The sequence below is a fragment of the Pithys albifrons genome, chromosome 7, assembly GCF_047495875.1.
Source record: "Pithys albifrons albifrons isolate INPA30051 chromosome 7, PitAlb_v1, whole genome shotgun sequence".
Classification (NCBI taxonomy): Eukaryota; Metazoa; Chordata; class Aves; order Passeriformes; family Thamnophilidae; genus Pithys; species Pithys albifrons.
The window spans coordinates 48,870,273-49,138,458 of record NC_092464.1 but is presented as its reverse complement, the minus strand read 5'-3'; the positions used below and the strand labels follow the sequence as shown (position 1 = coordinate 49,138,458).

The 268,186-nt window shown below is 39.1% G+C and overlaps 1 protein-coding gene across 18 annotated transcripts; it reads left to right on the top strand.

Annotated features, from left to right (window-relative positions):
* Positions 1-32,803: 32,803 nt before the first annotated feature.
* Positions 32,804-171,118, top strand: ARPP21 (cAMP regulated phosphoprotein 21). 18 transcript variants are annotated; one of them, XM_071561449.1, is made up of 21 exons: positions 32,804-33,402; positions 68,060-68,228; positions 69,938-70,106; positions 70,932-70,973; positions 71,862-71,951; positions 76,046-76,190; positions 77,394-77,472; positions 78,768-78,827; positions 79,757-79,897; positions 95,845-95,953; positions 97,724-97,825; positions 104,194-104,231; positions 106,288-106,347; positions 108,895-109,127; positions 117,034-117,264; positions 121,508-121,680; positions 123,143-123,247; positions 125,542-125,802; positions 132,302-132,428; positions 168,962-169,113; positions 170,292-171,118. In XM_071561449.1, the coding sequence occupies exons 3-21, from the start codon at positions 69,939-69,941 to the stop codon at positions 170,547-170,549; spliced, it is 2,574 nt and encodes an 857-aa protein (XP_071417550.1). In that variant the 5' UTR covers positions 32,804-33,402; positions 68,060-68,228; position 69,938; the 3' UTR covers positions 170,550-171,118. The 18 variants fall into 18 exon arrangements, with proteins under 18 accessions (XP_071417550.1, XP_071417561.1, XP_071417549.1 ...); XM_071561460.1 differs by having other exon boundaries at positions 69,901-70,106; positions 106,291-106,347; XM_071561448.1 differs by having other exon boundaries at positions 69,901-70,106.
* Positions 171,119-268,186: the final 97,068 nt, after the last annotated feature.

The window sequence follows — 268,186 nt, the reverse complement described above, 5'->3', positions numbered from 1 at the left end:
TCTCTTCTCTCTCTTCTCTCTCTTCTCTCTCTTCTCTCTCTTCTCTCTCTTCTCTCTCTTCTTTCTACTTTTCTTTCTTTTTAAATATTGTACTTTTTTAGCTTTGCTTATAGTAAGACTGATTTTTAAATACATTTACTTGCAACTAAATTTTAAGCTCCTGGGTTTGGATAAGATTGGACTTGTATCCTAGTTCATTAATTGTATACTGACCTGGTTCCCAGAATACTTAGTTTAATTTGGGAGCTGTCGAGAAAAACAAAAAGGGAGTTTATGTCTCAGGATAAGTTGCTCTTTGGTAAACATGCAGATAGCATCCAAATTGTTAGAACTGAAGTGCATATTGCCTATCTGGAGGTAAACTAATTTTAAAATAAAATAATAATGTCACATCATAATTAATAAAGAAATCATAGCAGGCTTGTGGAAGGGATTATGTCAAAAACTGGAAGTTTGAAGACCAGGCCGAGGTTGTGGTCCTTGGATTGAACTAGTGCAGGCTTGCCTGAGCTATCACAGGGCAGAAGGAGGCAAGAAGAAAGGCCAATGTGTACTTGAAGACAGATTGTATATTTTCCAGTTATCTATAACTGGTGGTTTTGAGGCTATGATGTGACTGAGGGAGTCTTTGTTAAGCCTGTGATCCATACTTTTCTGACATGTCATCATGAGAAGATTAGCCTCAGAAATCCTGAGTCCTGCACCCCGGTAGTTTCTGGAGATGGGCTGTGAGCAAGATGAGGCGTGAAAAATGCTTAGGACATATCTGCTGCAGGCTGAAGGATCCACACAGAGAAAGCCCATGAGGGGTGTGGGCTGTACAGGACAGATGTCCAAAGGGTCTAGTCTCAGAGCTGAGCCCCATGATTGTTGACTGCAGACATGGTGGGACAGTATAGGGGAAAGGCAGAAGTGTATGGGACCAGTGCTCTGGTCTCCTTCCTGAGCCTAGATCAGGGTGAGACTGTAGCACACTCCATCCTTGCAAAACATGGACTAATTTCTAATATTTCTAAAACTTTATTTAAACGTACTCTATGCTTTCCAACAGCATCTGTACTAACTCAAAGATAGAAAAGTTGAGCTTGAAGTGTTCAGTATTACAGCAAGTTCCTTAGTTCCTGAAGAGCAGAATGGCTTTCCTCTGGACTTTGTTTTTTATCCTCTCTTTGCTTGCCTCATCCCCACAGTGCCCACTCTGTCCTCTCTGGTCCTTCCAGCACAGAAGAAAGAGATGTGTGTGGGGCTGGTTGAGAGTATTGTATGCACTTCTCAGCTGCTTGCCCATTACCTGAAAGAACTGGCAACAAATAACTTTGTGTTTTCCTCAAAAACAGCAGTGGCTTGGGCTCTGCCTCCCTGCCCTTGTGTATGAAACCTGTAGCACCCTAAAAGTCTGCGAGCTCAGTCCCAGTGGCCTGGAGGAATTTGTCAGTTCTATAGAGAGAGAAGCGAAGAAAGAGAATGGCATTTGGCAGCATCCAGGCAGTGCAATCACAAACTGATCTCACAAGTATGCTGAAGGGAAATTTTGCCTTCAGTTTTAAAAAGAAAATAGTTTAAATTTGCTAATATCATATATAACAATATTTATACTATCTAAATGCTAAACAGAGGGAAATATTGCTAGTCCATGGGCTTTTACATGAATAAAATAAAGTTAATTTTTTATTTGGAAACATCAGCTGATAATAAGATATTACTGATGGAATAATGGAGGGATAGAGATATATGAATAGGCAATAAAAAAATTAAATGTTATTGTTTTCCTTTCTGCCTCATATTTGATTTTATGCTTACTGAATGTTCTATTTATTGGGGAGCTTGTGTTGGAGGTTATATCTAAATATAAAATATATATTAAAAAGAAAAAGAAGCATGAATTCCATGGAACAAAAAATTTATTGTGTACGGTGGACAGGTTGGCTGATATGCAAAGACTATGTGTGAGTAACATCTCTCTGCTGAAAGGTAGAAATATACATATATCATTATACTTGCAGGTGTTCAGCAGAATGGCAATTTTCAACTTCACAGACTTTCCTAAAGCCCAGCTGCATGAGCCAATTGGACTGATGAAATTGAAAATGAGCTCAGATTGGTCTGGAGGTATTAGGGCTACAAAGAGCATCCACAGAATTGTGAACTTGGCCTCTCTGAGTTATCTGAATCCAACCTCAGAAACTCTAGTTGGAAACATCATTTGATGGAATTTTCAGTGTGCTGGAGAGAGTCAAGTGGACCTGTGGTCCCAGAGATGGCTTTGTGGCTTAAATGTTGTGAACTTTCAGCTCAAGCCTGAACTCCTCTGAAGCTATTTAGTATTTGAGGGTATTTAGGTGGATTATATGTCAGCTGGAAAGCCCGTGAGTCCCTAAGTGCTCATGTAAGCTTGTAACTCTACTTCTGTTCATCTTAACCTTTTTCTTCTTTGGATTATGAGTGATGGGAATCAGTGTTCAATTTAATAATTTTTGCTTTGAGTGGAGGGAGAAGAGAAGGAATTTAAAATTTAATTTCTCCTAACTTTTTTAAAGAAGAAAGAGCTAATGGTCAAATATCTGGAAAATCCTTCATGTTTCACCTTGTTTCATGTTTCATCTCCAGTGTCCTCTGTGTAAATTCAAAGACATCTTCCACCTCAGATTACAAAAATAATAAGAGTTCCTGCTTTTGCTCCTTCTCAGTGTCCCAGCATTATGGAGATTAAAGTGAGGAAATATTTTCAGTAAAAACTATGGTGGCTGAAATACCTGTATAGGTGACAGAAATAAAAGCCACCTACTGTTGGGAAGGCACCTGTTTCCTTTTACTGGTTGTGACTTTCTCATCTCTTCAGTGTTCAGCCATTAAGGTATAATGAACTTCTTAATGTGCATTTGTTTATGAAGACACATGACAGAGGGATCATTTAATTTGGTCTTCGGTGTATTTTTTCAAAAGTGAAAGCCTATCACTCTTCCTACTGAGATCTTTTCTTTGTGGAGGTAGCAAAGGCTGCTGTTCTGCAGAGAAAAAGAGCTTTTACAGATTTTAGGATCCCTTGATGCACTGGTAGGTTTTTAAATTGTGTCTGCCATCAATTGAATCAAAGCAGAACCCTAGTCACAGACTCATTGCACCATCTGTGCATTTGATAAAAGACACGTTCATTTAAGATATGCTGAAAGGGAGATGGATGAAGAAATTAAAGACTCCTATAGTCATGGACACTAGACTGCGGTACAATGCAATGGTGTCTTTATACATAATTTCTACGCTAAGTCTTGTCACTGGCAGTTTTATTTTTATAACAAATATTAAGAATTAACAATTAAATATTTAGTAATCTTTTTCACATGTAGCCAAATGTCTATCTTCCTGCAGAGGCTGATGTTATGCTACTTGTTTGTGGGTTTTCCCCCTCTGTAAGCTTGAGAGAAGTTCCTGTTTTCATAATAGAATATTTCTGCCATTGTTTTAAATCAAATTGGTCTTAGCTAACATGCAATCATTATCCTTTATTAAGATACCCATTACAAAATGACCATTACTTTCTGTGTCAATTTAGAGAGGCTGAAATTACTGCTAGTCTGCTTTTTAGTAGTCTCATAGTGAAAAATAAACCCCTAGAAATGGAGAGTAATGGAAAGAAAATGACCATTTCATACTAGCCAGGTGGGCACAGCAGAAGGCATCTGAGTATTAATTGTACAGGAAATACGAAGTCTCTCCATTGTTATGTTATCAAAATCATTTGGGACAAGGCAACAGGCAATTGTGAGATGCTAAGTTTACTGAAGGATGCATTGCAAATTATATTTTCATTTATAAACTAATTAAAAAATTTACTTGTAGACATGCGGAAATATCAGTTATGTTCTGAAACATTAAGAGGTTGAGCGCTTTTCTTCATGCATGGCAATGGAGTTAAATTTGGCTTGAAGAGAAAATGCCAGTTCAAATTTATCAAGAGGACATACATATAATCTATACATATAAATACATATTTGCAGAGTGTATACAAATGGATATGCTGTACTTTATATGTATTCATGCCTCTGTTCTAAAATGTTTCTTTGAATTAAGATTGTTTTATCAGACTAGTAAGTAATTTAAAGCTTTGTATTACATTTGGACAAGTATGTTTTTCTTACTAATTTATTTTCATTAAGTACTTGCGTGTATAAATGCACTTACAGCAAACTTACATAGCTCTCAGGAAGCAAAAATTGCTTTGTGTTGAAGAAATTTTATGGTGCCATTAAGTCTGACCCGAGATAACTGGTTAGGAAGGTGTTATGCTATCACTGCAGCATTCAATGTAAAGTGCTATTCCAGCACTGTTATGGCTTCTGAAGTTGAATAGCACTTCCTGATAGGTCTTTGCAGTTATTTTACAGTTGTTATTCATTAATGTGTAATGGTCAGATCTTGTATGCTTTATTATCATTACTTCAAGCAGGAACAAAAATAAGGGATTTAAGATCACTGTAAATACCCATTGCTGGCATATCACAGTGCTAATACCCTGTGAGCCTAATTTTCAAAAATATTTGATGTTCAGGCAAAATTCTGAAATGAATGCTTCAGCCAGAAAGCAAAGCAACAGGGGAAAATCTTGTTCTGGTAACTCTTTTGGGGAGAAAACCAGTTAGTTTGACTGGACCTAGAAAGCCCCACTGGTACAGTGACCAGCAGCATCCCCTTCCAGCCTGGGGAGGAAGGAGGAGCGCACAGTCATGTGGCACAAAGGCTACTGATGCTTTTTTCCATCTGCTAAGATTAGAAGCACCTGCTTACAACGCTGAAGGCTGAAGAGCAAGGCTGGATTCTTAAGTATTAAATATCGTATTAAGATGCAATTGCTTTCTAATTCAGGAAATTCAGAATGTGGATTATGAGGCTTTGGACCTAACTGGCTTTTTGAAACAAGTATCTTTAGATAGTGCTTGAGATGGATTTGTATATAAATATATATAGATGCAGATCATGAATATGGCAGGATGGAAGCAAAGCTTGCAGAAAGACTTTTGCAGCCCTGCACTGGATTGTTGTCTGTACACAAAGTCATGGAATATGAAGGATTAAAGTGTTTATGCTTGCATCACCTTCATCTGATGACAAACAGAAAAAAATATAGAAGAAATTAAACTTTTAATATCTGTACCACCTTTTCTAGTATAACCCTCAGAGCACCAGGATAAAATGGTCACAGAATTTTGTCAGAAACAATATTTCTTGTACCATGAGGAAGACAACCATGAAAGCTGATGCATAGCGACTGTCATCTACTCAGATACTGCTGTAGGTAGAGCAGGTAGCACAGCCAGATACTACCTTTCAAAAACCAGCATCACCTAAATAAAACCCTCTCTCAGTTATTTATAGATCCACATAATTCTCTGCCATTCTCTGGATAGAAACATTTCAAAGTGTATGTTTTGGGCTAAATTTCATTGAAATTTCATTCAATGCCATCCAGCTGCTTCTAAGAACAAACTTAGGCTAAAGTAATGTCTGGTTTTTTTCCCTTACTAAATTCAAGCAAACATAAGAATCATTCTGACAGACTTTCCTGCAAAGCCCTATTTCCCCAAAGACCTCAATAAGATCTTTGAAAATATCCGTGATTTTGGAGATGTGCATTTTTGTTCTTCCCATAAGCATCCACTAAAATTACAAGTTTTGTAACTACTGCTCAGACATGTGCAGTAGAGATTTCTTTTAATTCTGGTAGCTAATTTTCCTCATGTTTTCACAACACTTTGTAAACTAAATTCTCTAAATAATTTATCTGTCCAAAGCTGCAGCTGGACAGCGAGTTTAGGCAGCCACTCTTGGCAGTGCTGGGCATCTGTTAAGGAAATATCAATGAACTATTTATTTTTTCCCCCTTGAACTCATTTTTTGGGGGGTTGTAATATGCTGTACAGAGATTTTGTCTCTCAATGTTGATATCTGAAACTATCTGACATGCACAGATCATATGTGCCATATTTCTTATGAAGGCCTTTACAAGTCATGGTTTTCTCAAGAATGGGATATGTGTGTTTCATCAGCTCTTTAGCATGGGGTGCTGCCTATAACATATTTAATTCTCTGCACAGATTTGCAGTTGGTCCTAATTTGTTGAAATGGTTCATCAGTCAAGTCACTGACAAGCAAACAGCTGTGTTTACTTCTGTTGGTACTTTGTTTGACCAATTTACTTGGATCCTTCTAACAAAAAAAAGACATTTTTATTCTGGTTTTTGCTCAGAAAAAAAAAGTTAGTTTGATATATGCAGGCCTTTAGCCTAACAAGACCTCTACCCTCCAGGCATATTATGAAGAAGGCAAGTCTCAGTCACTATCCTACTAAAGATGGTGTTAGGGGAGCTGGGTAGGACTCTGGATCACTCGCAGTGACAGAATGGGGTACAGTCTGGATGCTGAGAAATCAGTGTGCAGGCAAAAAATGAAAATGAGATCTAGGGAAACTCTGTAAGTGTCATTGGTCTGTGTACCTTAAGGGGTATTAGGATAAGCCACTACACTTAAGATTTGATGAAGATTAGGATACTAAGGAAGAGCAATGGATCTGTGATAAGTATCAGGTTTGGAGTTGGTGATTAGCTATGCAGGGAGAATGGTCATGGGACAAGGAATCTAACTGTATGAGAAGGACATAATGGTCACAGTCAGGAGCTTTCAACATAGTGTGACACTTGAATGCATGCAAGTGTACTATTTCCAGACGTTCAAGGACCCTGGATGCAAGCTTTGCTTTTTGAAACTTCTGTGAAGTTCCAAACCCCCACCCCCCATCCCTGCAAAGTATGTGTTTAATTCCCTTTTAGTGTTGTTGCACCTTAACAAGACTAACCTATTAGACCTCCACCAAGAAATTATAGAATTAATTGTGCCTGTGTTACTTTAATTAGCCTCTCCCTGCTCTGCACATAAATAATTTACTCTTTACAAAATATAATTTAACTGCATGATGAAATTTTTTCCCTCTGAACTCATACGTCTTCCATTGCAAAGAACAGTTCTGATATAGCAACAAAGACAAACTGTGCAGTTGAGAATACTGTTTCTCTACAGATCCAGTGCTTCACCTGTTACAAAATTTGGAGTTGTACAGAGGAACTGCAAATGGAGGAAGAAAATTATCATAGTGAAATGCTTTACTTGAAGGCTTTTTTCCTTGCTCTTGCTGTGTTGTTCTGATGCAATATTAAAACAAGAGAAAGGCAGAGAAGCTTTTAGAAGTCCTGTTTGAACAGCTCCACAAACTCTTGCCAGGAAGCAGAAAATGTCCCCTTAAGGGAGATTGGCTCACTGACCATGTGAAAGTTACAGTACCATGCAACTCTTTCCTTCTGTATTGAATCCAGTGAGTCTTTTCTACATTACACAGAATAGGAGTCATTAATGTTCATGTGGTCACCTCCTCTGTCCCAGCTGAAGGTATAGTAAGTTCCATGAAAGCTGCAGTAACTGGGAAGTGAGAGGCAGGAAGGCTGTCATTCAACTGCAGCAACACCTCACTGAAACAAATCTTTCAGCTGGGAGTGAAAGGTTTTCACAGAAATGTTAGGGTCTGATCTCTGTGAGCATTTGAGGACTATGCATCAAATGAAATCTGTGAGAGGCATCAAATGAAATCTGTGAGAGATGTGCTTTGGACATATGCAATGCCATTGAATGCTAGGTACATTTAAACTCTCTAAGTAGAATGCCTCTTTAGGCTACTTTTTTTTTTTTTTAAATCTGAGCCTCAATTCCTGTAATTTAAAATGCAGTTAGTACCACTTTTTAATCCCACAGATGTTTGAAAAGAAAAACTAGTATTTTGAAAACTGCTTGAATGCTTTAGTGGTATGTGCCAAAAAGTCTATAAGTAAATTGTTATGTTCAGAGCAAGGAATAAAGTGCAGAGCTGAACCATTAGCACTGATGAGAAATGAAATACTGAACAGCTCCTCAAAACATGAGTACCATCCATCCGTGGTGTTGTATGGTTCAAGGAATCTGCAAAGCAGTAGTGTGTGACAATATGCTTAAAAACTTTCTGCTAAGGTATTCTTATACAGGGAATAAATTGAAGTTGCACAGGCCAAGAAAGCCAAGAGTTAGGAGTAGCCTTGAGAGGGAAGTGATCAATAAAGCGGAGTCGAGTGTGCTATATAGAATACTCTGAAGTTTATCACATGGCTGCCATCATGCAGAATTATCTGTAATTGCAGAAAAGTTTTCCGTAAGAACAAGATTGTTTTCTTGTAAGAATGACCATGATTTGTCTTGTTTATTGGTTTTTGCTAATTGTGACTCTTCGTGGAGAGTTTTTATTATGGGCTACTTCTCAGTATCACTCATTTTTTCTAAATGAAATTTACTGTTCTATTTGGAAAAGAAAAAGAAGTAGCACAAATTTAGGCTAAACATGAAAGCTAGAACCTGTTCCATCTCTGGTGTAGGCTGTTTTGTAATAAACTGTTTTAATTACAAGTAGTCTTTCTGTCCATGGTAAAAGTGCATAATCATGCTGCACGGCAAGATGTGACTGATACCTCTGTCCCTTTCTCTCCCTGAGTTTTTGTTTCTCTGAACTGCACTTTTGGCAAAAACATGCATTTAGTCACTGGGATGCTGAGCAGCTGGTACTAATGATTAGAAATAGTTAAGTAGTTTACCCAAGGAGTGCATTTGATCATATGATTTTGGAGTTCAGTTTGTGGTGTAACACAAAGGAACATGCAGTATGTAGGGGGAAATTAAAAATCATGACATGAAATAAGAGCATGAAATGGAGAAGATGTGCAAACTGGTGGTTCTCCGTTACCTCCTCTGTCCAGCCAGAATTAAGGAGATAGTGTTGGAGGCTGTGTTACTGACTGGAGAGCAGCAGAAAAGATTAATAAATTTATGAAGTGCTTAAGCTTGGTGCTGGTTTTGGCTGGAGTAGGGTTAATTTTCTTCACAGTGGTTTGCATGGGGCTGTGTTTTGGATTTGTGCTGAACACAGGGTTGATAATACAGTGATGTTTTTGTTAGTGGTGAACAGGGCTTTCACAGAGCCAAGGCCTTTTCTGCTTTCCATACTACCACTCTGGCAAGGAAGTGGGGGGTGCGTGGGAGATTGGGAGGAGACAGAGCTGGAACAGGTGACACAAACTGACCAAAGGGATATTTGAGATCATATGACACTATGCTCAGTATATAAAGTGGGGGGAAGAAGGAAGAAAGGGAGAATGTTTGGAGTGATGGTGTTTGTCTCCTCAAGTAACTGCTGGGTGTGCTGGGTGCTCCTGGTCTCCTGGAGAGGCTGAACACCTTCATGCTCATGGGAATCAGTGAATGAATTCCTTGTTTTCCTCTGCTTGTATGCACAAGTTTTACTCTATCTATTAAACTTTATCTCATTAGCTTTCACCTTTCCATTTCTCTCACTGATCCCACTGGTGGGGGAGTGAGAGAGTGGCTATGTGGGGCTTGGTGCCTGGTAGGGGTTAAACCATGACAGCTTGTCTCCCAGTCTAAGCTCAAAATCTTGTTTAGCTCCTTCGAACTACAAAGGACCTTCTACTTCTATTAAGCAACAGAAAGCCTATAGGTACTCAGAATGTTGGGTTCTTTTAAACAATTGTGTCCAAATCACTCAAATTATTAAATAATATAAAGCTTCTGGTTTTTCAAGGAAGCAGTAATCCAAACATAATATAAATCAGCAATCAAAGTTATTCTGAATGTTTGTCTGGAGCTTCTGAATCCTCTCTTCCTTTTACACATCTCTAATTTCTTTTGTGGGAATGTGCCAGAACTTAATGAAAAGGTTAGGAGCATAACAATTGTTTGAGATCTAGCAAGACAAGCAAAGCAGGGGTTGACATGTCAGAAGTGATAATGGCTTGTCCCTTTTAGTGAAAAAGCCTTGAGTAATACTGTCCTACTGTTCTTCAGGTCAGATATAAGTTTGTTTTAATTTCCAGTCAGGACCGCTTGAGTATTTTTTGCCCCTGGGTCTAGTAATAACCAGGAAAAATAAACAGGTGAACAAGAAACAGCAGTATATGGGTATCACTGGTAAGCCAAAGCTGCCTCTAGGTGGTCGTTCCCCTCCCCCCCCAGTAACTGTCTTTTCTCATGATACAGAAAGCCATCTTTGTTCATATGAAGAATGTTTGAGAAGCCAAGTCAAAGAAAAGCAGAGCCAGGGTTTTACAATGAGATTTTTTGACAACTGAAAACACCTTAGAGAAAAGAGTTTCACAAGCAGTATATATTGAAAAATACTTTTTAAAATTAAATGGTTTTATTTTCTGTTAGCAGCTATTCTGAGAAACTATTTCTTCACATAAGACCTGATAGTGCAGAAGGTTCATGTATCTGGCATGCGATGTGATAGTCTGGTATTGCACAGTACATTATTCATCAATATAGTTGCATTTTAATTATACTTGTAAAGTTCATTGTAAATACAGGATCATAACACCAGCTGGAAAAATCCATAGGTACTATGGAGTCCAACCCCCTTCTACTCAAAGGACTACCTAAAACTAAACCATATGACTAAGAGCATCATACAGGTGCTCCTTGAACTCTGCAGTACACATTTGCCTTGGGACTAAGGGAAAATGCATGCAAAAGATTTAAAGTGATGAGTTTACAAGATACACTGAACCTTCTTGATTTGTTTCTAGGGAATTTTTATATCTTAATGATATTAAGGTTATAATCTTTACTAAATATAGTAAAGACATTAAAATCAGTAAAAACAAGCAATAAACCCCTCAACAGTTACTTTTCCATTTGAGTTAAATCTCTGAGAAATTTAAACAAGTCCTAGTTTTGGTTAACCTGAATTGTATAACATAATAACAGGACCCACCATTTCTCATCAGGAGGTTGTATACGTTCACAGCCAAGCCTAATTGAACAGTGGGAATCATGTAATGCAAAGGATGTAATAGGATTTGGATTTTCTGTTAAAGATCTTTTAAAAATTGCCTTTAGTAATGAGTCCTTACCACAGCCTCAGGATAGTCTAGGGTATCTCATTTCTCTGATTTCACAGCTGTAAAGGTTGCTATCAACAGCTGCCCACAAAATTTGGCTCATTCCCACTCCTTTTGAATCAACCAGCTCTTCTCAGTCAGCCCCAGATTAGGTTTCTGTATAGCCCAATTTAGGGACTCCACTGGAAAATCTAGCCTATATGGAACACAGCTTTCACTTCCCTAGTAGTGTGAGACAGAGTGAGCAATTATGAGCTGTCCCTGAGTTTCTGCGGGCCTTCTTTGGAACTTGTAGATTGTATTTAGGCAGTCAATGGTGTTGTGCAATGCATGGAGCCAGTTCAGAGCCACAATTTACGAGAAAACGCTTTTCACCCTTTATTTAGTCACAATTCAGATAATCTGTAACTTTTTTGGACACTCTGACACTTGGCAGTGAAATTCATGGGTAGCAAGCTTTTTTCTCCCTTCTTCTGCTGGAGCAGCATTCGAGGAGGCTGTTCTGCTGCAGAGCATCTTTAAGGCTTCCTGTCCAATGGTATCAATACTCCTTTCCCTTGAGGCTTACTCTTCTTGGCAAGACTGGTTAGCCACATAAAGTAACCTTTAGATCACCACTCAAGACAAGCTGTTTGCTGTTTCTGTCTTTTTCATTGGGGTTTTGAAACCAGAATATATAATTCATGTAGCAATTTCTCTCTGTCATTATGCTACAATATAGCATGTAGTAGTAATCAGTGATTAAGAAAAACAAAACAACAAAACCCACACTGGAAATTGAGAGGCCATGGCGGGAAGTGAAAATATGTGGATATTCTTAGTAGGTAAGTTAGAAAGGAAATGCTGCAGTTGTGTGCTACTACTACCATTCAGTGTTCTCTCTACTTTATTCTTCCTGTGTGTGATGCTTTGAGGGGCACCTCTATCAATTAGGAGTTTAATTGGAACTGGAAGGATCATGAAATGGAGTTGCAAGTTTCAGTTAGTCACAAATGTGAAGACACATGCTTAAAAGTAAAAACAAGTAAGTAAAAAAAAAATCTATCACAGTTTAAGATGCTTTTCAGTTGCTCATGGAGGCGAAGCAGTTTTAGAGTATTAATTAACATTTTAGGGCATGCTATATCTAAATAGCAGGAGAATATGTGTATGTGTGTGTGGGAGGTGTCATTTTACCACAGAAAGATAGAAATAAATAAAAAGTGGTCATTTTCTGAAAAGCAATATTTTACTTATGTGGTACAATAAAAAGGTGAAAAACATGCTTTTACTATCAAATGAGGAATTTGGGTATTTTGGCAAATGGCATTAGAAAAGCCTAGCACTAAAACTGTTGAGGAAAAATATGAGGTGTACATGCATCTTGCTCTCTCCTTCTGTTGTTAAGTGCCTCTCTGGGTCTCTGGCAATCAAGCTGTCCCTCCTCCACTTCATATGCATGGAAGATGCCAAGAAAAGTTGCCTGGCCCTTTCCCCCTCACTCCACAGACACAAACACAGGGGGGCTTCTTCAGCACAGGGAGTTTGGGATTCTCAGGCAAGCCTCATCCCTCATGCATGTCTTTATGGCTTTGTTCATTGCTGGGGTCTTTAGTGTCTTTTTCCATCATATCCCAACTGCATAGCCCTGGATGACAACCCCAGCCCCTCCGAGCTGTGATTCTCTCCAATGCCTCCTCCAGCATGTGGCATCTACATAACAGTGGGGTTCATGCAACTTCTCCCCTCTTCCTGGTGTCTTGCTTCATAGGTCTCTCCTAGATGCCCCATCTATTTTCTAAAAAGGTTGTGGATAGACAAGGCATGCAAAAATACCAGAGAATCTTTAAAATACTTGATTACCATTCAGGGTCCTCTTATCATCTTGCCCCATTTATTTCTGTGCATCTTTGTGTGTGTGCTTTTGAATCCTGAACTTGCATTTCAGTATGCCAAGATAGTGACTTCCAAAATAAAAAAAATATTTTGTAGGTTTTCCTAATGGAAGGGGTTGTTATTTTAGCATCTGGCCATTGTAATGATCCCACTTAGGCAAATAAAAGGAATTTGGCATGAGCTAAAAAAAAAGCTGTGCCTAAGAAAACATCAGTAACAGTGAGCAATTGAAAGCAGTGGGTTGTAAAGACCAGGAAGGAAATTTGTCTTGCTGGAAAAAGATAAAAAAAGATACTAGCTTTCCAAGGAGACTTAGCTAAATAATAAAACTAAATGGTGGAATAAATAAGTACCATATAAAATGCCTGAAGAGAAATCCTAATATCAGCAGCAATTACAGATTTTAATATATTATTTTTAAGATAATGGAGATGGTTAGGACAGGTTTCTGATTTTATATTCTGGTTTAAATTAAGCCTTTATTTGATATATTTTTAAACCAGGCAGTTACAGAGACTGAAGAACGCAACAGCAGTTTTCTATTGAAGTCCATTCTTTGTGAATCTTTGTGACCAACTGTGTATTGATGTCTACAGTTTTGTTGTTAAAGAAATCATCAATCAGTCATTATGATACAATGCTGGTTGTACTTCAGCCTTCTATACCCACTACTGCAGGCCAAAATATTGATAGATTTATTTTCTAAAGTCATGTGTCACAGAAGTTAACTGACAGTTCAATAACTCTGCAGCCTCCTTGAATATAGTTTCTTTATATTATCTTGCTATCATGAAGCAAAATGGAAGGGGGAAAAACCCAGCTGAGCTGCAGTTTCAGAGAGCTTTTCTGTGTTTTTCAGGAAATATCCCCGTAAAGTGTATTATAAAGTTAAATTGAATATCTCACCAGCTTATCAGTTCTTGGCTTTGCCATTGTTTGTGGCAAATTTGGGTATGGTCTAAAGTAAAATTTTCAACTTCTAACAATTCAGAAAAAAAATTATAATTGGTAGTTAGAATTTAACTGAAAATCTATGCATGCAGCTGACTGTTCTAGCTGCATTGGACAGTTGTGTACATCTCTGCATTTGATACATGAAAAAAATCTAAATTTCAAGTCAGATTGCATGTTTTTAGTTCAGAAATCTGAACACATTTTAATTCTGGAAAGTAAAAGAGATGTGTTTGACCAAAGACTGTTTAAAGCCAAAACAGTTCATTTAAAAGATAAGAAAAACTGTTATCGTTATTTTTAACATTTCTGATGTGTTGAACTTTTTTAAGACTGAGGAAAGCAAAAGCTCTTGTAAAGGTCTCGCAAATGGTTATTTTTTTTCTTTAAAAGATAAATAATAAAAGAGGAGCCTATCAAAAAGCAGGCCCAGAAATACTTCCCGTCAGCATGACTCATGCTCCTAAATCTCATTCTGTGTCTGATACATCAACATTTGCTACCCTACATAAGCCTGGAGCTTACTTTCCATTGAATGAGGAAATAAGACTTTTAAAGCAGGAGATAGAAGACCAGACTTTTGCTCCATGTATGACAAGACCTCCAGTTGACAGTATTAGCGGGGATTTACTCAGAGTTTTGGAAGACTGCTGCCTGCCTGGTAGCACCATGAAGTACAGCGTGTTTCATGTCACAGAGGTGACATTGCACAGCCACGTGTTGGAAGCACCAGCCCTGAACAGCCATCCTGGTTCTGTGCTCAGGGATCCACAGCACCAGGGCTTTTTTCTGGATGGGAGAGAGAACATTTTTCCTGTGTTAGGCACTGTGCCGTTGGTGTCAGAGGTTTGGGTAACACTGGAATTATATTATTAAGCAAGAAAAGGAGGGGGAACCTTTAACTCATGCTTGTGCCTGTGTTTGCAGGTGTGTATTTACATTTGTATGCATATATAAGCCTTTCAATGTGCTCCTGTAAAAAAGGTTGAAAATCAGAAAGTAAACCAAGATGAATTCCTTTATCTACAACATAATGAGGTTGTTTGAAATACTCTGTCTGGAGCTCTGAACATCCTTTTAGGAGGCTGCAACCTTCAGACATGTCTGTAAGCACTCCACTGAGTTGCTACTTGTATTACTAGCTGCCTTTGGTAAAGAATATGTTTCAGTAAGTCATAAAATGGATAAAAATTGAGTATAGGTCCATGCCAAGTTTTTTTCCTAAACTCTTTCATGTGTTCCTCCAGCTTTAAATGAAGGTTATCTAATACATGCATCAGGATTATACACGCAAGTTTTTAAAATGTCATTTAGCAATAATTAGTTTTCGTGAACCAATTGAAAGCTAGCAGAGTTTTCTCAATAACCCTGGAGACAATCAGCTGCTTCACTAGAGCTTAATGTTTGCTGAGTTCATTTTCCTTTCATCTTTTGCTTTACAGAATGAAACAAAATATTGAACAATAAAGAAAACTCTAATGTGAAAAGGTACAAAGTGAAGAACCCTTAGCATACAACTGGATTATAGGAAAGGGTGTTAGTTTTATGTTAAGAATGTCACTGATTTCTAATTATCCAAAACAAACTGTTTTAAGAAAGGCCATTTTGACTATTTCATTTAAAATTGTGTTTTGTAGCAAGGTTAAACTCAAATCTTACTGCACTATCAGTTTTTCCATATTCAATATTACTGTATATACATGGATATATAGAAAATCAAAACATTTGTTCCAAATATTTGGGTTGAAATTACGATATATGTCCCATAGTAAAAATAGTAGGAGGTCTGTGAAAGGAATTAAATTACTATTCTTGAAAAAGGAAATTGCATCTTGATCATCTGTTAGTCTTTATCACAGAAGTGAAAGGAAAACGAAGTCAGAGGGCTTTGCTGGATTCAGGCTATGATCCTCCACAGCTGAGCTACTGGTCACTGGGAGACTGTGAAGATCCCAGGGGAACATTCCAGCCTTTTTGTGTGATTTGTGCACAATTTCTCTCCTTTTTTTTTCTTGAAATAGCTGAGAGCCTTGTTTTGAAGTGGGGTGTTGAAATCTTGGCATTATTTCAAAAAATGTTTCTTGTTTACTAGCCAGCCCTTCCATGATTTTTGCATTCAGGGTAGTAAGATAGTAAAAGGGACATCAACATGCAGTTTTATTATGGTTATGCAAGCAATGTGCACTTGTGGCAAAAAATATTAATTAAGAATGTGATGAATTAGGAGTCATTAGGAAGATTTGTGAACAGTAAAGACAAGTGTTGACAAGTTGTTATGTGACTCATAAATACATTTTCACCTGGAGTAACCTGTATAGAACAGGTCGTCTCCCCTTGGAGAGGATTCTCTGGGTTTAGGGGGTATTTCAGAAAAAGAATGGCAACAATGAATAAAGGCAGAGGAAAGTATGAAGTAAAAAGTGATTACCTTAGAAATAGGAAGACAGAGGTGACATGAAAGTACAAAAAAGCACTGAATACCAGGAAACAGGTAGATGAGGAGCCTCTATTGCAACACTAGAATTTATTATAAATGAGGATGTTTAACATTAGAAAATAAATACTTTTTTCCATGACAGCAAAGTTCTATAGGGTATTGTTAGCAAAATTCATACACTTGCATTTGGCCATTTGTATGGATAAGGAAAAATATCTCAAGTTTAGTGCTAGGAAAGAGCTTAGAAAGAGTTATTATTTCCTTTAGTTCATTTCGGGATCAGAGGTAGGATTGTGGTAGGATCAGATCCACTGACTTCCACGCATGCATGCACATTTCAGAAATGTCCCCTTCTCTACAGGAAACATAACTACAGTAAAATCCAAAAAAATTCCATTACCCTACCCCTCTCCCAAAGTAGCCCAGTAAACCTCAGGAGACACCTTATTTTTGTAGACCTTTGAGAGAGAGAAGAAATTTTTCAGGGAACCCCTAGCCGGGTTTTTGTCTTGGAAGGAAGCAGTTAACTCACTCCAGGATACAGCTATCCTTTCTTCCAACCCAGCACAGAGGAGTCTCCTGGTTTCTTCTATTTCACAGGACTTTTGGACAGAAGAATTGAAAAAAAAAAAAAAGGAGATAAAAGTCTATGGTAGGCCCTGTGCAAAGATGGGGGAGAAAAACTTTCTTATGGCAACTGGTATCAAACAAGAACAACAAACAGCTTCAGGAAGGCCTGAGGAGATGCATGAGGAAAATAATCTGTATGTCTTCTGAATGAAGTTGTATAGTATTATGTCCCATTAATATTGTGACTTTCTTAGAACATTAGAAAGGGGAATGTCCTTACTTTCTCTGCACAATTACATGGAAAATGCTAGGATTTTCCACAAGCTGCAACAACAAGGTTTTTTTTAATCTTTGATACATTTAGTGCATGCACTGTTTATATGGTATGCACATTGTTCTTTTTTGTTCTTAAATTGGTTTGTTTTCTCAGCAAAGCTTGGATTGACAACAGTGACTTTTCATTCATCTGAAAGCCCTTTCTAATTTCATGACAGATTTTGTTTGCCTTTGATTGAATTATATTTTAATACATACTTTCACTTGGACTTCTGTAATTGTTCCAGATGCCATTTCTTGTTTCACCAGCTCGCTGAGGCTATTTTTTATTGGAAATTAATTCTATCAACACCTATCCTACAGTTAAAAAGCAAACCAAAAGAGAATCTAATTTACCTGAATGGATAAACCTAGAAGAACACCTACTGTGGAGAACAAAATAATAGTTTAGTAGTACTTCAGAAACACAAATAAATGAATTTATCTGTTCCTGGGCTCCTATGAACATTAGTGGGAGAACTGGAACTCAAAGCTTCTGATTCCATAAAAAATTGGGGTTTGTTTGCAAAACAGATAGTTTTTCTATTGGAAAAATATCCCCTTCTATTCTGTTTGGTGCTGATCTGAAAAAAAAAAAAAAGAGTTGTTGTGGGTCCAAACAAACATTTTTATCTCACAGTCCACCTCCATGGACATAAAGTTTTAGTGTTGAAGTCGAGCAATTGTTTTGGCCTGTGATCCATTGCTTTTCTTTCTTTTATTTCACCTCCTGGCAGAGGGCAGCTGTAACATCTGTTAGAGTTAAGATACACTGCAATGACTTTTCTGATACAAGAGCCCTGTAACATATTGGCTATGCAGAAGCAAGGAGATAGGCTTTTCTGTCTACATGATCTATAACACTGTGCTGCTAATTCAAGAAGAGTGAACTATTCTTGGAGGTTACTAAATGACTCAGAAGAAAGAAGCAGTTGTATGAGAGAATCAAAACTGAACATTCAGATTATCTGTCCATTAAAAAACCTGAAAGAAATCAACCTAATTTCAGTTCAGCTGGAGGGAGTAGGTTTCTTTAACAGCAGCTCATGTTAATTTAAAGCATGTTCCTGAGTATAGAACCTTTGCTCTCATGCGCCACAGATGCTTTAAAAACCAAACAACCCCTTCCCGCATCTTCTGATGAAAAATTTGAATTTTAGTGCAAGAGATTTGAGCCACTGTTTGATGTTGACTGCATTGCACATAGAGTTTTAAATCCCATTAAAAATGCTTATTTTATTAAATGGGGAGTTTAATAGTATGCTTGTACAGTTGACAATCAAAACAACATCAGTAGTGTTTTCACAGAGTAGGAAAAATGATAAAAATGATGATGACTGAGTATGTACTAAGTGTCAGCTCTTTCAGGATCATGGGCTTGAGATAAAAGTTTTAATACAATATTTCTCAAACCTTATTGATTGTACCTACTTAAAATTCACAGGTTCCTGTCATAATGCTTCAGGAACATTGCAAGTGTCACTACAAACTCAACACCTGGAAAGTTGTGCTAAACCCCCCCAAAAAGCAACTACAGAATTTACTCTTAAAAACTGAGACAACCAAATAGCCTCAATATTTCATCAGTTTTATGTGGCAGTTTATTCAGTGCACTGCTTGAGGGTAAGACAGTACATAACAGGAAACAAGCAATTTCAAAATTTAGCCACTTTTGCATAACTCTCCTGTAAAGGTGGGTGGTAAAAATTAGGCTCAGGTGAAATCAGTGGCATAATTTGCACTGGTTGAGTGGACAGGTGGAGATTTTCCTGCTGTGTTGGATTTCTCAGGTGATATGCTAGAGCTCCTCACTGTTTCAGTGCTGAAATCTAGGTGATAGAGAAAGCAAATCTTGTGGGGCTGTGAGGAAGGGACAGATCTGTGACAGTTATTAGAGCCTATCTCAGTGTGTGTATCTCGTGTTTATGATACTTACACATGGAGAAAATTCTGTTCCTGAAGGGAAAGCAAATTCAGTTCCACTGCATTTTTTCCTACTTGGCTTTCCAACTCTAATGAATGAAAATTCATCTGGAGAAACACTAATTGGGTTTGACACCACAAACACGCAAGTAATGGGAGCAGGTTTCTCAGCCAGGCAATCTGATGATCTAACAAACTGATTCAATGAGAATAGCTAGTTTAAGGTCTTGTGACATTATTCATTAGTTTTCTAACACTAATCTTTACAGTGCAGTTCACAATTTGATGTTGCATCTCCTTCTCTAGCTATAGGCTCTGTTCTTTTATTCCTGAGATAATGTTTCTTGCTAATTCATTGACAATCGTCAGAAAAAAAGTATCACTCCCCGGCACTTCCCCCTTCTCACAGTATCTCTAAGGATGTTTGTTTCACATCGATGTCAGTGGCAAGGTGACCAGATGAGTTGATCAAGAAGGTGTCAGTAAGTATTTATAAATGGGGTATCTGGGAAATCTGTCAATGCTGAAATTAGTTTTATGCAAGAGAACTGGTCGAATATTATTGTATTTTCAGGAATGGTCAAAGTGCAGGACTGTAACAGTTGATTACCCAGAGGAAGTACAAAATCCTGTGATGAGTGAGTTCTTTGTTCATGCCAGTGCAGGAATTTGAAAAAGGCAAAAGGATAAGGAAGTTTGTAGTTCTGTGCTGTATACATAAGCATGGCAAGAAAAGAATAATAGAACTAATGTGTGTGTCTGTAAATAACACTGGACATGTTTAGATATCATTAGGATTGCAGCAAAGCATCTTCTGTATCTTGTCAGGCTTTAAAATCATCTACAATTCTCCTTGTGATTACTCTTACTGCTTTTTGTGGTAATTCTTATCAGTGTGGAAAATCCTTCTCATTGAAATTAAGTATGCTGCTTTCATGTCAATCTAAAATAAAACTAATTTGCTATCATAGAATAACTGCATTGAACTGAAAGGGTAAATATTAGCTTCACTTGCAGGGATGCAGGGGCTGCAGAGAGAAAATGTGCCATGCCACTCCTTACCTCATCAAAAAATTGTAATTTGGAGGGATTAAGTATTTTATATGCATAAATAAAAATCAGCAAGCGCAGTGCATCTAACTATTTGTCTTGGCAGTTTCACACATTTCTTCTTTTATAATGAATCAGTACATGAATGTAAATATCAATTGCAATTTTTCAAAAAGTAGAAAGTTTCAACCACTATTTTTTGTCACTTACTGGACAAATAAACACTTTGAGTATCACAGGAAAAGCTGTTCATAATTGGAGCATTTCTCAGTTTAGAAATACTTGTCCCTTACTGTTTTATTTAGAGTATACCTATAAATAGATATCAGCTGCCTAAAATGAGTTTACTGTGCTAAATCATACTGTTTAATTTTGCTGCACATCTAATCCTGGCAAGGCTAAAAAATAGTTAATAGGCAGTCTGTAAGATCTTATAAGATGACATTTGGAAATCCTGCAGTCATATTAGTCATTAGCCATGGCAATATTCTGCCATAAGGCAATGAATCAGACGATTGATTAGAGAATCTCATCATGATATCCCCTCCAGCATGAATATGGAGAGAGGGAAAGTGAGAAAGGAGAGTGCTTGGGACACAGAACAGGAACATGGAGGAATAGAAGGGCAAAAAAAGTCTGAAATTGTTCATTTTTTTGGAGGTTAGAGGTAAAAGCTAATAGAGAAGAGGCAAACAGCATAAATCATGGGTCTTGAGGACTCGCTTTCATAGTCCTGTATCACTGGAAAATTTACTTTTTCTTATACTCTTGGCATGGCACCTTGCTCTAGATATGAGGCAGCTGTTGGCTACCTTCCTTACAGGTGTTCAATAAAAGTCATGGAGAAGCCTGGCATTGAAATACTCTCTGCTTTGAATTCTGCCCATTTTCTCAAAGGCATGTGTAGATATTTATGGCTTTACCAGCTATCATTAAGTTTGCTGAGGAGCATCAGCAGAACAAACAAGAGTGCACAGAAGCTTACAAAAGGCCTACAGGGGACACTGGACAAATGCTCACCCTTAAAAAAATTGCTGGGCACTGCATCTAAAAGGAAAGAGTTCTCCTATTTAGAGGTTTGTGATGCTTTTACCAGTGGCTGTGCTATGACTCCCCTGCTGCTGTTTTGGAAATTAGCATGACACTTTTGGCTGGGATGATGGGTGTGCAAGCTGGGTACCTGCCCCAACCTTGCAGTCTACCAGCTTCTGGTAGGAGGAAGGCAGTACACAGAAAATATAGTTTACTGTAAAAGTATTGTCCAAACTGTAAGAATGACAGACACAGCTAAGTACAGCTAAGAATTTACTACAGCACCTATTTTCTTTTTTTTCCCCCAAATTCACATCCCTGCTGTTCTCCACAGCAGAGTATGATGACTTAAGGTCCTTATTTGCAGTATTTCCAAATGTCTGTGTCTGTCTTGATTTGTGCTGAATCAAATTTATCTAGATCCTCAAGTGATGTGCAGTTTTATTAAAAAATGGCGAGCTTTGTAATTCTACTCCTGCAGATTTAATACCATTTGTCCAATATACTTGAATGATAAACAGTCAGAGGTACTTGTGCCTTTAATGCAGGGGGGTTGATAATAACATGTTCTCCATTAAGGCACTGTCTTTTATTGTGTTCACTGGCTTTCTTGGTTTGCAAGGCTCATCTCTTTTCTGAAGCATCTCAGAAAAGAGGTTCCCAGTTTAGTTTATGTTTATGAAAATGGTATTACGGTTATAATAGCAGGAAAAGCTGGTTTGTTGGGTCTTTTTTTGCTTATTTTCTAAGTGTTCTGATTTGTATGAAAATACTCTGCCTGTGATAAACATTTACTATAACTAGTTTATAAATCAAAATGAATAATTTATTGTTTGTGCTTTTAAAAACTGTGTTAATCAATATGAAACATTTCAGAAGAATACATACAGATGATATTATTGGCAAACAAGATTGCTGCCAAGATCAATGTAAAATTCCCATCATCTTCAATGAAACTATTTTCACTAGGAGGTTACATTTTTGCAGACTGCCATGACAGAAATTCATAATGATGGATAGCACTTTCCACGGAATTACAATAGTGATAAGAAAGATCAGGAGGTGTGAAGAATAAACAAAGGCACCAGGAGATGGATTAAATTTCTCAAAATTATCAGTTCACTGAAAGGTAGAATCAGGATCAGACCCGTGATATTTGAAGTCTAAACCTGGCTTCTGCTTAATGATGTTCCTTCTCATGCAGCTCTCTTGGGTGATGTGTGGGTCACCTTTCATGGGCTGTGGAGATCTCATATAGCATGTAACAACAAAATCAATTGTAAGAACAAGCCTCAGCAGACTACCCTCCACCACCACTAATTACTTTTCCTAGTGGCATCTCTCCTTTCTTTATGCCCTGTCTCCAGGTTTCTGAAACACCTCCCTTCTCTGTCACCTACCTCTGTGAGCCATGAAGCTCTCCTGACATGGGCAGAAAAGGCAAGATGGGAAGAAGGCTCCATGCCTCACCTGCTCATATAGGTGGTGGATCACAGGGCCATGTAATAGAGTTACAGATTTGAAAGGAACTTCTGTTTGCCATGCCTGTCGCACTTTCAAATTGTTTAATAAATCTTTTCTTCTTCATAAGAAATCTTGAAGGCCTATGTCTAACTTTGGGGAAATAGGCTGACATAAATACATTGAATTATCTTAGCTAGAATTTCATGGCAAAAATATTACAATAAACAAAAATATTGTTGAAAGCTACACAGCACAGAGATAATGCCATATGTCATTAAAACATATTTATCTTAATTGTCATATTAATCAGTTGATCCTGTGGGCTGTAAACTTATCATTAGTTTGGTCTGCAATAAGAATGGGCAACAAAATTGCAACTGCAAACCCTTGTGCCACTTAATAGGTAAAATTAGGTGTCCCATTAGTCACAGATGTGACTAATTTTACCTATTCTGACATTATTATGAACATTATCCAGTTGTTTTATATTCTTTGTCTAAAGATTAGCTCAACTTTTTTATTATGTTTGTCTCTTACTCTGTGATGTCTCATTTCTTTTGTGTAAGTGCTATTACTAACTGTTAGTACATGAAGAAGTGCAAGGACTACACTGTTTTCTGTAGAGTACAATTATTTCTGGATAACATTGGAAAACTATGGAGGTGTCTAACATAGGAACTGTTTTACATGGAAACAGTCACCAAGGTTAGCAGCTACTGTGATTCGTTGTTCACTGCATTTTAAGGAAGATTATCTGCAGCATAAACCATCAGCAAATAAAATAGAAGTTAGTCATGGTCCAATTTTTCAAGAGCATATAGGACATCTCCTGTGCCACTCAAAGGACTTTTTGAGTGCATTCTGAAATTTCTTTATGGTCAGGTAAAGGTTGACTGAGGACCATAATGTGGCCCCTTGTAAAAGCCTGACACTCTCTGCCCAAAATTTCAGGAGGCTTTGAATATAAAGTTACATATCCTATAGATATCTTAGTCCAGTGCTCTTGACCTCAGAGTCAGCAACAGAAGATGAAGTGCAATGGTCACAGTAAGCAGATAAATCTTGAGAAAAACAGATTTGAGGAAGACTCTATCTGTTTACAGAGAGCAGCTGTACAATATCTCAGGACAAATGGTGAATCCCTGAATTACATGTTGATTAATGCTGGAATAGCCCAGAAGTTGCCTTTTCCCCCCAATTGCTAAGCGAAGGAACTTTATTAAAATCAGAAAAGTAATGTTATTTTGAGACCTACTCTCTTTCTGCATCTGTGTCTCTTTCTTCCTTGTCTGCTCCTTGTTAAATTTCTACCAAGAGCCTGGCTGCCCTCTAAAGCTCAGCTTCTTGCTATGGATTTAAAGAAATAATAGGAGCAGTTCATCTTTTTTGCTTCATAATAATACTCCTAGTAACTTTTTGTAACATACACAGCATGCATGGCAACGTGAAAGAGAATGGAAGGACTAATTTTCAATTAATCCGAGTTTGGTTTTTGGTTTTAAACTACAGAACATTCACTGATGTTAGGGAGTTCCATAATATAAATAAATGAAATTGCTGATGACAGCCTTGGAATGAGACCTTAAGTGAAGACAGTGGGATGATCATATAGTTTACCTTGTGAATCTTGGAACAGGCACCAAGAAAATTTCAAGTTATTTGCTGTGTAGGACCATACAGACCAAAGTTTAGTCACCATCCCTCAGAATTTTCACAAGGCTGAAGCCACATTGTATCATTGTGTTGTACTGAACTTTAGGGAATTGCTTAATGTAATATGCCCTGGGGTTTTCCATGACACTGGAAACTGATTAGACATTTAAAGCATATGGTATTTAAAAAGAAAACAAATCAAATTTGAAAGAGAACAGGCTTTCTCACAATAAAGCAAATTTTCTGTTTCAGCAGCAGAGAAGCAGTAGGAATTAATATAAAGGCAATGCATAGGTAAATGGCTCTGGCAAATGAGTCTTCATCTTTCTAGTTGTCCCATGCTTGATTTAAATGAATATGTCATTCATAGCTGGATATCCATCGATTCAGTCACGACAGGATCAATTGTCCCATTTGGGCCTTTGTTCTTTGTATGTATTTGCATTAATACGACTCCTGCTTTACTAACTGGGGAGAGGCATAAAAAAGAAACTTCTTTGGAATAGCAGGAAATAAATTTTTTATATGCACAGGCTCCCCATAATCTTAAGGTCAAGTTTACCAGCCAGCAAATGGGCTAAGAGCAGCCATACTTTTTAATTAACCCATTATTTCTCCCTGTGACTGTCAGTAAATTTACCTTTGCCTGCAGGAATCCAATTTATGTTGGCGGTATAGGCATTGAGACATGTACAGCTTGTGCAGATCGCAGCCTGTATCAGTGCTTAGTGAGCTCTGAATTTCATTGATAGGCTGCTCAGTGCCCCCACAATGTCTTTCAAAGTCTTCTAGGCTCTGGTTTATTGTATTACCTTAGTCAACCTGAAGTGCAGTAATTTATATTTGTCACAACTGCCCTTCATCTGGTGTGGTGCTGGTGCAACCTTGGGCTTTTTTATCTTGTCTTCTTTTATCAGTGAAGGAGTCCAGCATTTTGAATAATTAAAACCACATAAAGAGTTGATCTTGGTGATACAACATACCACACTAAACGTCTTATGTAAAGCCCAGGTATTTTTACTTCTACCATCTTATTTGCTTGAACTAGATTAAAAAATTCTTGTAATAAAAAATTAAAGATGATAAGAATAGCCATTATTATCCTGTTTACTGTATGCAGCTAATATAGAGATATTTAGCTTTCTCCTGAGGAATGGTTTGATTTGTATTTGTTTTCAATTAAATTTGCATATGACACTTTAAAGAGAAAGATACTTTACTTATCTCTCTATTTGTTTTCACTGAGGAGGGAATAAAAGTTCCATACTTCTCCCCCTTTGCTGTATCACTGCAGGAGAGCCTTCTATTGTGCATCATAAAGAGATTGGGAAGCTGGGTAATTAATCATGGGCTTTTATGTAATAGAAAGTTTAAAATTCATTAGCTTTATATCAGAGTGAGTGTTATGAGGGAGAACATGTTGTGAATGAGAGGGAGAGCCTTATAATTACGGAAGTGTGTAAATAATAATGAAAGTCATTAGTGCCATTCAGTTTCTAAGAATGTCATAATGTAATTGGAGCATTAAAGTGAAATTTGCAATGACAAACATTAACGATACAAAAGAGAGAAAATGTGGTTATCTTTAGTTTGACAGATAATGTCAGCTTTCTTGCAAGGCCCAGATGGTGCACAGGAAAATGTTATGAACAGTTTTATTTTAATATTTTTATGATGTGATATTTGGGAATACAATATCACAAACACACAAGGAGGTTTACATTTGTGAACCAATAGTGCCTTTCAGAGTCCAGAGTCCAGTGCTGAGTGACTGAAGCAATATATAGGGAAAGTCTTGTCATTGATGCAAGATGGTTGTTTCAAGAAAGGTGAGATGCAGTGTAGCACTGTATTATGTGGCAGTGAAGTTTTCTGTCTGTCTCTCTCTGGATATGCACTTTAAATATTTCTTTCCTTTAAAAAAGGAAAAAAAAAAAGAAAAGAAGAAGAGAGGGGGAGGGAGAAAAGGAAGAAAATGATTTAACAATTATGCAGGAAATTATATGATGCTAAAATTGTACCATGTTCTGCTCTTTCAATGAAGGGACTTTCTACAGTTATTGCACATTGCAAAGGCTATAATTTTAGGGTGTGAAAAAATGTAGATTCCAAACAAAGGAAAATTTAAATATGTCTAGTGGATAAGGCAAGGCGAAACAAAAAGAAGGCAGCTGGAGAAGATTTGAGGGAACAGTATTATTTTAAGGGCAGTGACATAGAAATAACTATGCTTAAGACTCCAAGACCTCTGAAAGGTCTAAGACCTCAAAATGCTGGAAGCTTAGGTATCTGTCTTTGTATTCTGTCCATGAAGTGCAGCATTGTGAGACTTCCTGTTGCCCCCATCACTTTGAGTTGGATGAACTAATTTTTACATAAGCAGTCATTCATTCTTTACTGTCTCTTTTCTGCATCTCAGTAGCCAACATAAAAGTTGATTCCGAAACATTAAATATGTAACACTGCAAATTCTTAAATTAATGTTAATTAAACTCATATTTGGTTGAGAGTTTTAAGAAAAAGAACACTGGTCCCAAATGAGTGCAAGTAGAGAGGTGAGGGTGATTACCTCAGCAGGATTTTAATCCAAAGCTCCTTGATAAACCTCTAAGACTCCCAGTTGTATGACAAAGGCCATATTTTATAATCATGGACAGAAGTTGAGAGGGGTTTCAAATGACTTAGCAGGAATTATTCTCTGCTTACTGTAGTGCTGCTGCTACTGTTGGGATCTTTGAGTAGGATGGTTCAAAGTAGAGTCATACTGACTACGTTAAATTGTGGTTATATCTGTGCCCTTTCTGGTCTTTTATACTGAGGGTGAACAAAACTAATGTGATGAAGCATAAGCTGGAGAGAGGCTGCCTCCAGTGATGTGTAAAGGGTGGTTTTGGAAAGTGTGATTTAGCACATGTTGAAATTGTTTGTTTGGTTTGCTTTGTTTAGTTTTGCTTGGGGGTTTCTTTCACATTGCTCCTTTTCTTTGGCACATCCGCACATTGTTCTGCACATAAAGCACAACATCATCCTAAAGGTGGCAACTACTTAATTTCACGTGAGGGAACTGATCTGCCAGCAAATTAGGTTACTGTCTTAGCTCTCTGTGTTGTGGAGGATGTCCTCACCTCCTCCTGAACAAGGTTTATGGCCAATGTTTGTTGTTTCCTGCTTCTGTAAGTGGATGATACAATAAAGGTGGCCCATGTGAGCTCCAGAGCGTACTGCAGTGAGGTAGGGTGGGCAGCAGGAAAGCAACACACCCAAAAAGCAACAGATACTGTGGCCAGGACCCTTTTTAGAGATTTTAACGTGAGAAGTTAAATAGTATTCCTAAAAATTTTAAAGGAAAACTGAAAAATGGTATCTGGTTGAAGAGTGTCAATATTGTAGAGTAGTATCAAGTTACTTGTGAAAAATACCTGCAGGGTAGGTCTAGGCCTCATGTAAATTGGAACCTTCACTTAAACTTTTACATTCAAAACATGCATTTCAGAGAAGACCAGACCTTTTAGAAGCAAAAGTTAAAAGGGCAACACCTTTAGCAGAATTCCAAATGGAAAAGTTGGTAGGGAGTAGTCAGAGTTACAGGGACTGATTGTCACAGCAAATACTCCTTTTTTCACCTCCAAATCATTTGCCACCTTCATTCTAGGTTTTCTTATGGTATCCAACCTACAGCTGGGGTATTGGGCTTCTCTAAAATATACTTGCTTTTGAGTGTTAAACCAGGTCTGCAAGTGCATAAGCATATTTTGCTGCTACTCTTAATATTGATCTGTCAGGATTTCTAGAAGGTAAGTGGGGATTCCTCTCGAGATCACTTTCTTTTTTTTTCCTCCATTCTGTCATTTTCTCGATCCACTTGCTCATCCGTGAAGTTCCGTAGTCCTCTGGCTTTCCTTCTCTCAGGACACCTTAAGGGCAGATAAAGGTCTAGAGATGTTTTAGGAGTGAGAGAGTCACCATGTACCTTTATTGAATCCCTGTATTACCCACATCTTATTGTGGTAGCTGAAGATTGTCACAAAATCTTGTCTTCTGGCCAGGTGTGTTGGGGGCAAAGTCATGCTTTTATGCTTTGCTTTAGACAAAGAGCTGCAATAAAGGCTTTTTTTCATAAGATCTGGATGGGAAACTGTTTTGTGCTAGTAAAGTTGTTTGTGATTCTTATTGCTCCTATGCCAAGGACTGTAACTACTCTGCTGCAGATGCTGTGTTTGTCATATGTCTCCTTAGAGCCACTCATACTTGTGAGCCCAGCAGTTCCTGGGCTCTTAGGTGACCCTGAGCCATTGGATTATTAAAGCTCATAAATCCTATTGAAAGACTTCGGAATTTCCTCAGCCCAATTTCTTCCCTACAGTACTCTAATATGTGCAGGTAGTGCACATTCCCCACATAATGAATCACACATCTCAAGATAACCAAGTCACTTCATTCCCTGCCTGGGGTTCTCCCTCCTCCTCTTTGTCTCACCATTTTCTCTCTGGCCCACCCTAACTGTACAGCTCACAACATTCTTGCTGACTCTCTTCTTGCTGCTCTTTCTCTGAGTCAGAAGGATACGAGGCTGAGTCCTCTGTGTGGCCTCTGGATTACTTTGGGACATTCTTTTTGGAGCTGCTAGCCACCCTTTAGTCCATGAAACAGTCCACTGCTCCTCCAACACTGTGACCAGAAAGTCTCCCAGTCCTCCTGCCTGTAAACAAAAATAAAAGGAAAGCCTACAATAGGGGAAAGCATTTGCATCAAATTCTAGCTGTCAAAGCCAGAGCTAAAAATTCCTACCCCTCTTCTTCTGAAAGTCACAGCTGAGCAGGAGCTAGAGTTTCTGTCTTAGGGGGGATCAGCCATCGTCTTTTTGTGGGGTGAGGAACTCCACACTGGAATATCCTTTTCAAGATACACAGATATGGCACATCAAACACTTTGGGATTTCTAAAAGAAACTAAGAGGGGATTTGAAATGTCAAACACAAAGAAATGATGCTTTGCTTTCAGTGGAAAAAAAGCTTCCTCAGCCCCTCTAGCAACAGATTATATTTTAAAAGGTTGTTCATTGATCTTCCTCCAAAGAGAGAGTCTGAGATTTAGGTACCTGATCTTAATCCTAATGAAATCCATTGCAAAATTCTTACTGACTTCATTGGGAAGAGCATAAAGCTACATTTTTTATCAAATCTGATCTACTAGTACATGCTTTATGCAAATTCCTTGGTTAATTTTTCTTTCCTTGAGATGTTGTAGCTGGAAAAATATATCAGCTCTTCCTGAGAAGTATTTAGAACTGGAGCAATTTGGCTATATTTACTTATTTTGAAGTGCCATTTTAAATAGAAGCACAGTATTTTTAAGTCCGTCTCCAAATCATGGATGATTAATTTGTTTGTAACATATAGGACATAAAGATAGAAAACAGTTTAAAAATAAATTAAAACCCCCTAAAACTGATCTCTTTCACAGAGGATTATGATAAAATACATCCACAGTTAGCTTATCATACTGTTGTGCCTCAAACTGAACCATTCCATAAATTCAAAACACAATAGACTTTATATACTAGGGATTTTTTCACTGAAAAATTATGAGAAGCACAAGAAATGTGCAACCAGTCATGCAAGCTTTTATTAATGCGTTTAGTAACACTACATGCCTTCTATCACAGGAATCTTCTGTGATTGCCAAACTGCAAGAAGCTCAGGATGTTTTTCTGACATCTCTCATACTTCCGATCTGATACTGGTTTTTAAGTGCCCACTAAGGTTTTCTTGATTTCTAAGTGAATTTGAGGTATCAGTTAGAAAGTGTCCTCACAGTGAACAGGTAATATAATCTGTTTTCATGCTTTGAAAGTACCGTGAGCTGAAGTGTTTGGTGTTGTCTGCAGGAATTTTGTGTATGTACAGTGCATATATGCTTCACCACTATACTGTGGTCCTCTTGAGCAAGGACACTTGGCAATACCAGAGTCCTGATGCTGCTAGTTAATTAAATGCTTTACTCAAGAAAGTATTTGTAGAAGTAGGTCTTGTGTTTTTTCTTTTTTTCCTAATTACCCTCAAAATTTGGCTACTTAACAGAAAAAGGTGTCAGAGGTCTGAAGAGTTTATCAAATTCTGTCTCTGCTTAAATACAAGGCTTCTGCTGACTTTTATGAGGTTTAAATGGACATGTACATGTTTACAAATCTGGACAGGCAGCATGAAGCCATTGCTATGCTTTGCCACCTCTTCACAATTATGATTGTGCAGTGACTGTATTTTATCTTTCTACACAGAAAAGTCCTGAAGAAGGGGATGTAGGCTGCATATTCTGTCAGGTTACTATCTGAACAAGAAGGTCTGAGGTGACTTCTCAACAAAGGGAGGCAATTTCATTTAATTGCACAGGCTGTATTTGATGCTGCTCACCATTCTGAGTTGAAATACTGTTTATGTGATACTGGAGTGATACTGGTTTTTTTGCCCCTATTATTGCCTTTGGTGTTGCTCTAGCCGGCACCTTTTAGCGTTTAGTAACTTGCTCCAAGCACACCCTACCACATAAGAGAAGGTAAAGTGAACTGCCAGGCTACAGCTTGGATTAATTTTTTTCTACTTACAGATCTGACGCATAGGTTCGGCACTTCTCACTCTGAAGACGCTCCAGGATCTCAACGGTGGGAGACAAGCTGTGGACACGTGGCTGTTTTACATGTTCATTGTGTCTAGTGACTGGAGAAAGGTTCTGAAACATTCACTACCTTCACCCCCTCTCCTCCTGGAGGTGAGTTGCAAGTCATTTAGTGAAGGCAGAGTGAGTCCTGCTTTTGTGTCCTGTTGCAGTGTAGATACCCTGCTTGGGAGGGAAGGAATGATGAGCAGCAGCCAGGTGAGGGTCCTATGCATTTCAGTGCATGTGCAGAATAGTTTTGATAGCCATTTTGGAAAGTTAACTTTGGTCCACTGTGGAGACGGCTGGAACATCAAATGGCAAAACCCAAAGAAGTGATCCTTGTTGTAGCACACTAATGCTATTTATAGTCTTTGTGCTGGTATTTTTGCTTTCATATGGGACTTGTAGAGCAGTGTGGGAATATGTTAAAGAAGGAACTTCAAAGTAATGGAGCCACACATGACCATCCTAGGAGGAAGGCACATCAGGAGGTGCATTAGCAGAACAGGTTTTGGTGTGCCTGGCTGAATACCTCTGATCACTTGAGGCATGCACCTAAATGCACACCCTGTTGTCGTTCATCACTCCCTGTATTCTTCCAGTTTGATTCCATTCAGCATTGCCCAGTAAAAGCAGGTGTTTGCTTCTGAGGAGAAAGAGGGATTCCAGGGGTGCCAGGGTAATACCTACTAAAGCAAACATTTCCCCCCATCTTCCCCCGGCCTTCTGTGTATTTGTCCATATTTACTGGTACAGAGTTCTACTACATTAGTTAATCATGGCAAACTGTCTTTCATAACTAGGACTTGCTGAAAGCACATAATGAAAAGAGTGCATTTTTAACTGTGTATTTAAAATAGGAATTGTCTGTCTGTGGGAGTTGGATTATTTGTATTGCTGTAGACAGAAATGATCACTATATTTCCTAGGACCTTGCTGCTTTGTACTTATTGACTGTTTATTTTTCATCCATAGGATTACTAATTGCAGCTAGTACCAGACACTTCTGTCTCCTTTCAGGTTATTGTAGTAGAGGGCATTGTACCAGATGCATGGTTATTCACAGACACGCATTTCCAGCAACTGAATTGCTGGATCTGCTCTAAATGATCTATGGCAATTACATTTGGCATTGTACAGCTATAATTTTACTGCATATTAATAGCCACCTAGCAAAGAGGTAAATGCCCTTTTCTCGACTGGGTGCGGAATGAATGCCTGGATGTATTCAATTGGGTAAAACGAGGCTCGGGTTTTCAAAGGGTAGCAGGGGCTTTATGTATTGAAAACGCGTGTGCTGGTGAATTGCCTGTTTCCCTCTGCCTTGATAGTGTGCAGCCAGGCTCCAGGAGAAATATCATCAAGCTAGATCCTAGATAGAGTCATGCTGGGCAGGGGAGGGGGAAGGGGATCATGTGTCCCATTTTCAGTGGCTTATCTGCTACCACCCAAAATCTGCTGCAGTCTTTTTTTTCTTTTTTTCTCCCCCCCCCCCCTTTCAGCAGCTCGGCTGCTCAGCGCGGAGGTTGTCAGGTTTCACCAGCAAAAATAAGACTTAAACCACCCTCCCCAGAACTTCACTAAAGCTGTCCTCTGGAGTCAAGGGCCCATTTCCTTCCCTTTCTTTTTTTCTTGGGGACGGGGTGTGTGAGTGTGTGTTGGGGGCGCCAGGGAGCGGGTGGGAGAAAATAACAAGGAATCGGAGGGGATTAACGAGCCTCCTCCTTATTAGCCCCGCTCGGGTGCTTTGTCTCTGCTCCCGGCTGGGGATGGGCTGACGGGGAGGGCTTAGGGTGGGGGGAGAAGAGTGACTGGAGGAGCCGGTGTGCGGGAAGCCGCACGCACACGGTGGGAGGGGGGCGGACAGACAGACAGAGACATAGACATACAGACAGAGCCATCCCACACCCGGGCACACTCCGAACGCGGCCGGGCAGCTCTGGGTGGGCTGCAGGCGGGGAGCGCGATGGCGGCGGGTCCGGGGCAGCGCCAGCCGCTGTGGCCGCGCTGAGCGCAGCGAGCGCGGAGCGGAGCCGGAGCGCGGCGCTGCCTGCGGTCCGGGGCGCACCACGCTGCGTGGGCGGGGAGAGAGAGAAAGGGAGAGGGAGAGACTCGCAGACGGACAGTACAGCCGGGGAGCGCGGCACATAAAGGACGGAGGACAGGCGGAGGGAGAGAGCAGCGAGCCAGACGGGGATCCAGGCGGGCACCGGGAAAGGACGGGCAGAGGCAGGAGGCGGCGGCGGCGGAGCGGGGCGAGGCAGGAGGCGGCCGGCGGGTCGGGCGGCGCCGCCGCGGCCACCGCGCCGGGCAGCATCGCATCTCCTCCCGCGGCGGAGGCGGAGGAAGAGACCATGTCTTTCAGGAAGACACGCACTGTACTGTAACAGCGGCGTTCCCGCAGCAAAATAAACAAACCGGCCAACCAAAAATACCAAACAAACAAAAATAACTTGAGCCGCCAAGACGCTGGGGGCAGATCCCGTTTGCAGGCAAGGTAAAAAAAAAAAACAAAACCAAAAAAAACCCCAAAAACAAAACCCAGAGAAGCCAAAGCAGAATCTGTCGACATTTGTGTGGCGTGATGTTCTTTGTTGTTGCGATTTTTTTTGTCTAGTTATTTTTTCTTGCAGCATGTGTTTTCTGTCATTTCGTTGCAATCATTCGCCCCATCCCCCCCGCCCCCCCCGATCTTTTAATTTTTGAGGTCAGGGTGGCTGAAGCATGTGGAGCGGAGGGAGAGAGAAACAGGAGCTGTGTATGGAGCCGGGGCTTGCCTTTATTGCGTGCGATGTGCAATTATAATAGCGGCTGCAGGATTCCAGCTCTAAGATGCGGCATTTATCAGATGGGGAGGGAAAAGAAAAGGAAAAAGGGGTGTCGCTCATAGTCCAGCGGGGCAGGATGCTGTCGGTGCTGGAACCGGAGCGTCGCACGGGACTGCGGAGCGGCAGCGTAGCGGTGGTGGCAGCCAGGTAGGGTGGGAAGGGCTCTTCGCGGGTCTCGGGGCCGCCTAACCCGCCGAGGGCGGCGGCTTCCCAAAGTTTCGGCCGCCGGCCCGTCGTCGGTAGAGGCGCTGCTGGCGGGGTCGGGGTCGGGCGCGGAGGTGAGAGGGTCAGTGTCCGGGTACGGGGCTGGGGCTGGGGGGACTAGCGCCGGGGAGGGGACGTGAGGGTGGAGATCTCCGTCCTCTCACCCGTCATTTTATCTAAACTGGATCAAACTCTAAGAAAATCTCAACTTTTACTCGCTGATTTGCGAGCAGCATCGAGAGATCTGCTTTCAAAGCCGTGTTCGCTGGAGGGCAAGCCTGGGTTGTTTGGACTGGCATTGTTCTTAAGGGTGGCGATTTGAGGGCAACATAATTACTTGGTGCTTCCTTAGCATCTCTTTTTGCATGCAGTGGAAGAGGATCCCTAGCCGGGAGTTACAGACATATTGTTAGGTGTCCTGTTTTCACAAAAAACAGTTCATGCTACCCCGCTTGGTGTATTCTGCCTACTTATCTGTGCGTCTCAAACGATATCGCTTGTAAATTTAACCCAGACATGCTCATTCAGGGCAGCCATTGCGCAGCCTTGTTTAATTGCTGTTATTTATTTTGCCTTCATTTACCGTGTCAGCCAGCGGGAGGAACACGCTCAGATTTCGGATGCATTTTTACGTGCTAGGTGTGTCTATGCGCTTCCAGGTGCGTGCGGTTTCGCTTAAAACTCATCCCGCCGCCCTGTGTCATCGCTGTAAAGGTGCCGGGAGGGGAAACAAAAGCATTAGAGAGAGACACAAGTGTCTGTGCATCATCTGTTTGACTTCTCTGCTATTGCAATGCTGAGCCAGATGCATGCCCGGTGCGCCTTCTAAATAGCATATGTACGTTTTAGGCAAGTACAAAGCAATTGAAGCTGAGGGTGATGGGGAGGGGAAAAAAAACCCCGAACAATCCGTACTGTAAACTGACCTGCAACTTTTCAGTCATATAATTTAACTGCACGCTGATTTTTGTTTTAGCAGTCTTCGTCACGGATCGAGGCAAGTTTGTGTGCTTATTGGGCTTGCAAATTGCTAAGCTCTCACTGACTTTGCCTCTCAGTTCCCAGCTGAGCATGGTTACCTTGAAAGCTGTGGTATCAGCACTGTCAGAGCATGCTCCGGTGGGGAGATCGGGTGTGTTCTATTTTTAATACTATTTAATGAAGATGCTTCTCACTCTGCAATATACGAAGCATAATGGAAGAGCAGAGCGATGATTGGTTATGGATACTGGAAAAGGCAAAATGCAAAGGTAAAAACGGAAATCTCTCAAATATTTCTATTACATTAATGAAAGAAAATGCAGCTGTGCAGAAAGGTGATTGATAAGCTGATTTTAAGTTGAACGGTTTTGCAGTGTCTAGGAGGGGTTTTAAAAAATTGTGCTTTTAAAAAGTTGCATGAAGCAAACTGTAGGTAGGAGATTATTTTGTGCTGTTGATAAATCTGATGAGTATGCTTAAATTGAAGAGGAATATTCTATTTTGATTCTTTTTCCTCTTAATATTAAAGAGTCTTACAATGGAGTAGCACTAAGGAACATCTTAAATTTTCTTTTTTCCTGTGACAACCGGTTTTAATGATTAACTATTTATAGTCTTATTGATAGCCTCCTGAAGCTGGAGTTTAGAGTTTTTATTCCTTTCAGTTAAAAGTTAATTCACTTGTTATTAAAAATCATTGTTGCATGCAATGCTTACAGAATGCAAGTGGCTGTAAATCTCTTACTGTTTATGTGTAAAGGAAAATACCTATAGATAACTACAGTGTATGCCACTTGGTGAGATGCACAGAGATACTTTTGAAAACTGCTCTGTTCAGTTCAGTGTATCTGTAGTCAGAAATATGTTTATTAGCTATTTGCAGGAATCCATGCCCTTAGAATCATGTAGAGAAACTCGCTTTGATTTAAAGATGTTTTCTATGAAACAACTGTGTTTTCTCTTTGTTGCCTGCAGTTTTTTTACAGGATGGTGGTCTAAGAAACAGCTGAGTACCCCTCCTGCAAAATCCTTTTTCAAGCAATTATTTATTTCTGCTGTATGCTAGTCCTTTTGACTGCCCCAGGGCTAAGTGTGCAAGTGAGGATTGCACCGCATCGTACCCATGAAGGAAAAATTACATAAGGGTGATAGAGGAAACGCAAAGAGGTTTTAAACACAAGTGTAATTATAGCTCTCAGAGAACAACAGTGCAACAGTCACTTTGAAACTTCATCCTGCTGGAGTAACATTGTGGGCCAAATCGTGTTTTCCTGATGGTGTTGCTTTCCTGTGGGCTTTACTGAGGTTGTTTGCATGATTACAGTCAACTGGACTTGGCCTGATAAATCACTGTTATTAAACAGAATTTCTGGGAGGACATAAATGAAACCGAAGAAGTTCTAAAATCTGCTGTGCTCTTGGCTTCCTCCCAGGTTATGATTTTGAACAACTAACTTTAAACTTGGAATGAATGGGGGGGGGGGGGAAAGTGCACTGATTCTAGGATGGCTTACTTACAGTCTTTCTTGCCTCCTGTAGGCGTCGGTCTCGCTAAAGTCAATGGGAACCTTAAAAATGGTTCAATAGTTTTTATCAGTGCTACAGACAGACACAGGGACAATTATTCAGCAGCTATAAATTGATACAGTTCCACTGATTGTAAGAACAGTGTAGATTTACACCATCTGATGATAACACCTCTCTGCTTATAACAGAGGTCTGTAATTTGCATTGAATGGTATTATCAGTTTTGATAGCATTAATTTAGGAGTAGGAAAATTATTTTGGCAGATTAGCAAATCCTTGTTAAAAGGGACTACTCACAAATGAGCGACTTGGTCCTGTGAGTTCTCCCAGCTTAATTTCTTTGCTTAGTTTTAAAGACAGTCTGTAAGGTACATGATTATTTAAAGGAAATGCTATTTGTTAAGTAATCTCATTTCTAAAATATCATTAAAGATTGGCCATTTGAGAAGTAATGTAACTACCGTGCAATAAACTTGCAAAATCCAGTTGTCCCCTGCTCATTCATTTATTAGATTTGAAGTTCTGTATTAATGCACTCAGCAGGTAGTAAGTCAAGAAAATGGGTCCCTTTTTCTTCTAGAAGATTGAAGCATTCATCAAACAAGTAATACGTGGCAAAGACTTTGTACATTCCAATGGAGAGCACTTGATTCTGAAGACTTAAAGTACTGTGTATAAATATATTCCTATCTGTATGGTAATATGCTTTTCTAGGACACATTTTATTTTGATGACAAACTGCAATCCAGGTAAGTTATATTTTCCCCAATTAAGGCTGAGTAAATTGAATTGCAGGTAAATTATGCAAACCATCTGAGGTCACCTATCTACTTTTTGACGCTCATCAAGTGAGACCTATTCCAGTCTCCAGCGTTACAAGTCACTCCTGGATGACAAGTGTCCCTGATTAATTGCTGGTGTTTGTTTCGTTTTCTAATTTTTCCACTTCTTACATGAAGTGCTGACTTTCAGAAACACATAGATGTAAATAAACTTACATATTTGTTTATAACTGTTAAAATATTTCTACTTAGTAATTCAATGGTATGCCCTTATATCAAGGATGTAACTTCTTAAAAAAAGTGCAAAGAATGACTCATGTCTGGTTTGGGTTTTGGCTTGTTTGTTTTTGGGTTTTTTTATAAATAAATTAAACATGTCCATAAATTCAGGTAGGCATAATGATTACTCTTTGTGGACCGGTGTTTTTTTCTTTGTTCTTTCTTAAGAAGGAGACTTAAACCCAAATTGGAGTAGCAGCCACTATGGTTTGCATGAGTATGCTGGTGTGCACATACATAATTTATTAGTGAAATAAAAAAGACCTTACAGTATAGAACTGCAATACTTTCTGTTTTAATAAAAACTAGTTTTTTAGTAAATGGCATCTACAATGGGTTCTTGCCAACCAAGTACTTGTTTGTCACTGAAGGTCCAAACTGCTTAGTTAGAAGACTTTACTGCTGCTCAGATGTTTGAGGTAACTCCAGTTTTAGAATCCATGTTCTCTCTTATGGTGGTTTTACAGTAGGTAAAGTGGATGGTTTGCTGCTTCTGACCGTACGTAAGAGTGCTCCCTGTATGCTTCTGTGGTTTTGCTTAGCTTATCTTCATTTGTAAGAATACATAACTAATCTGTATTAATACTTAAAGTGTGGCATATGCAAACCAAAGTTATGAATTGCATTAATTCTAGGCAAAGGGTACTGCAGCTTTGTGTCACACTTAGGGAAAATGCCCCAAGTACACACTTCCATAGTGTCCTGCCACAGCTGCCTTTTTCCACCTGTTATTAGTGCTGCTGATATTTGCTACTTCTTCCTTTTTCACTGTTGTAGTTTTCAGGCTTTCAGGTAATCCACCTTAAGTACACTTCTTTACAGTTCCTTGGAAAAAGATGCTGTGGAAAAGGTCTGCTTTCATTCAAATGTCTAATTTTTTAGTCTTATGGTGGAATCTTTTAAACATGTTATATCATTCTAGAGTGCTAAGTAGGTAATAAGCTGTTACATGAAAATGTTACATCATTTTTTTTTACCTTTTTACCCCCGCTATTACATCTAAATTCCCTGTTACCAAGAGGAAAAAGCAGATTAAATACAGAGAGAAATGCAGAAACAAGGAGTTAACAAAATTGCATTTTACAGGAGTGAGTTCATGATGGCTTTTTAGATGAAATAATTGTTGCTGTGGTAAACATGGTCAAAAGTAATACTAAACAGGTTGTTCGGTTAATGCTGAAGAAGATACGAAGTGTGAGAGAGTGATAATGTCATATATCATGACTAAGCTGAAATGCAGAAGGCATAGTTAGGCAGTGACAGCTGGGAATTTGAAATTTATGATTTGGATATGCAATGACTTTCTCAAGCAGGGGGTTTAGAGTATTTTCTAGTTAGTGGCGATGTATGGAGGCAGTAACCATGTAAGGCAGTTTTTAGGGCAGGCATTCACAAACCATATGCTGAAGTATGTAAGGTGAGAAGTACGTTTTTATATGTGAAAGAAAATGTTAACAGGGAAATTGGGACACTTATATGCCTCTTTCTCCAAATCAGATGTCTGATCTTGATCTTTTAAGGCCAAGAGTCACAGTTAACAAAGAGTAGTACCATGAGAAAGCAAAGTCCCATAAAAGTGTTTTTGTAATTTAATGCTTTCTACTATATTCATAATTTAGCCTCAGGCAATACCATGATTTATTTATGAGCTGTTTATACAGCACCTGTGTAAAAATTCTAGAAGCTTAGTAACATCTTCCAGCTGACAGAACTGCCTCTTTCCTAAATTGAATGCCTTCAAGTCAAAGGAAAGCTTAAATGGTCAGCTGGATAGTCTTAAAAAATTAGCAATTAAAAAAACCCCTTCAACAAATACCCCCACACCCTTTCCCCCCACAGTTAAATACTCAGATTTTTTTTATTTCTCAAAGTTTTTGTCTTCTGTTTGCAATCTAAGCTAAAATGTGAAAATCAGATACATAAAAACACCTACTTTCAAGATTCTGTTTATCCCAGTTTTACAGCCATGCAGTAATGATTTTTACTGGATTCATAAAATCATCATAGCCAGTTTTATGTTCTAGGATTTGAATTCTGTCATCGAAAGCATCCCTAAACAGCTAATAGTTTCATCAGTAATGAGTCCTATTGCAGTATTTGTTTTTTATTGCCTTCTGAGTTGAAGTTTTCCTGTGCCTTTGATACAGAAAGCATTTTGTAAATTTTCATTATTAAATATGAGAGTCAGATTGCACTACTTTTCTTTACAGGGAGTCCATGTGTCTTGGTTTTGGTGACCTAAAGGGCTTCTCAAGGCAAAATCCTTTTTCGCTGTGAAGGCAGTTGTCACAATTCATTCCTGAGTAAAGAGGAATGGCGAGGCTTCTCAGTAGAATGAAGCTAATGAAGATAAACTGCAGTGATTAGAAGCATTTTATAAATACAATGAGATTGTTATTAATTAGCATGGAGTGTTTATATATTGAATTCACTGGAAAGTTTTGCTGGCAAACAAACTTCAGTGGTGTTGATGCTCTCATGTGAAGTAGATGCAGCATTATGTGCTTCTGAAGAGAACACCTACTTTGTGTTTTATGGGTGTTTTGTGCCATTGAACTTTATTTGGAATGCTCTGACCTCCTTTGTACAAAAGTAAATCATAAATTGTGGTGGTTCAAACTATACATTGAGGTTTTTCCATTTTCAAGCAACTATTCCATTTCTAAGTACATTGCCATTGGCGTAACATTTAGAACAGTTTAAATGAGGTTGCTTAATGCATTATAAATTATTTGTCATGGAGTCAGAAATGTTTATGGTGTCATAAAAGCTTTAAGAGAAACACATCAAATAAATTGGTCCACTCTAAAGTCTCACTACAGATTTTAATGTAAGCCCGGGAAATGTGTGATAGCTTTATAATTTGTGTACTTTATAAGCCTTGAAATCTGAGGTGAGGACTTCTGACTTTCATGCTTTCAGTTTTTGTTCCTTTAGGAAAAATTCAGAGCTTTCTCCTACCAACCCAACCCAACCCAACCAACCAGAAAAAAAAAAAAAGGAAAAAAGGAACAAAAAAGTTTTGAACTTAGGTGTAAAAGAAAAGTGTGACTTAGGTCATCTTATAATTGTGAGGAAATGCTAAGGAAACTGTGTTTAAATCAGGTGTGATTTTTGAGGAAGCTTTACCTCAGAAAGTGAGCATAAGTTGGGAAACACAGTGTATTTACCAGATTTATTTGTCTCAATATACTTTTCCATGGTGATGTAGCAGTCTCTTCTGCATCTGAGCAGCAAAATGGAGTGAACTCTAATGACAAGAGCTAAGGCAAGCAGCATAAGAATTCTGTTAGATACGGAAGACAATGAATTATTACTGAGGCATAGTGCAACTTTTATTTAATCTGTGTACTGGTGAAAATTATTGCATTTGAAAGAAGTCCTTGAATGGCCTGCTTCTTAAGGTAACCCTCTCAAAACGGGAGGTTGAGATAAGGGAGTGGTGGGGTAAGGAATTAGTGGAGGATTAGTAGCAGTAGTACTGCTTGTGATGTGAAATCAGGTTATGGCGCATTAGAAGTAGGAGGACAGCAAAGGGAAGTAGGACTTTCAGGAGATATTCTCAGAAAATGAAGTAATTGGAATTTTGGGTAACTCAGAAAAATACATAGATGTGTAGCCTCTTTTAAGTATCATTTGTTTTCTGAAAAAAAAAAAGAAAAATAGAATTCCTTATGCATGTGATGTGGTCCCTGTCTTTGCATGGTGGGTCAGAGCAAAGTGACTGCTCCTCTGCAATGGAACTTAATCTCACCAAATCTGAGGTTATAGGGGTTATAAATGATCTACGTCTTCTGAGTTTGCTGTTGCAGAATTGCTCCTCTCTGCCACCTATCTGGCAGAAGGGAAAGGAAGATAAATTGTTGCCAAAGTCTGAGGGTGGCTCCTCGGCAGAATGCACTGGGATGGGACTTGTTAGCCTGGCTTAATGTCAGTGCAAGAATCTGGCAGGTGAGTCTTGGGAAAGCGCACAAGATCCTGGACTCTCTAGTATGTAGCCACTTCTTCTGTGAGAATAAATTGGTTTCTGTCCTTGATAGCTCTTCTCTTGGCATGTCAGTGCCTCATAAATTAGTCAGGTATTTACTGAAATAGCATAATGTGCCCTGTGACTACATATAAATCCACACCTTTCCATAAAGGGCTTTCTCTTAGTGGAGAAGGATTGGTAGAGAAGAGCAGATTGAGCCACAAACATTGACGCAGCACTTGAGCTGCCTGTGGTTGTGCTGCCGGTAGCCCCAGAGCTGTGGCTGTGGGGCTGTGGTTCTGCAGCTCGCTGTCCACTCGCTCTTCAGCTGTGGTGGTTTCCGCAATGCGGGAGGAAGATGCGGCAAGCACCTACCTCTTTCAAAGCCCACATAGTTCTTTGATGTGTTTGTTACTCCTCAGGGTTTTTTTGGTTTTTTTCAGGAAGTAGAACAGCATATAATTCGTGCTCACGAAGGCTAATTACAATTTTTCCTCTACAGATCATTTCTTAGCGATCTGTGTGTTCAAAGTATTGCTGCTATTTCCTGCATTTATAGTTATGTTCAATGTCCAGGCAGCGAGTGTTAAAATGTAGATTCTTTTGGCACCTATCCTGTTTGTGTTTGTTTGATAACATACACTTGTGTCTTGTCTTTATTAATGTTGTCAGGCACTTACTTCAAAGCCATCTGTAATAAAATGGCATCAATACAAGAGCACGTCAAAAAAAGTGGCTATAAAACATCGGCACTTATTAGCAAAACAATTTGTTAATTAAACAGCCCAATTTCAATATGTGGAAAAATGAAATCAGTTCTAATTATTTCAGTACTTCAAGAGCAACTCCAGTAACACCTTTGACTTGCCTATGCAATGACAGACTGAGCAATTCAGTTGTGTATCATGAGTGAATTCTATGGCATGAGAATGTTTGCTAAGTTTACATTGACTGAGATCCTAAGAAAAGAGGAGCATAGGTGACCCACATACTTCTGATACATAGTTAAATGTTCTCCTGAAATCTCTTACTTGTTACATTCAGTAGTTGGAATGAGGCTGGCATATGATGGTGTAACATACCAGTGCTCCTCAGAACATCGGCTGCGTGTACAAGCAATTTCAATGTCTTTTTACTGCCAGACAGATTATTTTAATAAAAGGAAATCAGGGGCTCTGTTCCTGACCTCAGATGGTTTATTTTGGGGCCAGTAACTTGAGGTGCTGTTGTTATTAAGCATTATGAAAATGGAAAATGGAGATAATTTCAAGTAGCTTTGCAACTTCTGCAGAGAAAAAATATGGAAAGGAGCTAATGTTACATTTCTTTGGCAACAGCAGAATGTGTGAAGAAAAGCATACTGAAGTTAGGAGATTTACTGCATCCTTAAGTGTAATGAAAACAAGGATCTTCCTAAAAACCAGTCCATAGCCCTGACTTAAAGTTTGCTGAAAGGGCAGGAAGATAAATATTGGAGGAACTCGCTGCAGTCCCAGCATGAACTTTTTTCTTGTTTTGTTTCTTGATACATGTATTTCAAGCAGTCCCTGGCATGGCTGTCTCTCCCTGTTTTCTGGCTGTTGCTACACTTGCATCAGTTGTCTCTGTTCTGGTTCTTATGTCATCTGACTGTTCTTCATACTGAGTCTTTGCTTTTTTAAGTTGTGCCACTTATACATATTTCATTTTGTTAAACTGACCCTTCTGACTTTCTTTGGTTTTTCATCATTTGCTCACATTTTCCAGCCAGTTTTTTTTCCTGCCTTTGTCTATGTCAGTTGCTTGGCCCTATTTGGAAGGATTGAAACCTTTGATTTATTCATAATTTAGTACTGCAATTTTAAAAATAACCTACTTCTGTAGAATTTTGGTTAGTCAGTTTGTAATAAACACCTTATTTGAAGCATACTATCATTATTCAAAATATACCAGTTCCCAGATCTCTCGGAATTTTTGTTGTCTGTTTTAAGGAGGGAGTGCCAAAACAGTTCTGGTTGCATCTGTGAAGCAAAAGTTTTTTTGGTGAAATCAGAAAGACCTTGTGCTTCTCAACTTTTTCATGTATGCAGCTCATATTGGTGAATTTGTGTCTCTTTGGGACCTCCATCCAAATTCAGTAGCTCTATAGAACTGTATGTGTATTTGATGCTCCTGGAAAATGTGTCCTATACTCTCCAGCCATTTATGTAGATATTTTTTTTCCCCCTGGGATTAGTAATATTTTCAATAAATTTGATATTTGGCAGTTGCTCAGAAAATAAAGTGTAGTGAAAATGACACAAACTAAGTGCCTTTGACAGAGTGTTTGTTGTCAGAGACTTTTTATGTGTTAGTTCTCTGATCTTTGAGACTGACTGCTGTCTGGCGTGAGCAGTGTAGCACCTAATGCCTTACACTGGATGCAGTTTACTGTGTTGCTTGGTTGTACAATTAAAAGAGGGGAAAATGACTGGAGTTCTTATATGGAGAATTGTGTTTGTGTCTGTGCAGTTGTTGAGTAAGCTTGGAAACTGCACCAAAAGCTGAAGGTTACATATTTTTCTGGTAACTTTGATTATAATGCTTGCATGGCCATAGAGCCTGATCAGAAATGGAGGAGACTGATTGTAAAGATAATCACCAACTAAGACATCTACCTGTCCACATTTGAGGACCTATTCTAAATACATTATCCATTTTTATGAAATGCACATATAGAAGCTCCTTCTAAAGACACAGGTAAAGGAACTGTTGGCTAAAATTTGCCACTGATACATTTGAAGCCAATGGTTTGCTGCCATCATCTGAAAGGTGATTTTTTTGGGGGAAATGTTGTATTTTTTACTATATTTTTCTGTGGTTTTGGTTGGTTGGTTGTTTTTTTGTTCTGTTTTGGTTTTCCTTTGTTGCTGAGATATAGTGCCTGTATTCAGCTGCCAATTATGGATTTAATTCAGTTATTTGTTTCTCAGTAATCTGATTCCCATTAGTGCCTAGTTCACTAATTGCTCACTGTACTCTTTATTATGAAAGTAACATTCTGAGTACTCTGAAATCTAATAAAATGGTGGCACTAGTCTGAACAGATCATGTATAGTAGTTATGAACTGATTTTTGTTTCTTTTGATGGCTTAATTGCCAGACTGGTGGACAGTGAGCTCAGTTATCAATCAAGCAGCACAGATTGAAGAAATACTATTTAAAGACAAATTTCTGTGTTGTGTGGAGTCATTCTGTGTTTGAGAAGGATGTCATATTAACAAGCTGTTTATTGCACAAATAATGGTGCCAATGCTTTTCTCAATGTCCTTAGTGATAATTGAATTCTTGAGTTGTTTGCTAAGGAGATGATTTGTGATTTTTAAAAGTATAAATGTCTGTAGTACTCAGACTTGGATTACAGTGAGAAGGAATAGTCTTTTCATACAGCTTAGTTTTAAGTTGACTGAAGGGAAGCTCTTGTTTTTATTGACTTAATTCTCTAATCTTAATCCTTGCAAATAAAGCCATGAAAATGTTAGTCCATATAACCCTATTGCTGCAACTGAGAGAAATATGCAGCAGGATTCTGTTTCTGTAAGAGGAAGCTGCTATGGCTGGAAGATCCTTCCAAAACGTCAGCCACATATTTTGTGCTCTCTTGAGTTTAAGATCCAACATTTGTATTTCTGAGCAAAACTAAGTTGGAATTTTCCCCACGTGACAGTGTTGTTGGTCTGCTGCTCATCTGTCCAGTGTGGTGGATAGCAGAACAACTGGATTGCATTTGGAAGACAGAGAGGCATAACACTTGTTTCCATCTTACTGCTGCAATTCAGGCATTGAAACAGGTGAACTCCTGTTATGTGGTAGGGGAAGCTGCTTTAAAAGCAGCATTCCTTGGGTTACAAAGTTACATTCTTCAGCTCACTAAGAATGACTGTGGATTCAAAATTCAGTCCTGACCATCCCCACTCTTGTGTCAGCTTGTGTCAGCTAAATGAAATGGAGCTTTACTTTTGAAAACCTATTTTTTTGCTGGCATTCAGGTAAAAAGCAAAACGTGGGAAAAAACAGCAAGTAAACTCACGAGCTTAAGATGAGGATTACTCTGGGCTACTACTGATGGTTGGCTGTGAAGTCTGTGCCTGCACAAAGAGTCTGCCAGTGGTCATGGGCCATTGGAGACCTGTTATCAGCCCTGCACATGCTGTGGGTGATGGGTGTGATAGTTACAAAATGCCTGTTTACTTCAAGAAGCAAAAGAAGATCCTTTTATAAGTTGGCTAAGTAGTCTGCCACGAGAGTTTCTGTTCACTGAGTTACTAGTGGAAAAACAGTGCTGTGCCTTTTAAAGTATTTTCTGGTATAGTCAGTGAAATACTATGACATGTTTTTTTGTGGTGGGTTTTATCTTTGGTTTAGTTTTGTTTTGTTTTTTAATTTTTATTTTTTCAGGAAGGGAGAGATTGTCAGTACTTCCAAATGCCTGTCTGAGGTTGTTCGGATAATTTGGGGTTATTCTTTTTCAGTGAAGGTTTTTAAGAATATTTATGTCTTTAAGAAGTGCCTTTCTGGCAGTGGGAAAAGCTACAGATTTAAGTTCTACAGACAGTATAAGTTGATGAGTTGTATCCCATACTAGTAACCTCACAAAAAAACCCCTAGCTTTCCTAAAAAATACATTTTCCAATAGGAAAGGCAGATAAATGGATGTGTTGTGAGTGAAAAGCTTGAAGCTGTTTCAAGAAGAGAATGGTCTACAAGAGGGTAACTCAGAGAAAAATATGAGAACAATAAATATTCCTATTGATCAAGTTTGTTTGGTTTTTTTTCTTTTTCCTTTTGGATTGTTTGGTTTTTTTGTTTTCTTCTGAACATTATCCAGCACTAAATTTCCCTTCCTCACATTCCGCTTTAAGAAGTTTGAATGTCCCTCTGGAAGGAGAGTAGGCAGACAGCCATGTCTCATCACTGTGAAACTTTGTAACAAAAATAAATTTGGGGAGTGAATAAAGGAAGAAAACAGTACAAAAGAAATTGTTTTCAAACACAAGATGCACTTTTATGATCATTTTCACTACTGAATGAAAAGTAAGCTGTCCAGCCTCTAATTGCGGTGACTCGAAGTACATCTTGTACAGTATGTTGGCAGCTTTAATTTGTGGTAGGCAGTGAGGATAAAACCCACAGTATTAATGAATATTCCCAGCAAGGCTTTGTAAAGCGCTGGGAGTGAATTCTAAGTTGGGTAATGAAAGCAGACTTGAAGGGAAATTGAACTGATTGCCCTTACTGATTGCCTTGTTCAGCTTGCACTGATACTCCATAGCGCACTGTAATGGTGTGCAGCTGATGTAGTCAAGACTCAAGACACCCCAGAGAAATACTCCTCTTTGCAAGTGAAATATGAAGAGGTGGTTTGAGAAGTGTAGTCACTGCTAATCAGGCCAGTAAAAGAAATGTGAAGAATAGCAGTCCACTTTCAATACTGCATTTGTTGTAGGTTACTAAAATGGCATCACTTTACTATTTAGATGCTGATGTTCTCACCTGTTTCCCAGCATCTTTGTTATCAATTTTATGATGCAGACTCACATGCTGCTCATTTCTTATTTCATTTCTTTTAGGAGGTAATGAGTCTGAGCCATTATTGTAAGTGATATATCAGTCTAATTGAATTTATAACAAAGTGGAGCCTGTAAGACAGAGTTTTGCATAAATAAAAGTATTTCTCTTGCTCTTTCACTTTCCTACCTACCATCCTGTAGTAGTAGTTTCTAAATCAATTTTATTTGGAGGCTACAGTTAATTGTAATGTGCTTCAGGAGCTCAGTCGTATAAAAGCAAAGGAGGTTTTTCCCGATTGTTACTGCTATTGTTAAAAATGCTGAGGTTCTAGGTTGCTTGTTACGTGCCCTACATGTATAGACAAAATAATGTTTTTAAATATCCTTCATTTCATTAGTGGCTCATTTTCATATACAGGCATTCATTATTTACCACAGAAGTGTCTGTTAAAAAGGGGCACTGGAGAATGGAAGATGCTGGATAATAATGGACATGTACCAAGAAAGGGGATGTTGATTACCCATCTAGCTCTTGTTTTGACCAACTTCACTGCTCATTTAACTTCTGTATTTCTCAGTGTCCTCATCTCAAAGCAAATTCTTTTTATACTGATATTCCCCTGAATGTGTTTTTTGGGGTTTTTTTGTCTCCTTAGAGTTGATGGCATTTTAAAGTCTGGCACAGTAGGTGAATACAGTTTGCCTCTGTTGGGCTTATATTGGCAGGTACAACAAAGGTGTGATAACTTTCATAAGTTATCAGTCACAGTTATTATTTGGGTGCAGTTGGCAGCAAATGTGAAGATACTTGCTGCAGTTACTCTCTGCTGTCATTGCTGGGTATTACTGCCTATATTCACTGATTCTTTTCCAGACAAATCATTGAAGAATTTGAACAGGTATAAGATAAATAGAATTTTAAAAAAATAAAGTTGCAACCATGTTAAAATGTAAGGCTTTTAGTACCTGAGGCAAAGCTCAAAAGAATTGATAGGTTTCTTTCAGCTGCCTTATTTTATATTCTAAGCCTGGAAACAGCACATATTCAGGGTTAGCTCTTGCCAGAAGAGATTTAAAAAAAAAAAGGCACCAAAAACCCCCACCATTGTTTGAACCTGATGATACATGCAAGTAAGAAGAACACATCCAAAAATAGTAGAAGTGTTGCACGCAGCTTCCACTTATGCAGTCAGCTTTTTATTTTGCAAGTCAAAGTTTAGTAGACAAAACATTTTGAGGGGGAGGCTTTTGATAAGGTTACAATGTAGACATGACCTGTTTTGTCATAAGCATGTGAATTCCCCTCTTGTGCCTTTATTTTGACTTCGTATTGAAAGTTTATAAAAGGTCATCCACTTTTAATAAGTAACAGTAATTTTTAATCACCTATGCTAAGTTCCATTCAGTCTTTAAAACCCACTAGTTTTCCTGATACAGACGTGAATCTAAAATAATCACTATTGAATTCTTTATTTATCTGGTTTATTGTTGGAATGTTAATATTTTTCTCAACAGCCTTTTCAGTGTGTCAAGAAAATGTATGATACTGTAATGACTGTGTAGATATATAAGAATTTAATCACCTTATTCATTTGTGTTTGGACTTTGTAACTTTTATATCAGGACTGTTAGACACTTGACAGGGTTTTTCTGGAGGCTACATACAGAAGTGAGTTAAACCCAGGTGATGTCTGGTTTGCTGGGATCTGTATGTGTGAGAGGTCCTGGCTTTCACCTTTAAAGTTTCCACTGACTTCCACTGTGGCATCCATGTTTCACTCTTGGATGTGGCCTGGACATCACTGAAGGTTGTGACTGTGGGGCAGATGTGCCAGTTTTTCATGTGGCTGACTTGTACATGTAACTGCTGCTTATATCAGTGGCTTTTAGATAAAAAATTACTTTTGCTTCCTTCTTAGTAAAGCACTTGTTAGTTCTCCTGTAACTGCTTCATGCTGTAAATTTCAGGCTTCTTTACAATCTTTCTCAGTGCTGCTGTAGGGTCATTTTGAGGAGTAGCTGTACAGCAGGTACCCTCCTTTGTGCCAGAGTTTGTATCCCCGTGTCCCTGCCTATCTAAGGAGGTACCAGCCATGCCTGAATGGCTGAGACATGTGTGTTAACTGTTTTTCCAGTTTTGTTCTCAACAGAAAGAAAGGGTTTAATTTAAAACAGCAGTTGTCCTTTTTCTTTTCCAGCTGCCCTGGAGCATTGTGCTTCTCTAATCTCCAAGTTTTCTCGTACTACTGGAAAGTTTACAGTTTTCTTCTTGCTGCAGCTAACGCCAGCCAGTCTTTTTGTTTGCAGTAACACCTTGTTTCTCTGCCCTTGAGTTCCTTTTGAATTTTCTGATACTTCTGATATCGTGAGATTACCCATTTCCCACGTCTCTGTGAACCAGGGAACATCCCAATGCCTGTTTGGTCTTTCCTGTCTGTGCAAGGGCAGCTTTCTTGTTAAACAGATTTCTTTGTTCTCTTCTTTAGTACTTTCTTATGTTCTTGAAAATGTGTAATGTTTTCAATTTTGAAAAACAAGGCTAAGTTAGATTTGGTAATAAACCTGTGGTAGCAGTAAAACAATAATATATTTAGCATTAATTTGCTCTTTGAAAGGGAAGAATAGCTAATAAAACCTTTTATATCAACTAGAAGAGCCAAAAGACAATATCTTCCTGCTATGGTGAAGTATAGATTGAGCTACAGACTGTTGTGTTGGTTTTCTGATTGCTTGATGAGAACATACATCTATTGTCAGAGCAACTGCGCTCAGTAAATTTACACTTAGTCAGAAGCATAAATAATCTTCTGTGTGTCACTATTTAGTCAGCATGTGTATCACTTTAGGACCTTCATGCTGCAAAAAAAAATTAGGTCTAATCCATTAAAACAGTTGCAAATGTTTTAGTGTTAAATTGCCAGTGTTTTTCAGGGGTTACAGGATGTTACATCCTATTTGGCCCCAGTAGGATGACACTGAGCTGACAGTAATTTCCACAGAACCACGTGAAAATCGATGCAACTGCAGTCATTTACTTGTTTTGCCTTGTTTTGCTCATACTCAGGTTGTTTGTGTATATATACAAACAAATATGTATATACAATACTTAGCTGTACTTCCGTGCTATTAAATTCTTGCATTCAGTGTGGTCAAGAGCAGTAAAATAGAGTGAAGAGAGTAGGAAAGCATAATAAACATGATTAATTTAAATGTAACCAGGTAATATAATGGCATTTCTGTTTCCTAAAAATTACAGGTAGATACCAGTTGCACACATGTTATATCGGTGTATATGAAAAAAACCAAACCACGCAAGCCTGCAAAAAATCAATATTAAAAGACCACTTTTCATTTGAAATCTAAAGGCCCCATCAGGTTCTTTTGTGTTTTTTTTTCCAAGGATACTCAAGGCTCCAAATTATCACATAAACATTGGTGATTCCATGAAACTGGTACAGTAAGAAGTGCCCACAAATATTTTGTGAGAGAAAGAGATCTGCAAGGTTTATGGTACATCCTTGAGATCAGGCTTGCCCAAGAGACAGTGCTCAGTTCCTAGAGAATCTCCTAAAGGGCCACGGAAACAAAAATGCAGTGGTTGCAGGGCTTTTTTTACCATCCCCAGTTCACATCTGGAATCAATAATCTATAATATAGGGGTAAACCCAAAAACAATGAAAGAAAACTCCAACCTGAGATACTCTCCTGGGAGGTAATTTTGAGTTTGGAACATACTCAGAGAAGTGCTTGGCAGAGGAACTAAAGAGCATTGAAATAAATTTTATGTTGTGTCTCTTGAAACAGAAATAAATTTAATGTACTTAAATTATCCCTTCAGACCTCAGGGTCTATATTACTATGTAATTCTTTATTCTTTTTTTTTTTTCTTTTTTTTTCCCCTTTGCCTCCCTGTTGTGTATTGCCAGAGATTCTAACTAGGTATATGAAATTTATTCTTGTACAGTACTGGTTCACATACTTGGCCTGATAGAAATATTTAGCATATTAAGTCAACCAGCCTTTTTCAACGGCAGAAGTGCATGTAAAGGGCAATTATGCAGACATTTTTACTTTGAGGAAATTTTAAAAAGTTGTTAAAATGCTTTGTCATATTTTGGTTAGTTTTGTCAGGTCACTCATGCAAACTCTTCAATGTTTGTACTTAAATGATTTCAGTAGAAGATGGCAAAGTATTTTCAGAATAGAAGGTAAGCAGACCTCAAGGCCCCAAATATGATGTGTGTAATACCTGGGTGGAATTACAGCCAGCAGCCACACAAGGCTGTGGAGTGGGAGGGTTGGAACAGTAGCTTTGCCAATCACAACTTCAGCTGGAATACTGTTAATTCTGGTGTGGCAAGGAGTCAGTGCAATGTGATATGTGAATCATTACAAGATATTAAATGTTCGCATACTGAGAAAATTACTTCCACTGAAATTGAAATAGTTTTCTCCTATTGCATTTGAACCCTTGGCAATGCAAGAAAAGTGGCCATGCAGAAGTTAAACCTTGAGATATCTTTCTTACAGTACAGACAATAATAGTAAGGCATCTGATAATGAAAGGAAAGAATATCCTCTAAGAGGAGGTTTTCTAGCACTATGTGCACTACCAGTGCTATGCAGCACATTTTACAATGCTCTGTGAATGATGCTTGGACAGCCAAGGGTATTGACATACTCCAGAGATTAGACTCCTAGTTGTTATGATGCTAGAGGTGGTACCCACCTAAAATATTGGAACTGCCCTCTCTTAATATCCCTGCTCTTGGACTTTTTGCTTCAGATTTTATATTGAAAACCCTTTTGAGGAGGAAAGAATTGTTACATATTATTTTAAAAGACAGGTTCTACATCCCTTATGAACTATCCATAAGAGTTATATTTTGCAGTTGTGATCAGACCTTACACAAAGGTCAAATTCTTCCCTTTTTAGTCCCACACACTGAAAAAAGCTCCTTGAGATTGAACAGGCATAGGTAGAAGGCAGAAGAGAAACAGAGGCAGAGATGCCCATTTTGCAGCTGAGCAGAGCATGGGAGACATGCATTTGTATCATCAGTGGGTTCTTTTCCAAGAAGGTAAGTGACATTCTTCCTTACAGTTTCCTGATCAATGTATGTTTTCAGAGTGGTACCTTTATTTATGATATTGATGAACCTAAATGTAGTTAATTCATTTGTGGACAGTTACAGGAGTAAGAACACCTTTGAAAACCTTGCTTTACTTTATGTTTTCTTGCTTGATTTGGTTTTTAAATACTGCCCAGCATTCTTGCCAATACTCTTAGTTCTATATATCGTACGATGGCAAGAATGTTTTTAGGCAGCTGTGTAAATAGCAAACTAACGTGTCTCTTTATGCACATGCAATGGACTGAAATGTCAAGATCATTTCTTAGGCTGTCCTAAGTATGAAGATGTCTGTATGCCAGAGATTTCAGAACAGTAGTATTCTTGTCATGTTTTGATTGTAGACAGAATGTGAGAGATGAAAGTTTTTTTGAGTAGATGACAAGATAGCCAAATATTGCACCAGTCCTGATACTATGTACATTTTTCATTGTGGCATTCTGGTCTCACCAACTTCAAGCAGTGGATCACAATTGCACAGATAGAATATTTATTTGCAAGTGTTGGGCTTTTCCTTCACTGTTATTTTTAAAGCCATCGTTGAAAATAACCATCATTGCCTTTCTCCTGCTATGGCTGTTCTTTCTTTGATTTTATTAAAGTGGTGATAAACTGCTTGCAGTGAATGAAGCTTGATTCTGTAAATGATTTTGGGTAGGTAGGTAAATATTTTGGGACATGTTGGTTTTCTAGAAGTAGGCGTTTTATTGGTCAAAGCAAGTATGTTTGAGAGAGATTATATTTTTGGTAGACTAGTATGACTAGGGCATATTTCACTCGGTTGGCACTCCAAGAAGTCCTGCCTCATTGTTCCATTCTGAGCTGTCAAGCCACCAGTATGGATGCTGGAGGCTGCTTAGTTTCTCTCAATATTTTTCTACGCTGTCAGTGCCTTGGTATTTTGATTTTGTGAGGTCTAAATGTTTCCCAGAAAGAAAGTTTCCAGGAAAAAAGAAAGACCCTTTGTTGAACCTAGCAATTGAAATTTGGGCAGTTTTATCTGATAATATCTTTTAGAACACCATTAATCTTTCAAGTTCTATCCTTTGTATGACAGAAAAATGTAACATTAGGCATAAAGTAACATGTGAGCAATTACACTTGGCAGCCTTAGCACCTGTTTTTGGCCACAGTCATATACAAACGTAAAGAGCCTCAGATTTTTTTATTCAGTGAGACTAGAGACAGGCTAAAACTTGTCTGCCTTTGAGATGGTAATGGTTCAGATAAAGACTGGAAAAAGCCAGATGAAGGAAAAAAAAATGAAAGAGCAGCAAACTCCCTCTCTAGTCCTTGCTCTTCAAATACACTTCTAAAAGAAAACCAGGGGTTTCTTAGCCTTTTGTGGCTTTGCAATTTGAAATTCCAGAGGCAATAGTGTGTTTGGATAATTCTATAGGAGAAAGCAGACAAAATAAGACTTGTCCAGTGGCTAGATTTTTTTTCTAATTATTTAATAATTGCTCTGAGTCTAAATAGTTGAGAAACTCCAGGTTGGGGAACGAACTGCAAAACTTACATATGCGAATGCAAAGCTCTTTGAACAAGAAATAGGTTAGGTAGGGTTGGGAGGGTTTACTTGGATTTTTTTTGTTTGGTGTGGTTTGGGGTTTTGGTGGGGGTTGGGGGTGTTTTTGGTGTTGTGGTGTTTGTTTGTTTGTTTGCTTGCTTTTTGAGAATGATTCCCAAAGCTCGAAGTTACAATGATTAGTATTCAGAGTTGTTGTGGCAGTACTTAAAGGGTTAGTCGAGTCCTTCTGATTTAAGAGTTGTGCAGTTTCACAGGCTTTGTCTGTGTCAAGAAAATGAAATGGGTGTGGGAAAGTGATAAACATGCAAACTGAATAAATAACACACAGCAGCAAATGTCCTAAGAGTTACAGGATAATGTCTTTTTGTGTGTCTTATGAAGGCTGGTTAGGCCATAGACCTCTTATCTCTCTCCTGGGGAAAGAGGGAACTTTGCTTCCCTTTGTACTGAATTTGTCTGCCTTCAGAATCCATTGTCACTTGGTATTATTTTTGGTATGATATTATTGTATAGTGAAGAATTTCCTTTTGACTGGAGAAGATTTTGACTGAAATGGAAAATGTGAGGTCTTTAGGTTGTCCAAGAGACATAGGTCTTTTCTTGGCTGGCTGCATTCAGAACTGGGGACATGATAAAGGGGATCTAGTGTGTTAGTGCCCATTGCACTTGCCATAGCAAAGTAATACATAGCAGGGATAGCAGATTTGCCTTCATGGTGTTTTCAAAGCTTTTTAGTGTTAACTACTGGGTTTTTTTTTCCTAGTACTTGGTGCTCTCAACTCTTCTTAAATACCAAATTCACCATGGACTCAAATAATTACAATGCATAGAAATTATAATATTCCTGCTTTTTCTTCCCCTCTTTCCTTGTATCTTTTCCTTTCTTTTCGCCACTCATTTTTGAAGCAAACAAGGAAATTAAGTACCAAAACTCCATTAGTGCAACATTGCAGTTGAGAATGAAACTGTCAGGACTGCTGCTTATGGTTCCCGCAACAATCATAACCAGGTTAAATTGCATAAAACATAGAATACAGCAATACAGAATATTCCTTATGACACATTATGCATGCTGTGGGAGCCATCACTTTGAAAATCTTGACTTCTGTGTTTTTAAAATCTCTTTTGAAATGTAACATTAATGTATTTTTTTTTCCTTTTGCATGCAGATTTTTTTCTGTGCCCACTGGTGATAAAAATCAGGTCATGAATGCCATCCTGGTATCCCTGCGAAAACTGCATAGCAACCTTCTCCTTCATTTAATGAAAACTGATACAAGAAGAAATAAATAACTGTATGCAGTGAAATGAAAAGGCCAAAACAGTGAGCTCCATTACAGCCACGTTGCATCTCAGTACATTCCAAATGATCTCTGATAAATGTTTTTAGACAAACAGATTGAAATACTACTTTCTTGGCTTACAGACACACGTAAAAGGATACTTAAATTACATTTCTATTCTGCTGCCTTGTAAGCATTGTGCCATTTTGCATCCTAGCAAGCCTTTGATTTCTGTGCTGCCATACAATTAACAGTTCCTGTGCCAAGGCTACACCATGTAGGTATCAGGAATGTTATTGAAACCCTGAACTGAGCAAGGATTGTTGGAGCTGACCTCACCAAGCTGCTATGGCAGCATAATAAGTCTTGCTGTGTTCACTAGTCTAGTGGTGGGACTCCTGAGCTGTAAGGCATCTCCCTTTAGTCTGCTTTCAGTCTCATCCTTCTTTTTCCCTATTTCATTTGGTTCTGATGTTTGAATGTTTAGCTATGAGACAGATGAAGACTTTCATATGTAAGTTACAGGACCAGGAAGATGGATCTGAGACAGGTGATGCTAGGGTCTGATTATTTCTGCTCAGTTGAAGGAGATAGTTTCATTTTCAGTGTCAGCATTACTGTAATTCCTCAGATTTTCAACCATCCTCCTCCTCTTAGGACTCCCATTTAAATTCAGAGGAGTTTGTGTAGAGCAGCAGGATAGTTTATAATCAACAGCAGGACACTGCATTTACAATGATTTTGTTTAATTTACTATAATTGGAGTTCAAGTGCAGAAATTCTTGTTAGTTGTATCTTATTATGATAAGAAACTGAAATTTTCATAAGGGTCTGTAATATTTTGATGTCCACCTGTCCTTGGAGATTAGTGAATGTTTAAGAGTCCTTATTCTGTATTTATTATTATTATTTATTCTTTGATCTATATTCTGATTAACAGAATGTTTTAATAGGACTTTCACAGTTTTAGTAAAGATTTGGTTTTGTCCCTAACCAGACCTACTGCATTCTTTTATTATTTTGGCTTGTCTCCTGTATTATGGTAGCTCAAAAGCAGCTCCTGTCAAAATGTAGAGGATGCTGGATAAACACATATTAAAAAATATTTCCCCTTCATCAGACAGGATGCAATCTATTTCATTTGGTACTTCTAGTTAAAATGGCAGATTAGACTTGAAAAGCAACTACAGCTTTGTATGGCTTCACAGGTGTTACCTTTGCAGCTGTTGATAATCTTCAACTGGAGCTGGGCAGTGTGCTGTGAGATAGTAGATGTGGCAACCACAGCTTCAAGACTCCTTGATTTTAAGTCAAGATGATGTTTACTGTTAGTAAATCCAGCTATTTTTATGGTCATATACTAGCATGGAGGTCCTAAATTTTACATTTGTTTTCCATGACCTGGCTGTCTAACTCAACAGGTCTTTTAGGAGAACCAAGACTTGGAGAGTAGAAAGAAGAGGGAAATATTGCTGTTCCTTGGGGGTTTATCCGTTTAATTCTCTGATGCAAGAATTATCTCTTACATGTAGCAATGAGAGATCATGGGCTTGAGGAGGATCTTGAGGCTCCACACACAGGATTTTCTGAGCATCAGGGGTTTTCTGGCACAATTTTCAACTCAAGTCAAATCTGGCTTTACTGGTGTTGCCGAGCCTTTAATATATTGGACTGCATGGTGTAGTTGTAGGAATTGCTGGTGGATCTGTGATTGGTCCTTCCTAAATGATGGAAATTTTCTAAAGGTAAGTTACTTTGGTATTTAGAGGCCAACCTGTACAGTGCCTACAAGTCCTCAGCTATGGATCTAATTCCAGCACTGAACTTACTGCTCGATAGTTTACTTTCTGAGGTATGCAATAGTTTCATTAACTTTCTTTTCTGTTGGGCTTCTAGGGCTAGAAAATGAAACTTGTTAGATTATTGTGTATATATATAGTACATGCATTTAAAAAACTTCAGCCCAGTTAGCCCTGTTCAGCACAAAGAAACCCAGTGGACATTGTGGAAGTGGATTTTGAGAGAGAACATTTCTAAGAGATACAACTATTTTAATTGAATTTTTTTGAAAATAGATAAAATAAGGCAGCTGAAGTTAATATCAAATATATTTTGTTATCAAATTAGCTTTTCCAGTCCTCACTTAAGTTTGTTTTAAGATGTTGCTGTAGCTTTTATACTGTCAGGGGATTACTCATTTAGTCGCAAAGAGATATTTCTTACAGTAACAAAAGTTTTAATATTTGAGGCTGGGATTTTTTCATTTCCATAGTGGAGTGAAATTTTCACTGTCATACAGATTTGTTTGGAAGTCATGCATAACTGGCAGTTCAGTGATTCTCTTTCAGAGTTGCTGGTATGTAATTATTTACACTTGCTTCTGCTGGTATCTGCTAAAACTTGGAATATTGCTATGTCTATATAATATGTCTATAATAAGCCCCTGGATGTTTTAAACATGTTTTAAAACAGAGTATATTTACTAGCAATTGGAGGGAGGGAGAGACAGTGTTTGTTTTTGTGGTTTGTTTTTTTTTTTTTTAATTAATATGTATAAACCAAATTTCATAATTAGGTTATTTTGAGATATTGTAGCACTTACAATATTGTTTGTGTAATAGTTACTTTGTTCTTCTGTGTCAAACTGCAGTGTTCTTTCCCTCTTCTCAGTATTTCGAATTGTACAGCAGATACAGGTTTTTAATCAGTACTTGATCAAAAAATTTGTTTTGCTGTAGAGCATGTTACAAATTAAGGAAAACATACAATAAGCCACTTCTGTTGTCTTTCGTGGAAAGTTCTCAGGCACTTAATTTGTCACATCAGAAGAAAAAGGCATAAGTTCTTGCCATGGCACTTTGACATGTTACAATAAGGCATGCAAAGGACAAGGTCTTTTTTTATTAGGAAGGATGATTTGAAAGAAGGATGGCACTTCCTCAAGACTGGGCTTACAGAGACAGAAGTGGTTATTGACTTGCCCTTTCTCACAGTTATGTCATGTTTCATCAGCCTCTGAAAATCTTAAAGGTATCAAATCCTGAGGCTGAAATAGTGTAGTATTACATATGAAGAAGTAATTAACCAAACAGACTTTGTGTGTTACACAGTGTGATGGTTTCAGGTCTTGAAGGCAAAGGTCAGCCTAGACACAAAAATACGGTTAAATAGGTGAAATATTCTTAATTCACAGATGGACTTCTAAAAATGTTTAGAGGGAGGAAAAAAAGAGTCACTGGATTATGTATTTGAATGCCACTAAGATATACATAAGCAGCCAATATGAAATATTAGTTAAAGAATTTAGGACAACTAAGTTCCAAAGTACGTGTTAAATTCTGCAATCAAAGAGTCACGTTCTTGAATTTTTATGAAAGCCTTTTATTTTAAAAAAATCCCCTTTTAAATGAAGGTCCCATTTAAAAATCTCGTTTAAGGGCCAGATTGGATGCAAGCCTGGAAATATATCTTTAAAGAATCTGTAGCATAGAGCTGTCTCTAATATATATCAATTTATCATAGCGTATCATATCATTAAAGTCCTACCACCTCCATTTTCTTCTTCAAAATTCATACAATATATTCTCCTCTGCTATTCTGGTGTTGTGCTTGATAATCATATTTTTGTTTACTCTCTGATACTGAGCACAGAAATACAAAAAATATGATGATGTGGCCATTCTGCAGTGGAAATCAAATGTATTGCAGGCTGTGCAGCTTCGGTCCCACACCTCTCTCCTGTAATTTAAATCTCAGTATTTTTAGATCATTGATGTAGTTAGTGGTTTCTAGTGCCAAGTAAGACAGATTGTTTCACAGCAGGTAAACACAATTTTTTCATATTATAGAAGTTTTCTTAAAATCATATTTGAACTTCTGGAGACTTCAATCTGTATAACAAGATTTAAAGTGCTGAAAACCTCACTGTTTTTCTGATTGTTTTTTGAATGTCCTTTTGGATTAACTATAGATATATATATATTTCTAGTTTAAATTTAATAGCACATTTCCTTGGGGACATTGGCTTGAATATTTGATTTCTTCTGTGTATTCAGTACTCTTTTATTAGCTGGTGTTTCATGAGGCTTTCTGGCTGGGTGTATGCAGGGTGGCCAATTAGATTTTTAACAAAACTGCTTAGCTCTCTCTCATAAATATGTCATACTTTCTTCCCTGAAAAACACAGTCAGACATTGAAACACTTTTTCTGCCTTTCCTTTTGTTCACAGTATCACAGGAAGCCTGGAATTGCCCACTGGAAAAGGCAAACATTATGTAGAAACCACAGGGTTTCTGGCAAGATCTTTTCAAGGCAAAGCTGCAAATCTGTGAACTGGCATTGCCTGTTCTGTAAACTTGAGCTTCTGCCTTTTTTCTTTTGACTATTGTAGCTACATCTGAAGAGGATTTCATCCTCTCACCGGCCATTAGGGTGACAGTATAAATACCTGATTGGTATTTTATAGTGGAATGTTTTTGTTTGTTTTTCTCAGGAATTGATTGCAATGTGTAACATATTGTGCTGATGCTTCTAAGGAGGAAATGGGTTGTTTATCAATAAATACTTTAGGATGGATTTTTAACATAGAAGGAGAATGTATTTTTACAGATGGCAAGGGAATTGAGCAAAGGTCAGCCTTGAAGTGTTTGTTATTTTTACAAGTGAGCATAAGTTGAGGGTATTTGGCACTTCAGTGCTTGGAACACTCTGAAGAAATGTATAATGGTTTCATTGGCTTTTATGACATGCATTTAATCATTAGGCATTTCGATTTCTAACTCATAACATGATTTTCCTAATTTTCTTTTGAAACCATGGCAATATAGAGTATTGAATAAAATCCATAGCATCCTTAAGGCTTCTTTTTGTAATATGTGGTATTGATTACTTAACTGCATTGCCTGAGACGAGACAAAATTTTAATCAACAAAATGAGATTAATGTGTTTTCATAAAGTACAAATATGCATTTATTCAAATGTAAAGATACATAGATTAGAGGCTTAGAATATATAAAAAAAAATTCCAGAGAGAGTAATCAGGCATTGGAATGGGCTGCCCAGAGAGGGGGTGGATTCCCCATGCCTGGAGGTTTTTAAACTGAGATTGGCCGTGGCACTGAGTGCCATGATCTGGTAAAGGGACTGGAGTTGGACTAAGGGTTGGACTTGATGATTTCAGAGGTCTTTTCCAACCCAATCCATTCTATGAGTCTATGAAATTTATATAGATATTTATATCTATTATATGTATTTATTGTTTCTCTGTAGTGTTAGTACAGAAATATAATGAAAGATATAGCCTTAATTTTCTTCAGGAGGTTTTTAAGTGAGAAAAAGAGTATGTGGATCTGGTGTGAAAATATAGTCATTCTTAGGAGAGACAAAGTTAAAAATGGGTCATCTTCAGACTTGATTGAAAACTGTGAAAATCTTGTCTATACTTCTTGTAAGATTTTAGACAGAAGAGCATTGTACATCAAAATAAGTGTACTTGATGACACTTGGTCTATGTAAGCTGTTCTCACTGGATGTTGCTCTTCTAATTCTACAATCAAAGAAATTTTAGGAATGTTCCGTTGTTGATAAATTAATGAAATGATACATTAAAAAAGCATAAAATCATCTTTTACTGGGAACTCTTAAAGGGTCTATCTAGCCTTTATTGGCTTCGATAGGGAAGACTTGGTTGGAATGTGAGCTTAGAAAACTTACTCTGCATTAAAACAGGCTTGATATCTTTGAATATGGAGAGTATAATTGCATGGTTTCTGAGCAGCAGAGTGTGTGGGGAGAATGTCTCATACTGTATGATGGGGATTGTTTGGTTTTATTTTTTAACCTTTACAGCTTTGGGGTTTTTTTATTGGAATGAAGAATTTTACTTTTAGTGCAGACTGGTTTTGTTTGAGAAAATGGTATTAGGACAAACAGGAAGAGCTACTATGTTTAATTCCAAGAATCAAAAGAGGTTTCTTGGGGGTAATAATGTGGCTTTTTTCTTTCAGTTCTTATATGAAAGCTTTTTGCTGTTTTGTAGTCAGTGTTTGTCTGCTAAGGCAATTCCAGTTGTTAAGCTCAGGTCTGTTTCATCAGCGTAATGCTGCTTTGCTCTTAGCAATTATTTTCTTTCAGGATTTGCCAATTAAGCTAGTGCTAGTGAAAATGCACCTAATTTGTCAAGAAATGGCAGGATGAAATATAGAGGCTATTATAGAAATTGGGAAAGAAAAAAAATCTGGACAAGCATATGTGAAACTCTGATGGTTCCTGCTGCATTTTCATTCTGGTTATGCCTCTGTCCACTGGTGATGTTGGAAAAAGTGTAAAGCAATTGGTCATAATTTATGGGCCATCCATTTCCTGAGTGTTATGTATTTTAAAATACTGTGCTAGTAGTGCACAAATTTTTTTTTGTTTCTTTTGTTTAGGGATATTGTGGAGCTTTTGCTCTCCTTGAACTCAGCTGGTTTGCGTTTGGTTGTTAGTGAGTGATGAAAGATGGCTTAGCTGGACACTCATTTGTTACCTGCTGCTTAGACTGAGCTCTTTAATGGCATTTATGCTCCAAATGCAGGTGTGAGATGCTTGGGTTTTCTAGTCAAGTCCTTAAGCTTTGAGAGGAACCGAGTGAAGAAATAAGTCGACCTTGTAGTTCTTGTGATGTGTAAAGCTAAATGGACTCAATCTGTAGTTAAGTGAGAGAATACAAATAGCAAAGAGAAGACATCAAAGGAAGAAAGAGTAGGGATAACTTGAATTAGAGAAACAAAAAATGTTTCAAGAACTTCTGCATTAAACACAATTACATATGTATATTCTATTCAAGTTAAATGTAATGTAAGCTATATTTTCGCCCAGATTTGATTATGCATAGCAGTGTATCATGATGTAACACATCTTTAGTGATCTCTCTTAGCCTGTACTGGGTATCTTTAGCCCCATGAGTTCAGTCTGTGATGGCTCCCAGACCCTGCAGCTGCTGAGACCCCTCTGTGAGGAACCCAGGCTCATTTATACTGTGCTGCTGATCAGTGTTTCCTATTGAATGATGGCATTCCTTCTGGGATGTCCTTTTGTTATTCACTGTCTTAAAAAATGGCTTTAGTGTTTGTGGAGATGGAGCTCCTCTAGTGCCTTCACTGCTGCCTGTTGGTGGGTGGAGGAACATCTGTGTGCAGAGTGCAGTCCTGGTGAGATGTGAGGAAACACTGAAGCAGACTGCCAGTGGATAAAAAAATAGATTAGATAGAGATAATAATGGTAATAGTGTAGACCTGTTTAACTGGCAATTAAAAGGAATGGGCTTCTTTAAACCTGACAACAAATAATGGGGTGATGTACAGTTATTTCCCACAGGAAGACAAAACTGTTGAGAAATCAACAGAGCTAATTAATCTAAAGAACAACTATTGGCACAATAAGAAAAATGGACAAAGTATTTGATGTGTACAATGAGATAATGGAGAAGAGATGTCCTGGCAAGGCAGTGAGATTATTGAGCATCCTTACTGTAAGATTACTAAAGCATTCTCTCTAGACCCCCTTGAATCGTAAAATAAAGCTGTTGGTCTCTAAAGAGGACTTTGTGATATAATTATCTTTGATAGCTGAGAAATAGATCTGATTATCTGGGAAGATGAGTTTCAGTCCCTCTTTCCATTTGAATAGTATATTTTCTGATGTTGTCTATTGTTTTCCTTACAGGATTTAAGGAAAATGACCTTTATTTTTATTTCAAAGAGACTTGTGTGCATGGAAAGGATGGCTGGGAACCTCTCTGTCCCTGTATATTTGAGTCAGAAGTGCTGTGCTGTTTTCCACTACCTAACAGTGAGACCAATTAGTTTAATGACTTTGATTTGAAGGAAATTTGTCAGGTTTGGTTTGGGAATGAGATATAATTTGGTGTATTTGAAATGCATGAGCCAGTGTCGAAGGCTGGGCTAAAGCAAGATCATTCCAGTGGTACTGATTTGTACATGTGATTAGCTTGTTAAAAGTTTGGGTGTTACTCAGTTCCTACTAAACTTGGGTGATTGACATTTATTAGCCAGATCACTCAAAGCCTCATATCTTTTCATGCTGATCCTGAAAGACTTCAAATGATCATTGTGACAGATAAAAGAGCTTGCTTTTTTTTTTCCCCAAGCCTTTTCTTAAGTATTAAAACAAAGCAGACTCTCCCTGTAGGCCATCTGTATTTTCCTGGGTAAAGCTTCTAGGTTTGCAGAAATATTAGAAGCTGAAGGGAACATCATTTTTACTTGGCTGAAGATGATGACATTGACATGAGGTCATCTGATAGGGGATTAAAATGGAAAAATATTGGTGGCATTCTGTTAGGAACAAGAGGATCCACTTGAAAAAGTTATATCAGGTGTAAACTGGAAAAGTTGATTTTCTGCTGGTTTTTTCTTTGGTTGTTAAACTGTTCTCATTCTTGCTATAATTTGTACATACTGGGTTTCATGTGCAGGCTGGGAGGAGAGCCAGTGCTATTCCAAGATAGCTGGGATGCTGCCCTGTATCACCTAGTTGCCTCTTTTAAAAAGCATCTGGTTTTTGCACGGGATCTCGAATTTAGTCCGATATACTTTAATTTGGCCTGTTTTCATAAAATTTGACCACCGTTGCCACTGGTGGTTTATTGCTGGTCTGTTTAAGGTGGGTCAGTGGCCATTGTGCTGTTGCTTCTCTGCAGATGCTCATGTTTCTGTAACTCTTGAAAAAAAAATAGTGTCTGCTGACAGTCTCTCCTAAAGCGCCATCAGTAAATGAGTTTAAATAACCTTTTCTGTGCAAAGGTCTGTGGCAATTAGGAGCAGAAAATGTAGGCAATTACTTTATCTGGTTTTATAGTGATGAGGAAGAGGAGACAAAGTGAAGACAAGAGGAGGTGGGAAACAAAAAAGACAAGACATTCAACATTTCCATTAAAAATATTTTTTTCCATTTTGCCCTTGTGATATTCCATGTATTTCACAGCCTTAATTTTTATTCAGTTTGCAAGGCTTTTCATATTAAAGCATTTTGATACAAGAGCTGCTATGGATTACTGTCTGGCTATGTTAAGACACTGCAGCAAATTTGGCTTCCAAGTGCATTTGTGTATTTCTTTGGGAAATGTGGGAAAAGAGTAAGAAGGAACACACAGTACCACCTGTCTCATGATTTAAAGATTTTCTTTGAAGCCACTATATAGAGAGTTGAAACTTCTGTTTTCAGTGTGAAACCTGAGATCCTCTTAGATCTGCTTGATGGTAGAAACTAGAACATTTAAATAAATGTCGAATAATAGGAAATTTATGCTTTAAGCCATGAGAATTTCACAGCATTGAGGGCTGTGTCTCCTGATAAGCTTAAGATGATATCACAGTCTGTTTCCAGTGGTTTCCAGGAGTCTGATGAGTGAGTTAGCAACAATGAGTCAAATCTATCCTGTATGAATGAGGTATATATTACATAGTGAAAATCATGACTGACAACTCTGCTTCCAGCTCATGGGGTTGTACCTGCAAACCATTCATTAGAGTGGAGTTTCACTGTGGGACGAGGAGGATCCTGGCATATAGATATGGCCAGCATCAGCCAATTTTCAGTAACAGGATCCATTCAGGTTGAAATGGGTTTTACCTCTATGCTTAGCAGATCCGTTTGAAGAAAAATCCTTGATTTCACTCTGTCAGGGTTCAGTCTTGCCTGCTGCTGCCTGCTATCAGTTAAGATAATGCTGTTTGGCCTTAAAGTCTGCTCATCTCCCTTCTGAGAGAGGACATGTTGATACTGGGAGCATAATGCTCTTGAAATACCTGCTTCAGTATGTGATACTTATGAGACCATCGAAACACTTAATACAGAAAGGGCTTGCTCACCTGTAGTGGGCTCTAGGGGTTTTGTCAGATGTCTCCCTTTCTTTTCAGGGGATGGTCAGCTCTCAGTTGCTCGTTGCATTGAGCTGTCTAATGTCTTTGTGTGTTTTTCTGTTCTTTGCTTTTTTGACAGCTCTTCTTCTGGGTATAGTTTTTAAACTCTTGCATTAAATTGTGTATTCCTTCCCACAGGCTTTTCTTGGCATCTGCGTGGTATGTGTTGTATGAATGTATGTGACCATACACGCCTTCTTGCATCCCTTTCTCTTTGAGCTCTGACTGCAATTGCTCAAGCTCAGTAGTACCTTCAGCTTCTAAACTGAAAATCCCGTTAAAAAGAAATCAATTTAAGAAAAAAACCAACATTTCCATCCCACAGTATATGCTAAGCAGCTGGTGTTTGTAAATTCTGTACAAACAGATTATATTTCTCTTAAAGTGGACTTACAAATGGCTTGGTGGGCCCCGGTCTTTACTGTTGCCTTGCTGTGTGCAATACTCAAGTTTATTTAAGGAATTAGGGGCTGAAATTTTGCCACAAGCTCCTGTAGACCTCTTCTAAGATCCCAGCACCCCTATGAAATTTTGCTCACTTGCAAACCAAGAAGGTGGCATTTGCCTAGCAACAAGCTTTGTGGTTTCTACCTGGGGATCAAAAACAGAAGTACATTTGTTCAGCCTTTTGCGTCACTTCAGTACTGAAGGTTTTGACAGTCAAATCATCACTGACATTTCTGTTGATGTGCAAGGAAAAGAATAATGCAGTATGTTTTTCCTTAGCAGTACTGTCACTGCAGCACTGACAGTAGTAAAAAGTGCGTTCGTCACTGAATAACCAGATATCCTGAAAACATAAAAGAAGCAGAGACATATTTTCGGTAAAAATATCTCACTTTTAATGGCTATTTTCTGACTGATTCCTTTTTACTATTTATACTCTCTCTGAAATATTTTTTGGAAACCTGAGTCGCTTTGAAAACCCACCCAAACAACCACAAGTGTGTTACGTATTGTAGTATGTAAATGATTAGTCATCACTTGTAAATTGCCTAATGGAGGAGGAGGAAATCTATATTGAGGGAAGGTGGAGAGCTCAATTTGACTGCTATATGTCTCGCTTCTTGCCTTCTTTTTATTTCCCAGAAGATAATAATGAGGGATTTCTTTTAAAAAATTCATCCTAAGAGACATTGTCATTGCAGTTTTGAGAACAGAAGCTGCACATTGTAAGATTATTTTTCACTTGCTTATGCTTTCTTGGGGAAATTTATGGATAGCTTTTGTTGTTTTAATTTAAGATTCTGTAGTCTTTCTGTACATTGCCAATGAAAAATGGTGCTGGTTTCAGAGACCTTAACTGTAACAATATGAGAAACGCATTTTATGAAGAAATATCTATTTGTTAAAGCATGATAAGATGATGCTGAGCATGTGTGGTCCAAGACTTAGTCTTGTCAGATCTCTTCATTTGCTGTGCATGATACCTTTGGTTTGGTTGGTTGTTTATTTTGCTTTGCTCCTTTTGTTTGTCTTATGAATAGTTAATTCACAACACATCATAACACTGAAGAATCCTGAAGTAAGATTTTTTGTGTCATGATTCTGGTACAGATGTCTGTGTCTCTATTGTTCTGGAGAGTTTTGATTGGAATGGTCTATTCCATGGCTGGTATTTTCCAGGTGAAACTCTAATGCATTATAATTCCTTGGGATTTTTGGTTTGTGATTGGCTTTGATTGATTTCCACCCCCACTCCCCCCCCTCCCCCCCTTTGGAAGTGTGAAGGAAATAGTTAATAGAAGATGGTTATGAGGAAAGGATTTTCAGTAAATGGTTTATTCAGCCTTTGCTGTCCGTGAAATGCTTTTGCATGTGCCTGAGTGCTTAGTCATAGTTTTCCATGTTGTGCCTCAATTCCCCTTGTGATCCTACACTTGTAATGAGCTAAAATTGATGAAAAAGTCCTGCAAGAAATATTTAAAAGCTCTGTAGAAATCAAGTGGTTTGAGAAAAAGAAATATTGTTAGGTATACAAATTTGCAGGTGGCAGTGGTAGTTTGGAGAACTGCCTGCAGGTTTCCCCTGTGTGCCAGAGCAGGGCTTGACTTTTGTGAAAGGCTGAATTCAATTTCTCTTGCATCAAATTCAGCTCTTTTCACATGGTGAACTCCAGTGCACTGACACGTGCTGTACAGCCAATGCAACGATGCACTGTGGAAAACACACCACAGAAACAAAGAGTCCTAATAACATGAGATGACTTTCAGGTTTTTTGATCTTATTGTTTTCTGGTTTTCTCCCCATACCTCTCTCCCCAGCTGAATGATTCGTGCTTCCTTTTTGCTGTTTTTGTGTGCCTGCACTGATTGCTTCAAGTGTGACTCACATGCAAGCCTGGAGAAGAGGTGCCTGTTGTATCAAACAGTTCAGTGCATGGCCATGGCTTGTAAATCACTCCGACTCATCCTAAAATGCTCATTTTCTGTTAAATCAGCTATTCAGCTGGCAAACACAATCCTGATGAACAGCATAAATGTCATTGCTGAGGCAACTCTTTCTTTAGGTTTATCTTCCAAACCATAACCTGGAGGTCTGCTTTTTACTCCTCACACAGTGCCTCAAAAGAAAGTTTTTCTGGTGGCTGTTGTTCGAAGAATAGGACTTTTTTTCTTCTTCTCCCCCTATTCCTCCTCCCATTCTTGATAATTTCATCTTTTATTCAGCTTATTAAATGAACATCTTGATTCACTATCCTGGTAAAGCAGGTCACTTTCTAAAAGCACCCACCTGGCTTCTTTTTCAATTGTGTTTGACTATTGAAATTTTAATTGGAGCAGAAGCCATAGCGAAAAAGCAGGCAAATCCTTTTTCTTCATACCCTCATTCATTTCTGTTGAAGCAAACAGATGAGCTTATATATAAATATGTATATATTTTTTTAATGAAAAGTGCTGGAATTCACTAAAAAAGGTTAAAATTGAAATGAGTAATCTTCAATGCATAATGCAATTGTTAATTTTAGCTCCTTGCGTAGGAGCTGTTATGACTTGAACAGCCGGCTCTAGCCTTCATTAGAGAAGAAGCAGGCAGTTTTTGAGACAGGTGGAGCTGGATCAAGCTGTGAAAGTGATTTGCTTGAAGCTGGTCATTAGTGTTAGAAACCTGGTCCTATCTATTGCATCCTTACCTTGTGCCATGATCGTTACCGATGTTGTTGCTTACTTTTCATCTTTTCCAGGTTGACTATGGTGCCTCAAGCTCTCTGAAGGACCAGAATGGGAATTGGCACTCCGAACTGTTAATGGGGACATGGGACTCACATCGTTGTTGATCATTTGTGTGGACTTAACCAGTGAAGAGCAACAGAAGACACCAGACGGACAGTGGGAATTATAGCAGTTTTTCAGGTAAATGCCTTCTTTGGTGCAGCTGATGTGGGTGTAATTGTTTCTCTGAACACTCTCTAAGCATGTAGATGAGCTACCAGTTGATATGCTCATGAAGAGCTTGTGCATGCCTGTTCATTTCTTGATGAAAATCCCTAAAAAATTAAGGGTTATTTAACAGACCAATTAAAGGTCTTGCCACTCATGGTGTTTCAGATTTTCATTAAAGGGGTTCAAGTTTCAGTTGTCACTGCAGAATAGCCAGTATCATCAGCCCTCTTGAGGAGAGTGATGGGAGGAAGGAGAATAACTTGAAGCTTGACTTGCCTTACTGTGAGCTAATTTGTGAGTTTCATATTCCGGTCAGTTTGTTTATGAAGCATGTAGCTTCATTTTTTGTGCAATCCACAGTCCTTCTCAAATGGGAAGATTATAGAGGAAATTTTATTTGTTTATAGTGGGAAAACAAAAACGAAACGTGGAAGAAGTAAGTGTTTATACCTCATTATGTCTTAGTTTTTTTCATTTAAAACATAGCTTAAAAAAAATAAAAGTAAGTGATATCAGATCTGTTGAATGTTTAATTTCAAACTGTGAAAAGAAACATGGCAAAGTGTGGTTTTCCTTCTTGGGAAATGGCAAGGTGTTGCAAAAGACCCCTTTTGAAATAACTCCCTTTTCAACTACAGTTATTTTTCCTGAAGATGCTTCTTAAGCCAAATGGATGGAGAAGGAATAGTTAAATTCTTCATGAGTCTCATTTGGCAATTGATAAGTGGGAGAGGCTTCAAGAGGGAGGTGGGGGGAAGGAGAGAGAGAAAAAGACAGAGAAAATAATAATAGGCTTTAACTTTGAAAAGCCTTTGAAGCTTCTGTACAACAACCCATTGTGAGCTGAGAGTAAATGCAGTTCAGTTAAGGTATCTTCATTAGAAGTACCTGCCTAGAGCTTCCTATAAATTTTCATAGTACTGGAGATAGTACATGGGGTTTGGGAAGAGGATAAGTTTTTAATAATGGACCTTTTGGTTTGATTCCTGAAAATGTTGACCCTGAGAACTTTATAGCCAAATATAGATTTCATATTTGTCTTGAATTATTAGCTCCTAAAAAATTAACATATATATATATTAATAGTGGTGCTGAGCACCATGGCTTCTGCTATACACGAAACCCATGGCTGAGTGCTAAAAGCTGTGTTGTTGCTCTCGATTGGTTTTTATTTATCTTTATTTGGCTATTATCTTTTATTTAAAAAGAAACAAAAAACAAACAAAAAAAATTAGGGGAGAGAGCACTGATATGCCATGGACCTAGAAGTCCAAATGGGTTCTTCCTGCCTGGTGCTGCTGAGCTCTGTAGCGGAGAGTCCCTCACTGTCCCTGCCTGCACCTTGGCAGTCCTGGGGCTGGGCTGGGCTGGGTAGTCACAGCACCTCACCTTAAATCTGCTCTCTGCAAAGACTGTTTAAATTGGAGCTCTGCTTGCTTAACCTGGCACAATTCTGCTGTTATCCAAAACTGTTGATTGAGAATGTATCTTCAGCTGGGATGTTCATAGTTTTCCACTCCTGAGCTGCGCATTTTTGGTTTTTTTAACCAAGGTGATGAAATTGGGAATTAAAAATACCCACAACTATTCACCCCCTATGTTTTTTTATGTGTGTTTGTGTCGTGATAACTTGACCTTTCAGGTCACCAAATCTTGTTATTTTAATTTCTGTCTGGAAGAATGTCTGAACAAGGTAAATTGAACCAGGAGACAGCAGAGGAAGCTGCAAAAGAGCAGGAGACTGCCATCTCTGAAGCCAACCCAGACAACTGTATTCTTAGTAAATCTGAAAGTTCAGAAGTGGAGGAGAAGGAGGAGAAGCTCAGTGATTCCAAGGCAGAGCTGCAGGTAAGATAGGAGTAGCGAATGGGCATGTTAAATATCAATGTGTTACCATTGCTTTTCCATTTCTGTGATTTCTTTCATTGCCTACATTTCTTCTATTTTTTCTCTTATGATTTTGAGACTGTTTCTATTTTTTCCTTTTCATTTTTTATTTTCTGTTATTTTATTTTGCTGTAAAATAAATGCTGTTATTTGTTATACTTTCAAGCTCTTTAGGCTGCTGTCCATGTTATAATTTTTTCCGAGAAGTTAATTTCTAGATGTCTGTGTTAAAGCTTGGTGAAATATTTGACTGTTTTCCCTCACTGGGAATTTAGAAAACTTGACCTCATGAATTTACAGGTAATACTAATGAATAATTACTTAATATGTGGTTTGGTTTGTAGGTGTTACTGCCAACAAAAAGTTGTTATGCAAAGCCTAAGAAGGTAATTTGATAAGAAGACTTTATCTGATGAGGGGTTTTTAATCCTTTTTGGTCAATAAAATATAAAAATAATGGGGGAGACTACAATTTTAAGAGGAATTTGGAGAGGGGGAACATTTACTTAAGTAAACCTTTTCTTACCTTTTTATTATATGCAAAATTACAGAACATTGTGCAGTGTTCATTTTGTTGTTCTCAAAATGAATAAACATCAGCAGAGATGATTCTTAGTTATTCTCCCTGCTTTCCAAACAGGGTTTGGGGAAGTTGCTTTTGCAGTCAGCAATTCATTTAAAATGTCATTTAAGAGTGATTTAGTCTATATGTTGGTAATGCTCTTGTCATGCCCATTTTCCACTGAAGTGCTAACTGCTTCTCTTTTTTTTTTTTGCTATTCCCAGAAACGAGGTGCAAATCAGAACCAGCAGAAAAAGAGATCCAAGGTGAGGGTCCATTTTTGTTTGGAATTGCATGCCGCAATAGAATGAAGAATTTCAATTAAATGTCTGTCTGTAATTGAAATGGTAGTCTTTCATCACTTGTGTGGTGGTTGAGTTTTCTTGTTTGTGTTGGGGTTTTTCTGCCCCTTACCTGTATTCCTGTTGCACAAAGACAGAGACAACAGCCTCCAGGTATGTGTCAGATTTCCCTTCATCTATCACACTTTTATGCTGCTGGGCTTGCTGTGTGCTTTAGTTAGACAGCATTTGTTCTTCTGTGAAGCACTGGAGAAGGAAAAGGTACACTCCTTTTGCTTTAGTAATTAATGTTTCTCTTAGAACTTTATTTTAGTCTTGACATGAAGCAGAAACTGACTAGCTCCCTCAGAGGGGAGAACGCGGGGCCAGGAGTAGGAAGGAGATTCTAGGAATAAATAAAACCCTAAAAAACTTTTTTTAATTTTTCAAGGGCAGATCCATAATGCTTGCACTTTTTATTGTCCATGTTCCTGGGATATAGTACTATGAGAAGAAGGGAAGGGACCCCCAAAAGAAAAAAACCTCCCCAAATGAAATGCCAAAGAAACCTGTGAGTTTATGTTAAATTACATTCAGTCCTGGATAATCTGTTCTTTGCTGTTACAATTTTTGGTGGAAGTGAGTGAACTGTAGCAGAAATGATTAAAAGAAAAAAGAAACCTACCACCTTCTCTGTGTTGCAAATGGGTCACTGCTTAGAAACCTTCTATCCGTGTTGAAGGCAGATGCATTTTTGATGACTGGGTGGGTAATAGTTATTTGGGATATTTAGGAACAGCTGACATGGGCAGATTATGTGACTTGGGGTCAGTAGTAGTGTTTTGTGTTTTGTTTTCTCTCTCTCTTATTCAGTCAGGAGCTAAAGGAAAACTTGTCCGGAGTCTTGCTGTGTGTGAAGAGACGTCTCCTCGCCCGGGAGCAGAAAATCTTCATGATAATCAGGTACACTTGCAATCATTGCTGTTAGATGCATGGTTGACCTCCATCTTCAGTTGCATGATTGTGTTACTTAATTGGGTGTTTAACTGTGTCTTTTTTGGGGGAAAAATTATGTCCGGCAATGAACATGTTCTTATGGAGTTATCTGGTTTAGCGTGAACTTTATTTTGAAATACTAGTTTGATACTGTATCACAGGGTGTTGTTTGCTTTTTTTTCCAGACCCCCTGAAAATTTCAGCAAATGGAAAAGAATTCAAAAGTATTCAGATTTTAAAATTAAAAAAAAAAAGTAACAATCAAAAATAATATTAGTATGTTCTTTTCTCTAAAGCTATCTCTTTCGAGGCTGCTCCAAATACAGTTATGAATATGCTCTGGTTTCTGGGTCCTCTAAGACTCCAGTTCATATCAGTGTGCCCCTTCACATAAAATTCAAATTTCCTTCGCTCTCTAAAATGCCTTAGTAGAGCAAAGGATGCCTCCTACTGAGTGGCATTCATTTTCTAAACTCTTGGTGTAAACTATCCTATAGCAAAAAGTGTGTATTTGAGTTTATCTGTACTGGTAGTGTTGTATTCCCAGCAGCTGGTAGAGTTCTGTCCTCTGCATCCCTCACCTTGGACAATAACACTGGTGGCAGTCTTTGTAGGCTAATTTCAAAAAGTACTGCAAAAAGCAAAAGTTAAGCCTCAGTTGCTCCTGTTTGCTTGTCTAGTGAGAGCAAGGCTTAAAAAACCCAACTAACCTACACCCAAAATATGACGAACAAAGCCTATAATTTATGAGATGTTTATGTACAACTGAGATCAGCCATCGAGAGAGCTTGAGCAAGTGGCTTCTTGTGAGCTTAGCACAAAAAATAAAAAATTACATTTAAGTGTACTTTCTCACTGTTTCCTCTATTGACTTGAAATGAAACAAATCTGTCTCTCCTCTTAGCTCATAAGTTAGGAGAGGTTTTTCTATTTTTTTAATTTTTTTGAAAGACCAAAAACCAAGTTGTTTAGCAGTGGGACATCTACATGTTCTATTGCTCTACAATGATGCTTATGCAGTAGATGAGCAGGTTGTTTTATCAGTTCTGTTGTAGGCAGATGCTTTCTGCTTGACTTGCGTTACTCAAAATGCGTGGCTTTTGTTCAGATTTTGTTTGTATTTTCTATTGTTTAATGGAGAATGAAAAGGAGAACGATATAAAGGGATTGTGTTAAGCATCACTGGTGTTTTATAATGTACTGCACAGGACCTGTATTAAACATCAGAGAGACTGGCAGGTGTTGAGGCAAAATCCCTCTCCGTACAGCAGGCAGAGGAGGGATTCCTGTTACACTCAGCCTCTGGTCTCACCTGAGTGACCAGCTGTGGCAAAGATTTCTTTGTCTTAAAATATTTATGGGAGATGAAATGTCTCCTTTGACCCCAGCATCTGTTTCCTAAAGACACAATTGGCTTGGTGTAATTAATTTGATAGGAATTGCCCTTTTGCTCTCACTGACCTTTTACTAATGAGTGTGTCTCGGCTTTGCCATGGAAAGATGGACCTGCAGGCTCCTCCTTGGGCTGGCTAAAGGATATAGTAAGTTTCGTGCCAACCAAATTTCTTTGCTTTTCTCTTAGAGGAGAAATAGCTTTTTTTGGTTTGAAATTGCTTTTTTTCATAATTTAAAAATTATTATTTTATCTTAATGCTTTACAAACAACAGGGAATTAATTACCAGAGAATGTACGGTACATTGCCAGAACTCCAGAGTATGGATTGTACTGCAGACTTGATGTTTGTATTTATATTTGAACACTTGCCTTCATTTTCCTGTATAAGGAAAAAATTTGTTTACCTGTATTACTTGATCTTGAATGCTTACCTGATGGTTCACTATGTCCTTACTTAAAAGAAATGTTGCCTTTCATGTTATACTATTGACCAAGAAGTGTATTATTGCAATTTGAACACTTATTTTGTTGTTCTCTATACTTGTATCAATGTATTTATTATAATTGTATTTTATTATTGAGAAAAATCAATAAAAAATCCAAGAAAATATACAGTAGCTTGCTTTCACGACTCTACAGCCCTTTTGTGTGTTACTTCCAATGCAAATACATCAGTATAACATTACATGTAAAACAGTATTTACCGTATGTTCATATGTGTGCTTATCTGTAAAGTCTGTCATTTTCATAAGTGCATTTTTAAGAACCACTCTGAAGGTTGGGAATCGTGTCCTGGGAACAGCGTGGCCAGTTACATTTTTCTCCTGTTGAAAAGCCAGTAGCACAGTCACTCTGCTTTGGGCAGAGCAGGAAACCAAGAGTTATCCTGTGGGGTCATTTGGCAGTGGTTGATCCAAAGTTTGTTGTTTGAATGAGAAATGGAACTGCCTTTTGAAATGAAAGAAAGCAGGCCTAGTGTTAGTCTTCTGAGCACAACTGAGCAGGTTAGGAAACATTTTTCTGTGTAGCCGTACCTCAGATGACCAGGAATTCCCACGCTTTCGCTCTGCAGTCTCAATTTTTGGCTGATACTGTCAGCCCAAACTGGCTGTAGGGAGTTGAAGTAGGGATTCAACTGAAGTAGGGATTAAGGATGGTAGGTCAGGTTAAATTTCGGGTCCAGGGCTTTGTTTCTCTTTACAATGCTTTTCATCTCACGTCTTTTGTGCTACATTCAAACTTCACAAAGAGCCAATAACGATTAAGCTGAGAAGTTACCAATTTCTGTCATACTGTGCCACGTTTATGCTGATATCCTGTTCTGTCAGGATCTTGTCTTACATGTGTTGTGGTGGCTGATTTGTAATTCTTTAAAGAATTCAAACCCCTAAAGTTTGTAATAATTACTGGAAACATTTTTTGAATTCATAATGGTCTGTTTGCTTAAAAAAACACTCCTTACTTAAACATTTTCTATTGATCTTTTGGTATGCTAGCATGCTTTGAAAAGTTGTGAAGGAAGGGAATTTGCTAGCATTCAAGAAACTCAAATTTTCTTCAGTTTTGATGAATTAGGTTTTCATAAACATAATGCCAAAAATCTTTGGGCATGCAGGACTCTGTTCTAGTCAAGAAAACCGCTTTACTAGGAATTTTTTTGACAGCTTACTTCAAATGTGCTTTTTTACACTACTTAAGCATTTAGTATTATGTTGCACAATTTTTTTCTTTAAAAGAATAAAACACAGAAGTGTGCTTCCTTCAATTTTGTCCAACCAGATTTCTCAAAGTATTTAAATTATCCCGTGGTAACTTCAAAGGAAAACAATTTGGGTTTTGTTAAAACAAAACCCCAGTATAAAGTATTATTTTAAGTACTTTTAAAAAAACTCAGGAAATGCAAACCAGCTTGAATTCTCAGTTTTAGTTAACTTTTTAAAGCTGAAACTTTTCAAAGGGTCTCTGAAACACTGACTTTTTGAGGATGAAACTTGTGATGCCTTAGAGAATTTCATTTACTGTGACTTACTTGGAAAATCACAATGCACATTTCACCCGTTTTACTAAAAGCACATCTCCATATCTCTACATGTAAACTACATGATAATTTATTAAGCCCTCTTGTATACAACTAAGTATATATATTTTTGGCACTCTTTTACTGTCAGAGCCAGAAAGCTCAGTCTCGCTGAAACTGCACTTACATGTGCAAACAGTTTTATAAGACTGCAGGTTTTGTAGTGAGGGGGAGAAAAATCATAGTTTTCAGATATCTATCCTTTGATCATCACTTAACATGTAACATGTATAGTATTAAATTACAGAACTAATTAAGAAAGCCCATATAAAATGTATTTTATTGTTGTAATAACTCTTGAGTGAGAGTTACTGAAGTTTAGAATCATACAGTGCCCTTAATATAGGGAGATTAACATTTTATAGTATTCAAATATTAGAGAAAAAATACCTACTTACAAGTAGAGTTTGGCCTCTAAGATGTCATTATTCTCCTGACTTAAAACCCCCCATTTTTCCAATAGGAAAGAAATGTATCTGGCTTCAACTTTTCTAGCTACACATAGTTTAATGACAGTATCTGCAGATTGGAAGCCATGGGAAGCTTACTCAATCTGGCCCATAATTTATCTATCTTTTTTCCCAACAGGAGTCAATCCAACTACAGCTTTCAAGTTTACCTAGCTTGCAAGAAGAAGATAAATCTAGTAAAGATGACTCCGAGAAAGAAAAAGAGAAGGATAAAAATAAAGATAAAAACAGTGAAAAAAGCAAGATCAGAATGTTATCAAAAGGTGAACTGAAAAATATTTAAATTGTTATGATTACTGCTGTAGAAAGGATTGTTTTTACAAGCATGTATGTCTTGTGTATAAATACACAGTAGAAGTGTTTTCATACACTGATGAAATTCAGAACATGAAATGTGTGTGCGTGAGAGTATTTCTCACACACACATCACGCTTTGAAAGTGAAGAAACCTTCCAAACTGAGGTTTGGTATTAGATGTTGTTAGTTTTTTTTAATGTCAAATCAAACCTTTGAATACTTAATCATGTTGGTATAAACACATAAATATGTGATTATATAAGAAGTTAAGACACTAATATGCTTTTTTCCAGATAAATTAAAATATATTGGCAGTAACTTGTGCAGCATAGGGAGTAGAGAGTAAACCCCTTCACTACTGCTCCTCTCATGGAAAATTTATCTTAAATGCTGTTAGAAAATCCATCCCTGACATTCAACCTGAGTCATAATCTGCTGTTATCACTTAGTAAGACTTGTTCAGGAAAGACCTTGTATCTAAATTTGGTATTGTTTTTTAAATCTTTTGACTAATCATGGTATATAGTAGCAGTGCAATCTCAAAAATAATCATTGCCTACCTGGGTGTGGATCTGCAGCTGGTGTGAATAGTCATTTGGCTTCAATGGAACTCTCTCAGCTCACACCAACTTGAGGATCTGTGCGTACTTAATGCTGAAAAATTAATTCTGACTACTGTCACGCATCCCTATTACCTGCCCACTCCCAGGCATCACTGAATTTTGGTCTGTTAATGCAGATAGAGTTCTTGCTGGCATGATTCCTCCTTTGCTGAGTGTACAGCACTTATTAAGTGATACAAAGAGATGTTGATGAATAAAACTTTTTTCCCCTCATTTTTAAAATGTTTTAAAATAGTTTAAAGGACAAACTTGGCAGGGTCTTGAGTAGTATTGAAGGTTTCCTGTGTTTTTCAAATGACCAGAAGTTTCTGTAGATGTTTAGTTTTGGTGCTGTGTTCTCAGTGGAGCAGCACAGAGGAATGGCCAATGTCCACCTGATGCTTTAGAACGCAGATCTTTCTTGGCTGAACTCCAAATGAACGCTTACTTTCAGAGCATAAACTTTCAGATTATTCCTGGGAAACGGATTTTGATTTATAGCATAGCTTAAATTGTAACTGTTGAAACAAAATAAATGAGTGGAGGGTGTTTGTTTTTATTTTTCAGATTGCAGTCAAGAGTATACAGACTCAACGGGCATAGATTTGCATGAGTTTCTCATTAACACATTAAAGAATAACCCCAGGTAGGTATTTCCTGTATTAGAGCTGGCATTCCTGAAATTAGAGCTGGCAGTCTTCACCTTCCCCTAACAATACACTGTGTTTTATTTGTTCTGAAGGTGGTTATGAGGGAAAATGTAAAGGAAGTAGGCTGTTAACTGAGAAAAATGCTATTAAAAGTCATCAACATCTACTCCCCCATCCAGTCACCCATTACTTAATTTCTCTTTCAGTAACATCTGGTCTATGTCCTTACCTTCTTGTATACAGCTTTATGTGGTGATTACAATAATACATTATAACTATTGCAGTTGGAGATTTGTATATGAATATAAAGTGGCTTTCCTTTAATTGTGCAGCACACAATTAAAATCCTGTGCACAATGCCAAATTCTGCTCTCAGTATTCCCATAGATTTCCATTTGTAGCTACAAGCTCATCTCCTCATTAAATTTCCCTCTAAACATCCAAACAAAGATCTGTAACATTTTTAAAAATTGTGATTTTTATCCTTCATTTCAATTGGATCTGTTAAAATAGGTACCATGTAATTCTGCAGTTAAGAACTGGGAATAATTTGGTCCCCAGCAGCTTGGCATAACCTCTTGTGTAGATGATGGAATGTCCTTCAGTTGCTTTATATGTGCAAAATGAGAAACTTCAAAAGAACTAAGGAGTGATGGAACTCTGTCAAGGTTAGAAATGTGTTGAAATATGATGGGGAAGTTTTTGAATGGTTTGGCAGGAGAGGATGGGAAAAAGGAACATCTGAGACCTTCCAGTTGAAAACAGAACTTTTTGACTGAGAAATATTGTGACATTGCCTCCTGGGAGCCGTAGTTCAGAGGTGTTGTACTCTCTAACTAGATTAGATATGTCCAGTCTTCTTGCAGCAGATCAATGCCCTGTGGAAGATATGTCTCAGGCAAAACATTGAAAATTTCTGTGGGTAGCAGCTCTACTTGTGAGAGAGCTAGGTTAGCTGGAAATCTCATTTTCCATCAAAAAAGGGTTCAAAAAAGACCAAAGCTACCCATAGCAGTCAGAGTCTTTCTGTGCAGTGCATTGATCGCAGCTTGTGGCTGGAAGCGCTTTCAGACCAGAGCTGAGCTCAGGAGGAGCAGAACCTGTCATGTATGTCAGCGAAGGTGCTGCAGTCTTTCCCAGATGAACCAGGGTAAAGCACGTTTCATTTTTAATCAAGATGACTGGCAACACTTGCAAAATAGCCTTACAAACACTGGTATGTTCTTTTTTTTTTCCTCTAAAATGTCTGTTGATAGTTGATGATACAAATCCTTGCATTTCTTTTTGACAGGGACAGAATGATACTCTTGAAAATGGAACAGGAAATTATTGATTTTATTAGTGACAACAAGTAAGTCGAGTTCCACGCTTGCTTATTAAGTCACATGCTTTTGTTGCAATGAGAGTTGTGTGAGGGATGTGCTCATATGAACCACAGTGCTCCAGAGGGCTGTTACTGGCACGCTGCAAGAGCAGGCTTTTGTTTACTGACACGTGATGGCGCTGCTTAAAATACAGTAGGTGTAAATGAAAACCTTTTGCTTTTCATTGTGTTGCAATTGCACTGTCTCGGCACATTTAGATCCAAAAATATAATTAAAGCTTTTAGTGTTGAGAATAATCAACTCTGTTATCTCCCAGCTTTTCCTTTGTGCTATGTTATTCTGATGGATTGGAAAATAAAGCTGAACTTAGGTGGAGAGATTTTTGCTGCCATTAGCTCTTTATAATAAAATGTTTCTGCAGCTTTAAAAAGAGAGTCGGAATAGCAGCAGAGGAAGAAATTATGCTGACAGGAAATAAGCATTTTGTCAGTAATAGAGAAAAAAGGAGTATTTGCTAAACTAGGTCTTTCCAGAATAGCCCTGCATCTGACCTTTGGGAGAAAGGCAGAAAGCTGTTGCCAGCGTCTCCGCAAATCTGTAGGATTGGTTGAGCAGGGAGTGTGAGTGTGTGTGTTGTGTGTGGTGGGGGGTGGGCGGGGTGGGGTCAGCAGATGAGTTCCTCCCAACACATAGAATGCTCACTGGGTACCATGAAGCATGAGCTTTGTTTGTCTCAATGCAGCACATGGAAATGTGCTTATAGAAATTTTAAAATGAATTCCTGCTTCTTTTCCCCAGTCTTTCTGTAGCAAACATTTATATGTAAATGCACAGTGGGGAAATTTTCAGTTAGATTTCTGTCCACTGAATCATCAAATGTATTGATATTTTCATTTATTTATAGCTCAGAGGGAAATGTAATTACCAGTGCTATTTGTTCTCTTTTATTTTCTAGTAATCACTATAAAAAGTTCCCTCAGATGTCATCGTATCAAAGGATGCTAGTGCACAGAGTGGCAGCTTACTTTGGAATGGATCACAATGTGGATCAGACTGGAAAATCTGTAATTATTAACAAGACCAGCAATACAAGAATGTAAGTAGCAACACTCTTGTGTTTTCCCTTGTTCCCTTTCACAGTACAAGAGCTGGTTTGTACCATGACTGCGTGGTGTAATTGTTATATATATATATAATATATGTGTGTGTATATATATTATTTACTTTTGTAGCAAGAGTGAGTGCTGTTTATTGTTTTCTAGGGTAGAAGGGGTGGACAGGGCTCATTGTGAGGTTATTTAAGGATATAAGGATACATAAGGAGAAATCAGCCCAATTGGTCGCTTGCAAGACACTTAACACAGTGTCTTGGAATGTTACTTTTCCTGTTTCCTTAGTGCTGCCCCTTTGCTATGGAAGTAAGCTGGTTTATTTACATGTCACCTGATACCACAGGGCTATATTCCTAAATAACCCAAACATATTTGGAACATTGCCTTTTCCCTTGCTCTGACTTTCCCTGCTTCAAGAGTCATTTTCTGCCCAGGCCAATTATTATTTGGTTCCCCTCTACCACCTGCCACCATTCATTCCCTTTCTTCTTCTCCCCTCCTGGTTCCACTTTATTTTCTCTTCAGATCTCACTGTTTGACCACACTGGTTTTGTGAAATACAAATTCCTTCTGATGGTTCAAATGTATTGCAAAATTTCTGGCAGGTTATGTGCTCCTCCATGAACCTGTATAAAGCTCACAACAACTTGATATGAAGGTCCTGGCTAATTCAGCAAAGGTGTGGTAATGTGCCCTTGCCTAATCAGCATCACTTTTTCTGCCAAGTGCCACATGTGTATTAAATGTAGCCTTCCTCTCCCTCTCTACCTATAAACTACAAAATGAAGAGAAAGTAATTACAAGTAATGAAGTTTTAATGTCTGGTGATGGAACCGGAACGCCCCATTTGAAAATTGTGTACTTCCTGTATTCAATTAGTAGAAGAAATGGAAACATTTATTTCATTTATATATCCAGTAGTTAGGTGATTTATTTATATCCAGTTGCACAGAGGATTGTTATAATGTTATTAACTTCTCCTGTAGAAGGGTAGAAGGATTATCTAATTTTGCAAGATCAAAACCTGAGCCAAACACATTGGTATTTGCTATTTCACTGAGCCCTAAAATCTTCCATATGTATGAAGTAAATTTAAGTTAATGGACAGTTTATTTTAGATCCTTTTCATGGGCTATTCCTCAGATACTGGAGATCTGTAAAACAACATTAGTGTTTTTAAAGGTTTGAATAAAATGAGCACTAACAGTTTGATTTTCAGAAGTCAAGAGAATTACAGTAGCTCAATAAAACACTCAGGCTGAGAAGGCTTAGCCTCAGGGTCTGGTAATACCTGCCCCTGCACAAGGGCTATGAATAAGAAAAAGCTGGGTATGCAGCAAACTGATGTTCAGTTCTGAAATAAGGAAAAATGTAGTCTCCTCTTAAACAAAACACAGTCAATCATATTTTAATGCTTTTTAGGCATTCCTCTGTCTTTACAGTTCTCGCTTTTCCCTTCACATCTGTGACACTGCTGTAGTGCACCAGTTGCTACAGATCTTTCCTCATGGCATTGCCTTCTCCTGGTTGACTTGACATAAGAATTCTATCACATTAACACCTGTAAATGCCTTGCTGTGTCGTGTGGCTGAGATGGGTAGCACGGGAAGTGCTGTTGGAGATGCCTGCACGGTGCTTCTGCAGAGGACACTGAAGCTGCCTTCAACAGTCAGAGCTTTAGCTGAGAGCTCTGCTGAGGCTGTGGCTTCATGCATGGTGGGAGTGAGCAAGCAAGCCTGCTTGCCAGGCATGAACTGGCAGCCTTGTGGGCAAGCCCAGTGGACAGGACATTGCAGGGGTGTAATGGATCGAGTGGCCCTTTCAGCTGGGGTCTTGCAAACTGGAGGTGAGGCCAGACATACTGGTTCTGACACTGTTCCTGTCTAGATCTTCCAGAAATAAACACAGGGTTTTGCCCCTCTGTTGTCTGTGAGTACAACTCTTTTGTAAGCACCACACAAGCTTCATATTTCTTCCGTCTTCAGTGATTTGGTGGTAGGTAACTGGATTATGTGAAGCTCATATTGCCTTGTGGTGCTTTCAGTGTGTTATTTACATTATTTTGATATTGCCATAAAATAAAGCTTTGTAGAAGTGACTCTTTCTTTTCATAACTGGTGGAGATGGCCTGCTTTTTTCTTTTTAAATGTCCTGGCTCTGACAGAAAATAGCTTGTTATTATCTAATGTGAATAAGGGCTGATGAGATTTTATTATCCACAGCAAATACTGTGTAAGTTCCACATCTGAAAGCGTCTGATGTGATTTCATGTGTTCTGCTTTTCACTACTCTCAGAGGAGACAGTTTTGTGTGGTTCAGAATCAACACCAAATACTGAGAATGTGTTGACTCTATTAATTACTACTTGGACAGTATCCAGAATCCTGAAGAATCTGAAGAGCGTCTGAAACGCTGTTCAACGTGGTTATGCTGTGCTGTAAGCCTGAGCCTTGATAGCTTTATGTGAATTTATGGAGAGGCCCCACAGACAGATGTTCTGAAGATTTGCATATTGGCAATAAATTATCTCTTTATAGCATGTTGTTTCTAAAGTACTTTAGCTACACACTGTGGAGAGAGAAGAATGTTCTTGCATACTCGAGAATTCATACATTCTGCACTGTCTGTGACTTCTGTGTACATGTGCCTGTATGGGGAGAACATACGACTCTGCAGAGGTGCTGTGTGGGCTTGAACAAGCACCTGGTGGCATACTTTGTCTAAGTGAGGGTTTGTGTCACATCTCTGCTCAGGTTTGCAGGTGATGAGATCTTCCCTGACGCCAGGTGGTGAGGTGCATTTGTTCCGTTCAGCAGAGACCTCCTGTCCTCACTGCCTGCAGGTGCTTGGAGTTATAAGTGTCACAAGAGTTGATGGTTTTGAGATGAAAGGGCTGGTTGGAAAAGTCTGGTAACAATGCTCCCTTAGAGGTGCTGGTACAGACTAGTGTCTGCCAAATGGGGACTAGGGTATGATTGGAGCATTTCAGTCCTTCCATCAAATGGCTGTCTTAGGGCAATGTGTATCCACTTTTATGTACCTGTGCCTGTAAAGTGCCTACTTTATGAAGGTTTGGGATTTGAGAAAGTGCTTATTGAAGAGGTTGCAGCTGGAAGGAGGGCTGTGACTTCTCTTAATTCGTGCTGCTTTAGAGAGAGGGAAAATGATGGTAAAAATTCATTAGGACTTAATTCTTTTGGAGTGCAATACTATAGCTTTCATGAGCTCTCAATGAGGTCTCTCTTAAAAATAGTCAGACAATAATGGCAGTTTTGCATTCTGAGGAGTATTTATAATGAAGAGCTTAATCTAAGGTGCCTTTTTTCTTGTTAATTTTATTGGAATGTGAACAAGTCATACTATCTTGAAGCTTTTTTTTATGAAATTACATTTTAAAAGACAGTGATGACCTCAACTACTCAATTGGTTTTTGACCTTGATAAAGTTAGGTCTCTATACTCCAGCTCTTATTACAGAATAGTGGATTTTAAAAAAACAAATTATCTTTTCATATAATTTTTGAAATTTAAAGTAGGTAAAAAAGGGAGAACAACTTCAAAAAACCCCACATAATTTTCATGGTTTCATATCTTACAAAGTCCTGCCTAACTAAATCATCCCATTTTTGAAATCTTATTCTTAGCAGTATAAATGAGAAAAAAAAATCAGAAAATGAAGGAGGACTTTGTTTTTGTTGTTGCTTTGTTTTTATAGTCAAAGAACTCAAATGTTATTTAAAATGAGAAGACTGCTTTGTTCAGATGAAACTGCTCTTGTGTCCTGTTCTAATGTATATTTGTCTGTCATCTGTGTCTGCCTGTCATCTATCTAAAGTTATACAGACATGTACGGGGAATTTAAGACAGTGAAATATGATATAAAGAGAAGTTTGGAATTGAGGCTATATGTCAGACAGGGCATACCTATCTGGAGCCAAAAAATGTGTATGCGCCACCTTCTATTCTGTATATTCCTCATAATTCTATCAAACAACTGGAAGTACTAAAGAGTTTTTTGCAGAATCGTTCATATTATTAGATGTATCAGTTCAATCAGATTCATTCATTTGATTATTTATAGATAGGTGGAGAAATGTAGGGAAAGTGTGTTTGATGTACTTGGTAAATGAAACGGGTTTTCATCTGGTTGAGATCATCAACCATGTGACAAGCATGTCTGTACCACAGCCCACACATGCATTCATGTACTTTTTTATGTAAGTGTGAGTGGCAGGGCTCATCAGAATGAGAAGGTGGGATGCTTATGATATATATATATATGCAGTGTTTAGACATATTCATATGTTCTGAGGGTGTAACATACCTATTATAAACTTTATACCAATTCTTACGTCCTCAGCTCTGACTGGGTTTTTTATTAAGAGCATTGTGAGTTATGATCCTTGTGATACTTGGTGTTCTTCCTACTCTCTTAACATAATGTTGGCCCGGTTGGAATTTTGTTGCCTTTGAGGTGCATAAAAAAACTTGAGGCAATGCTAAGCTGTTAATGTGTATTAGAAGGGTTCCTTATAATCTAGAGATGATATGTATCAGCAGAAGGAGACATAATGTACAAGTTGTACTTTGAATAACCTACAATGCCTTCTTGTTTGACATGTAATCTACAGTATTGTGCCCCCTTTGTGTAAGGGGTATGTGAATTGCAAGCAAAGAAGACAAGTTCTCTCTAGGTTGCTATTGTGTATACAGTGACTGATCTTGCTATAGATAGTATCTGTGCTAGTAGAGGTGCCCTGTGACAATTTCACCAACTTAAGAATCTGAGCTTTGGTACAGGATCCGACAAATGTGTCAGTAAAATGGCATTCACTGAACATGGCAATTTCAATGTGAAATAGTTTGTAGAATTTTTTTTACCCTAGGCCTGAAGTGCCAAGAAGACTTCCTGGAGATGACAAATGTTACAGGCTTTGGCACATGCAGAAAAGTATGTCTTTCCCCTTGACTGAATAAGGTGTTCAGTCTAAATGACTTTAATGTCTTTGAGCAGTTGTTTGCTGATGGGAAAGCTGGGATGTTTTAGCTATATGGGAGGAGTGACAAATGTATACCTGAACATGAATGTCTGTTTTGCAAAATCTCAATCAAAGCAATTAAATATTCGCCAGAGCATTTGAGGTACAGTTTTGTTCCCTGCTCTGTTGTAAACCAGAATAGTCATCTGGCAAATGGTTTGCTGCATGTTTTTATTCCATCTACGTTTAAGCACCTCTGCTATTCTTAATTATCATATGTGTACACAGAGCAATGATCTCATGAGAGCAGAATTGCTTTTATGGGCCACATGATGCACAAAAACATATGTGAACACCCTTATTTCTGGTTTTATTATTTTCATTGCTGTCTTGCATCATTTTCTTCAAGGGACCACAGAGTCAGTTCCATTCTTCCATCTCCTATTGCAGTTACGTCTTTCCCATCTATGCTACAGAATAGTTGCTCCTTGGCTACTAAGAAGTAAACAGAAATTGGAGACATTTGGACTTCCCCTCTGGTTTGCAATTGCTGTTGCTGAACTGGTATTACAGCACTGTCTGTTACAAATGTGTATAAAAATAAAGGGCTGCGTAGTAGATGCATGCAACTAAAATGAAGAAACTGTGTAACAGAAATAACACTGTAATTGACCAAGACCTTTTGTTTTGGTTTAAGATGAACTCAAACATTATACAACAAATAATTTAGAAAGAACATTAGTAAACAAATAATGTATAATAAAAGATATGGGCTTTTGTAGCTGCATTGTAACATATGTAGCATTTAAGTGAGAAATTGTATTGGTTTCTGTGGAGTTTATTTCTTGACTTTTAGAAGAAAACCTCTTTCTTTTAGTTTGGGACTAAATTAGGAACATGATTAGGAAAAAATCTCTTTTCAGTTCAATAGCAATCATGTGTAGGTTTTAAGAAGCCAGTGTCCCAATAGTCCTTGGTGTGATACGTGCCTTTTAGCCTTTACCTTCTTTCTGGCCTTTCCCATTGCACTTTCTGGCTCCCATCTGCAGACCAGAGCTGGGGAAGGCTTTCAGATCCAAGAAGTAGGAGGGAACTTCGCAATAAATGCTTCAGAAAAGCATTAAGAGGAATTAGACATTCTCTGCAGAAGTTCAGGAAATGTCTCTCTCTGGCACTGGCCTGAGCCTACTTGTTCATTCCAATGCTTTGGCTTATTGTTGCAGGAGGGATTGCCTTTCTTTTATCCAGTCACATGGTGATTGGAGAAGTAATTAGTGGGATACATGTGCTAATAAATGGTACAGATTTTATTAATATCTCATTATTTTTATGCTATAAACATTTCTTTCAGATATAAAATTGCTGCTGTTTCACAAATGCATTATTTGAGGTTGTGCACATTCATTATTTCACAGCTTGTTGCTTATCTTGAATAGACTGAGCTTTTTTTTGCTTTTTTAATGTCTATTTTCTTCATTTTAAAGATTATTGAATTAGGACAGCCTTTTTTTCTCACAAGTATCCTGTCATTTTTGTTACATGCCTGTTTTACATGAAAGATACATGAAAAATACTTGATACACTTGAAGTTGAGCTGAATTTGATCCTTAAATACTGGCTTCATTCTTATGTCAGTGTAAGCTAAGTATTGAACCCATAGAAATTACTTATTCTGTAAATGAGATGTTAGGGTTAATGAACCAGTTCTAATCGCTCCAATATTAAATTTTCATCTAATGTAATTTATTAAAACTGAATTGTTTATAATTGAGGTGGACATGTGCTTTTTACAGCTGTTCTATACTGTAATGAAATATTAGTTAAGCATTAATCAGAAGTCATCTATGGTATTTATTTTTCTATTTTTTTCTTTTAATCTTTACAATCACACTGCTTAGTAGTATAAGTTTTGTTAAACCTAGAAGGTTATTGTCACCTCCTGCTGTGTGTGAGGTTGTCCAGGAAGAGAGTGCTATGGAATAGCAAGTAGGTAATTTGGTTGAGGGAAACTCTTTTTTGCATGAGTAATTAATCTTTGTGCTCATTCAGGCTGTAGTAGGAGAGTGCTCATTAATCAAGATGCTGTTTGGTCATTTATACTTTCAAATCACTGGAGAGAGATCTGAAAATCTGAGATGGCTCCTGTGTGTTCCTCAGAGGTATCTGTACATCAGTAGTAGGTGAAGAAACGTATTTAAATCTGAGAATTTCAGAAACAAGGTGTTGATACTTGAGCAAGTAAATTTTAGAGGTAGTACAAATTGATTTTATGATTGCATGTCCCTCTTCTGTTGCCTTCCTCATTTTTAATGTAGGGAATAGGACACATAGAAATGTAAAAAGTATTATGAGTTTTGAGAAATCTTTGCCTTTGTCAGTTGTTTCTTGCTGTTTCCAGGGTAGCCTTGTAAGGCTGTTTCTGACAGTTTTATTAAAAACAGGTGCTCTTCCTTGAGCCAGTGATTGTTCAGAGAATGACTTCTGATCCATTAGTCTTCCTGCTGGATAGGGTGAAAATGCTCATGGCACAGAGCAGAAGTCAGCACAAAAATTTGTTATGGCATTAATGTGTGTATATGGGGCATTTCTAGTGGACTAATAGTTTCTTCATTACCCCATTGGCTTTTGGTGAACCATCTTGCCTTCATCGGTTGAGTTCAAATCTTGAATTTTCTTCCTTTTTCCCTCTCTCTTCCTCGTTAATTTTTCAGCTTCTGAAATAGAAAAGTGTAATTTTAAATAGATCACAGCAGTTATGCAACACTGTAATTTTCAGCCACTTGCAGAATATGCCACATCCTTAAAATCAGATATTAATGAATTCCATAATAAACTATGCTACCACTTTTGAGCCTCTATTAGCTGGAAATAAATTGGCACTGTGCAAGATGTTCAGTCTTGATAGATACCCTGAATATCAAGAATTACACCCAGCTGAGGAGAGTGAGCAGGAGAAGCAGGTTGCTCAGTAAAGAAATTATCTTAGTTTGATCACAGGAGGACAGCAGAGCACTTTGAAGCTCCTAAAATTGTCCTTCTCTGAGAGAGGACATTGTGCTTCTGCCCTGTCTAGTAGAAGAGGTGGTTATTTGCATGTGGCCTTGGCCTGCAGCCTTCTCCCCTGTGTTCAAAGCCCGTCTTCTGGGCCCAAAAGACTGGGCAAAATATTGAAGTTTTTACTCAGATGCTCTGGGAGTCAAGAGGTACTAGGTTTTTGCATCCATATCTTAAAACAGAATGATTTTCTGGAATTGAGTTTTAGGAAAGCTTATGAAGGTCCTGAGTTGTGCAATGATGCCTTAACACAGATCAAGTTCTTTAGGTACTGTATACTTTGAAATCCTTCTGGAACTGGCCCTCTGCTTGGCCCACACACACACCAACATGGCATGGAAAAGATTCAGTGTACATCCTGCAGCCTTCAGCTCTGCTGTGGTTTTCATAATTAGAAACACGACTGGTTCCGGTCCCACTGAACTCACGCTGTTGGGTTCTAGGACTGAGCACCTCAAAGGATGGGCAAGGCTGACAGAGTAAAACCTCACAGTCGCTGTAGGAAAAATGCTTCCATGAAGCGTTCCTGGCTGTTTCTTTCAGTCCTGCCAGACTTATCTGCAACCCAAATTACAGGGGGAGAATATCCATGGTAATAACTTGTGACTTGCCTTTTCCCTGTTTAATGATAGATGCAGAACATATTTGGAGTCCAGCTGCTGTTCTGGAAAAAAATAGTCTTAAACTGGGCAAAATTAGCATTTGGAATTTGAGGAGTTTTTCCCCCTGTGCCACAGAGAAAGAGGAGCACCTTGAAGAACTGTCTTGTACAGGATTGATTTCTTTTTTTTTAAAGGCTTTTAATGTGCTTTTACCATCATAACAGAAGTTGTTAGTGACTCATATGATAAAAGCAGCAGTCTGTTAATGAGGCATTTACCTTCAAATGCTTGCAATGCCACCACGAGTGGTTTTAAGTATTGAGTTGTGATAATATAACTGCAATGTACTTTAACAATTATCTGTATTTAAATTCCCACTCTGGCTTTTTGAAACCACATTTTAGCATCCATCATCCCCTAAATGCATGAAACCTGTTTGAAGGGTCTAATTTCAGGCCCTCATTCTTGAAAAACATTGTTTTGAGAGAATTTAATCAAATAATTTAACCTGTAGGGCTGGAATTCTGCCTTTTTCATTAAGTTGGGGCCTTTTGACCATGATATTTGCTTCCAAGCTCTGTAAATTCTCAAACTCTCAGAATACATTCCTATGACCCTGTTATCAAAGCAGACATTTGTGCTGCAGATAATAGAGTTTTGGCCCTCAAGGTAAAGCAAAGAGACAGAAACGCTTACGTAGTTTTACTGGGCTCGTAATGCAGAGCCCTAGGAGAGCCTTCAGCCTCAAATCAAAAAAACCACACAGCAGGCAGATACAGTATATATTCACAAACTTGCACAGCAAGGAAGGCCACCATACTGTGTCACAGCATGCCTTCAAAATAGAGGCCAACATGATGCTGGACTGAACAGTCGGTTTAATTAAAGACAAGTGCAAATAACAAGAAAACACTATTAAAACATCGGAACAACTGCATAAGAGTGCCCTAAATCTTCACAACTGCTCTGAATCCTGTCAGCAGCAATGCTTTTCTCTGGCTCTCTTGATGGCATCTTTGTGTAAGATCATTTTTGTCTGTTACTCATTTTGTTCACCAGATGATGATCCTGCAAGTACCCCTGGGTGGGTTTTTTCTTGTACTTAGCCCCATTACCCCACCTGTTTTTGGCTTTGTACTGCCATTCAGTCAGGAGAGGAGTATTAACATTCTGTTCCCTGTTATATGCATTAAATGAACATTGGTTTGCAAATGCAAAGTCCAGGTTTTTTGGCTCCTGCACACCACAGTGATCTCCCCTTTTGAACTTGCATTCCTGTGCTACATTCTTTCAGAACAGCTGCTTGGCTGTTACCTGTGAGGCTTTTGCAGTGCTTGCTAGATTTTTTTAACTACATCAGGTGCTATACTGGCAAACCCATCTTTTGCACACACGGTGAGGTGGTTACTTCTTTTCAAAGGCATCTTGCAACAGTCTGTATGCTGGTGCTATCAGAAACACATGCCTCATAGTAAAGATTTATGTGCTGTATGTAAGTCAGCCCTGACAATACCAGGCTTGTTTATGTGCTCTGCTAGTGCAGTGACTGAGTCTTCAGAACTGTAACATTCAAAGCTCATGCTTGTCTCTTTCCATTTGTCCTTTTGGTGTGGTATCTGTGTTTCCTGATTCTTAGCCAGTTATTTTTAATAAGCTAATTAACTTATTTTAAATGAGTGCAGCTTTTTTCCCCACAGTATTTCATTTCTTATGTCCTATCCAAGTAGAGGTCTATGAAACTGCATTAGCTGGCTGACAGACTCAAGGAAATGCCCTGTTCCTTCCTTAGTAGTGTATTCTAATAGCTGCTACCATTCTGCAATGTTTTTAAAATCTGTAATTTGATTAAATAGTGAATACCTGGTAAGGTAGTTAAGGTTTGGGGTTTTTTCATTACCATTTACAAGAGCTGTCTCAGAATCAAAAGCATTAAATGAGCATGTAATGGGGAATTCTCCTTAAACAGTCCATGTAAAAAATATGCCTGAGGGGGTGAACTCTGTTTTCTGTCATCCATGGATAAATTGAGAGGAACTCTACTGGAGTCAATGGAAGTAGATCACATTAAAATCACCGTAATGATAGTAGAAAAAGTCATATAATGCTATCAAAAGCTTTTTTTTTTCTCTTTCTGACACACAGAAATATTTTGCTGCTTATTCCAACTTTCCCATCTCCAAAATATAAGCTTCAGCGTAAGGAATGAGTCCAAAAAAGTGCTTTTAGGGTTTTGCTTAAGTGAGGGCTGCAGATAGCTTTTAAGGAACTATGAAATCAGAAAAGTAAACAGTAATGGCCAACTTGCAAAAGAAAGAATAGACAGAAAGACCATCTAAAAGGTAACGATGGAGGTTTGTTCTGCTATGGATTTGTTACTATATATCTGACTCAGTGTTTCAAAAAGTGACAGCCTGACTAAGGTTGGAAGGAATCTGGAGGTCCTCTTGTCCAACCTAGCCCTGCTCAAGCAGCACCACCTGGACCCAATTGCCTAAGACCATATCCAGGACCCTCCCAAGGATGGAGACTCTGCCAGCTCTCCGCGCAACCTGTGCCAGTGCTTGGTCACCCTCACAATGAAATTCCAAACACAGAAATAAGAAATTTCACCAATGTCTTCAAGTAACATTTATAGTGATCTCCCAACACAAAAGTGAGGCTGAAAGAGTTGAAGTGATCATTGACTGCCTGAGAAGGAGCACAGCCACGAGAAATGGGCAAACAGTATTGCCCTGAAATTTTAACGGGGTACTGTCCCCATGTCTGGAGCTGATATTGTACAGAAGTCTGTAGAAATGCCCTTGACTCAGGAAAAAACACTGAATAGAAGGGCTATTGATGCCAGTTTCATATTATGTGTGGCCAATGGGTAAACTGGTCACTCACCAAAAAGTGATCTCTTTTCATAGTGAAATAAAACATATTAGGAAAAGATTTCCAAAGATTTTTGGTGATGGGAGCAGACTTTGCAGAAGTTTGCAGATGCTTAGAGAATTTTGGGAAGCTTTTTATGGTGAAATGTTTGGGTGCTGAAGGACACCTGCTGAAGTTGGCTCCCTGAAGGTATCCTGCTGGCACCTACCTGATTATGATGCTACCTTGTTAATCAGGATGGAGAGGAGAGGCTGTCTATGCTTTCCAGCAGATTTGGAGGTCAGAAGAGTTCTGCACAGCTGCCTAAGGGTGCACACCAAAGAGCACGAACTCTCAGATGCAATTTCTCTTAAACATTTGTAGTGCCTGATCAAAAGCTTTACAAGGAAGGAAGGAATGTGCTGTGTGTTGTGTTCTGAGCCACATTGCCAGAAAGATGAGCCACGTTACAACTTTTTAGGAAATACGAAGTGAGTTCATCTGCGACTGTGGTTTTGCGAAATTGCATTTTCAGGGCACACATGTTTTGCTTCCACCCATACTGTCAAGCAATAAAAATTTGAATGATCAAAAGGTTTTATTAAATAAAACCAAAACAAAGAAAAAAACTCCCCAGACTTTGCACCTTTTTAGACTGTGTGCTTCCCCGGCCCTTAGTGTTGGTTTCTGAGCCTTTAAGGTACAATTTGGTCATAGTTTTTGGTTTTCTCAGTAGTATCCTCAAATTGCAAAAATCCTATTGATTTAAAAGGTGTTTCCTTCTCAAACTTTTTTCTGGAGTATTAGGGCTTGAGATTCTCAAGTGATGCACATGAGACATAAATGAAATACTGAATGGGCTAAATGAAATCCTTTCATACAGGTAGGCAGCATGCCCTGTATGCATATATTTATGTGCCTTTTTCCTTACAAGTGGCTGTTACCAGGTAGATGGTTGTACTGTGTGGCTAGGGTCAATCCACCAGTATAGGATAGGTACTGTAGGCTGTTTTAATTTATTTTTTGTTTGGTTTTTTTTTGTTTATTTGGTTGGTTTTTTTAGTTTTGGAAGATCCCTATGTAGTGAAGAGTACTTAGTGATATGGCCTCCAGAAGCTCTGTCTCTCTTCAGGAAGGCTGCGCAAATCTCATTTTTAAAATCAAATTAAGGTTTGGTTAGGATTTGAGGATGTAATCTAGGTATCTGGTGTGGCAATAGTGAATAAGTTCCTGATTTTTTTCTTTTTTTTTTTTTTATAATGGGTTTGTAACAATAATTGTAAGCCATGCTTTGACTTAATTTATGCTAGTGCTGAAAATTATCTTGATAAATTCACTCCCCTACATGCATGAGCATGGTTTTGTATCGTGTGCTGACTACTACTGGCAGTATCAGCTAAAAAAGCTCAGAAAAGGGATTAATGTAGGACTCGCATGAGATGAATTCACTGTATCTTCAGGATAATTGTAATTAAGTACTGTGTTAGTATATTGCCACTACACTGCGTTGTACTTAAAATTGCTTATTATTTTCTTAATTTTTAATCAGATTCACCTGCACCTTCATAAACTAATGCAACAGGTCTCCCTAGAATAACTACAATGTCTCTGCTTCCTTATAGCAAATGCATGATACAGTTACAGGGAACTTTAAAGCTGGTAATGTGGAGCTTGCACTGACTTCTGTTTCCATCAGTGGAGCAGATCCAAACCTTTGCAGAGTCAACCTCTTCTCTACCCAAGTGATTCAGAACATTTGGTTCCACTAATGAGTTTCAGACATTTTTTGCCATCTGTATCCTATGTATTTTTGCAATAGATGTTAAAAAAGAAAATGCAGTAGATGGTATTGAGGAGAAAAACATGAACACGTGTAAATATCACTGGACCTTGATATCTTCTTTAAAATAGTCCGTTTGTTTCAACTAATGATATTTAATGTTTGAGGGAGGCCTTCAGGTTGGTGTTGCTGAGGAAATTTGTTGCTGTGGTATCTTATTTCTCACTCAACAACCTTCCCTCAGGTTTTGCATCCTTATTAACTGAGCTCTTCGCAACCTTACTGGTCACAGTGACCCAGAGCTGCAGTGATACCTGGGAGGGAAGGGCCTTCTAGTGGTGCTGATAGTACCCTGGTGCTCTGCAGCGCTCTGCACGTTCGCAGAGCCTCTCTGCCCAAGCAAATTTGTTTTCACGACTGGAGATTAATCACCTACTGGGCTTGTAGATTAATTTTATTAACAGGCACACAACAAATCATTAATTTTGACTTGTGGCTTGATCTCTTGCTACTCTTCGCTTGTGACAAGTGGAAACATTTTTTAAATATTAAATGAAGTGAAAATGGGATGTAATAATGAATGTAATGCTAAAAAGTATGAAAATCATGTTGTTGTTTAAATAAGTTAGTAGTTTGAGAAGACTTTTTTATTAAATTGTTTTTTCAAACATTTTCCTCTCTAATTTTTTATTATTTTTTCCCCTCTGCATTTAAAATCACATTTATTTATTAGACTTTGTATATAGCTTATTAGATGCTCAGTAGATACTTTACACCTCTAAATTTTACATTGATTGTACAACTGCAGAAGTTTTGTTTATGCTCTAGGATGTAAAACCAGAAAAATAACTCAGAAAAATAATGACCAGAAAATAATAACCAGAAAGAAAAATAATCCTCAGATAGTCCTGTCAAAGCAGAATATTTGAGTGATTGAATCTTCATTTCTGGCTGGGCAGGCATAGTGCTCATTAATGAGAGCAAAGGGAGAGCAAGCCACCTAGCAAATCCATTAATGGGACTTTTTAGCCTCTCTGTTTATAAGGAAACATAATGAATGGCCCATTAGGTTAGAAAATTATGCAGATAGCCATGGTCCTCTGGGCTTTCCCAAAAGGAGGCTAGTAGGGCATTCAGAGAGTCTGCTGCCTTGGGCTCTGTATCTGTTAATGCTAGCAGCTATGGCTGGTGGACAAAGGTTTCTTGAATTGCCAGACTATGTGGAAATTGAGACAGTGTGTTTTGTCCCAAAAATGCCAATAGTAAACAGAAGCGGGAATCCTCTAAATTCATATGGAAAGAGAGGCAGAATAGCTGGTATATCTCAATATTGATTTTTTTACAGTTTATTACAAGTGTTTCCTGCGCATCTGACAATGAACTGTTATGGACTGCAATTATGGCATGACTGTGTGCTCTGTTTGGATTTGAAATCCTTAATGCTGTAACAACAAAATGGTGGCTGATTTGCACACCTGGTTTAATTTTCTGATGTGAAATAAGATGAAGATGAGGTTTTTCTTTTAAATTTTGTAGAGAACTTTTATTTACAAAATCACAGACTTCTTTGAATTCTACCTTTTGATATCTTGCCCATTGCTCTGTTAGTGTCAGTGGAAGATTTATGTCTTGTTTGTGTGGTTCTCTAGACATGAGCACCTCCTACCAGTACTGTGGCAGCTCTTTCAGCTCAGAGCATAAGGCTTGTGTTCGCTGATAGAAACCCCACAGTGTATTCCTGCTTTTAAAACACAGTGTGTGCATTTAGCAGCCCCTCAGTCGGGTGGTAGCAGCGTCTGAATCTTAGCTCAGTTCTACAGGCCATTGGCCACCCTGTCAATTCTGGCTGGGCTGAAAACATCACAGGTTTGGCTGTGGGAGTGGTGCAGGCTGGAGTGTTATTTATTGACAGCTACGAGGCATTGGCAGTGACCAACTCAGTCACAAAAGTTGTTTCTTAAAATCTCTTCTTGCACAAGGTGAGGTGACATAAGACTCTGCTTTTTGCACAAGGTGAGAACATGGAACTGCAACATACCAGCTTGGAAACCTGAAAAGGTTGAGCTTTTAACCAGTGGGGTTTGGCTTTTAAAATTAATGAAAAGATGACTGTATGATTTTAAATTGGTGAACTAATTGATACTCTGTGGTTTTTCTGGAGTATTTTTCCCCTCTTAGTGGTGATGAGATAAAATGTAGTTGAAGCAAAACATCACCAGTCCCTCCCTTTACTGGTTTAGTGGGTATCTTGTTTTGGGGGTTTTTTAAGATTTATTCCAGTTTTTCCTTACTTTTAAAAATGGACAGGCTTCACTGAGCACCAGTGTTGCTAGAGGTCCCAACTACTGAAGGAAGCAAATTAACATACAGAATGGTAATTTGTTTTCCCCGTCCTTCAGTCACAGTGAGGAGTCTAAATATTTCAGTGATTGAGACTTTGGATTCCCGTTCCTTGCCACACAACAACAAAAGCTATTTATAGCAATAACAGTTAGCAGCGATACAGCAGCCTCAGACAGCTATAGGCAGCATCTCACCATGACCACAAATGTTAACTGCTTTTGCACTGAATGCCTCTGTGAAAACAAAGAGCACTGAGAAATAAAGATCAAAGCAAAACCAAAAGAAAGATTTTTTTATTGCTATGTTTTACTTTGCTGGCAGACCAGAGCAAAGGTTTTCTGAACATTTAAAAGATGAAAAAGGTGAAGAATCCCAGAAGCGATTTATCTTGAAGCGAGATAACTCTAGTATTGATAAAGAAGACAATCAGGTTGGTTCTCGGTTCGAGAGTTGCTGAAATTTGTTCTGTTTTTGAAGGTGGGCTGACTGATGTTATTGTTGTTCTTTTGTTGTTGCGCTCGTCCTCCCCTGCCCCCTCCCTGCCTCCTTTAGCATATGTACCACCATGGGTGGCCCCAAGCCCCAGTGTGGCCGCTTCAGCCGTGGCACTGTGTGGGTTTGCATGGGTGGTTTGCTTGGCGCAGGACTTGCTGCATGCCCACGGGAGGGGGAATGCTGCTGGCTCTGGCCTGTGTGGGAGGCTGTGGCACTTGCATTTCTCAATGTCTTGCCTAACTCTGGCGGTTGTTACGCTCCCTGTAGCTTCCTCCTTCCATTGTACCCATTCAGGGGGTAGGGACTGATGACAAACTGATGTAGCTCAAAAAGGAGAGAGGAAAAAAAGCCCCAAACAAACATATGATGCTTAGGTCAGGTTGATTTTTTTTTAACCATCCTAAATTAAAATTTGACCAAAATTAAATTAGATTCATCTTTTAGTTATTTTCCTCCTTCTGTACCCTCAGCACCTTTTATTGTCTGTGTAACTTACTTGCTTGTGCATGTACTGTGGCAGACCTTCCCCATCTATGTTGCCTGTGCTATAACACTTACCTTATCTTAGATGAGTCTGATAAATAGGGGAGTGCCAGGGAAATGTGTGCTTGTGCTGCCTTTAAAAGTGGGTGTTGTGCTGTTTCAATCCAGTTCAAGCTGTGTATGTGGAATATATTAACAACAACAACAACAAAAAATCTAAAAGGGTTCTGACATGATTTACCTTTATGAGAAAATTCTTACAGGTAAGAAGACAGAGTATGGTTTCTTTGCTTAGGTTATATTTGTGGAGGGACCTACCAGTAAGTTTCTCATTGCCACTCTCCTTCATGTTTGCAGTAAAGGACTGAGTTTTCCTTTCCCTTCCCCGCCCCCCACTCTTTTTTTCCTTGACTTTCAGTTGAACATAGCAGCCTTGCCAGTTGTGCTGCATCCGAGTTGTCTTTGAAAGCAAACCCCAAGCAATTGCAGGGTGTGGTGAGCATGGGGATCAGCCAAAGGAAAGCAGCACGATCTATCTCACCCAGTGATGGGGTGCAGGGGGAGAAGGAATAGTACTTCAAACTCAATTGCCAATGAAACATTTCCTGGTGGGGGCATCTTTTCTTTTCCTTCCTCCCATGGCACAGCCATTTCCCCCACTGTGTTTTGCCAAGAGGCACAAATGGCCCTTCTTTTCCTAGCAAAACTGAAGCAGAGGATTCCTTACAGTGTGAAAATGGTTAAAATGGTCATGTTGAATATCTGGGACTTCTTGTAGACATAGACTTTGTGGGTTTCTTCTAGGGTTTGCAGTTTAGCTCTTGCAGCCTAGTTTCCCCTCTTTTCTTCTTCTATTTCATAGACAGCACACTACTGCCTGCCCTCCTGCTCCTCACAGCCGATAGGAGAATCAAGAAGTGTTAGCTGCTGAGAACAATGGCACTTAGACTTGGGGTGTGAGCACCCAGTCTTAGGATGGCAAGTCCACAAAAGCTGTGCAGAAAGGCTCCTTTTGGCCACCTGCTCTGCAAACCCGTATGCAGTATCTAAGTGGAAGCCCTCAAGCGCCCAGTCTTGCAGGGTGCTTCATGCAGGAGCGACAGCTATCATTTTCGTGCTTCATTTGTTTAAGTGAACATTTATTATTCTCAGATGACAGTTACTTAATGGCAGTTTTTAACAGCTCAACTTATATAACCCTCCTGGTTTTCTTTCTGCTCAGCAAAACAGAATTCTTCCATTTAGAGATGACAGACGAAGTAAATCAATTGAAGAGAGAGAAGAGGAGTATCAGAGAGTGAGGGAGAGAATATTTGCACAAGATGTGAGTAGTTGTTTTAATTGCCTCTTTAGTGCCATACCTTCGCCGCTAGTCAGACAGTGTTGCCCCCCTCCTACAAAAACACCGCAGCTGGGCTCGCCCTGTGCAGCTGGAGGTGACAGGGAAAGCAAATTAGCATGAGAGGGTCTGAGAGGAATTCAAGAAGTGTGGAGGTTGGCTTCTGGAGAATGAGGTGCTGAGAGTTGCAGGGAGAAGGGTAGCGGAGGTATCAGGCCCAGCATGTTGCCTGGGGAGTGCTTACCCTGTTTCTTTGAATGTTCATGTTCATGTGGTTAAGGTTAACTTCTTTTTTCCTTCTCTTTTGCTAACCAAAGAGCAGTGATTTAAGTGGACACTCAATAATTTCAAATAGCTGTGTTATTTTATATTTCTTTTGAACTGGATCAAATCTTGTAATCTGCAGAACCTCCTTGTGGTGGTCATCTATTTGGACCAGTGCTGTAGCCTAAGACACTGAGAACAAAGAAAAAGCAGAGTTTAAACAAGGAGTTGCACTGGTTTTTTTGAAGTGACTGATTAAAGGACTGTATTTCTGCCATCAGAAAATCAGTCACACTGTTGATGATTATATTCTGAAAGGAGTAAAATGAAACAGACATTATAATTCTTGCCTTTACCAAAAAATCAGAACTTGCACAATGATGTATATTTCTAGAGGAAAATATTTAAATATGAAACATCTGTGAGCAATACCTAATGTTCCTGAAAAAAAGACGAAAATAATAATTTGCTATAATACTGTAACAATCGAGTACTAAAAGGATCAAAAAAAAAAAAAGGAAAAAAGTCAACATTTTATTGTTTTAGCTCACATATCAGTGGGGGTTCTGCCACTTAGAAGATATGGGAATAGACTCAATTAAAACTGTTTTTGAACATCATATTTGGCAGTGTCCTTTTAAATTAAAACTGTTCATATGTTGCAGGGCTAATAGTACTTATTATTTGGTTTTGGAATTGCACACGTCCAAGTTATTTTTCTTTAGCAGAATACACTGTGTAGTTTTAAGGTGTGTGTTGTCTCACTTGTGATAAGTAATTTTGCTTTTTAGTAAATAGCTGGCTACATCTAAATGTTTTTAGCCTCACTAATTCTTTCTTGACTGAGACAATTCCAGTAAAGGCAGAGGCCCTCCAGTTTATGTTTTGCTTTCATGTGGGTCTGATGTAAATACTATCACAGTCTATAGATGGTAGAGCTACCAAGTTCAAGAGCTGCAAAAGCTTCTTTGCAACCAGTTTCTTATATGAAATTTGTGAGGTTTGGCATGTAACAAAAGAGCTTATGCAAAACCAAAAAATCTTTGGGTTTTGAAGCAGAATTCAGATGAGGTAAAATGTTAAAAAATACCATATGGACAGTCATTGCCAAAATAGCACAGTTTCTATCACAAGCAGCAGCTAGAAATGCCAGGCTGAGAAACAGAGGTGGCTGGGAAAGTGTGCTGAAAATGGCTCCATAATGTATTGCTACTGTTGTCTTTAGGTACATAAGTTTTAAAAACAGGCAGTCAGTGAGCATTTTTATTGCCCATAGCAGGAGATTGTTGTGGTCCATTGGGTTAGCATCTCCGAGTGGCAGGACCTAAGTAACAGTGTGGTTTGTGGCAGGCATTTTAAATGGGATTGGGAGTGAGCAATTTTAAAGATGCGGAATGTTAGATATCTCTCCCTCTCTCTCTCATATCCACTCATTTGCTCTCTCTCTCTCTGCTATTGCAGGTGTTAGTGAGCATCAAAGTGCAGTGAATTTCAGCAAGCTGTACTATTAATGTTAACAGGAATGTATTTCTTAGCTGAGCTTTTTGAGAAGATTGCTCCTTACAGATACATGGTGTTTTAGGATGATGTCATTGGGTGTGGTGGTGGACAATGTATTTTTCTTTCAATTTTAGTAAAGGGAGAAATAGCTTTCTATTATAGATAGTCATTTACTACCTGTGAGACTTTTAAGTTTTAAAGCCCTCTGCACTCATTAATTAATCCAATGCTCCCCAGTTTTATGTGAGGTAGGTACCTAAGACTTGTCATCCTGCAAATTACAGGCATAGAAAAAGAGTCAGGAAAGGATTAATCATGTAGTATTTTTATTATCTCTATGCTGTTTACCCTGCTGTAGTCAAGTCATTTTCAGTGCCTTGCTTATGAACCTTAGAAAAAAGGTTATAGATCTAATGCATGAAGAAAGCTTGCACGAGGTCTCCAAAGAGCAGCCATGAAGGTCTAGAGTACTGCCATAACTAGTTGCTTCTGACACCTCTCCTCTAGACATGTTTGAGGTACCCAAAACTCTGGATAACATATCAGCCCAAGAATCAGAACTTTGAACAAAATTTAGGAGAAAAAAAAAGCCTGTTTACAGGGATAAAAAATTCTGTACATGTTTCAAACACTGCGAAAAATGTCTTAACCTGGACCCCAGATAACAATGGAAAGCTTGCTTGTCCTTCCTGTCATCTTGCAGTTCTCTAGTGCACCAGATCTCTTCCTTTCCAAGTGGGAAGGTTTTAACAAAATAAATATGTTCATGAGTAATGCCATCATTATGATAGTCCTTATGATGATTAGTCTGATATTAGTCAGTTTAAATTATACTTTCTGGCAAGTTTTCCATCTGCTGTGTTGGCTATCATAAATTTTGACAAGGAGAGCTGGAGGTTTTAATGACTCCTGTCATAGCACGGAGTCATAGCAAGTGGCAAGGATTGAGAAGCATGTTAATATGATACCTTAATAAAAGGATAGGTGAAAAAATAAGTAGTTAATAAACGTGATCATTACAGCTCACTGAAATAAGAACTACAAAGTGCACCTCAAATTTTTTGGGCTGCTAAAAGTGAGACAGTGCTGCCTGAGCTCTCTTATGTTCAAAGCCATCTTCAAGGTTAATTTTTAATTGCAAAGGCTGCAACTTTCCTTTTTAAAACATGTTTTTGTTGAAAATTTAGTTTCACAACAATTTGTGAATTTTACAGCCAAGTGCACTGGAGCAGAGGACCTGGAGTATCTGGGTCTTGCAGAGAAATTTCTTGTCTTAACTGGCTTTAGTAGCCTGTAAGAAGTTGAAAAGTAATTGTTCAAAAAAGACAAACAACCTGAAGGAATAAAAAAAAGTATATGTTGTTATTTCCCTGTGTGTAGATTTAACAGAGAATCCCAAATGTGTGCATAAATGATACATGATGTTTGGCTTTTAAGCATGCAGAAAATTGATTTTAAAGGCTAGCAATCAAATTACATGGGGGAAATTTCATTCTTCAAGGTTAACGCAATGTATAACCCCATGAGCCAGAATCACGCTAGGAACATTCAGTGTTCATAAATGTTTTCTCTGGGAATCATTGTGTATTCACCAAAAAATGTAGATGTTTTCTTATTTACACAACTGCTAGAGTTGCCTGTGGTACACATGGAATTTATTAAAGGAAATAGATCATGCTTTTTATTTTCTGTTATTAATTGTAATGGCTATTTTTGACTAAGGAGTGTATTCTGAAGAACCAAATCCTTTAAATAAAGTAAGTCATGATTCCTCTACTTAAGAAAACAGTGAGAATCTTTATCACAGAGAGAAATGAATATTTGAAGGCATGGCTTCAGCTTGTCCTATCCTTCTGGTGTGAAATGATTAGAAAAAAGAAGGCTTAAAATGAATAAAAACAAACCAAAGGCACACCTCGTTTGGCTACCATAAACCTGTAGGTACTAAAACTCATGTACTGCTGTACAGAGCCTTTGTTTTTGGCTGCAGATCAAGTAATAAGCATTAGCTGGAAGCCTGATATCTATCACATCTTGTTAACTGACATGAAAATTATTACCTATGGTATCCACTGCAGGATATTGCTGCATGTTAATAGTTATCTATGTTGGCTAATGTAATTAAAAACATGAGCAGCAACCCCCAGTATACCTAATGCACTGGCAGAGCTGATGCAAGTTTTCCAGTTGAGACTTTAAAAGGTTCTTGAAAATTGGAGAAGTGAAATACTCATTTCATAAATGGCAATTAGTCACACAGAGCACCCTAATGGAAATCTTGCACACAGAATTCTCCAAGGAGGCTAATTTGTAGGTAATCTTACATAACTTTTTGCTCTGGTAGGTTTGTTGTCAGTGTGTTTGATGGCTATACAAGAGCCAAGTGTTTTAAGGAATTTTTTGACAATAGCTCTGCTGTGTAGTGCAGCTTTCCTAGTGCTTTAAATTGAGCATTAGTGATGCTATAGATCAGGAAAGTGAGCCCTGACCTTGTAGGAGCTCAATTGCTATCCAGAGCTGCTTTGCCATCTGATTTTTAACAGTAAGAATAACATAATAAAAAAAGTTCCTGTCTTCTCTGCCTGTCAGCCTCACACCTGTACTGAAAAGTAGTTTCCAGGGATTGTGTGGCCCTTTGCCAGCATCAGCAGCCAAGAAGACAAATGGAGTTATTATGGACTCTTGTCTTCAAGTCCATAATCTAGTTGATAGTGGTTCCCATGAAAACACTGAAAAGTAAGCAGAACTTTTTACTTGCATGATAAAATATAAATCCCAGATATTTATTCTGCTTTATGCCACAGTCTCTTTAAAAACATAAAAAAGGTAAAATAAATCTAGACAGGTAATGCCCCTTTGCTTGTGTAACTTTGTGGGTACACATACCAGTACTCTATGTCAGCAAAGGTTTTTCTGTCAGGTAGCTGTAAGGCTGCTTGGGAATGTGACTGCAGAGAAGTCAATGCATAGATGCTAATCAAGGTGGAGACACGGCCCCACAGTTGATGTTGTACAAGCCTGCAGGTGATCTCACCGTGCTTTTGTGTGTAGTTAGACTAAGCTGAAGTCTGCACAGCCACATGTTTAATGAGACTTGGTGAGTAAGGTACATAGAAGATGCAGTGTTATAGTTGTACAAAGGATCCCAGTGATTCTAAATGAAATAGTTTTTGTCTTCTCTCAGCCTGGGATGAGACCCTAGGTCTACTGTAGCTGGTGCACTTTGGTGTCTGGCAATGTAGATCTTACTCCTGATGTCCTGAGGCTTTGTGCTAAGGAAACTTACTTGCCAGTGATGCAGCCCTTGCAAGTTTAGCAGGAGTGCAAGGTGGAAGCTTGCATGGGAAGCCCACAGAGCTGTCAGATGTTCTCTAATGTGAATGCTGGGTGGGTGAACTACAGCTTTAATGAGAAGTTGCATTGTCATCTCAGGGATCAATTCCTTCCCTTTGCAAATTGGCAGGATGGCACTGGCTGTGGTGCCAAGGGAAAACTTTGTCCAAGCATCTTCTGGAGCACTAGGAATGAGCAGGGTGTTGCTTCTGTTGCTGGCCAGCATTCTTTCGAGTCGGTCATTTAGCTCATCCTTTTGAAAACAAATATCCGAAATCTGTGCATATCCCATACTGTTAAGACTTGACACAGATAATGATGGCTTTCTATTATTCTTTGGGCTGAGTCCCATTGTTACAGAAGTAATGGGCATGGTCTCTGGTTCCCCTCCTCCCTTTGCCTGACTTTTGTTTAAATTCAGTGCAAGCACTGACTATTCTTTCTTCTGTACCTCATCGAGATATAATCCAGTGAGAGCTATGAGGCATTTTGTGTAGCGAACATGAAATAGGAGGGAAATGAAAAAATCAAAGAGAGAGAATTATTCATGGGAAATTGAGCACAGCTTCATTTCTCTGCATAAAAAATTAGGCAATGCTAAAAGAATTATACACTTGCCCATAGGATTTATTTCTTCTGAGCCCTTCACCTTTTTTGGGATCTAAGTCCTCCAGCAGAGAACCTTTTTGTGATAGACTATGATTGTTGTTAATATTATTATTAAGAAGGTTATTACCATTTTATATCTCAATGTTCCCTCTCCAAGTGTAAAATATGAAATCATACACTATTTTTAAGTACTGTGGTATCTTCTCTCCCTTTCAGGAACTTTGTCAAAACTGCATGCTTTCCTCCTGTTTGTCCTTCCTACCTGCAGCTCTGTGCTATCCTGCAGTCTTACTTTGAGGTGTAGGGCAGACCAGTGGAACCTTATATTATGCAGCAAAAATGTTTTTTCCCTTCAAATTGCCAGTATTTTGCACATACTGCCTTCTTCAGATCTCACAGCTGAGAAGTTTCAGTTTGTTTCTAAACTGAGACCCCTCCTTGGCAATGTATTTTAATGCATGGAATTTATTTTACTGGCCTGACCTTATTCTTGACCTTTTTTCCTTCTTGTCTTCTGCAAATGCAAATGATGCATGAATTGAAATCCCCTTAAGCCTGAGCAGGGGAGGTAATTCTAAAATCAAGAAGAAATTGGAACAGCAGAGCATATCTAGAACGTCTGATACAATGCCTTTTTTATTTTTCAGTCAGTTTGCTCCCAGGAAAACCTTTTTGTGGAAAACAGGTAAAAAATAGCTTGTGTGTGTGTGTGTGTTAAACTTAGCTGTTTCTCTTATTATTTTGTCTATCTGTAGTTCTATAATCGTTTATACTAATGTGAAGACTGTTGACCAAATTTTTAACCCATATTATCTGAAGGGATTTTGTGCTTTAAGATGGGTAAAAGAGCTTTCCTTGCAATATGGTATCTGAGCAAACAAGATATTACAACTGCTCTCCTGAGGCTTTGCATTTCAGTTTAAAAAGCAGATTGTGGGAAAGAATGGGAGCCCACCTAAGCTTTCTTTTCAGATGACCCTTCTGTCTCTGGAGTGCCTGTAGAATTTAACTTTCTGATCTTTAAAAAGCACTCTAGCCATGGCTAGATAATGGCATTTATGAAACACCAGACTTGTGTTTCTGTTGTTTAACCTGCTCTCCTGTGGGGCTGAGCAGCAATGCTGACATTACTTGTTGCATGTGAAGGCTCACAAGTTCCCCAGGCTGGACCTGCTTTACTGCTGCAGTGTAGTGTTGAGATGGTGGTATCTGTGCCTATTCTTACTTAGCATTACTGTGTGATAGTTGCTGTGGATGTTCTTTTTATTATGGTAAATCCTCTTAAAGCAAAGGGCAGAGGAAACTCTCTTTAGGAATCTAATGTGAAGTGTTGGCTCTGTAACAGCCATAAGTTTGCTGAAATGTGCTGAAAATCTTAAAAATTGTACACCTTTCTGCTGTCATAAGGATTTTAACTAAAACTGGGAATTTCACTGGGTAATATTTGAGCAGTGCTGTTGCAGGTTTGTCCTGTGAAGGTTTAAAACTGTTTATCACTCCCTTGAAGAAGGCAAGGCTGTCTTTCACAGCATTTCGTTCTCTGTCCATCCTTACATCTCTGAAGCTGTTCCCATAAAAATGACTCCACAGTAATGGTACAAACCAGCCTTTCTGATGGACAGTTCTGTAAGTGGAAAGAGGGAAGGCCCTCAAAAGATTATGGCCATTGTCATCTAACCATCTCATATTCTGGGAGCCAAGGATATATCCTCAGCTGATTTTTCTGTGTCATGACTATGGAGATGTGATTTATTGAAATAAATCAAAATTGCAACACAGGAATCCAAAAAGTAAAGAAAAAGATGCTATCATAAACCTATTTATCCCTTCTCAGGAGAGACTGGGGCAACAGACATGACACAGTTGTTCACATTTCCAAGTCAGCCTGGAAGGCATTCAGAGGCTGTGCTGTTGAGGGTAGGGTGGGTACCTTTATGGGATAAACCACAAACTTCATAGCCAGGCCTCCCCTGGTTTTTGTACTCAATCTCTCACCTGTGTGCAGGAGAGTGTGGCCAGTTCTGGTATTTGCACGTGGTGTGCTGTTCTTGAACCCATGAGCTGACAGACTTGCTCTCCTGGTGTGAGGATGCATATCCAAGTGGAGGCCATAAAAGGCCAGGCTGGAAATTGTACTGCCTGAACTGTTGCTGTCCTGAGGGAGACTCAGCTGTGCTCCTCAGAACAGTGCTTTGCTTGCTTCATGCCCTACAGCCTTTGATCAGGTGAAGCATTTGAACTTACACTTGGCTCTGCACACATGAGCAGTCCTGTTGATTTGCTGTGTTGAAAGTTGGGTATGGTTTAAGTGCTTTGCCTTTCTTTTTTTGTCAGAGAGCCTGAGCATTTCTCTGAGCTGCAGAGACTTCTAAGTGACTTAACAAGTACTTAAAATTACATATGCAGTATTTTGCTGGCTTGCATTTTTTATGTTTTTATTAGGTGATATTTTTATGAATTTTCCTTTGGATATAGATGTATGGTTCCTTGGCTTCTGAGAATTACCTTACTTGACAACAGAAAATGCTAAATGGATTTCAGCCTTCCAGGCTGATGTTTCTTATGTTCAATTGACTGTGCGCAGTTACGGAAGAGGGAGGAGGGGGCAATTTTAGCCCTGTTTTTTTAAACTGAATCTAGCAGAAGTTGGAAGATGTTTCTAGAAATCTAATATAACTTTACAGATGAGATAAATTTGAATTACTCTATTTGTTAGCATAATCTTTCTTTTCATTTTTCAGTAGGCTGTTGGAAGACAGTAGCATATGCAATGATACCCATAAGAAAAGACAGCTGTTCAGGTTTGTATGACTTTATTTAATATTCATTTCCCAGTAACTCTCATTTGTGATTCTGTCTGTGTCCTTGCTGAGGGAGACCTTGACATACCTTGTGGGTATGTCATTTTTCTGGTTGGAAAGGAACATGGAGAAGGAGTTCTATCCCACTCATCCCATGCTCTCTGAATGTGGAGGTAAAACCAGGACCCTTTCCTTTGGTTTTATGGATCACTGTCTCAGGAACCGTATGAGACTTCCAGGTGTCCATCTGTTCAAACTGCCACATTTGAGGGTGACTGTAGCTGGTGGAAGCTCACTTTTGCTGGAGCATATTCACAGGCACGTTTCATAGACTAGTGCCCAGACTGACCTTTTTTCCTTTTGTTGATTTATGAAAAGCTGAAGTAATAGTGCATTAAGGCCAAACCGATCGAAGTTCTGTTATCCAAAGCAGCTATGTTTTGAAACTTTTTCTCTGTGAACTTTGTCTTCCCAACTCTGATTCCTTCCACCCAGAGAACATTCAGATGTAACTCATATCTGAAATTGTATCCCAAGCCTAATCAGTAAGAGTCAATCCCTGTTTTCATGGACGATGTTTTTACCAGATGACGCACTGGATCAGTGAAAGACCCAGTGTAGTCATGGAAGTGTTTTTCCATGGGTCTAAGGAAGGTTGTCTTCCCCCACCATGAGCTCTCACAGTTCAGATCAACCAGAGCTGAGCATGCCAAGTTGCTTTAAAAGTCAGTCAGCTGTTACAAGCCTTAAGCAGAGCAGGCAGAAGCAATGGATGCTTTCAGAAGCATGCTCTTCCACTAAGGCACATGGATAGCTAGGAAGAAATAGAGTGATCACTAGATGTGTGTATGCATTGGGATTTCCATATGTAGGAGTGATAGCTTATGCCTTTTTAAATCTGTGTTTATTTAATATTTATTTTTATTGCATAAATTACATAGATTTTTATTTATTTGCTCTGTGGTTGCTGACTCAGCATGTCATCACAGCAGCCACAGAGGGGATGGAGAGGTTGCACCAGATGAGGAACAGTGCTGGAGCATCTGCTTCTGCAGACCACAGGCAGCAGGCAAAGAAACTTTCCTCCTTTGAGTTAATCTTGATGATCTGAGAGTCTTGGACTGGACATGCAGGAGTAAGAAGGCATCCACATACAAACACTCTTAATAATGAATATCTGTTTAGGTTTGGAGAACTAAAAAAAATTTACGCAACCCAAAGCCACAGAGAATGGGGATACAAAAGCATTCTGTTTCTCTTCCTCTTTTCCACAATAATATAAATATAAGAGACTTGTTAATTTCTGATTACAAGAGTGAAAAGAGTCTTTAAATAATATACTTTAGTATGTTTCTTTCTGATTAAATATTAAAGGATGATTTATTTTTAAAATATTTTTTCCTGGTTTTGCCTTGTTGCTTCTGTGCTGTTTCTCTTCATGCTTTCCCACAGTCTGGGTCAACAGGTTTATACTGCTGATTGCATTGGTGAGAGGTTCTGTTCACAGGCAAGGAATGCAGCAGCCTGATCCCATCTTTGACACGCTGCTCCTTCATGTCCCAAGTGACACAGCTCAGAAGGTTCTCCCAATAAAAAGCAGGAACCAGGTTCACAAGGAGAAAGAGGAGGACCAAAAAAATTAAATAGATGTAGTCCCATGCTTTTTGATTTGTACAAAGTGCTGTGAGCCTGTGAGGTATTATACTGTAAAATAATAGGGGTGGAAAACATCTTCTAAAAGCCTTCCAAAGTCAGTGTTAAGGGTATCCCTTGGGATAACAGTCATGGTGCACTAAGCTGTTATAGGCATTGTGGTTTTGTCATTTTAACAGTACAGTGTAAAAGTTCACCATAAATAAGGCAAATTCTCCTCAAAATTCCGGTCACAGTTTACTGTGTTGTTACTCATATTACACTGGATGCTCTGCAACTGTTCACGGACAGACAGCCTCTACCCAGAGATTCTTGCAATTGCTGCATGCGGAGGGGGAAATAAAGCAAACCAACTCATTCATCTCTAGGTGGAGTGTTAGCAGTGATGAGTTTGGGGTTCCATTGAGAAGATACATGTTTAGGGAAGGCTTTGGGTGACTTCACAAAACTGATAATGCATGGGAGTTAGGTGCAATAGAAATAAGGAAGATGGACATGACAGAGGTAGAGGGGCAAGTAAAGTTGGTGGGAAAAACATCCCAAGGGATGGACAGAAAAGTGAGAAGTTTGCTGAGAGGAGAAAACACTCAACAGCCGACAGAAATGCTGCATCACTGCTGCATAATAGTGCTATGTCAGCCCCATCTGGTGAAGTGCTGTTAGGGTATTTGCAAAAGGGGAGCACTAGTAAGTGCTGTGCATGTAAAAAGGTATAGCAGTGTTTACATGCTGAATGCAGATGAATATGGGGGTCAAATCCTGTTTCAGGCATACTTTCATAAATGCAGAGTATTTCCATTTTGTTTATTAGGGTTGCTGCAGGGTACCCAAAGATGGACTCTGCCGTGACATGCGTTTATTTGTGTATAAATTTTTGTTTCCTGATTTCTGTAGGGGTAATAGAGACAGCATTGGGAAGACATCTGGCAGTCGACAGAGCAGTACAGAGAATGAATTAAAGTGGACAGACCACCAGAGGCCATGGAGCAGCACAGACTCGGACAGCTCAAATCGAAATTTGAAGCCAGCCATAACAAAGACAGCCAGTTTTGGTGGGATAACTGTCCTGACAAGAGGAGATAGCTCATCAAGTAACAGAAGTACCGGCAAACTGTCTAAAACAGGTAGCTAGTAATGTATTGGATTCACAGTGGTTCTTGTTGCATGGTGATAAATGGCTGAACTGGTACTTGTCTGAATAGGGTATATCACAGAATGGTTTGCATTGGAAGGGCCCTTCAGAGAACATGTAGTCTGACCCCTGTGGTTGGACTAGGTGGTGAAATACATAAACAGTTGTATTTCTTGCATCCAGATGTGTATTTCTATCTATGGATGCTAATATCCTTGGGCACCTGGTGTTGACTTTTTAGGAACCAAGAAAAAAACGTGGTGCCTGTGGTTTGAAAATCATAGGAGAAAGGTAGGATTTTCTTGGTGTGTTTTTTGTGCACATCCTATTTGGACACCGTCTGCACTTGGAGCCTGAAAATGTGGCAATCCTTTTGGAGAAAGCACAGTTTTTACCTTTTTATTGATCTCAATATTTCTGAATTGTGAGTAGTTAAATGTCATAAATCTTATGAGAAATCCAAGAACATCTTGTTGTCCTTGCTAAAATGCAGATCATCTATATCTTGGAGTACAGCCTTGCCTTGCTGTTGGCAAATGAGGCTATGGTGGAAGCAGGCAGAAATACTGGACTCACAGAGGTCCCACAATCTCTCCATTTCCTTGTTTAATTTCCATTAAATGAAAGCAACATTTAAGGAGACTATGAACGTGGTGGGAATTCTGCATTTATTTGCATTAACTTTATGGGTGCATTAACATATGAGTGAGTCACAGGGTCTGGATCCAAGTCATTTCAAGCTATGCCATTAAGCTACTCTATTAATGCTTTAGTGCAAAAGTGCATAATAAATAATGAGCTCATCAGATTGGTTCACTTGATACATATAGTGCAGGACAAGTAGTAATCAATACTTAGCACTTAGTACTCTCCCAGCTTGAGAGTGTTTTATGGGCAGCACTTAATTTACACCCAGTTTATCAAACCTGGATTGGTCAGATAGCACTCTATGGTTCTATTGACCAAAATATTTCTGATATAAATGGGATGCCACTGGCCTTCTTGGCCATCTGGGCACACTGCTGGCTCATCCAGCCAGCTTTTCACCGACATCCTCAGGTCCTTTTCCACCAGGCAGCATTTCAGCTACTCTCTCCCAGGCCTGTACTACTGCATGGGGTTGTAGTGACCCAAGTGCAGGACCTGGCACTTGGTCTCATTGAACCTCATAAAATTAGCCTTGGCCCATTGATCCAGTCTGTTCAGATTCCTCTGTGGAGCCTTTCTACCCTCCAGCATATCAACACTCCCTCCCAGGTTGGTGTCATCGGCAAGCTTCTTTGAGAGCGCGCTTGATCCCCTTGTCCAGATCATGGATAAAGATATTAAACATGACTGGCGACAATACTGAGCCCTAGGGAACACCACTTGTGACTGGCTGCCAACTTGATGCTACTCCATTCTCCCCTACTCTAGACCTGGCCATCAGCCAGGATGAAATGTGCATCCATCCAGGCCACGAGCAGCCAGTTTTTCCATAAGAGTGCTATGGAAGACAGTGTTAAAGGCTTTACTCAAGTCTGGGTGTACAACAACCATAGCCTTTTGCTCTCATCCACTAAGTGGGTCACCTTGTCATTGGAGGAGATCAGGTTGGTCCCCTGGTTATCCTGTACATGCCACATACTGGCACCAAAGATAGATCTGCTTCATAAGTTTTCTCACACTAAGGGCAGACTGACAGGCCTTTGGTTCCCCAGATCATCCTCCTTTCAGTCATTTTTGTAAATTTAATGTGCATGGATTAGGGAGGAGGGACAGGTTCCTGCTATACTTTTTTCATATCATTCACCTTCAGTAGAGTGAAGATAAATGTATTTCTCTGTGGCATTGTGTTGCAGAGGTGAAAACCATTTAAAATGTTGTCAGGGAAATCTTGTTTGGAGGAGACATCTAATTGCAAGAATAATATTTTAAGTAGCCGTTTCAGTGTTAAAATCAAGCATAATAAAGGATGCACTTAGGAAATGTATTAAAGGAGAGACTTCTGAAGCATGCCAATACTTGTAAATGCATCTGCACTCTGCACCAAACCCCAAATTGCTTCCAAGTGAAAACTTTTATAATACATTTTTAAAACAACAGGGATATTAAAATTCCGTGTTCTTTTTTAAGTTCTTTGACTTTTTGTAAGGAATGTGTTTAAATTGGAAAGCTAGTTCAGACTCAGAAAGTGAAAAAGAAACAAAATTAAATGAAGAAGAAGGGGAAAAGAGCAAGACTGGATGTCAAAACAAATGTATACCTTCAAAACCAGGACACAAAGTCAATCAATCAGTCAGCCTGGGAAAAGTCGTAGGAAATAATATCCAAATCACTATTTCTACCCTTCTCTCTGAAATGCTTTTGAATGGCATTAAAGCAGAAAAGAATGACTGTTCAAAAAATAGTGGGGAAGTATATCTTGATAGAGTGTTTTCCCTTCACCAAAAATTGCTGAGTGCATTCATACAGCTGTCAAAGTCCCTGTGTGTTATTTGCATTTGTTTTCTAAGGTGCATTAGGTACCAGGTGGCACTTCATTGTGCATGTTTTGCATTATATCTTCTCTACTCTGGCCACAGAAAGCCCCGATTTTCCGTACCTCAGCGGGCATTTAAATGTTAATCATGTTTTTATTGTGGGTGATCTTTATTTTTTTGTTGTTTTTACTACAGTGGTTGAAATGGAGTTGCAGTGGTGTTGCTACAAACATTAGGCACACCACTCTGATAGCATGGCAGAGCCTGGTAGGCACCAGTTCTGTCTCAGTTCTCCTCTACAGAAAGTACTGGTCTGTTCTCTGAAGGGCTTTATGATTCACAGTAATACATTTAAAGCATTTTTGTCTTGCATATATTATATATGAAAGTAGTATGAAGTCATTAGTTGGTCAAAATGTTCTTCATGAGCTAAACAGTGGAAAACATTTGTGGCCTCTTTAAATGTGAATATTCTGTATAAGTGGTGGTCATCCAGAAGCATTGTTAAATACTCTTCTTGAGTGTATTAAAATTTTCAGGATTTTTACAGAAGGCTCACAGCTGTCTTGGCGAGTGTCTACAGTGATGCAGTATTACTATTGTAGCCTTTCTGGATCACTTTTAATACTGTCATCAAAATTAAATGTTCTGCCCTTAACCTTAACTTCTGACAAATCAGTAATTAATGGTACATAGTAAGCAAGCAGGAACTGAAAGATGTTAGCTTCCCCCTAGGCAAGAGATCATAGAACATGCTGTTCTCTGCAGTAGAGTCCAGTCGTGTCAATTAGTCTTAGACTTTAATTGCATTCAGCTGCACAGGAATTGGATCTTAGTACAGGAATTATGTTACCTCGTTTTTGCAAACTTCACAAAAGGGGCTGTTTGAAACTCATTACATGGTTATGGTACTGGTTCTGATGGTTATTTTCATGCACCTGTTGATTGTTTAGAAAACCCTTTTCTACTGAAAAACACAGATTGTATATTGCAAATAAAATTTTCTTCTCTGTTATTCTGAAGCTTAGTAGATATTCGGAGATGTGTTAAACTATAGCTCAATATTGAGGGTGGAGTTAATAATTTAACAAATTGCAATCAGACTGTATTCCTACTACTTAGGACATTATACAAAATGTTGGTTGGTATAGATTTCCAGGAATATAGTGGACTTTCCAGGACTGACTAAGCATGTGGAGTGGTAAGTGAAATAGTTGTCCATTCAGGGAGACAACGATGTAGCTATTCAGTCTGTAACACTCAAGAGAAAATATAGCACCTCAACTACCATGTTATTGTCAGGTTTTAACATAGATTAAATTGAGGGAAGACAAGGTGTGTTTCAAAGAAATGTTCTCTGTCCATCTATATATCTATTTAAATAATTGTTGGAAGGCTTGAAAGCTGTAATTGTTGCACCTTTAGCTTCTCTTAATGCATTTTCCCCTCTGTGGAATGCACATCTGTTGGAGTGTATTATTCCCCCTCATTTACAAAAAGCTGGCTGTACTGGGGTGTTAGCTGTGTTGATACCGGTCTGTAGGGATCATTAAGTTCCTTGGCAGAGCTCCAAGTAACTGGAGACAGAGTCTAATCTCTCCTGTTAGGTGTTCATTGCTACTCCTGTTGGGGAAAGACGATTATACTGCAGGCATTTCAATACATTAACTTTCCTGGGTTTGGTTTTTGAGTTTGGGGATATTTTTATTTTTTGGGAGGGTTTTTTTGTTGGTGTTTTTTTTTTTTTTTTGTGTTGGTGGTTTTTTGGTCTCTTTGGTTGGTTGGTTGGTTGTTTTTTGGTTTAGTTTGTTTGTTTTAATGAAGTGTCCTATGTATTATATTTTTTCTCTCAGTTTTGGAACTGGATTTCTGCTTTCTTATTTTTTTCTTGAATCAGGCAGTAGCCTGATGGATCTTCTAAGTCAAACAGAAACTGTCAGAATATTGATGTATGTGCAGTAAGTCATGAGCCAACTGCTTCCAGTCATAATCTTCCCACCAACTGACTGTGCTGAAACATCAGTTTTATTTTTAGAAGTGCAGCTTGCAGAGAAATAATCACGTTTCCATGAGCATGTACCATTATAATTAAAAAAAACCAACCTAAATATGTGGGTATACAGAGAAAAGCAAGTGACTTACAGAAGCAACAATTAAATATTTCTAATCTAAGTAACTATATCCAAGACCAAAATACTTCCAGCACTCTACTGTCCTGAAAAATTGACTGTCTGGACTAAGTGGCAGATAGATCCTGACAGTCTAGTTGATAGGAAAGGAAAAACTTGCCTTGGACTTGGAAGGTGGGATGAGCAGAGATGTTAGAAGTCATAAGATACTGAATGCTGACTGAAATAAAATCGAGCAAGACATGTTCCATCGCTCACTAGTGCTTAGAATATTGGAAAATTAATGGTACTCCCATGCTTCTCTCCCTCTGCAAACCCTCTGAGCTATTAAGCATTTGTGGTGATTTTTCTGTCTCTTTTTCTTTTACAACTCTGAACTGCTGTATCTCTCAGAATACTTAAAAATATATTAATGGAAAGTTATGAGAATGTGAAGGTTATTATTATGTCAACTGTGAAGCAGGAAAAAAATTATAGAATAATCTAGAAGAAGTATCCGTCATTACATACTGGAAAAAAGGAGGTTGGATTGTGTAATGGGGGCAAAAATCTCATTTAGTCTGAGTTCCTTTCCAGAATCTTTAGCGAGACATCTCTTAATGTGCATCTGAATAAAGTCAGAAAGTTCATTTTTCTCCCTTTTCCACAGTACTGAATTCATTGTGTGGTGACTTTTTATTCCAAATTTAGACAGCGTGAAAACAGCTAATCAGAGCTACAAAGACAAGATTAATTGATGTTAATTTCCAAACATCAGTGTTGGAATTTACATTTGCTTGGCTTAATAGGTCTAGACTTAAAATGATAGGAAATAAGTTATAGTGATGGAAAAAAAAACAAAGTAGATTATTCTTTTACAGGATAAATGGGGGCAAAATTGATAAAGTAGTGATTTCTGAGATTTATTTTTTTTCAAATATTCAGAAAATTCTTGATACGGTTTTGTGACTTATTTGTTCTCTGTCAAAACCACTAGCTCGATCTACTGCCATGTGAGAGCAGATCTCAGATGTTTTAAGGCAGACATTTCAAAGCTGTCAGCTTGACCAATCTAAGGTGAAAGCTTCAGAGGATATTCCACTGCCTCTGCCTATCATTTGATGAGTACATCTGAATTCATAGCATTCCTCTGACTTTTATCATTCAGAAGCTGCTATAGATCAATCAGTGATTCTGGCATATAAATAGCTGAAAAGAGGGAAAGAAAAAAACAACTGAATGTCAGAGCTACAATCTGCTTTTATGCTAACAGTATTTCTTCCAAATAGCAAAAACTGTGGAGAGAGTCTGAATTTGGGCTTAGTGTTACTTAAACACTTAGAAATAGTGGGAGGTTCACGAAATCTCCTCACCCTTACCATCTCCAGGTAGCTTTCTGACCTGCGGAATTCAAAAGGTGAAGGAAAAGAGGAGAAAGTAAAGCAAGAACTCAAAGAACCAACATGAAGGTCACATAGAAAGGCTCAGGACATGCAGGGAAAAGACCTTGTAGCTGATGTAGAAGGAAAATTAGATTCCAGCAGTTGCTTTTACAGTTGCAAGGAAGATGCCAAATACTATTTTCAGCTCGATGAGGATGACCTCCAGGAATAATTCTGCAATTTGTAGAAACACTGAAATCTGAAGTTATCCAATAAATAAAACTATTCCTACAGGAATATTTCTACATTTCCAACCTCGGTCTACAAGGAGGGGAAAAATATAGCAACTAATAGAACTTTGAAATGTATTTGTAGAAATCAAAAATTTCTTGTGAAATCTCTGTAACTTACTTGATCACATACTGGAGAAGAAGATTCAGGGTCCTGCTGATGGCAGTGCAAAGCTTACAAAGGGGACTGTCTCTGTAGTAGCTGCTGTATGAATAGGAAGTTTGAAGAAGATGGATAAATATGTCTTGGACTGAAAATTAATTTGAGGTTCTAAGCAGTCTCCTGCGGGGTCCACCTGCAGTATCCCATATCTGAAAGGATATAATTTCTCCTCGAAGAAGTTTGCTAAAACTGAAGTATGAGTTCTGTCTTTGCTTTTAGTCTATGCCTGCAGGTGGGCCTTATGAAGCTTAGATGCATAGACATTGCACAAAAGTAAAATTAAAGAAGTTGCAATTAAAACATACTTTGCTTTGGAGGCAAAGCATTCATAACATCCTGTTTTCAGGAAGCTGATCACCTGAGCCTTAAGCTCTCAGAGATTCTTGTCTTTTCTTATGTGAAGCAAATTGAAATCTAATCAAGTAATATCTCAGAAGTTTGGAAATTATATTTGGGTTTTAAAATAATAAGTCTCCCCATCCTTGCAGGCACAGATGCCATTTAGTACATTTGATTTCACAGAATATGCCGAGTTGGAAGAGACCCACAAGGATCATTGAGTCCAGCTCCTGGTTCTTCACAGGACCATCCCTAAGAGTCACACCCTGTGCCTGAACTCTGCTAAGTTTGGTGCTGTGACCACTGCCCTGGGCAGCCTGTTCCAGTGCCCAGCCACCCTCTGGGTGAAGAATCTTTTTCTAATATCCAACCTAAACCTCCCGTGACACAACTTCAGGCCGTTCCCCTGGGTCTTGTCACTCACTGATCACCACAGAGAAGAGATCACTGCCTGCCCCTCCTCTTCCCCCTCACAAGGAAGTTGTAACTGCAGTGAGGTCTCCCCTCAGTCTCCTCCAGGCTGAACAGACCAAATGCCCTCAGCTGCTCCTCATACAGCTTCCCATCAAGGCTCTTCACCATCTTCATTGTCCTCCTTTGGATGCTCTCTAAGAACTCAATTTTAATAGTTTAGGTGCTGAAAACTCAAAGTGGCAAAAGTCTTAAGTAATGCCTTGGGCAGCTTTAAATTGACATGTATATTGCACAGCTACCTTGTTATTTGACTGATACTTCAGTTGCTGCTTTTTTCTTACAGAAAATGGTGGGAGTTTTGTGTCATGTTTTTGTTTTGTTTTGGGGTTTTTTGTGGTGGTTATTTTGTTGGGTTTTTTTCATTTATAAACTCTATGTTTAGTTTTTACACCTTATGAACCAATACTTTGGCATTATAAATACATGCTGAGCATTTTGTGTTGTCTTTGGTTTACTGGCTGGGAGGGAGCAGATGTTGCAGGAGTAAAGCCATCTTTTGAATTGTGAAAATTACCATGGGATACTGGGCTCAGCAGGGAGTGAAAACCCCGCTCCTAGCTGGGCATGGAGTGGGTGCATGCCTTTGCAGTCTGTGCAGGCTCTCCTCACATATGTGCACGATCTGATGGGGTCTGTGGTCCCTTGTAACCCCCTCTCCTGCTGTGGTCGTTTCTCCCTCTTAGGCTCAGAGTCTTCCAGCAGTGCTGGCTCCTCAGGATCACTGTCACGAATACATCAGCCTCTCCAAAGTGCATCTCTTGTCCCTGGAGTAACAGCCAGCTCTTCAGGCAGTGTGTCCTACCCAGAGAATGGGATGAGTGGCCAGGTGGCCCCCAGCAACACCAGCTATATCATTCTTCCACTTGAAGCTGCAGGGATACCGCCTGGCAGTATCCTTCTCAACCCGCACACAGGTCAGTACGATTCTCTCCTGCCTCTTGCTGCCCTTTGGTGTTTCTCTTGTCAGCTGGGGAATCAGCAAATTTCTTGTTTCTAGACATATTTTCCTGGAGGCACTTCATGAGCAAGTATACATCGAAGTGACATTTGGCAAGTTGTCTTTTTCAAATCTGCAGACAACGTTAGATTGGCTTTCTGAGGTTATTGTGGCATAGCTGGTGGGAAGTGATACAAAATATACTTGTTTCATCACAGACAGGATATTCATCATTCAAAAGTCCTGATGCTCCTTGGCTGTGAATCCTTTGAGATCCCCTTGGCATCAATAAAGACAGATGCTCTTCTATATCAAGCTTGCTGAGATACAGTGTAATCGAAATGCAATGTCAAATTCTTCAAGATTGTGCTTAACAGCAGAATTTCAAAAGGCTTAAAGGCTGCACTTGAATTTGCACTTCAGAATTAATTTGGTTATATGAGCTAAATGATTAGCAATTGTATTTAAGTTGTGAGTTTTGTGATAAGAGAAAGCTGTAACTCTTCAATTGCTGGTAGTTAGCAGCTCTGCCGCACACAAACAAGGCTCTTGCAGGAACCCAAGCAGTGCAGTTGCTTCAGAAACTGCTCAGTTGAACTTGAGTGCTTGCTGAAATTTTAAGGCAATTGCTACCTCCTTGGTCTAGATGAAGTCCAGATCATGTTACACTATTACTCCCCACAGTATTGTACCATCAGTATTAAAAGGGTTCAGAGAGTTTGAGACTGTGATGCTTTTTCAGTGATTTGGACTATTTCAGTGACCATGACTAGCTGTGCTGTCAACCTTAGCTGAGTTATGCTGGGTTTAAAACAACAAAGCCTACAGTGAAATGTATCTTCCATTATACTCAGAGCTAAGGGTTGAGCTCCAAACCATTTTTTCAAAGTCCTTAATAGAGCATCGAGGAGCTTTGTGTTTGGGTTTTTTTCTTTATTATTAGCATTTTATGTGTATTACATCCCCGTGTTCCAGTATTTCAGTGCAAATACTTAAAGCTTATTTGTGAGTCCACTACTAAGAATACTTTCTTTGGTCATAGTTCAGTCAAGAAAGTTGCAGTATTTAAGAAAAACACAGCCTTGGCAAACTATTAAGCTAATCTTTCTGCATATATTTAGAGATGGTAGGATCTGAGGCACATCAATATATATCAGCATATTTAAAGTCAGGGAGCAGTTCTTCTTTGTTTAGATTCAAATGTGAGAAGCTATCTCCAGAGATGACTCAGTAATTTGCACGACCCTTTACTTTTCTAAAGCCTTTACTATTTAAGTGTACTTTTTTCCAACCTGTTTCATTATTGACATAAGAGCCTGATACTGTCAGCAAGAAAAAGAAATCCATCAGTATATTAATCCGCTCGTTTATGTTGTTCCATAGTTTTCAGTTATGTCTGCAACACCAAAATTTCTTGGTCAATACAGAGGACAGCATTTTGTGTGCTATGTGGTCCACTTCCATATAAAACTCAGCAGGCCTAGGCAGGAGTCATCCATAATTCATGTGACAGGACTGAGAAACAAATGAAAGGGAATTGCTGCTGCTTGGAGCCCGCAAACAGCTGAGAGGTTGCACTTGTTCCTGACCATGGCAAGGACAGAGACTGGAGGTCACCATATCTGAAAGGCAAAAGAGTGGTTCAAGATGAACATCTCCTACATCTGTTTTGTCAATTTAGCAATTTGCAGCAGCTAGTTTAGATTTTAACTTGGTAGCTAGGGAGACTTTTTTTTCTGCTATAGGTGTAGTGCCTTTCAATACTGTCACTAGACCAGGGCACCTCATCTTCCTTCCCAGTGTGCCTCATTGTCTGCAGAGGTATCACTGGGAGCCCCATATGCGTATGTGTATTTAACATGCAGGGAGGAAGTATTTTTGTGTATTTATGATTTCGTGTTTCTTTCAAACCCTTTGTTTTGTTTCTGTGGCTCCCGCGTAAATATATACATAATAAAGAAAATGGAGGGAGCAGATGCTTTAAAAGCCTAAAATTCTTGTCTCATGCTTCCAGCTTCATGATGCTACCTGGGCTGGAAGTCAGACTATTCTTCAGCATCTGCTGTATTTTTCACATGCAGCAAAATACATGCCGCAAATTTGTCACTCTTTGGGCTCAGAATTTTTGCATCTTATTAGGGTAACATTACAAAAGAAGCTCCATAGGGAGGAGATTTAGATTGCTAGATGCTGTGATCAGCTATCAAAGTGATGGATGCTGTCAGAAACATAGATGAAGAGAAGACAGTTTAAAGAAAAGGTAAAAGGAGCTTTGTTTCCTGTAATGAATAGATTTTCTTTCCCTATGTAACACCATTCTTCAGCTCTTTCTTCTCCTCTTCCAGAGTGGCTACTTTCAGTACTTTTCTCTCTTTTGATCATAACACCATGTCCTTTAAAGATCTTTGCTTCCTTTCACACTACATAGCACTGACTGTGCAAGCCTCTAATGGCATCCACAGATGCTGTCAATATCTTCCTGCTCTGATTATACCTCTTGGCTCCTTCTCAGGTGTTGGCAATCCACATTTTGTTCTCCATATCTGCAATTTCCTTTACTTCCTCTCCTCTGCTTTACCTTTCTCCTTCCCCAAATGGACAAGTTTCTTACTTTGGCAAAGAACCATTTATGTAGCTGTGCTGTTTTGCTCTCCATTTCACCTGCTTCACTGGTCTATTTTACCCTTTAAAGGATTCCTCCTGACACATTCTGACTTAATCCCTTTGACAAGTTAAGAGCATTTACATTTCATTCTTACTCCTTTAAATGACATTGCAATCTTTACCCTTCTATCAGGGCCACAGTTCATAACTTACAAATGTCTTCCCTGTTACCATCTGATATCTCCTTTTCATTTCTTACTTCAAGATTTCTTCATAAATATCTTTTTTTTTTTCTTTCATCTTTAAAAGCATTTTCTCAGTTCTGTCATCCTTTGCTGAGCCACAGGAAATGCTCTTTATTGGCTTCCCTTGAGTATCTGACACAGGCTTTGGGAGCCTGTTATCCCACTCACCCAGACTTCTAAAGTATTTCTGGAGCTTGAGGTTCCAAATCTTCAGAGTCCATGCCATAGTCACTGAGTGTGTTCACAGCAGGAATCAGGAAGTCAGTGGACAGAACTGCCCTGTGCTTCTCTTCACTCAGTCATGACCTTTCTCACCGTGAGTGTGATGTCGAGTTTGTCCAGAAAGTCTTGGTGCTCTAGAGAGAGGGAAGGCAAGGTTCTTTAGCCAGTGCTCCGCAGGCATTTCTTACCATGATTCATAAGAGGGAGAAGCTGAAACAGAAGTTCATTGTTTCACTGCTGCTCTAAGTCACCAAACTCCTCCAGATCTCACTTTTTGTCTCAGATATTCATACTTTAGTTACCTATATCAAAGGTTATGGCATCATTGCTGAAATTTTTCTCATGGAAACATTTTTAATTCCTTTGATTTACAGATTTATGACAGAAGTGAAAAGAGAACTGAGGTCATGGAAAATATTTTTCCTACAGAGAAATACTATTTCTTTTTTAGTTGGGTAAACATTTTTGTTATTTAAAACAAACATTTGGTTTGAAAGATTATTTTCCCCACCTCAAGTATCTGAAGCAAAATGAATTCAAGATCTTTGTAGAGCTTTGAACAGATTTTTTTCTTGTATATAAGAGATTTTTAAATATGTCCAAAGTGTTGCTTCCTTGAAAATTGCAGTGCCAGCTCCTCTAATTACACAGGGCACAGGTCTCAAAAGTACAGCACTGTGTTAATAGAGTGTGTAAATAAATTAGTAACAAGTGGAGGTTGTTGTTTTTTTTTCATTTCCTAGGAACCATAGTGTCAGAAGTAGTTGTGTACATTTGACTGCTATTGTTTCAGAGCAAAATGCAAGTTAATATTCCCTACCTTCTGTTTTGGTTCTGAAGTTCAATTTTAATGTTAATTGATTCATCATTGAATGACTTCAACTGACAAGAGCATCTGAATCATCTCATAGCCATGGTAACTTACCACCTATTCCTTGGAAAATCATCCTTGCAAAACAAATATCTGTCTGTTTAGCTTAAAGAAAAAAGATGTGTGATACTGTAATTACTGCAATGAAGCATTGAATGTGATGAACACTTTACTGTTGTAGCACTGAAGAACAATCAGTGAAAGCAAGATTGTATGCTTTCATACAGAAAACATATCATCTTAAAAGTGTTCAGCAAATGCAAGGTGTTTTGTTTCAGGTCAACCATTTGTAAATCCTGATGGGACACCGGCAATATACAATCCTCCCAGTGGCCAGCAGACGACGATGAGGAGCCAGATGGTGGGACAGTCTCAGCAGCAGCCTTCATCCCAGCAGCCTCAGCAGGTTCAACAGCCACAGCAGCAAATGGCAAGTCACCTTGTCACACAGGTACGTCTGGTGGTCATCAGAAACACAGAGCTCTCAGGGGTGTGAAGAATGACCTAAGGTAGGAGAAGGAATGCAGCTGGGCAAATATATCAGGATGTTCTTTTCAGCATGGATGAAACAGATGGAGAGGAAAGATTACTTTTTAAGTTCTATCCAAGGGATGATTTATTTTCAAAACTACTGTTAAGTGAGCTAGTGTATGTTTACAGAAAATTATTTTGCCAAATTCACCCATAAGTATAAGCTGAAGCATTCATTCTCAAACTGTACTTCTCTCCAAAGAGACAGTGACCTTTCTCTGTCCCGTTTGACAAAAGTGTGTTTGAGTGAAAGAATCAAGTACAACAAAGGACTCTACAAACTGTTTCATGTCTGGCTGTATTGGGCCCAATCTACGGGTATTTTGCTCTTCAAGCACCTCTGCCCCAGCGTGGTGGTTTTCTGCCTGTACCCAGTGTTCTGGCCTTGACCCTGCTCTGAGCTAGAAATTCTGGAGCTACAGCAGGAGAGGGGAAGAGCAGAGTGGTTTGAGCACAGAGCCATGGCTCTGGTCCCTGAGCTGTATGTGGCATGTGGCCAGGTGTGGCTGAGCATAGGCAGCAGGGTTTGGATCTGTTTCCACTTAATTTTGTGGATTGCATGCCTGCTCTCCCAGACCAGAGCAGACGGAGGGAACCACTCAAGCAAGAATTCTATATCCTGTTTAGTCACAGAGCAGCCAAGATCTACTGTAGTTCTTGTGTGGCTTTATAATTTGGCACAATTTCATCCCAGGTTACCCAGAAATACAGTGTTTAAATTCAGTGAAGTTGCTTTGGTTTTAGGGGGTTTGAACTTTTGTGGTTATGTCTCTCATTTCTTGCTCTTGTCTTCACATTTTTAGAAGACAGAGGTAATACCAAAACCTGTGTAAGAAGATATATGAGGTTAAAATGAAAGGAATACTAAATCTATTCCAAGACAATAGTGCTGTGGAAAATTGTTTTTTCACTTAGATAAACATCTGCTCCAAGCTGATGGCCTGTGTGTTGGTAATTCACAACCTGTTCTTCAGGTTTTTTAAAACTCATGCATTCTGCCAAAGCAGCTTTACAAATCTTTATTTCTTTGCCAGTGATGCACTCAGAGTTAAACCAGTCACTAACAGCAAAATTAGAATGTACACTTTCACTGTGCTGCTCTTCCATTAATTAAATGTAGAATCATAATTTGGCTTTACCTCACATTAGTAATAAGAAGATATAGCTTGGCTTTATTTAATCCAATAGCCATCAGTTGTTTGATATAAGGCTAAAATGAAGACTGAAATCACAGTACCTGACCTGTTGTACTTGTGCTGGTGATGAGTCACCTGTATTTCCAAAGCTCTGTTTGATACCTCTGTTCTCAGTAACAAAGGTGGTGGTGTCTCTCGCTCTCTAAATGGTTGAATTTATTGTCTTTCACTGTGTTTATTTTTCAGCCTGTTCAGACAATGCAGCCATCTTCTCAGTCAGTCCAGTATCCAACAGTTTCTTATCCTCCCCAGCATCTCCTGCCAGTCTCTCCAACGCAGCAGTTTTCTGTGGTACTAAAGATTTCTTTTTTTTCTTTTCTTGAAGCTGGGGGTCTGAGGAGCACTGCAGCAAGTGTCCCACATGAGAACTTGGTCTAAATACCTGTTTGCCTTAATGCTTTTGATACTGACAAGTATTTTTTAAGAACATTGCCACTGATTCTGGTTAGCTAATCTGAAGGATGTTGTTAGGAGCGTGGTTAGCAGAGCCTTCAGAAAAGTATTTTGTTGTGCCTGTAATGAGCACTTATGTCTTGTTTAATGTCATGAGACCTAAAATTCCCAACTTGAGTAGCTGAGGTTTGGGTTATCCCTCCTTTATGTCCACAAAGACTGTAGAAGAGACCTCTAGAAATCATAATTTTTTATTTTATATTATTTTATCTCTATACTAAATCCACTGCCTGGATTTATTCCCTGGTGATACCAGAGCACTTGGGAAAGAGAGTGGCAGTGAACCAGCTGCAGAAGTGTGGTACCTTATGACGATGCACCAATGGACATGTATAATTAAAATAAACAGAGTGCTCTTCTGGAGTCTGATTCTGGCTTGGTGCTTACAGGGCCAAGATTGTAGTGTTCTAAAATGAAGCTGACATTTTAAGAGGCACTACAAGATTTTTTTTTTCTGTTGTTTTTCTCTCTTGCTTTAGTAATTGTGTTTATGACTGATTTTATTTTTTTCACGAGGTAGAGATGTCATGTAGTTCTAGTAAGAGATGGAAACAAAACTGAGTGAATTCTTGCAGATAAAATGATTTTATTTATGCCTGGTAGATGAGTGGTAATATTTAAAGGACAATGAAAAGTATTCTGTGCTGAACAAACGTAGATCTCGGTGCTAATTCTCTTGAAAAGTGTGTTGCAGGAATATCAGGTTGTTCTATTGATAGTAATAAGGTGATAGTCATAAAGAGGCTGATATTTTTATTGGCTGATTTAATAGTGCAACTTCACCTGAATTAATGTCTTCAATGTACATTACATTATACAAGCACTGTATAAATTATAGAGTTTTGAAGCTCTTGTTCTTCATTGTGCAAATCCAGAGGCATTCCTGGCTCAATAAAGTTTCTTGTAGAATCTGTTTGCAATTCTTTACATTCAGATAACAAATAACCCAAGTTTTTAAAGGAACAACTTCAGACAGACAACTTGCCTAAAGAATGGAGTGTGATGGTAAAGTTAATAGCATTGCTTCCATATCCCACCTGATGATCTGTCAGGAGTGTTTAAAACACTGATCCATGGCATCTGCTCTCAGAGTTGGGAGGGTGAGTCTCTGCAGTCCCTGGCAGTGCTTTCCACAAGCGATATAAGGCTGCAAGCAATACTGAAGAGGCTCCTTTTAAAAAACAGTATGAATTTTCTAAGAAAAAAGCAGTTTTGTAGTGCTTATTTTCTGTCTGTAATCTGCACATTAGCACACAATAGAGTTTTATGTTGAGTATTTAAAAGTTTTATAATATGGGCACAAACGAAGAGGCTCAGAACCACATTTGTAAATCTTTGACCTTCATAGAATAAACTTGAGAGCATTTAGTAGTATGAATCTTTCTGCAAGACTGAACAGGTACTGTTCAAAATGCCTGTATTATTACCAGCATGTAACCAAACTTAGGTGCATTGACTTTATTTGGTACATTCATCCTGCCACAGGTTTCTTTTTTCCCCCTCTCCAGTCAAATAAAGTACTTATTTCTTTCCAATGGAGAATAAAAAACCTAGAAATAGAAACATAAGGCTTAGCTTTTTTTTGTCTTCTATATGTTTACAACCTTGGATTTCCAAAACAGTCCAAAAAGGGAAAGGTCTGCACCTAAATCCTACTGAATTCCTCTTGGGATCAATTTGAAACCCAGGTGAAACTACCAGCATGTGCTTGGCTGACAAATTCTGTGTTTGGGGATAGAGGTATTAGTAATGTTATTTTCATGCCCTTTATACTTAAAATGTCTTATTTTGAACACTGTAAAGTTCACTTGTTATTTTGTAATAAAAGTTGGGGGGGTGGGGGAAAGGATAAGAGCCAAAACGGGCTTTTGTGCCAAACAATGCCATTCACCTCGTAGTCTAAAAATCTTTGTCAAAGCACATACAGTGTGTATGTGTGTGTGTATGTATATATATATAATTTTTTTTATTATTGCCTCCATTTTTGTAAAAACCCATGCAAAGTTTGGCATGAATTTGAGCTGAGTGATTCCTTTTCCCCCTCATGCTCTGAACCTGTTTTGATTTGCTAATTTGTGTGTCCACTGCAGCCATCATGTCTCCATCATTTTCTCCTGCCTTTTGCCCTGCAGCGAGATGACATGACCGCACAGTTTAACCAGATGAGCTTAAGTCGCCAGTCATCAGGAGACAACCCCGAGTCGCCCTCTGGTCCTGTGTACCCATCGCCTCTGTTGCAGCAGCCTGCCCAGCAGACAAGTTACATCATGGCTTCTCCAAGCCAACAGCTTCCCCCAGGAGGCTTCACGGGTTCAGGTCCACCAGTGTCCCAGCAAGTGCTGCAGCCGCCGCCACCCCAGGGCTTTGTGCAGCAACCACCGCCACCTGCTCAGGTAGGCACCAACTTCCCTGCTGCTTGGGCATGGTGCTCATTATAACATCGAAAAGGGAATGTAAAAATTCTAGATTTTTTTTTCCCTAATAAAAGCTTAGTAGATTTTTAGGCAGCAGAAAACTTGCAAAGCCTCTATAATTTCCTGGATTTCATCAGTTCCTTCCCTATCCTCAAAACATTTTCTGAAACATATGTTTGTACTTGAGGACACATCTGCACATGAATATGAAGGAGGAGGATGAGTAAATATCCATAGTCCTTTTTCTCTGTATATATACCAAAAGAGCAACATGCACATCAGCCCAAGTAGTCATTAATCATATTTAATTGACTTGAACATGTGAGATGTCACAGATCAGTAATTTTAACTGTCTTCCTGAAGACTGATTATGTTTTACTGTTCACTACCAAACATCTCTGCTTGTCTCCTGGGTACCTTTACAGAATATTGAAAGTGATTACTGTCAAGAAGTAAAATGCACAGATGACTTTCTGGCCAATTTTCAAGGCATACACATTAAAAAGAAAAATTTCTTTATCCAATTATAGATAACTTCATTTAAAGTCTACTTTAAATGGTATTAATGGTATTTCTCCTGTTTTCATTTTCTTTGGAGGAAAATATATAAAAATAAAGCAAAAACCATACCATTTATTTTAATGTAAATGTATTGTAAACACTACAAGTTTGGAGGGGGGGGGGGGTGTTTGTTTAGTGCTGCTTACTGAAAATCTCCAATTATGTTTATTAATGGAATTCTGTATTGCCACAGGAATTAAGATTTTTTATTGTTACAATATCTTAAGTGAGTTAAAGATCTAGTTAACTAGATCACTAATTATCAATAAAATAAATCTGAGGACTACTGGATGCTGACATCCTGTAGAGGACTCTGATGTACATAGTTTTCGTGGTTAGAAAATAAGTAGCTGTGTTTTTTGAGAGAAGGCTTGTCAAAAACATGTTTCAAGGATCTGAAGCTCAATATAATGTGATTTTGAAAATAATTGAAAATATTGCTAGAAAAACTAATTCACAGTTTGCCAAATCTAGTGTTTTTTCTTAATTTCTTAATATACGGTATGGTGTAGTGTTACTTCTTGAAGCTGTTTTCCTTCATTACTTCTTGTTCTGGTGCTGCTGAGAGGGAGATTAACTTCTCCAGAGGACAAGTGATGAGGAGGTGCCTTTTCATGCTGTAGGACTGGTACAGTACTGGTGTGTCTAATGGCCACTGTGTCTCTGTCCATACTCCAAACGTGGTACTTATGGGTGCTTTCCTCCTACATTGTAACAAAGTGGAAAGTTACTGAGAACAAGAAGAATATCTTTGTAACAACTTGTTTTTTCACTGGGGAATGATTTGTCCTTGGAGGGTGAAGAAAGGTGAGAGATTCAGCGCAGTCTGCTTCCTTTGCATCAGTGCACACCAGTCATCTCCAGCTTGCTGCTTTTCCAAACAGTCCTTGTCAGATACTTGTGGAAAAGGGTACAGCAGTGTTAAGTCCCTGCTGCCTGTGCCCCTGCCCTATGAAAGCACAGTGGCCTTGGCCTGCTGGGAGGGAGAAGAGGGCAGCCACTGTCTGCATCCACATGTGCAGATGGGAAATTCTGATCAACATTTCAAATTTTAATCTATTTGCTTCAGTCCTAAAATGTGGCACAGTGGTTTGGATGCTACTTGTAACATGTGTATTGAAAAATTGGGATCCCTCCTATAAAAAGATGAATGAGTCTTTGGGAAATAGTTCTTCGGCCCTGAGAGCTCAGTTCTCTGTGCAGAGCAGGTAGACCCCAACTCCTTGTCCTGCCATGGCACAGTTTCACTGTGGGAGTGGCCATTGTCAGTCTGAATCAGCTGCTGTTACTCTTTGGGGCTTAAATGCAATAGTAGAGGCTGCTCTCAGACTCCAAAGCAGGTGGTCTGGGGCAGGCTTTAAAAAAAAAAAAGAAAAGAAGAGCAATAAAGATGGTAATGGAAGCAAAACATTATGTGATGCATTAATCAATGCAATGCAATCAATGTAAAAGCACTTTTATATCTTAAATGTTGCTATTGAATTTATCCCAGTGAAAAAGAGGCCTGACTCTAATGGCTAATTAGTTCCTGTAAATGCATTGCTGATAAGGCTGTCTGTGATGCCCTGTATGCTGTTGGAAAACAGCAGTGAAAACTTGCGTGGAGGATGATCATTTTCTTGGGGAGCTGAAAGGAGGAGAAGGAAATGCTCTCCAAACCAACAAACCCAGTGCTACTGCATTTAAATTATTATCTTTTCCTTTAAAGGTCAGTTAAATGTGGCTCTACAGCTACTCTCTGAGGTTCTTTCTCCCCCTTCCTTTATCAAAGCAAAAGCAGACTGGGTTTGAACTGATATGCCTAAGAAGTGGTGAGAGGACCCCTTTTGCTGCTTCTTTCATCACAGCTGTTCCCTAGCTGGGCAACAGTCATGATTTAGTAACCTGAAAATAAGGATCTATCTTTGGTCAGCCAATTGGAAAAAAAAAACAACCCAAAATGCTGAAGGGGACTTTTAGCAGCAAATGGCTGTTTGCTTTATATCACAAATATTGAGCATATATCTTTACTTCCTCTGTTTTTAATTTCCTTCTCCTTCTGATGGTTGTTTTTTAGTATTTATGGGCCCAGACACTTTAACAGTGGCCCTCATTCCATTCTGCAGTATTCCTACAGTGGTCCTTGCCTTTGCCTCTGCAAAAGAAGAAATGGGAAAAATGCAAGTATTATGCCAGTGGGACAGGATATCCTTGCTTAAAAGTAATTTTCACCTCTGTATCATTCTCTCTGGAAGACATACTGGCAAAGTGATGGCCAAAAGTGAGATGGCACGAATTTGTGGAGAGGCCTGGAGAAATAATACACAAGCTGAGGGACTTTTCAGCTGAATTAATTTTATGTCATCATTAATTTTAACTACCTCTTTGCAGAAGCCACCTCCTTGAGAGTCCATAGCTACCATAAGACAAAATATGCATAGCATGTCTCCTCTAGGAAACTTTTTATCAAGAAAGTGGGGGAGTCACTGCAAATGAGCAGGCTTTTCATGATCTCAGAAAATTATATTGGAGGGCATCCTACAGTTGTCATAAAGAAGCCATTATTTTTGTTACTGTTATTGTAATTATTGTGGAATGGTAGGAGTGGGAGGAAGAGAAAAACCCTTGAAGAATGATTGATCCTGGTCAGTTAGTAATTGGGAAGAATTGGTACCTCCATCTGTCCATACATCACTGTGATTTCTCTTGCCTTCTTCACTCCCATTTATGCGACTGTAGCTGTTGCATTAGCAGTAGTGTAATCATCATTAATCATCTGGATGAAGGTGTTAATCCAAACCTTATTGGATATCAGCCAGGTTAAGAGGAGGTATAATACCTGTCTGATGGCTGAATCAAGATGTAAGCGGGTAGGGAGGTAGTTTATGAAAGTTAGAATTATCCTGAAGGATGTGTGGACTCTTGATCAACCATGAAAAAATAAAAAAACATACCAGTGAATTTCAGGGGTGCTGCTTAAGAGCAGCCCAAGAGACATACAGCCTCATAATAGGTTTCAGACTGTATGTGGACACAACAGGAAAGCCAATGCTGTATTGCCAGTGCATGTCATCTCTAGACAAAGCACTTTAGAAGCAGGGACAAGTAATGTCTGTGCCATTTTATGAGTGTCTCTGAAATGACATGCCCGGTCCTGTTAAAATTTAAGTTGAATGAAGTGCTGAATAGGGGGGGAAAAGTAGAATGCAGTAGAACAATCAGCCTACAAGCAAGGAAGGTATTCACCTTCAAAATAAGAATAACCAAGATATTGGATATGCAACTCTTCTCATGCTAATTATTAAAAAGGAGGGATTTTTCACAGTGTCAAGCATTAAGATCAAGAATCTATGCTTTTCAACTAGAGAAGGTAGCATTTACTTAGGTTATGGTCTTAGAAGCACTTTTTTTTTTTGTAATTTCATTTTATTTTTAGGATAACCATATAGCTGTGTTGGTATGTTTGTTAGTGCCATGGAAATTTCCTAGTTTTGTAAATGAAATATGTTTTGCAAGCAAAAGCTCCAGGGTTAGACTGTGCATTTCACGTGGGAAAGGAATTCAGATATAATTTGGCATGTTGTTAGACTGCCAAATGTAATTTTTTTGGTTGAAGAGCATATAAGTGAAGGTGTTAGTAACACTGATGTAATGAGAAACTGAAAAATTCAGGAGGACCAGAGCAGATGATGTAAGTGATACTTGTTATCACTGATCCCTCTAATTCCACTGGTCACTAAAGTAGAATCAGAAAGGATAAATAGCATTTTTCAACTACTGACAGAGATATACTCAAGATAAATGAAAATGGATCGTTCCAAGCCCCTCAAAAGCACAAAAGACCTATTTTAGACCATGTTTATATTTTACACCAACCCCTTCTTTTAATGTCTGAGCTCTTAAAACAAAAACCCCCTCACAAACAACAATAAAAACTCAAAAATCAAAAAAAAACCCACCCCCACAACAAAACCTATCGAAACTCAGAGCTCTTCTTTGCAAGTCATGTGTGGATGGTTACTGGCAAATTCATCCATTAATCTTTATAAGTGAAATAATTTTTTTATCCTTCTACTACTAACATTTTTCATGCTGATAGATTGCAGTCTAATAAGCTTCTAAGTGGGTTATATAACAAATGTATTCTACTGAATTGAGAAAATCAGAGAAAGGGAGAAAACCCTTTGACTAACTCTGAGGTGTTATCTGTGTGATAGAAATAAATATGTGTGCGCTTCAGTGTACATATTTGTTTTTGCCCTCAGAATGTTCAACTGTAAACCTAATTTCAAAACCTACATTCTTCAGGTTATATTTTAAAGTTATTGCCTACAGAATCATTCCCCAAGAGATAATTCCCATTGTTCTCAAATGCTTGTGTATTTTCAAATATCTGGGGGCTTGTCTGCACAAGGAGAATGAGGAAGCTGAGGGTAAATCACATAAATTTAAATCCTTTAAGTGAGATTAGGCTGCTGGCAGGAAAAGTGAGCGTATTTCAATGGGGGTTTAATATTCTTTAGTTTGTAGAATATGGTAATGGAAAATAAAGACTATTTGAAAGGATGTCTATTCTGTGCCCCTGCTCCAAGGCAGGATTAACTATTTGCATTGACTTGACTTAGAGTGAGTCTTCTCATTTCTTTCAAGTCTGCTGTTATTAGAGTGTTGCTGAGAACAATCAGCTGTCCACAGTATGAGTTTATCACACTAAACTTGCCTGATCCACAATTTACACTGCTATGTTGTTTAAAGAATGATTTTGATCTCTCTTATTATGTCCTAGCAGTATGCAAAAGGATGTAGGTACCTTTACTCTGCTAACACTTCATGAGCGCTCAAGTTGAATGAGCTGGTCCAGGAATATTTCTTCCATGCAAATAAAAGTGGCAAAAATATTTCTTGGTTTTGTATGAAAAAATGAAAGTGTTTGTTATGATTCTGTGCATGTGTCTGAGTAGGAGAAATGCTACGCACAAAGTGAGAAAAAATTTGTCTGAATTATTAAGAAATGCTGAAATGGTGAGAGAAGCACTGTTCTCATGAGCCTGTGTCCCTCTGCAGTCTGTTCATACCATACACTGCCAAACTCCAGAGCATGCATGGCAGCCAAAAATGAAAAAATTTTCAGTGCTTTGAATTTGTGAAGAGTCAGTTGAAAACTGTTTAGCTCAGATGTCTCAGTAACAGTGATATAGCATGTATAGGAAAAATATTTAGCTCTAATGTGTGATAAGATGATATAGTACATGTCGCTTTAATCTCAATAATAATAGAAAAAAGAAGCCCGTTTAGCAGAACTTGCTGACTTACTGCCTGTCCTCAGCTCTTGTGTGAAAACAGCTGTTTGTGTTTTGAACTGTAACTGTTTCCACACCAAGAGAGACTTTAGAGGGAAATGTTCATGTTAAACTGAAGTGTGAATTTCATTGTTTCTCACAAGTGTTAAGGGTACACACACTCCATCTTGCTATCTTGCTTCTAAATACTTTTATTCTAGGCCATTCTTTGCTTTCAGTGGACCATTTTCTCCAGGATTCATTTAACGGTCCCACTTGCTGTCTGTATATGTAATATTGATATGAAAGGTGGGGTTTACATCCATTTTTCTGCAGTTTTTGGTATTTTACTGTGTTATTTTTCATTTGGTATATACATGTAGCTTTTTATGAACCCTGTCTGGGTTTACCTCTTTCAATTAAAATTCTTTTTTTTTCCTGTGTATGAAAAGAAATGTGGGCACTGAAAGCTCTTTACCTAGCAAAGCTGAAAGCAACAGCAATTCTTGATGATGAGACACAATGCAAACAGCTTCTCTTGATTCATGCTACCACTAATATGCTTGACTTGAACTCTTGCTCCTCATCCAGTTTTGTTCTATTTTATGAATCTTTGATCTTTAGAGTTTACAGTTAGCTGCTGTTCTCTTTCTTTGCAGATGCCAGTGTATTATTACCCATCTGGTCAGTACCCTACCTCAACAACTCAGCAGTACAGACCCATTGCCTCAGTACAGTACAATGCACAGCGGAGTCAACAGATCCCACAGACTGCACAGCAAGCAGGTATGTACATCTGCTACTCATTTCTTCGGCTGCTCACAGTACCTTTGCTGGGAAGATGTATTGGTTGTACTTTAATTGAACAGTGGAGAAGGAAGCTGATTGCTGTTCTGCTTGAAAACACAATGAAAATTGCAAATTAAGAAATGTTTTGCTTTGACATCCCAAGCAATAGAAGAGCAGAGGCTGCATTCTCCACCCTTGCTGTCCTGCATGCAGAGCCATGTTCTCTCTTTGTACTCCCTGCAGCAGGGCAGAGAGAGTTAGAGGGAACTGGTGTGAGTAGTCACATTGCATGTTCACATCAACCCTTGTGGTAGCCCTTCATCTTGGAAACTCTTCAAATGTTTGGATGACTCTACATAGTGGGCAGGTCTACAGTGATGCAGAAAGGTGAAGGTTGTGCTCCACCACCTTCTGCTGTTCCTGAGCCTGAGGAGCAGAAGGTTGTCCATGTGGTTGGTGCTCACGGGGACCGTCTCTCTGCAGCAATGTGCGGCTGGAAGGGGGGCCGTTACACTGTAAGAGAGTGAGTAGCAGGTCTCACAGTGAACCGGTCTCTTTTCCTGCTGTGTCACGGCACTCCGAGTGACTCCAGAGTAAGAGAACCATGGGGACATCTGGGCTAACGTGTATTGGAGGAGAGCAGGAATTGTGACTGTTTTTTTTAAAGTCATTGACTGCCCCTTTAGCACATACCTCCTCTCGCAGGGTGTCTCAAACAGTAACTCCAAGTGTGCGGTGAGGGAGGTGGCAGGAAGGAGGTTGTTTCCCAGTAGGGCTTGTGATTACAGAGGGGCAAAACAAATTTTATCTCAGTTTGGCCGAAACCCTTCTTGAATGGCAAAGCAGAATCCATGCAAAGGCATTGATATGAAAGTCATTTAAGATGCAAGTCAAGAGCCCAGACATGAGATGTGAACAAGACTTATGGGGTCATCCAGCCTGTCAGCTGTCTCCATACTGTGACTGCTGGCAATTTTGTTCCACTCTCTCAGGCACTCAGGGAGACAAAGACACAGCAAACACAGCTCTAACTAAGCAATTGATTACTTTTTTTTTTTATGCTGTTCTGTGTTCTAATAAAATTGGTGACATTTTGGTTGGTGTCAGCAGTGACTGACTATGTCTGCTTTCATACCTTCGTGTTATACATTCCTGAGAGAGAATAGGGTGAAGTATTGCACAAAGGTCATCTGTCTCTTGTAGCTGCTCCTGCCTGACAGTCTGGTATGATATTTATTATCTCTATATAGTGGGTCTTTGAACCTAAGTGCAAATCATCTTAGATGACATTATCTCTATCTACTGTGCTGTTATAAAACCATATTTATCAGTTTAATGCTACATCCATAGCACAGTGGAGATTATGGTAAATGAAGTCCACAGGAGATGGTCTGATGCATGTGTGTGATGTTCTGAAGAAGATACAGCTGTTTGATCTTGAGGAAATTGTAGTTTTAAAGATATATTGTAGCACAGGAGCTGTTATGTTTGAGTACAGACAATGCAGAGATGCAAATGCTAATTTTGTTTCAGTGTTTACTGCATCATTTTCCTTATATGTTTGGAAAACATGAGTCAAGGAGTTTGTGTAAAATCTCTAGCGCATCAGTCTTTCCCTGCAATTCGCTCTTTCAGCTGCCTACTCAGTTGGAAGCATTATTTTTATCTCATGTTTAAAAATGAAAACATTGTGACTACTGTTTAGACTCCCTGCTGTGGTGATGATTTTAAGCATTTAGCTATTCTCAGATCTTGATACTTGGCTGAGAACAATTCTGCAAGCTGGTTCATTCCTTTGGCCTCAGGTACATCCTTTCCTGTAGGCATTGTCCAAGCACGTGATATATGTGACAGGATGCAGCGTGCAGTTTCCTACAGATGGTGTAAGGATCATTCAGATTTATGTTCTATTGCAACCCTTGGAATTTGGAAAATAAATAGCTTTCCAATATGTCACATAATAAATAATAAGAGAAGTTAAAGTATAGGAAAGCATATGCTACGTATTTCTTGCAGAAGGTTCACTGTGAGCACTGAGACACCAGAACCCAAAATGATTCAATGACAGTTTCAGATGGTTTCTTGCCTATCATTGCATCTGCTTTTCTTACCATCAGCTTCCCCACACACTTTCATTTTGTTCCTTGTGTACCTCCTCTGACCTGCAAAATCCTCATCTCTTGGCTCCTCTTTGATGCCCAGGAGCTGCTTGCTGGGCAGGAGAGGATGTTGCACCACCAGAGCAGATTGACTGTGGTACCTAAACAGCAAAAAGCTTCTGGCTGCTGCTTCAGCCTTTTGACAGTAGGGCAAGTGAGCTGTGTTGTGTCTCTTCTTTCAGGATATTGATTTTTATAAACCTGCAAGAAACATCATATCTTTGAAGTTTTTGTCTCTCCATCAAATGTGATAGAAATGAGATGAACTCAAAACAATATTCTGAGGGTTATTTGAGGAAACCTGGCAGAGTAATCACATAAAAAATTCCTTGAAATCTTCATAGAAACTTATATTTGACTAGCAAGTGTTTTGGAATGCAATTTTTCTTTTCGCACAGACTTAGCTTTAGATCAGCATGTGAGGAGCCATGGATAACGAGGGGCAGGAAAAAGAAGATATGAAAGACAATACTGCCAGTGAAGTAGAGTGCAGGACAGGAATACTGAAGATGAGAAGGGTGAACAGATGGAAAGGAGGCAGATGAAAAGATGATTTCTGAAATGGTTTCCCCAAAGACCTCACATCACTTGCTGCTGCTTTGAAGAGAGGACAGCTACAGTGCAGCCAGACCCATGGGACCCTCATCTGGCTGTCTGTACCTGCTGGCTGGATCATGTGGCAGCACAAGCAAGGAAGCAGCCTTAGCCTGGCAGCTCAGAAAATATTTTACTAAACTAAAAAAAGTTTACCTGCTTGGAGGAGCTTTTGGAAGCTTTCAAAGCTACAGCAAGGAGTTCAGATCTTACTTTCCCCACTTGGAACACAGAGGTCAAAGTTTGATCTAATGCCAGCAATTTGTTTTCATTTTTGCTAGAAAAGGTCTCTTCAGGAGTGAAGCGATATTGATGACTTTTACAGTGAACAGCTAAAGTAAAATGTCAGCACAGCATCTGTGGTGGCTGGGGGAGCCTTTACTCTCTCATGGCTCTGGAAGGAGAGCTATATTGAGTTAAAATGGCTCCAGGGCAGAAAAAGAGATGAGCTCACCTAAAATTAGATTAGAGCTCTGGCAACAATAAATCATTTGGAGAGAAGGATGAAAACATTTTGTGTGTTTATTTACCTTTTTTATTTTTATTTTTATTTGCTGAAGTGCTGGCTTATGTGAGAACCTAAATGACTCATTTCTGACAGAAACCTAGTACAAACAGTGTCATCCATGAAGATTTTATAAAAACTTTTGCCATTTGAATTACATTCATTTCTGTTCAAGCCAAAATGTGGTATCTGACCAGGTGGTGTCATTGTCTGTAAACAGAAATGCTTTTACTTCAGTCAGATACATGCCATCCTTGCTCTTCTTCATCATATTACTGCACCATTCTTGTGTCCAGTCCTGTGCAATGCAAAGTTTTTCAAGGTGTTGCCATTAAGTGGGGCCAGGACTGAGCCAGTGTCTATCACACCATCGCATGCATAGGACATCAGAAGTAGATTCTTAAGGTGTGTTCAGGCAGGTATTCTCATTGTTCAAACCATTTGTGTATGTTGTTGTTATTAATTTCTGTGCTCTGTAAGGAGTGATCCTTGAGATACTGTGAATTGCCCCGTTTTGTAACCACACAAAAGAAAATATTATTTTATTCTCTATTCACATCTAACAGTATTCTGTAAATTGCACATCTAGCATCACCAGTTTTTCATTCTTCAGTAATTATCTCCATATTAATAGTTTCAAAAGCTTTCAATCCTAGTTATTGTGCTTGAAAAAATAGTGATATATTGATGATAAATCAGTAATTATTTTTATTTTATCATGATAAAAGAAATCAGCAATGTGTTATTTTATAATTGCGTCTCTATTTTCTTTCATTATAGCAAATGCTGTGCACTTTGAGGATCTTTCATCTCTGAAGTGCTTCATAAACATGAGCTGGATAAATACATGAATATTATTACCTTGGGATATGCAACTGTTCTTGTTGTTCACAAATGAACAAGCTGCAAAATTTATATGATTTTTTTTCTACTTTTGTTCATTGCTGTATGTTTGCGTCATGTCCCAGGTAATTTCAGAGTGCAGCAAAACTTTTAAGGATAAAATAATATTTTTATTAAGAAAATAATATTTATATTATTATTATTATCTTGTTTGGGCCTAGTTGTAAAAGGCTTTTAGCTTGATTTATCACAGCATTGTAAAGTAAAAGTCTGTGGTGTGTGTTTTGCATCAGCAATGAAAATCATCTTTTGAGGAGATAAAAGGTAAAATCTGTAGTACTACTATAGTAAATCTACCATCCGAAAGTTTGCACTGTAATATTTCCAGACAAAATATAATGCTATTTAGCATAATTGGTTGTTCTGTAATTCTTGTAATTAATATAATGATTTTAGGATTTCTCATGCATTCAAGATTCAAAAATACTGCCATTATTACATGTTTCAGTGATCAGATAGCATGAAAAGCTCAGACAGCATAGGAAATCTCTGCTTTTTCCTAAAAGCAATATAGTTGTTTGAGTACAGTAGGCAAGCAAAGTCCTTATGTGAGGAGAGTTTGTATCTGAACACTGCCTGGATGCAGAATCCTTTCTTAATCAGTATTCATGGATCTTCTGTAACCAGCAAATGTTTGTCTTGAAGGAAAGGCAATATTTCTGATGGAGTACTGTATCATTAGCCTTTACAGCTTCTAGTGAAGGTAAAAGAGGTAATTGTCTCTTTAATGTATCTCTGAAGGAAATTTTAAGTGGAGACACAATGTACCTTAACAGAGTCCACAAATTTGTTTGGGTAGAAATCCGAGTCAAATTGACAATGAAATACTGAATTTTAACTTAATTTAATCATTTCAGTGTCAGCATAATTGAAGAGTGTTATCCTCAAGTCTCTTTCATCCTCTTTGTCTTCTGAAAGCATTTATCACTATAAACTGATATTCAGCAGGAAAAATGAGGGAAGGGGAATGTGCAGCACTAAAAAAGAAAGAATTGGTTTGTTATCATGGTCATTAGAGAACCTTATAAAGAAAGATTGCTGTTTTCTACCTTCATTAGCAACCTGACAGGAGCTCATGGTCCATGATAGATTTGTTTGCGTAATTCCGTCTATAATTTCTCTTCTATAAACATAAACAGCTTCAATTTTTAAGTATCTGATTATCTGAAGAAACTATTTCTCTAACAGTAATTGCTTACTGTGCTATTGAAACAGATTTGTACAGAAGGTGTCCATCTGTGTTCAATGCTGTATTTTTTTCAGCAGATACTGCCGCTTCTGGAAAGCATTGCAAGGGGAAGTGCATCTTATTTTTACAGTCTTGACAGAAACCAGAGTCCTACTGGTTTAGATACTTAAATGTAGTGCTGTGCTCATTAATACTGATGCACGGCTTTGAAATTTAAAAGAATTTTATGAAATAGTAGGGCCAAATCAAGAAAGAGTTTGCAGTAATTGTAGTGGGACTAAGTTTAAAATTGTGATCTCAAAGTGATCCACACCAATAGTATTAGTTTCTGTCCAAGTATTTTAGGTTTAAGTTGCTCAGAAACTGAAAGCTCTGCCTACAAGTACACTTCTGTTTAGGCTGAGTGTCTCAGCCCAAGAGCATCTGTAAGGTAGAGCTCAGCACTTCTCCTACCAGCTGCCTTAGGGACTTGTGATGGCTGTGCCATGGATGTGCTTGGAGCAAACCTAGGGGACTGCTCCTCAGATTTGGGGTTTTTTCCCCCCCCTAAATAACATTTGGAGGAAAGGAGCCTTCTTTTTTTGTAGTTGTTTTTGGTTGGTTTGGGTTTTTTTTCCCGTTTAACTTTATGATTTAGTTCCAACTTTAGGCAGATGCCTTGGCCTGTGATGATTTTAACCAATGTTGTGCATTGCAGGGAAGATCCTCCTCACTGGGATCTCTGCTGTTCAGGATTGCTCTTTGTTTTTCTTACAGTCCTTTCTTTGAAGATGTAAAGGGGCAGAGAATTAAGAGTGTGGAAAAAAGGGCACAAAGCGAGAAACTCACTTAGTTTTGTTTATATATTTATATTTATTATATTTATATATTTTGTGTTCTTTTTTTGCTAGTTTAAAGTCTTGCTTTTATAGTCGTTCAATATTGTATGTTGTGTGTGTTTAAGATTAGCTACAAGGCGCATGTCTCTCCTCAATGTTACCTATTAGTTACCCATAGGGAGTTTGCTACCTGAAATCTTGCACTTTGGATTTCATTCCACTACTGCTGGAGGAGTTGCATTCAAGAGTTTTTGAGAAGCTTGCTGGAAGACCAGGACTGGGGCTTAAAAGTTTTTGAATTTCTTCTCTTAGAAACACTAAATCTTTTTGTCTTTCTGACATTAAGCAGTAGTGCTGCACCAGTACTGAGCCAGCATTCAGCTTTGTAGAATATCTGTAATTTAAATTAATATCAGAATTAATACTATCACAGTCCCTGCAGCATACTTGATTCTGAAAATTAACAATCAAAATCACTTTTGTCAAAAAGCTTTGTTCTTCCTCAAATGACTTGTTTAATTATTCAGTGTTCACACCAAGAGAGAACAAATATTGAGGGAAGAGAACACTGGTAGGCTCAGAAGCTGTAAGAGTCTTAAGAGAGGCACTTAATTGTGGTTTTATTTCAAAGCTTCTGAAGTTTTGTTCAACTTCTCCAATACTAATTAAAATCTAAGCCATTTCTGAAGGAGTTTCTAGGGTTTCACAGTAAAATACAGATTTATTTTTTTTTTACATTTTAATTTTGTTTTAGAAAATTAGTATATGTTAGTCTCATAAGTACAGGAACAACAGAGAGAGAAAATATTTCTAACAGCATTGTGTAGTGGATAGAACTTCAAAACAGCCTCTGTAAAAATTGCAGAGGTCACACTAAAACATAGGCAACACTAAGGTATTCAACAATGTCTACAAAGAATCTTTGTATTTCTGTCTCGTCTGCCAAAAAGAGTCCTACGCTATCTCTATTGCTAATTCTGAGTTGGATCAATATGCAGTACTCCTACTACGTGTGATGGAATTTTCTGGCACTGAATAATTGAGAGGTTTATTGTAGGCCTGTCTGCAGGGACAGAGGCCATCTCTGGCTCTGCTTCGGGCTTGCTGTTCACAGTAGGTCTGTAGGCTTTGGGACTCAGTTTTCTGTAACTTTTCTGCACATGAAAACATGCAGCAGGATGGAGAAGAGGACAACTTGCAGAAGGGCTTTTGGGTCTCAGCTAATAATTGAAGAAATGTGCTGAATGTACACCAGAGGTCTGCACTGCGGGAAGGAGAAGGAGGAGGGAGCTTTTGCCTTACAGTTGCTATTGATTGAGGATTTAAGAATCGAAGCACAATTTGCAGTTGTAAAACTCAATAGAACAGGACACTTACTTAGATTGGGATGCAGCAGAAGAGGTGTGTGTGAGTATGAACTGCCTGGAGAAAGGGCCCACAGCATGTGGTTAGGGCAGAGGAACTCAAGAATGACATGCCAGTGATATTTAAAAGGTCCCAGTGTCTACCTGTATTTTGTTCAGCCTTTGTTACAGTCAGTTATTGTTTGCCTAGAACAGCATCCCTCTGCAATTGCAAGGATATTTTTATTTTGATTCAGCAGTGTTAGTTATTCAGAATGTATGAATTTATATAGCAAGTGAGCAATTATTTAAAGTTCTGTTTGTTTGCAAGTGAAATAAGGCTGATAGTTTGTATCTGTGAATGAGGCAGTCCATGAGTCTCCCCAAAGAAAGGAGATGGTTTCCTTAGCAACTCAAAAGGATGCATGATACCTCTCCAAATAGTTCTTCACCTCTTCCCCAGGTCCTGCTTTCTGTTGCAGATCACTCATTATGCACTAGAGCAGATCACATTCCTGCAGCATGAGCTAATTGTAATGCATGGTGGCTGGTAGCTGTCATTGGTATTGAACAGAAAATAAAAAAAAAAATTGAATTTGCTGTCTGAGTGTCTGGTTCTAACAGCTTGATTATTTCAGTTATTACTAGTGATACATGGTCCCTGCTGAGGTTTCACTTCCAGTGGGTATCTCTGGCATTTGTCATTCTGAACGATAAGGAAAAACACAGTTTTTCTTGCAGCAGACTCTGGTCAGGGTTCTTTCCTGCCTGATAGGATGTAGATTGAGGAAGAAAAGAGGTGATTCTTTACTCAGCCTTAGCTGTCAGTCTGAAGACTTAACTGTAAATGCAAATAATTTCATGTTAATTCACTCCAGAACTGACTAATAGAGCTTCTGCTTCTGCTTTTGTGTTGGTGGCAAGACATGACTGTATTGCCATCAGGAATGTCATTTTCAGAATGGAGAGACAAACAATCACTCTATTCATCTTTTGCAGTTAAGTTCCTTTTTGCGTAGTGCCTTTTTTAGAAGTTTGAATTTCTAGCCCAATGGTACCTGAATAATGGAAAATTAGATAAACTTTTATCCCAGTCTGGAAAGAGTTGAGATTAGAAGTACTTTAACACAGATTTTCATTCTGCATTTTTACATATTTAACTTATTTCTATTTTCAATGCAGTTCCCAAATCCTAATGTCTTGGTAATAAATAATGGTCTTTTGTCTACAAATAGTCTTTTGACTGCCATCATATAAATACTTCAGAACATGGAAAAGAGGCCAACCTGTGCAATAATGAGTTTTGTACCATAATCATACCAAGGAGCTACATTTAGTTTTGAGGGCCCTCTGTGCTAGAACTGTGTACATGTATATATATAGATATAAGTTATACATGAAGGAGGCAGTTAAATGTCACCCTGATGCCTGATCCCATCAGATCTTGAAAGTTAAGCAGAGTCAGCCCTGGTGGGTACTTGGATGGGAGACCTCCAGGTGCTGTAGACAGTCCCGAGGACTTCACTGTCACTGTCCAAGCTCGCTGGGCCGTGGCAGATGAACCTTAGGATTTAAAGGGTGGGGCCAGTTCTGCGCTCGCTGTGCCTCACCTAAAAAACCCACTGCGTAGGCTCCAAGGACACACCTACCTGGGGAGAGCCCTTCCCAAATCTTCCTTTGCAAAGCCGAGCCATGACCATATATAAAGGGACTTTCTTTTCCACTCCTGGGACCGAGCAGAGAGCTTGCATCTGGTGCTAAAATATTAAGGCAGCCGTCCAGTTGGCTGTCCAATTCAGGGCCATAGTTCATCTCTAAAAACATTCTTTAGACAGCTTAAAAGGAAAAGAAAAAGCTTTTACTGTGACAGCTGTTTATTCATTCACACCTGTATAAAGTTGGGTACCCAAAGTTTCTACTGAGTGCTGAAAACAGTAAGAACCTTTTGGGATTGTACATGTAAGATTCCTAAGTGTATTTGCCTAAATATTACTATTATAAATAGTTAGTGGGTTTGCAACTGTTTGAATTTATCATTGTCTTCAGTCTTGGTGTTTCTTATGTTTGCTTATACAATGAAAACCCACAGCCGCCTGTAAATAACTCTTTTTTCTTGTTGTGAATAATTTCTTTCTGAAGGATCTTAGCCCTGTGGCATTCCTTAAGGAAAAAAATGCAAAAAAAGGGAAACCCATTTTTGAGCAAGCAAATATTTAGGCTTTATATGTGTATATAACCTTGCTCTTTTTGTCAGCCTGTGTTATCAAAACAATTTATTATGGGCTTCAACACTGTCCTCAGGGTTTCCAAGTAGCATGCTGGCAAAACAGAAGATCTTCAATAGCATCTGCTCAACAATGCTGCATTTCCAGTTTGCTCTTTGTTAAGAGCTACCTTTCATCAAGTATTGGGTCTGGAGGAGTGCAAAAGACTGGATTTTTACAAGTCCTACAAAGGAACCTCCACAAATTGAATTTTTAAGGTTGCCAAGTACTACTTCATAGAATGAGAAAAAGAGGGGAAATGCATTACATTATAACAAGCAATGTACTACTTCAAAATGATTGCTGAATTAATAGTTTGCATCAAATGGCAATTTTAATTCTGTCTCTATTGGAGAAATAGAAAGCAATTAATCTTCTGTAGCACATTGTGAAAAATAAGGGCTTATACAGGATCTCAGTGAGTCTGTTCCTTCACTTAACCTTGAGCTGGGCAATATTATAAATGCATCTACATCGCAAGGCAAAAGTAATTTGGTGAAATAGAATTATCATCTAATGTAGGAATTGGAAATCTGAATTAGGTTTCCTGTTGTTCTTTTTTTGACAAAAGTATGAGTTTACCTATGATTTGTGCATGAAAGAGTGAAGACCGGTTTGTCAAAGCAGATTTTATACCCAAACTTATCACCAAGTGGTTTCTCTTGCACTGCTGTTGCAGGCAAATGCTCCTGTGCTCTCTTAGCTATAGCTCACATAGAGCCTCTAATGACAGGACTTGTGTTACAAAAGGAGAAGGTTATGTCCAAGGCACTTGGGTGTATTAACAACTTTGGAATAATTTCCTGCTCCTCAGTTAGGGCACCATATCATCAATACTGCCTTCCACAGAATTTTCAGTGATGTCCATCGTATAAAATTTCTGTTCCATTGTGGTGAGCTGCTGAGGAGACTAAAGACAACTGAGACCTGCTTCATTCTGAGCTTCTCTCCTGCCCACACAGCTTCACAGGACTTCTGCCTTGCCCCTCAGTGCCATACTGCCATTCCTTACAGCTCCCAAGCCTGCCTTGCAGATCCCAAAGCAGTGCTGTTAACCTTGCTGCACCTTGGGGCTTTTCAGCCTACTCAGTGGAAACTGGTCAGTGAAAGGTTCAATGAAGTATATATGATGTTGGTCATCAGTGCATATCATGGAGCAGTGCACAGGACACTCTGATTTGTAGTGAAAAGAGCTGTATTTTTCTCCTTCAGAACCATTCTATAAAAATGGGAAACCATGAGTTTCTTATGTCAGGGTCCTGTTCAGGAAGAAAACATTCCTAAGTAAAGTAAAGCCAAATATTATTCTGCTTTTCTTTGAATTGCTCTTCTGTTTTCCAAAATCTTGCCTTGCAATGTAAGGAACAAGAAATTTGTGCCTAGGAAACATAACTAGCAATGCCATTGGCTTTGTAGGGTATTGCTGAGTCTGCACACTGAGCCCACTAATTTCATGGAGTTAACATATGTCTGCAGTGAACCATATTTGTACTTCCATGGTGGAAACTTCTCAGTGATAAAGTCTCATCTGCTTTTATCCATTTTGTCTATGTCTTGATAGTGACCTATGGAGTGTTTGCAAACTAAACTGAAGAGATTTCTTTTATGAAATTTTAATAAGTGTAATACATAATTGCACATACACTCTTTTTTTTCTTGTATGCAAATTTGAGACCAACCAAATGGCTACAAAGGCTGACATGCTGTATTTCAATTGACACATGATATAGAACTAACTTGTTTACATTCTTTCCCTTCCCCTCCCCCTTTGATGTATTAACTTCTTCCATTATAAGGAAAAAAGTGGAAGTGTGGAGCTACTTATTTTTATTAAGATTTTTAGTCACTTAAGCTGTATTAGTCTCTTTAGCTTTCAAATAAATCATTTTTCTGACCAATATGAAGAAGGGCACAGTGAATTCAGTTTCTTTCTGCTCATTCTACTTGGTTCCAATTAATGCATTGCATGACTTCACAGTGGTGTTTGGAATGCATTAGGCAGCCATTTCTGCCATAATGTGGCCCATTGTGTGTGTAGAATGATATGATTTATTGGAGAAAAAGGTGTGGGCACATAGAAATACAATTTGCCTTAGAGAATTGTTTCTAATTGACTAGTGAAATGCTGTTTCCAAGTAGGCCATAATTAGTCAGCAAGAAGCCTTTCCTGAGTTTCCTCCTGTTAGTGAACAGACTCAGCACATCCATCAAATAGAAACTGAGAAAATGAGAGGAAAAAAGCCTGAGTCTCCAGTTAGCAAAGTGATTGTATTTCTGTGAAGCAATACCAGCAGGACACTTTGTTGAGTGATTGCAAGGTTGGCTTTGAAAAGAAAACCTGATTTTCTTATTTCTCATATGTTTCTTAAACTGTTAATACATTTCTGGTGGCTGCTGCATGATAAGAAGGTGACTGAGGTGGTTCAAGGTGAACGATGGCAGAAAAAAATGGGCTACTAAACCAAAACCTTTCTCTGATATACCCTAAAATGGCCTCACACCTTTTCTTTCATCTTCTTTTCATTATGTTGTGGTGTGCAAGTACATTCGTAGTTACTTACTGAGCTCTTGTCATGCTGAGCTCACTAAGCACAAAAGTAAATGTAAAATACTTGCGTTGAATATCTATTTTACAACAGCATTGTTACAGTGCTCTCAAAAGCTTTAGGTCTGTCTGTTGATGTTTAATCTGGAGATGAAACAAGTGACAACCCATTTTTATACTATGTTGTAGTAATTTGAAAATCTCAGTAAGTTTTGTTAATCAGAAATGCGATTTTTCTTGGTTTTGTTAGTATGGTGTTTGTGAGAGATCTATGATGCCAAGAGGCAGGACTTCACAGGGTACGCTACTGGTGATGGAGCAGGGGTGGATATTGGTGCATTGTGGCAATGCATTCTCAATACATGGCTTGGAGGATGTCATGCCAGAAATGGATGGATGAAGAAAATACGCCAGCCACTGAGAATGCTTTAACAACTGATGTTTATAATGTGGTTTAAATTTACTAAATGTAAAAACTGCGTAGTCGTTGCTTCTTCTTCCCATAAACCCCTGCCAGGCCAGGGGGCTGGGAGAAGGACAGTGACCTCATATTTCCTTACTACTATTGGCACAAATCCAGACTTCCCTCTTGTCCCTTATTGGTGAATTTGTATCCCTCCAAAGTCCACATAAACCTGTACCCCTGATTAAACTTCCTCTTTGTTCCTGCCTTCACCGGTGGTCCCTGTGTGTCCTTTCTGGGGGCTCTCAGAGACCACATGGTCGGGGTGAGCATAGAGCACACACTCCTCCTAAGTTAATGGACTGATAATCCAGGACCAGGAGAAGTTCCATATCGTTGCAGATTCCTTCAGCACACAGCATAACGAGGCTACAAGAAACCAACCCTCATAGTGCATCTGCTGTGCAAGTGGTTGATTTCAGACTTTGCTTTAGTAGATGCAACAATATGTCCTTTATTTTCTTGTTCAGAAAATTGGGAATGAGATTTATTTTTTACAGAACTCCCAGCTGTTCATTGGTTAGTGCAAGATCCACAGGGCTTAGTGGTTAGAGAAAGATATTTGCAGGGTGCAGGGAAAGTGGGACCTTCTGGATGTGGAAATGGAGGGAATGCTGGAGTGTCCATTACAGGAACCAGCCCTCCCAAAACCACTTGGTTAATTTACAAGTGTTGACTTCTTTTCAGAAATCTGAAGAACTAGCTTGCTAGAGTGAAACCCAAAAGTGCAACACTTAGGTGGGGTCATGTGTAAAGGGTCATAGCTGGGTTGTGCTGTAAATAAGCAAAAGCTGTAATGTTCCAAATTGTTGTTCAGTCTCTTAAGTAAGGGTCATGTCTTCCAGTGGTTTTGAAACTAGGGATAACTTTAGATTCATTTTCCAAGAATGCCTATGAATTGGTTAAGAAAATCCCTTAGTCTTGATGGGCAGTGAAGGCAGTAAAAGCATCTGTTCCAGGATTTTATTATGTAGGCTGAACTTTTTCCTTTGCTCAAAAAGTGGCTGTCCAAGAATTTTCTATTGCTTTCTAGTATCTAAAGAAGGACAGAACTGTGAAGATATTGAATCTGTTTTTTAAAACTGTTTTTCTAAACAGCTTCAATTTGTAGAACATTTTGTACCTGTCATACCAGAAACACAGCCTGTGGACTGCTGTTGTCCTCGGGAAGAATTATGTTGGACCTGAGATCTTCACTTTATTATGTTAATATTGGAGACTTCCCAGTACTAGCAGTTCAGTCTTGTTTAAAAAGAACTTAAGGTTTTATTCTTTCTTGAAAACAATTTGGTGACGTTAAAAGCAGTCACCATATGACAGAAGAAAAAGTGGATTAGGCAAGACTTATATAAATGGTTCCCCCAGTTCTGATGCTTTAATGTGAAAACCAGCTTTGTCTTTTGACTTGTCCTGCTTTTCTCCTGCAGTGGAGCTGTGGGCCACTGAAGTGCCTACCTACATCCATTCCTGTTCATGTGATCATTTCAGGGGTATGAGCCCCATCTCACACCATAGGACTCCCTTATATGTTTAAAATGCTTTCCTGTGTACACATGTTTTTCCCTGTATCTGAGGCAAGAGCAAGAGAAGAACTGTGTGATATTGCTTCCTGAGGAACAGGGAATTCTATTTGGATCCCAGGTGGACAGCAGCTGATTTTTTAATGATGTCAATACTTTGCTTTGGGATGACCCCAAGGCCAGATAAGTTTGTCTGGAGCATTTTTTCCAGTTTGTTTTTCAGTATGCCTTGTGTCCATATGTTTCTCTCCAAAGAAGAACATGCTTTATACAATTAATGAAAGCCCCACATGTGTGCCTTCTGAGTATGAGGAGAACGTGCTTAAGGAGGTACGTTCTCCCCCACACCATTGAACAAGGAGGAAAGAAAACTTGTGGCTTCAAGCACCAGTTCTCCCCAGGGCAGGAGGTTAACATTTGACAAGATGACTGACCTTTTGAAGTGTCCCAGTAAAAGCAGATGTAGATTTCACTGAGGCTTAATCTTTTGAAATTCACTTTGCCTACTCAGCATACTTCTCACAGGATTTTTCCCAAAGCTCACAAAGGATCCATCTGGAGAAGATTGCTAAGCAATGTGTACCAATCCATCTGTGCTCTTGAATGTCTAGACCTGTGTAAGGAGTGAGGTGAAGTCTTCATAGGCTGTCATATTGAAAACCATTTTGAAGTCCTCCTGTGGTTTGCAACATAGGAAATATGAAGATCAGAAAATCTGCTATGGCATTTTTCAAATTCATTCAAATTCTTCAGCAATTTGTAGGGCAAATTCTGTTGCTGGTTATTAGGGAATTAAATGCTGCTTCTCATTTGTATGTGCCAAAGACATTGGAATTAAGGTTGTAGGGACTACTTTTGCATTGTCTTTTCCTGATTTCTGAATATTTAACCATGCCACCCTGGTGCTCTCTGAGGCTGTACAGACACAAATACATTGACTGTGTTCCCATTTTTGAAAGCTAAAAGTATGACCCCTAAAGGCAAGGCAGCTATACCCAAGCAAAGAAAAATTTCTCAATTTTCAGTGCTTGATTTTCATTCCAGGTATCTGCTTGTCTCTGCACAGATGTCTGTGTGTGGTTTGCTGCAGATTTATTTCTCAGGAATAACTGCAGTTCCCTGTTGAAGGCTCCCTTGGTAGTGAAACTGCTGTGATCACATTGTGGAAGAGCAGGGCTGGCATGAAGGGAGCCTCAGGGAGTATGAAACTTCTCTTTACCTGCTGGTGTGAACTGACATTTGGACAGGTGCATCTGCCCAGACCATCCTGCACCATCAGAATTCTTACTTGTGTGCAGGACTTGGGAGAGAATGGTGCTGCATCAGGAAAGTGTGCGTAGGTTTCCCATCCTGGCTAGTTTAGCCTTTGGTCTTGAAAAGCAGATTATCTACTGAGTTACAATTGTACTTTTATTTTAGCAATAATATATTAAAATAGAGCCTTAGTTAAGGGGATACCAGTTGCCCTTGCTTGAGAAGTAGTATTGATCCCAAGAATAAGAAGCTTTTGTCTTCTTGTTACAAAAGATTGTAATATTGACATAACAGAAATTGAAAAATTGAACCTAATATAGGGGGGAATTTTCCTTCCACTTGAAGAGCAGCACTGCAAAAAAGTGTTGTACAGTTAGCAAGCATGAAAGCAGGTGATAAAATATTTTCAGCTTTTATACTGCATTTACCTTTTATGGCAGCTTTCCAGAAACACTGTCTTAGACTTGGGAAACCTGCTACTGCTTGCCTTGAGGACCTAAGGAACATGACACGTATGGAACATTTCCAGTTTTGACATTAACTTGTTTGTGTTGCTATAGTTGCTGGAGCCCATGAGTACAGCCATGGCTAGGTATTATTGAATACCTGGTAAAAAAGAAGGGAAATGGTGTGGATTATGTACCTCAGCTAGTTTCAGAGACCACCTTCTGTCCTTTCCTTTTGATGGTGTTTTCTGTTTAATCTTTCCTTGCAAAAAGAATCATGAAATCAAAGTCCATCACACAAGATGGTAGGGTTTATTCTGTAGTGAGGTCTCAGAGGTGCAGGACACCATTCCTGTTCTCTTTGGAAGACAAATGAGCTGCAGCAGCAGCACCTGGGTGGGCTGCTGTGGCTACAGAGTCTGGGAAGGTGTCAGAGGAGATGGGAGATGGAGCAATAGTTTTACAGTAAACTGAGCTCCTTAGACAAAATAACACCTGTGCCCACATGGAAAAGTTAGCCTTCCAGGGAAGGATCCTGAAAGACATTTCAAAGACTGCAACACAGAAATGGCTGTTTAAGAAGGAGGTAGATTTAGAACCTATTTAAGAGTGAAATTCTCTGGATTAGAGGTTGTGGCAGAAATATAAATAAGCATTTTCTGGTCACTTTTACAATGATTATTGGAATGCAGTGAGGATTATTTTATTGCTTCAGGTCAGCAAACCACAAGCAGGTGATGGGACAGAGAAGAATGTTCTTGTTTCTTCTGTCATTGAAATAAGACAGGGGCTGTGGCAATTACTGCTGCCTTCTACCCAATTTGCAGTAGAGGGGGGAGAATCCTTCCCCTGCTTACAGGTATAGTTTAGCAGAACATTTCTTGTCTTATGGTAAGGTAGAATTTGAGGGATGCTGCAGATATTCTGTTATTTAAGTGACAAATGTGAATCTGAAGGGTACAGACCAGAAAAAGAAAGGGAAATAGTGAATTCCTTGTTCCATTTTTGATATCCATGTTGTCGTTACCAAAGAAACAAAATGCTCTCGTTCTTCTCTCTTGCTTGAAGAAATCTATTTCTGCCTTGTATTTCTATTAAGTGCTGTAAAAAAAATCATAATTACAGTGTACTAAACTAATTCTTCTACACTGCATTAAGCTTAAAATAATGTCAAATCCATATTTCCATTATCTAGCAATGAAAAAACTATTAAGACTAAGTCTTAATACACAATCAATTCAATTCCTGCAAATGTTTCTACTGAAGCATGGTGCTGCAGAGCTGTAAATAAATGGAAGCAATTGCCTGAAATTTGCTGTAGTATCTGTACTACCTCAAATTTCAATTCAAGAAAAAACGTGTTCTTTCTTCTAAGCATTAGATTAGAACTACAAAGAGACAGGTTCAAAAAGGGTACAGAGCTCATCTTTTCTATATGCTTTAGGGAAATTAGGAAAAATAATTACTTAGTTTTGTTGCTTTTGCATTTTCTCCAAGCCTCCATCTTCAGAGAAAGTGTTTAGCTCACTTACTTTTAAAGAATCAATCAATATATAGGTGTTTTATATAATTTTAGTTATGGTGTCACTGGGGCATTTTCATCTAGAGACTGTAAATACAGAAACAGAATTCTTGGACATTTACTGGAATAAACTCCAGAAATGGCCAACTTCCTCTAAAAGTTAAACAAATTCATTCTCTAAGTATGTAATATGTCTGAGGTCCTCAGGTTGTACAGTAATGGGTATTTTAGAAATAGGCTTGATACTCATTATCACTTCCCAAAGGAGCGTTTCGGATGAAATAAAGTTAAAAATTCCCATCAGAAACAGGGTCCTTATTAAATGTGCTTTATCTTTTGGACATGAGCTGATTACAGCGTAACTGCTGACAAAGTTCTTTCAATCCATGGCAAGATGCAACTGTTTTGGCCTAGTCATTAATTTCTCTTGCACACAAAGATGTGCTTACTAACATATCAGAATAGGAGGACTGTGATAACTGGAGGCAGATACTAAAATTTCTCTAGTAATATGAGAAGAGCCTGTCATGTGGCTTTCTACAGCTCTGTCCAAGGATGTGTTCCCTTAAGGACACCCTTTGAAGTACAGGTTGACTATGAAAGTCAGTCTTGATTTTTGCTAGTACATCAGAGGGTAGAAGTTAGTCCAAACTGTCATAAAATAATTTTTCAATGCTTTACATTACTAAAACCTTGCTTTGGCATAAGACTTTGTCATCTTGCTTTTTCTGTGCTTCTTTTCCAGTGGTGCTCTGAGCCATGGGAAGAGCCTGGCTCTTTCTGTGAGGTTGAACTGGTGTGGCAGTGAACAAGTGTGCCTGGTAACTTGCTTCCCTCTCAGAAGTGGTGATGCAGGTGCCAGCATGGCTGTGGTGATTGCAATGCGACCAAGTCTCAATCCCATTAGGACAGCTGAGCCACAGCAGCACCTGGGTCACTTCATCTGTCCTGTTGAAGCTGTGCAGAGGCAGGCGCAGGCAAGGTCTATGGTAGGTTGGCAGCCTGTAGGTCCACAGCCCACAGTTTGCTTCAGTGTCTACAACCTGGAAGCAGGAGGAAGTTATTTCCCAGCTTTCACCTAAGAGGTAGCATCTAAACTGTGATCCTCTGTGCCAAACTTCATTACGGAGGCAATTTGTGAAGGCTTTGTATGTCAGCTTTGGCTGGGAAGTTCCAACCACTCCCACTCTCACAATCATTATCTTCCAGACAGCTAACAAAAATACAGCTTTGATGTGTTTCTTTTGGTGCTCAGATGCTGTCGCATGTGAGGTATTATCATGAAAACCACATTATCACAGTAACTCAGGGCCTTCAGGCATCTGATGTTGCCAATTGCCTTCACTTCTTGCTGGTATGTAATTTATCACCAGCGTGGCCTACCCTGCTAATATGTGCCCTTTGTGGGCAGAAGCGAAGCTAATATACTTTCAAAGTGTATTTGAATTGCTTCCATAAATCACAACTGTCACTGTGAGCAGTTTTATCACTTGCCCAGAACAATATGTTATGTTCATGCTTTATAGTCTTGATACTATTCTAGACTTTTATTTGTGTAAATTGTAATGCATCATAACTTATTTTGTCAAACAATTTTAAGCAGCCCTGGTTTTCTTATTATTTTACTTTTACATGGAAAATTTGCCTTGCTCTGTAAAGAAAAGCATTTTTATGAGATATGTTTTATAACTGTAATTTTTTTATTATTAATTAGCTCTAAGAACACTTGCAGTTTGTTTTCTATTAGTTAACTTCTATTCTAAGAAGTTCATGCAGCTGAGGTAGCTTTATCTTTTTAGCTCATGTTCTCTCCCACTCTGCTGTGTATCAGGAAAAGCAGCTACATGGCAATCCTAGGCCATGGAGTTGGGTACTGGGGAGGAGGAGCCTCTCTGCCTCATTGATTTTATTTACTATCTGTGCAGAATATGCACCAAACTAATCAATTGTGTGGATTTAAAATAAAAAAACGTTGTCAATCCTGACAGGATTTACAGCCTTCCTACCTGAGACCTCTAGGATAGCATAGGCAGGGAAGTCACAAATAGTTAATTGTGCCTAAGGCATAATTAATCTCCTCATCTTGGAGTCCTTCCCCTGAATCACAGGAGACAGATGGGAGCGTGAACAGCACTCAGAGCCGTGATGTGGTGCCCTGGCTCAGGCTTGGGCTGGGGAGGGGGACAGTTGTGTCTCAGCAGCCAGACTCACTCACCTGGGCAAGGACCAGCTGCGCTCACACTGCCTGCCCACCCTGTCCCTGTCCCAGGTGTGCTGAGTGGGGCTGCTCCCGTCTGCCAGCTCAGCCTCCCCACAAGGCAGAGAGGCCTGGTAAACATCACTGAAAGGTCTGCACAGACACAAGCTCATCCATCACATTTTTCTCCTTACGGTGGTGGATCTGTTTATGTTTATGTCCTGGGACTGGTTTAGGACTTCACTGCAACAAGAAACTCTGCTGAGCTCTTTCTCAGTGATGCTCTGACATTGAATGCACTGTTTCCAGAACAGCCAGTAAAATGTCTCCCTTTTATGGCTATGCCTAAAATACCAGTGAGTATTTATGTACCATTTTGCCATGGCTTCTCCTGTGATGGGGGAAAAAAGTTCTTTTTTTTTTTTAATTGATGCATTAGCTCATTATAGAATATGAGAACAAGGCCTATAAAGTAGTCAGTTTTATAATTAGAAAATTATTTATTTGCAGCGTATGTATTTGCCAAAATGTAAAGATTGTCTTCTTCTGATTTTCAGTTTGAAGAAGCTATGCTAATTGCTTGAAATGGAAGTGTCTCTAATGAAGGGAAAAAAATTTAGGTGTAGATTGAGATCCTTGTCATGAATAGTCTAAAGGTATGACTTAGGTTTGTCCTTTTACAAAAGATAGTGTTTATTCTCAGAGTTTGCACTCAGAATGAGCAATAGTTGCTAAAGAACATTTTGCAGATGTGTTTGCAGATCCTGTGATTTTCTCTTTTCAAAAATTTTAGCTACACAGACATTTTCAGCAGATTGGCGAGGCACATCAGCTACCACTTCAGAAATGCATGTTGTAAATTTTACATGAAGAGACATTTTTAGCAGCTGCTTTGTGGCTTGACTTTCAACCACCCCAGAAAGGGTATATGCAGTCAGTTCCCCCATCCAGACCGTGTAAGCAAGAAACAAGTATTTTAGCCTAAAGATGACTTGGGTAATAGTACTGCATTAAATTCAGTGATTGCATGTACAGGAATGCATATATACACCTGCCCACATACATTGATCATTTCATAGGATCAGAGGGGCTAAGGGTGGAAGATACTCCTGATTCTGTGAAAAACACCCTCTAAGAAACCTGGTCTTCCCACAGAAGACACCTCTCCCACCTCAGCTAATCTTGGGGAGCTGGCAGTTGCCTTTTAGCAAGCATTGCAAAGCCATTGAAAACCCTTCCAATTTAATTTGAAAATGTCCATTTGTATTGGTTTGCTGACAAATCAGAGATTTGATAAATCAGAGACTGTAGTTAAGATTTTGCTCTGGCAGATGTCTCTTACTATGCCCTCTTCCTCACCTTCCTGGCAGTAGTGATAGGCTTTGGACTCTGGGAATTTGCCATACCCTTGCAGGCACTGGCAGAGAAAAACCTCAGACATTTTTTTTGGATCAAAGTAGGGTTCTCCACTCAACTAAAAATTTTGCAAAGCCCTGTGTGTAACTATTAGCAAATCCACATTATATTGAAGATCAGATATTTTCCCAATAACTTTATCAATTGAGTTTATAGCACTTCTCAGAACTGCTAGATTTCAAAATATCTTTTGAAGATGTCACCCCTCGAAACCTTATTTTACAGATGAGAAAACCAGTAAGCAGAAAGAAGTAATGCACTCAGAGTGTACTATGTCCAGACAAGCAAAAAGCTATCAAAATTCATGATGTGTGCAAGGAAAAAGTTCTACTGCTGGCATGCAAACCTACCTTGACACCCAGGCTGATCTTCAGTATTTATGCTGAGTTGAAGACTCTATATGTTTATGGTCTTTATTGTGTGTTTTCCATAGCTCTGAATGCTTAGCCGGCATCCATCAGGAATTCAGACTTTGCAAATACTTTTGGCCATGAAGATTGTAAACACAGCTTTGCTGGGGTTGCAAAATATTAAGTGCGCTGTGTGACAGCAAATGCTCTGTGGCAGCTCTGCCCCAGTGGTTTCTGAGAGCAGACATCACCCTGGAGAGACCCACGGCAGACAAAGCACGAATATTCAGAAGGTTTTCCTATGTTTAAATTTGTGCTATGCTTCAGATTTTTTTGCTAATGAAGGTAAATTTTGCATCATTTACAGTTGCACAGTTTCAGATACTTTGAGAGGAGATAAGAGGATCAGGACTGATCCTATGGAGTTTGCAGAACAAGTCTGCATAAAATGCTTTAGCTTGGCAGATCAGCCTTTTCAGGCTGTTGGCACTGGTTGAGTTAACCAAGGTACTCTTCTGCAGCAATAACACTGGACCAGCTAGAGTGGGAGATTTCCAGCTAATGTGCTGTGCAGTGAAAGCTGGGGATGAGCAAGGACATAGAGAGGCTTTCTTTCATGTAACTGAAATTTAAACCATGGTCTGGCTAAACATTTTGACATCTGTTGACCATAGGCCTGATTCCAGGCCTTCTGAAATCCACAGAACGCCTGCCCCTAGCACAGGTGAGGCAGGGACTTGGGAGTCTGATGTCTGCCCAGTTCCCAAGCAGTGCTGTCACACTGTCGTCCAGCTTGGCAGAAACTTGGGAATAAGTGCAAAACTAAGCAGTCTCTTCTCATCATCCCCCATCTCCCTGTTCCCTTTCTTCTGCTCTCTTTGGGCCAAGATTTCTTGGCAAAGCTATACAGGAAAGCTTGCTGCTGAGTGTAATTTCTATTAATTTCTTTTGAGAATACAAAAAGAACGTGTGACTCAGATGTTAATTCTCATGTTTTCAAAAGCGAGATGAAACCCTCATTAGAAAAGGCAAAGATGAAAGTTTACATCCACAGTGCATTCCCCTTTTTTTCGTGTTTTTGGTTTTTTTTTAAATGTTCATATTTTTCTCCCCACCCAATGTAAGAGTTGAAAATGCTTGTGATGTGGAGATAGGCAGGCTTTGCAGATTTAGCTACAGATTTAGCTGGGCAGATACAGCCCAGCTGTAGTGCAGTAATAGAATGTATTGCTTTTATACCTCTGGCAGAATTACAATTAGTGTTTACCTTTCTGCAGTGATTGTGGAATGGAGTGGCTGCCTCAAATAGAGACTGATGCAAAGTGCTTGTTGATACTTTACTGGTCTTTTGCTTTGTACTTCAAGGGTTAAGGGAGGGCCTTAATGATAAGGATTGCTTTAGCAAAGGCTTACCGCAATTTCTTTAAAGCACTTTTTAATTAAGAAAGACAAGAGATGTAAATTAGAGTCTACTGTAAACTAGAAGGTTTGGTAATTGGAAGGCAAACAGGACTGGGAGCACCCTGTGCCACAAAAACAAATTAGGTTAGACTCGTCCCTCATTGCTGTGTGGTTTATTGTTTGCCAGTATCTCCTGCTACGTAGCCACTGCTCAGTCTGGTGGCTCTTTCATATGGGTACATATATGTGCATTGAGCCATGCATGAATGCAGGTTCAGTCCCTTCTTGCCCCATTTTTCCTCTTACGTGGTAAGCAGCGGCTGTGCAGAAGGAGAGCTGAGAAATGAGTTGGTTGCACATATTGTAAAACTGAATTTTATTGGAATAAGTAATCAAATCTCCCATTTGAGATCCCCTCCTTCAAGGAGCTGAGTTCCCTGGCCTCAGTCCAGAGGTGTATTCAAGCCTGGAAATCATTGTTCTGAGATCAAGAAATTAGCTCATATGCTTAAACGTTAAGCAAATGCTCAAGGGCTCTGCTGTATAGGGGCTGCAGTAATCACTATGTCATGGGTGAGTGCTTCTAATATGGTACAAAGCTGGTTAAGGTTGATTGCTAACCCCAATAGTCTTTGGATTGCGTTCTGCATGGGTACACTTGGAAAAGATGAAATTTTTGCAGTTGGACCCATATGGGCAGACATATGCTCCATCAGAGTCCTGTTGGCTTCAGCATCATCCTTGCGTCTGTTTGTCTCTAGCTGGGGGATGTAGCCCGTAACTTGTGTCCTTATGTTATAGGTAAACAAACACAAGCCCTTTTGCTTGGTGATTGGATACCTAAAGGTGTAGCAGAAGCAGTGCAAGGAAGAGTGGCACCGGGCAGTGGCTCTGCCTTTGTTGCAGGCAGTATTTACAGCTGATGAGGTGTTTATGAAAACTCTGTGAGACTGAGCCACAGAACAAAGCCCAACTTGCAAGGGTGAAAAGCAGGGATCGTTAGTAATAGGGTACTAGCAGCCAGCTACCCCAATCTGCTCACAGTAAAATACAACACAGTACAGTGAACTGTGCATCACCGGCACACTGCAGCCTTCCTCCAACAGGCAGGATGTGGACAGGACCCTATACATGGAGCTGCATGGAAAAAAATAGTGTGGCAGAAGCAATAAGAGCACAGGGACCATCATCTCTGTGACTGTGCTAGCGAGGAGCAGTCCCCGCTCAGAACAGGGCTGTAAGCACTCAGCACACAGATTTTGGTGTACTTTCCAGAAAAGTGTTATGCAGGTCTGCTGCTTTTCTCTGTGCTATTTATTTCTCTTGGGTGCTTATTTTTCCATCTTCACTTCTCTTGTCTGTTCAAATGCATCAACTGCAGTGTAGAGACTGCAGCTCAAATTTAGACAATATCTGGCATGGAGGTTTGTCCTGTGCTTATGGATATTTCAGCAGTATCAAGAGCTGTTATCAAGGTCTGATACCAAGATATCAAGCTGATATCAAGAGCAAAGTTATAAAAGATAGCTCAATGCACAGGGACTCAACTGTTTGTCTGCTCAAACCTGCCGTTATTTATTTGGGGCAATCCAGAAAATCAAACTAGTAGAGATGAACCTGTTGGAATTCAGTGAAATTCCAATGCAATCGCAAAGAAAAGTCTCTCTAGTGGACTATATTGAGTTGATGTTACTTGAGTGTTTTCATTATTGATATGAACTCTTCTGGGCAGCCCAGTGCCAGACTGCTGCATCATCCTATCTGGACCATTGAAATAGTTACATGTGTGTGCATGTATGCATAGCAAGAGGTAAGTTAGCCAGTTTTTTTAATAAAGGTTTAAATTTATACCAGGTGTAAGTTTGTACCTAAATTACAGAAATCTATCATTTTGCATGAAAAATATTCCTATGTGAAAATGAATATGTTTGTAACAAATATTGCACTTTGCAATTTTGCAAAGTACATCTTTCTGGGTAGAGACATGAGAAAACAGAAGCTTGTTTTTGCAGTCTTCAGCCAAATCTATTGTTTTGGATTTTTCCCCCTGAAAATAATAGTAATAAAATAGTTAATTATATATGTCGTTTCTTCACAGTTCTGCAGATCTTAGCTTTCTTAGCTTAGTTTTCTTGCAAGAAAACTCTGCTTGACTGCAAGAATGTATGGACACTGTCTTCAGCAGAATCCTGAAGATAATTTTACATAGTGAAATGAGAACGCTGTAATGTTTTGCTGGCGAGGGCATCTCTCTAGATGCCACTTTCAATGTGAAGCATGACCTATGACATACCATATGCCAAAGGACTCTTACTATCAACAGTAATGTATTCTTACTTCAGTGTTTAGTAGTATATTAGCTATTCAAAACCTCCTAAAGAGGAATTACAGCAGACTACAGCAGTATAACAGTCCATGGCTGTGGTAAGGGCTACTGCTACATTTGCATCTGTTTTGGTGTTTAAGCAGTAAAGCTCTCTTAAGAGCAACTCAGAAATTCTCCAAAATTAGCTATTGGCCTTCCTATGGGTCTGTGTTAAGTCTCCTTAACATCGTCAGGATTGGTGGGCAGGGGCTGAGAGCAGAAGGATTATATTTGGCTGTCCCCTGGATCTATCTGGGACCTCCCCGCTGTCATGAGAATGCTGGAGATACATGCCTTCAGCAGTTTAGCTCTGTCAGGTTGAGAAGGCTTCACCCCTCTCAGAATAATGTTTTCCAGGTCTTGTAGAACCCTCCCTGGGGGCACCTCAGCTGGCTTTGGGCATCTACAACACTCCAGTGTAAACCCTTGCTTATCATATTGGCCAAAGGGAAATGCTAAATCCCCAAAGCTGTTGAGCCTGTTCATGTGGCTCCATGGATCAACTTAATTCAAAAGCATAAAATACTTTTTCTCTTTCTTATTTCACCTGTGGCATTTGCTGGCTGGCTGGCTGACTTTTTTTTTCTTTTTTTTTTCTTTTTTTTTTTGGTCTCCAATAAAATACAGAAGCCTCAGATTACCAAAACAGCTGCACATGCTCTGGGTTAATGCATTTAAGTCAGGCTCCAGGGTCTGGGCAAGCGCCAAGATCCTGGATCAGCTGCTTTACCAGAATTAGGCTACTGTAATGGAGCCCTGCATTATTGTGTTGCAATTATTTTGGCTTGCAGCTGGCTGTTCACTCTATTTTTTTACTGAAGTAAGATAAATAGATTTTGTCTTAAAAAATAGAAATTTCTTTTCAGAATCTTACAGAAGCTTTGACATATCGTGTCTGTAAGAGGTGCCCTTCTGTTTATCTTGAGATTTATCTTAAAGGAGAAGAGCAAGTAATATTTGTCAGAGTTGTTGAAGAGTGGGAGCAATGCTAGAAGGTCTCAAAACATAAAATAAGGATGCATTGGAAAGGGAATAAATAAGTGATTAAAGTATCATATAATTATGTGGGTTTAGGTTCTCAGCAAGAACAGGTTTATTTTCAGCATCAAGCCACTTACTAGTAGCAAGTTCTTATTAAAGCTGTCCCTATAATTTGGAAGACCTTTGTGTGGAAAAGTAAAAGAGTAGATCCAGAGTTAAATTGAAGAAAAACATTTCCCCAACCTTGAATCTCCTGTATTTGTATCCATTCAAGCTCTTTTTGATGCCTATTTATATACATTTCTTGTCAAATAACAGCTCTCTCAGGTTCTCCAATTGATAGCATAAAGTAAACTGAATACAATAATCTATCTTTGAACTGTTCAACTGTGCCCTTCTTCCTGTTCTTGTTAATAATGCCAGGTCTCCAAGGAGCACTCTCACGCAATTTTATCACATAAGCTTTTTTGTTTGACCTTACCTGCTGTTCCCCGGGAACATAAGGGGTGGGAGAGAAAAGCCAAAATGCCAGCCTGCCTTAATTAAAATTTTAGTCTCAGAAGATGTTACAGTATGTGATTTCATTAGGTATATAATGAAAGTATTTAATCATACCTCTTACTCGTCTGGGCCTTTTTACTTGGTAGTCAAGTCACTGAGTTTTAAACTAACTCTTTTCAGGTGTGGAAAAGTACCTGTGGGGTGAGTATGCATCTTCAAACGATTTATAAATTCGTTGTATCCAGGATTTTTCATGTTTGCCCTAAAGATCGTTGCTTGGATGATGAAGTAGAAGGCACTGAATAAGAGTTCAACAGTCTTTGCAAAACATTTTTCCCCTCTGGGACAGCAAGCATACATATAAATGATTTTTGTAAAAGTTAACACTATTCCTCACTTTAAGCAAGTCGAACTTGTCATCATAGAAAAAAGGTAAAGGAAAATATAATGGTTATATCTGTGGCATGTAAGAAGCTATACATCTTATGTGTGGTACATGGTGTTACTTTCATCATTTCTCATTGCCATAATCTAAATCATGACAACAGGGGGCTTTCTAACTCCCAGATGAATCCATTTGTTTTATGGTGTGACTAGTCTTGAGGAAAAGTGTGCACAAAGCATCCTATCTTAGCTTTTCTAAAGATATACCTTATTCTGGTTTATGTAGGAAAAGCAGAGCTAAAAGAAATATTTGTGAGGCTCTGATCCTGCCCATCTTTAGAAATGGGAGGGTTTGCTTTGCTAAAGGAGTTGTGTTATTCCGCTATTTTTTTTCCAGTTTGTTAGCAACTGAGAGGTGCCCCCAGTTGGCAGCATTGTGTCAAGTAGCACACGAAACCATCCATGCTTCAAATGCTCTGTGCTTTGGGTTCCTTCCAGCCCCTGGGGTTGTAAAACAAGTAAACCCAGGATTTTATATAGCTTTTTGAGGAAGAATAAAGTAAGAGGACAAGGAAGGCAATTCAGCTAGGTAAGACAGATCCTACTCTAACACTGAGCAGAACTGACCACATGGAGAATTTCAGAGCTGTTATCCAAAACAAAAAATTCTCATGTGTCAGAGTATTTTTCAGCAGCTTTTACCAAATCCAACAAATAGGTTGCTCTGAAATAATGCAAAATTGCAGGAAATTTCCCAATTTTTTTCTTCTTCTGAAGCTGGATTAAGATATTTTTTGCATTATTGCTTTTGTGGATTTTGTAGCTTTGTAAACCAGAGAGAGAGGGAGGGATGGGAAATAAGAACAGTCTTTTATCCAGTATTTTAATTCTTTCTGTTTCGATAATAAATCTTACTGGCTCATATCTCTGATTCATATACATCTTCCTGAGTTACTTAATGCAGCTGAATATGGCTCTTTCTCTGTGAGTCTGACAACAAGTCTGGCTGTTGATCTGTTACCGGGCCTGGAAGCAAGAATGTGCTTTTAGCAAAGCTATGACCAATTTAGGGACCGGGAGCTATGATTCTGGCAGCAATTATGTTTCAAGACTCAAAGTTCAACATCCTGCAGTTTTATAACCCCCAGCTCTGCAGAGAATTACTGGTGTCACTGTCATTGTAATCACTTTAGGAATACATTTACTGGGTTATGTGTTTTCAGTGAATGTAACTGGAGTGCCATTAGCTAAAAATTGTTTTGATCTTGCAAAACTTGAATGAATTGATGTCATTAGTTTTAAATTTTGATAGCGAAACTAACCTAATACCCCATGGTTTCCCCTGCAAGCTGTACTGCTGGAGTGGGATGTCCTTTTACCTGAAATTAAAGCAGCCAAACTGTGAGTCACTTCTGTGAAAAGGCTTCTCTTGTTTTTGAGAGTCTGAAGTTGCAGAGTGCTGTGGGGAAATGAGTCTGTGTGCTGCTGTGGGTTTTGACACATGCTATTTTACATGTGTTATAACCTACTCATACCTCGTAAGTTTTCTGTTGCTTCTTAGGACTGCTTTGTTTCAGGCATAAGTATTTTCATGCTTTTTGGGGTTTTTTTCTTTGTATCTATGTGAAAACTAAATAAAATAATGATATGGTCTTATGTTTTGAGGGGAAAGGGATGGTTAGCATTAAGCTATTATGTATTTGTCCTTCTAGCTCACATGGTATCCAGTTCACACCAATAAATCTTCTGTGATGTCTTCCAGTAGAATATAAAGCTCAAATATCTTACTAGGTCAAGACATTTTTATGTGTATTGGAGAGAGAAGGCAGGCAGAATAGGAGTGGATTGATTGACTACAGCAGATTTCCTTTGCAGCATGCCGTGGATTTTAGATCCAAGCTTAAACTACAAAATTGTTTACAAAGTGTTTCAGATTCCAGCTGTACAAGGTGCAGTTTAAATCTCCAGACTCACACAGAAAATAACACCAGGCGAGAGACATTCATTAATGTGCCTCCTGTGATCGATTTCCAAACTGCAGACACTTTGGGGTGGACTGAAATCAAAATCGGCTTAAACTTATAATTTTATGTTTTCCGTGAGACTGTAGTCCATTATTTGCAGTGAAACTTGCTAGGTAATGGTCAACTGCATATTGAAAAAACCCGAACATTTTCTTCAGGCAATTGGGCACCCAATTCTAATGTGTAACACCTGGACCTGAGAAACTAGTCTGAACACAGTGCCTTGGAGCAGCACTTCCCTAGAAGGGAGCAGTGTATAGGGATGGTATTATGATGTCCACGTAGGAGATGAAACAACTGGTTGCAATCCAGTACTTGAGTATCTCATGCAAGGTGAGAAGTGTCCACAGGAGGGACTGACAGATCTTTGTATCAAAGGGCTTTGTTTTGCCTGCCAGAAAACCCTTGCCTTGAATTCCTGCTCTTGCTTGTGCTGGAAAGGGATCTCAACATTCAGCTTCCACAGCCAACTGTCCTATGCAAGGTTGTCCAACTAGGTTGCCTTTCCTTCTGTTTATGGGTAACTTTTAGGGTCTCTGAGAATCAAAAGGTTCTTTGTGTTGCGTAGGAGTGTAGTTTATTAGGCAATGTTAGGGCAATGGTTGGACTTGATGAGCTTAGAGGTCATTTCCAGTCTAAACATTTCTATGATTCAGTTCTGTTATTCTAAGACAGTGTTTGGTCTTTCTGAACAGCTTGTTTCAGGGTTTTTTATTCCTTTCAGTGTTGCAAATATTTTGGTATGGACCAGCTCAGAGCTTTTGGTACAAAAGCGAGTTGTCAAAATCTTTACTAAATGTACTGATGTGTATGACTGGATTGAAATTTTACTATGGTAGTTCTTCTTCTCTGATTAGTAATTTATCATGAGTATTTTAAATTTTTATGATTATAATGTAAAGCTACATCCAGGCACTTTAATACTTTGCCCATTGCTTATTTTAAAATGTAAGGGAAAATGTAGTCTAGCAAAATTGTGGGGATAGATACCAATCATATTCTTCAGTCTACAAAGTCTACAGAGCACTACTTCATCCAGGGCAAAGTGAACTAAAATAGGCCAGAAATAGATCTTAGAATATCCACCATACACAGGTAAACTCTGCTTGTGGAGCGAAGTGGGTGGCGTTGCCAGTATGTGATCAAAGGGAGGAGAGACTGGGAAGAGGATCCTGTCTCGCTTGCAAAGTTTAATCCTTTTCCTTGGAAGAAAGGAGGAGTGTTAAGAGCTCTTAACTGACTAACATTTTCCTAAGTATTTCAAGTCTAGAACATATAATTTAATGGTACTGGACAAAGACCACATTCTAATCCTATCTTTATTCACAGAACTTCTTATTAAACTGATGAATATCTTCTGGCAAAATGTCCACCCTCATTTTAGAGGTTTCAAGTGATACAAATGTGCTTCCTTTCTGGGTAAATTGCCTCCTTGTTAATCACGGGGACTGTTGAAACTTTATTTGTAATATGAACAGTTCTAGTTTATCTTCCAGCCATGTAATTTTATTGTACCATTTTCTGTTCTGTTCAAGAGTTATGGTTGTGTGGTTTAACCCCAGGTGGTAACTCAACCCCATGCAGCTGCTCACTCACTCTCCCCCGTGGCAGGGAGGAGAGAATTGGAAACATTAAAATCAGAAAATTCATGGGCTGAGATAAAGTCAATTTAAGAGGTAAAGCAAAAGCTATGTGTGCAAGCAAAGCAAGGAATCCATTTAACACTTCCCAAGGGCCAGCAGGTATTCAGCCATCCCCAGGAAGGCAGAGCTCCATCCCCTGTAACAGTTACTTGGGAAGACAAACACCATGACTGTGAACATTCCCCAGCTCTTCCATCTTCTTCCCTCAGCTTTATATGCTGAGCATGATATCATATGGTCCGGGATATCCCTTTAGTCAGTTGGGATCAGCTGCCCCAGCTTTGTCACCTCCCAACATCTTTGGGCACCCCCAAACACCTCACTGTTGGGGTGGTGTGAGAAACAGAAAAGGCCTTGACTCTGCATAAGCACTGCTCAGAGGTAATGAAAGCATCCCAAATTATCATGCTGTTTTCAGCATGAATCCAAAATTTAGTGCCATACTAGCTACTAGAAAGAAAATTTAACTCTGCTCTGGCCAAAACCAGCACAACTATCTACTTGCAAGTGCCTCTCTGCCTTTTGAGTATGTTGAGCAGAGTGAGCTCATTAGGTCCTCCAGGAAGAAGAGGTACAGTTTCTGAGTTTGGATCATGTTTTTAGCTTTCTTCTTGACCCTTACCAGTTTTGGGGAGACTTTTGCAAATGTAAGAGCCTTCTGTGTGCAGAATTTGCTGTTAGACTGTTGTCAGGACATTGCAGGGTACTCCCTTGTGTCTGCACCAAGAAATGGTGCTTGCTCCCCTTGGCTTTTTCATGGAAGCTCAAATTCAATCTTTTCCCAGTACTCCTAGCAGCTGCAGCAGGGGCTGAGCTGGTCTATACTGGGAGAGAGTGTAGGGAAACAGAAAGGCACAGTAGTAGTTGCAGAGCAGGCAGGAGCATGACTGGATCCGGGTAGCATTTCACCCAGCCCAGTTACCACTGCCTGAGATTTCCCTTTTGATTTTTTTTTTGGACTTTGCTTGCCTAAGCCACTGCAATGTGTTGCCAAGGTACCTGCAGTTCAGGTGGCACTACACTGAACGAAGTGGAAAGGAAGCAGATGAGCTCTCTAATCATGTCACATCAAAACCACTGTGATTTTATGTATTTGCATCAAATGGGTTTGTATATAAGGACTCTGTTCAAGTGATAAAGAGTACAATAAGATTTGCAGTTCAGGCGCTCAGTGCCAGACTGCTTCACTGCTCAGACAAAGTTCTGATTACTCTTTACCAGCAGTGCTAATACATGTGTTACAAAGCTGTCTTGCTAATATATGCCTCAAATCTAAAATGAGCAAGGAAGCATTCTCTCCTAACATGGATGTGCCATTCATGAAGTATGTTTGCTGAGACCAGCGGAGCACCAAACATGCTTTAATTACAGCTCAGGTGACAGTGCTGGCAGAGGTGTAAGACCACTGCATTGTGTTTTGAGCTGCTGGGATGTTAAAACATCTGTGGGTCTTTCATGCAGTCTTTCACCCGTGGGATGTTTAAGTTAGATGATTTCTAGTATGGTGATCCAGGCTGTAAAGGTTCAGAGAATTACCTTGCTGGTATGACAGCCTCTTCCATTTCAACTGCAATCCAAGGCTCATCTTTCCTCTGAGGCATTCATTGAAATTCTGTGCACAATTTGTTCCTCTGGTTGTTTAACAATATCTCCCATGTTTGCCCTGATATAAAAAATCCTCCTTTGTAGCAGAGATAACATAGAGCAGGATGATATAATTGCAGTAAAGAGGCCCTGGAGCTTGCAGTAATAGTACACATCAGATGAACCATCCTGCCATTAGAAAATAACCCACGTATGTATGTTCTCAGGGGACAGTAAAGAGGCTTTTAAGGATTACTCTTTATGTAGTATGAAAGCTAATGAGTAAAAGAGCAAGTGCGAAGAAAACTATTGCTGCGTAAGCATGGTGCCTCTTTCGGTTCTGACTTGTTTCCTTACACCTCTGTAGCTCCAAAACATCCATCTCTGCCCAGTAATGTGTGGTTTTTCATGCACTGCAGTCAGTTGAAGGCTTTTGCAGACTTTTAAGAAGATTATATTATTTTCATTTAGCAGAAAATTAAATAGCATGTGAAAAGCATGGCAGAGCTGAGTTGAGGATTGAACTGCCGTGTGTATACAAAATAAATTTGGAGGTATAGCACTCTCTGATGGTCTATGCCCCCAAAAAACCAAAAAGAATATTTTGCTAGAATGATAATGCTGAAAGGTTGGTATTAGTCTGAATTCTCCCATCTCCATTCTTTTCCTTGGCCAGTGTTCAGAAACATACAAAGACACAAGCACACAGTAAATACTGCAGGACCTGTGTCAAATGTTACGTGGAGAATTTGGGCTGTGGTGCTAGGAAATCCAGAGCAGTTGGTTTCTGATATTAACAACTTTTTGTCTAAATTGCCATGTAGAATGCCAATTGTTCCACTTGCATTTGTGCTGAAACAGAAGCCCTTTAGCAGAACAGACATTGGCTTCTTTGTTTTGTCACAGTGTTTTTTCTCTTCCTTATAGAGCTTGTTGTAGATAAAATTTATTCACCTTTTAATACTCTGTACCTCCTCTGTACTGTTGAAACATGTTTTATACCTTGTCAGATTTTTTTATGTTCAATAGAATGGATGAACTTGCATTTTATTTTGTATTTTTAACATAGTAAAGGGTCGAGCTTTGCTATCAGGTGAAATGAAGGGGCTTTACTTGAGTTGTAGAGCCTTGAAGAGGACAGTGGATTTTGACCAAATGTCATGCTGGGGTTCTGCAGCACAGTCTGACATCCATAACTTCATTCAATTCCAAAGGGTACTGATCAGAGAAAAGAAGTCCCATGAATATTAAGGAAGGAGGAGATGACAGCCAGCATTTTTGCAAGGATACATGCAGGCCACTAACCTTGGTAAACCTCCCTGTTTCCACGCACAAGTCAAGGTAGTAAATAGTCGGGAGTACCTCCTTCTGGACAAAAGAAATTACTTATTTCCTTTAAAGTCTAGGCAGGTTCAGAATACAACCTCTTTGCTCCCATCTAATCAAACTGGAAGTATGTTAGAGTGCATGTGGGGTTATTTTCTGCTTGTATTGATGATTTTCTCTGTGGTCAGAGCATTGCAAAGGGCTCACAGAGGGAATAGGAAAAAGGTCTTTTCACTTTCAGAGTGTAAGCAGTACTCTGCAGGTTGGGACAGGGATGAGGGGTGCACTTGCCCTATGGGTAGGGAAATTGCTGAAGTCCTTGAAGAGTAATAATGTTGTTACAATAATCCATAGCCTTAGACCTCATATCTCAAGCCTGTCTCCTTTTCATATTCCTGCACAAACGTGGGTGGTTATGTCATGTAGTAAGCAGTGTTTTTCAATACAAAGATTTTTGGGGTGAGAGTGTTTATGTGTGCCTGTATTATTGGAACAATACGATCTCTGAGGTCCTTTCCAGCCAAAGCCATTCTATGACTGTTTCGTAATATCCCTATGAGATCATGCCTACATGTTTATCATAAGTGTAGCTACTTCAGCATTTCTGTAAGTTTAAGTTTGAGTTTGATACTCATGTATCTTGTTTGTCTTCTTTGGAGAATATAAAACACAAAGCTGACGTGAAGAGAGAGCTGTGTCCTCAAACATGCAGCAGGGCATTAGCAATAGTCTGAGTAAAGTAATGAATGGTAATGCAATCATGTTCACTAGATACAACAGAAAGGCTGCTTCCTGCTTGACCTGAGTGGTGTCTGTCTCTGCAGAGCACCAGTCCCGCCACCCCGTGCCGGTGCAGTACAATCCAATTCCATGAGCCCAAATCCCAATCCCATTGTTTGATTACACTCCCCAAATGTGTCACTTGATCCATGGTCTGCAATCCCTCTATCATTCTCTACACATCTGGGACTTACTTTAACAACTACAAGTGACATGAGATGAATTATCTGTTGCTGCTTCTGCTTTCAGTTAACAGTTCTACTTAAACTTCCAGTCTTGCAAATACCAGAATAGTAGTGCTAATTTTTTTATTTCTGTCTTTTCTTCCCCCTCCCCCACCCCTGCTATAATTGGTATTCTGGAGCAGAAGAGGACTTGCAATTTATTATTGCTGTATAAGCCTTCTGTAAACTCAGTTACAGCAGTTCTGATGGTGGTAATTTTTATGACTAAAAAATATGCTGATGCTGTGTTTGGATATAGGAAAAGAGTAAATCTAAATGTATAATAATTTAGTGAATTTGGGAGGTGTTTGATATATCCCAGCCAAGTTAATCACTCATGGAATTTATTCTTTTTTTTATTTTTATTTTGCTCAGTTGACTAGAGACATTAATCTCATATCTGTGGAAAGGCATCATTAATGCCAAAAACTTGATCAGAAATACCCAACATTTCTTCGGCATCAGAAAAGACTCTGAAGGAAAGTTATCAGCTGACTAGACCAGCAGAAATGGAGACATTGTTACTTTATTTTTCTTATATAATGAAGAAATATCCAGATGATGATTTTCAATTCGTGAAGTATATTGGACCATGGATTGTATTCATGAATATAAATTGAGCAGACGTGACACACATTTTTCATATAAAGATGAAACAGAATTGCTCCCTCTGGTAGTTCTCCTTTGTCTGAAATGTGCTTATGCTAAGGACATCACTACAGAGTTAATAGTGCACTGCATAACTGCGTGTTAAAAATACAAGTGCTAAAGAACACAGAACGTCTTAATAAGAAATTGCTTATGGATGTATAATACTTGTGGCTTGCCATATTTTTCAAGGACAGGATCTTTCTGCATCTTTTTTTCCCACTTTTTCTGCAAAATACTTCATCTCTAAATATTAGTATCACCCAGCCAGCCCACTTCCATCTGTCTAGGCTCATTCCCAGGCTGGATCATGCTGCTGGCAAGCAGTGCACCATTCGTGCTTCACTTCCCATCCACGCTTCTGCCTCCTTAGCAGCTTGATTCAGATCATCCAGTCTTTGCGTGTTTCTCAGTTAGTCTTAGAGGAGCCGCCCTAGCAGAAAACCTGCAGTATTGTGGTGACTTTGAACACAGAATTAATCACAGGTTAAAACATAAGCATCAGCTTCTCATACATGTGCAGGCACTTGTATGTCATCAGTGTTCCTACTGAGCAATGGTAAGGACACTCTCCAATTTATGATTTTCCTCCTTTGATGAACATGAAACTAGTAGGGTTGAATATGACCCTTAATATACTGTAATTATATAAAAGACCTCGCAAGTAGGAGCCAGTGTGTAGACAGATGTTCTTGATTAAAATAAAGCCTTCTGTTTGTCTCGTGCTAGGAAGCTGCATTACAAGAAAGGTAAGAGGGTGAGATAAGAAATATGACCTAAAAACCCCTATCAGATAAGACCGTAAAGGCCAAATACTGGTGTCCTTGAAGCTGATGGGAGTTTTGCCTCTGAAGAAGTAGCCAAAAGATGTTAGCAGCCTGTGTCTCTTTAAGGATTTCAGTCCTGCACTGCGGTCAGACATTGTTCAAGGAGGTCTCTGCTACAGGGTTAAAGAGCATAACAGAAGTGTGCTGCCTGTTCATGTCACCCTGCCAGAGCTGTCAGCTCACAGCATTTGTTTATTGCACTTCAATTCTCCTTTCCAGTAATGCTTCTCTAGAAATGAGCAACTTTCTGACTAATGCAGGGAAAGATGATGGGCTCATTTGCTGTTCCTTAGAACAGTTGTAATTTTGCCCTTTCAAGCAACAGGGTATTTGAAGATATCTTTCTTCTTGCAGGTTATCAGCCTGTCCTGCCAAACCAGCAGCAGGGGTTCCAGGGTCTCATGGGAATGCAGCAGCCGCCCCAAAGCCAGAACCTGATGAATAATCAACAGGGAAATCAGGTGCAAGGCATGATGGTGCAGTATCCAGCCATGTCGTCTTATCAGGTACTTGGGAGCTCTATAGAAAGGCTGCTTTTCTTGGCGAGTGCTTAATTGAATTAAGGTTTTGTATAACACAATGTTCTTATAACCTCATTTGGACACCGTGTGGCAGGAGGCCTCCTGATGAATGCACTCCTGTCAGATTGCTTTCTTTGTTCCTGTTTATATAGTCTTAGTACTCCTGATTTTCATTCTGAATTGGGAATACTTCAAATGAACTATTTATTACAGCCTACAGTGAGGTAAAATATCACAAAGTTTGAAGGAATTAAACTTCTTCCTGTGACAAAAATAAATGAAAAAATACAAGAACATTTTTCATTTGTTTGGTTTTTGGTGGGGCTTTTTTGTTTGTTTGTTTTTTTTGCCAATGCAGTACTGTTTCCTGTAATGAAGTTAAGGGTTTTGCCTGACCCTGTTAAAAATTATTCATCTGTGGAGACTCCTCCCAAGGATCCCACCATGTCTTGTATAACAAGCTGTAGCCAGATGGATTATTGTGTACTGGGTTCTGGGGAGAGGAAAGTCAGTGACTTGATTTTTACCAAGTCTGCAAGTTCCTAGACTTCTTTCCCCACCTTTATACCTCATTTCTGTGAGATATGCCAAGAGCATGTGAGAGGTGGTTTGTGCTTACGTTTCCTACTCGTCCCTCTGGAAAGTTAAGAAACTAAATGACATCTAATTCATTTTAATAGATTGCACTGATTGAGCAGCCATTCCCCTTTTCCCTTGGCTTCTCTGAAAACACTACAGCAACACAGATGGCAATGGGGGAATTGCTTATGGGTAAATTTTTCCCCTTACATCTTCAGAATTATTGTATTGAAAACGTGTTTTAAAAGTTAATGATCAGATTAGAGGTTTAGACCTTTTAGATGGCCTAGATATACCAGGGTCAAGACTTTTATTTGCACTGATACCAGAAATTCATATTCCACTAGGTTGTAACAAAGACACTTTATAGAGCTCAGAACAGAGGGAATTCTCTTTTACTCTAACAAAAAAAGCCTCAGAGATGAGAACAGTTCTGAGCAGCACAAATTGGCACATTTTGCCAGAACATGCAGTGTGCTCAAATTCAGCAGAAAGGAACATAGGGATACTGGCAACCTACTTTAACCTGCTTAGTAATTGCTATCTTTTTTTTTTTTCCGTTGCCTTTCCATGTTCTTACCTAGGTGCCAATGACCCAGGGTTCTCAAGGATTGCCACAACAATCATATCAACAACCAATCATGCTACCTAACCAATCAGGTCAAGGAACACTTACAGCCACTGGAATGCCTGTCTACTGTAATGTCATACCTCCTGCCCCACAGAACAACCTACGGCTGATTGCCCCACACTGCCCCTCCAATAACGTTCCAGTTCTTTCTGCCAGCTGCAGGACAAACTGTGCAAGCATCAACAATGCAGGGTGGCAGGTCAAGTACTGACACTGTGGCTTAGAGTGGAGATATGAGGATAGAGGTGCATTATTTGACAGATAAATCATGGCCTTCAAATGAAGAGGAACACAACAGGATAATCAGTTGAGGACATAAGTACTGACTATGATCAAGTGATTTGCTGCTGGAAAAATCTGTAAAAAAAAAAAAGTAAAATAAATTTTGAAAAAAAAAAATGTTTGCTGGTTAATGGTGCATATTTTTGTCATGTCTGCTAGGTATGCCTTTATAGCTTAGCTAGTGACATGAATTCATTGAGGTAAGATTTTTTCCTACCACTGAACACCACTGTGTAGATTGTAATATCCCCGATTCGGATTAGTTTTGTACTTTGTGTTGAGTTTGTGAAGCTGAAAGTATTTAAAAATATAATAAAATCACATTGTACCAAAGCTGTAATGGAAATTAAAAAAAAAAAAAGAAAACAAAAAGAGAATTACTGAATGGAAGGAATAATTTATATACACTATAGAGTTTTTTATGGATATATACTGTATTGTAGTGCTTAATCACAATAAAGCTATTTGACCTCATGGAGGAAGGTCATGTTTCTACCACTTGCTTGGTCTCCTCTGTTTCTAAGTGAGTGAACTTCCCTTTATTTCTGCAATGCCTTGTGTCACATGAAGCTAATGGAATAATGCTTCTTAATGGGCTTACAGGAGTCTGATAAGCAGACAACATACCTGAGTCTCAGCATGTTACCTTAGTACCTTAGCATGGTACCTTAGTACCATAACAGCTAAGACCACTGAGAAATTGTAGCACAGCCACTCAGGAACTGTTCAGTGAATGATGTACCAGTTCATGTTAAACTAAGTTTGCACTTTTCCAATCTCTAGGACCAGTAATGTCACAAACACAATTCTTCACTGCTACAAGCCTCTACTAAGTCATACCTCTTCGAGAGGCCATACAACAGCTGTGCATTAGAAGACACAGTTGTCCCATGATATCACATCCACTGGATGGAAGATCAGTTGCTACCGATGTAGCAACCACAGTACCAGCAATTCTGTTACATAGACACACAGTTGTTGGTATTCCAGCCATTTTGACACAAGATGATCCAAGAATCTGGTCCATCGTGTTCAAGTAAGTGGGGATGAACAATATATTTGGGGATTTGGCTTTTAAAACACAGTCATTTGCCAGCAATTTTAAGAACTTAGTTCCTGTGGTGTTTCTCATTATTGTGTCCATCTTCACTTAAATTCCTAGCTTGTTCTGATAAATTGGTTTTGATTCATAAATGCTGCATCGAGTTCCACAGTTTGATTCAGTGATGACAACATTGGAGACACCAATATATTTATCAGACCAAAGTTTGTGACATTTTTTCACTTAAACTGCATTTTTGATCAATTTTGATCACCTTTACAACAGGTAGGAGTTGAGCACTCCAGAATTAGGCATATGCATTATGAAAAAAGCCAGGATTCTTTTGTGTGTAAAATCTGTATGTGTCATAATAGGATTTTAGGTATACCCAAGATTACAGCAGCCTACAAGGCCCTTGACCATTGTTAATCTGAATGTGAAACAGCTTTTATTTTACCTTAAAGATAGTTGGCTTTTCTTTTACTTTCTGTGTCTGGTGTGGAAACAGGCACTGGAGGGGCTGCAGCCTCTCCAACCCTTTTTGTTTTCTCTACCATGAACAGGTATCTTTTAGACTTCCATCTTTTTTTACATATATATCTTAAAGTGTGGAATCCAGTCCTGTGGGATCATAAGAAAGCCAAACACTGAATTTTATGTAGTGTAATCACGAATCATTTGCTGAGAGACAGTCAAGAGCATGAGCAGTTAAGTAAACACAATTCACTCTTCAATTAGAGGTGAAATGCCTTGGGAGAACCTGCTGATTGATTTTTTCTTTTCCTTTTTTTAAATCAAGATACTGCATTTGAATTTTGCCTGTAACCCTGAACTCTCATTTCAGATGCCCTGCATTGTATGGCTTATTTCTTTTTAGTGTTTTATAGACTACAGAGGTTTCTCTCTTACCATTGCTATAATTACATGTAATTGGATTTGCTGCTGCAGAACAACTGACAGCTGAATGAATGGGTGTCCTTCTCTGCCAAGGCTCCACAGTCCAGCAGGAAGGACCTGCCTGTTGGTGACCTTGTGTAGGACAGGTTGGTGTGTGTCCAGGCTGAAGGAGGGCAGAGGGAGGGGGAATCTCTGTGCACCCAGTGTCTGGAGTGAAGAGATGTTTTGGTTATCACTATATTTAAACCCTATTTCTTCTTTTCTGTAAAGCATGCCTGTTACCTTATTAATCTTCCCTCTTGTCAGGGAGCAATGTATGAATTGCCTGGAAAAGAAATCCACTCTCACAGATTGATGGCAAGCTTGGCTCTAGATGCTCTCAGTAGAGATGAAGAAGGGAGACAAAAAGGAAAGCCTGGGAATCTTGCTTCTGTAATTTCCTCATGTCTTTATGTCACTCTTGGTCATGTCCCCTTAGCAAACAGCATATCATCTGCCTGACCATGTCTGTCCATTCCCATGATTTACCTGTCTCTGCTAGTACAATGACCAGCTGGCATAGGACATGTACCAGCTCCCTTTGGGAGCAAGGGTCCTGCTGACCAACATCTCTCAGCCCTGTGACAGCAGCACCTACCTGAGCATTAGTGCACCTTCCTGCTGGAGTGAGACTTTAACTTTTTATGTAAAATTGACCAGTTTCTGAAGGAGGTCACAGTCACCCACCCCAAAATGGTCTACATCCTCTGATTACCTCACTCTCTAAAGAGTTCAAATCTCCTTAGGCATACAATGAAACTGAATCTGTTCTCCCTCAGCTATGGAGAATGCCCTAATTATTACAGTATCATATACATGGGGGACACATCTCACGTGGTGGTGCACATATTTGTTTTATGCTCGAAGAATTTGCATTGGAAGATTATTAAATAATTTTTATTCTTTATAAAGTGAAGCACAAAAAATATCCTCTAATGTTTTCTTTAATCATATGATATTTTTAAGTCTTCTACACTTTTTATTCATTAAGAATATTATTTTGAGCTGGATTGCTTAGCATCCTTCTGCTATTAAACCAGCATTGTCAGAAAGGGAGGAGGAGACAAAAAGAAGTGACCTGCAAACACATGTAACAAAAATGGATAGGTGAAGCTCAGCTTTTCTTTTTCTCAGTCCTTTGAAGTATTTGTAGGTAATCTCCATAAAAGTAGTGCTGTTAGATTCACCTGGTCAAACTTAGCAATTGGCCACCATGAGTTCAGAGTCCAGCTCATAATAGTGAAATGATTCACAGGACATTTACCTCTCCTGTGGGGATACTCTCTCACTGTGGGCTTGTTTTTCTCTAGTATTCCCTTGGAATTCAGCAGACTCAGACAGCCACTGTGCAGCACCCCTGTTGTGGTGCTAGGGACTGTTTGCTGCATTTCCCCTTTGCCTACTGAATACTTGCTCAGTTAATTGTATATTGCTTTCTCCTTCTTTTTTTATGTTCTTTTTTATGTTTTTATGCTCTCCCAAGGCTCCATACATATTTAATTTGCCACTTTTTTTTTGTTTGTTTATATTGCACTGAAAAACCAAGAGGCATATCCTGAATCAAGCTAGATGACACTGAGAAGGCTTTTGGATGGGTCTTATTCATTTGGGCTTTAATTTGCAGAGGATGTGCATCCTAACAGAAGCCAGATGCCATTTTCCATTGTTCTTTCCTTTGTGCTGCCCAAAAAGTCAAATGATTTCCTTCTGAAATTGTATTCCCTTATGTTTCTGTTTAACTCTGTATGAAAAACTTCTTGTGCTGAAGGAAGACTGCACACATTATCCCAGCAGCAAGGAATGGAAGTGTTCAGGGAGGCAGTAGAATGCCCAGAGCATCTTGTTCTCTGCCCCCTTAGCTGCTCTATAGTGTGGGGGCCCTTCCTGACATGACCACTGAGTGCTACTATACAACTGTTTCACTCATATTCCTAAAATGTGCACAGAACAGTGTCTTTTCAGCCCCTCCATTGAGCTGTGGCCTGTGTTGCCCCTTTGGGATAACTATGGAGAAACCAGTTTCCCTCCCTTAATGCGCAGTGAAGAGGTTCTGATGGAGGGTGATGCCCAGTCAGGGCTTGGAGTTTTGGAGTGTTGTCTCTCACAGCTTCTCTTGAGAGGTAAGAGAGAGGGAGACTCATTCTCTCAGTCTTCAGAAATATACCACTCATGCTTAGCCCAGGGACTGTGCTTCAGAAATGCTCACAGTTTTCACACCTGCTTAGCTCATGTCCAAAATCACATTTCTGGTGTAGGGCATCACCATCCAGTCATTGGCAGTGGCCAACTTAGAGGAAATATTGAGGCAATCTCTGACTGGTGTTTCAATTGCAATCCTATGAGCATAAAGGAGGTTGTAGCAAGGTGGGGGTTGGTCTCTTTTCCAAAGTAATAATTATAGGACAAGTGGAAATGGCCTTAAACTGCGCCAGAGAGGGTTTAGATTGGACATCAGGAAAAACTTCACTGAAAGGGTGGTCAGGGTCAGGTCAGAACAGGCTGCCCAGGGAAGTTGGGGAATCACCGTACCTTAATGTGTTTAAAAGGCATGTGGATGTGACACTTGGGGATATGGTTTAGTGGTGAACACAGTGCTGCTAGAGTAATGATTAGACTCAATGATCTTAGATGTCTTTTCCAGCCTTAATGATTCTGTGATTCATATCTGTGTAGCAGGATACAAAAAAGCCTTGAGTGTTTTGGAGGGGAAGCCTCACTGCGTTCACATTGTCCGTGCCTACCACAGTACAGGTGATACAGCAGTTTGGGGCACACCTGCTTCCAAAAACAGGGCAAGAGATGGCCATTTCTAATTGAATTTCTGTCCCTGGTTTGTTTTAAGAGTTGACTGGTGTCCTTGCTGGTTCTTTTCATTCTTGAGAAGGTGCCTATAATGAGCTTTTGAGGCCGTGGTTAAATATTTAATGCCACACAATGTTTCTGGGGTGGTTGGCCCTGCATTCAGTAAGCAGTATGAACTATTGCTGTACTGCCCTGTTTGCAGAGCTTGGCTGACACGCTGCTGAAATTACAGCTTTCCAGTGCACATCACAGGAGGGAATCAAACCCCAAACTTCTCGCTCTTTTTAAAATATCCCACAAACTGTGAAAGGGGATGACTCCTCATTGTCTCTCCTGATATAAGGGCAAGGGGACATATGAGAAATTTTGCCTATTAAACCAGTAGTCTCCAAACAAAGGAAACGTAAGAGATCTTTTTGTCCCCATTGAGTATATGGGCAACCTGTGATATTCCTTGCTGCAGGATGTAGGTGCAATTTCTGGAATAAGTGGACAGGGTCAGAGAAGAATGTTGTACTAAAGGCTGCTAAATAAAGCCAGCCAGTGTTTAGTCCAAGGAGGCAAGAAATCAGCCTGAAGAAATGATGCCGTATCATTTCCCCATCTATAAAGTCCTTCCCCAGAAACTACTAGACATGAGTATTGGACTGGGAATGAACATTTGACCTGACATAATATGAGGTTCCATAAAGTGGTATTTGCTACCCAATACTTAATAATCTAATAATAATAATAAATAATAGTAAAAGTTGGTGTCACCTGACAGATTCCATTCTGTAGCAAAACAAAACCTCTAAGGATCAGAAGGAGGAGGTGAGACTAACCTTGGTTTAATTTTCTTCAGTTTGTTTAGTGTCACATGCCCATGACTGCTCGAGTAACTATGACTGGCCTTACACAGCTGCTTGTTCTGCTATTCAGAGTAGGATGTAATACCATATTGAGAATGAAATAAACCTTCCAGTGGGAAATGCTTCATGATCTTTTCATCTTCTTTCATTTCTTCTTTGTAGCATTTAATTGTTCATTATTGTTGTAAAGGTTAATTAGGCACAAGCAATGCTTTTGTGCTAAGAGTAGTTTGCTTCACTTGATAATAATTGAATTTTTTTTTCTGGTGGCTTTTGGTATATAATCTCTCATTTCATGTCAAATGTTCTGCCTTTGCTGAACATCAGGTGTAATTGCTACTCAGAGTGTGTTTTACAGTATTTTTTCATTGACTTAAGCAGGGTTAATGGATGTAGGAATTACAGGAAAAAACTGCAACAGAGGACCTGAGATTAGCTTTCAAGCTAAAGAATGACAGGTGTTGTGGCTAAACTTACAGATGGATTGTTGAAAAGCAATATTGAATTCTTCCTTGGTTTTCATTTGGAGAGATCAGCTGCAAACCTACACTTAATGGAGTATCTCAGTTCATCCTTGTGTTTTTAAAGAATAGCTTTGAAAAAATAAGTCCAAAAAACTGCATTTTGCACTGCAGGTACAGTTTTACAAAAGGCATTTGCAAAATTAATATAAGATGAAGGTAATATATAGCCCAGTACAGAAATTATATTCATTGAACTCTACTAAATACATCCCAAGAGAAATGTTTTAAAAAGGTCCCCTCAAAAAGCACTGTGAATCTTCAGATAAAAAGAAGGCTTCTCAGATCCCAAAGCTACATGGTTTTTTTAACCCTAAGGCTAAGTCATATGGGGGTGAATCAAGGCAGTTGCCATAGCCAGGTTTTGCTTGCAAATCTGTGCCAGATCCTCTCCACCATAAGCAAACATCACTTTTATCTGCAGAGAAAACAGGTGAACATGAACTCCTTCTGTAATTTTTTATTTTTTTAGTCAGTGGCTTCTGAGTGTGATAGGAAGAACAAGTGAATTGATAGTAGACAAGACTGGAAATTTTCTACTTAGTTCCCATTAACTTTAATCTCAGCAAGATCAAATCCCATGCCAGCTGGAGCTCATAGGGGAAAAGTCATTCTATGCATGTGAGTAAAAATTTTTGATATTAAGAAAAATGGCTTGTTGGGATTTTTCTAAACCCTTTCAATTGAAACAAAGATTTTAAAAAATTCTTCATAACTGTGCTCCTGTATCCCAAGCTAAGTGTTTCTGATTCAATGAGGACATGATTCAGACATGGGACAAGATGTCAGGAGGTGAGTGATCACAGTACAGTCCTTTGCTGTGCAAACTTTCATGCAGTTATTTGCTCAACAAATGATCTTGTTCTCCCAAAGAGGGAACAAACTGATATTGAGATCAAACCTTAACAGGTAAATCTGGACAAATTCTGCCTTTGAGATAAAAACTTCTAAAATATCTTAGTATTTTCAAAGGGGAAAAAAAATTACATTAACTCTCAAAATGTGATGCCCATTGCAAAGGTCAGGAGGTCAGACCTTAAAGAAAGTGCTGGATATTTGTAAGCTTCCTATAAATAACAGTTTAGAGTAATTAATTCTCACATGGATTCTCACTTAATCTCATCAACAGTAAACAAAATGGAAGTAAAATGGAGGCCAGTAAGCATCCAGAATCAGCCTGACACAAATTTTCAGTGATGGTCAAGTCGCGGCTACACTTCGGTTTGAGGTGAGGTTGCTTCCATGTGCAGCGAGCAGGAATGCATTTGCAGGAAGCTCACATGTGGCACTTGAACTGAGCTCCTGTGTGCATAAAAGGCCCCTCTTTCTTTTTGTTTCATCTGTACAGATGAAACACTGAGACAGACAGTGTGCTGTAATTCAGAACTGCTTCAGGCATCCACAGTCCTGCTTCCTACTGGGTGTATGAGCCTGGTGGGCAACATATGCCCATGACTATGGGCTATGCACAGCTTGATGCCTCTTTTATTGGCATGGATATCAGGAAACCACATGTCACGGGCCTCACTGTCATCTTCCACTAGGCTGAAATTATCAGGGTATGTTTCAGAAACTACAAAGGGGTCCAAATGATGTGGAAGACACTCGGGTAGATCTGGATGTGTGGATAAATCTGGATCCTTCCTGCTGTTCTGGGGATGGGAATTGCAATAAAATGGACTGTTTTAAGTATTTCTTGAACAGATTTTATCTTCCATCCATTGGCACTTGAAGATTGTATGTAGTTGGCATGTAGTGGAAGGAGTTACTGCTGCTGTGTGAATAAAAATGTTGCAGACATCAGAGCTGTCACACAGAAGCAGAATGAGCTCTGGACATGAAGCATTCATATGACCCAGAAGAAAAAATTGATCTGAGTGATGTTCTATTATTTATTCATGTGCGTCTATGCACCCCTGGACTGAGGCTGTATTTTTCAGATGTTTGCAGTGCAGGGCTGGAAGCATTGCCCCTCTTTAAGAAATAATTGGGGTTTGGATGGACTGTGCATTTGTTTTTTGTTGTGGGTTTTGGGGTTTTTTTGAGTAGGAAGGCCCATTTTATGAACAGATGTATGTATCTCTTTAGAAAAAAATGCCTGTTAGTCAGAGTATCTAACATTATGTGTCTAGGGAAGCTGCAATTTTTTCAAACCACTCACCCAACACAGGACTCTGCTGGTATAATGCTCTTCTCATCTATAAAACATAAGATTTTTAGAAAACAGGGAGCGATGTTTAACTAGAAAGGTACCAGTGGCTCTTTTAAAACATTTTTGTACAAATATATCAGTCCATTTTTTTGAGAACTGATAATTTCTTCTGCATTCAAAAGCAGCAGAAAGACCTGAAAGCAAACTGCAGGGCCTTTTTGCTCAGCTCTGTGTGATGAGCTCTAGGGATACTACAAGACAGATACCAGTGTCTATAAGAGAATTTTTACTGCATTTTTTCTCTCTTTTCTTTTCCTCTTTGCACTGCCCAGTTTTGTTCCAGGTAAATAAACTTACACTGCCGAGTGCCCGGTGCGAGGACTCTGAAACATGTTAGACAGGAAGCAAATGGCTTGCAGATTGAGTGAGAGCAGTGTGGTGGAAGCATTAGTTTTTGGGAGCAGATGAGGAGGTTCGGAGCAGTTAAAATGATGCTGTGTGCTTCAGGAAAGTGTGCTGAGAGCTTAGCGTGGCAAAGTCTCTGAGGCTGCTGGTTAAACGAGGAGCCTGCATTCGTGCTGGTTTGTGAAGGTGCACCAGCACCAGTGTGAGAGATGTGCGTGACCTGATGCCAATGGGGCTTGCAAATGAATTCATATCATGACTGCCTGTTCTCTGTGCATGTTATGGACAGTGTGGCAGTGGTCTTTGTACAGCAGAAGCATGAAAGGGCCAGTTGTGGCTGTACACAAGATGACAGAGAGAGCATTTCTAGTACCAACAATATGTATAAATCAGTAGGGAAAGGATGCCTAATGCTCTGGCACATCTGAGATCCAGAACAGTGATGAAACAGATGCTAATAACCACACAACAGGACTGGTTGTGTGGGAGAGGACCAATCTTTTGAGCTCACAAGAGAAACATGGAGAAAAGGCACCATTTGAGATTCTCAACCTGTGTTAGCAACAAAGACTATTCCCTTTTGCTGCTGCTGTTTCATTTAGAACAAGAGCTATTATCCTTAGTTTTTAATGATAAAGATATATCCTTTACAGTATTTGTGAGGATGCAATATTCCAGGGTGGCATGAATCACTCTATGAAAGTCCCCGCTCCTCTCTCTATTGACACTGGGGGAGCCAAGATAATTAGTGTAGCTTGACAGACAACTTCTATACAGTGAGATGTGGGAAAAATGATACCCAGGGAACAGAAATCATTCCAGGTATGCCAGTGACAACGGAATTGCCAATGCCCTGTGCCAACTATCATTAGAATCACACTTCCACCACCAAGTGAAGCACAGCCCTTTTAAATGAATCACTGTGGTGCATGTGATGGGTAATAGTTGGAGAACGGGCCTGAAGGTCTATGATGTTCTGTCACAGAATGACTTATTTCTTTGGAATTATTAACATCTTGAGCTAAGGGAAGACCAAGGGGAAGTGCTGGGATGTGATCTTTGCTGCTGACAGATAATGAAACAAGGGCTTTCGATTCAGTGCGCTGTGAGTCCCATAAAACCAAGGGTCACAATCATTCTGTTTCTCAGCCTATTACCCCCTGTATTTCTTCATAACAGTCATTTTCTGTGTCTGGCTTCTCAGCTGGACCATTTCAAAGTGAGATGGTGGCTGTCAGCTTTTAAGAGAATTTGGGTCCTGCACTAACCTACACAGGATTTAAGACCCTGACAGCAGAGACCCACATTGTCAGTGGCTTTCAGATGGCAAGAAATATCATCTGCCAGCCCAACTGCCTCAACACATGCACATTCCTGTCAGTCAGCTTTGGTTCACATCCACATTTAGCTCAGAACTAACGCCTAATGCCAATGCAGCTATGTGACCTTCTGGTCACTTGTGTGGACCAAGTCACCCTGGCATCTGTGAAGCTCAGAATCATGATAAAGCAGGCATTCTGATCAGTAATCTGCTGTGTGACACTTAATCCTGCATTTGTTTCTTGCTTACTTACAGCAGCCAAAGCGGCATTAAGAGCACCCTGTGTCAGTTCAGCAGCCACTGGTGTTGCCTCCCCCCAGCCAGCACTCAAAACTGCTGGGAGAGGTCCAGCACTGAACCGAGCAGATACAACCAGTATAAATATTGCACATGCTCAGCTTTTAGGAGAGGCAGAGCGCTCCAGGGAATGGACAGAACAACTTTGCCAGCACTACTTTTCCAGTCTCAGTAACTCTCCCCAAAGATGTGTGCTCTCCTGCAAACTGGAGCAGTGTCCTCATGGATTGGTAGCAAGGCAGGCCTGATGTTCTCCTGCACAGGCACACTGCTGGGCTCCAGTCATGCCTCACTTTGCTTTTAAACATAAGCTCAGTCCACCATTCAGAGAACACTAACTTTAGCTCCCCTCAGAAATGTTAGCCTGCAAGTTAGGGGGATAAGAGTGGCACATTGGTGTTTAATGCACTGGATGCTACTATATAAAGCAGCAGCATTTCTTTTATCCTTGTCACTTCCGTCATGATTCTATAGAAAGAGGTAGGACATGTACGGAAGTTGTTTTACACTGACATTAATCCTTCTGAAAACTTAGCTAATTAAAATTGTGTTGTATTCCAGTTTTGTCATGTCTCTGCTGTCAGTGCACCTGAGATAGTGACAAACACCAAAAGCAACATGGACAAGTGTAAATAATTAGCTAATTTAGTGGTATAGTTCAATACTTTTTATTTATTCACTGATTTTCTTCTTCTTCTGAGTACTTCCACAGTTGTGTATTTTTCTTAAAATGCCATTCACCATTGAACATCAACTAGAAGAAAAGGGAGGAGTTATTCTTTTCAAGCACAGGGACCATCTCTGAATTTTTAATATTTGAAATTCATAATTTCCTGAACTTAATTTAAGTTGGGTTTTTTTTGAAGCTATCTTCATAGCTACAATATGGTCTTGGAAACAGGATGTGGTCTTAAAAATATAAAAGCAGCCAATACACTGGAAAATATAATTTCCTCATAAAATAAGTTATCTTACATGCTGTTGACACTCAAGCTTGATTTTGGCTACAATACATGAGATATTAAATGTGACTTTAATTGGCATGTCCCTTTGAAAGAGCATTCTGGTTGAATGTGTGCAGTAGATTTGTCCATTACAAAACACAGATGGACAGGAAAACTGCCATCTCAGGGACTGGATTTGCAAAGTCCTTACAATTCCCTGTTTTACGCAAGGAAATACTAATGTAAGCCAGAGCCATGAACTCGCATTGAGGTGTCACTGGTTTGCACATCCGTGTCCATCTATGTGCACAGATACAACTTAGAGTGTCTGCTGGTGTCTAGAAATAGCAGTAGTGGCACTGATATACAGGAAAATGATGATAGTTTCAGATGTTTCTAGTGTGGAGCTTCTTGACCGAAATATGCTTTTTCCTGTTCTCTTTAATTAAAAGTCTTAAAATTTCTGCCCCTCTTTCAGGGGAAGTGCTGATCCTGTAGGAAACCCTCTCCATTAGTACCAAACTCTTCACAATTTTCCCCAGATGTTTCATTGTATATTCCCTGTCTAAGGAGCCTAGCCTCATCATTTCTTATCAGATGGAACCACTTGGGTGAAGGGGTTTGACCAAGGTCATGCAGAAAGTTAGCAGGCAGCAAAATAAAAACCCCAGAAAATAAAGAGTGCGAGAGTTCAAAACTCAAACTTCCTCCATGTAGCTGATGTTAAAACTAGGAGACATCAGCATGGTAATGCTCAAGGCTGTAATGAATTCCTCATCCCCAGTGTTGCAAAGGAAGGTGCAGGATGAATCCCAGAGGTAGGATTCATGCCTTGCTCATTCAGAGCAGCTTAACTTCAAAGTCAAGGATCTAAACCTGTGTGGTTCCACTCCTGCCTTCTTGTACCATACTTTCTTGCTCAATTCATTTTTTTCTCCTAAGAGGTGGGTAAAAGGGTTGTTGATATAATGGCAACAGGAGCAATGCAGCTCAGGCAGATTATAGAATTATAGAACCTGACTTCTCAAGGTGTCAGAGGGGTGTGTGTGCACATATATATATATGTATATATGTATAAAAATTCTTGTGGTTATCACTGGAACAAAGTTGTCCAAAGTTCTGGGCCTGAGAGAACTGGCAAGTCTCAAAAAAAGATGGACAGGTCTGATTTTTTTTTTAACTACCACAGCTCTAGTGAAACAAATCAAATACAGCTTTAAAACTTCCTGCTTGAACTTCCCCTCTTCCCCTTCCCTCTCCCTGGGGTTTCTGTTTTAGAGCTCTTGAACTGATTTGTTGAGACAGATCAAAGTATAAAGTATTTCTCAGCTGGTCTTATTTCTCTCACTGGATTGTAGTGGCAGGAGACAGGCAGCTCATTACAACTGGGAGAGTGCTCCTGTGAAACCAACTTCATTACAGCTAGTAAGAAAAATAAGATCCTGCTTAAGCTATAGTTCAGTCTCACCAGAGACTTTATTTCTTACAGAAATAAATTATTTTAAAATGAATAAATGATGTCACATTGCTTTTCATAAAGGTACAAGGCTGAGTATTAACATAATGTTAAATACATCTGAACTGCACTGCTTCTCACTGGTATTGTCAAGGCTTTGAAGTACATCTTGGGTTTGTCCAATTTCAAGCATGTTTCCCCTCTGATTGCTCATTTTCCTCCCTCTTCAGTGGTGCTTCAGTGGACAGAGAGGACGGGGAGGGGGCTCTGCACCTCAACAACCTGTCAGCCTTCTCCAGCTGCTGCCTCTAATTTCTAAGGCACCACAAGGTATAGGGTCTGAGTATAATTTAAAGGTCCATGAACAGGTTTATCTGAACCCAGCTGTGGCTCTATACTTTTTCTAAGAGTGCATCATATATAAATCATGTAGTCCAGGCACACTGGCTGTGAGCTCCGGTTTGGGAGCAGCTTGGAGCAGGCAGGTGAGGAGGCTGCTTCTTGCTGCAGACCATATATGTGAGCTGTCTTTTCACAAGCTCCTGTCAGTCAAGAGGCAGAACAAATTTTCTGCCCTCTGAACTTGTCCTTCTCCCAGCACTATCCCTCAGCAGTCCCCAAAACAGAAAAATGTCTCACATTCTTTTAGCAATGGTCAACACCATCATTCGCTCACAGCTATGCAGACTTTGTGGGTAAAGCAAGGGAGAATGATGGTTCCATTAAGCAGCAGAGTTGGTTTCTGAAATTATCGCCAGAAAGGATTTTAATCTCAGAAAGAAGTGGAAAGAGGAGAAGAAAGAGAAGAGAAATGACCAAACTAAGGCCATATTTCAGCTGTAGGGATAGGAACAGATTTCTGGTCTCCTGACTCCCATGAAATCATGGGAATTCTGAATTCATGGAATTCTCAAATACATTTTGGGTGTGCATGGCTTTACAGGGAAGCGGAGATGCAGTATGCAGAAAGCTGAATGGAAGTGCCTTTAATTGGAAAGGGACTCTCCTCCTGAGGGTTTGTGCTTATATTTCAGCTTAAATGCAGCATGATACATGTTGTGAGTTCTGCTGCCCTCTCTTCCCTTCACATAAGACAAAACAGAGACAGAGAAAGAAATGTCCCTGTAGGGAAATATTACACGTCAGCTGGTGATAATTTTAAGAGTAGCAGGACTGCTCATTTTGGACAGGTATGGCTAGAGCACAGGAGATATCCTGGGCAGTGAGGAAAGAGGTACTAATATTGGCAGAGGAGATAATCAGGCCTAGATGGGCATGTGGCTCCATTTAACATCAGTGCAGCTGTTCCCTCTACAAAAATCTTAAACATTACTCAGGTTCTGCTGCAAGCTCCCTTGCAGAGTAAGGCAAAATGTGTGACGGAAGCAACATCAGATCCAGAGTTTGTTTGATAAAAGAAAAGGTTGAGTATGGACAAGAGACAGTAAAGGGGTAAGACAGATTTCCAAAGCTGGGCTTGCTGCCCTTTGTATGGCTGCTGTGGAATGGGATAAGCAGAGCTGGTGGATCCAAGCCCATGACTCAGTAACTTTTTCTCTGTATGCTTCAGTGTTCAGCTCAGCAGTAGCAGCAGTGTGGTTTCCTAGATTTGAGGTGTAGGAAACAGTCATTTACAGGATGGAAAATGAAGCATGGCTTCCTACTTTATCTATATTGTATGCTGAGATTTTAAGTATTGTACCATAAATACGTAACAGTGAAGACATGGACTCACACCTCTATAGGAGACATAAAAGTGACTCATTTAATAACAGTCAAACCCGTGCTCATAAACCCTGGGGAAGGGGTGGTTCATGGGTGTAGAGTGTGTGGTACCTCAGCCAATAGGTTTCAAATCCGTCACCTGGGAATGTACAATGGGATGTCCATTTCATGGCTTCCTTTGGACTTCAACTTCCACCATCCCGTGGCCATTTTGTCAGTAATAAACCCCTCCCCCAACACCTCCCCCTTCTTTTTATTGTTGATTAACAAGGCAAAAACTGTATTAAACTTCCATAAACAGAACAGTAGAAACAAGAACAATGCAAACAAGATGAACAGTGCAAGCAAGAACTCAGTCTGTGTGAGAACAACCTCACTGTGAACCAGGTGCTGTGATTCAGGGCCTATTCTTAAACATTCTTTATTAGGCCTAACTGGATTTGCAACAACATAAACCATACAGCTCTCTCAAAAATCTGTTAACCAAACACTGATTTGTGTAACTGACAAAACCATTTTCTATAGCAATATCTAATCATAGGGAGCAAAGATGGATGAGCTACTCAATGTCTCCAGAAACAAAAACATATGAGGTGAGAAAACACTTCTCTCCTTAACAATATGTCTAAATTCCTTCACAACATCATAAGGTAAACTTTGATATTGGGGGGGAGCACCAGGGTCGAGAAATTACAGGACATGCATTAACCACCCTCCAGTCTCCCACATGCAACTCCTCCTCCCTCCATTTCTCCCATGTGGCCGTGCTGGCACCACCACACGCCCCCCCTGCCTCAACAGGAGGAAAATCACTTTCCCTCCCTGTGCCCTCTTCTAAATGTTTGTCTCCCAGATTTCTATATCCATACAAGTCCTCAGGCTGGGGCAAAAAAGAGCACAGTAGCAGTGGCAAGAGTGGCCTCTGGAACCACATGGTGACTGTGAAATGGTGGCGGCCTCTCCTCCATGGTTGAACAGCGAGCACAAAATGGCAGCTCCCCCTCCATGGCTGTGTAGTGAGCCCAAAATGGTGGCTCCACCCCCGCAGTCATGCAGCAAGCCTGAAATACCAGCAACTCTACCGTGGCCACGTGACAATAGGAAGATGGTGTTAGCTGGCACAGTGCACAGTGTCCCTCCCGTTCTCCCCCATCCCTCAGGCTGAAAGTCCTCCCATGCCCGGATCTCTGCCCTCCGTCTCCGGGGGGACTTCGGGTGGTATTGGGGGAGTAAGATCTGTGGCTGGAGCAGATGGAGGTCTCTCCTGCAGTCTTTTTAAAGTGATTATGATTTCTTTGTAAATGCCCAGGTGGTTGGATACTTCCATATCCCCAGGTCCTGCTCTATCATGAAGTTTCTGAGCTACTTTTTGCCACATAGTCACTTGAGAGGTTCTAGCCCATGGAAAACCTGGGAAGTGCTTATAAATCCAGCTCATAAGTTCTATTATCTTGCATTCAGCAACATCTCGGTCCTGACTGTACAACAGGCAGTATAAAACTTCCACAGTTTGCCTCTGCCCATGGGAAATTCCGCCTTCCATCTCCCTCGACTCTCACCTCATGATTTGTCTTCTTTTTTCTTGGGTGAGTTCTGTTGCTGGAGAATGTGTGCTAATCCCCCTTTTTTCGGAGCTCCTTCCCGTGTAGTCCCCGTGTAGTCGAGGGGCTGTCACCAGTAGGACACTTCAGGAGCCTCTAACCTCCTAGTTCCTGGCATCTTCTGATATATCTCTGTTGCAGAGCATCATTTGTGACAGTGAAGACACGGACTCACACTCCATAGGACACATACAAGTGAATCATTTAATAACAGTCAAATCCAGGCTCATAAACCCTGGGGAAGGGGCGGTACATGGGTGTGGAGCACAAGGTATCCCGGCCAAAAGGTTTAAAATTCGTGTCCATTTAGGGGCTTCCTTTGGACTTCAACTCCCATGATCCCGAGCAGTAGCCATTTTGTGAATAACAAACACCTTCCTGCACATAAATGGGACAATTTTGGGCCAAGTTCTTGCAAGACATAGCAGAATAAGTCTGTGTTTTGTGAACTCAGAGGTAATGCACTCCAAGGTCCTCTGGATAGAAAGGACCAACAAAGGTATGACATGAATATACACTCCTAAGGAAGGGTTAGAAAAAATCAGGTTCTCTCCCAAACCCCATCTCAGCAGGCCTACTGTGAAATTAAATTTCCTCAACAGGGCAAGTTTTGAAGAATATAAAGCACGTGAAGTCTCCTGGGGAGGTCATATTAGAAAATTGTGTCCTTATTTTACTGTAGTTTAACAACATGAGAGTGGGCTCATCAGGATTTCCTGTATGCTAACATCACTCTTTGATAGCTTGTTCATCTCACCTTTCCATGGTCCTCCTGCATAGACACAGACATTCAACGTGTGACCAAATTCAGTGTCCTGATGGGTATGTTTTAAGCATGTGGAATAGCTAAGCATCATGATGTGTTAGTGTTTTCTCATGTAAAGACTAACCTGAGCATGAAAACAGAGGAAATCTGTCCAAAGCACTGTGTCAGACTGTTGCTTTCATTCTAGATGACTATAAAGCTATGGAGACATTTTGTCCCCCTGACCCTGTGTGTGTGGTTTGGAGCTGTGACCATCCATTGCTTTGAGACCTCCTGTTCTCCAAACATCTGGCAAGATTTTCTGAGGTGACTGTAGCATAGAGAGATCTGAGCTTGTATTAAACACAGGTGGAGGGGCCCCTGTACCAACAAGGATTGACCCAAATCTCTGTTTTTCTGACTGTTTCATAGTTGGTGTTTCAGTTACCATGAGGAAACCATTTGAGGTAACTGCTCTGGGAAGTTTGAGGCTTGAAATCTATGTCAGGAGCCTATACCCACTTCATGTGGTTTTGTTTGTCCAAACCCACTTTTTTATCTCTTTCCACAAGTCACAACTACTTTCCCAAGCTGAGAGTTGACCTGTATGCAGGATTCTGTAGTTTCCTGAGTGGTTTCTGCTCCACAAGCACTTCTACAGCGTGCTGAGAAAGTGAATGAAGATTTAGCTAGCAGCAAATGTGTCACTGTCCCTGTACACTGTCACGCCAGTCTTACAGGAATGCATCAAAATAAGAGAAATGAACAAACTTTTTATTCTATTGTCCAGCTTTTGCTCATTAACTAAAAACTTGATCAGATATACCTCACAGAAAAACTCTAATAAGCACAAAGTCTGTATTCCCTAAATATTCTTAAGAGTGTTGCTATTAGTTCAAGAGGCTTGGTCTTGACATGCTCTGATTAAGTCCTGACTTTAATAGAAATCAGCTGTGCATTACTTACAGCTATTGGTGGTGGTGATGGGACAGCTGAGTATAATTGATCTTCCTGATGAGTTGTCCTCTTTCCTCTAGAAGGAAGAAAAATGATGGTTGGAAAAGAGTGCTCGGAGTTAGTACTGGTGAGTACTCATTCTAGTTGCTACTGTATTCTGTAGTTCTGGGATCTGAGAAGCTGTGATTGTTTTGGATTGGTTTTCATGTTGATAAACAGAGCTAAGCCTTTCCTGCTGTAATGAACAGGGCAAGTGCATCAATCAATTTGTTAGTATTATGAAATGCTTTGAAGGGGATGATGTGAATGCTGATGAGACCAAACTGTGAGCAGTGGTATTACAAAGTCCCTGCATATTAAAAAGCTCTTCTCCACCCCTCTCCAAAGGTGTTTCCCTGCCTTTTCTTCTAGGTCCCCAGTTCTCCTGTTACAGCTGTTATGCCTGAATACAGAGGTCTAATCCTACTGCTGTGTAACCTGATTGACCCCTTTCCTAAATCCTTGAGCTGTGACACACTGTAGGTGTTGCCTTATACACACCCTACCTGCATTTTCCCTTTTACTTTGCCTTTCTCCAGGTACTGGGCAGGGCAACACATTGCAAGGGGTTGCTGATGTCTGCACAGACAGTAAATGCGCTGCAGCTGTGATGGACTGGGGGGCTTGGCAACACAGAAGTGACTGTGCAAGTATTTCTGAAGTGTGGCTACTATATAGGACTTGTGACTGCATCAGTATATGTACTTAACATAAATATGCAAGTTGCCATTTCTAGAAAAGTCTTGCTTTTGGTGATCAGTAAAAAAAAAAAGCTATGCTTTCTTTTGTGAGCAATATTTGCTGCTTACTTGCAGTGATCTGAAATTTCTTCCTACTTGCTGGCTCCCTGAGGATGTACGTGGCATTTTTGTTTGTTTGCCTTTTTTTTTTAACATGTGAATATTAGGTATCCCAAGCTTTTAACTAAAAGGAGTGGCCAAAGGAGAAACAGAGTTTTCATTTTTAAGCAGAAATAGTTTTGGCTCTTTCTGTAATTTTTCCTTCCTGCTTAGAAGAGGTGAGAATAGCAAAGGATATAAAGAATATCTTAAATCTGCTTTTTAAACAAGCAAAAACCCAACCCCTCTGAAAAAAACAAACCACAAAGCATACAAAGAAGCAAAAAGCCCTCAACCCCCTACCCCCAACAAACTAAACACAAACCATAACAGTAGATACAACTATGCTCTGCCGAAGTTGTATGATTTTTGTCCTTCATTATGATGTGTCAGACTGTATTGAAAACAAAAGGGGTTCAAAAATGCTGCCACTCAGCAGTAGAGCCATTCTCCAGGTTATCAGTCTCAGGCAGTGTTTTCCAAACTTGCTGCTTTTTTGAGTTTAGGAGAGTGTGGTATTCTGTTCCTGTATTGTACAAAAACTAGTGAGTGCCCAATTATCCCATCAAAAGAGACTGATAAGTCCCACAGTTTAGGCTGACCCGTGCTGGAGGAAAGGTAGAAGGTGGCAATGTTGCAGCTTGCATTTTACTAGAAAGGAGAAAGTTGGTGTGAGATTTTGGACCATTTGTATTGCTTTCCTTAAGGGCAGCATGAGAAGGAAGCAATGCTTTCTTTGAAGTGTAGGAAAGTGCAATTGTGGTGCTTTCACTCCTTACTAGAGATGGCTTAGTGAGTGCCACAGTGGCTGTATGCATCATGTTGTACAACCTGCACATGACAGTCTGATAGGAGAACATTGGAAAGATTGTCTTGGTCAAATAAGCCTTGAGTTTGTTTTCTGTCTTTAGTGTTGTTCTTGACCAAACACTTTGCTTCCACTGGAAAGCAGGACCTTCTTCATCAGCCCCTTCTTCTGTCATGGACGAAAACCTGACAGTAATTATGCTCTTTGGCCTACCAAGTGCTATCCTGTCACCCATGCCTTGCTAGCTCATGTGCCTTTGCTGTTGGAGAATCTCAGCTTCTTCCGATATGTACAAACGCCTGTATTGAAGTAGTGTGAAGATAATGTCAAAGATGACAACTCGCCCAGAAACAGCAGAAATAGTGTTGCTTGAGATAACTGGCTGCTTCCTGTGTGTATCAGATTGCATGAACAGCTACAGGATTGGGACTACAAAGGTGGATTCACTTATTTCTTGTACATGTGCTGTTGTGGCATGGGATTGCATGCTCTGCTACCGTTTGTTTACGGACTGATTATGTAAGTCCTGTATGTTTCACTGTGTCTTACAGGCAACCTGAATCATCAAGTACCCGTAAATAGTAGGTATTCTGGCAATGTTTCTGATAATATTGTCTTTTCTTTCTAAGATAGCAGCTAGTAATTTCAGCAGAATAGCTCTATTCAACAGTGGGAGGTTGATGATTTCCATTTTTCTCTCCAAGAATAATTTTCAGAACTTTGTTATGGGTTTAGCCAGGCCTAGATTTAGGCTTTAGTTTTAGAATAGGACTCAGATTATCAGCTGCCTCAAGCTGGGTCAGGTTAGCTGACAGCTGACTGACCAATGGTACTCCATACCATATTCTGATGTCATCTCAAATATAAATACAGTAGAGTAGGAGGAGTTTCTCAGTTCCTGATGGCTGTGGTACTAAGTGGATGGACCACCTCACTGCTATGTTATCTACACAAGATGTTTGTTATTAGTTTTTCTCTCTGCTTGGGTCTATCCTTTGGGGGATTGAGTTCTCTTGGGTGATTTGTAGCTAGAATGGTGGAATTTGTGTTCAGTGGAGAGTGGGAAGTTATTGTTTGTTATTTCTAACTTTTGTGTGTGTGTGTGTTATATTGCAGTTAACTTTTAATTTTCTCTTTTCTGTATAAAAATATGTAAACATGTTTTAAGCTTTAGGTTTTTTCCTTTTTTTCTTGGCAGGCTCTGACTCTATTAGGTAGTTGGTATTTTGCCAGCTCAACCCAAAACAGGTTCCTCCCTTGGTTTATTTCTGGTTTAGTCCAGAAGGATTGTTGTTTGGTGTTTGGTTGTTGGTTTTGGTTTTTTTTAAGTCATGAACTGAAACTCTGGGATTCTTCGCCACCTGCTGCCAATGATGACCACAATTTACAGGCAAACTCCTGGAAGAAAAATTTTATAATATTTAACCAAAGACACTGTCTCTGCTTTGAAAAGTCCCCTGAGCCTTAGAACCTCAGAAGCTCAAAGAGTATCATGGAGAAGGAGCAACCCATGTTTTCCTGGTCCTCCTAAGATGTTTCCTTTTGGGCTCAGTCAGAGATGACACTAAGTACTAGATTGACTTTGCTGTGATTTAGTACAGACTGTTTTCTCCTTTGCTCTCTGAAGGGTCCAGGTTATTGTTTAACTGGCAGTAAGATCTTTGTTTTAGGTGAGATAATGTGATATGAACCTTGGTATGTTCACTTTTTTGATAATGTATAATTTTAAGACTTTATCAATGATATCTTCTGTGCCTGTAGGGCACCTAGTGGAAAATATATGAAAACTCATTTCTGACTAGACCTCTCCAAGATCTTTATTTGCAAGTCTGTGAATCTGAAAATTATTTTCCCAATAATAAAGAATATTTAGTTTAGATAAAATAACCATATAGATAGTTAATAACTTCACACATCCAGACCAATTAAGGTGGCAGCTGATAAAACAAGACTTGACTTATTTCAGACCTCATTGTATTTTTGCCCTGGGTAGCAAGCAAAAGTAATTTAGTTTAAATCATATTGCCTTTTTTTTTTTAACTTCACTCCCAGACCTTATATTCTTCCCAAATCAATAAGAGGGAGAGTCTCTAAACAAGATCTTGTTATAACTGTGACCTTGCACTGCAGTGCAATTCAGATGGGTTTAATAAGTCAAACAATTGTTTCTCTGAGATGTTTTGACCCTGTGCAGGCAACAGGCAATGCAATACATACCAGAAGCAATCTGAGAAGTCACCTTTATACTAATTGGTTCTGGATGAAACTAAAAGGCAGGATCTCTGTGATTTTGCAGATTTGTTTTAAAGCACTAAGCCTGTCATAAACCACCTCCAAAAGTAATATTGAACTTTGCTGTGTAAAGATCTCATGTAAAAGATGTGTAGAAGTGGCACTTAGGTTTAGTGGTGGGCTTAGCAGTGTTAGGTTAGCAGTTGAACTTGATGACCTTTAAAGGCCTTTCCAGTGTAACTAATTCTATGAAGTATATCCAGTCAGAGATTTCCCAACAGACTGTTCGCTCATTCAAAAATACCAATTAATCAGAGTTTGAACTAAGCCCTAGTTTCAGCTGGATCAATAAAACTCTCAGTACAAACACCACAACCATAATTCCAAAACCTGAAAAGAGTCTTGTGAAAATGTGAGTAAAGAACACAATCTGAGTTTTGTTTTTCAATACACTTGGCTTCAGACACATTTGGCCTAAAATTTTCAAATTCTGGATTGTAATTGAGGAAGTTGAAATCACAATGTTGTACTTTGCTATTTTGAACTGAATAGTTTGGTCTGGATTTTTTTATGAGGATGTTTGGGTTTTTTGGTTGTTTCTCATGGCATTTTTAGTTTTTCTACTTATGCTGGGATTTTTTATTTTATATGATTTAAATCAACAGGGTTTGTGAAAGATTCTGGGAGATCCTGGGGTTCCTTGAGTAAAACTTAACTGTATTTCTGCCCAGGTAAGAGGAATAACTATCTAGGATACCCAAGAGAGGATGTCATCAAAAGGAAGGGCCTTCAGCTGGCTCTTTTCTAGCCATAAATTTCTCTTGTGCAAACAAAGCAGTGAAGGTGAAGCAGGGACTGACATAGTCCACATGGAAGAAAGAGTGGAAAAGGGGGAATATGTAGCTGTGCAGGGCATGTTTGTATCCCAGTCTTTCTTAACCAGGAAACCTGCATCTGGGTGATACAATTCAAGGACTAACTCTTCTGGTGGTGGTGACTTTCAGAAAAGTAGACTTTGGTGTTTTTCCTTCACAAGGCTACCTGGGGTGTTGCTTTTCATGCCAGAAGAGAACTAGGCTCCATCTGCCCTCTGAGAACTATGGTTTCCTGTAAATCATGCATGTTATGACCTTAGGTATTCTATATAGCGGTCATAAAAAATAAAATTATAGTCTGTTTCTTATCCAACTGTCTGCCTTATAGAAAATGAGTGTGTATGTAATTGGGCATGAAGTATTTTAAATTGGGCCATCAACCAGGCTGCATCTGTTGTTCTCCTTATTATTATTCATTACACATCACAGTCACTGATGTTGTGTTTTCATTAATTTTTCTATTAACTTTTCCCCATCAATGTGATTAAAGATTCATTAATCTGAAGCAGAGTAAAACAATCTGCCACCACCTCCCAAACCTGAGATCAAATCAAAACCACCCTGCATATGACATTAGGAAAAAAGTGATTCAGCCTTATAAAAATGAGATATCTCTGAGAACAGATATGTTAGCAAAGGATTAGCTGTTCAAATGGTCAAGTCAAACAAGGTGTAATCAGGGCTAACTTTACAGCTCCCCCTCATTTCACTTCTCCCATCTGCAATTTCACAACCCTTTAGATGGGAGTTTAACTTAGTACTAATTATCTTGTACCAATTATCTGTGTATTTAATTTGGCCATGTAATTGGCAGACATTTCCAGACAGCCATTTTTTATAACCTATCTATTTAATGGGGCCGAAGGATTTTTTCATTCCCTTTTGTTATGATCTTTCAAGAAATACGTGAGCTCCCTGCCTCCTCTCTTTCTGACTGCTGTAAGAAATGTTGCCTTTGAGTTTGAAAAGTCCTCTTTCTAGCAGCTCATAAAGAATAGGAAAATGGTGGAAATAGGAGTTAGAATGTCCCTAGATGTGTTGTGACCAGCAAATGTAAATTTTAGGAACCCATTGCTGACTGTAGTTTTTTCAGTAATCTTTTGCATAAAAAATGCAGGCATGTTTGAACAATGTGGACATGTTAATTAAATGACTTGTTTCAACCTGTATGGGACATTTTGTGTGTGTATGGGTTGCTCTTTGTTTTGAGATCCTTGACAGTGCAATACTTCTTTACTGCTCTATTCTCCCGAGAAGCATGTGAGAATTGAGGCCATACACATAATGCATCAACGTGAAACGGCAATGTGGTGTCGAGAAGAATGTTTGTTTGGGCCATGGCTGCATAATAAAGCCAGAAGGGAGAAGCTGCCTCAAGATTGTGTTGAATAAGGGAACTAGTCCACGTATGTTATGTAGAACCTGTGCTGTAACTTTGAGCTTTGCTCCACTGAAATACTTTGCATATGTGTAATGGTAACTGAAATACTTTCAGGGAAAAAAAATCCAGCCAGGTCTTACTGCAGATGTGCTTCCTTAGAGCTCCCTGTCTTTGAAAAGTCCACCTCTGAAGCCAGGATTTTCAAAGGCTCCTGAATTCAGGAGTTTCTTAAAGGATTCTAATGACAGCCTGCTGCTATCGATAATGCATTGGCTAATAACATCATCCCAGACCAATTTCCAGACATCTCAGTGCACAAATTGGTCAGCAACTGAGCACTGAATGAGCCATGGGGTGTCCTTGATGCCTGTGAAACATCTCCATGATGACTTTAGCCTGTGTATAGACTGCCATCCCTGGGAACAGGGACTTCCATCCAGGTCCTGTGCTTGGGAACAGCTCATTTGAAACAACATTTTAATAGATCAACATCCTAGTTCTAGAGAAGAATAAACTTAATTTACTGTAAGGCAAAATTGACAAAACTTAGGCCCACAGGCAGAAACCAGTGAGAAAAAAGCAGGTTTGATAGCATCATATTCTGCAAGTTATTTTTAGTTTCACCTATCTTTCTGGCTGAGACCCAGGTTACTTGCAAAACTTCAGATATTGTTTTAGATAATGTTTTCATTGACCCTGTTTGCGGAGAAGTTTCTGCTGTTTTCTCTTTGGAGAAGCCTTCAGCTTTCAGAGTTTGTGATTCATAAAGACAATATTTAATTAAGGCATCAGGAGGAGGTGAGGAAACTTCTTGTTTCTTGCACTTTTTTGTCCCCAGGTGTGCTTATTGTCCCTGCTTAATTTTGGAAGTAGAAGAATGCTGTTGTCCTCAGAACATGGCTGTGTAGAGCCATCTCCTGGTCAGGCAATAAATAAAACTCTTTACTTGGTATTAATTCCTCTGACAGGCTAGGCAGAAACTTGACAAGAAACACAGTTTTATACAAATAAATAAAAGAGACCAGTGCATGTTCCATATTTCTTTCTTAAGATGGGGTTTGTAAAATGGTAGTTCACAGGTTTGAGGTGACAAATTCTGCATTGGAAAGTTCTACAGGGGAATCTTAGATCATATTCATACATACTTTGAGGGAGGTCCAGGGTTGCATTTTTATATATTCATTTTTCATGGTAAATTTTGAGAAAAGCATGAGACACATGTACTAGGAGTGCTCAAATGAAATTTATTCAGTCTACTTGAGCCAGTTAAGCACAGCAGACCTGGAGGAAAGATAGTTTTATCCAAACTTACACTGTAATGCTGAGGATGAAATACAAGAATTGTCTGGAAGCTTCTTAATTTCACCATAATTGAGTATTGCAGGAAAGACTATATGGACTAGCTCTGGTCAAGTGGAAATGGCATAGAATTGATTTTTTAATATATACATATTCAATGTCTTACTTGATCTGGTGCCTTCATTTGGCACACAAACCGAACACTTTAAAGCGATGGGCTATTAAACTGGAAAGAACAGTTTAAGACAGAATTGAAGAGATGAGATACAAGCAAGATTTTTTACAACTCTGAAGAAATGTCTAGCACTTGGATTATGAAAAGTGGAATCACAAATTTCAGGAGGAAATATTGCACTTGAGAGTTATTGTTTCCCCTGGAGACGAGTCAGTAGGAGTTACCTGTATTGCTCTTCAGACACAATTTCTTTTTAGCCTGTTTTTCTTTGTGAGGAAAATGCACTGTTTGAAAATGACATGTCCAACTGTGACATTTTTAACATGACTAATTGCCAGAAATTATGTGCTCTCTAATCCCTGGCTGTACCATTTCTGTCTTATGCTTATTCTGACTATGTAAACGTTATGTGGTACTGGATGGCTGCTTTGGTGTTTAATACACAGTCATGCAGGGAAACGGTCCCCCTCTTGGAGCAAAAAGGCAAGGAGGGCAGCCCTGTTGGCTGCAAGAGGTATGTTGATGGGTACTGTGGTGCAAGGTGAAGCCTGGAAGTTCACACTGACTAGAAATTATATTAGCTTCAAGTTAAAGAAGTTTGAAACCAGTATCCAGTTGCTGGTGTGTATAACTTTTCTTGGATTTATTGCTTTGCAATGTGGAGCTACAAATGTAAAAAAATGTTGGTACCTGACTCATTGCTGTATTTTAACAGATTGTAAAAGGCAACCTGGAAAATGTTGCATCTTTTATGTCCACAAGCTCACCTCCACATCTCCAGGCTTACCCACCTCCCCTCTTAGGGTTTTAGCAATCCAATCCCTAAACAATTCTGTAACTTGTAAGTGCATCATAAGTTATCTATTTTACAGTACATAAAGAGGAGCACAGAAGGACTTATGAATTCACAAAGATTATTTTTTGTATTTTCATCAATTGAAATCAAATTGATGAAACAGTTTATCCAACTCATCAAGTGAACTGACCCCTGAAGGTTAATGTAGAGTTTCTGAAAGTGCCTAAGCGCTTAAGTGAGAGCAGTGTCAGAATGACTATGGAATGTGCAACAATTTATTGACTCTGCGCAGAGAGGGCTGTGGGGTGGAATTCAGTGGAAGGACTTTTCTTTTTGCATCACTTCCTCAATAACAGAATAGATTGTACTCCACATTTTATCCTGGTCATAGTAAGCAGCTTCTCACACCTATTCTCCAAGAAGCCATAGGTCTGAAACCTAAAGAGTTATAATCTTTAAAAGGAAACATTTTGTTCAGTGAACATGGAAGAAAAAAGTACCACAGGTGAAATAACCATAGATTTATGGAATAGTTTGGATTGGAAGGGACCTTACAGATCATCTAGTTCCAAACGGCCCCCCTCCCACACACCCCGCTCACCCCCATCACGTACAGGGTCACCTTACACTAGACCAGGTTGCTCAAAGCTCCATCCAACCTGGCCCTGAATACTACCATGAATTGGCCAACCACAACTTCTCTGGGCAGCTTGTTCCACTGCCTCATCACCCTCACAGTAAAGAATTTCTTCCTAATATCTAATCCATACCTACTGTCAGTTTAAATTCTTTCCCACTTGTCCTGCCACTACATGCTCTTATAAAAAGTCTCTGAAAGAGAAAAGAGACCAAAAAACTGTAGTTTTGTGAAATTTTCTAATACTGCTTTGCAAAGTGTTGTTTGCACGGCAGGGCCGCTAAACAGCATAAAATGCTAAAGCCACTTTATTCTAGGACAAATTGCCTAGTAATTAGAGAAACTAGTGTACCATGGGTTAGAAGTCATACATTGAACTAAGCTAGACATTTCAATAGGATGAAATGGTAAAGATCCAAGATTTTGGGGAGTTACAGCCAAGGTTTTGCAAGTTTGAAAGGTCAAGTCACTGAACAAAGAAAAGGCAAAAGTCCAACAGTGATGAAGATGCTTCAAGACCACCCCGAGGGATGAAGTCAGGAGACCAGCCCCCAGATTTCAAGCCAAAAGGAAAGCTCCGCCCAAGATTTTGCCCAATTATTAATATGGAAATTAGAGGATGTTAACTATCCACTTAAGGCTATAAATGGCTTATTTTACACAAGTGAGTTAGGCAAGTTTTTGCCCAGTATGAACTGGCTTGCCTCCAACGTTGACAATAAATACCTTTGCTGCTATTGGAATAAAAGTTTCTCTTAGCTTATCAGTCTCTCTCCATCTTTCTCGTGGGCTTCCTTCAGTATTCTGGAAGGCTGCAATTAAGTCACCCCCAAATAATAATATTGATGATAGCTGTTCACTACATGTGGTTAACAGGTCAACAGTAACATACAATGGGTATTTGCCCTCACAGATACATCAGTTATACAGTGGTGTAATTTTACTATATGCCTAAACTCAAATGGTTTATGTGAATAAAAGAGGTTAGCAAGGCTAGCAGCATGTGCCATCCACAGGATATTTCATGATATGGCCAATAAAAAAACTTCCTACGTAGCAGATATTTCATTCAATGTGAAGTTGTCTGACTCATCAGACATAAGATAACCATTCATGTGGGAAGTCTGTTGGTAGAGGTGCACACTATTCCCTTTTTCTTCTAGCCTTGGTATCCCTAAAAATACTTCTGGATCTTCTGTATTGCAGAAAGGAAGAGGTAGAGAAAGTGTTAACCATTCAGATGCAGCACCTGATAAAATGTTGCTGCCTCAATTCAGTTTGCAAAAAGCAGGGTGTGATACGAGAGCAGGAAGAATGGGATGTCTCCAGCTGTTTGAAGAATTTCTACCATTAGACATATACCTGAGGGCTGAAGATAGGCTTTTTAAAGTGCACTTCATGTTGATCTCTGTTTCGCTTAGGCTGATGTTCAATGCTGGCAACAAGCTGTTCTGTAGTAGCTCTTGTTATTTTCCCAGACAGCACCCTTAGGACTATAAATGGCAGCCACAGGAAAAAAAATTATTGAGAATATCATTATTTTCTAAGTGAATTTCTATTGTTGTTGCAGAACTTGGAGAGTCAGGAGCACTGAGACCCATAATAGTGTCTTTGATTATTAGTCCTTATGATTTCATCTATTTTTTTTCCCCGTGTTGGAAACGAGCTGGGATCCTGAATGAAACATGCATTTAAGATGATGGTGTTTCATGGAGTTTATGGAACATATGCTAGAATGTGATGAATTGTTGTAATATGTCTATCTTGAGAGTTCACTAGATAGAAATACTTACTTCACACTTACTTTAAGAAAATTAGAGGTAGTTTAAAAATTGAATGCCTAAAAAGAAGGAAAAAATCTTACAGGACTCAAAGTAAGGAAAAATGTTGAAGACAGGCATGTTTTTCCCTGAAACTACTGAAAAATCATGGTACTATGTTCCAGGTTTTTCCTCACAGTTTTGGAAATATACTAATATTCTTTTGTGCAAAATCCAAATGTAAGAAGCACTTGGTAATGCATCTATCTTCTTGTTTCCCAATGTCACAGCTATAGCTGAAGCTAGCTTGTGATGATGTACATATTGGCCAATATTACTGAAGGTAACATCATAACTGGCTTGAGAATTTAATTTTCTGCTTGCAAAGGATTTATGTAAGGCTTATAATGCTGAGCAAACCACAAAATCTTTTCCTGAAGATGGAGAGATTTTTTTTTTTTTTACTTAACTGCATGGAGATGGAGCCAGTTCTAAGGAGTGAAGGAGCTGCCCTGTATGACAAGGGACTCACCATGTTCATGGGCATCTCACATTGTCCGTAACAACTCAAGATACCAGGTGACATCTGGGTTCTCACTAAACATTTGGTGGATACAGCATGAGTTATAACTGACTGCAACTTTCTGTACAGCTGGTCATTGGGAAATGGGGTCATTTACGGTTGCCTAATTTGCAAAGAAAGGGTGTATTGTTGTTTTGCCTTGCTTCCCCTGAGGGCTAATAACATGCATATAGCTTATCACATCTTGGTAAGAAACAGGTTTTCACTTCTTAAGAGTTATCTAGGTCTTTTTTTAAAGAAAAAAAAAAGGAAAAATGTGTCTTGAGGCTTTCCTCTCCTCCTCACAGGTCGTACAGGTCTTAGAGCACCTTATTATCTGATCGTATTTTTACAGGTTCATTGATGTCATTCTTGGGGATGTAGGTAAATAATTATACAAACCTCTTCCTGAGGCAAAATTAGACACTTATCAGGTTTGACAAATGCTCTTAGGCTCTTTCTCCACAAGGAGTTTTGAGCAAGAAAGTCTTTTTGCTCCATGTTATTTCCATGTGAAATGAAGCTCTATATGTGCTGCTGTCACTCTCATGGGGCATTGCACAGAAAGACTCTTAGATCCAGAACATGCAATTGCAGTCCAGTCATATGAACTGCCAGCTCATTTTTTCATATGGGTAAGTGACTGGACTGATAGGGTGAAAACTATTACTTGGTTGTAACAAATCTGATACTTCATTACTCTCAATCTCTTCTTGCATGTTAAACTTCTTTGGACAAAGTGTTAGCCTATCTACATATATATTTACAGCCTCATCTTGCCAATTATTCAGGCTTTGTCATTAAAATCCTCTCTCTAACTGGAAAAAGTCCTGAGGTCATATCTCTTCAGGGCTTGCTTATGCCATAGTTCAGAGACTCTTACCCTTGTACCAAAAGGGATGGATCTGAAACCAAAACTGGCATAGATACTCCCTTAGCAGGTAGTTAGTTGTCTGGGGCACAGAAATAGTCTGCTGTGCTTTGAGGTGCATATGGTTGTCTGCAGAGGAGTGGTCAGGCGTGCGAGAAGGTCTGAAGAGCTTTTGTGGCATGTCGCAGACACAGCTGTAAAGGTAGTTCCAACACCCTATTAGAGGAACAAATAGCTAGAAAAAAAGTTAAATCTGAAGAACCCTGATCTCTGCAATTTGGGGTTGTACTGGAATTTATTTCCTGCAAAATTAAATGGAAAGTTGTAAAACTTAGTTACTGTCTGTCACCATAGATTGTTGAACTGGCTGTTTTCCTTTAGGATGACTACATAAAGAGTACTGATTGAGCAAGACCACCTCAAACTATGCATTTACTTGTGGCCTATATATCTGAGTCTCCTGTAGTCCTTGCAATATTTCCTTGCAAATAAGCCCTAAATGGCCAGCAGTTTGGTATTGGAGGAGGGGTTCAGAACAAAGTCAGCAGAACCTCAGCTCCATGCTGTAAGTGTGATGGATGTTTAAGTGGGTCCCCTGTTGCAGTGAGGTACCCAGCACAAAGAAAGCTATTACATACAATATTGGTGAATAGGTTAATTATGATGACATAGGAATTGTGGACAACTGATTACAAATATACTTCCAGAGTAGGGTGATTGCTGTTTCTGTACATGTATAGAAAGTGTCCTAAGGTGCTGTGAGGGAGTAGTCCACATGCTCTTAAGTACTCCATGTTTAAATGGACATCTAGGAGAGGGGACTTGTTTTTTTTTTTTATTACCTCCCTTGGTCAGGAGGAGCCTGATGATGGTGTCAGCTGAAGGTCAAAATCATGTATCTTCAGGAGTTAATAAGAAAAAGTGTTTAGTAAGATGATGCTTCTTGAAGAAATTCTTCTAGCTGAGAAAGGCCAGTTGATAGGGGAGTGATACAGCAGCTACACTTAGTTGTATATGTTTGAGAGGAGAAACCATACAACTGGAATTTGTCAGGAAATGGAAACTAGAACTACAGCATTAAAGAGATGAGCGAGTCAGACTCTGGTGTCTGCTACAGGTCTGTTCCTAGAGGAAGTCTCAAGGGTGCTAAGAAAATAACTGTTAAGCAAAGTCTAAGATTGCAAAGCAAACTTTCTTGACAGACAAGTACACATCTGAATACAGGATATGTTTGTGGAAATGTTGCTGTAGAACCTCTGGCATTGTCTCACTTGGCTCAGGGTAATAAGATGACTGTTGTGGGAATATCCGTTGGAATGGCTGCCCTCGTGACTTTGTGTGCTTGAAGCTGTAATGTAACAACTAAATCGTGCCACCAATGAAGAGGCAGGGAGAGGTGCTGCAAGGTGGTGCCAGTTGGGCTTCAGACTCAGAGTGGAAAAACACTGTGGTGGCACTTCCACCTGGAAAACCCTGGGAGGGATGTGATGTGCTAGACCAGAGGAAGAACAGCTGAGTCAGTTCCTTCCCTTACAGAGGATTTATTGTGACTTAGTGAGCATGGTTGGTATGTGTAGCCCATCACATAAAAGCCACTCATGTGATGACAGAAGGCTTTGTGTAGGCTTTCTCCCATCCTTGAGTGTCCAGCTTCTGCTTGACCTTGTGGGGACATGTGGTTCAATGTTACCCAGATGTTTGCTCATGTGCTTTAAGTGCTCTGCTGCAATCTTGGTGGGTGGGAATCAGACTGTGCTGCGATGCTAAATAATTTTTGAGTGGTTCTGCATGAAAAACCTCTTCTTGCAGCTTGTAAACAATATACTGAATCATTCCTACATTGAAAGCTGCAACTTTCCATTTGGAAAGAAACTGAATAAGAGTCAGGTTCTGTGAAAACCTTTTCCTTCTCTCCAATTTTTTGACCTTTTTTATCTTTCAAGGTGCAAAAATGCATGTGGACAGGGTAGATTACTCATGTCTCTTTCTTTTGTTTTCTCCTTAAAAGATGCAAGACCAGAGATCTGATCAGTAATTCTTCTTTGTCCTATAACCTACACTTGTTTTGCATTGACTGTGATTACACTATTAGAATTTCCCAGTACTCTCTGGAAAAAATTAGCAGTTTGCCACAAGCTTGGGAAAGCTGGGTTCTTGCTCTCAATGCTCACTTCAAGTTCAAGCTCTTCTTATAATTCTGCACTATGAAGAAAGCCAGGAGTTTTCTGGTTACTTCATTGCTCTGCTGTGCAATGACAGAAAGTTAACAGTTTTCTGTTTAAAGGGGCAACATTTTTCATAGACTTTTTGTTTGCTTTCAAAGACTGGGTCTCATCCATCTTCACCCTGATACATGAAGGTAGTAAGTACAGCTGAGCAAGCTACTAACACAAGGGGAAAAGGGCTGCCTCTCTCTTGGCTGTAATTGCCTGCAAAGTGGTCCGTGTCACTTCCAGTTTTACACCAGCTGAAAATATTTGGCATTTTGTCTTGCAGTTATTCCCAGGGTGGGAACCCTTGTTCCTGCATATTTATGTCTTGATTGGTAGTGAGAGAGAGATTGGCTTGCTTTGTTGCTGGTGAGCAAAAGAAGGGAAGAACTCAATCATGGCTAAACAAGACCCAACAGCTTCCCTTACAAGCCTTTTGATCTGCTTTTTTCCTAACATCTTAAGATTTCTAGACTTAACCATTTGATTGTTTTGTTGGTGGTTTTTTTTGTTGTTGGGGTTTTTGTTTGTTTTACTTTTTTAACCTGGTGATGGATTTATTGACATTACAATCAAATAATCTCCAGGACAATCAGTGTAGTGTACTTCAGCAGCAATAGCATTTAATATGTCAGTTTTTATAAAGCAAGACTGATTACGTAGTTGAACTCTTGAGTAAAGAATTCCATGTAGGACTGAGCCCAGTGTGCTTTCATAGAGAGCATACTAGTGCCCTAATAAATGGATTTAAAAGGTTAAAGTGAATGTAAAAAATGGGAGCAGCCTCTTTTTGCCAAGGAGGAAGAAGAGAACCATTCAACTTTGGCAATACAGAGTGCTTCCTGCAAGCAAGTCTCCTTGGTTTCCTGCCATGCATGAGCTGGGGCTAATTCTGTCCACAGCCTGGAATTGAAATTCCTACCAAAAGCAGCACCTAAGGGGGCACATAAAACATGTGACATTAAGCAAAGCCAGTGTTCTTGGAAATAAAATAGAAGGTTTAGTGGGATAACATCCAACAAAAGTAACAAAGTCATGTAGTTTAGCTAAATCAGCCTTCAGTTCTGAATCAACAATTGGAAGTGTCTTTCAGTGTCTATTCATGATAGTGGGAATCTAGGAAGACTAGATAGCCAGAAGAGTGAATTTTAATTTTTTTAAAAAAAATCTTAATTATTATGATTATTTTCCCCTTCCCCACATTGGGGAGACTTACAAGAAGGTTGAAGTGGGATTATTCCATCAGAAATGGCTTCATGCATAGAGGCTCCTTTACTATCTCTGCTATGAAGTAAACAAGAGCACAAGGCAGATCTACAGCCACATAGGGTTCAGGAACCTTTGGATGGTGAGGTCTAAAAGGCAGAACCTTGAAGTCTTACTCTTGAAGCCACTGGATCATACTCTGTGTCAAATCAAAGCTCCCTTATGATTTTCATAGGAAGGGTGGTGTATTTATATGTAAAACACTGAAGAAAAACATATGACACTCCAACCTTGGCCCATCACTTTTGAGTTCATAGATCATCAAGATGTAGAAAGTCTTTCCTAACTGTTTTCCTGCTAAAGCAAAATGTTCTCTTCAAAACTAGCTAGAGAAAGTCAGAGTCCAACATTTCCTTTTTTCCTAAAAATAAGAGCAATAATCATCTTTCTGAGATCTCCTTGATTTAGGAACCAGGTTCCTGTTTCTGGAAGAGAGGGTAGTATCTTGTATTTCTGTGTGCAGTAATCAATGCTGAACTGGTGTTCTTTGCAGCATCACTTCTGGGAATCCCACAGCTGCTACAACAACAACTCTAGCTATTGAACCAGTCTCTTAGGTAATCAGACTCTCCGTTATATCATGTGCAAGGTTTCTTTTTAATTAGAAAAAAATGCTGTTTCTTACAAGCAAAAGGCTTCTGTCATTAGCAGGGTGTATCTGTCTGGGCATTTGGTCCCAGATTAATTTAGAAGCTGAAGCAGGAGCAGTCTCATGAGCGAATTGAGGTTTTTCCCCTGTCATCATGAAAAATCAGTGCTGCTCTGAAACACTTTCAGGAAGGTCTCACTTTGAAATGGCCTTTAATACCAGCGATTTCTAATGGGATGCTGAAATATGACAGCAGGAATGTGTGCAATGAGTTCCAAAAGTCTAATGACAGTCTAACATTTATCTTTTGTGTTGTTAATCTCTTCTCTGCTGCCAGCAGATTAATTTTCAGTATGTTGCAATAGAATCCCATTCACCCTTTGGGATCCCAACACTGTACAGTTGAAATGTAGGTTCTGCTCACTCTTTTACTTTGCTGGGTACCTTAAGCCAAACCTTACTATAGTGGGGGTTTTTGCTTTTTATGCTGTTTTTTCACAACTTTTGTTCCCTTGCTGCCTCTTTGACATAGCAAATAGCTATGGTTCCACTTCAACTTGCCACCTCCCAGTTTCCAGCTTGTTTTGATGCTTCCTGTTTCTTTATGGGTCTACCTTTCCATGATAAAGTCTGCCCCATACCCTAGCTCTTGTTCTGTGCTGGCCACCAGCACACACTCTCTAAGCAGTATTTTGCCCAGGACCCACTGCATCTCCAAATATTGGATCAGTGTACCCAAGAAATGTGACCTTTTTCTCTCTGCTCATCTAACCACCTTTGAGCCTGCCTTCCTTTTGTGGAATTCAAATGGAAAGAATGGCTGCTACAGTGGTATTATACCCTGTCTTGCATAAAACCGGTTTATAAACCTATATTGTACCATGATTAAAATGACAGTATTTACTTGACTGAGGAGATTAACAACAATGTGCTTTGCATACAGCCCATAGTCTTTGGCATGTTCTCCATTTAGATGTTTCCTTCAATAATGTCTTCAGATATTCAGTTTCATTTATGTCACTTGGCAGAGATTAATGACACTGAAGCTCTGAATAATTTCATTACCTACTACTGTGTATTCATGCTAATGAATTATGTTATTTCTCAACCATTATGTGTTATCATCCTTCAGTACAATTGAGACATGATGTATTGGTACTTGAATGGTGTCCTGCCACTTCTTATGACTTGAACTCTACTTTATTGGCATGGTTTTAGATCTTAAGCCTTCCTTGATTTATATGGCTCATTGGGTGGTACATTGGTAAGTCCCTGAGTGACTGCCTAGGAAACTGTATCTTTCAGAAAAAATACAGATTCTGAAACATTCAAGACACTGTCCAGACTTCCCCAATGTATTTCCGTCAACTCAGTGATGAAGAAATGCATTTGTTCTCAGAAGTGGTTTCTGAAATTATTCACTAGATATATTTGGAGTTGTATACTAGAGATAGTGTGCAAGGTTATATGATTCAGGCACCACAAAATCAACTGAATTAACCAGTTTTAAGATCTTTTGGGATTGTCTGGATATTTGAAAACTGAGAATTAATTGAATTCTTTTACCTCAAGTGTGACTTTGTTTTTCAGTGTAGATGCTCTTGTACTTTTGCTTACTGTTTATTGTGGAATAGGCTAACAGCTTTTTGCTTGTTCAGTAAACTGGAACTTAAGTTGTGTCAGTTATCTGGCACTTTTGTCATGTATGACCCCTCTCATACTGTGAGCTACATTCTGTTCGTGATCTGTATTTATAACAAAAGCTTTTATTCTGCATTTACTTTGGTATGAAGAAATGGAATTAATTGATGAGCATATAAACTCACTTAACCTTCCACAGTCATACTGATCTGTAACAAAAAGAATGTTATTTTTACTGGGGAAGTGAGGAGAACAGTAAGTAAATTACACTGCTGCTGTAATAACTGCCTTGATTGGTTTTGTTGTTGTTTAGTGTCCTTCAGAACTGCATCATTTAAGCAATATTGCTAGTAAGAAATCAATGTGCTCAGACAATTATCAAAATAGGGCAGTTCTGTAAGATTTGTTGTCTTCATAGGCATAAATAGAATGAAACACTCCCTCAAAAGGCAATAAAACATTGCCATGAAAAGCCTGGCTAATTATGTTTCCCTGCAATTTCAGTTGATGACACTACCCCGATAGGTATTAAACTTGAGAATGAGTAAAGTAATTTGGACAAGGGAGATGAAGTCAACCAAATTTCCTAGGTTATGAGGTCATGTAGGGATAGTGTTAATTGAAGGTAAGATCTGGTGTCTCATGGAGTATCAGCCACTGTAGAACGGGCTTACTTAGGTGAAATGTAAATGTTTTTGTTCAACTTGACAAAATTTTTATTTAAAAAGGTAAATCAGCTAAGCCACTAGTTCAGCTGTCAGGCTTCCATAAATTCATCCCTACCTGTGGTCCTAGACTGTGTGCTAGTAATAACATTTCATTTTTAGGACAGGTGATCTCTTAATTCTAGATGTTTGCAGTATATTTGAATTGATAGGTTTCTTTCTAAAACCGAAGTAAATTTTAGGTACTGGGGCAGGGATGTGGGAGATAAGTTTTGAACTGTTTCTTAGCTGCCTGTTCCTTCCTAGCTGGGTCTGCAATGGGCTTTTCCTCAGAACTTGGAATTTGCAGTATCAAGTTTCTCTGCAAATTTTCAACTACTGAAGTTGCACATGCTAATTCCTGACACCTTAAAATTCACCTGAACTCGCAGGAGTAGCATACCCACATGTTATTTCAACCAAACTCCTTATCTCTGAGAAAGTATCAGGCAGACTTACCTAAACTCCTGTAGTTCTTCAGAACAATGCAAGTTATTTTTATTAAAGACAATGTACTCCTGAGTGCAGAGCTGGAAACAAAGTTATGAAGGAAACAAACACTTCTGGAGCTAACCTCCCTCCAACATTTTATTGTAATTGACATGTTATAGTCAGATTTCCAAGTTTATCCCATGTCTCCCCTTTCAGGTTTTTGGACATATAGAAAGAACAAAGCATTGCTTTGAGAAGTTTCAGCATCTTTCCAGATCTGTAAGGCTGTGAACTCAGCAGCATAAGGAAATCTTCCTAAGCTAGACCACTGATGTCTTGATGACAACAACAATATTGGTGCTGAAGCCATTGCTGAAACATGTATAACACAGAAAAAATCTAGGAACCTTTAGTTCAATAAGGTTTTTTTGTTTGTTTTGTTTTGTTGGTTTTAGTTTGTTTGTTTGGTTTTTTTGTCTGGATGTTGCACCTACTTCTAGTTTGAAGATGCTAGTATTCAAAGTTATTTAACATGTTGTTTATGTGAGCATATGTAAACCTCTTAGGTGTTTCTGCTACTGCATTTGCAGTGACATTTTCATGGTGAGCAAGAGGTCACATCCTGATTCAATTTCCTGATTACAGCACTATCCAACAGGATACATTATGCCTGTTTCAGCGTAATCTCCCTTTTGCCCCAACAGTTGATACTTTATCCGTGGACATTCCTGAAGATGAAATCCACATGGGAGTACTAGATATCAAATACATGGAGAGGGAAGTGCTAGCCACTACTTTTTCCATGAGTAAATAATCACAAACAGTAGAGTTTGCAGAATTCCTTAAAGCTTTGATAGATTTGATATATAGGGAGAATATATTTCACAAAATAGCTGGCTATAAAAACCTTAAAGCCACAAGTCAGAACTTCACAAAGGATTTAGGGCTAAGAGTGGGATTTAATGTAAGACTTGGAGCAGAACAAAGAACAGATAGTGTTAGAACTAATCAGAAGGGAAAGAAGGAATCAGAGGTACCAGTTAGAAGAATGACTTCTAACACTTTCATGTTCATAACTAGTAGTACATGTAAGATATGTCCTAGTGCAAACCCACGCAGGTATATAACGTATAACTTACTCCAGCCACTTCCAAAATTTCATTTTGCTGCTTCATTTCAGCTCTGACCATAATTTTTCTATGTCCATGGACATTATTTCATCCATTCATGGCCTTCGTATCAACTCACTGTGGTTTCATGCTCCTTTTTAAAAGTTTTTTTTCCAGTTATCTTTCTGTCTTTGTCTCCTTAAACATTCATCCACACATCCATCTTAACCCCTCTAAAGGCATCTTTTCTCTCTGTTCTTCCATTTTTCCACTTCTTTCCATGTGGCTGCATTTGGTGGCAGAGCCATCTTTCACAGTTTTCATCTTTCCCTGCTGTTTTGTTTTTCTTTTGCCTCACCAATCATTGCTGGTTTTTGCCCTGCAGTTCTCAATCCCTGGTGTAACAACTGGACAGCCAGAGCAATGCCAGCAAGATGAAGTTTCTTTCCTCTCCAGGAACAGTCTGGCTTCCTCACCTGATTTCACAGCAGGACCCCATAAACAGTGGCATCAGCAGAGCTGAGGGGATCAGGGAACTACAGTACAAAGACTTGGACTTTGCAAATGCCAATGTTATGTTACATCTGGAATTTTTTCTCTCCTCCATCCCTACCTTTCAGAGTCAGCCACCCTGACTCACATGGAAGACGTGACTGCAGGTGGTTCTGTTACTTTTAGTAGCAATAGAGTACAAACCCTTTTAAATAAAGATTAGAAAGGTCTAACCCTCTAGTTACCTTGATCAGATCAGCGCAGCATTATCCCAGGCAAGGCTTTTAAAAACAGCTTTTGATAATGTGTTTGTATCTAGACTTTCAATTATAATGATATTTTTTAACCACCTCTCTATTTTATATCCACATCTCTATTTTATATCCACATCTCTTTCCAACAGGAAGATCTTTTAATAGCATTTCCCTTCTTTATATAATTAATCCACTATTCTTGCTTTCTTATTCCTTGTATTTGTAGATATAGAATCAAGTCTCTTTTTTTTGTCCTGCTGAAACTGAAGCTGAACACATAATGCTCAAAAAAGACCAGAGAGATCACGCTGTCCCCAAAACTTTTCCTTGACAGACAAGAGCACTTGCAAAGGAATCATGCTGAGACTTCAGGCACTAAAAGTAGAGCAAGGTACTTCCCATTTGAATTTAAAGTTTACCTTCATTGCTATTGTATTTGGATCAGAAAAAAAATCAAGCCCATAATGCTGAACTACTGAAAAGGCATAAGAATGAGAATCAACATCTGATGTCTCTGGAAAAGGGAAATTCAGTGTAGTCCATGCACAGTTAGATATGGTCGCTGAGAAACCAAAGTAGAGTCTGTCTAGGAGAAGAACAAAACAAGTGCAGTTATTTAAGTTCTGCAGCACTCTATTAATTCATGTATAATCTTGACACTAAGTAATTCACTGCAGATTTCCTTAATCTTGCATTTAAGATTAAACAACATAGTAAACATTTCCAGTTCAAAATTAGAAGTTCACTAAATCTGTTCTACTGTACAGTTTGATGCTTTAATAGATTTAAAAAAAAAATTAAACTCGTGAGCTCACAGCTGTGAATATAACACCCATTTTAACATAATGGTCTTTCAGTAGTAAGTCTTTTTTAGAGATTACTGTAATGTTTTGCCATCATCATAGATTACAGGAGTACATAAAATCCAAAGGGATAATAAGTTTATATTTATATCTCCTCTCTCTTCCACCTCTTCCATTTCATGGCAGGCTATGTGGGAATGAGATATAAGTTTTAAAGAATCATGCTGCTGTGTGAAGCCATTACAAAACCAATAGAGGCACAGCTAGAAGGGTAAACAGATATGATCAAGGGGTTGGAGCAGTATGTCTTGTCGGGTGATAACAAATGGAATGCATGGTGAAACAGCACAGGCTGAACTTGGCCATCTTGACTTCTCTGTATGCCTTCCTACTCTCCAAGGCCACATGCAATCAACTTGCACTCAGAGCAAGCTTACAACATCTCTGCAGACTGAACATAAAACCCACATAATGCAGATTTTTGGAGTTTGGCTCTTTGCTCCACAGAGAATGATGCTAGAAAGGGTCTCAAGATATCTTTTCTTCTACCACCTCCTTTGAAACTAAAGGACAATGTATTGTAAATTTAAACAGGTGGCCTCAGTCTTTGCAAAGCATGGCGTCCTTTTTCCAGCTGTACCTGGTTCTGTGCATTTCTGCGTATTTTTCCTCCTTTTTAATATTTTTTCTCTTGAAAGCATTCTCTTCCTTCAACATCTTCCAATGGGCATAATTTCATTTCAGTGTACAAACACCTATTTATAGTAATAGCAATTTCCAGTGTGCTTTCTAGGTTTCCAGTGATTTTGAGATGGTGTCTGCTTTCCATGAGCAGTAAGATACTTGAGAACCTTAGGTAGCAGGACCTTTGGGCAGCTGGGGTTTTTTGTGTTTTTCCTATTTTTAGCAATGGTAGTACCAATCCTTCCATGTGGCTTTGTTAGACACTAGAAGTGAATGTAAAGGTGCTGTCCAAGTACTGTAATCACAGATTTAATGGCCACTCATAAAAAGCTACACATTTAAGAAATCTGCCACTGGACAAAAAAAACCAAAACACTTCTCTAGACCAGATGACAAATGTTTTTCATGACCTCCATCTTCAAGCAGCCATTGCAGTGTCTGGAGACTTTTTGTGCACCTCTGGCATCCACGGATGTGGTCAAGCCTGTGTTGGCCAGGTGACAAGTCCTCAGCAAGTTATGGGTCTGTAGCACTTCCTCCAGGCTCACAGGGCTGTTTTCTCTTACTTTTCCCCTCCTTGCTCTGCCAGGCATCTCATCACCAAGATCCAGTACAGGGCTCTAAAAGTGCCCTATACCGATCTCCTCATGCTGCTACACTGGCCTGTGTCATCTGCAGTCTGTGTAACACCATGACAGACTAAAGAAAGTAATCAACAAGATATGTGTTCCCAGTGCAGGCAGAAAAACTGCTTCTGTCTCTTCCTTGTCCTGTTTTTCTTTCTTCTCCTTGTTTATCCATCATCCCTCCTCTCCCCACTCCTGCAGCACTGCTGAATGACAGTGACACAGCTGGGTAGATAAAAGGAGGAGAACCTGCACCACTTCCTCAATTTTCTTTGGGGGAGGTGGCTTTTAAGTGATCTGCCTCACAATTTCCCTTGCCTTCCTCACTTGAATAAATAATCATTGTGATAGTAGCTGCACGTTCTTTGTAATTAATCTGTTTGATAACATTGAATGTTATATTTAATCGTAACAAAGATTGCTTAAAGCATGTAGAAGAGTTTCTGTGGCAAGTAGCACAGAAAATCAACATAACTCTTGTATACTTTATATTAGAGAAACTTAGTTTTTGTAAAATGGATTTTCCAAATACCTTTGTAATTCTGTAGTTAACAATAAACTGGAAGGATTTAAAACACAAATAAAGGGAAGCCAGCCTAATGCACTTTGAAACAAATAGGGCCAGAAGGTCACTTGGCCCGGTGATATGTGTGTTTAACAGCAAAGCTGCTTTGAATCATTTAGCTATCTGCTGACTTCTGGCAGATAAGAAAAAGATTGGGCTGAACAGTCCCTTAATGAGTGTGACTACATTGATATGATGCTATGATGAGGCTGTGATTTGCGTTTGCCAGCTGAAACAGCACCACAAAACTGTTGCTCTTTATCTGGCCTGAGTGATCGACTTGATGGCAAATAGAATGTCATGAATATATTTGTCATCAGAGTGTGGTCCCGTGGTGTAATGGATAGCACTCTGGACTGCAAATCCCAAGGTCCTGAGTTCGAGTCTGAGTGGGGACCATCCCCTGGCAGTTGAAGCCTCCCTGCCGTCCGATCCTGTCAGATCTCGGATGCTAAGCAGGGTCAGCCCCGGTCAGTACCGGGTGCTGTGATGGTCCCGAGGACTTCCCTGTCACTGTCCAAGCTCACTCGGCTGTGGCAGATGGACCTCAGGACTTAAACGGTGGGGCCAGTTCTGCGCACGCTGAGCCTCACCTAAAAAAATCCACTGCGCAGGCTGGAAGGGCACACCCACATGGGGAGAGCCCTTCCCAAATCTTCATTCATGAAGTCTGGCCATACATAAATACATTTGTCATCACTGTTAGTGATTGTCACTGATAGTGAGTTGTAGAGTAAATTTTATACTTGGTTTAAAAAGTTTTCCTGATAGTTTTGCAAGGCCTGTAGCTGCAATGAGTGAAGCAGTGCTTGTAAATGAGCCTTCTCTCTGAAGGTTCTCTTCTGTTGGGTTGCCTTGTTGTTTTTATCTCTGATGTAACACAACTTTGACAGCTGAATCATTGACCACAGAATGCATCCCCAAACCAGCTGTGGTTTTCCTAGAAAAGGCATGGTAGAAGTGATCATTTTCTTTTGTAGACATTATAAGAATAAATACCTGCACTAGCATTTGCTTCTTCAGTAGACTGAATCCCGCTTTTTAAAAGATGCATATTGAATTCTCTGTCAATATCAAGTATTACATGTTTATAATCTACATGTAGTAATGATGTTGCAGCAGAAGCCCATAGAGTTCTGCTTGACTCCATCTCTGAGATGAACTACATTATTTGAATCTTAAAATCTTTCCTTCTGCCTCAGGAGCTTAAAATACAAGAGTTATCTTAGGTTAACCTAATCAGAATTAAGTACCATGAATGTCCTCAATCATACTGTATTAGGAATATGTACACAGGCAGTAGGGCAATGCAGGGTTAGCCATTGGCTATTCCATGTTTATAAAGCAATAACAAGGAGTTGCTTCCTGACAGTGAAAGATTGTTTGGTTTCCCTGGTTTTAGTGCAACCATGTAGTTGTGTTAACCTCATTGCTGAGAGTGCAAGTAGGAAAGCACAGAGATCTGACCATGAAGGGAAATGTGCATCACACCAGGCATTGGCAGCAAAAGCCCTTCTCCTTCCCAGCTGTGAACATATGAGGTCAACTGAGATTCAGGTGTGTCTTGAATTGAGGTAACTGTGGTAGTTTTAACAAGTGCTGTGTACAGCACTGTGGGCAGTGATATTCATGGCTAGCAAATATCCCCTAACTTGTTTTCATGTATGTGTCTGCAGGAATATATCACTGGAGGCAGACAGTGTGTTACAGCCGTTGTCCAAGCAATAGAATTTTGTTGCATTGATTATTTGGGCACAGCAGCATTACACCATCTTTCACTGGCATCTCTCAGGTATACACAGTGGCAGATGTAGTTGAATTTTGCTATGCGCAGCAATGTATACGTTCTAAGGGTTAGTGGGCAGATGCTTACCTGGTATAAACTGATGTGGCTTCATTAACTTCAGTGAGACCATACTGATTTAAAGCCACAGAGGATCTGGCCCTGTGAAGCAGTCAAATTTATAAATGACTGCATAATCTACTAGAAAGTCAAGTCAGGCTAACCTCTGTGCTATGACATTTCCTCTGAAACTCACTTTAATAAGGTAATATTTTCTTCCAGTTCCATAAATGCAAATCAGCTGAACTGCACTTCACATACTTTCTCATTTAATTAGAAACTTAGTTCAACTATACTGCAAATGCAGGTGAAAGTGAATGATTCTAACAATTTTTCATTTTAATTATCTTGATTAGCATTTCCTTCTTTGCAATCTTATTAAGTTTCATTTCAGAAATGTCCTTTAATTTAAGACAATAAATAAATTCTTATTTTGCAAGCTGGGGACAGTAGAGGGTATGATACAAAGAAAATTTAACTCATTAAGGATTAATGTTACTAACCATTAATTATTCATTAAGTTGATTCTAGAAAAGTCGGCTTGGCTTCTCTTGTGAATCATCACATTTTATTTGCATGTGCCACAAAAAAGGTAGAAGTAGCAAATCTTACCAAAGTTAATGCTAAAATACTTCAGAGGACATAACACATTAAATGAATTTCTCATCACTAGATGTGTTTAGGAGCTCCCATTTGGTTTTTGGCTAGAAAACTCTAGATATGTTCTTTCACACGCTTTGAGAGGAAATGATGATCTATTCCTTTGTGGTTGCTTTGTTTCTGACAAAAAAAAGAAAGAGAAAAGGTACATACAAAGGTCACAAAAATTCGTGCCATTCACCTTTTTAGCCTCCTGAAAATCCTGCCATAAGCAAAATTTAAAAAAAGAGGATGTCACTGTGTCCACTAGGGATTTTGTTGCTATGTATTTTACAGAGGCATTAGTGTGTCTCTTTTTCTCAAGTAAGTTCACACATTCTAATTTTTCAAAGACAGCTGCAAGAACAGGGCATAGGAAAGAAGACTAAACTTAAAGTCAGACTGTTTATGTAATCCGAGGAAAGTTAAGGGATGACTTATCATGGACCTATGAAGTCTTTAGCTACTAAAATGCCTGATAAAGCATGCATGTGGAGTTCAGATCTCTACATCTAAACCTGCACTCTTCTAAAACCTTCTCTTATCTGCTGTAGTGCCTGGAGATGCCTGTGTTTCATAGATATTTCCCTGTTCATCTTCTAAGCTCTTCTCAGGAGAAGCAGCCGAATTGTCTCTCTCTTGGCAAGAGAGTGCCAAGCCTGTGTCTTAGCCTGACTAACATTCTCAACATATGATCCCCTCCATATCTGTGCCCCAGAGGGATCACTGGTGAGAGCCGTAAGAATGACTGATGAGCACTGGGCTTCACATTAAATGCAGGGAGGTTTGTGTTAGCGTAACTTGTCACTGAGTTGTGCACTTGGTTTTGAAGTACAGGACTGAAGTTCACTGTGATTTAATTTCTTAGGACAGTGCCATAACTGCAAGGCTATCTGGTGGTGGGAAGCACTTGTTATCCAGTTCCTGAAATTGTGCCACTCTGCAGGGAATGATTCATGAATTGAGAGGCCAGGGAGTGAGAAAACAAAATGGAACACGTCTCCATATATACCAGTGCTGGGCACATTTTTTGAAAGTGAAAATGGTGTTGTGAATGTGAACTTCCCCTGTTCTCTGCTCTGAGGATGGAATTAAACTTGAGTTTTCAGATTACCACGTAAGCACTTGGCCAGTGAGCTGATATAAAAGCCAATCACCACCACTCTTTCATACATTCTGTGAATAGGCTGACACCTGCATAGCTCTTCCACAGAAAAGACTCAATTTTAACTTTAGGGAGAGGCTTCTCTCCTGGTACGTGTGGGGTGATGGATCCTCAAAAGCTAACTCCCAGCTATCAGAGATGCAGATGTGACTCTTGTCTAAATATTTCCTCCTGACTAGTTTTCTATAGCATACCAGAAGTATGTGTCCTTTTTAGTCAAGAGACTACCTCTGTTGTGTAGGGAAACCAATGCATTTTGCTCCCAGTTATGGATTACACTCTGTGAAAGATTAAGTTTTGCCAACTTTTGGGGGTTTGACCAGCAACAAGTTAAATAAGGAAAACTTTTCTGAAAGTTAAACCAAAGACTGAAATCTGAAATTAGTCAATATAAGTAGAAAATAAAGTCACAACTGTTTCTGTGAGCTCAAGTTGGAATAATTTGGGATGTTGCAGTAGGATGTCTGTGATAGAAAGTCTTTAAATTAATCATTGAGAGTCTTCCTAAGTGATCTGTTGTAGATGATAAGCTGTGGGTGACAAATTGTTGGCCTCTAAAACTTCATATCAGAACTGTTATAGACGTGTTTATTGGTTTCTGCACAGTTTTATGTAGTAAGGCTTTTGAAATTGAGGTTTCTGGCCCTCAGTAGACAAAGGGTGAATCAGAATTGTATTCTCATGCAGTGTTTTGAAAGGTCCTATTCATGTGATGCTGCTTATTGTGTCAGGGAAACACCTGAAACCAAATAACAAAGACTAAATTCTACACTTTCAATCTGTTTTTCATTCTTTTTCTCTAGTGTTGGACTCTTTAAGGACTTCTGACTTGTTGCCTGAATTGCAATCCAAGGTCTGGATAATCGGGGGTGGGAACCAAAAAACAAACAAACAATAACCCCCACCCAACTCTAGCTATGGCAGGTGTGTATAAAGAGAGACCCTTGTCCCATTCTAGCAACAAGACAAGTCTCTCTTGAGATCTCATCTCACTCTTCAGATGGTCAAGATGCTGGAGGAGAGCCTGGTTCAGTCTATCTTGAAGAAATATCTTTTTAAGAGTTGTTTTTGAAGACTAGGAAACTTGAGAAAATCATCTTGATGATAAAAGGGAGTTTGGCTCAGTTTAAAACTGGAAGAGAGATGCACTAATATTTATAGAAAAGCTTCTGTTTAGTAGGTGATGTTTGCATCACTTATAGCTTTGGCTCATCGTGACTTTTCCCAAAATGCCAATGTTGCCATGCATGTCTGACTACCTTGAAAACTGCTTTTCATTATATTCTGCTTTTATAAAACAAGATAAAGTGAAAATTTGATAATAAACAAAGCTTGACTTTGACACAATTTTCAAACAGTGAAGATTGAATTTCCTTTCTATCCCAAATCTTTCAACCCTTCTGAGCATCCCATGCTCTCAAAATCCTGTCACAGGTTGGTGAAATGGAGCCACTTTAAGAAAGAAGCTTGCTAGTCTTCTACCTTTTCTCCCAACTTTTGCTACTTGTTACTGCTGGAAACAATCCCAGGCGACTAGTCAGATTTTTCTTTGGTCTCTGAGACTATTTGTTTTCCCAGCTGTTGGAACTAACACACACAAGGTCATTCAATGTTTCAGATTTCTGGCCTGTGTGATTGATAGGAAAGGCACATGGGACCAAGCTGGCATCTAGTCTCTGCTGTTTGAATAATGATTTATTGTGTAAAATAAGTTTCCACAGTGACAATACTTTTCTGCTAGTAGCCTGTCAATATTCACTTCTATCCAAAGCTCATAAGGCAAGTCTGTTAAAAATCCATGACAGGCAGTCTTCTGCTGTTTTTCCACAAAACTTCACACTTTCAAACAGAAAAGCCTTGAGACCACAAAGTATAAATACAGCTGAGGAGGAAATAAGATCTCCAAGGGATAACAACATAAGGAATGGTGAAAATGAGATAAACTAATGTACACTAGTGTGAGCAGAAACTATTCTCTACTGCAAATCATTTTTCTCCTGTCTTAGCATAAGTCAGCTCACAGAAACAAAATCATCTAAGGAAAGGTTAACCTCCAGTACCAATGAAGATAGTAAGGAATTTTTAAGAGGTTCTTGTAATGAGTACCACTGATCCCCTTAGGAGCTCTGTGCATGACTGGCCCTGCCCTCTAAGGGAGTGGCCTGAAGGCATCCATTGTAGAGATGGGTTAAATAAAGTCCTGAGCAGGAGGCACATTTTCCTGAGAGGAGCTTTCTGAGCAGAGAGAAATGTCCCTTGGGTGCTGGAAAGTTCTCTCCTTGGTCCTTAGGTCTTTGAAGAGCACTGATGCCTCACCTATGTTGGTCTACTGGTTTCTTGGCCTGTGTCCCATGTTGGTTTTGTGTTTGATTGAAATAATGCATATCTGAGAGAGTTTATAAAAACCAAACTGGCTTTGGTTTCTGTGGAAGGATGAAGAGAACAGCTAACAGCCCTATTTAGAAATATTAATTAATGACTTGTATAGTTTTACCTTCTGTGCTAGTCTTTGCATCCTTGTCCTCTCCATTTAGACCCTGCTACTGCTGTGTTTAATTCATCCTTCTCCTCTAGAGCATACATTACCAGTGGAAGAGGATTGACAGCCCCATTTTTTCTTTGACACTCTTCACCCTCATCTGGTCTGTTCTTGTTTAGAACTAATTGCCCACGGAGAAGGTGAGAGCAGGGTTCAGGGGAAGCACATTTCTCACACAGATTTGTTCGCTGAGAGGTAGTTCCCTTTTTATTTTCATATATGACCTAGTTGTATATCATGAATTTTTTCTGGAGCCATGAGGCAGCAGTTTCAGCTGATTACTGCCATGGAGAATCCCACTACACTAGAGTTGTAACTGTAATTTATTTCACTTAAATATCTGCTATATTAATTTCTCAGAGTTATCTTAAGTGCAGGTTTTAGTGCTTTGTAGTCCTTGAGGTTCCCTAAAACTCTTTTAAACATTGTGCTGAACGTAGGCTTCAGGTTTCTTAAATAAAAGACCAGGAACACCTATGTGTCATGGGCTTGTTTTGTTCTGTCAGTGCAGGGGAACTCTTTTGTGTTTCCTCTGGACTTAGAACTGTGTTGGACATCTCAGCCTGGTATTAACCTCTTACTGACTGGGAAGAAAACTTTAGCTCCAGACATACACTTCCTTTCAGGGAGACTGTGTCTGACAGGTTGGATCCATCCAGTTTAAATATTAACAGCTGACAAATGTCAGGTTTAGAGCTGTGCTCTGGAGCTAGCCAAGGCAGCAATTACTTGTATTTTAGCTAGTGCTGCACATTGACTGTGGATAAATTAGCTTTAGTGGAGATTATTTAGAGGCTCAGTGGCTTAAAAGCAGAAATCACTTACACTCATATTGGATATTATTACAGATTCAGGAGAGTTGGCCATAAAACCACTTAGCTTCCTGTAACAAAAGGACTCCTAGCCAAGCAAGTAAAATGTTAATGAGACAGCAAGCACTCATTTTCATGTCTGTAGCCTTTTTCCCTCCAAGGTTTTGCTGCTTCATACTGAGGTTCATTAGAGTGGAAATGGTTGATTTTAAAAAAGAAATACCAGCTAAATTGCTAGGGTGTAGAATTTCCTTTCAGATCATAATTATACGTGATCAACGGAGTGTGTAATTAGTAAGTTGGGTGAAGGATATTTCCAGAACAATCAGCAGCAATTTCCTTTCTGCTGTTCCTTTCTCTGCTCTGAGGACCTTTTGTCTGCATTGGTAGCTGTCCTTTATTTTAAGCTGAGAAAACACAAATATAAAAACTTATGTCAGGTATGAGTGACATAATAAATCATAATAAAATAAAAAAGCTCCTGCAACAGGATATTTTGTCTTCACTGTAGTAGGTCTTTCTGATTTTTACTGTTTGGAACACTTGAACACAGAGGGAAAAGGCAGGCTCATTTCTGGCATCCCTTGACAAACCTGGGAGACTCTTGCTGGAGCCTGGATTTGCAGTTGCACAGCAAAAATGTGAGAAGCTGTCATTGTCTTCAAATATCATAGGAATGCCCAAGCTGTTTCTTGCTGCTATGAATAATTCATGGAATAATTCAGTGAATCTGCTCAGCATGGCTAAAAATAGCCGGGTAAACTGAATGCTTTTGACCTTAAGAAACAAAATCTATCTCAAATTTAAAATAAATACATGAAAAACCATTGAAAAATCATATAGAAGCAAAGATATCAGTGTGTAAAGATATGTTTGGTATTGTACCCTGACATGAAATGTCTCATCTTTTCTCTCTTAAAAAGAGTCTTTCATCAATTTCCCACAGCTGTTTGTTTAGAGGAATGACCATTTCCCATAAATAGGATGGTTCAAGGCTTTTGCTCATCTGTTGTTGTCCCTGCAGGTAACAGGGACTCTGGCCAGGCTTTGCTGTGTCACTGACTAACAGCCATCCCCTCGTTCATTGTTGATCTTCAGGATGAGTGCTGCAGGAATGATGGTTGTGCAAAGGTCACAGATGGCATCCAGTGTAAAGATCTCTACTGCAGACAGAGCAGTTCCTGTCTATGGTATTGTGGAGTGAAAGGCCCTTAGAGCTGCTGAGAGAGGTCAGCACTGTAGATACATTCAACCTGTTCCCCTGCTTCTGGTGATGCCTTAACGTTCATAAGTATATAGATTTTAATGCAGCTTTTCGCAATTTTCTTTAGTAATTTTGTGATAGAAGTTTTAGCTAAACACTTTTGTACCAAATTCCAAGTTGTCGCTTATGTTCTTTTCAAGGATTTCAGTAGATAGAGATTTTTTTAGCAAGCTAAGAGACATCTAGTCTGCAGAGAGTGTACTGGAACAAGATATATCCAGCACATTCTGGTATAACTTTAGTCAAAACTATTCAGAAGGCCCAGAATCCTTGAATCTGCCCCAAGCAGGACAGAAGACCTGAGGTAGATGAAAAGTGGGAGGAAAAGAGGGTTGTGGAGCCTTCCCATCCAGCCAGTTTAGGGAGATGAGCCAAAGGGCAGCCCTAAGGGAGGTCCTGGGGACAGATGATTTTTGGCATGGGTGTGTCCCATTAGATACGATTAGTTAGTATTATAAAATTACAAAGCTATTCTTTGTGTGTGTGCTAATGTATTTTGTGCACCTTAAAGCACTTTTGTTAAAGACCTGCTAACTTAACTATACTGAAATTGTCCAGAGATCTTTCCTTTGATTTTAGGCAACACTGACAGCAACCATTGTGTGTTCTGTAAAAGGCATGTCTAATGATCCCTCTGCTGTCAGGGTTGTTCTGACTGTCACTCATGCACCGAGGGGATTTTCTCTTTCGATTCCACCAGTTTTACTTTAAAAGCTATGGATGTGCCTGTTTCTGATACATTTGTTTTGTCCTCCAAACTGTTTTGGCACTCTCCATTTTACATGAAAAGCTTACAAATTAGCTTGATATTGTGACAATAATAATGATCCTAGTACTCTTTAGTTAAACTTTTAGTCCTTCTGTCCAGTGACATCACCAGGTAGCCTTTCATAGCCCCTCCTACTTCTTTTGTAATATGTAAATATCTTCCCTTGACAGAAAGAACTGGGCCTCGATTTTGTTGTGTTCAATCAGTCTCAGTCTACCTTCTGATCAGAACAGCTGCTGTAGAGTTTTGACAGACTATCACAGCAAGATGTTGTGAAGCCTGTGGGTTGTGGAACTGAATGCCGAGGTCTCCCCTAAGCTGACTTGTGAGGTGCACAGAAGTGACAGCCAGCTTGCAAAACTGCCCTGGACTTGCCATAAGAGGGTCAGACTCTGGTCTCCAGAACTAAATGGTGCAACATCTTCAAGTAGTTGGTTTTAAACTTTGTTTACAAAAGAAAAATTTCAACCTTAATTATCAGCTTATGTCCTGTAGATGATAATACATCCCCTTAAACATATTTTTCTGTCTATATTAAATATGGGCATAATTTTTGGAAATAGTATTTTGTTGTTCTAACCAATGCTATATGGTAAGTCGTGGTAGAAAGTGAGGTTGAATGTGAAGACTCAAGAATTGTCATTTCTGTAAATATGCAACAGTGTGGTGGGTTGACCTTGGCTGGACACCAGGTGCTCTATCACTTCTTCCCAGCTGTAAAGAGGAGAGAGAATAAGATAGAAAACAAGTTGTGGGTTGCGATAAGGCAGTTTATTAAGGCAAAAGTAAATCAAAAACTAACAAGGTTTATTCTGTACATCCCAACAGCACTGATGACCATCCACTTCCCAAGATCTGGGGTTTAGCATGTGTAATGGTTTCTTAGCCATTGGAAACAGCAAAGTTCCCCCCTTTCTGCTTCTTTCCTTAGCTTTTATATCTGAGCTGACATCATATGGTATGGAACATCCCTTGGGACAGTTTGGGTCAGCTGACTTACTTGTGTCCCTTCCCAGAATCTTGCCCTTGATTAGGGAAGAAATGTTACAGCACTGATGCTGTGCCAGCTCTGCTCAGCAGTAGCCAAAACATTAGTGTGTTATCAACACTCTTCTGGCAACCAGTGCACTGTGAGGGCTGATATGGGGAAATTAACTCCTCCTCAGCCAAACCCAGTACAAGTGGTCAAATTAAGCTTTATCACCAGCTGATAGGGGGAGTAGAACAAGAGGTTCCCATATCTGATTCTGCAGATGTGTCAGACTACTTGCACAGGTACTTATATGAGTTACAGGAAAACAGCTGGCACTCTCCTGCACCTATCTGTTCCCCTCCCTTCATATACAGATCAGCCCTTGGTTATGAGCAATCATAATGATTGTTTTCTTCTAATGGCTTGAAATAGCAAGAAAGGAAGTGTTTGGGGCATGGTTGCCATACTGTGCAACCAGACTGTCTAGCTGCAAATGTGAACACACTGTACTGGGTGAGCATCTCTTGTCTGGCAGACATAGGCAGAATTCTCTTCAAACTATTAAAATAAATAAAATTCCATAGCAAATGAACACTCTTTCCTTACAAAAAGACTTTCACTGAAAATCTAGTCATAAAAATCTGAAAGCGTAGACTTGACAGGGAAAAAAATCATGTTTTCAGTATAGTTACTTCATTTCAACATAAAAAATTTTAAGCACACTTTTAAGCTTTTGAAGAAAGCATGAATAAATTATGGTTTCTACTGGCCTGGTAACTGGCAGGGGGAAAGTAGGAATGGAGGGTATAGATGTACTTTGGTCACCACTCTAATCTTTGTACTTTGGCACAAGGTTTTTGAGTGCGAAGCAAACAGACAAGTAGAGCTGTGTACTTAATCTATGGGACTTCCAAGGGAAAGATGTTGAATATGTTTTTAAATGAATGGCACCTTCATTATTTATTCATAACTAGCATGCTAATTGACAACTGAAAAGAGCTACACCAGTTATTTCAACAAAACTGTCTGATTTTAAATGCAAGTCCTGCCTGTTAAAAATATAGGACCTAATAATTTTGACAACTTCAGAGCTTTGCCCAAATGATCTGTTTACTCTGTGACTAGTACTGTTTCTAGATACATGTGATTTGTTTCAATGTGAGTTTCTTTCAATTTGCATTATTAGTTAAAACTGCAAATTTGGGACATGTTGGATTCAGCAGCATAAATTAGGAATGTAGTAGCAACAGATCTCTTTATGCAGCACAGGATCACAAGTTATGTTTTTGTGTTCTGAGCTCATTGTGAGCCTCAGTTCCACTGCCACTTTGAATCAAAATTTCTTTTTTTCTAAGGACTATGCATTTTACCTGTTTCCCTTGAGCTAGAACTTGAGCTAGACAGCAACAGGGCTTGACTGCCTTTGTGACTACTTTGTGGAGCTCACAAGGAAAACATTAATGTTGCTGAAACTGAGACCCAGACTGCATCACTTAACGTTTTCCTGAATATCAGAGCTTGGGGCAGAAATTGTCATGTGGAGACTTGAGCCACAAAAATTCTCTGAAATATGGCCTACGCTTTGAGCAGTAAATGTTTGATTATCCTGTCATGGCTCAGAGATGAAATTCTTGGACAGAGTACCTGTGGATGTGGCAGCATGGCATAAGTACCAGGGACTCTGGAGCTGCAGGTTTTGTTCCTGGTGTTGTCCTAGACTTACTTTGTGTCCTTGGACAAGGCACATCATCTCTACAGCCTTGGGATCCTTTAAGTAATATAGACTCCTCTCTCAAATACAGCCTGTCCAACATGGTGATTTTTATGCACTGAACGTTTGACTCTTGCTTACCTTTCCCTGGCAGATGTGGGAATATAAACCCCCCTTCTGCACTTCACAGGGTTTTGCTTGCCTGCTCCCTGGCACTGGGTGCATCTTCCAAAGGGTAGATAGCTTGACCTGCAGTGTAGGAGGCACTGACACTGGTGTCAGGGTGCTTCTCAACAGAGAGGCTGCAGGAGATCTGCCTGGATCATTGCCCTTCCTCAGTTCTGGGTTTGTTTTGGGTTTTTTTTTGCATTAACAGTAGACAGAACTTCAAGCACAAGACCTGATGCTGCTTTTGTCTCCAGATCAAGAAATTAAACCCCTAAGAGGCTTTCAAGGTGGGATATGTGTCAAAGGCTACATCATGAATGGCCGAGTCCTATCTCTTCCTCCTTTGATAAAGCCTAAAGCCTTTCAGAAGGCAGAGTGTCCTTGCCCTAATTCCATCCTGATGGCATTTTGTGTCCAATGTTTGGGTTCCCCCCAGGGAGCCCAACTAAATTCAAGTTCCACAGCTGACAATCTGCCTGGTGCTCTGGGCAGCAGCATGGTCCCTCAGGCAGGTAACAGGCAGAGCCCTCTTAGTGGGCTCAGAGGCTTAGAGGGAGGGGGGCAGAAAGAGCCTTTGTGCCCCATGGTGGAAGATTGCTGCTCCAGCAGTTTCAAAGTTTGCTTAGAGGGTTGTTGTATTTTTTAATGGCTTTTCTGTGAATGTATGCCTGTGTAATAGTAGTTTTGCATTTCCACCTGAAAAAAATCATCATTTAAAAGGGAGAAGTGATGTCTGTTTAACTGCGTGAAGCCACCATTAGTCCTCTTGCCTCTTTTGCTTCTGGTAAGGTAGTACACATAAAAACGTGTTGCTCCCTAGAAATAAAATTGCTGCTTCTTGTTGAAGGGGGGAGCCGAGCACCTCCAGGGTATCATGCTGGGCGTGCAGTGGGTTAGGACTGTGGACAGCATGGAGGATTGCCGCCCTCTGTTGTTGTAAGGAAAAATAAGCTTCTGCAGCACAGCTAGTATTGCTCTTCCTCTGTCCTTTCTTTGACGTTTTTTCTTCTGTGTTTCGTAGGATTTTTTGTTCATTTTGATTTTCACCTTTTCATGCAGTGGCTGGCTGCAGACTCACAGCTGACAGATGGCTGGTTTCATCTGGCCACCTGAGGGTCTCTGTTTCCAAGTAAATTCTTGTCACAAATGGTCAGCAGGGCAAGGCTGCTCATCTCTTCTGTCCTTGCCAAAGCATGGAGAAGAAAATCAGCCATGCAAATCTTTGTGCATATTTTTTTCCAGCATGAGTGCATGCTGATGGAGCTCCAGATGGCTGAGGCACATGCCCTCTGGCTTACTGGTACCTGAAGGGCAGCATTGCCACCTGCTCGGAGAAACACAGGTTGGTCCATAGAGTCTGGTTTGCAGAGGTGAACTTTCATGCAGTGTATAATACAAAAATGACCTTGCACATTCCTCTCTGTGACTGTTTTGTAAAAGTAGTTGTTTCCTGGGTTTCATTGTGGTTGGTGCAGGTTAATTTCTTTTTGTTTTCTCTTCTGCTGTAGCTTCTTTGCAGAAAAGCTGTTTTGCGGTTTCATGTCATGAAGTCTTGCCTGCTTCTATCTTTATTCTGAACATAAAGCTTTGCACTTCAGGATTTACTGATCCTCTTGCATTCCAGACTATGAAATGATGGCTGTTGGGGCTATTATGAGAAACCTCCCTGGGCTGCTAGATGCAGAATTTATAGAGTCTGTCTTTAACCTTTTGGAAAATGGAGAAATGTCTCATTATCTAAAATGATAGTTTTGTACACTGGAGAGTTTAGCTGTTTGAACTGCTCAAGCAACTCTACTTCTGAGATAGATTTTTCAAATTTATAAACCTGAAGCTGCAAGAATTGTTATTTCTGTAAGTGAGAACAGTTTTATCACACTTACAGGATAGGGCCATACCCATGTGTATTCTTATCTGTCATTCAAAGTGATCTGCTCTCTTGTTCTGTTTCATGCACCATCACTTAATAGCAGTTCTTTCAAAATCTCACCTGCAGAGGAATAAATGTTATATAGTGTAGGTGTGATCTGGTGGAATCGAGTGGTCTATCCAGGAAGAGGCATAGATAATCAGCAAGGGTATTGTTATAGGACTGATCTAAGGAGGACACTGTAATTTTGGGGGAGTTTTGTGGACTGTCAGTTTGGTGTTGTGCATGCTCTGAGGCAGCAGTAGTCACACAGATGAGGTCTGCATGCTGCTTGGCCACCTTTTGGGCAAAGAAAGTAAGTGCAAATGATTGCAGTAGAGGATTAAACTAAATGCATAAAGTTATTTACCCAAAATCTCTTAGGAAGCATGAGAGCTAGGTATTATAACTCAAGCTGTTGAATCTTGGGTAAGTGTCTCAGAAAAAAGCTCATAATTCCTTTGGGAATAGCAAAATACACTGCAGTACAGTCAACATGGAAGAGGTGGGGTAAGCCCCTGGGATCAGACCCTGAGTCCAATACACTCTGGAGACACTAGAAGAAAGCTAGTTTGACCTCAGGTGTGGTGATGTAAGAGTGAAATGCTCAGCCTGACGTCTTCCTGTTCTGCTTTGACATAGGTGTGCCACACAGTAGACAGACTTCTTTCTCCTGCAGAACATGTGTTCCTCTGGGAAATACTAATAGACAATGCCACTGCAGCCCTTCTCTTTCCCATCTCTCTGGATTTATCTTGGACTGGCCTTTGTAAATCCTTTCTTTAAAGAGACATTAAAACCCAATGCCTCAACAGAAAGGAGTCCAGACAGTTGATGCTGCTATCCTAAACAGGCTTAATTTTATATATTCTTTTGTTTTATGTGCAAAACCATTTTCCCTCTCCTTTAATCCACTATAGAACCAGCCCTCTAAACTGATTTGCTCCCAGAGACCTTGGACAGTGGTAGTTGGATTGAGACTACTCCCATTGCAGAGCCATCCTGTCTGCCCTGTAACATCTGAAATGGTACATGCAAAGGTGGGCAACACGTATCAAGGCACTCCTTCACAGGCCTATAATAATAGGTAATTGCTCATAAATTGCTGTTGTGCTGCTTAGACTTCCTTGCTGGGGAGCTCTTAGCTGAGAAGACTGATACTTAAAGTGAAAAGAAAGCAAAGAGAAATTTTGCTTTCTGCAGTGGAATACAATCAACCGGTACTACAGTTTTACAAGTGGGTGATCAAAGCTGCTGAGTTTTCAGAGGGTATCTACGTGACATGCTCCCTACAGATCCAGCAGCTGCATGCTGTGTGCTGGACATTTAAAAAGTAGATGATAGTATTTTTTACCTTGCCAGGCTATGACATAGTCTTAGCTATTTTCAGTCAAAGTTTGAATGCATTGTGTGATATCAGAATTACATAACTCCTGGCTCTGCAGAGTTAAATTTTTCTCATGCAACTCATGTGAAGTAATAGACCCACAACCTCACTGAGCTCCAGTTGTTGTACAAAAAAAGCATAGAACAGACTCATGTTGCATCCCATATATACATGATCCCACACTATATACAGAACTTTAGTATGGGTGTTGCAAGGGTACAAGCAGGATTTCAGCTCACATTACTCCCAGAAGCAGTTGAGAAGTCTACCTCTTGTCCAGTAAGCAGACTGTAGCTGAGATACAGTTCCTCAAGAGGATATGAATTCCCAGCAGGTGAGTACTTGGCTTTCAGCATACAAGTGCAAGTAGTGCACCACTTGCCCTTCTTGAAAGATTTAAGATGCTCAGCAGAAGTTATCTTGCCTTTGCCAGAAGGCTGATGGAGTGGTATAGAATGACTGGCATGCCTCCATCCCCACTGAAATTTTTGGACAAATATTTTAAGCCTTTAGGGTCCTTTTTCTTACTGCCAGCCTTTGTAGTGCTCCAGCTTCTCCCATTCATAAGTCAGGTGCCTTCTATTTGAATACTGTGTTACTCTGGTATCGGTTAAAAGCAGATATGAAGACATCTATGGAGACTGTAAAAGGCAAATGATAAAGATAGTTAACACATAAGTAGAAAAAGGAGCTACTCCAAAGCTGTGAAACTTTTCCCTGTGATCTTAGAAGTCAAGTATCTGGTGGGGGTTTTGTTCCTCTGTGGGGAGGTGTTAACTGGAGGAAAGCTTATGTTTGATCTCAATCACTTAGAGGAAGTTGTATTTACTCTTACATTTTTTTCAATAACTAGACAAAAGTGGTGAGGTACAGACGCAAAATAGTTATTTTTTTTATTAATGGGTCCAATGAAATCCTATTTGTGTAAATTTACCTCTGTCAATATTTGAAACATACATCTTGGTTGGTATCTAACGCTCAGGAAGTACAAATGTCTTACCAGAGGAATGCAGAGTTTGTACTGAATGGAAATGGGGTCACAATTCTGTTCAAACCCCTGCACTACATAGCATGACGAATCTGGTGGCTTCACAGCACAGCAACATGGGAAGGAGTGAGTTTTCTTTCTCTTTAAGCATTTGCAGCACTCTTAATAGAGCAACAAACTAACTTGTTCAAGTGGAAGGGCGTAGCTTTAAAATTTCTTGTTGAATTTGAAAGGGGTTACCTGAATTCTTCTGAGCCAATTCAGTGAATGTGCCATTCCGTAATACACACTTGACTCCCTTTGTTGCTTTAGTACAATCTCACTTTCCTGTCAATGTCTTGAATTCTGCATGTGCTTTAGCTCTCACCTTCCCACTCATGGAAATAGACTGTCAATTAGTCTTGTCTGCAAATGCTTACTTTGTCTTCCCTGCCAGAGCTGTGGATAGAGGCCCCTTTCTGCCATCCTGGATGGGGAAAAGAATTTCTCCACTGTTTTCAGGGATAGAACAAGTCCTTTCTTGCAGGTGAATTGGTAGATGCATGAAATGATGCTGCCTTGCAAGGCTTCTATGCCAGTCTAGTTACTGATACAGCACAGGCTGCTGCTGATGGGCAGCAGAGCTGTTCCTACTTGCTACTTTAAAAGAAAATGTCCTGCAACCTGGTAAAATCAAATTATTTTTATTACTTTCATCCTAGTGTCAGAGCTGATTTTTACCCTGCTTTTGTCCCTTGGTAGTCTCAGAGGTGATTGCAGTCTTCACAGTAATGATTCACAAGAAGTTGTGTAGTGTGCTTCTCCAATGGGATAATTGTGTCACAGGGGAGACTGGAAAAACATACAGGATTTGCCACATCATGGGGCAAAAGCTTTAAAGCAATTTCCAAAATTGTGAACAAAACCTGCGCCACAGTACATAGGACAGATTTGTGTTCCAAACACATGACACTTTTTAGGGGGCAGCTGAGAACATACCACATCATCATATCATGTAATACTTTGACAAATAGGAATATCTTTCTCTTAGCAACTACCTGAATATTTTTTCCTAATGCTCCATCCCAGCACATAAAAGGGGTATTTAAATGTGCAAATGAGAGGGATTTAATTCTGTAGACATAAGGTTGAATTTTATTTTCTCTTTGCAGACTCTCCAACAGCAGTTGTGGAGTGGGTTTTTCTTACTTATTATTTAAAATTAGGATTTTGAGAATTTCTATCTGCAGAACAGGAGATGGAGCTATTTCCTAGCATGAACATTTTGCTGTTTAGTTAAGCACTGGCAATAGCTGCATGTTGTCCTTGATACAGTTCTTACACTGTCATGATTATAGTTCCCCTCTAATCCCTGTTTTTTAAAGCTCAGTGATAGCTGTCAGGACCTCAAGATGACATTTTATTCGCAATCTGGATTTGTGATTAAGGGAATCAATAGCCAGCAATCCTTTGACGGTGTCACTGGGGTAAACAGCTCTCAGAGGTGTCAACTGCTTGTTTTGTGGTGAAAGAGGTTATTTGCAAGGATCACAGTTGTGTGACCATTTCAGCCACCAGGCAAAACATGAATTAGTCTCCAAATCTGTTCCTGTTTATTTTCTACTCTTCTCTTTCACAAGGTCATATATTTATTCTCCGGTATCCAAATTAAATGTAACTTTTTTTTTTGTTGGGTTTCCTAAGGAAATGAGGCTTTTGGAGTCATGTTACCTGTGTGTGTCTGTCAGACTGTTGCAATTAACTTTTGAACCACTTGTCAGTTCTAGTGGCATTTGGCAGAGGGTCAGAGGTCTTAAAAACAATTACATTCTTGCAAGTGGCACAGAAATTGACAGCTGAGTGACAGAGAAAAACCCTGTTAACATTCTTATGGAGGAGAAAGTCAGCATTCATCTGTTACCAAATATCAGAAAATCCACTCAGAAATATGCATCTCTTGGAATACTGACTTTGGTTTTGCTCCTTCTGGAATGCTTTTTGTTTGTTTATTTTCACTCAAGGCATATAAAAACAAGTGAAGTAAATATTTTTATTTTTTGTCATGCTAAGAGTTGTAAGGCTGTTCAGGGAGAAGCTGAAACAGAAGCAATAGTTAATTTGGGTTGTTGGTTTTTGTTTGTTTGCTTGGAAGATGTGCCAAAGAAATAAATCATGCTCTCCACTTCCTGATTCTGGCAGGAAATGGAAAAAGAGTAGTGTAAAGAGAGAACATAATTTCCAGATTGCCTGGAAGCAGAAAAGTCTAAGAAGTAAGAGAATCTGTTAACATGTACCTATCCTATTCCATCTCTGATATTCCTGGGAACAGATGCACAGATCCTGAATAATTTCTTAGGTTATCTTTCTCCCTTCTTCCAAAGCCCCTAGCTTATCTATGAACAAAAGAGCAGCAATGTCTAGCATGGGTTTATATTTCTTTTCTTGCTGTTTCTGTGTTTTACTGCAAGGTACTCATTGTTCTTGTCAGACATGGAGATGTCTCTTGGCATCACTACTGTCCTTGTAACTACCACCCCAAGTCATGCTGTGAATAGCACGGTTCTGGTGCCTGCCCTGCCATGCTTTTGCTCAGTAATGCAAAGACCTGTGGGTTTGAGGAATTTGAGATATTGCCAAAGGAAGTGCTCCAGGTAGGCAGATTTCTTCATCTGCTAGGAAAGATCAGCCTTGTTAAGCAAGAAAGGATCCTTGGGGAGCTCCCTGTGGAGCTGAGCTAAGAGATGAGAAAGAAGGTGTTTACTTCATGTGCATGTGTGGCAGAATAGAAAGAAGAAAATGCCAAGCAGTTAGATGTAATTTATTTTCCATTGTGAAATGTATTTTTTGGTTGCTCATTTTTGCACTTGCCATGTGGTTGCCTCATCTGTGAAGTTAGGAAATGTTCTGTTTCTTTGGATATGTCTTTCGTCCTTGCCTATTAATGCAGAGACATGTCCCAGCCCTTGATATTTCCCACAGGCTGCCTCACCCACCATTGTGTCTGTTCAGCACCATTCTGAAATCTATTTTCTGCCATTAATTGATTCTGGCTACAACACTCCAAACATTTGACAAATGCAACAAGAGTAGTTCACATCTCATTTAACCTACTCAGAAGCAGTCTTTTCATATCCTATAAACTTCAATGTCATCAAACTAAAGACCAGTCTACTAACATTACTGGAGGCTTTCTTATTCAATGTGTGGTGGGGACAAATGAGATATTTTTGTATGGAGTTTGGCATTATGCAAGATTTGTCTAAAATACCAGCATGATATAACTAGACCACTGTTTGTTTATCCTGAACCTAGATAACTACCTTTTCAAAGGTTCATATCTATTCAAAAACGATTTAACCAAAAATGCACATTTATAAAGAATAGCTAGGGGAAAGGATAGGGGGAAAGGATGGTCCAGGAAAACATTTCTGGGCTTGAGAAAAGTCTTTGTTTGGGTTGTAGTCCATATCGCCATCAGATTTTGGGAGGGCCTTTCACTGGCTTCCTCATCTTACTAATATATTTATACAGCAGATTTTTTTGTGGTTGGACCGTGCGCAAATTGTCTGGTTTATAAAGGAACTGGTGTTACTTGCTGTTCTGTTTCTGTGCTACCCTGGTTCAAGTGAATTGCTCTAGAGTTGCCCTTGCTTACAGGAATTCACTGTTTAAACAGGGAGTGCACTTATTGCTGACCCATCCTCGCATGCTATGGCAATGCAAGTCAGCATGGCTGGACCTGAATTAACTCCACATTCACCACTGATGCAGATGTGGGGACATTGCCCTGCCTCTGTCACCATCACCTGGGGCTCTCAGCTCTCCCATACCCTGAGCACACTGTTCACTGCTCCCAGCCTTGCTGTGCAAGGGCTTAGCTGAGGAGTGAGTGCAGAGCAAGCTTACTGCCGGGGACCACTACTAGATCCAGGTTCCTGGCACTCTGAAGGCTGTATTCACTCAAAGATCAGTTAAATGCAGTGTATAAAATCTAGGTAATTATGGATCTTGTGTTTTGCCATGAGTTTGGGAGTTGTTTTGTTGGGTTTTTTATGCCTTGAGGTAATGAGGCATTAACTTGGGATGCAGTCCTCAGCATGTGGGTAATTTTAAAAAAAGCCACCTGAAACGAATTTGAGTAGCAGAACAAGCACAGTTTCAGCATTATTCATTAGAGTTAGTTCAGTTAACTGCAAAGAATATTTGAAGAGATGATGAATACATGTTTTCTTGCAAACTCAGTGAATATTACATAATAAGAACAATCAGCCAAAAGAATACAAGCCTTATTTTTCTCTCAGAACAATGTTTTCTATCCTTGCTTCTACCAGTAAAAATGCTGACAAATGCACTTATATTTCAGAATTATTCACCAAGTACTTCAACAAACTGTGACACATTAAATCTTTACATGTAAGGATAGAACATGTATCCTGAAGTAAGAGATAGAACATGTACTTTCAGGACATTTTGAGGACACCTGTTCCTATTTTCAGCTTCTAGGCAGAAAGAGTATCTCAACTAGCTAAGACCTTGTTGTTCATTCACATTACCAAGAGTGAAGGTCTCCAATTTGCCTGCTCTATGAATGCAAGAAAATGTCTGATTGAGAGCAGACCACTTCCTGTTGCTACTACACTGTATAAGAGCAGATATACATTAGAAACAGTCTGAACTCCTACAGTAGGAACAGGAGAGAGGGAGATGGCAGGTGTTAACATGTTCTGGAAACTTAGGACAGAAAATGCTACCAGGATGATTGTATTGTAGCTGGGGAAGGAAGTCATGAAAGCTGGAAGATGTGGAAACAAATTTGAGCTGTACTGTCTTAAGCCCTTTTTTCTCTTCTCTCTACGCCCTTAGCTGGTCCTCTTTTTGATTACAGATTTTTGTTTTGGCAAGTACTTTATTTCTTGGGACAACTAAACTTTATGACACAAGAGCTGATGACAGACAGAGGTCTACTTATGTGAAGAAAGCATAAATAAGCCCAAAATAGGAGAGATCACATGTCTCTCCAAGAGGTCGCCCATCTTCCCTGAAGTAGTTTTCCCCCCTGAATCTTAGCGTTGTCAGGCTAAAGCACAGAAGCTTAATGTTTTATCAGAGTTATGGTCCTAATGTGGGCACAAGATTGAGTGAGATTATGCAGATTTCCTCACCTCATGATCTCAGCCTAGATTCCCAAAAAAGCTTGGTTCTGGTAGGTTTTCTTCATTCCTTAAAACAGAATAACCTTTGTCCCATTGTGATGGTAAATCTGCCCCATTGACAAACATGTATCCTTTAATCACTGATGTTACTACAGCTCAAAACTAATATAGATTTGAGTAATTTCTGGCATCAAACTAATACTTTAAGTCTTGAACTCAGATGGGACAAAATATGAAAATTTCACAGCTGTGCTGTAGCTGAACTCAAAATTTGTTTGATTGCCCTGGCTGCTGGGGGAATTTGCACCATTTTTCAAGTTTCTGTGTACCTAGCTCTAGCGTAGAGCAAATCTAATTTTCTTACTTTCTCATCAATACAGTCAGCAAGCCCCCTGCAATTTATTACTTTCACCATCTGAAAGCACTGGCGCACAGTGATCAAGTTACTTCTCTGTCCTCACTTTGATACACTGAATAATTAAGCTTCTTAATCACAAATTAGCAATTCTGCAGTCCTCTTTTGCTCCCTTTCATATTTCCATTGTCTTCTCCAGTCTGTACACCAAACCAAAATAATCTGTGTACTTAAGTAAACCATTCACTTTATTGGTAGTGCGAGATAAAGATATCAATAGATGGTGTTGATTTTTTGTTGGTATTTTTGAGCCATGCTATTTAGGATAAATAATCTGTTTAAAAACCAAGCTATATCAAAATTAAGTTACTCTAAAAAAGATCAGTGCAAAGATACGGCAAAGGAGAGGAAACAACAAATAAACCCAACATGTTTAAATGCAAATTTCACTTTTAATAGCAAAATTTGTAGCTATAAAAAGTTCAAGTATGTTCCCTAGTGGCCTCTGAGAATCCCAGTAGTGCTGAATGAGGTTTATTACTGGCTCCATATTCAAATAATAGGCAATGTTATTTTATTTAGGATCTGTAGATTTTGATTCTTAAAACAGTTGTTACTTAATCGATATTTAAACAAATTTGACTGTGAGTTGATGTTTCCTCAAAGAGAGATCAACAGAGGTTTTCTCTGTATGTTTTCAACATTTGTAGTTTATTATAGTAGTTTTTGCTATTTCATTGTATTTGCTAGTAGAGTAGCATTTAGTTCTGCCAAGCAGAGCATAAGCTTGACCTAATATCTATTTTCTCATGTTCTGATAAAATATTTCAGATTATTTTTCACAAAGTGTTACATTGAAGACAGAGGTTTGTTTCCAAATAATACCTCCACATTCAAATATGACATACATCTTAAGTCTCTGCCACTTGAATTAAGCTACTTCCTCAGCACACTTCTGTACTACTTCCACCTACTCACAAATTAAATTAAACTGTGCTTCCTCTTGCTATTAATTAAACTCCCTCTCCTTTTCAGATGAACTGTCTTTTATGCTTATGATCATGTCTGGGTTTCTACCCTCCAAGTTTTTTACAATGTCTGTTTTATAATTACTGTCTCATTTGGTAGTAAAATAGCTGTTAGTATGGGTAGCACTATAGTCTGACTGATAGTTATTTCATGGTTTTTCCTGATACCTGACACAGCCACAAATATTTCATTAGGAAGTGGTTTCCTCACCTCTCACCTTCTTTCTGGCCCTCTGGTTATATAGGTATTGTCAGTCATGCAGCAAGTGAATGCTGCAGGAAATCCACAGTGCCTTCTTATATAATTCAGCACTATAATTTCCTCATCTACATCTAGTACTGTTAAAAAACCCAAAAAACACTATGTAGTGTTCTCAAGCCTGCTTTATTCCTGTGACTAGCCCAGGAGGGCTTTTCACTGAAGGACCATTTACTGCCTGGTGCTATGATTTAATCTGAGTGGCTCTGTGGCTCTGCAACTGAAAGGAAGTTATAAGTCCACATGAAGGGCTCTGGGAGGAGATATCTGGGTCAGGAAGGAATTTTTAGAAGTTCTCTGTTGAGCAAAAATGAATCCACTCAATATTTGAAAGATTTCTTCAGATACTGAGTCCATCCACCTCTGGAAAGCTGACTAGATTTTTTTCTGTAATACAACAGCATATCAAAGACAGGTAACAGTAATGAGCTTCAAATTTAAAGGTTTTCACTTCCACTGTGGATTGTAGTGTGTAACCATTCTTTAGTAGGTGCTGCATCTGAATATTTCAGCACACCATCCTTACATGGGTGTTCTTTAGGGAAGCAATCTTGTTTTCTCACAATACATTTGTGAGCTGTGAATGCATTTGAAATAATTTCTCTTCATTAGTGCAATATTCTCTAATTATCTTTTTCCAATGCACGTTTTATTAACAGTACTTCAAATTTCATTTTCCCCTGCCACCTCCTGCAAAACCCTGAGTTTATTCTCTGTCTAATCAGTGTGTGTGTGTGGCAGGGGCATATGTAGAGATCTTCCCCACCGTGGATACATCGGTAGGATCTCTGACTTGCTAAGGACAGCCTATTTTCATTAAACCAGTAGGTGTTTATTTTTAAGACTTCTACAGAGCATTCATACTCCAGAGGCAGCTAAAACAGACATGTAAAACCATGTTTCCCACTTCTTTTCTTTCTTAATTTTTGCTCTCTTGCTCTTGAAAGATGCTGGTCATGAAAGAAGACTGGCATATTCAGAGGGCGAGATGCATGGATGTGCAGGAGAAGAAGGCACATGAAAACTACTCCATCTTTATATTCAGCTCAGTGATCTTTCCTCTTTCTCACTCAAATGAGAATTTTAGGGATTAATAACCACAGAAAGTACTTGGGACTCAAAACACCATGATGTTAGCCTGTCAAGTAGCAATGTGCATTGCATAGTAGGTGAGGGAAGAGACTCCTTTGGTCTCTGTCCAGCTCTCCCATCAAGTGTCAGAGATCTGGTTGACTTCATGCTCTTCTTGCTATACCTGGAGACACAGAGCAAAGGGAAACACTGTAGGTTTTTTCCTGAAATTGAACAAGTCTGTCGTACTTTCAGTTGTAAATTGTTATGTTTCCTCTGCTAATAAGGACCCAATCTATCCCTAAATACATGTTGAGAATCAAGTCCTAACTGTTTTAGTAGTGAATACAACATTATGTCTTAAAGAATTTGCACTGCCTCCAGACTTTTCTCTGTCACAATTTTACTAACTAGAATTATCCTAATAGCAGATTGGCTGCCTCAGTAAGTTGCTAATTAGTTCATATTTATTTTTAAAGGACATATTAGTGTTGCTTTTTTTGTGTTTTCCTGTGTTCTTAAGGCTTGAATGAAAATTTTAAGGCTTTTTCTATAAAAAGATCCTTAATTAGGTTACACTCTGTGAGAGATTTCAAAGTAAGTTCTCAGAGCATTCCTTGCACTGCTGTCCTCACAACTTGAAGGAGGCAATGATAATCCCACATTTGCATCATGTGGGTACCATGTAGCAGATGATACTTTGGGGGTTTGAACAACAGCTAATTTCCTTTTTGTGATTCTTGATATGCCTTTGCTAACAGTATGAGATTAAATCTATTTCCTTGGTCAGCTTCTTACAGCTATAGAGAACATTTCCACCTGAGAGGTAACCCTTGTGCAGAGACAGCTGGTTTCTCGTAGAGCTTTTCATGAAACCAACTTGATTCCCAGACTGTCTGAAAGGCTAATGGTGCTCTGGGAAGCAGCATACTTCAGATCCTGCCAAGGAAGCTTGAGGGTGAGGGTCTGAGCAGGATTATGTATGTCACATCAAAACAGTGCACAAAAAAATGCCCAATATCTCAGACAGTAAGTGGACACATCTTGTGCAGTAGAATTACTTGAGTGTACAAGTGCCTTATAGAAAAAGAATTGTTGTGCACCATCACCTTGAGTGAAGCAAAACGGAGTTCCAGGGCTGCAGTTTTATTGTTCAGAGGTTTGACTTCTCCTCTTCACCCCTCCCAACAAGGTAACTGTACCAAGGATCATTGGTAGAGCTGTGGCACTGGTGTAGTCCAGATATTAGTGTTAGTCCTTGAAAACAAAACTTTTATCGGGATGGTGACCTATGGTGTTAAGGAAGATAATGGGACTCTTACACAGAAATAAAATATCTATGTGTGCATGCACACACGTAAGTATTGTTAGGGCTGTATTCCACAAATGGCATCATGTAGGGGTAAATGTTATTAATGTTGTTCTTTCAACTGAATTTATGTTGTGCTAGTATTGGTCAGTCCTGTGATATTTATGGTAGAAGAAAAACCAATGGGCAACTGGGATGTTGTGTGCTGTAGCTCATCTTTTGTTTAGGGAGGCTTTTTTTTCCCCTTCAAAAGTATTGTTGTTCCTCAGAGTAACTTGGATGGACTTTCTGAGGAGAAAACGTTCTTTGTGTTATTTCTTTTCTGACTCTTCCTTCAAATAAAAGCCAGAGGCGGGATTGTGGAAAAAATAGCTGCTACTGAAAAAAACTAGTGTGATTAGTGTGCTGGATGCTTTCCTGTTAGTGTGGAGTGAGAAACAAACTTGTTAGCAGAGCTCAGGCTGTCAGGCCAACAGCTCACTATCTATGCTGAGTATTTATAGGCAGATGATGTGGATGCAAGCTGCCTTCCAAAAAACAGGTGAACATCAGCTTCTGTTTGTAACTTCCAGGTTATAAATCTTCACTAAAACAAGAAAACTTGTCAGTAAAACTAAGTAGTTCACATTATTTAACTGAACTAGCAAGATTTGTAATAACTAATAGTGAAATACTATCTGTGTCAAAATCAACAAAGTAAGCAAATTAGTTTCAGTGCTTGATTAGTTATATCACCATGCTAATATGGCAGAGTAATCAATTTTTGTTTACCATTGTGTATAAATCTCACTAGGAAACCTTATTACAGTCAGTCAATCCTCTAATTGGAATCTAGAAAAGTATCCTCTTCCATCTTCAAAGGAGCTGGCATGATACTGTCAGGATCAGATATCTTAAATTATGTTAGAGTCTTAGGAAACAAAATTCAATTTAAGATAACTATAAACACATCTAAAAATATGTTTGCATAATAAAAAACACTGGATTAATGTTCATTCAACTGCAAACTAAAAATCCCATCAGAGAGTGATTGTCTTTAGTACACAGGATAGCTAAATGCCTATGTTCTTACAGATTTTGAGAAGCAAGGAAATTAAAGAGAGTAGATTTTTGAACAGTAAGATAAACAGCTTTAAATCGTAATAGAGAACATTTCTCTAATAAACACAGCAAGATAAAACCAAGCATTAAAAAATGTTTGATTTTGTAGATTTGCATGTTTTTAAGTATTTCCTTTGTAGCAATCAGTTTGATTGCAATTGTGAGAAATGTAGTTTCTTTTTGCCTTTTTAAAAAATAATGCCTGGATATTTAGTATCTCATTGTGTCTTGTATTCTTGGCAAACCAGGACTTTTATTTTTCCCTCTCAGATCCTCCTTTTAACATAGGAATTTAAAATAGCATTTTGCACTGACTAAAATTACGTATATATATATATTAAACAGTATTTATGAAGCACTGCTTTCACAATTATCTGTTCAATAACTCAAAAGAAGAAACACTCAGTAAGAGATTCAAATGTTTTCCTGAGAGTATGACATAGAATCATAGAATCAATTGCTTTGGAAAAGACCTCCGAGATCATCACGTCCAACCCTTGGTCCAGCTACAGTCCATTTACCAGATCATGGCACTCAGTGCCACGACCAATCTGCATTTAAAAATCTCCAGGGATGGGGAATCCACCCCCTCTCTGGGCAGCCTATTCCAATGCCTGATTACTTTCTCTCTGGAAAGAATTTTTTTCTGATATCCAACTTAAATTTCCCCTGGCAGAGCTTGAGCCCGTGCCCCCTTGTCCTATTGCTGAGTGCCTGGGAGAAGAGACCAACCCCCACCTGGCTACAACTTCCCTTCAGGTAGTTCTAGACAGTGCTGAGGTCACCTCTGAGCCTCCTCTTCTCCAGGCTAAACACCCCCAGCTCCCATAGGGCTTGTGCTCCAGTCCCTTCTCCAGCCTCGTTGCTCTTCTCTGGACTTGCTCCAGCACCTCAATATCCTTTCTGAACTGAGGGGCCCAGAACTGAACACAACACTCAAGGTGTGGCCTCCCCAAGGCAGAGTCCAGGGGAAGGGTCACTTCCCTGGTCCTGCTGGCCACGCAATTTTTGATACAGGCCAGGATCCCATTGGCCTTCTTGGCCACCTGGGCACACTGTTGGCTCCTGTTGAGCTTCCTGTCAATTAGTACCCCAAGGTCCCTTTCTGCCTGGCTGCTCTCCAGATGAAAAAATAGATTTAATATGGAGAATACACAAACTAATATTAGTTGTTTCTTGCACTTGGGGGGAGGATTCCTGGGAAAGAGGTGATCTTATCACAGTATATGATTATGCAACAAGTGTAGCTGTGAATTAGGTCCAAGTTAGGTGAGAAATGATTGCAAATACCTGGCAAATGTGTCGAGAACCAATGGGTCATGTATGGAACATGTAGTGACGATCTGTACTGTACTACAGATTTCTTGAGCGGCATGAAGGTTTTATGACAGGTGAAGTTCTACCATTTCTCATAAGCAAGTAAAGTTTGTTGTACCTACATTTTATGCAGGCAAGAGCTGGCAGTGGTTATTACTACTGGTTTAGCAGAGACAAGGCAAGACAATCTTATTGGAGCCTGGGCTTTCCAAATCCATTGATGAGGCATTTGATTCAATCCTTTCCTTTATGAGCAGTGCAGTAATTAGTAATGTTGAAAACTGCATGTAAAATCGGGAAGAGAAGAATTCTATTTTGAGGGCATTTTGCACAGACTTGCTCACAAGTGTAATCTTGGCAAAGGTCTGGGCTGCTGAATTGCAGCAGCAAGCAGAATGAAAAAACACTTCTTCCTGTTTCCTCTAAAATACCATGTGTGAGAAATCACAGTGAGGGGAAAATAGCTGCAACAAAATGTTAAAATATTTTTGTCAAACATATTGCGTTTGTACTCCACGTATTGCCTAATTTTAAAACAATGCAAAGTGCCTGTGTGACAACATTATTTCCTGCTTAACATAAAGAGTTTGATAAAGACTAAGTATTTTCTTTCTTGTGTCTTACAGCCGGACTCACAAAGATCAGAAATGACTGCTTAGATATCAGTCATAGAGATGTAACACATGTTCCTTAATTTCTAGTTTACAAGTAAAACCTTAATTTATTAAATGTCAGAATTTAAAAGAACCTGAAATGTTTCCATGTGAAATTAAGTTACTTGAAATAATCCTGAGGAATTGTTACACTTTGATGAGCTGGAGTGAAATGTTATTTGGATTTTGACTTTTCATCATATTCCATTACAGGAATATGCTATCAGGTTTAGTTTTCCAGAAAGTTTTAATTTGCTGATAATTTGGGAGGTTGTGGTTAGACATAGAGGACTTTTGATGAGAAGTTTTTTACAATATCTAATCTTATTTTTTTCCTTCTCTCTTTGGATTCCAAACTCATGTCACTTCCAGGTCAAACTAATTGTATTGTCCAGTGTAGAGAACAGTACTGAAGATGTTGTGGTGTGAGTGCATTTTTAGAGATGTGAAGGACTGATCAGACCTCATTCAGACCTGTTTCACTCAACAAGGCTCGACCTTTCCTCTCTTCTAACCTCCACCACTAGTGAGGTCTGAGTATGCGCGCTCTTGGATTTCTAGCTGGTGTGGGCTGCAACCAGACAGTCTGCAGTCACCAGTGACAGGACCTGAGGGAATGGCATGAAGTTGTATCAGGGAAGATTTAGGCTGGATGTCAGGAAAAGGTTTTTCACCCAGAGAGTGGTTGGGGACTGGAACAGGCTCCCCAGGGAAGTGGTCACACCACCACACCTAACAGAGTTCAACAAGTATTTGAGCAATGCTTTCAGGCAAGTGGTGTGACTCTTGGGGATGGTCCTGTGCAGGGCCAGACCTTGGACTCAATGATCCTTGTGGGTCCCTTCCAAATCAGAATGTTCTGTGATTTCAATTCTCTTTTGAGTCACTGCTAAAACCATTCTAAGCCGAACTGTTTTAAAATACTTCACACACTAACTACGTATAGAATCTTCCTCTCTTAGAACTACTGTAAGCAGCCTTTGGCTTTGGGCAGTTCTGGTGTGCTCTTGGCTCAAAATGTAGTCTTAAAGGAGGAAAGTTTAACATAGGAGCCAACTCTAAGGGATAAAATGCTTTCTACCTCCATATTACTCTATTATGTTGCAATTTGGAGAAGTGGAGAGAAATTATGGGATGATGAAATTATCAGTGCCTTTCAGAAAGTCTAGGGTTGCCGAATGTGTTTGGTGCTCCTTAATTGTCTGAGAGATAATATAGTTTTCTGATAAATTTTTTTCCCTGCAATGATGGTATGTAGTACTTTCTGTTAAAATGTTGGGGTTTTTTTCTATTCTATTTTTTTTCTGTAATTTGTTATCATTAGTCCAGAAATACAGCATGGCACTGCTATATTGTCTCACCTGCATTCAACTGTTTGTTCAAGAACAAGTTAGATTTATTATTTTCCAGTATGTTTGTAAAGTCGTGCGGTAGTCCTTCAAGTTTGTAATATCCCCTAAACTTTCCTTTGTACGTCAGAAGTTAACTGGAATATCTCTCATTAGTTCAGAGATAGAAGAAGCAGTACAAATTAAGATTTCACATAGATTCAAGGTTACTTAGCCAGTGTCACGTTTCCTCTCAGAGTAAGTTTCAGCTTGACGTAGTCTGTATAACCAGACCGCTTTTATCTTCTCTGGAAGTGAGGGTTTGTATTAAGTTAGAAACACATAGCTGGGCACAAGATATCTGTAAAATCTGAACACACCAAAGAAGATTTTTCTGTGATTTTGAGATCTAACTGAAATTATCCATAAGAAGGAACAAACTCTTGGTCAAACTGCTTATATTAGGTGTTAGCTTGACTACAGAAAGTATTCCCTAATGCTCAAGGACAAGCAGGCAGAGCTGTTTTAACTAGGTCTCCCAAGTGTGCCTACGGACAAACAGATGTCTGCTTTTCAGATTATTCTCTTACCTTTATTGTGGTAAGAGAAGAAACAACAAATCTGGAAAAAAGTTTAAAGAATTGAAGCTTGAGATACAAACTGAACGTATCACTTTCTTCAAAATCCTGATTACACTGCTCTACCAGAGGCTGTACTTTATGGCTATCCATTGTAGCCCCTGATGGATTTACAGAAACACATGCATCATCTGTAGAGTCACGCAAGCTTTCATTATCAAAACAACCTCAGCTGCAAATATTTGTGTTGGCTATAGCTTTAATGGGGAGGAACAGATCCATCTTGTCAAGGAGGGAATTGGATTGTCAGTATTCAAAAATCACTAAAGATGATCTTCTGTGGGGTGTAGCTCCCCTCAGTGTTGAGATGACTAAGTATTTCTCAGGATCAGGGTTGTAGTCATCAGTTTTATCAACTTGCAGCAATAATAGCCTGCATTGAAAGCTAAAGGCCAATGTTCTTTTGAAAAAACCTAGACATGTTGGGGGTTTTTTTTCCCATAATAATTGTGTTCTCTTTCACAGTGAAACATAATCAACATACATTTACATATTTCATGTAATCAGGACAAGTGGAGACGCATTCTAAAAGAAGGATATTATGGTCAGAGTGAGCATCTTCATCTGTGTATAACACAACTATTTACAAAAGACAACTGCAAAAATTGAGAGAAAGGTCAACTAGTGAACGCTTTTTTATTTACTTGTGTTTGAATCTGTAAGAGTACGCTTTTATATCACAGTCCATTTAGAAACTTTGGAAAATAGGCAAATTCTTGCTGGGAAGACAAGCTTACACATTGCGCTGTCAGCTCTGCTAGTTAGCAAAGAAAATAATGCTTACTGATTTTCAGTTTGTTCAGCTTTATGGAACAGTTCAGACAAGAGACTAAGCTGAATTCCACTTCATGTCATGAAATATCATCTAAGCCCTTTATAAAATTTGATTACTAATTTAATTTTTTTAGAATACTTTTGAAGAAAATGTGCCAGGACAAATGCTGTACAGGATGTAACTAGAATACAACAGGATTGCACAGTTGTAACTTACTTAGTTTACCTTCTGTGAACTATTCTACTACTGAGAATTATGAAAGGTAAGAAACATGGTTTTCTCAAAGATATTAAAAAAACCCCACAAAAATAATCTGCATGTCTAGCTCCTAACGGTTCTCAAGTTGATCAACAGAACAATCTGATTCAGAGACTTGAGATAAACACAAAGTTTCTAGTGAGGAGAATTCTTGTACCACTTGGATGCTTTCCCATACAAAGGTGTTGTATTTAGCTGCAGTAGTATACTACAGAGGAAGTTATGATTTTTAACTTGTGACAACTAAGTTTTCTGTGCTTTGAAAGTGCACGGTCCAAGGGACAAGCAGAAAAATATTTTTAACAAGTCATTTTATTTATATACATATATATATGTACAAGCATGTATATATTTTTCTATATGTGTATAATATATATCATGTATGAGTTTTGCAAATATGTGTGTTTTAATGTAAAACATATAGACAGATACATCTCAGAAAATGGAAACCAGTCGTCAGAGTTCACAAAATCTCATTAGACTGGAGCAACCTGTCCTGAAGTCCATGACATACATCCTGATATACTGATACCTAGTCTCTTGGTGATGTGGGGGTAGGTTTCTTCAGTGGAGTAATAAATTGACTGTCACTACCTTTTTTTTTTTTTTAAGTACCCAACTCTGTGCTTTTGATGCCAGCAGGAGCCATACTCCATCTCTTCAGCTTTGGTGTCTGTGAGCGAGTCAGCTACAGCACCTGCTCCATCCAGTCTGGATGATGTGGCTAGGGCTTGTTCCATGGGTAGGAGTGTGCCAGAGCCCTCCATGCTCACTTTATGAATACACATCAGCAATCTGAATCTGCTCTCCAATCCCCACACAGGAACATCTCAGCTTGTTACCATTTCTAACACATGTCATCTGTTGTTTGGTTTACTACAGCTCTAAAGCAGCAATTTCCTTCTATTTCTGGGAGACAAAAAAGAAGTGTCATTGTAGCTTTAAAAGTCACCAGAAGTTATTCACTTCAGCATTATGCTGTGGTTTTTTCCCCTTCCCCATTTACCTGTTTGTCAAAGGAGAATGCTTTTCAATATAGGATGATCTTGTTTTCCAGTAACTTCCAGCACTGTTTTCTAACAAATAAAAGCAAATAGTTCAATAGCTCTTATGAATTCTCTCATGAACAGTGGGGGATTATGGAAGTAGAATCCTGCAGATTGTTCCTAAATCTCACTGAGCTGAGGTGTCAACCAAGAGGATAGAAGCTCAGACTTAAGTTTTCCCCATGGTTAAAATACATGTGAGGATGCCTTAAGGATTCTCCGTCACCTAATGTTGCACCCTCACACTCCAGGAATTTCCTTGATTGCAGCACTAAGGTAACCCCTTTTCAATCTGCCTCTGTTTACATGAAAGATGGGAGAATTCAGTAGGGTTGAGTTATTCTCCTTGCTCAAGTTTTTTTGAATTTTGCAATAGGTTTAAAAATTGATAGCGAAGAACAGGACAGGTAAAATACAGGGAAAAAAAAGAAAAGAGAGAGAGAGAATGAAAACAAGTCCTACCACGGTTTTTTTTGAATAAGTGCTTTTCTAATCCAGGAGTCAGCAGCTTTCATTTCTGCACACTGTTCTTCATGTCACGGGTTGGGTAATGCAGTGTGGAAGCTGTGAGGGTATTTTATTTGAGTATAGCTACCACTAGAGGCAATGCTTGTAACAAAGCCATTCATTATAAGCATGGCACAAGTGTCATTTAAAGAAGGCCTTCAAAATTGAAACTAATACAAAGACCAGAACTGGCTAAAATTACCTAATTATTATATGATTGGAAATTGTGGCTTTAGTGAATACAAATATTGTAAGGGATGGAGTGATCCCAAAAGAAATCTGAGTTTTCTAGAGCAGGAAAAAAAAAAGAATTGATTTCCATGTATTTTCTGAAATGATTTGGTTTAAATAGGGCATTTCAGTTGTTTACTACACAAAATTGTCAATTAAACAAGTCTTTTCCTTCAGCACAGTTCGCTGTTGCTGAATCAGCATTTTCCAGTGAAAAAGTAGTTTACTACACTATGTCCAGTTTTGATCCTTATAATATTTTCCAGCAGGCTGAGATGACATTGCTTTAGAGACAGGTGGTCCAAGATTCTTTTCATAAACACTGCTTGTCTTAACTTGGCAATGCTGTCATGAAGGAAGAAATTAGTAAATCTAGTAGTCTTAGATGCATCAGGGCAGGAATTGAAAATTGCTCTCATATCCTTATTTTCTCCCTCTCCAATTCCTATTGTTTCCATGGAGAAGAGAATTTTTCTCTTCATACTCTGAGAAATTTGTCTCACTTCGTTGTTAAGAAATAATAACTTCCTGTTTTGCTTTCAATTTGTTTTTTTCTGTATGGGATTTTGGGGTTTGGGGTTTTTTTTGTTTGTTTTTTTTTTTTTTTTTTGGATTAGGGTTATTTTTTATCCTCTTACTGGTTGGTCTCCCTCATGAGCAATAAGTAAACTCAGAACCTTTGCATGAGGGATTGTTTTGATTCTTATCTACTGTTAGTGGTTTTTTCCTTTAAAATAAAATAAAAGTTAAATGAAGGGTAAAAGGTAGGCAGCATTTTAAATTGTTCTTAAAACTAATTGCAATCTGTGGTTCAGGTAATGTTTTGTTAGGGAAGAAAATAAATCCAGAAAACACTGACCAACAGGGAACAGCAGGTACTTATTAGAAATGTTAAACTGAACATTACCAATACCATTGTGTTTGGAAATCATGGCAACAAAGATAATTTTCTAGTGTCTAAATACATTAATTATAAACTGTATTCACCTCTACTCTTGATCCTAATGGCAGATAACTCCCTTAAAATAATGTTTATGGAATGTAGATATGAAAGAGGAAAATACCACTGAATAAATGGTGAAAAAAGAAGTGTGAAGCCAAGATGAGACATTTGGCATTTTTTCCCCCAACCTTCTAAGCTAAAGATAAAAATATATTTGTAAATTTTTGGTCATAATGGAGGGACAGAAGTCTGCGGCTCTAGGTTCAGTAGTTATTAAAACTACTGATAGTAAACTTCAGGAATAATTTTTTTACTACTAATAGTAAATCTCGGGAAAGCATCCTTCACTGGAATTTTTTTATTTTTAGGAACAAGTTGTGTAAACATCTATCATGAATAAAAAATAAAAAACTTATTCTGCTTTAGGATGAAGGAATAAAATAGACTCTTGAGTCCAGCAGTGGTTTTTGGCTATGTGGGATCATGGAACAAGAGCTGCTAAGCATGTGCTTGTGTTGTGACTTTTGAGTGTTACTGGTATGGAGCAGAGTCCTTGATCTCGCAGGATGCCAGCTGAATACAGAGAAATAGCCAGTGAATTCACACTCCATATTGCTTCTCATTATTTGTGCTTTCTGGTTCCAGAACTCTTGAACTTTTCTGTGCATAGATGGCAACCTGACATGGAGTATTTAGTGCTTAAAGTGAGGTTTTGCTTCCCAGACCGCCCTACAGCTCTGGGAAGAGGTGGGTTTCCATTCCTAGCCTGGCCTGGTCTGGTCTGTACTTTGCTATGCACCACAGTAAAACACAAGGGGCAGTGAAACATTGAGCTTCCTCTTTTCCTTTGTGCAGTGATTCCCAATTCCTGGACTGACACAGCTGCCTTGGCAGTATGGACAGGGAGAGCAAACAGGTGGAACCTGAGTGTAATGTGGGCAGACGATACTTCCTGAAGGGAGGTGGATGCAAGGTCTTGATGTCTGGCTGTGTAAATGTGTAGGCACCTAAGTCTGCCTGAACTTCCTGCATAAGTGGAAGCTGAGAAAGACCTGAATGCAAAAACGACAAAAATGGGGGAAAAAATAGAAAGTGCTACTGACATCCAGAAATTAATTCCAATGGATACCATGCAATTTTATCAAAAGTCTGAAAAGTAAATTCTTTGCCCATTGGTCAGCAACCAATTCAATTCCAAAGTGCTGGCATTGGCTCTAAAGAGAGCTCTGCTGAGGACAGCAGTGATTCATTGCTTCCCAAATCTGAGTGAAACATCTTAAAAGCACATCCCAATAGCTGTGACCGGCACACAATTCACAGATGCAACATTTCCTTAAGCATATCTGTCTCAAGTAGCCACTGAGGGAACAGAGTTGTACCTAATCTTGGTGTATGTAGTAGATCCTGAAGGGAGAAATAATCATATTTTCATTTTATAGACAGTTGGTATATGGAAAGAGAAGCAAGAAAATGGAAAACTGTTTGCTTAAAAATGTCTTGGTTGTCATGTACGCTGCCATATGGAGTCAGAGGTTTGACTATTGAGTCTCTTCTATTACTTCATGGCATAGGCCAGGAGGATAGTCACTAGGTAAAGTCATGAACAGCATTTATTGAGTGTGTAATCTGGACTTCTGCTGCTGTGATTGGAGCTCAGCAATAAATAAATAAACTCTTGTGAGATGAAAGTCACCTTCATATCAAATGTGACCAAAGTGTATGACTCCAGTGGCATGAGTATGAGCCAGTTTATTCTTTGTTACAAATAACTGACTATAAATGACAGACATCTTAACTAAAGAAATACTGATTTATAAATCTAAATAACTATTTATATGTTTGTTGAGCTAATAATACCAAGGATTGCTGAACTGGTAGAATACAGTAGGTGTAGAAATCTAACCAGCCTCTGCGGAATGCAGGGGCTCATTCTCTACTACAAAGTGTATTGTCTTCTGCAGGATTTCTATCTCAACTTTCGCAACAAGTCCAAAAGATTCTGTCATGGGCTTTTCCTCTGGTCATGAATCTCAGAAGAAGTTATCAATGATACTGTCAATAAACTATAAGTCTGGCTTGCATTTTATTTGGTTTTGATTGCCCATTGAGTGGGCAATTCCTCATCTTTTCTTGAATGCTAACTGTTATTAAAGAAATCTGCAGATACTGAGGATATGAAAGCAGAATAGTGGCACCTGTATTTGGTTCATTTTTTTTTAATTTTTAGACTTACACTCCCCACCTGTATGAAAAAAAAAATAAATTACATTTCTCTGGATGTAGGCAGGCCAACCTTTGTAAAGCAGCATAATTCTAATGATTTTGTGGCAGTTAAGTATTTTGCAGTGTTTGACAAGTCAGACTGATAAAACACTTGCCATCTAGTGAGCTGTTAAACCTGTCTCTACACTTTTTAGACTTCTGTGCTACTTTTTGTTTCAAAATCAATGTATTATCTAGTTACTGTTAGAGCTAGCTGAGGGTACTTGCAGAACTTTTTCCATAATAACTATTTTTACATACTCTCCCAGCTGCAATTTGAATGCTACTGCTACAGGGTGAAAGAAAAAAGAGTGCAGCATCTTCAACAAAATTGAGAGCTATACTGTGATTCCAAGGGAGGGGGGAAAAAAAGAAAAACTTTGTAAATGCATACAGAACAAACAGATACATGGCAAAGTGCTAAAGCTGATGATTAATACATAACTCTAATCATATTAGTTACTGCCAGACTTTCAGGATGTCTTGCTGGGTAGTGCTCTTCCAAAGAACGGAATCATTATGAAGCAAGCTAACATTCTCTGAGTACAATTGAATATTCAGTAGCAGAAGTTTGTCTCAGAGCTTCAAGGTAAAAATATTTTGTCCTATTTTGCTTTTAAAACCTGCAAGCAAATTCCTTGAGAGGGGAAGAGGTGCCTTCAATAGAAAGTAGACTGCCTCCATCAAGGGCTCATTTGTGCAAAGGGGAGACAGTAAGCTGTGCTTCAGGGTCAGAGGCTGTAGATGAGAAATTTGGATGAAGGACAGGAGAGGAAGGGAGAATTTATTCCCCCAATTAAATGAGTCCTCTGCAGCCAACCTCCTGCTAAAAGAGCTAGAAATATAGATTTGCCTCAAAAATTTCCAATTCCCAAATTTTACTTACAGAGAGTTTAACTTGCAACTGAGAAGACATGTTGTGGGATGGCAATTTATTACACTAATAGATCTGCCTTTTGACCAATTCTTGCTCCCTAGCCTAAGTTAGTATAAGGAAAACTATCACTAGGGAAAGACTAATGGTCTAGACATAAATGCAAAAGCATTGAAGAGCACAGTATCAATCACTGCCTGACTGCATGGTGCTTCTTGGTTTTACACATTCCCAATAAATTATTTCTGCATTTTCCACCAAGCAAAGCTGTTAAGGTAACTTTCCTGTCTGTCCATTCACTCTGGCAGTCACACTCCCACCACCTGAGACTTTCGCTGCCATGACTGAAGTCCCTTGCAGTGGGTGACTTCAGTGAGCCAGTGGGTGCTCTGCTTGACTCCCTACACAGACCACTCACACACTGTCAGACAATGTTTCCTTAGTGGCTTGACCCCAGGTTTCCCATAGCAGAACCTCAGACCTCTGGTTCTTTCAAGTAATATTATCTTGATGCAACAACAGAATAACTGCTTGAGCTGGTTCCTCTGAGGAGGGATCTTGAATTAAGGAAATTCTGGCCTTTTATACCCTCTCAATCTATGCATGCTAACTCCTGGGATCATTCCCTTGCGTCCCTGGCTCTTGCTGGGTCTGGTCACATGGCTGCTGCCACAGGTCCCCAGGCTGCACCAGTTCACTATCTCTTACCTCAGGTTCCCCCCACCCCAAGTTCAATCCGCAGCTGGCAATGTGGCAAGGCTGTGTCAGGCCCAAACAGCAGTTCTGGCCTTTAACCAAGCATCTGCCTAAGGTTCCTCAGCCATGGACCTATTTCTTTGACACCTGCACAACACTGTTCCTTGGTAGACCACCCATCAGGGAGTCATACCCACCTTTTTTTTTTTTCTTTTTCCTAACAGCCAGCCAAGTGCTGCAGTCCTACAGGGATGGCAACAATGGGAAGAACTTTCCCACCATTCATTCAAAGGAAAAGATTAGGAGAACAGTGATCTCGGTGTCTGCCCTTACTCCAGGAAAAAAAAATAAGCTTTGCTTAAGTGTGGATTACATTCTCTTTTATAGGAGTCAGAGAGACAGAGGAGGGTGCAGTTTGTTAATTCTTTTTTTGTCTGCCAAATGATTGTTATACTGAAGGATGGTTCTTTTAATTGACACTTCTGCTGCAAAAGCTACATCTCTTCATCAGCCTGCAGAACAGACAACAGTATAGAAGCCTCCTTTATGCATTATATTATTAAATATTATATTATACATATTCAGTCGTTAGTCTTACATCTGTAGCTAAATGGACATGACAGCCTAAGTGCACCACTTTGCTTTTGGACATCCTACAATGCCTTTTCCATTAATTCATTATTTTCTCTGCTCTCAAATTAGAAGTCCTGAATTCTGAGTTTTCCATGTAGCTATGTCAACAGGCTTTACTGTCATTCACTGCAGGTAAAGTGGCAGTGCCCCCCTTTTCCTATTTCAATTTCTTTTGCACAATATGTGTCAGTCAAGTGTAGTTCATTTTCACATCAGCTAAGCAGATTGATATGTTTCACTAGCTTAATTATGCTGTTATTAACCTTGCAGGGATGTTTTTATAAGTTCATTTTTTAAATACTTATCTGTCTGACAAAAAATATTGGTGCAAGTGCTTCCCCAGGCTACTATCAGGGATTTCAAACACTGGGAGTTTTACTGGAAATCTGTGAACTGCTAAAATATTTTCTAGCAACTCCATGCTGCTCTAAGATGCATTGTCCTTCAGACAAAACCTAATTCAGCCAGATGGGTAGAAAGTTCATATTCATGAGAATATTTCCTTAGCACTGATTGTCATGGTGATCTAGTTTGTAAATGCAGTTCAAGGTAGATCCAACAGTGACAGTGCATTTAAATAGAGGATTTGTCAAGGTAAACGTGATTGCTTTGGAAGGTGGGTGCCATTAGCCACAAAACTAACATTACCAGTTTGGAGATGAGATACTTCTGCAAATAATTATAAGCCATGTGGTAAAATAAAAAGAATCCTGAAGGCATAGGGAAGACATAAGCAGTGTATCAGCCTTTCTGGAGATAATCAGAGATTTGCAGACCATTTAGCTGCTTCATTCTAAGGAAGTTGTCTTCTGAAAGAAGTCTCTGTGTCCAGCTCCTATGCATTATGAGTCTCCTGCACGAATTCTTTGAATCTTGGACAAAGAAACATAATTGAGTATTCCAAAGAAGCCCTTTAGGACTTTTAGCTGAAAGAATAGGGGATGCAAAGGGAGATATAAGAGACCATTGGATCTATCCATGCTAGTAAAGCTGTAACAGTGTTTGTTTACAGGTGCTTGGAAAAAAGGATGGGTCTTGTAGGATGGCTTCATTGTGTTCCTGTTTTCTGGACTAGGGTAGTGCTAACCTGTGTGCTGGGGAGACATTGCCTTTCACCTGAGCGCTCTCTCAGCACAGGCACCTACAGCAGATGACCCATCCAGGGTGAACAACAGTTGGCTGGATTGGTAGAGAAAGAAGTCTGGTACTGTTGTAACTAGCCAGGGTTAAATTTGTCTAGGTTTAGACTTCAGTGTATAGGCTCACTAGATTTAGACTCTGTTTCTTCTATTAATTCTGCCTGGTCCTCAGTTGATATAAATCACTATTGTTCCTCTGAGGACAGCACACTGCCACTGTTTTTCCCAGCTGGAAATTTTCCCCTTCATATCGAAACAAAAGGTGTTGAAGAAGTAAAGTATTCATTGCAAGAACCCGGAAAATGCTTCTAATTTTCCTCTTCTGATCCTTGTTGTTAATTGCCTCTGGTGTTGGGCACAATCACCTCAGAAAACGGGTGTGTGGAGAATTAAGAAACATCAATATTGTTTGGATGACTGAGACACATGCCACTGCGTGGGTGTTTTCATAAAGGGTTATGTGCAAATGAGATAGACTGGAAGGGAGTCTTTAGCAGGAGGACAGGCAAACCAAAACGGTTGCTCAAATCCCTTCTAATAGCCAGGTTTATTGCTGTAGGAGAGGATTCTGCTCCCCCGGAGTGATGACAGGACTGTTTTGCCAGACAGAAAGATCAAGACACACTGATCTGTTAGACCAGCAACCGCAGCAAGAACTGGAGAAAAACCAAAACACCTCTTGCTGACAGAATTGGAGCTTGTCCCTACAGCCATAATGAAGATTTTAAAAAGAAGGCTAATTACAGCCACGAGCATACCCAGGCACTGTCATTTCAGGTGGATTTCTGGAGTGCCAACCAGCCTCTCTGTTTGGGAACAGTGTTTGCTGTGTCATTGCACCCTGTCATTGCTTGCACAGAAGTTCCTGATGGTGCCAGGCAGTAAGACTCCCGTGCTGACACAGCTGGCATGGCAGGATTTGTCACCTGGGGAATTGGTGGCTCAGAGAGGGAGAGGGCAGCAAGCACTAATGCCAGGGGGAGCAGTGCTCCTAGGCTCTCAAGAAGGGCTGTTTCTTGTAGCGCTCTGGCAGAGGCTGAGATGTTGGTAGTAGGTGAGGGAAAAGCCAAATCTAACAAAGATGGTGTTCAAGAGCCCAGAGAAAATCTTTTTTTCTCTACCTGTCAGCAGTTTGTAGAATTCATATAATTAATAGAGACTTTTCCCAAACACATGCATGACTTTCACGTATTTCTACTCCACACTGACTGACTTTGGTTGGCAATGAATCAGTGCTGAAGGGTGCAGAGCTGCAGTCTGCTGAGACATCAGGCTGAATGCAGCAGGGAAGGAGGAGGAATTCATCCCAATACCTGGAACTGGCATTACTATCTACACCATTCTTGTCAGATGATTCTCAAATTCACAGTCCAGCAACAGAGTATAAGCACCCATAAATTCCTTTTGTCGCTATTCTTCCTCATCCTATTGCTACATGTTTTTCTCTATATCTCTGCTAAATACATTTTTTCTTAAATTCCCTACTTCTTTTTCTGCCTTTAATGAATGTAGGAAAATATTTATTCTTTTCTGAGTAGAGCTACATTTCAAATATTAAGGAATATTATCACATCTCTTCTAAATGGTCTTTTCTCTAAACTAAGTTCTTCAGCTCTTCCTTATACAATATTTTTTTCAGGTGTATAAAAATTCTCTTTAGTGTCTTTCAGACTCCCTTTAATTGAATTGTGTCTTTTTTCAATCATATTAACTGCATGCCAGCTGAGACCTTACTGATAAAGAACTACTTCATTTCACTGGCAATATTCCTGCAACATTCCCATATGGACTTTTTAAAACAAATTTTAGTCTTATGTTCAGCTTGAGATTGACAATGACATCTTAGTTCCTTCCTGCGATATCAATGCTAGTCATGGCACTGCCACTCCATGGTGCTTAAACAGCTGATTATCCCTGCCTGTGTGCAGAGCTTTGTATTTCCCTTACTGAATTACAGTCCCCTTACCCCAGGCCAATTCTTCTGTTTTCAAGATAGTTTTGAACTTTCTTCCTCTTCTGCAATATGCTTGTCACCCCTTTAATTTGCTGGATTTGCACATTAAATGAGCACCTTTTGCTCATCCTTTCCAAACCATTGAGGTAAATCTGAGCAGCCTCAGGCACAGAGTAGCCCAGAATCTCCTTGATGTAACCGACTACTCTGAAAGTCAGTCATTGATAGTTACACAATTTTACCACTCATTTATGCACCTGACTGGAAATTCTATCTATTATCTTTTCTCTGGTAATTTCATAGACATACAGAGCTAGCAGTAATATTTCATCTGAGTTCCCAAGTGATGAAATTGAGCATTTGCAGTCTCCTCTTGCAAAACAAACTTGTCATTTTTCTGAATTTCTGATTGCCCTTCTCCGCTACTTCTCCAGTGTAAATTCCCTTTTGTTTTTTAATTGAATATTAATGCCCCAAATTACACTTGGTATGCCAGATGTCTCAGGATCCTGGCTAATTTTTCTCTCCTTCAGCTGAAAATACCTTTCCAGTTACATCAAGGAACAGATCTGTCATTTTCCACAGTAAATCCAATCATTGGCTCAATAGTCATCCTGTGATTGATAATAGGTTGTTCTCCATCTTTAGTTTTCTCTTACAAATAATTTGTTTACTAAAGCTGTAATCCTTCTCCCCTGGTCTTGGAAAAGGGGGTTAAAATAATTTACTTACGTGATTCAGTTTTGGCAGTAGCATCCCACAGAATGCATTGTGATGGTTTGCTGTGTGAATAATGATCTGAATGGTTTTAGTCTGTATTTTTACTGTGTGCTCTTTCTTCAAATTGAAGATGCTGTAAACACTGAAAAGTAAAAACACGCAGATGAGTGAGACATTGACATTTTGCGAAAAAACCTTAAGAGATAATAGAAACAACTTTAAATGCTAATGTAAAATCTTTAAGCTTATTGTTGGAGGAAAGAATATGTATGAAGGAACTTTTATATCCTGCAGCTAAAATTGAATATTCTTTAGTTAATAATGACAGTGTATTAGAAAGAAATGACAGGCTGTTAGCATGCATAGAATGTTTGATGTTGTGACCTTGTTAAGGTATGATTTCAATTATCCTATGGTTATCTTCTCTTCCTTGAGTCACCTAAGCAAGTTAAATTGGTCATTATCATTAGAGATGTTTCAAATTTACTGAATTTATTGGAAACAGCCTTGAATTTTGAAAATCATCACTCTTTTTCTTACCAAATAACTTCCCTAATATTTGGTGATGTCTTGGTGCCTTCTAATGGAATGTCACTTTTTTCTTTAATCTTTTCATATTTTACTTTTTTCTTCTCTATCCCAGTATACTACTTCTTCATTCCATTTCTCTATGCACTGCTCCATTTATGAGACCCAAAGTTTCAAGCTTTTTGTTTTTCGCTAAACTCCATTTGCATCATAAGTGAAAGATACGATTAGAGATAGACAGATTCTCTTTCACAGCGCTCAGACAAGTTAAATGGGCAGTCTGCCCACAAGGCGTTGTTTGCCCTGAGTGCTGGGGAGCTGACCTGACTGTTGATGTGAAAATCTCAGCTCAAGATACCCTTTATGATGTAGAAAATGAGAAATGTCTCTGGAAGTAGGGTCAGCACTTCCACCAGCCAGCTAGATCTGTTGCTGCCTTCCTGTACAATGACCTGGGCAGGCTGTCAGGTTAGTCTCTACCCTATATAGTACCTTGTCAAAAGAGCTCATTTCATTCCTGTCTTCAGAGCACGTTTGCAAGGTCATATTTTACAGACCAAGTAAATATACTAGGACTGCCATGGCAGACCTTTGATAATGAACTGTCTTAGATTTCCAAAGGATTACCCAATCCAAGCTGCTGCTGCCATATTGGCAGGGGAAGGAAGGGAAAGGTGTTGCGCTTCCTCACAGTAGAGAAAAGAAACCTTCATCCTTCTTAGGCCAAGTACATTGGGGGAAGGTTCTGGAAGTCCAGAGTCAGAAAGGGGAAAGATGTCCTGAGGCACAAATCTGTGGGGAAATCCTGGGGATAGTATGTGTGACTCCAGAACTGGATCCCATCTCAATAGGTCAGCAATGAAATTGAGTCTATGAAACCTTCTGAAACTCATCTCTATCCTGCACTGCTTTTAGTTTTAGCACTAACTTGTGTTACACAGGCTGCTCACAGAAGGTGCTGGGCCTTCTCTTCTGCCAGCTCTATTGTCAGTACTCCTCCCTTATCACGATGAACTACAATAAAGAAATGACAATTCTCTCCCACAGCCCAGTCTAGACTGTGGAGTAGTGTACTGTGGCTTAAATTTGTCCAGCCAGAAAGTCAGGTCATCTTGACAGGCAGCAAGCAAAAACTTTATACACTAAGATATCATGGACATCAACTCCTGTATGTAGTGTTTTTATGTATTGGACCAGGCCCTTTGTAATGTTTTTTCAAGGCTTTTAGATGTTTTCTGTCTTTCAAACATATTATAAAAAAATGGGAGGTCTCTACTTTTCTGAGGGTTGAATTTAATATTTCTTGGGTAAATTGTTTTCTTCATTTTTTAGACTCAACATTTTTCAGTTAGCAATTCAGGTCCCAGTACAACAGGTACACACCAGGTTTTTATTAATTACTTTCCCTTACAATCTACGAGCAAACATCCAGCATTGCTCCACAGACTCCAATTTCCACACTACTGAGTGTAGTACACAGTGAGGATGCAACCTATTGCAAACTTAGTTTTTTATGACACATGCCTATGATGATGTTTCTAAAAGAAAAGAAAAGCTTTTGGTTTTATAGTTCTGTTGGTAAAGTAATGGAATAGAGAGCACTGGCAAACATTTTTCTCTCCTGAGATATGTTTGAACAGATTTGTGAGGCTGCCATCTGGTACAGCAGACATTCACATTTTGAGTGTAATAGCTAATCAATATGACTTGTCTTATCAAATGCTTTATATTCAAAGACATACCTCATCAACTGAGGATCAGGAAACGTGACTCTGCCGTCAACTTTCTGTGTGATTTTGAGCCAGATCATTTAATTTCTCAGTATTTAAGCTTGTTCATGTGTAAAACAAATAATGAAGCTTTTGAGCCAGTGGACAGTGCTTTGAAATTTACAAAGGAAACAGTTATGGAAATAAGAATGTTTGACTAACTTTCTGGCATTTAAAGAGTTATAAACACAGCAACATGAGGAAGATATGAAGTTCATATATTTACATGAGATGATTCAAGTTAATTGGAAAAAAAATGGTCTATTAACTGGAAATGATGCTTTCACAGTAATAGTATTAGTTCTTTAGTGAATTAAATTGTGGGATTAAGCTTGGCTGTAAGAATTAAATTACCTTTATTGTTGAACAATACTAATGATATAATTCAGGGCCCAGCACTCTCTGCTTTATTCATTGGCTTTTAGAGATACGTCCATGGAAGAACTCAGCTCTTTAATATGAAATATGGGCTTTTCTCCCCCTAAGTTTGTAGTCCATCTATTACTGCAGATGTGAGTCAGAAGGATTTCCAAGTTCTCCAAGAAAGACCAAAATAATTAGATGAAATATGAAGGCATTTAAGACTTTGTGGGTGGAGTTTGGAGAGAACTGGGCAGGGACTTTCAGTGGCAGATTCAGAGCAGCTTGGAGATTTTGGCACCAAGAACAGCTCTACATATTCCCCAGTCTTTGAAATTGGATTTATCCTGTTCATTTCATTGAGTTAATGCAGATGCTGTTCTAATTTTCTAGAAACTTTGTTTCAATATTTGTTGGATCTTCATTAAGAATTTTCCTAGAGCTCAAAATTTCTAATGATTTTCATCAAGGCTTTCAACCACATAATTTTTGCTTTCTCTCTACAAGAACTGCTTCAGTTTTACTTACCTTCCACCTGCACACAGAAAAGAGCTGTCATTTCATTTGACATTTCCTGACCAGCCTTTGGCATAGTTCTTGGGACCTTCCCCCATCACAGGATGCTGCAAACTCCAAGGAAGTAGCAGACCAGTTAGAACTACAAGGGTAGTGCTGGATGGCACTATTTCCAAAATTCAGTGTCGCTTCTCCAGGTGCTACTTCATTTGAAAGCTATGAATCTGTTTTGCCTGAGTATCTACAGTTGGTGCAGTATTTAATTTTCTGTTAATTGTATGGTTCCTTTCTGCAAATAGCAAGGGCTAAATTCACCAAGAAAGTGTGGAAAAAATGAAGAGACTTTCATGGTTTAAGGATTTACGCTGATATATTTAAGGTCCATATTTTACTTTGAGCTTGGCTTATATAGAGATAAATCCTGAAGTTCGTGTTTAACCCTGGAAATTGTTAGAATGTGTTTTATAGCCACAAAACAAGAAATGTTCTAATAATCCTGTATCTTGGGAGTTAATTACATGCTTTTTGTAATATACACTGAGGAACATCTTCATAGGTACGTAGTAAGGTACTGTTACTCCCATTTTTGCCGAATTTTACCAACATCAATAAGTTGGAAAATGAGAAAAAAGTAAAAAACCGCCAAAAAAAACCCACACAAAAATAAGTGCCTTCTGGCATCACATCAAATTGCCAAATAGTTGTCTGTGATAGAAGAGGAAGGATGAAAAGAACCACCAAACTGGTATATGTTATTTTACTGGAACTTTCTCCAAAAAGAGTACTGAATTTTTTAGTCTGCAGGGGTAAAAAAGTATTAAAGAAACCTTAATGGAGAATAGAGATTTGTAAAAAGCTAAACAGTTCCAAAATGCACTGAAACTTTAAAAGAAAACAAGACTATTTTATTGCTGAAAAGCAGTGTGTTTCAAAATTGTCACTAGAAAGTTGGTCATAATATGGGCAGTGGCTACATTTTTCTAGAACATTTCTACTGATGGACATGACACAGTATATGTGAGAGAACAGTGTGCAAGAGTTTCTCTTTTTGCTCACAGAAACCTCTCTGTGACATTTGCTCGGTATACCCCAATGGCAGACACATTTAAGGAGCGTAACAGCTCATCGTGTAGAGCTGCCTGTGTGTAACTTTCCAGAAAGTCAGTAGTAGCACTGTGAGAGCGCTTGCTGTGTAGTAATGCCCCTTTACGTAAGGAGTCATCAATGAGCTCTCGTTGTGTCCCTCCGCCCCCGCTGTTCCTGCGCTGGCAGCTCTGCCACTCACCCACACGCTGACTCACCCAGACAGCCCTTTCTCCTCTGTACTTAGGGAAAGGTTAGAAACATTAAGCTGTTTTGCGTTCTCCCTCTCCCCACCTCCCTTCCTAAAAATCAATTCAAACAATTTTTTTTTTTTGCATAGCTCTCCTACAGTTTTCCCTTCATCTTCTTACAAAGATACATACTTTTGAAAATACTTTTGAAAGTTTTGCTTTGAAACAGTTAGATAGCTGGCACTGCTAGCATTAAAAAATCAACTCTTTCTACCTTATTTTTAACAAACTGAACCCTTAGTGATCATGAGAATGCATATGGATGACCATAACCTCATTATTTTTTCATGAAGCTGTTATTCCTCATCTTAATTTTTAATGGAATGTGATGAAGAATGCAAGACTATACTAATGAAAACTGTATCCTCCCTTCTTCCTTGATCTCTTGGAGATAGATTCATATAAGTGGAAAATTGTCTGGTGGTTTTTTTTCTTTTACTATGTTCTGCATATAAATCTTAGTGTGGCAAATTCATTTTATTTTGTCCCCCAAAACTTCTCAATGTAACAGGAAAAGAATTCAAATAATGTGTTCAGTCTTAGAGTCTGCTGTTTCCAACTCTTAGGCAGTAAAATCTTAATATTTAATGAAGTACCTGGTAGTAAAGAAAGGTCATAGATGCAAAATAGTAATTTCCCCCTCTAGGCAGTCAGCTGTTTCTTTGTGGATCTTACTCTAGGAGGACTGGAAGGTGGAATGAAATGAGAAATAGTTGCTTATTTGTTTGCCAGCTCTTTATTTCCTAATTTGTAAATCTATGCAATACCTTCAATGAAAATGTTTCAGCTAGATTTGTGTCAAATTCCTTGTTTTGTTACTGCATTCTTGGTTCTTAATTATTAATCTTGTGTTTACTTACAAATGAAATATTACATGAAATTACAGGATGGGCAGAGAGATAAAAAGGAGATTTGCACAGAATTAAGTCTTGTTATGAACAAGTACAATAAACTTAATTACAGAATCATAGAATCGATAGGGTTAGAAAAGACCTCTGAGATCATCAAGTCCAGCCCTTGGTCCAACTCCAGTCCCTTTACCAGATCATGGCACTCAGTGCCACGACCAATCTCAGTTTAAAAACCTCCAGGGATGGTGAATCCACCACCTCATTGGGCAGCGCACTCCAATGCCTGAGCACTCTCTCTGTAAAGAATTTTTTTCTGATCTCCAACTTAAATTTCCCATGGCAGAGCTTCCCTCTTCTTAATTGTGTCAGGTGTCTCCCAAGACTCCACTTCAGGAATAGCCAGAGTCAGACTAGTTCACATATCTCTTCTCTTTGCAGGGACATTTCAGATCAGAGAATATGTTCTGCACACATCTTTGTTTTCATTTGTTTTGATGAAATGTCTGAAAAATGCGCACAGGTAAAATTGAAGCACATCACCTTGTGCTTGAAGTTGGGTATAGAGCATGATCCCATGGCTGTTCTGTGCTTGCAGGGACAGACAACATATAAAAACTCTTCACAGCACAGTCTGGCTGCTCAGCCCGGAAGGTCTCTCAGCAAGATTTTGTATTTAAATCCTTTATGGATCATCAGAGTCTGCTGTGTGCACAATATCCCCTCTCAATGGTGTTCAAGCTTAGAGGCCTTTGTATTCTGCAGCTCTTTTGGCTGGGAGACCCGACTCCTCTGCTCTGCTGGTTCCCAGGGTAGCTTTGCTCTCCCTTCTTCCTCTTTGGGAGTTGCAGGTCAATAGGGAGAGCACTCTCCTCTTCACCCTCACTTCATGTGGTTCTCAGTTGCTTTCCCTGTTTTGTTGTTGTTGTTATGGTAAATGAAATATTGATCTTAGACAAGCTCCTGAAAGAAAACAAGGTCTTACCCTTTAAAAGGATGACTTTCTTTGCAAGTCCTATATGCTTTAATGTACTGCACTCTTAGGAAAAATATAATGGCCCACCAGAATACTTTTAATAACAGCAACTGTAAAAAAAAAAAAGCCAGCATTTCTCCTCTAAGGACAACAGAAATTAAAACATAAGTTAGCCTAAATAAATAAGTCATCAGGAACTTCATGGATTTTATCAATAGTATTCATTAGTTAAGGTGGTCCAGTTGTGCCCTGAGGCTTGGGAGGGTGATAGGAGTTTCTCTGGAATACTTTTTTTCTTTCTCTAAAGATCTATAGAAATGCATTACACCAATTTTAATGGGCGATTGAAGTGCAGGTATCACCACAGAAATTTCTAAAAGAAAATATTACTGAGGCACTAGAGGGAAAAGCACATTTGAACAAATCCCATTTACTTGGCAGTTCTGGAAACTCACAAGATGTGTGTTTTCACCTGAGAGTAAGTCTTCAGGAGTTGAATCCCAGGTTGCTTCTCAACAGACAAGTTTTTATTCAGTGTTCTCTAAATGTTTTCGTTCCGCCTTTTTTCCACACTAATCATTCAGCAGCCCATGGATCTGCTCCCGCACACAATGACAAGAACGCCAGTCTGTTGCGGTTGTTCTTCTAAACATCAGAGTGTGCTCATGAATTTGTGTATTGCAGAGCTACTCTGGGAGTTAGACTGAGCATCTTTGGGCTTTGTGAAGTAAATATGTAGATGCATATTTGAATAGAACCTTCTGATCACATGGGAGATTTCAAGTCCAAACTGGGAGCCCAGCTCCTTACTATGCTTTAATGCAGTCTGGATCCTTTGTGGTCATACAGGCCTTTGGAGAATCTACTGACATTTCAGGAGGGAAATACCTTTTCCTTTTAGCCTTGGAGTTTCAGTCTGTCAAATATGCATTCTAATATTTTCTGCGGTATGTGGGAAGAGGGTAAGGCATTTCCCTTTCAGTTTCTATGCAACTTTTCTAGTTGTCACGTCTGTTCAACTGAATGCTAAAACCCAGTAAGCCATGCATGCCCTCTTCAATATGGTAGGATGCAGTAAAGCCATACAAGTAAAAGACAGATTTGCCACAGAGGGAAATATTTTTTTAATCAATCTTTTTTGCTGTTCTTCCACTCATTAATTTTTACACCCTTTCCTTCACCCCATTTTTGAGAAATGCCTAGGGTAGGGCTTTCATTCCCATAGAGCTTGCTTTTTGAACTCATAGCTACAAGACAGCAAATCTCTGCCTTACTCTCTCCTATGATGTCTCTCTGTGCAAACAGCAGACTGATGGTACCCTTTTTTTCATTTGTTTTGGAAAGGAACTCATTTCCCAGGGTTTAATCAGCTTTACAGACTGTTCCTCCAATGCTAGTTCTGTTTGCATCAGCATCAGAAGCCAAGGGGAATATTTTTTTTCTTTCTCCCCCTTGTTTGTTTGGGGTGTTTTTAATCACCAACAAGGACCATTTGAGAAGCTTCAATGTGAAATAGTGTTGTAGGTTTCTTAATTGTAAGGTGTAGGCACTGACAAGGGAAGAAAGCTGAAAAATTATAAAGCAGTAATAAAATCTTATATATTGGCAAAGAATAATGCTATTATGAATTTGAATAAATGGGAGTTCTGTTAATTGAAATTAAATATTTTCACCTTGGGGATTGGTTAATTTCAGTCCCTGTGCTTTCCTGCAATGGATGTGAGCTTTGACGTTAAGCAGGGAATTTGCTCCTGACTTCATGCAGCTGGGCCTTGTGCCTCTACAATTGAAAGCTTACAGGGAAAAAAATGGGAAAGGATTAAATAGAAAAGCACTAAGAATGATTTCTTGCTTATTTAACCATGAAGAATCACATGAGCTCAAGCTGATTAGCTTTAAAAAAAGGTGAAAATCTACTGGTCAAAAAATTTTAGGCACCTGTACAGGGTGACAATATTTGATATTAAAGGCCTCTTTAATCTCTCTTGCTTACATATCCTTTTCAAAACCACATATAAATATTTCTAAGGGTAGACTTTGCATGAAGTATTTTCATATGACAATTATTTTCCCTGAAAACAGCCTCTTTAACTGAAGTTTCTGTGGGTGCTGCTTTGTTCTGAAATACACTATTTTTGATGGGAAATGGAAAACTAATTTTGGTTTTAGAACACTAAAACTGAACACTATTCTCTTTTTCAGCAGATGAAAGCAACTAGTTTTTAATTATTTTTGTAATGTGTTTTTTGGCATTTTTCATATAATACGCCAGCTTCTGTTCAGCCTGAATTTTACCACAATTTCAAGTATATAATTAATGGAATTTGAAGGTCTGTAATTTATCAACAGCTGTAGTAGCAGAGTTTCAAGTGTTCTGGTTAATTGGAGACTGGAATTAGTGGCCATCACGTGACATGGCTGAGGCTAGAAAATTGACTGTTCATGTGTATGGCTCTTCAGGTTTCTTCTTCTTATGCTCATATAATACAATGAGACTTTTCACATTCAGTTGCTGTAATTACTTTCATCTTCACTAGACAAGTCTAAAGCATTAAAATACATATATTCACACACTGTGATTCAAGTCTTGTTCACCTGCATTTTTTATCACTCATTAAAAGAACCCTCTAAGCTGATTGGTATTTTCTGTTAGCACTAATATTTTTATTTTTACCTAAGAATCACTAATGACTCAACATTTTTCAGTGCTAGCAACTCAACTTTTTATGGCATTAATGTGCCTTGCAGCAATCTGTTCTCTCTGCATACAGCTGGAATGCTCTGGCATGGCTTTACTAAGAGCATTAGTTTTCAAATCTTCAGCTGTTCTGATGGGTAATAGTCTTTTAGGTCCTCTTTTTTATTAAATCCCTTCCCAAGCTTTTTATTTACTGGGAAGCCAGTTTTTCTCAGCTTTTGACTACTACTTAGGAAGGTGCCACTATTAATTTAAAATTAAATATTTTACTTTAGTTATTTGTTCATGTCTTGACAAATGCTAAGTTTTGTTTTCAGTTCAGGTGTCTCTATTCATTAATGAGTTAATTGTTGGAAGGAAGTAAAACATTCTGACACTTATTTTTTTCTGCAGTAAAAATTGGCTCATGATGAATTTCTTGATCAGTGATAAATAAAATATCTCCACCATCATTCTAGATGTCTGAGGTGCAACAAGGGAAGGACCTCTGTTGGTGCAAGCTTTTGTTTTGCCCCTTGGACAGGAAATGCAGGGCAGTGTGCCCTACTCGCAGACATATTGGTATTTTAGACTAGTGGAAATGATACACCTTTGTGTTCACTCCAGCTTTGCCCATCCAGGCAGAAAGCAAGGCCTTAGAAATTAATTCAGGTTTTAGGGTGTATTTCCATGCCCACATGTTAGTTACTCCTCTGCTTTTGGGCTTGTGTTGAGCTACTTGTCTTATGCTCTTTTAGAACTAGGTCGTTCTTCAGCCAATGCCATACACTTCCCAACATTACCTTCTTGAAAAAGGTTTCAGAATCTCACTTCAAGAGAGTGTTTTTTGTCTCACTTGGGTTATATTAAAAACTAAGGATAATTTCAGTCTCTTTGCATTGTGTAATATGTTCTTTTTCCAGCACTCAATTTCTGTGGCAGGAGTGAGGAATCCTTTCTGAATAGGGGAATGTTGAACAATCAATAACACAGTGCACTGTTGAGCATTGTTAAGTCCTTAATAAAAAAATTATAATTAACACTCCTTGCCAGATCTATAAATTTTTTTCCAAATGAAAATGCTACTTAAGTCTTTGTGATTGTCTTTATAGCATACTTTATTATCTCATCTAATCATATGCAAGACTTTCTAGTGTCAGCCAAACAAATATCACACTACCATATATTCCAGGTTGCAAGACTTTTATTGCCAGACATCTGATAATTCCCTTATGCCAAAGAAAATTAAAGTTGACCCTTATATCTCCTACTGGTCCTTCTCCAGTAGTTTGTAATATATTTTAAAGAGAATTTTACGTATTCTTACTTTGTTTCTCATTAGTGCTGATAAAAAGTACAAAGCTGTTTTCCATGAACAATGTAAAATTTTCACTTTGTTTTCACTGGAAGATACACGATGTAGGTTAGTTTCCTTTTTATTTGTGCTGGTTTGTCTGGAGTAGGGTTAATTTTCTTCCAAGTGGCTACAACGGGGTTGTGTTTTGGATTTGTGCTGAACATGGGGTTGATAATATGATGATGTTTTTGTTATTAATGGGCAGGGCTTACATGAAGCCGAGGCATTTTCTGCTTTCCATGCTACTATCATATGACATCATGCTCAGTATATAGAGTGGGGGGAAGAAGAAGGAAGAGAGGGATGTTTGGGATGATGGTGTTTGTCTTTCCAAGTCACTGTTACATCTGACGGGCCCCTGCTCCCCTGGAGAGGATGAACACCTGCCTGCCCATGGGAAGCAGTGAATTAATTCCTTGTCTCGCTTTGCTTGTGTACATACCCTTTGCTTTCCCTGTTGAACTGTCTTTGTCTCAATTCAGGAGTTTTCAAGCTTTTACCTTTCTGATTCTCTCCCTATTCCTGCTGGTGGGGGAGTGAGTGAGTAGCTGCACAAGGCTCAATTGCTGGCTGGAGTTAAACCATGACATTATTTTTTTTTCCACACAAATATTTTAGTTTTATTTTTAACCAACATAGTTGAAGGAAATTTCCTTTCTTCCAAAGTGAAATTGATAATATGAATTAAAAAATTATAGCTGTCTGAAACTGTTTTTCAAAAAGTTGTATCCTATAGCTTTTTTAAAATCTTGATCCCTTATACAGGAGACAGATTTTTATCAGTATAGACCTTCTTTTTTGATCCTGGTCTTTTACTGCTTATTAAGGAATAAAAGTACTAGCTCTCCACACGTTTCATTTATTTGGAAAGCTTGGCTTCTCATGCATAGAATGTGATTAAGAAGCTTTACATTCTCTCTGTGGACAGAAAAGAGCACAGGTCAATATTTGAAATATATTCTTGCTAGGAAGATTAATTTTTTCCTTGGGAAAAAAAAATTTTTCCACTTGAATGACTTGTAGGACAAAGACAGGATATGGGAGACATTTACCCAGGGCGTTCTCTCACAGTAACATTGGAAAGCTGATGTGTAGGCTGTAGCCTGGACCTATCTGTGCACACTTTAAAGGAAAATGTGGGAATAATGGAAAACATCAGATGGAATTGGTAGATTTTCAACTTCTCTTGCACTTTCTTGTACTGAATACATTTTCCTTAAGTACCTTTAATTTTTCATCTGTGGCTGCTAAAGACAATGTCTTAACTGGTAGCCTGGAAACTAAAAGTTTCCAGGGTCTTATCTGGTCTCATAATGTTCATACTCTGGGAAGGAATTATGTACCTTTAGAATAGCAGTGTATTGTAATCAGTGTGTGTTGATATGGTATCAACATATCAGAGATGTAACCTGCTTACTTATCTTTTTACATCAGCTCTCTATGGATCATAAAGACACTGGCAATTTGGTGTCTTTTTTGTACAGGTGATGGCTCTTACAGGGCCCAGTTAAAATGACTGCGTTAAAAAAAATCCCACCATTCAAACAGGCAAAGAACCAATGGGCTAAAAAAGCTGCTTAATAAAATCCCCGTGTGTTGCAGTGGATGCCCAGGGGACAGATGACAGCACTGTGCTCTCAACATGACTCAGGCAAACAAGAGGTTTGGCTGAATTAGGAGGAGCATGGGCACTAGAACAAGAGGAATTATCAACCTCAGAGATGGTGAGGCCACCCCAGGATTACTGTGCCCTGTTTCGATGTTCCTTATTTCAGGGTGTCTGCTGAGAAACCAGAATGGATCCAGCAGAGAGCTGCCAGGATAAAACACCGAAGAGAGAGAGTGAGGGAGGCAGCTGGGCTGGTTTAGACTGGAAAGAGAAGGGTAGGAGCAGTCTCATAGCAGCCACAACTTCTGTTGAAAAGCCAAACAGCTCTGTAAGGTGGTGCCAGGCCTTCATATTTCTGGTAAAACTCAATTTAAGTTGATACAAATATCAATATTAGTTGATACAAATTAGATACAAATACAAAGCTTTGGAACATCAATTAAAAGTTTAGTTGCAATGTTTTCCTTATTTTTATTTTTTTTCCTAATAACTGAAGTTCTGATCCAGCATTTCAGTAACAAACTCCTTGATGTGGAACTCTATAGGAGCTCAAGTGGATGCATCAAAGAGATTGCAATAGTAGAATCAGGAACTGGATTCCACCTGCTAGAGAGAATATTGACAGTTTCTGAAAAAGTTGGATTTTTAAATAGATAGATGCTGATTTGTAGAATAAGAAAAACTTTATTTGGAGAATAAGTAAGTTTAATTTAGATATTCAAAGAGATGGTGTCAGTTTGAGGGAGGAAGATAACTTTCTAAAGCAAGGCCTAGAACTTGATCCCTGAATAAGTGGAATATGAAAATGAAAAATATCTGAAATTTCAATATATCTTTTGGGAAATGAAATAGGAAAGTATTTGCTTTCCAGATACAAAACTGAACCATGTTCTAGACTTGGAGAAAATACAGTGGATGGGTTTTTTTAGTTGGATCTATGTATCCATTTTTTTTTCAGTCAAATAAGCTTGTTGTGCATATTAGTTAGCTGTAATTACTTTAATTAATTTTGGAAATGCAATGATTCATTAAATGATAAACAAATTCAACTTGTCAAGGAAATAGGATATGTGTTCTCCTATTGCTTACTTCTTAAGGGAAATCATTGCCTCATTGCCTCTGAATTTATTTAGAATAATTCTTTTTTCAGGTCTTTATTGCTTCCATTATTTGTTGCTTGAAAAAAAGGTGAATATCTCTACTAAAGTGAATCTACTCTAACTGGCTCAGTTTCAACCAGACTGGAAATATATGTTGTCTTAATTGTTTTTTCTTTTCCCAGTTTCTGGGGCTTAGCACAATGTTTTGAACTTTGATTGTATGAGTTTTGAAATCATCTCTTTCCATTGAAATGTGTTGTGTCTCTTCCTTATTTTAAAACATGTGATCAGTTACTATTATTTCAAATTGATTGAATAAACAATTATTTTTCCTGCTATATATCTGAATCAAGTAGTTAATTTCATAATTTCCTTTTGTTTAGATTAGGTATAATCAGATCAAAGATACAGTTATATTTCCTCCTGCTCATAGGTGGAATGAACCAAGACAGCAAAGATGGCAGAATTGTTTCAGATATTTTCTCCCTGCTAAGAATTAGACATTGAAAACCAGTTCCCTCTGGCTTTTGAAAACCTGTTATTATTTTTGTTCTCACAATTTTATAGACCACTGTCAATTTATCCAATAACACTGATCTTTTACATGGTTGTTAAAATTTTCAAGTAAGAGTTGACGAATGTGACTGTGTCATCATGTGAACTTTACCCTTGCTCTTTGCTCTGTGTCCCCA

What these genes read in the sequence shown, in the direction of transcription:
- ARPP21 (XM_071561449.1), top strand. Translation starts at nt 69,939, where the DNA reads ATGTCTGAACAAGGTAAATTGAACCAGGAGACAGCAGAGGAAGCTGCA. An exon ending in GATTTTATTAGTGACAACAA is followed by an intron (nt 78,828 to 79,756) that starts GTAAGTCGAGTT and finishes TTTATTTTCTAG; the next exon opens with TAATCACTATAAAAAGTTCC. An exon ending in AAGAAAAGACAGCTGTTCAG is followed by an intron (nt 106,348 to 108,894) that starts GTTTGTATGACT and finishes TGATTTCTGTAG; the next exon opens with GGGTAATAGAGACAGCATTG.